This window comes from Sylvia atricapilla, chromosome 6 (assembly GCF_009819655.1).
Source record: "Sylvia atricapilla isolate bSylAtr1 chromosome 6, bSylAtr1.pri, whole genome shotgun sequence".
NCBI lineage: Eukaryota > Metazoa > Chordata > Aves > Passeriformes > Sylviidae > Sylvia > Sylvia atricapilla.
In genome coordinates, this window is record NC_089145.1 from 54,435,295 (window position 1) to 54,685,845 (window position 250,551).

Below are 250,551 nucleotides of genomic sequence, written 5' to 3' on the forward strand. Positions count from 1 at the left end.
ATAACTATGTGATTCTTGTAGTTGTGCTGCAAACATTACACAAGTCAGGTAACAGATCTCACTACAAGATAGAGAGATATTCTTAAAACATGTTGGAGAAGCTAGAAGTCAGCCTTCAGTGCAGTAAGTTGTATGCCATGAAGTAACCTAAAGGTGTGATCCACTCCCTGGGTCTAAGTTGAGGTTTGAGGCAGCCCAACATAGAAAGTGCTAAAAGGAAAGTTCTCCCCTGTAAGAGAGAGGTAAGTAGGGACAGCAGAAGTGGTAAGAAAGCAGGAATTACAGGGTGTTCAGAGTAATAAACATGCTCAGATAAAACAGCACTGAAATATGGTAGCAACTGGATAAGTCATCCAGGAAAACCCAAACAACCATCATTAACTAATAGCCTGGTCTTCAAAACAAATTCAAATAAACCAGCTTCTAAATAGGTTTATCAAAAAGTTAGAGGGTGATAGTAAGGGACACAAATGCCCTGATGTTTCTTACCTGTTATGAGCAGCTGCAAAATTGGTGATAATTTGCCTTTTACCACTCTAAGTGCAATATGAAGAAGCAGCTTGTTTTCCCACCTCGCCAAACCAAACCAAGAACAGCAGACAAAAGACTAGATTTGTTTTAGGTCAGGATGACAGAATGAGAAGAAATCTGTTCCATTTCAGGCCTGGTGGAAGTTTTAGAAATTTGTTATTAGAAAAAACCCAACCTTTTGACATGTAGGTGTTTGAGAGCTTCAACCTTTAATTTTTTTAAAATACTATATTAATTATCAAACTTTGTCCATTTTTTTCTTCTGTCATATAAGTACCCCCAAGTCTTATTGTTCGTTTCTTGCTTCTTACTTTTTCTTTTAAATGAGGAGTGTCATATATTTGCTCAGTTTGTTTATATATAAATTTTTATGTATATAAATTTTCCTTTTTAGATAGAGCATTCACATCTTCGTCTAGAATTATCATCAGGACCATATGTTTTGCCCTGCACTGATAAGAGGTTCAAATAAGTGGTTTGTCTAAAAGAAGGCCACTCTGGAGATACTTTCAGTTATAGCAAAGCATAATCTAGGGGAAAAGGATATGGAGAATATTATCTTCTTACTTGATTCACTGTATGTACAATCACCTCTTGACCAGGTTTTGGCTGTGATACTTTGAGATGTTACAGCTCAGTTTGCTTGCATTCTTCCATGAGATTTTGGTTCTGTGCTGTCACAGCAGGAAGGTAATCACTGACTGGGTCTTGAGTGCTGGTAAGGATCTGACCTATCCCTCGGCTGATTCTCTGCCCGTAAGAGCCACTGCTGTTTTTGGCTGAGACTGTCTGACCTCTGTAAACTTGAGCCTGGTGCTCACATACACCAAACTTGCTTAGTAGGATAAACACATCTCTGCGGAAAGCTTTGGTGAAAATAGCGTAAAGAAAAGGGTTGGCACAAGAATTGAGTGGGTAAAAAAGTACCAGTAAAATCTTGGAATTGGAGACAGTTATCAGTGGTTTGTTCATAATGGCAGATAAAGCATGGAAAGAGATGGGAGCCATGCACAGAAAGTCTGTGAAAATCAGCACAGCCATCCGCTTGGCAATTTTGGTGTCTTTGTCCCCTGACTTGTACTGGGGGTTTCGCACAGTGACATAGATTTTTATGTAGCAGGCGCAGATGATGACAAAAGCAATAATGTTACATATCAAAACGAAGACAATGTAGGCTTCAGCCACTGGTGTCTCGGTGTCCATGGGCAGGCAGATGCTGACTTTGCTGTAGCTGCTGACACCAGCCAGTGGCAGAAGGGCGAGCAGGATGCAGCAGAGCCACCCTCCCAGCATGATGAGCGCGGCGTGCCGCAGGCGGATCTTGCGGTCGGGCCGCATGGCGAAGGTGATGGCGTACCAGCGCTCCAGGGTGATCACTGTCAGCGTGTACACGGACAGCTCGCTGGCAAACACCGTGAAAAACCCGGCTGTATTGCAGCCAGGCCCAGTCTGCCACTCTATGGCGTGGTTATAGTACTCCGACCTGGTGTAGAGATCCACTGAAGCGATCAGGAGCAGGTATAACCCCATGCAAAAGTCAGCAAAGGCCAAGTTACACATCAAAAAGCGAGGTACGGTCAGTTTGTAATGGCTGGTGAGAAGGATGAAAAGGACAAAAATGTTGCCTAGGATGGCAAGCAGGTTCACAAACCACACCACAATCCTCAGAAACTGGTATCCCATTATATCTTCACAAGGATTAAACTCATCAGGCTCTGGCATGCATATTACATCTTCATTGCCTCCACAGACAGGATAGTCATAATGACTGTCAAAGGTCTGGACATCTTCCATTTGAGGGTTCTTGAGCTCTTTGCCAAAGCCAAGATTTCCTTCTCCACGCTCTTCCAAAAAAATATAATAATGGGGATTTTCATGAAAACTTGTGAACTTAGTGTTCGTGTCATACACAGCATTGGTGTGGTCTGTGTATTCTTCTGCATAATCTTTGTAAAATGGGTCTCTGAGAGTCTTGACTGATCTCTTACGAAAGCTGTGGCTGCTCTGGTTGCACATCAAGTACTCCAGGATCCTGAAAGAGTGGAGGGGAAATCACTGTTGGCATTTACAGTCTGACTGGTGCACAGCATGTGAACAAAGGGAATGCTTCAAAAGCAAATCATCCTGAAAGAAAGTGTAGCTATAAAACTGTAATTGGACGTATTTTTGTTAACAGACTATATTATGTACAATAGCATTTTGAGGCTTTTTTTTTTAAATTGTATTTTTAATTTTATCCTCAGTAGTAATTTTATTTGGCATCCATAATCCATCTTCTTTTTTGAGATCTACATTCTTAGTAGGTAAGAAGACATTTTTCTACTGTTCATAACTTCTTGAATAATGCATACAATATTACTTTCTTTTTCACTGTTGCTCACTATTCAGTTTCTCCCAGGACTTCATCAGTCTAATTTCTGTTCAGTAGCTCCTTTACAGCTAACTAGCAGTGCAGCCATTTGGAATCCTTTACCTCATGGTGTGATGCAGCTGTATTTGCAATGAAAAAGTTCTCAGTAGTCAACAGCTTTTCAGTTAGAAAACATGAGACTTGAGGCTATAACCTGTGCAACACCTTTTTTTTCAGGCCTTGCTGTAGCACATTACCCTTTTCTCTTTTTCTTTCCCTTTAATTCTGAGCTCAACATGAGGAAGCACTGTTGCAAAAGGTCCTACAAAAAATTCTTCTGCCAGTTTGCAATTGTAATCTGTTTCAAAGAACATTGTCTATACCTCGAAAAAATGGTTACAGAAGTGCCAATAGATGTATTTTTGTATTACTAATAAAACATTGTCTTTTCTGATACATTTAAAAAAACAATGCCAGTTAGTGAAACTCACCCACTTTTTTTTTTCCAGCTCTTGAAGGCACAGCAGTGACTTGGATATGATAGGTCAGCTCTCATTAGCTGAAGAAATACCTTTACAGCTGGTAATTTCTTTAAAGACCATGTATTTTTAGCCATTAGTTCTTTTAGGCTTTCCAATCCTTTGGCTGGAAGGTTGGCAACAGCTGTTCTGGAGATGTCCCTAAGAACATATGAAAGAAAAAGATGACTAGATCAGATTTTTTTGAAGTTGTTACAGTTCTTCAGGAGTTTCATATTATTCTACAGTAATAAACAAATCCTAAGGAGGTGGGGATTTCATATCACCTTTCTAAGTTCTGATACCATTCAAGTTCAAGTAGGCTATTCATTTCTCTGATTTTCACTGTCTTTTAAAGCTCTTGTCTTTAGTATGTTATAGCACAGAATATGAATTGTAAAGAAATATCATGACTTTTATAATTACACCTTTAAAGTGAACCAGATACAAATGCATATGCCACCACACAGTTTTAAAAATCCTTTAAAGAAATCACATCTTCCATTGGAAGAGTTATATTCCCTTAGACTTCTTTAGATTCATTTTAACCTATTGGCACACTTTAATAGAAAGCATTGTAATTGCTAAAAGAATATTCTCTATATACTGAAATTAAAATCTTGTCTTAGCCCATCCTATATCTCTCAGAAAATTGAGTATTATGTTTGTTGCTTTCTACTTGTCTGTTTTTGAGGTGGACTCATGAGAGAGATGATGCACAGTTGATGGGGAGGTGGCTTTCCTTTCAGAGTGCCAGGTGAATGTTACCTGGTCCTGCTAGTTTTTTCTACTCAGGTTTTGCTTTGTCCTAAAACCTCTTCTAGTGACACTTCAAGTTAGGATGTTTTTAGAGTTACAGTCTGTGAAGATGTAAACCTGTAAAAAGGATTCTAGGGTAGGAACATTGTTTCAGCATTGTTTTATCATGAACCCTCATAATAAATAAATCCATTTTTTTTCATTTTGATAGGTGTTTCTACCAACAGCCTGAACTGGCCCTTAGAAGAGTCTGAATATTGCCTGCTATCATTTTACCTTCTCAAGAATCACAGAGTAGTTGAGTTTCCAGATCATCCAGTTTATGGACAGTTTATGGTTTGTTGTGTTGCTTATATTGATTGTGTCAGGATCCCAGAGAGGGTGCAAAGGGATACCCCATAGTCCTGTCTTGTGGTTATATCTTTGCTTATGTTTACTGGAGTTGGCCCCTCTTTAGTCTCTCTTTATTCCTTGGGTAGTTTTCTCTAGCTCTCCTCATTCCACACTTTATCCATGTTGAGCCTGGCTATGTCCCCACTCCCCTTCTAATGTAGTTCAAAATCCCCATAAAAAGCCCTGCTAAGTCCTTTTCCCCTCTGAGACATTTTATAGAACTCTTCTTCTGCAGCAAAACATCTTGGTAAGTTAGATCTTGGGATAGATCTTACCAAGACAAGGCTGGCCTTTTAGCAACCCTCATGGGTCTCCATCAGCTCCTCATGGTGGTGGCAGCTCTCTGCAGGTAGGTTAAATACTCTGTGGTGAGAGATGCTAAAACTCTTTGAAAGGGAAATTACAACTCACAAACACTTGAGAGTTCTTTGAAAATGTACTGGCACAAGCCTATGGAGAAAGATGATCCTGTTTGTGCAACAAATTGGGAATTCTGACAAGCCTTGACAAAATTGGATATCAAGGGCTGTTGAGGTAACTAATCTGTTATGTGATAAGGCAAATGTCTCTCCTGGATTAATGGAGAAATAGGAGTGGGAAAGCCTGAGAACAGATGACAAGATTTCATGCTAGAGGGAGAATTGAAAGTTAATTGGTATCTGAATGTTCAGGTCATTGGAGCAGAGCCCACAGAGGCGAGGTTGGTGCCGGTACTATTGAAATATTCATAAACAGTCTGGGAAGGAAGTGAGAGCACTGCAACGAAGCTTGTTTCTGGCACAAAGAAATGTACAAAGGTGGTGAAAGCTAAACCTGATTGTCTCAAGAAGCAGAAGGCTCCTGCAATAGTACACGACTGACCAGAAATGTAATATGCCTCAAAATTAATGAATGTAAAGTACATTTAGGAAAAAGCAATTTTAAGTTTACATGGATGACAGTGGGGTCTAATTTAGCACTCTGAAAAGTTCTTGGAGTCCTCTGCAAATGTTGGGTCAGTGCTTTTGGTAATTTTGAAGGGAAAGAGAATGCTAAAAATTTTTTAGAAAGAAATAGAAAATAGAGCAAAAATTCAATTTGTAAATCTGGTATGACTGTAACTTAAACATTATCTGCAGTTCTAAAAATACTATATGCAGTTATAAGAGCACGGAAAGCTGCAGCTAGGATGGGAAAAGTATCAAGTTGTTTGTATATGAAGTAATAAGGTACAGATAAAGACCTTTCTTTTGTAAAGAAGGTGATTGGTAATGTTTATTCACTCTTTGTGAGATGAGTTTTGGAACACTTAAGAATATGAGGCAAGAGGCTTAAAAATTAGAGAAGGCGTAATTTTTCACACAACTGCATCATTGTGAAAATCAGTGCTATGATTCAACATGTCGACCAAAAAGCTGAGTAACAAGAAGGACAATATAGTTTTTTGGATTGGTTTTATTCACAGTTGTGTAGCATTTCTATCAGAAATGTCTGGGTCAGGTCTTGTCACCTTGGGGGACAAGGACTCATGCTTTGGAAACAGCTGCTGAGAGGAGCTTCTCTGGATGTACAAGGAATGGAGCTGCAGCTCCTGGAGAGCTGCAAACAGAAAGGAAAAGCAGCCCAGGGCTTCAGTAGTGGAAACAATTTCCCAGGGAGCAGAGGTGAACATACAAAATATGTGGCTACTCAGAGTGTTACTAAGTGGTGTTAAAAAGTCTGAAAAAAAAAACTGTTCAATGAAAAGAAAGGGCTTGGAAGAATTAGTTGTTAAGACTATGTAATTTCTGTTCTATCTTACCAAATCCTGTGAATTCTTCTATGTATGTGCCTATTACATATCGGGTGTATATACACTTATAGGTGTATATTTAAGCAGACAGGTATTGTAGGTGTTGTTTTCAAACACTGTGCTTTAGACTGGGGAGCTTGGGGAAAAGTTACAGGAACAGATGCCTTGAAGTTCTTGTTGATTGAGGATTAATTCTGGTGCAGGGCTAGCAATAGATACTTTGTCCCATCCGTAGGCCATATTAAACACAATGGCTCAGAAGTTTGGAAGTTTCCAAAATCCCAGTTTGGAAAGTCTCTAAACTGCTGGTATACAGTGTCTGCCAGCAAGTCTTGTCACCTCTCTGTACCACTGCTATCAGAAATCAAAAAGCTTCCCGGGAATCTGGTGATAATTTGTCTCCCAATGGAAGATAATTTCTTAGTTACTCCAGCTAGGTGCACACTTTGTTGTGTGTATGTCAGCTGGCCAAGAGGAAAGTGTGGGATTCTCATGGTTTTTTTACCTTACAAATGTAGTCTTGATGATTATCTAATCAGATTGACAATCTACTTCAAGCAGCATAGTGGCTTTCTCCAAACTATTGGATTGAAAATATTTATATATATATATATATATATATAAAAATTGAAAATATTTATAAATAATTTAAAATATTGAAAATATTTATAAATAATTACTAATCCTCAGAGCCATGTGAATCCAAGTAGTTGGAGTTGTCAAGACTATAGCCACACATAGATTGGATATTAGGGAAAATATTTCCCTGAAAGGCTTGCAAAGTGTTGGAACAGGCTGCCCAGGGAAGCGGTGGAGTCACGGTCCCTGAAAGTGTTCAGAAAATGTGTGGATGTGGCACTTGAGGACACGGTGAATGTGGTGGGTGCTAGATTGATGGCTGGACTGATGATCTTCGAGGTCTTTTCCAACCCTAATGATTCTATGATTTTATACACTGGCACACAAAGAAATCATTCAGGAAAATGTGTCTTCTACATGAATGCAGGCGCAGATACTATAGGCACAACTTGAGATGATTTCCTCTTGTCATGTTGCTTTTTGCCGAGCCCTGATCAGCCAAGTGTGGTCAGTCCCAGCCAGTCAAGGATGATCAGTCCTTGGTCAGATTTTGGTCTGCTGAGAAAAATGGCAACTGGCTGCAGCTTTATGTCTGTCTCATTAACATCTGATCATATTGATAACTGAGATGATGTTTAAACACAGCTGTGCTTACATTGCATGGAAGAGTGTCTTGCTGGCACTGCTAAGCCATAGTTGTACCCTTAAAGAAACACATGAGAATGGGCAAGAGGTCTGATGGACTTGTCAAGAGGATCTGTCTTAAAAAGTGCCTATAAAAGAGGCTAGACAGGAAACTGATAAAATAAATGATAGCAGGTCACAAAGACTGGATGGTTTTCACCAGAAAAGTTCTGAAGTAGTTGAGTTGGTAAAAGAGTTGTGGAACCTTTAGCTTTGCTGTCCTGCAGAAAGGCAGCAAACAGGCCACCACTAAATATAATATACCTGGGGAAATGCAGCACGTAAGGGGCTTGTGTAAAAATAAGTCCTGCCTTGCAAACTTCTCTCAGTGTTGTGCTTATTCTCTGCTCAAGGTCTCCCGGGACTTCTACAAGGCCTTTGACAAATGTCCACAAGGCTGAGACAGAAACTAGGCAGACACATGCTTGGAAAGTTCAGATAAATGTGGGAGTGAAACATAGCTTATGAATTCAGAGATGCTGTTTTCTGAACCAACTGTATATTTCAGAAGGTATTCAAGATATCATCCAAGATATTCAGTTGCCAGATTTTTTTTCTTTTTTCCTGGGTTATTAAATTTTGGTCTAATTCTTTGTTGGTTTTATGAAGTCAGTATTTCAGAACTTGATCTAAGTGATAATAGCTTTTGTCAATAATCCCTTTCATTGCTGGAAGCATGCAATTGTAGTATGAAATCCAGTAATACAAATAATTTAATAGACAGGTGATTAAGAAAATGAGATTGAATGCATCATAGTACAATCGAGAATTTTTGCCTAATCCTATACAAATTTCTGAGTAGTGGAATAGATAAAGCATAAAATATATAATAGATGGGCTTAAACTACAGATACTGTTTTAACTCTACTGAAATTTTTTTTTAAGTCTAAAAATAAGCATTGTTTGATTAGCAAAATACAGAGTGCTCCTCTTGCTTGTGTCTCTTGGGAGGAACCATTCCTAGATTTGGGAAATGATGGTTTAAAATCAATTCTGCATTCTATAGATAAATAACTACTCATATGTATCATGTGTGACTGTAACATTTTCAGTTTGGACTGTGTGTTTTGTAAAAGCTAATTGAATAATGAGCCTGATTGTATTTTTGTTGTACTCAGTTGAACTTTTGCTCTAGGCAGCAGCCCTTGTTGCATTTAGTTAATCAGGTCCACTGAGTTGCTGAATCCTTGACAAGGTTTTGTTTTGAGGTGAAGAGCTATTTACTGTCATACGCTTAAAATAGTTTTCTAAAGGGAGCAATCTGTGACCTCCCTGTACATCCTCAAACATCTGAGTATGCAACAGTGACAAAGGAACCAGAATTGCTGACCCCTCTTATCCTCCATCTAATGATCACAATCCCTGCTTCCTCTGCTGTTGTAAACTGCAAATTAGAAAAAAAAAATTAAATTACCTAGCTTTTCAGTATTTTATGTTTAATTAGGTTCTCTGAGAGCATGGCCAAGCTCACACAACATAGATTTAACTACAAAGAAGTGTGCCTCACTATTTCTCATTGGGTTTCTTTAAAGCCAAAATGGAACATTACCCTATTAGGGTGGATCTATGGTCTGTATTTCAGCCTTTAAGTTGCTGTTGCTGCTGAAATCCTGATCAGAAAAAAAGCACAGTCTGTGGGGCGCATGTTCCAACTACCATAAATTCTTGTCTCACTTGAAGAGTGCATATAGGGAACTCCAGACAATAAGTTCTGCCAGCCTGATAGGGAGGCAAGATAAAATTTCTCTTTAGAGCTCCATGAATGTTCCTTTTCTGAATTTTTTTTTTAATTTCTTTTGTGCATTCTGCTGCCACTATAAGCAATGTCATTCATTGTCCCAGGGGAAAAAAAAAAAAAAAAAAGCCATAATTAATATTCTCACAATCATTTTCCATAGAGGTAATTTTCAAGATGAAACAGTTTGGAAGTAGAACTTCCAAATTTTGAGGAAAATCGAATGTTCAGCTAACAACACCAAGGTGCCTGAACCAACAATGACTTAAACTATTCCTTTTAACAAGCTAAGTTTACACTGCCCAAGGGAATATGGAAGGGTTGTATTGATCAGACTTTTCAGGCTGTTACATGAGTTAATAAATCTGTGATCTCTCTGTAAATAACTCATTGGTCACGATGGTATAGTGGGTGTGTATACTAAGGCAACAATTACAAGGACATTTTTGTCTCCTGTGGGAGGTGTTAATGGCCATCGACATAACACAACCACAAATACTCATTTTTTCACTCATTTTTCATTCTTTTACTTCAGCTCTCTTAAAGTAATGCACATGTGGGAGTTTAAGAAACTCTTCTGTTTCTGTTAAAATAATTCTAGTTCCTAAAGGTCAGCTAAGAGATCTGTCCAGGTGGAAGGATTCCACTTTAAATTGTTGCTCTTATGGCAAAACTTTTCTACATCACACATGCAGAATAATTCCTGGTTATCTGTGGGTAAGCTGCTATTAAAATTACATTAAAATTAAAAGCTAATATCTTGAATTATTATTTCTGTACTGGTTTTGGTTGGCATAGAGTTAAGTTTCTTCACAGTAGCTAGTATGGGGCTATGTTTTTGATTTGGGAGTGAAAATCGTGTTGATAATACAAGGACATTTTACCTGTCCCTGGGCAGTACTTACACACAGCCAAGGCATTTTTTGTTTTTCACACCAAGCAAGGAGGTTAAGGGTGCACAAGAATTTGGGGCAGGATAGCCAGGACAGCTGACCCCAGCTGACTGAGAGATATTCTAGACCTTATCAAATCATGCTCAGCAGTCAAGATTGAATGAATGTTTGCCAGGACTGCCATTGCCAGGGGACTGGCTGGGAATCAATGGGCTGGTGGTGAGCAATTGTTTTTGTTACATCACTTGTTGCTCTTGGGTTTGGTTTGTTTTCTTCCCCCTCTGATTTTTTTTTCCAAAATCTCTTTTTTAATTATTAAGCTGACATTATCTCAACCCATGATTTTTCTCATTTTTACCTTTCCAATTCTTTCCGTCTTCCCTTTGGGTGCAGGGTCAAATATGCAGCTGTGTGGAGCTGAGGTACAGGCCAGTGTTGAACTCACACCATCCTTAGGAGCTTTATCTTCGGACTTGCATATCAAAGTAACATGATGTGAAATACTCTGGCTTTTTAAATCCTTTGTTAATTTACTGTGCTTAGATGTCATTTCTGTCCCTCTGCCTTTGAGAAGTGATACCTCTTTCTGTAATGACACTATAGTAAGTACCACATCTCTCTTTAGTTATAAGTGCTGCTAGGACTCTTATTAGCCATGAAGATATATCATTCTAAGAGGAGATGGATAGCTGGCTGTTCAGCCTGCAAGTATAAAACATGTCCTGAGATCAAGGATTAATGGTGCCTGGGATAGCACAATAATTATGGAAGACTAGAAAAAATTCAAGTAATTTGAGATATGTCTCTTGAAAACAGGGTAAAAAACTTCTGTACAGTGAGATGTCCACATCCTAGGAAAGCATCTCTAGCCCCGAAACCAAGAGGTTTTGTGTAGGTGACACATCTCCAGGCTAGCCTTTGCTCAGGAAACTTACCTGGCTCTTACAGCATACAATTAGCCACCCACAGCCTTTTGCAGCGTATCATTACTTGTTCACCTGTCCAGCATAACAACACTGATGCACTGATACCCACAGTAATCAAGAGTTAAAAATTTGTGCTTCTGCAAGCTCTCACCTGCTGGAGCCAGACTGATTTTCTGGAGTTGAAAAGATTCTGAAAGAAAAATAATGACTTCTGCACCTTTTATTATTGCAGGTAGCTGCTAGGATTCCTTCCAAGAAAAATACAGTTATTCTGTATGTATAAGCTGTTTTCTGGAAGAGCAGAAAGTTTTTGTTCTTACATGGACTGAACACTGCCAGCATAATCTGGTTTTGCAGTGGAGGAAGAAATTCCCCTTTCAGTATTTCAGTTCTCCTTGTGATCAGTCATAGGCACTACATTACATACTAGACAATTTGAGTCATGGAATGTGATTCTTCTGGAAGTTCTTAATTTCTTTAAAATTTTATTTTCATTCTGTATTTCATTCTGTATTATGATTCTTCATTTTAGTGAAAAGTTCTTTGGAGGATTATAAAATCAGACTGAAAGCCAAATAACATGAAAAAAAAGAAGAGCATCAGAAGCAACTATTTTTCTGTCTAAAATTTTTTTCCCTCTCTTTCAATTTCCTTTACGTGTGTGGCATAAGAGTCCTTCTTTTATATTACAAGTGTACAGCCATAAAACAGGTTGTAGTACAGAATCTCTCATAAGAATAATTGGTAGGAACAGTATATGTAATGTAGGATGCAAACATTTCATAAATCAGTTCCCTAAAGCACAGGTTTTGTTGCTGGTATTTTTTTTGTAAACATGCAATTTCTGTCCCTGCTGCTCTGATGCTAATGGTTGTAAAGAAATTGTAAACTAAAACAGTATTATTTTTAAAGCTTTCTCTACTTCATTTCCACCTACTTACAGTAGAGTTGGTCCACTGTGCACTCCCAGAAACGCATCATCATTGATAACTTTGAGGTATTTGTTCTTGTGCAGATAGCTGAAAGAACAAACAAAATACAGTGATTTGGCAGTACTTATCCACAGATTACCAAAGATCTCAAGTTTACTTGCCTGCACAGGTGAACAAAAGCAGTATGTGTAAAGGACATCCATTCCCAACCACATATTGAAGCACAATCAGTTACTTCATTTTCTGAGTACCCAAGAAACAAAATACAGGTTTTCCATTTTGAAAAGCAATTAAATTCCTCAACAAATACTTTATTTTGCTAGTTTATTTATTATCTTTGTTCCACATATTTTTTCTCACTGTCATACGCACAAGGGCACATGCATACACAGTGTATCTTCAAGTACCTATGTGTGAGGCTGAGTGAAATAGTTTGTTTTCTTTTGTCAGAATAAGGTGTGGGGAATTACATGATGGAACACATAATGAACAAACAGGAAAACAATTTCCTCCATGCTGTGAGTTCAATAAAATTTTTAAGTGCTTTAAAATCTCCTTAGTCATGTGGAAGTTTCTGTATACAGGCTAAAAGTTAGGACTGAAGTTTTGCTATAAGAAGAGCAAGGAAAGAGGAGGATGTTTGGTACCCTATTATAAACATTTACAAGCCAGCTTGTGATGCAGCTTGTCAGATAAAAAGTGCAATAGGAAGGTGGTTACAACTGATGTCAGAGGGTGTCTGTGAAGTTCACAGAGTCACAGAACATTTTGAGTTGGAAGGGACCCACAAGGATCACCAAAATCCAGCTTCTTTCCCTGCAAAGAACAACCCCAAGAGTTTATATATAATGTGCCTGAGAGTGTTATCTGAACATTTCTGGAACTCTTTCAGGCTGGTGCTGTGTCCACTTCCCTGGGGAGCCTGTTCCAGTGCCCAGCCACCCTCTGGGTGAGAGAAACCTTTTTCTAATATCCATACCTCTATGACACAACTTCCGGTCCTGTCACTGGGTGCCACAGAGAAGAAATCAGTGTCTTTCTCTTTCCCTCAGGAGGAAGTTGTAAGTGCAATGAGCTCTCCCCTCAGTCTCCTCCAGGCTCAACAGACCAAATGACCTCAGCAGCTCCTCATACATCCCCTAAAGACTCTTCATGATCCAGCTCTCCTTTGGACACTCTCTAGTAAGTTTAATATCTCTCTTATATGGTGACCAAAACTGCTGACAGTGAGGCCACACCAGAGCAGAGCAGGGCAATCCCTTCCAGTGCCCAGCTGGCAAGCCGTGGTGTGGAAAAAGTTAAGTAAAGATTCTAGTCCTCTCCTGGTTGAAGTCATTGGCAAATTTTTCATAACATTCATTGGATATAAGCTTATATCAATCACCATAGTGAGAAATGAGAAGTAAATGCACTTCATTTGGGTTACACAACAGAAAGTCTTAGGGAGCCAAATAATGCTTTTGGCATGTTACTCATTGGACATTATTCAAGGCCTTAAGCCCTGTTTCTTACAGAGGAAAATAATTTACATCACCTTCTCAGCTCTTGAAATAAGCTTTCATTCTTTATAAATACATGGCATTCTAGCATCACCTGGTGTTTGTGTTTCCTGAGAACTGATTTTCATATTCCTTAAATGGCACACTATAGTTGTGAATGTTTCCTTTACTGTGCAAATTTCCTTATGATTTTGTCTGCAAAGTGAATACAAAAAGTAAAACTAGAGCAACAGTTAAGAATTAATCCAAGATTTCAACATCTAGGTTGCACTGTTGAAGGACACAAAAATCTGCTTAACCTAATAAAACCTGTCTGTTTTAGTAACTAGACACTATTATACAACCAGTTAATTGCTTGTCCAATTTTGAAATATTTTCCCCTGATGTTTGAGTACCATAGTGACTAATAAACCTGAAATATAATAGCTAATATGCCTGATAAAAATCTTCAAAGTTACAAATAGAAACAGCTAGAGACTTTGGGAAGTACAGAACCATGTGTTACTAAGGAGGGGCTGCAGTGTTAGCTGCCAGTTTTCACATCAGTGAGTCAGGCCCATCAGAATGTACAATTTCCTGATGCTAATTGGTTTCAGTTGTTTAAGCCCTTTTATTTTGATAGGTACTGTTTTTAAATTGAAAGAATAAGGCTTTGGTAAATATTAATTTGACAAAGAAAGCTTATGTAGAGTCAGTCCTTTCTGAAAGCACCCTCCTGTTGCTACTGATAGCTAAATGATACAGAATGTCATTTAAATTCCCTGCAGAAGAGAAAACCACAACAGTGATATCAACATGTCTAAATAAATCTTAGTAGTTTTAGAAATCACATGGTTGATGTGTAATACATAGCCTCAGTGGGGACACCAGAATAATTGTAATTTTGGAGAGTTGGTGGATGGCAATCAGATACACATGAATACCACAGGGGAAACTGCAGGAAATCTGGAATAGTAACTGCGGAATCTGGAGTAGGAGATGCTGATGTTTTTGTGGTGCAGTAAGTTAATGAAGGCCCTTTTCCACGTTTTTCAATCCAGTCAGAGCAGTAAACCACCTGTACTTGTGTCTAACAGTCTCTGTGGACTCAGGGTCCTGGGTAAGTGGGAAGAATATTGCATTAAGCCTCAACCACAACAGAAAACACCATGACTGCAGGATGCTGAGCAGGAGCTTCTGAGGGCACAAAACACTAACAGGACATTTCAAGTGCTGTGTAAAACAAATGTATCCAGGTGGATTATGAAATGAAAGCTAAAGAAAGGGAGAACAGGCAAAAAAGATGCATTGGTAAGGGAGCAGTTCTAAGGATACATCATATGCTTTTTCCATACAATTGTTTATCTTAACTCTGAGCTGTGCCAAGCATTATAAGTGAACCCTGAAAGTTAAACTAAAGTCTGTATATTCTTTTGGAGTTTATTTTTGTGATTAAATTTTGAGATTGCACACTTTCCACTGCAGTAATTTAGATGGTTCTGTAAAAGCTCATCACAAATATATTTTGCCATTCACTGAAAATATCTTTTAAAAACTCTTCTTTCCTTACCAATTACCTTACAGAAATAAACATAGATGCAGCAGCACTATTTTGCAGGAGTAATGCAGTTTATGGACTTTAATGATGGGTTAAGATGAGGGATTCAAGTGTCAGGTGACTGCTTTTCAGTAAAAGTGTCACTCAGTGCTTCATTCCTGGTTCCTTACTTCCCTGCCCTTATAAACCTCACACAGCAATAATGTGGTTTGCTGTTAAACACCAATCCTTCTTGGATGACAAGATCAACTAGGTAGTGCCACTATTCAGTATGATAATGGGAACCCCTTATCCATGATTTTTCACCTATACCTTCATTAATTTTTTTGGCTCCCTTTAATTACATAGGCATTTTAATAGTGCAGGAGTGGAAGAAAGGCATAATGCATAGTAGAAGATAGCCTCTGAGATTCCCAAAGTGTCTTCTGATTTATGGATGGAACACGAAGTCTTTGGATGATTTGCCAAAAATTTATTATTGCTTTTGATTGTTTTTCTTTGTTGCTTTTTTTGTCCTTGAGATAATCATTCAAAATGCATTCAAATTTCCCTCACCTTTTTCCTGTTAGTTTGTTTTTGCTCCTATTTTTGTTAAATTCAAATGCTCTAGGATCAGACCCAGAGAAAAACAGGTACTTCCTTCACTATACAGTGGTAGATAAACAGGAGTTCAAATTAGAAATGTCAGAATAGAGAAAACAAAATATTTGCCTCTTATATTAACTTAATGCTGCTGCTAGAAACAACAAATCTCCAGGATTGCACTTAGCAAAATTATACTTTATCCTGTCATATGGTAATCACACTACTTCAGAAAATTAGTTTGGAGATTTAAGTGTAGTTTATCAAACAGATAAAGCTTTAGCACTCATGTTCAGCTCCCTAGTGTGCCTTGTACTTGCTCTGCTCCAAGTAAATGTCATATGATTTAATTTGGAGAAAAGTGTTTGTTGTAATAAATCATTTTTACTGCTGGTAGATAAACCCATGAACATAAGTCTAGTTTTAGTTGTTCCGTTGGTTGTTTGTTATTTGTTTGGGGGTTGTTGGTTTGTTTTTTTTTTTTTTTTCTTTTTAAATTTGATTGACTAGTGCTTCATAGCCATGTCTCTGGTAGGATTCACTTAGGATCATAAATCATAGAACATACCAGGTGGGAAGGGACCCATAAGCATCATGGGGTCCAACTCCCTCATCCTTCCAGGACGATGAAAAGTCAAGATTGTGACTATGACCATCATTCAGACACAGTTTGAACTCTGACAGTCTTGGTGCTGTGACTGCTCCCCTGGGGAGCCTGTTCCAGTGACTGACAACCCTCTTGGTGAAGAACCTTCACCTAATGTGCAATTGAACTTCCATTCTGTTCTCTTGTGTCCTGTCACTGGTCACAGAGAGAGATCAGCACCTGCCCCTCCACTGCCTGCCTTGAGGAAGCTGTGGGCTGCCAAGAGATCTTCCCCTTGTGTTCCCCTTCTCCAGGCTGAGCAATCCAAGTTACCACAGCCACTCCTCAAAAGTCTTGCCCTCAAGGCCTTTCACCATTTTGACTGCTCTCCTTTGGACATACTTAAGGGTTTGATATCCTGCTCATATTATGACACCCAAAACCGGCCCCAGCACTGGAGGTGAGGCCACCCCAGCCCAGAGCAGAGCAGGACAATCCCTCCCTTGCCTGTCTGGCCGTGCTGTGGCTGATGCACCCCAGGACAGGGTTGGCCTCCTGGCTGCCAGGGCACTGTGGGCTCATAAAAAGACATCATTATCTTCCAAATCATCTTAGAAAAGTTACTGAGCAAACAAAGTTTTACTGTAGGTTCAAACTAGAACAAGATTCACAATAGAATTACTTGCCATGATTTTATTTCTGAGCTATAAATACATATACTAAATGAAAGCACACTGCAAAAGACATTAAGCAATGATACTGTTACTGCTGGCTGAAATTAACATCTTCTCTTTGCTCCCTAAAAGTAATTAAAATACATATTTCAGAGCCTCAAATAAGCAGAGAAGTTTGAGCTTTTTTCTTCTGAAAGAAGAGAATAACCTGCTACTTACATAGCATCCAGATTTGTCCCATTGAAAGCATGGCCTTGAATACTGGTAAAACCATTATTGTAGAGTTTACTGCAAGCAAAAAAGCAATTACATCAATGTATTTTGGGCTGCTTCAATACATGAATACCTAACATCTTATACATCATTTTTCTTTGCAACATCATATATACAGATAGATTAATTTTCATCTCTTGAAGAAGCAGTAGTTACTTTGCAAGGTCCAACAAATGCCCAGAAGCATTCTTGAGTGCACCTGAATCAAGGATACAATGTGGCAGGTGTGCCATCTCCTACCTCTTTTTACAGCAATGATAGACTAAACCATTTTGCTATAATTTTCCTGCACTTAAATAAAAGCAAGGAAATAAAATCCTGCTAGGACTGATTAAGGAAGGCTAAAAGAACTAACAACTAGTAAAAAAGTCCTGCTTTTACTATCAGGCATACCTTAAATTTTTAGAATTCATTCTTTTACTCCCTTAGAGCAAAGTAATTTTTTTAAAAATTTCTTTAGAATTCTTCTGTTCACATTCTAATGCTCTTCCTCCCAGTTCAAATCATAACTCACTGCAGTAATTTCACTCCCATCAGCAGCCCTTTCTTGTTGCTCACATTGATTGACTTGCATAACTGAACTTTATTTAACAATTTTCTTTTATGACTCTTCTGATGTTTGCCATCCATAATTTTCATGGTATGTACCACTCAGGTTGAAAATAAGTTAGACACATTTATAACCCTGCTGTAGCTTTACACGGGGAAAACTTTGCAGACTTTCTCCTTTGATTTTTTTTTCAAATATAACTATTCACTGGCACTAGGGTCACAGAAAAACAAAAGCACTTTCGTCAAGCCAAGAAAGAAGAAAAGAGCAGGACTGATTCAAATAGCTGTCAAAGTACAGAATTTATGCAAACTAGAATATAGATACTGTCTGTCTGTGGTGCTTCTCTGTTGCAAACTGCTAGAGAGTAGGACAGGAGTAGTTTTATTTTAAAGCATTTTTCCATATGCATTAAAAGAGAGGTAATTGCCTTGTGACTTAAACTGGAAGAACTTACAGGGTTAGAGATTCATTACAAAGCCCATGGAAAGCATTTGCAGGCACTGAAGTCATATAAGGATTATCTGCAATTTCACTGAAAAAGGAGACAAAATATCAAACAATCAAACATCTGCCCAACAGAGCATCTGGAGAACAGTTTTGTTATTAATTGTTCTCTCCCTTGATAATAAATAGATGTTTAAAACATAACTATTTAAATAAATTAATTTTAATGTATTTTAATATTAATATGAAGTAAACGACATTGCCATATTTGTTATATTATAAATGTATTTATTTATTCAAATAAATAAGTTTAAAATAATAACCTGTTGAGATATAGCTAAGGCCAGAAGATACATGTAGGATGAAGAACTGAGCATATTCCAGCATCCAGGAAGACAGCTCATGAGGTAAATAGATTTAGTGGTGAGGTGTGTCAGCCTGTGTGATAATAGTGGCTAATGCACAGATGGGTCCCTGGTCTCATGAGCACAGAATTAGCAGTGAGTAAATATTAGCTGCAGTGTCAACTGAACAACCCATGTGGCTTTAGAGCTGAAATCTTGCTCTCTTAATTCAGATATCAGATAATACATTATTCATGACGGAGGCATTTTCCTTTACAGAAGTGCGTCTAGCACATCTCTTTCACTGCTAAGTGAAATGACTTACTGACTCTTCTCACCTCTTGTCCATAGGAGTGTTTCACTACTCATTTCTTAGATAATTTTTTTACTCCTACTCTGCAGTCTTAAGAAGTACTATGTATCTTCAAACCAAAATTCTGTTGTAACAAAGAGGAGAACAAAAAACCTAAAGAGATTTACTATTACTAAAGTGGAGAAAGGAGAGAGGAAAAAGCTGGTAGAAACAAAGGGCAGAGCAAAGTCTTTGACTGCCTTTTTTCTGATTTTTCTGAATAATATTATAGTCTGGAAATGAAAATATCATGCAAAGTTTTCTTTTTCTTCAGCTTGTGAATTAGGTATGGCCTAATAAGGCCCACACATAAAGTCCATGGGCTGAGAAGTCCTAACAATTACCCATGTGCCAGAAATAACTTCATTCCTTTTCTGTGCTCCATTTGTGCATATGTATGTGCTAACACTGAACAGTACTACAGCCATTTTCATTCCAAGTAATTTTCACTGATAGGTGGTTTCCACCACAAGTTATTTGGGTTTGACATTTTGCAGATTGGTTCATTTTTTTTCTAAATAAATGTTTAATTGTAAGTTGCTTGACCTCAAGGGCAAATAGTAATATAATGATTGGGTTTCCCCCAGCTATACCTTATCATTATTTAGGAACTTAGTATTTTTCAAGAGCATTTTTTTCTTGATGGGAGAAACAAAAAGTCTTTCATTGAATAGCTATATTTAGAAGTATATATCCTAGAACTATCTTCCTTGAAAGTGTAGGTCTATTCTTTAAAAACTCTGTGCAGAATATAAGACCTATATTTATCTTTCATTAGTTATCATTATCTAAAAAAACAAAGCAGAAGTAAAACAATGTTTGGTTTTCTGCCACTTAGAAAGGCACTGAGTTTGTTGGAAGTAAGAACACAGATGGTTGTATAAAGCATTTTGTTTCATCTCGCCTGTTCAGTTCTTGGTTCTCTCTACCATGTAGAAATAGATATAAGCAGAGTTTTCAATCTAAGCTGAAGCTCTTCTGGTCTTTGAGAAACTCTCTCTTAGTTCTTAAGATGCAGTTACATCTCACTCAGAGCTCTGACTCAGGTTTCAGTCTTGGAGGTCTACAGCCAAGGTGAATGTGTGTTAGAACAAAGCTTATCTCTGGTCTCAGAAGATCCTTGGAAGGGAAGATCTCATTGCTTCCTACAGGTCTACACTTTTTAGCACAACAGGCAGCATTTGTCTGTTTCTCTGAGGTTCATCTCTCCAGTGGCAGACCATGAATGCAGAGGAAACTGACCCTCCTTGATGAAGAATACAGTTAATCAGCACTGAAACAAGCTCTGTGGTAGGTCATCAGTCACATCTTTGCAAATCCTCTTCTAACACAACTCTCCTCATATTTAATTGCCTTTTGCCTAGCCCATCCAGCATTCAAACCTCTTCCAGCTGAAAACTGCTACAATATAAGATTTCTAACTCCTATCTGGGACCAAGAAGTGACCAAGATACTTTTACCTTCTGTTCGCTTGCAAATCTTCTGAGCTACTCTTCCCCCTCAGCTTGATTACAACCCAAAATTCTAACACAGGTGGATATTTTCTGTGCTTTTTAAATAGCAAGAAACTACTGCTTATTTTAGAGTTCAAAGCAGGCTCTCTGTTTCTGAAATACCTTTAAGGATCATAGTGAGAGACTTCCTTGTCCCCATTTGCATTCCCATTCTCTCTCTTCAAGAAATTGTTCTGCAGTTTGCTTCACCATGCCAGCACAAATTTGCTAGAAGAATTTTGATAGGATGACTTGATGTTAGCAGGATCTATACCAGCTCAGGTCCCGTGTGTTACACTAGTCTGACTTCATATTAATTCAGGTATTGCCCAGCCATTGCAAAACCAAGAACAAAATAAAAGCAAAGGGCCTGTAGAAGTTGTGTATCATGACTGTGCTGTGTCCATTGTGCTCTCTAATTTGGGTCAAACATATAGTGCTAGCTGAACTGGGATTTTCCAGATTTGGTGCTAAGGATCATTGAAATATTGTTTGAGGAAAACTGCTTTGTCAGACTTAAATGACATTATTCTCAAAATCAGAAACCTTCATTATACATTTTCATGTGGTCTGATGATGGCAGTATTATTCTAAGCAGCTGTGGGGACAGATACTTACAGCAAAAAATTCACATCAAATGAGTAGATTTTGTTGAGGTCTGGAAATACTTTGAGTCCAGTATTAAATATACCACTGAAAGAGAGGAGAAACAGAAAGAATTACTGCATCAGTGAACAACAACAATGTATTTAAAGTGTTCAACAGGGCAGGATGATTACTGCATTCTCTCTATTGTCAGTCAATTCATTTATAATCAACTGTCCAAAACAGAAGGATGAAAAATATAAAAATTTTGGAATACCAGACTTACGATAAATTATAGGATCTAAAAAGTGAGAACACAGACTAATAAGAACATCAGGCAGATCTGCAGAGGGAAGCATCTTGTGAGATTGAAAGGAAGAAAATAATTGAAGCTTTGGTTCATTTTAACTTGAGATATTAAGGCTGCTTCAATTAATAGTCTGGACCCTTGAATCCTCTATTTTCATTGAGGCTAAGAGCTGTTCATATAGCTCTAAAAAGAGAAACTGTCTTCAAATGTGAAATGCTTAAAGCCCCTTCTTTATGAACTCCTTCTCGATTTTAAAATCTATTCTGAAATTGAATTTTTTGCTACTTTCTTTTTTATTGCTTTCACATCTATAGGAAAAACCTGGAAAAATCATTCCTCCTTGCCAGTGCCCCCACCACATACACACAGAGACCTTTCTTCCAAATATTACTCAAAATCACAGAAGTTTCTTTAGAAGATCATGGAAAATTTTCAGGATTTCTTTCTGCTATAGAGGTCATATAAAATCATGTGTCTATATGTGAGCTTTTCACATTTGGCTGACAGATATGCTTTAAAACTATGTGTAAATGTCTAGGAAATGCTAAAGACATGTATATATCTGTTGTGTCCCTTCTTTCCACTATTTCCTACAAAAATAGAGTAAGACAGCACTTACTATAAAAAAAGAGCTAGCTGTGGAATTTTTCCAAGGAATATTAGATATTTAATGGAAAAGACAAATGGGAAAACTACTGATGAATTTGTGAACATGTTTTCCTTTCTCACAAAAGTAGTAAGGGTGTTAATCCCTACCCTTGCTGGCTTTCTGTCATTAGAATAAAGGAACAGGTTAAAACATGGCAATCAGTTCAAAAATCAAATGCAAACTAACAAAACTGCTGTAATGTAAAGAGTCGTCTGTGAGATTTAAGTACCAATTTTTATGGGTACTATATACTTACAGGTATTTCAAAAGTGGGAGGTTCTTAAAGGCATCTGGATCTATGTAATCCAAGTTTCTAAGATTTCGAATTTCACTATAAAAGGGAGAAACATTGGTAATTAATATTTAATAACTTATCACAACAGAAATCAGCAGTGTTAAAATGAAATTTCGGGGACCTAATTCCTGCAACAAGCTTTTGTACTGGCCAGCACTAGCTCAGGACCAGAACAATCTAACAATGATGCATTATCATCTGGATAGGTGCCATCCTGGGGACTGGCCTTTTGAAGCACAGGGGTAAGAAGTACCTAAAATTTGATTATGGATCCTTTGTCTGCATGCTCCTAAAATCAAAACAAATACCCTGTGGTAACGGCTATTACTTTGAACATGGTGAGGATTTTGTGTCTGCAAAGTTGAGTAAAAAGAAGAAAAGTAAAATCTTCAGTATTTGTATAGAATAATCCTATCAAATTACAACCATCTATGCACTTTGTAATTTTATGTGCCGTTTTTGTGCTTAATTTCTTCATGTGCCTGACAGTATTTTGTATTATTTTTTCCTGTGTCTTTTACAGAACTCATCAAGAGATGGCTCAGTCACTTAAATTAGCTTTGTTCTGAGACTTGAAATGGACACACCATTCACTACATAGCCAGGTATAGAGGACAGCATATCTCTTTGCTGTATAACAAGGCAAGACATAACATAGACTTCATTCCTTAGATCTTCTGTCCACAGTTATGTCTTTAAATACTTCTACCCAAGAGACGTCTTGGTCTGCAAATGCTTTTTAGTCTGCACATGTTGAAAAACCAGCCTGAGACTAATCACAGCTATGGCCATGATGGTGCTTTCTGTAGGTGTGTTGGTGGGGCTGCTGCCCCCCCAGCCACTTCCAGCGTTGCCTGGAGTCATGACTCTTCCACATTTTTCTGAAATGTTTCTCTCTTCCCTTAGTACATTTTCCCTCAATATTTCTCATTCTTATATTTTCTAGCACATTTCTTTCTTTTCTATCTGTAGCAACAGTCAGCAGTCTGGCTGCACCAAGCAGACTCTGTGAAAATTTTCAGGATTGAGGTAGATTCAATAGACCTACCAGTTTTCATTTTTTATTAAAAAAGCCCTCCCCCATCACTTGCAGACTTTAATTTCTTGGACTCTTTACTGTTTCCAGAAGGATATGGATGGTTTTGCATCTATTTCTTTACCTTAAATCAGCTCTGGACTCTGGTCTCATAACACTGCTGAAACAACTCTCAGCCTTTCTTAAAACAGAAGCCATATAGAAAAAATGGTGTCAGGCTTCCTCCTGATACTAGCAGTCGAGCAATGGGTCTGAAGAAAACATTTCTAGCTACTTATATAGAGAAATTTGATACAGATGACAGATTTAGATGGGATGGTGGTGCAGGTGATGTGGGTGATGTTCCAGCATTAAGTCAGTCAAAGATGTGCTGCTACTGGACAGAGACTCAATGGGCAGAAACCAGTAATATTTAACTTACCATAGCCTAACCATGCCAAGTAACCCATAAGAATCAGAAAATTGGGATTTAAGGCTACCTCTGCCTCTGGAATTGTTTTAATAGGATAAAATCAACCAGACAAGTTGTCTAAGAAATAGGAGTGGGAAAAGAGACAGTAGATAAATCACTATGTAGACACTGGTACAAAGACTTCAACCTCTCCATATATTGTTGTACTGACAAAACAGTTCTGCTTCACCTTTCAAGTCATCAGTTTTCACTCTGTTTACTAAAACACTGCAGGGAAATGAGGGTTTGCCTTTTACTTGCATGTCAAACTGATGCTGATTGCTGCAGTACTGCTACTGTAGTGCTACTTTCAACTGTTCTTCACATCTGTTACCTACTTTGAACTGTAGCTGTGTTTCTGTATTTAAAAGAAATTCTCTCAGTGTCAGTTTCTTGCTTCTCTCTGATTATTTTATTAGTTATGAAGCTATCACATTCCCAACAGTGGAATTTGCTTCATAAACACTGACATGTTTTTTTCCATCACTGACTGCTTTCAAAATGTTGGACTCATGAGCTTCCTGGCCTGATACTCCTCTGTGGACCAAGCATATTCCAGGGAAAGAGTCTTCAGTTCAGCCTTTAGCCTGGAAATGGATAATGCATTGGAGTATCAAAGAGTCATCAGGTTTTGGTTTGTTACTATTCATAGTATTCTGCGTAAATTATTTGGATGAGGGTACTGGAAATAAGAATTCAAAATCAGCAGATGGTACTAAAAATTTAGAGAACAAAATAACATAATGAGATACAATTCTGATTTATTAAGTAATTGGGCCATCAAAGGACATTTGCTGATTTTAAAAGGCTAATGAAAAACTAATTAATCTGGGAATAAAATATTTTAAACAGCCAGATGAGACAGCACAGTAATGAAAGAAAATCTTAAATAATGTGAGGGAAACAATATGATTCAGCTAAACATTGGGAAAAGGTTTATATCCCTGCTGTTCAATTTTCTTGAACTGGTAATTGGGATTGAAAAAGAAGTATGGTTTAATATAGTACTGTATTTATACTTGCATTTCGTCCTACACTTTGTATTACAGAGGTGTCTTAAAGCCCAAAAGGAAGAAAAGGGCCACTGTGGAGCAGACAGCCAGGCTTAGAAGTGTCTAGTCAAAATAGATGAGAGAGGTATAAAAATAAAAGGTGATTTGACAAAAGTGAGTGTTACACTTAAGAAAATGCAAGGATGGAAATCCAATTTTCCCTGCGTTTAGTCCAGTCAAATGTGCCTCCTGTATTTGACTGGCCTGAATATGTGGCCTCTCATTTTACCTGGGGGAAAAGAAAAAGATCTTGTGTGCTGTGGATTAACGTAGGTAACACCAAGACCACCATGACACACAGCTGAAGTGCAAAGAGTAGATTTATTCCATCATCTTGCTGGCTGGAGTATTCAAAAAAACCAAGTAGACACATAGGCTGCTAGGCTCATATTAGCAGGGGCAAAACACAGTGGAGCCTGAGTCCTGCCTTACATATCAAAGGGGGTCTGGAACATGTGCAAATCTTCACCATGATGCATTTTACAATCTCTGCACTTCTTATCTCCTTTCCCTGCTTACAAAGAGGCCCCAAGCCAATGAGAAGAATGCTTTTAAGTCTTTCACCGTTTTCTGTTATCTTGTGAGAAAATTTCACTTCTTTTGTAGACAAAAAACAACCAAAACAAACAAAAATACATTAATTCTCTGTTTTCTAACATGTCTCCAGTGCAAGATTGGTCTCTAAATGAAAACAATTCTAATCCAATTTCTTTTTCTCTCTTCTTGTCAATATTCTCTTTTCCAGCCCTTTCCTCCCTGAAGATCTTCAAATCCATTTCCATCCATCAGCTGTGCTGCTATCCTTGTTTTAAATACTCAAACATCATTAGTCTTAGAGTACTGGAAAGAATTCCTTCTTAAAGTCACAGATTTAAAGGGTATCTATTGCTCCATTGATATCAGGGCCTATGAAGTTAAGCCCATAAGGAGGAAAGATATTTGAATAGTTCTGACCTCATCAATTAACAGGAAAAACTGCATTTCACAATTTCTTTTAGAGTAATCAGTCATGAGTAATATACTCAAGGTGTATAAATGTTATATGATCCTAATTTTCAAACTGTAATCAAAAGATTGCTGTGGTGTAAAGATTAATCCCAAAAGGTCCATAAAGGTAGAAGATCAAGTTGATTGTCAGTAAATTCATTAAGCAGGATTTGCACTTTTAACATTTATCTTCTATGAATTGGTGAGTTGAAAATACTGAAACTTGTGAACTTAAAAAGTTATGGTTCTTTGAAAAGGAGCTCTAGGAAAACTATTAGTAGTTTAAGGTGCCTAAAATGCAGATAAAGCCAAAGAGTACACTTTAAATGCCTAGTAAGCTAGTTCCCAGATATCCAAGTGTCTATGAGAGCTGATTTTAAATTACTTTTGAAATGCAACTTTGACACACTCTAAAAATAGAACAATCATGGCATACAGCAATGTTACAATTCTGAGTCCTTTTGGGCATTAAGTGCTTTTAAAATATTAGAAAAATTGAGACAGTTAGTTGGCATTTTTGTTGACCATTGATGCAAAAAGGCAAAAGGTGCTGTGAGCAAACATTTCACTTGCAGGCTTAGCTAAAATTACTTAGAGAAGCTCATTAAAAAAAAAAAAAAAAAAAAAAAAAAAAAAAAAAGGATGCTGCTACTTAGCCACAGGCTAAGAGAGTTATTTGTGAAGTATTTACAAAAGTATTCAAAGATGCTTTACAAACTCTACTTTATTCTTGAATGTAGACAAACCATTTAAAAACTAGCTTATTTGTGCTTTAAAGACACTTGATGTCTGAAATTTTAGTTCTGGCACTCAGACTAGGGATTAAAAATGTACTAGGTTCACAATCACATCACCACCTGTCTGTCCAAGAATAGCAATTCACTTTTCCTTTTTAATGAAAATAGACAAAAAACTTGATCACATCAAGAATGGTTGTGCAGAGAAAGTCACTTGATGTTATAAAGATATGTGCCAAGACTTACAAATAACTATGAACTTAGGTTTAGTTGCAAAGCTATAACTACTGTCAAATCCAAGTGAATCTACAAATGAAACTAACGGTAAGAACTACTCAAATATTGGCTAATTAATTAATTGAGACATATATTTTCCAGATAACTTTTCAGAAAGGTTAATAGGCTACTTAAAATTCTATCTGAATTTGGTAACATTAAAAAAAAGCACAAACATTTACATATTTAAGTGGAATCTAAATTTCATTTACCAGAAATGTTTTTCATACCTGCCTTGCAATATTGATACGTTCTTGAGTCTGTTTAAGCTCAGATATCAGAAACTGCAAATCTGGCTTTAGAGTAGCAATATAACCACATTAAGCTGAGATACCTAGACTTAAAGACTAAGTATATCCAGGTCAGTAATTGTAAAACGTTTTAAATAAGCTTTTTTTTTTCATTCTCCTGTAATAACCTGGGCTCCCCTCTTTACCTTCTGAGACTTACTTTGTCTATAGCTACCTTAGCTTCTCTCACCTGTACGTCTACTTCCATGTTTTATTCTCCCTCTGCAGCCAAACCATCCATGGTATTTCATCTGCATGCACCTGTTTAAGCCTTTGCTCCACTGGCACCAGAAAACTGGCCTAGGCTGCCAACAGTCTACTCCCTACCTCCAGACTGCAGATTTTAACATGATTTTTTTTTTTTGCACAGCACTTTTCCCAGCTCTGAAATTCACTGCAGGTACACAGCATTTCCCCATAGATCTCTTCAGTCTTCCTCTGCAGCTGCCTCTCTCTTTTCCTGCAGTGCTGTATCGCATGGCCTGGCATTATGAGCTGTCCAAGAGAAGTGCAGCCCTGGCCCTTGGCTTCATCTCACTGCAGAGCTGGAGAGGTCCCCCACCAGCTCTCCAAATGACGTCACATGGATGAGAGCAAAGCCACTTGAACCATAACCTTTGGCCTTGTTCCCAAATGCTGAGAGGGCTTTTTATGTGGTTGTATAAGAGGAGAATGCTTTACAAGTTAGGAGAAGAGAGTAGAGAGGACTGTGGAGTAGAGAGAGACTCTGGAGACTTGGTTTCTCTGCCAAGACACAGAGAAAGGAGGGAAAGAAAGAACGAACTTTTCTGAGGTTCTATTTGCAGAAATGTTTCCCTGAGAAACAGAGACCTAATTACAACAGGTTTTTATTAAGTGTAATGTTACCAAGCTTCAGCTCTACTAGTAAGGCAACTACACAGAGACACTGATTGCTAATCAGACCCTTTTACAATTAGATGTACAAAAAATACATACTTACGTAATTGTATGAGAGAGAGAGTTCTGAATCCGTAAACAGACATATTTTACAAAGGTAAATACAGAAAGAGGAAACAAGAAACCATTGTGAGACTAATTTAACACAATTTGGGAGAAGAAAAAAGCTTCCACATCTTCATAGAGTGGAAATTTTGCCATCAATTACCAGCAAAATGAGATGTGGCTCATTAAAATACAGCAGGTGATCAGTGTCCTTAGTTTGCAGAAGTTGCTCAGTACTTGAAAAGGCATGGATGCATAAGATATGACCTATGCTTAAAGAGCTGAGGTCTGGAAGGAACAGAAAGTCTGGACAGAGGCACATGAACCAAATAAGAACTGAGAAAATGTGTTGCTGAAGATCAAAGTTGAAGTGCACTAACAAGCTTGGCAGACAGATCATGATGAACACAGGACGCCTATTCACATAATACTTGGCTTAAAGCAAAGCATGAGTTCCTCTCTTCCATAAACACTGAATTTTCTCTTAAGAAGCTCTTATGTCTAAAAACAAATGTTTTGAGAATGAAACTGTGTGTATAAGTTTCAGTTAGGGTAAAAAGATTATTTACATAAAGCTGCACTTTATGAGAGTTCAAAGAAAAGCTGTAAAAATAAAACTCTGTGAAATTACTTTTCCAAACTGTTAATCTCAACCTCCTTTAAAATACTTAGTGATAATCTTAACCTAATATTATTTTAGCAATAATACTTTAAAAATACTATGTGAATGGAGAACATTAAATTAATGCATAGCACAAGATGCAAATTTATCCCTGTATAATCCTGTTGTTTGGAAAGTAAATCAAAGTCAACAGTGATAGGTTTTAACATATCAAGATTTATGGAAACAATTCATAAAAATAGTCAAATATATAAATTGCTTTCTTTCACAGCTTGTATGCAACTACCTAACTTGCCAGATGCCAAGATGTTCCCTGATTAAATCATAAATGTGCCTTACTTCCAAACAGATTTTATAAACCTGGTAAGCACTTTTGAGTGGTAGAGGTGGCCTTCTTTGTGGGCTGTCTGCAAAGACTTGGGGTTTTCCTATAACTTTTGTGAGCAGAGTTCTGATGTCTTGTCCTAGGTAGTAATTTTGGCTCTTGTGCAGAGAAAAAATTTAAAAAATAATTGTATCTTGTATGTCTGTGTATGGTTTCTCTTTTGGCAGTGCTTTGTGAGAAATCAAAGGGGTCCCACATTACCATACCCTTGTATAGTGAAGCAGGAACATTCCCTCCCTGCCCTCCCCACAGCCTGTGACAGAGGTGACATGAGAGTGGGTTCAGCCTGTGAACTCTGCTGACTCCTGCACAGACCTGCTGCTTCCTGGTCATGGACAACACATCCAGGCCTGGGGATGGGAATGGGTGTGATAATGTGGTGATTTTGGAGCTTTCTGGAGCATTTTATCTTTAATTTCTAAAAAGGTGAACAACAAAAGAAGTATCCTATGAAGAATTTGTAGTGCGTACTGGCCGATGCTTTATTCATTGCTGATAAAATGTGCTGCCAGTAAATGTTTCATTATATGTTCATTTGTGTTAAATAAGAAATTTTTAAGACACAACAACTATGAAAGAGGAAGAGAGAACATGGATACAACAGGCTTGGAAAAAAATCATCTACATCATAGGGAATGGTATCAAAACCAAAGGTAAGTACAGATATCACACCAAAGCCTTGCTGTGAAACTCAGGAATACTACTGGAGCTGTTGGCCTGAAGTAGATCTCAGGATCCTGCACTCTGCTTCTAGACATGCCAGTCAGGTTCATGTTCTCTTAGAGGAGTCACTTACACTTTCCAGCATTAGTTTCTTTCTTTATCTTCATTAACAATAACTGTATTTTTCTCCTGTAACTTTGTTAGTTTTTCTGATTCATACTGTGTAAAGTAAAAGGAAAAAAAATCATAGAAAATACATCATCAACTAATTCAATCTCTTTCTCTGAAAGTCTCTGCAAAGTCTCTCAAAAGTCTCTGAAATATGCAAAACTGTAATTCAGCTGAGCTTATACAACAATGGCACACTTTCCAATCCCTCTTTTGGATCAGTAATACAAACATGGAAGAGTACCAGATATGGGATGGATCCTATGGAGCTCTCTGTTCAATACATTACATTCTCATTTTGACAGGGTCCTGATGGATGACAAAAATTCTCTGGGTGAGTCCTACCAGTTTTGTAACTGCTTTTAGAGCATCACATGGTGCAAATTGGTCAGAACATGAGAACAAAAAGGTGTAAAAACATTTCCCAGAAGCCTTTTTCTATAATATTCTTGTTCCTTTTAATAACCATATAAACACTCTTCATTTTACTAGTGCACTTTAAGAATGATTACTTTTTTTTCACATCTCCAGCTAGTGCCATTTTTTCTGTGCTTTGGTCCTTCTGATTTTATTTCTGATTATTATATTACTGTTTTGCACTTACCTGCAGTAAATTGACAGAAATAATTCTTAGCTTCCATTTTATTTCAACTTGAGCTCAAGCTCATGATGCAGTCCCAATAGTTTCTCACTACATTTACCGACATTTCTATGGGGAGATACAGGAGAGCAAAGGAACCAAAAAGATGTATGGAAAACAAGCAGAGTAAAATAAGCTCAAAAAAGACTCGCTCCACATTATGGACAAAGGAAATGAGAAAAGGAAAATTTAGCTACATAGGAGACAGGAATGATGAACATCATTGTGTGTGTTTTTTCCACTCATTACAAATTTATCTTATCACTATATTAATTTATTTAATTATGGTACTTACATGTGAGTGACTTTGCTTAAACTGTTGAAGGAATGGGCCTCCAGACTCTGAAGTGTTTCATCTATAGAGATGTAACTAAACACCAGCAAACAGAAAAATAACAGGTCTCAGACACTGGGAAGCCACAGCTAGTGCCCATCATGCCACTTCATTTGTTGTCTCATTTTTTTTCTCATCCAGCTATAAAGACACTCAGAAAGAGTCTTAGAATGCAGAATTTCAATCAGATCAACATTTGGCAGCAGCCACAAGGCCCTCTCCCAGTCCCTTTATTTTCTTCCTTCTCCACTTTTCTTTGCTTTTTTCCAGCCTCAGCATCCCCTGTATTGCTGCCCATCAGCTGTTGTCCTCTGCTGCTGATGGAGAGCAGCTTGGTGACACATGGGGCACTTCAGGAGAGCACAACCAGGAGCAGGTAAGGCAATGGAAACAGCTGTATCAGGTGGCACTGGGGAGCACAGGGGGTGCAGATACATGTGAGGGTTGGGGAGCTGTGTGGTGGCACTGGCTGTGGGACAGCACTGTGCACAGGGTGGGAAAGGCACTGTGTTGCACAGGGGAATCACGCTTTACATGGGGCTGCTGGCAGTGGGATGTTGTGGATGTGGATCCTACACTGTGGGATGCTCCTTTGTGTGGAGAAGCTGTGGAGAAAAAGCTTCAAGGAGCTACAAACCAGGTGTTTGTGAGGTGCTTGTGAATGTGCATCATCCTAAACCCAGAAAAAATGTTCCTTATCCTTGACCTTAAAATACTGAATGTTCAATATGTCCTTAAGTCAGCAGAAAACACCAAGTGAAATCCTTTAACCAAGATTTAGTGTATTTGCATTATTAACAGTGGAAACCAGAAATTTCTCCTGCATTTGAATATCCTATAAAACTGTTTTTATTCAGTGATGTCTTTTTGACAAGAATTAGCTTTGCAATTAAGCCTGTAATGAAAATGTTGGGGTTTTTTTAATTCATGTAGAAAAACAGCACAGGGGGGAAAAACCTCAACTTCTGGCTATCAAGAGTACATAAACATGCATTCATTTAAGAGAAATTGTAGCTCTAATTTTTTTTTTAAACAAGGTTCATAAAGAGGACAACTAAATTTTCTGTTCAGTACAGATAAAAGTTTATTTGTGGAAATCATAAAGTAGACGCCATACAGCAAAATAAACTGCTGTGTTTTGAACAGTAAACATAGTATATGTTCCCCTGTTGAAACTTCAGGACATTTTCTAGGTGAATTTGCAAAACCAGGAATGGTCTGGTAATTTTCATCACATAGTTTGCATTGCACAGAAATTATGGGCTGGGAGAGGCAAATGAGACATGTGGTACATTAGAAGCCAAGACATACAAATAAAATTGTAGTTAAAGCACAGGTACTGATTCCCTAACCTGAAGTTTATATCGAGAAGGTGGGAGTTCATGTTTTGTGGTTGTAGTAATGCTATAAGAAATATCCAGATGGCCACTGACATTATTCAAATTTAAACTGTCAGTTGGAGATTTTGGAGGAAAAGAAGGGTTGACACTCTTTTATATTGAATCAAATGCTGTTCTAAACTAAGTTTATCCTTTTTATATATTATACTGTACTATAGTATGTGAGGGATATTCTTCCCTCTCCAAAAATCCCCCAAACAATTCACCATCTATCTGCATGCATCATCAATTCACCATCTATCTGTATCCATGCATATGTCTGCGCACAAAGGAAGTGACACAATGGAAGTCTCTCTCACACCACACAAATATTAATGTTTTGATGAAAGTCCATCTCTAGTCTAGAAATGCCCCTGGTCTCCAATGAGATGTGCTGCAAATCATACTGGCAGCTGGAAACAAATTTTTAGCCAGGACCAGCAATTGAATATGTTAATTTGCTATGAGTGAAATTATTTCCTGTAATTTGCAAACTAAAGAAATGTTTTATAGCTTTATCACATCAACTTCAGTAAAGGAGGAGTGGTCTTGTTCAAAAATGCACAGAATGCCTTCCTATAACTGGTTCAGGCTCTATTCTAAACAATAGAATTATTACCTTCAGTTCTAAAATGTAAGTGGTGAGGTAGCAAAGGTACACAAATATTTTCATTTCTTAAGTTTTTATACACAAAGAATTTTGGAGAAGGAAAGTAATTTTTAACAAAAATTTAAAGGAACAGTATCAGAAACCAAACATAACTTACATCCTAGAGATGTTGGGAAGATTGGAAAAAGCATCACTTGGAATCTTTCTTAGATGAGTCTCCAAAAACCTCCTAGAGAAACAAAAGTTTGACGGTTAATACCCTTGGGTAAGTACAATTTAACATTAAAAAGTCCTACACAGCTTCATCTGCTCCAATATTTTTGTTCTTATCTTGGCTTTTCTCTGTGTTTCCGTCTTTGCCTCATTTCTATTCCTTTTTCATTATGTGGCTAATTTTGTTTGGTGTGCTCCATCAATCTATATTGCAGCTTTCTGCATCATCCCTCCCAAGAAATCAGCAGTCAGTGGTGATGATGGACCTTCCAAAACTCCAGAGAATGACCAGCAAAACAATTTGCCCACTGAAGTTAATGAAGTATTAAGAAAATTCTTTTAACCATTTCAGGCTTCACAAAGATACTCCATCCCTCATTCTGAGCAAGAAATTCAAGTATGTCAGCCAAAATTGCATTAGTGCAATTGCATGTGACCTCCACAGAATTCTCCATTTTCTTTGTAATAAATACTACATTCTTCCTCTCCAGACATTTGATGCAGAGGTGGCATGTACATGAAGATGGGTACATCTTCAGGAGATTTCAGAAAAAATATTTAAGGGAGATACTTATCAACAGCCAAGCTCTTAACAGAATCAATCTGCAGGCTCACTCCTCTAAATAAGAAAGGAGGAAATGGTTTTGAAAATCAGCCCATGATAGGTGTTAAACTTACAGTTACAACCTGCTGTTGTTAATCTTTGGTTTTCCAATACCATTTGGAAATACACTTACAGAATATCTAGTCAATGAATAGTTTAAAGAATAATCAAGAACAAATGATAAACTTTTCCCCTAGCTGATATTTAACAACAGTTAGAGGAAAAAAAAAGAAAAAAAAAATCAGGATGATTTCCTGATTCTGTTTTGTTTCATAATGCCAAGTATCTGATTGCTATAAGTATATTTGATTTACATAGTCAAATATATTATCATCTTGAGATTTATCAAGCTTCTGGAACTTGCATACGAGAAATAAAACCATAGAAATAGAGTTTAATAATAACAATAGATGTAGAAATTCTTAAAGATTTTGTCTTGAATTAAAAAATAAATTAAGAGAATGTACATTCCTATAATCTCAAAGGAAGAATCTACTTCCCCAGTCTACCTTCCCTACCTCATATACTCGTTACAAGAGCAAAGACTTCTACTTTTCCAACAGTGGGTTGATGTTTCCCCTGACCTCAATACACCTGGCTCCAAACAAGCCTCCAACCACAAGAATGTCAATTAGTCCAGAGACTGTGTCCATATAGATGTTATTTTAACATCCACAGCAGTATCAGTGATATTACTTCAGTAAGATACATTAGAGAAGTAAATATATATTTTACATAGTTGCCTCTTAATTTTAAAAGATTTTTTAAATGCACATCTACAAAACACAATAAGTAAATCCACACCACCCAAAGAATTTCAGATTGAAATTATATGATTTATAGTTTGAATCATGTCAACAAAAGCTTTATGTATTTTAATGAACTGTTCTCCACCAAGACAGGGGGGAAAATTTACCATATGTCAATATGAAACAGAGCTTTTCAATTTGAAACAAAGTAAAAAATTTTTACATCCTAATTTCATTTTTCTGAGAAAATTACAACAAGCAATGGCCTTCTAGCTTTTACGTAGGAGAAATAAACATGACAACAAAGTAATGGCCAGGTAAACAGCAATTGACACATTAGTTTCTAGGTTTTTATATCCAATTAAACCAAACACAAACAAAAATATATTTTCTTAATTATTCTGAAATAAATGCATTTTAGTCTTTCAGTGGTGCAAAAATAGCTATAAAAAGGTATTTCACCTTCACTATTTATAGTGAAATACATGCTGAGCTTACCAGAAGCTGATTACCACCTAGTGTCCAGTGCTAGTATTACCAATGTGGTAGGAATGAGGGAAAGATTCACACAGCAAAGGAACTCTGAAAGTAGGGAATCACTTCTGAATATGCAAGAAGACTACATAGCTCCTTTCCTACAACTAGCAATCCAACAGAATTACACAAACTATCCGTCAAAACTGGCCCAGCCCTAAAAAAATTAATACATCCCTGAATTACCAACTCTTTTTCAAGCACAAATCCAAATCCAAATCCAATCCACAGCACCATACTTGGTACTATGAAGAAGATTAACTCTATTCCAACCAAAATCAGGCCACTTTCCTGCAACTTTTTTTGTTTGTTTTTTTGTGGGGGGTTCTTTTGTTGTTTGTTTCATTTGCTCCCTAGCCTCTGAAGTCCTTTGCCTGGCAGCACAGCCTGAGGAAATGGAGCATTACCTGGAGTAGAGGATACACCAAAGAAGCCCTGGAGTGTACTGGGCATACAGCAGTCTATAGGACCAGATGTGTTGCACCTAAGGGCAATGAGGGGTGTGGCTGATATCATTCTGATATTTCATCATTTGAAATATTATGGTGATGAAGGGAGGTTATATATGAAAAAGAGAAGCATCATGCACATCTTCTAGTGAGGAAAAAAGCAGGATCTGAGGAAACACAGGCTAATGGCTGCTATGTTTTTTGTCTGCAACTGATTTTATACATTTGAACCTTTTGCAGGTGCTATATACATGATCAGAGGCAAAAAAATAATTTATTTTCATCTATATTTCTATCTTAATAATTTCTAATATTCAGATTGACTTTTGACCTCTGCCAAGCAGCTGGCAGCAATTATGAGTACTTAGTGATTCTCTGATTAAACACAATAGTAGTCAGCAATTACAGCCTATTCTTACTCTTTTTCCCTCTAGGAAGTGAGCCTCTTCAGATGGCTTTTTTCTGAAACTCTATGGTCCTGTTTGAACTTTCTTTGCAGCAATTTATAGGCTTTTAGTCCAGTATTTCAGAAACACAGCTCTTCTCTATTGTAGTTAGAGTACATTTTATTGCAGGCCATCATAAAAGTTTAAAGTTCAGGGTAAAAAAAAGTAACAGTACTGATTTTAGGTCAAAATTTAGTTCAAAACTAATGAAATAGGTATGTCTGTGATCACAATAAAAGAAATATATGAGGCTGTAGTGTTTTAATATGGCAATTGGATGAAGTACCAGGTGACTGGAAAGGGGGAAGCATTGTACCCATCTCTTAAAAGGGTAGAAAGGAGAACTGTGGTAACTACTGACCTGTCAATCTCATCTTTGTCCCTGGGAAGATCCTCCTAGAAGCTATGCTAAGGCATGTGGAAACCAAGGAGGTGATTTGAGACAGTCAGAACAGCTTCACCAAGGGCAAGTCCTGTCTGACCAAGCCAGTGGCCTTCTCTAGTGGAGTGACTAAACCAGGGGACAAGGGAAAGGCTACAGATGTCATTTACCTGGCCTTCTGTAAAGCTTTTGACACAGTGCCCCACAACATCCTTTCCTCTAAATTGGAGAGAGATGGATTTGCTTAGTGGAATGTTAGATAAGAAATTGGCTGAATGGTTATACTCAGAGCATTGTGGTCAATGGCTCAGTGTTCAGATGGAGAATAGTGGAAAGTCTTGTGCCCAGCAGAGAATATCATCTTCATCAATTAGTTAAACAGTTGGGTCAGGTGAACCTTCAGCAAATTTGTTGATGACACGAAGCTTAGTGGTGCAGTTGATACACCCGAAGGATGGAATGTCATCCAGAAAGACCTGGACATGCTCAAGAAACAGGCCCATGGAAATCTCACGTAGTTCAACAAGACCAAATGCAAGATGCTGCACCTGGGTCAGGGCAACCCCCAGTATCATCACACCCTGGAAATACGATACAGCACAGATTGCAGCAGCCCTGCTGAGAAGGACTTGGGGGTGTGGGTGGGTGAGAGGCTGGGCATGAGCCAGCAAAGTGCACTTGGAGCCTGGACAGCCAAATGTATCCTGGGCTGCATGCAAAGCAGCATGGGCAGCAGGGAAAGGGAGGGGATTCTGCCCCTCTGCTCTAGTGACACCCCACCTGGAATACTGCACCCAGCTCCAGAGTACTAAGCAGAGGAAAGGTGTGGATCTGCTGGTGCAGGCTCAGTGGAGGGCCGTGAAGATGATCAGAGAGCTGGAACCCCTTTCTATGAGGAAAGGTTGAGAAAGCTGGGCTTTTTCAGCCTGCAGAAGAGAAGGCTCGAGAGCCACTTTATTCCAGCCTTCCAGTACTTAAAGAAGGTTTCTAACAAAGTTGGGGACACACTGTTTAGTAGTCTCTGTTGCAATAAGGCAGAGTATTATGATTCTAAACTAAAAGATGGTCAATTCAGACTAGACGTAAAGAAGACATTTTTTCAATGACTGTGGTGAAACCTAGGTGCAAATTGCTCATAAAGGTGGGAGATAAATCATCTCTGGAAGCATTCCAGGTCAGGCTGGATGGCACTCTGACCAACCTGATCTAGTTGAAGATATTCTTGCTCCTTGGAGAGGCTGTTGGACTGGATGATCTTCAAAGGTAATTCCAACCCAAACTACTGCATGAACCTATGCTAAATTATAATATTAGGTTTCATTTCAATTACCTTTATGGGCTTTTCTGCCTCTATTTTTATGTATCTACTTTTTTGTGAGAAAAAACATAGCTCGAACTTTTCATGTTGTGTGAGCCAACCTCTCTTTGTAAAGACTGCCATTATAATGTCTTTTTCTTTAGATCCAGACAGATCACACTCACTGGCTGGAGTTCAAGAGAGAACTAATCCTCTTTTAGTATGTGTTGGTGGCTCATTGCCTACATTTAGGCTTAGATTGTAATGTTTACTGTAGCTGCTCTCATTGCTTTAACCTGAGTCCATAGCACTGCACTTTCAAAATCCTGAGTATCATTTCCCATTGATTTGGGTAAGGTATCAGGGCACTGACTGGATTGCACAGTCTTGAATAGAATAGAAGCTCTTGACATAAAATGGCCTTTTGCAGATAGCTCACTTCTCATTTTTTACTAAAACAAGCTACTTTTTCTACTCTCTAAATTTTGGCTACTACATAGTAGCTACCTAAGTGTGGTTAACAAGCTGCTATGCTATTAGCAGCTTCACAATATATATTGTTAATTTTTTTGAGACTCTTTAATGTATATTCTGTGAACATGACGATATGTAAGGGCTGAGTCCAGCAGAACACAAAAGCATGTTTAAATTTGAATATTTGGGGAACTGAGACTGTATCTCATTTTCCTTATTCCTGTTTTGGAAGATTAGCATTTCACTGTAGTCTCTCTGAACTGCATCTGGGGAATGTTCAGTCACACTTGGTGATGAAGGCAGATCATTTAGACATCTTTAAAACACTTCCAGCGACAGTCTAGTTTTCAAAATATAATCACCTTTTTTAGACCATTTTGAGGTTCTGTAAACCCATTCTAAAGAAAACATCAAACATTTCTTGATTTTTGTAAATATATAAACAGACTGTATAAGTCAGAATCATGAAAAGTTGTCTTCTTAGCCAACATTAGCTATTTGCACAAAAAAATCTGTAAATTATTCCTTAGTAGTCACATGGACCTTTTTTTTTTTAAGTTAAGCTTTTTCTTCCCTTTTCCAGATGTATCAATAAGCCCTGTTTCCCAATTCAAGAGAAGGCTGTTGTGTGCTTGAAGTGTAATGGGTTGGAAAGGTTATGTCAAAAGAAAACACTGTTATGAAAACTGACTATAGTAGCAATTCAAGATTCAGTGTAGTGTAACACTTACAGAATCAGTCTTTAAACCACAGTTGAAATCAACTCCAAAAATAAGAATTTTTAAACTTGGTATAAACGACTTTTTTGCTACTATGACGGTTAAAACTCATCATCTTCTCAAACAAGGAAATGATACAAATTAATTACTACTGCCTTATTACCAGTGTCTTCTGTAAAAATGTGTGGTATTCTCATTGAGGTTAATCTCTTCACAGCATTTACAAACTAACTACTTGCACTTCTTGTGCTTTCTCTTGAGCAAGCTATGTGTGCTTGTTTCCACTAGGAATGGCAATGGCTTTTTAGTGTGTGCTTGTACAGTTCCTAGCACTTGATGGCTTTCTGTGCCACGACATGGGATATTTAAATGTTCCAAATGTACAAGAAACATTATTGATACAATAATTGACAAGGAATGAGAAAAAATACTGTATTCAATGTTCACAAGATATTCTTCAGTAGTTTCTTTGTTCCCTTAGTCCTTCATATCTGTTCTTCATCTGCTCACTTTGAGTTGGCTTGTGTATGTACAGTAAAGCAGTGCACAGTTTGTAAGTTACTTTAAGAACCCTTAGTGCCTCAACTTACCATTAGGATTATGAACAAATCCTTTCACTTTAACTGCAACAATAATACATACCAATTTTTCAACCTAGTGTGTTGGACCTACTGTATGTCAAATGCAGGATTGTTGTATGTTAATAGCACAATTATAGATGCAATACTATGCCTTTCTAAGCATGGTATGTAGGTAATACAAAATATGTAGGTAAATATAATAAGCATCAGAATTGACAAGGAAGTAGTTTTATGTAAAATACAGTATTTAGGAAACACTTTATGTTGCAGCCATGTACACGGAATTATTTAAATCATTAGCTGAAAGACAATTGATAAAATGATTTAGTGGATTTGGTAAGTATAATGGTATTTCATTAAAAAAATTTAATTATTTTAAGAAGGTTCAAAACTGACTTTGTTTTACAAATGGAATAACTAAATACTTTTTTGAAAATGAATTAATTGCAACTAAAACATTATTTTAAAATGTGTGGCCATTCTATATTACCTACAAAACATACAGAATATATGGGCAGTGATCAATAGGCGGTATCCTACCTATGGCAAATATACTGGATCAAATGTAGAACTGTAGCTCAATACTTAATGTAAAGAGCATGTTCTTGAAGACTGTATTGATTTTGTGTCTATTTATATACCAGATCTACTGTCCTTGTCTAACATCCTCTTGTTCAATTGCAATCAAATTTGATTATGATAATATAAAAATAGCACCAAGGTACAGGATGGGAAGGGAAGGGAAGGGGAAGGGAAGGGAAGGGAAGGGAAGGGAAGGGAAGGGAAGGGAAGGGAAGGGAAGGAAGGGAAGGGAAGGGAAGGGAAGGGAAGGGAAGGGAAGGGAAGGGAAGGGAAGGGAAGGGAAGGGAAGGGAAGGGAAGGGAAGGGAAGGGAGAGGGAAGGGAGAGGGATTTTAGTAAGTAAATGGAGGAGATGTAATGCACACTGAATAAGAAGCAAAACTCTATTAGGTTTATTGTCAAAAGAAAAATAATTAAAAGCAACTAGAAATAGATTTATAAAATGAAAAAATTGAGAAGTGCATTGAGGTGATGCTGGCCAAGAAGCACATTACATAATGCTATAATTATGCAATTATATCTTTGGAAAATGTTCGGGGGGGTTTTGGTGATCTGTATGTGTAAGTAAACTAAAAAAAAAATCCTATACTGAAAAAAAAGACATCTCCAAATCAATATCTGTGCATATCAGGTATTCTGGATAAGCACCTGCATTAACTATATTTGGCTAAGTAACAGTTCAAAATAGACACAGTTTTCTGGCCTAAGTTCATGTCACTTTTCCACTAAAGAGTTAGAAATAAATATTTTTTGGAATTTATTATAAGCATTTCTTTAAAAAAAGGTTTGCCCCATTCTCTTAAAGCAGGGTAGGGAAATGAGAACATTTCTGACTGAATAATCAGAATAAAACTTTAATTGGAGTTTCAAGATCCTGTGCACTGAAAAGAGCTCATCATCTCCAAAAGGCTGGCAAACTGTTCCAGGACTCACCAGTCTCTTAGTCCTACAAACCCTACAAAACTGAATAGCCATGCAAAAAAGTTTTTAAATTGGCAATCTTGAGGTTCACACATTATACAAAAAGCAGAATTACTTTGCCTAAAATAACAAACTTGCTGCATTTAGGGATAATTGTAAAGAGTTTCAACATAAAATGTGCAGATATGTACAGCTACATATTTCACCTCTAAGAAGAATTAGTTTGTTCTTAATGTTACCAGAAACTTCAATTATTTTGGAATCTTTTGTCTTTGATTCAGAACTGCTGCGTATTGTACAGCAAAAGGATGAAAACATGATGGAATTAGGGGCACACACTTTGCAATTTCTAACAAAATTCTGTGTGTTGTTTTAACTGCCATGTTCAAATAATCCAGTCTGAAACATCTGAAAGCACTCTGAACACAATGTTATGTGTTATGACTCCCATTTAACATATGGAGGGAAAGAAATATTAAGACACTTGCAGAAAGCAAGGGACTACACAATTGGGTACAGTCCACCACACTTCAGCAATTCAAATAAGAGAACAGAAAGAAAATAAACACACATTATCCAGAGAGAAAACTTCAAATTGAAGTAAACAAAAAGTAGTGTTTTTTTGTGTTTGATTGGGTTATGTTTTGTTTGTTTGTTTGGGGGGCTTGTATGCGAAAAGAGCTTTGTTTTCCTTATTTCCTCAGATAATCTCCCATTTGCTTTCAAATAAAAGACTATGCAGCACATGTTCTACTGCTTCTGCCATACACTATAAAATCACAATTGTCATTACCTGGAATATTTTCTTGATGTGGTAGGGAGAAGTCTTGAGATGTTGCAATGGTCACTCTAACAGGTGCCACATGATTAAATTTCACCACAAATAAACAGAAAAATATTTCTCAGTTGCTTTTGTTAATTACTTTTCCCATGGAAATAAGATCTTCATGGGCTGTTTTTGTCTTTTCAAAACAATGGCTTATTATTTTACAGCCCCCATTACTACAGGTGTTTAAAACACTAGAATTCCAGAGGCCAAAGTGCTTTATTTGTGGAGCTGTATGTAGAGAGGTACTTCTTAGCCATCAAACCATATTTCAAGGAAAGTATCAAATTTCATTATGTGATCTCGTTTCTATTAACTATTTTAAATGCCTGTACAAAGACATTTTCTTCTATAAACTGAAACTGCTGTATTTTCTAACTTGTCATGGTAAATTTCAAAGAACATACTACTTGGTGCACGTTTTAACATTATAGCAATTTCAACCTAAATAAACTGTGTGTATACAAGTAAAATAACAAAAAAACTTGTATCATTTAAAATGTTATTAACTTAAATACTCCAGTCTAACCATCAAAAAAATTAAAAGCAAGCAAAAATAATGGAAATAACACATTTCTTTTCTAGGCAAGTGACCAATTTAAGCTTTTACTTTCAGTTTTAAAAAGTCTGAGAACTATTCAAATGAGTTAAAATAATTTAATGGTTCTTATTTATATAAAGTCCTGAGAATCATTATCAAGACATAAAGCAATCAATCTGTTCCTGTTTTCCCTTGCAGTTAAATCAACTGAGTTTGACTTAATTTATTTTATCAGAAAGTAATCTATATTTACAAATGAACCTTCCCATAGAGACTATAAAACTTTTGTACCTCAAGAAACAAAGTAAAAGCCAGGAGTGATTAATCTGCTCAGTTTAGCTGACAGGTGCCATTTCAGTCTCACTACAGACTTTAACTGACAGATATGACACAAGATGCTCATCTGGACTGGCAGCAGGAACCCAGACAAGATCTTCTACTGTGTTTGTAACACACCAAACACTTAGGCTGAGGTACCTGAATTACTCTATCACTTTGGCAAGCTCTAAATTGGCTGCTTTATCCCATACTCCACATTTTCATCTGAAGTATTCTGTCTCCCAGACAGTTTACTTTGATTCTCAATTCCCCTGGATTTTTTCCCCCGGCTTTGACGAAGAAGCTGAAAATGCACAGAGGATTTGTGGAACTCTTTGTGAGGTGACACATCCAATTCCTATTAGTTTTTAATCACAAGATTGTGTTTGATCTACCTTTCCTTCCCCTCACCCCCTAAGCACTTGTCACATAGAATCCAGCCTTCTGCTCACTTTGCCCACAAACAGCCCAGTTACTTATTTTCCCGTATTTTACACAGAACTCTTAAGATCCAATGAACCATCTCTTCATACCTCTTTAAGGTTGAGAGTCACTTTTCCTACCTCCTCCTGCCACATGCAGAGTCTGCACACTGCCGTTCCCGCTATCCAGTACCGCCCAGGTTATCTTCACCAGTTCTCCCCTCTCATCACTTCCTCATCTCATAGGACATTAGCTCAGAGCATCTCCTGCCTACAAAGTATGAATACTCACAGCTGGCTTCCCTAAACCATCCCAATGTACTCACAGGGTCTGGGTGTCCTCCGGAAGGCTGGGGATAAAGTAGATGTCTCTGCAAGTGATTTTGTAGTCCTCCCAGTCAGAGCACTCGCAGAAGGCTGAAGGGCACCTCTCTATACCCTGACCGCACAGCACCAGCGCCAGCAGCAACTGGAAGCCTACCGTGAGGCACAGCATCTTCCGCCGTCCGCTCCCGCTCTGCCCCTCGCTTCTCCCAGGAGACGAGGACATCCCAGCTCTGCAGGGGCAGACCACGCTGCCCGGCCGGGAGAAGCTGCCGGGGAAAGGCGGCACCTGTGCCGGACAACGCCGCCTCCTCACTAAGCGGGGTCAGGAAAGGTGTCAGCAAGCCCGGCGCGCCCTCGCCATCGGGCAGGGTCCCTCTCCTCGCCCCGGCCCCGCGCTGATCCCGCCGGCCATCCCGGAGCTGCCCCCGGCTCCTCCGCACTCCTCCCGCGGGGTTCCCCGGGCCCGGCCCCCGGCTCTCACGGCGGCAGCGCCGCGCCGGTCCCGGGACCCCGCCGCTCCCGGGCTCCGTCCGCAGCCTTGGGCCGCCTGCCGCGGGCGGCCGGGACTGCGCTGGGCGAGCGGGATCTCTGTCCTACCCAGCCCAGCCCTGCCAGCTCGGCTCTGCCCAGCCCTGCCCTTCCCAGCCCTGCCCTTCCCAGCCCTGCTCGGCCCGGCCGGGGTGAGACCCGCGCCGGCAGCGGGACCAGCCCGTCCAACCGCTCCCAAAGGCGGCGGCGAAACGTCGGACCCCGAGCGCTCCTCCTGGCATCTTGCGGAAAGGAACAGGAGGAAGGGGTCTGAGTAGGAGCTATACTAAATCACCCGTGAAAGCAGTGAAATCAAAGCAGACCTTTACAATCAGCAAAAATTCACTGACTGCGAGTTAGATATGCACTAAATGTAAAGCATTTAAAAAGCACTGAAAATTCAAAAGAGTGATTTTGAAAATGATAAAATAAAGCAAAGAGGAGTGAGTAGCATTTCCCACATTACCAGACAAGATAAATCCATTCACCAAAGAAAATAAATGGGGGGAAAGATCTAACCTTGATAGAAATAAAGTGGAATTATTATCACCTTAAGTAGGTATACAACAAGAAAATGTCAACATAAATATTTGTAATCTTCAGAAGAGGAAACTTGAAAATGTAACCTATGCACAGTATAAATTACATCACAATATTCTTGGATAAATAGTCCCCCCTCAGCTACATTAGAGTTATTCAAACGTTTTGAATCAGATACTATTTTGATAAAACTCTTTAAAAGTACTTTAAGTCAGTTCACCAGTATGTATTTCCTAAATATAATGAATCCCCTCAATACATCTTATTAAGGTAAGCAAATGATACCATGGCCATAAAGAAATATAATAAAATCCTGATCTTATGGGGTCATGTTAAGCAGTTAGATCTTGTGTAAGTGAGAATCCCATCAGCTACACTTATCTCATTTAGGATAGGGTACCCTTAGGAGTGTCCCAGAGACAGTGTCCTAGAGAACTTCAAACTGCATTGCACATATTCCCTTAGAAACTTTGGCTGTCCTATGTCATTCTGACACACTGCTCACATCTGTAACTCACCTGCAGCCCTAGGAGCCATCACTCACCACCACTTTTTGGTGTCCTGTACCAACCTGACTAAATAACAACAAGCCACAGGCAGATCACTGAATGTCAAGGCAATGAACAAGAGAGATACACAGTCCACAGAGGCACAGATGAAACAAAGTTGTGATTCAGTCTTGCCAAGTCAGACATGGGGCTCTGTAACCGTTCAACACTTCGGTTTATTGCTAAAGAAGACGACTCCAGCATGGCATAAGCCAGACTGATGAGCTTGAGGCTGCTACCGAGGCGTTCAAGGTTGTCATCTCTCAGCAGTGGGACTATGTTCTTTCCCAACCAAGAGCTAATGACACATTTTGTGAATAAGAAAGCCACAAAGCAGTACAGGTTCTGAGAGAGGAAACACATCCACTTCTGTGCTGCTATCCCCATCTGGTCCTGTCCCACCTCTTGCCCTTTGTGGAAACTAGATGCATCATATCCTATTTGGCATAGCTGAGAGTCAGCAAGTACACTACCACAGTTGCTACAATCTGCAAAACCTACACTGTTGTCCACACACTCAGGGGAATATTGCCTGGCATTCATGAGGCATAGCCTGTCTTCCTGTTTTCGGAACCACAGACAAGATAAAAATTCTCATCCACCTACTATATCAGTTGTGGGATACAATTGTATTATTTCATAGTAATTTGAGGTCTTATTGATCTCTGAGGGCAAATCACAAGAATGGGATAATGAGGCAAACTCAGGGTTCCTTACTGTGTGCTCTATTCAATCCCACTGATCTTTCCCAGATCTGGAAACACCACCTCAGTGCCCACCTGTACAGTAGGGAGGCTTTTGCCAGGATCTGTGGGACTTGTCTTCTATTTTCTTCTCATGATGCTGGGGTTTCCATGACCATAATTTAAAACTTAAATGCAGATATATCAGAGATCAAACAAACATAAAAGTTTAGAGTGGATTTAGGCTTACCTTGGATCCTCTACCCATGAGAGTAATCAACCACTCTAGCTTCACCTAATGTGTTGCATGTAACAAAAATCATGCTATACCTGCCGACATTCTCCTCTGGTTTTTCTGCTTCTTACTGCCAAAGTAACAGCTGTCCCAGGGACACTGTACACCTTATTACAAATGAAAAATGAAACTCTGCTCCTTTTGACTTTGGCAAAGAAATATTTTGGTTCATGCAGGTTGACACAAAAGCATACAAAACCATCTAGCAAAACAAATGCATCATCAATGGAATTTCAGTTGTCTTTTGGACCTCTCTCTTAGCTGTCGTGAGCCTATTCTACACATGATTTCCAGGTGCAGTGGGTATGAAGTTAAAGTTATTTATCTAGCAAACAATACCGCCTGGCACTGTCGAGAGGCAGCTTGTCAGCTGGAAACATTAAATTCTCTTCCAGCTTAATCTCTGTTTTCCTCATACCAATTTTGATGACCTAGTACAACTCTGGGCACACGGAGGAGTTTTTACTTCTCACAACATGACCTAGTTTGCCAGAAAAAAACCAGATATGTGTATCCCACCTCTAATTACAGTGCTTCTGCAGTGACCTGTAGCAGTATCTTGTGTGTACTGTCTGGCAGCCCACCTCTCTCCCACTTTTATTTCAAGTTCAGAGTTACTTTCTATGTTTCACTGTGTATGGACAAAGCAAAGGAAAACAGATTTATTGGTGGGAAGATAAATAGTCACAAGATTGAGCCATTTCAGTAGATTATCATAAACCAAATACTCACTTGTCTGGTGTACTTACCTTAACTAACAGGGTAACCTGCATTAGCTACCCCTGTCATAATTGGTTTCAGATTCCTAAACAAGAGGAAGAGTAATTTGCTCATCACTTTTTGACTGAAAGCAAAGTATTTTTAATTACTTTTCATTATTAGAGAAAAAGACTATGCATATAGACACTGGCATCAGAAGCTTTGGCATGGCAACAGCTCTGTTGCAGTGGTGATAGTCCAGAAAGTCTAGTGAAAGGAAAGTATCCTCCAAGCTATTTCTAAGGGATCAAAAATGGAAACTATAAAAGATTGTATACTACAAATGGCAAAGCTGACACAAAGATGTTTGTAACAGATTCTAAAATAAATTAGAACTGCCTAATATGTGATTTCTGGGCTTGAACCATAAATGAGAGAAGTAAGGGACTCCTGTTGTTGAAGGCCTGATAGCCTTGAAGGAAACAGGACAGAACACCTATCTTCAGCCTGAGAAGAGCTCCAGTTCTAGATGCACCTCCTTCTGTGCTTCAAGACTTGGCTTGCCACTCTGAACCAGGAACATCAACAGAACTTGGGGAGAAAAACAACTGTTGCTAAACCACATGGTGTTTCCATGGACACTGGCTTAGCTCAGAGAAGTTACTTTCTAAGCAAGATGATGTTTGCACTGTAGTTTCTAGCATGTCTTAAGGAATTTCTGGTTACAAGTCTGCAATCACCATTCAACTTTCTCCCTGTCAGGGCTCTGCCCTGGCAACATGCCCACCCCAGCACCATGTACCCTCTCTGACAGCTCTAGGGCTCTGTGTCAGCTCAGGCCTGAGCTATTCAAACACTGAACTCATTCCCAGCCTGATTCCCACAGCCCTGTGTTGCTGACTTTTTTCTGAATTTACTGGGGACCAGTGTGGAAGATAGCATTGTCTCCTGTCTTCTATCCGGTCCTGTCTCCTTGACAGGCCTTGGACCTATATTGCAGTCCTGTCTCCAGGTGTCTCTTGCTCCTCCTAACTGGACGCTGGATCTATTTTCATTCCTTGCCTTGCTGTGACTGTCAGTATCACCAACCCAGACCTGTTGAGATGCTGCAGACTGTGTCCCTGTTGGCAAGGTCACTCTCTGTGCTGTGGCCACACTTGGCTCACAGCCTGCAGGTCCCCCACAGAGCAGGCTGTCAGAGCTGAGAGCACTGATGGACCTGACTGCCATAGTCTGGCCTCCACTAGAACCTTCCCTCAACCTGTACAAAACTCAGGACTGTGTCAGCCTCCAGGGCTATCAGTCTCTGCCTCACCACACCACACTGGGGCTGGTCTCCAACTCCTTCCTGACCATGGCCCCTGCTATGCAGCACCCGACACAGAGGCTGCCATCCTAGCCCAGCCTTAGCCTGTCCCAATTCCTGAGGAGCTGACAGTACCTGGGGTTGTGGCTGCCCCAAAAGCCACCAGCTGCCCTGCCCCTGGCCGGGCTGGTGGAATGGAATGGGCTGCCCCTGTCTGCTGCTCAGGGAGGATCCCCTGTGGCTTCTCAGTGCCTGGCCCTGAGGCTGCTGCTAGCTTGCATTGCCATGCTCTGGCTTCTTCTAGATAATTCCTAGACAAGTCCTTCCATTCAAAATTTTCAAGGACAGGCCCAGTGATGGGGAAACTAAGAGCATATTTGTAAGTCTACAGATAACCCCAGGCTAGGGAGGTCTCTGAACTCTAGATGACAATGTAAATTCCAAATAGAAAAACACAGGTAGCTACATGCAATAAGACACATCCTGCGTGGCAGAAATATGGGAATATGTTGCAATTATTCCATTTAATTTTGCATTATATAGTTGTCTGAAATACTTTATCATCAAGAAGTAGACAGGATTATTCACAGGATAGTAAGGAAAATGGGGGGTTTAGAACATGACCTGTACTGAAGGAAAGATAGAACACAGTTGCTTAGCTTAGTCAAGACTGCGAGTGTTTTAAGCGGTAAAAAAGAACAATAATCAATAGTTTTAGTCACATCAGTTTTGAAAAGTGACGGCATCTAGCAGCTTAGAGTGACTGGCAACTTTTCAACCCTGTAGAATATTAATAAATGTTTCTCTTTAGTATATACTAAAAGCAGTTAATGAATTAAAAGTATTAGCAACAAGTGTACATCCACAATTATAAATATAATCCTAAGAAGAGAGATGCAAAATCCTGATGCCCTGAGCTAGAGAAATTAAGTAATTTGTATCAATTAAAATGTCCTGTGCTCTGATTCAAATAAACAAATAGGAAAAATCACATTTAAATGACCGTATATTGCAGATTTCTTTTTTCTAGTTTTTTGAAAGACTCTGCATTGTCCCTATTAATTTAAACACCACAAGCACTGACAAGCATATTTTTCCACTGTTACAGGCACCCCCTCTAGTGACAGCCACAGCTTCTCATTTAGTACGCATCATCTCAAGCACTGCAAGGCTCCAAATTCCATTGCTTTTGTGGTGCTTTCTGAAAAAAATAACATTATCATCATCTGCCAGATTTGATGTGGTTTCTCACTTATCCTTTCACTGCTTATGTGGTTTGTACACGAATCAGATAAACCACAACAGGTTCTAGCAAAGAAGTAATTAGGTCCAGTTGGTGTTCGACAGAGATCACCACATATCAACAACCACATCTAGGAATATCTGCACGAGGAAATGTTTAAACTTGGAAAATAAGTCAGTAAAGAGCAGATTAAAAGATTTGGTGGCAATTGTTTTTTTTCTGACTAATCCACACGTTTTGCCATACTAGGTGCTTGGAATTCCTACATGCTTGTATTGCAGTATGGCAAATAATTTTGGCCTGTCAGAAAAAAAAGTACATTAGACACACTGCTTTGACACAGCATCATTTATCAAGTGTTTGAACAGCTATATAAAAAATTTTATTTTAGGTTCTTGAAGATTCATGTCCATATTAAAAAATTGTCTTCTATTTCAAGGTAGTTTGGGAGTTTTATGGCTATAGAATATTGAGGAACTCTTGTGCTTTTCTTTACTGTAAGAAAAATCCATGAAAAACTGTGAAAATTGGAATACCCAGTAGGCTGCAGGATAAAGAGGAGGTACTTCTGTAAAGCCTTCTAAAGCCTGAGGCTGTCAATTCTGAGCACTCAGAAGGAAGAGCAAGATGAAACTATCTCTTGGCCTTAGGCAATTAGTTTAGGTAAGAATGATGAGAGCTGCTTTCAGCAGATATATTTGTCTACAGAAAGAGTACTGAATCACTGAATCACAGAATCACTGAGGTTGGAAGGGACCCTGGAAACCATCTGCCCAAGGCCCTGATCAAGCAGGTCACCTAAGCTGGTTGCCCAGAACTGTGTTCAGACAGCTTTTGATTATCCCAGGATGTAGATCCACAACTTCTTTGTGCAACCTGTGCCAGTGTTTGGTGACCCTCAAAACTGAAAAGAGTTTCCTGATGTCAGACAGAAAGTCCTGTTCTGTTTGTGCCCATTACCTCTTGCCTTGCACACTATCTTATCTATACTCTCCCTTCAAGTATTTATACACAATAATTAGATCCTCCAAGCCTTCTCTTCTCCAGATGAGAGAGCCCAGCTTTCTGAGCTTCTCCTCAATGAAAGATTAATTATCTTGGTGTCCCTCATCATGTCAGGAGCTACATCAGCATCCATGGCTGCATCCCAGGGCCTATGCACTTATGTCTCTCTTTATATATTTTTGTCCTGTGCCTCTTCATCTAAAGTCAGCTTTCTAGCCATCTTTGACTTCATTTTGCTCTGTCTTCATCTCTTGCATGGGCATCCAGGCTTAGAAATAACCTCTAGCAAAAAAGGATCTGCCCTCATAATTCAGACTTCAGACAGATCTTGCACTCTTATTTTACTTGGGTCATGGCACATACTTCCTTTAATAAGGAGACCAGCATGTTTAATAGAAGAGTTTGGCTGTTTATTGCAACAATCATAAATAAGAAATGGCTTTTAAGCTCATTGACTAAGGTGACAATTCATCTACCACACAGTGCTTCTCCACTTTTATGCATTTATGATAGCAGTTCATAAAAGAACTAATTTTGAGTACCATGAAAGATGAATCTGTAAGAGTTATTTATTTTGTGGTTTTGGTTTTTTTTTGTGTGTTTTTTTGGGTTTTTTTATAGTCTTCTGAAAGAAATAGCAAAACAATCTCCTAAAAGCTACATGAATTAAGACTTGTCATGGAGGACAAGTAGTATAGCATGAGAAGGCATCACTAGTGACAAATACAGGAATTTAAAAAATTAAATTTAAGCTTAAGTTTTTTTTTTTTTTAAAGTTACAGTCCTTCTGGATTTTCTGCCCTTAAGTCTGTGCTTCAGACTAATACACATTTATTTTTATATATCAGTAATATAGAGGCTCAGAATAATATTTCCTTTTGTGGGTTTTTTTTTTTTAAGGTTTTAGCCAAGATCTATACTTGTATTATATTGTATTGTATTTGTATTGTATTTGTATTTGTATTTGTCAAGGGGCACAACAGCATTAATCAAGCAGCAATAACCTGAAGTAGAAAGACCATGCTGGCCTCTCTAAATGCAAGGACTGTCATGTTACTGTCTCAACAAAGCATTTCAGATAACAAAATACTGGGATATATGTTTTCAAATTCATCTAATAAAATAAAAGGGTTCTGTTCTAGTAAAGTTAAACAACTTTTTATAATTACGTCTAGTATAGTGGTTTGTCGTGCACAGTTAAAACATTTCTCATCATCCTCATTCCAAACTGAAGATGCTCTATAGCAATCTTAAGGACATATTTAACATCCTTATGACAAAGTAAATAAACAAACCAAAAAAAATCACAGTACTGTTCAGCTTCAAAAAGAGAATTCCAGAAATATGACTCTGACAACTGTAGTGGGTACATCAGTATAAACTGCTAGAAAGAATAAAATTAATATATGCATGCTCTTTGATGGAAGAATCAGAACAGCTTTTTTGAAGAACAGATGTTCCTTACATGGTTTGAAAGTCTTCTGAAGCTGTCAACAGAACTCTAGATACAGTTTATTAAGATTTTCAATCTGCCTTTAGCACAGTCCTCAGCAAAGGCCTTTAAATTATGCAAAACCACAGAGTAGTAATCCAGCACGTTTTCACACACTCAGAAGCAAGCTTCCAGAAATCATCACTAGGAGGTTGGGAAGGCACACAGGATTATAGAAACTTAGGGTCTACAGGCCTGTAAACAGACACCAAAGGAAACAACCTTGTTATAAACGTGCTCTGACATGACATATGTGGGTTTCAGAAGAAACTATAGAGTTTGTATGAAAAATACATGCACACTAATCTTAGGCCTCTTCCTGTTCTAAAGAAAGTTGTAGTAAAAATCCTTTAATACATCCATCTACTCTGGAAATCAAAATGTACAGGTACAAGGAAGTCTTTACTGAGCTGACAGTTCATTGCACTGGTAAATTAGCAGCCCTCATGCGCAACTCTATCACACTTACCTGCTCCTTCTTTCATTCCTCGAATTTTGGAGAGAACAGAAGACACCAGAAGTTGGCATCAAATATGTTGTACAAAACAGGGGACTTCAAGCAGTTTGTTACTTTATACTGATGTTCATCGAACCAACTGAGTGTGAAAACATTAGTGGAATGCTACATTCTTCTCTGTTCAGAGTGCTGGGATCTGAATGCTTTGAATCTTTTTCAGCAAAGATACACAAAATCCAGGATGTCCTGTTCCAGTCAGGACAGAGTTTATTTTAGTAGTAACCAGAAGGGGGCACGGTCAGAACCTGAAGGTTATTTTATACCGCCTAAGCCATTTGTCGGGTGCAGAGGAAAGGGAATCTCTTCTGGGAAAAAGGAGCTTCTTCCAGCTGAGGAGATGTGGTGGAGGAAGCCATCTGTCTATTATTGCAGGGTTATTTTCCGTGGATCGTTTCTTACATCCTATGTATTAGTAGTTTTGCTGTTTCCAGTAAATTGTTCTTGTCTCAACCTGTGATCTTTACCTTTTGTGTCTCCAATTCTCCTCTGCAGCCCACTGCGGGGGCGGGTGGAAAGGGAGAGGGCAGTGAGGGAGCAGCTTTGGATTTTCCAGTGGGAATACTACTTGGGGAATACCATCCCTAAACCATGACAGAAATCTTGGCATATATGCCTGCTTACATGTTTCCTGTAACATTTTTATATCTCAATTTTTATAGTAAGCAAGCCTTAACTTGAAAAAAAAGTCTTAATCTCGCCATAAGCTTTGTTTCATATGCGTAGGGGAAAGAGAGTTTCTGTGCAGTGCTGCAATTGACAATGTAGCTGTGTGCAGCTACTTGCAAAGAGCACTTGCTAGATTGTAGCAGAAGAAGCAGATGCTTCCAGTGCTTCAAAAGGGCTACTTTCTCAGCCTGTGCACGCATGGTTAGTCTGGCCTTCAGAACCAGTGGCTGTGCCTCGTACGTTGGTCTCAGGCACTGGCAGCAGCTTCCACTGGAACATTGTTTAAGAAGTCAGATGTGCTCACCTGCAGCAAAGATGTCAATACACTTCTCATATGTTCCAGTCACATCTAGGATATGTTACGTACCCCTTCATCCTCTCTGTGGTGGCCTGAGAGACACTACTAGGGCAGAAAAAGAAATTTGCTCACAGATGAATTCTGTTGAGTCTATAGAGTAGTAAGTCCACTGCCAGGTGCAAAACTGAGAGAAAAATCCTCAGAGAACTCAGGAAAATTCAGGACTGTCTCCCAGAGACCACCATAAGCAGAAGACTGAGCAGAAGCTCTGATTCTCACCCTGCATTTAGACCTGCAAGCACAATCTGACTATGCTGCAGTTTGCAAAGGAAAGGCCAGACAATGCCCAGGTATTGAAGCTAGGGAAGACTTATTTCTTTACTACTTGTTCACTAATGCTTCAGCTCACAGTGAAATAAATTATATCCTTCCTGTACTGTGTCTCACCTGCCTCAGCTCAGATGAGGTTAATGCCTCCTCAGCATGACCACAAAAGCACAGGGGCCAGCAGCCACTGCCTGGGCTGCTGGTGAATGCTGCCAGTGTGGGAGACCTGACTTATACCTAAGTGGTTGTAATCATACAGCATTCAAACATGCCTGCTGCATTGTGAGCTCATGAAAGAGCCTGCAGGACAGGAATGAAGGTAGGCCACTGTGGATTGCCAGCTATGCCTTATTACTGTGCTCAAAGGCCTGGAGTGGATTCCAGAGGCAATGGACATAATATGTATTAAAACCCCCAGCTCACTGCATTTACCTTTGGCTGGAGTGCTCACCTACAGATAATCAAATACTCCGTGCCTGTTGGCCTATTAAGCTCTGCCCAAGTTTCAGAGGCCCAGGAGACATTTCCTGTAATCAGTCACAACACTCTTTATCCCTTTTCTCTCTTCAGGCCAGTCAGAGTAGCAGCGTGTAATATTTGGTCGTTTTTACCGCACACAGGGGTAATGGATACAACAACTGGGAGCAGGGAGGTGCGTGGCTTAAGGAAACAAGAAAACGCCAAGAAACAGAAGGGAGACGCCTCCTCGTAAGCAACAGCTGCTCTCTGTAGCTCACACGCCTTTTCCAGCCCATCAGCCGTCTGCTCGGCACAGACTCGCCGGCTTTACCAGGGCGACAGCTTTTGTTTCCGCTCTTCGGTGTCGTTTAGCTGACATGTTTGTAAACACCAATGCGTATTTTGTACAAATCTGAACAACTTCCATAAACACCGGGTCACTTGCAGCACCTCCCACCGCCGCCACCAGCGCCCGCCGCAGCCCAGCGGCCTCCCAGCAAGGCGGGGCCTGCCCGGCCCTCAGCGGGCTGCGGCCGCAAAGCCTCTCGGGAGTTGAAGTCCTGCACACGCTTTCTCTAGGCCGGCCGGCGGCTTGTGGACTCCCTGTCCCATGGAGCGCTGCGGGGGCCCGGCGCCCGGCCCGCGGCCCCGGCAGCTGGCGGCAGGGCGGCTAGTTCAAGTTGCCATAGCGGCGAGGTGAGGCGGGCGGAAGGCGGCCGGGGCGGCCTCCTGGCCGCGGAGCGCTGTGCGGTGAGGGCTGGGGCGCGGGAAGGGCCGCGGCCGGGGCGGTGTGCGGGGGGCGGCTGTCCGGCTCGCGGCGCAGCGGGAAGGCGGCGGGATGGGAGCGGGAATCCCCGGGACAGTGCGGGGCCCGGCCGGCGGCGTGCCCGGCGCCCTTCTGCCTTCCACCGCCCTGGCTGGGCCAAAGAGCCAGCAGACTCAGGGCTGGAGTCGGTGTGAGTGAAGTTCCCTGCGGGAGAATTTACAGAGGCATTGCTTGCTTATGATCGGCGTGAAGGAACTGTTTTCTGTGTCGTGCTGCTGAAGTGCGCCGGGAGCTCGGTGTGACTAATTGATAATAAAATGTGTTTCTGATCCCTGAAGGCACAATGGTGAAAATCACCATATGGGATCACCTTCCTGTCTATTTCTGGGCTCAAATACAAGCACTGAAGGAAAGGGCCTTTCGGTTCTTTCTGGAATGACTATAATTTTTTTTTCGTCATGCTTAGTCTTACCTAAGACTTCAACCATTCCTTTACCACTAAGTTAGTTACCTAGTGATAGATTAGTTTGTGGGCTGAACAAATAAAACACTTGAGGAGTAATTAAGTTGTGTACACTGACTTTATCTTTTGTTTACTTGAGCTGAAGAACTTGACGTTGTGATTGTCAGCTCTGCTTCTTACCTGGCAGATTTCTTAAAAAGAGTTCTCCGTGAAGCTGAAGTGTTCTGCTTCCTACAGGAAAGGAAAATACTGAATATTGATGCTTTTCATCAGCTAACCAAGGTTATGATCTGTTTGGGTAGAACTGAAACCCGTAAGAGCCAAGTGATTCTTGCTGTCAAGTAGGTCATATGATCATGCGCTGAAATCAGTGTATCTTTTTGGAAATCGTTATAAGTTGTTTGTTTCAATTGACAGGCAAGTGTCCATATGGAACATTCCTACAAATTCCCACTTTTTTGCGATTTTTTCTTTTTTTTAGTCTAAAATGAAACTTGCACAGTTCCTTTAAAAATGAGGATGTTGCTTTATGTGTAACAACTTCTTCATCTTAAAAGTACTTGTGGTTCCTTTTAGGTTGCTCATGAGAACTAAGAGGAATGATTAAACACAAATAGTAAGTTTTCTTCACATGAAATGTCCTCCTTATGTGCTTTCTTTTATGTTTACCTTGGTTGCTGACTTTCTTCTGTGCTTTTGCTAGTATATATCTTAATGAGCCTATTTTTGGACAGCTGAAAATAAACCAAATAATCTTTCCTGCTGTAAATCTTATTTCCTTTTTTTTTTTTTTTCTCCAGTCTTTGCTTTTCAGTAGTTGGGAATCTTATGGTTGGGTCTACTTGTTTGTTGGGTTTTGTTGAGTTTTTTACCAAATTAGAGTAAACCCTATATTATTCCATGTGATTATTTCTACCAGTGTTTTATTTCTTTTATTCTTCTTTGAAAATATCCCATAATTCTGTTTCCTAGTGCTTAGTGTTATTCTTTTTCAGTCTCATCAGACTTCACTTCAGCTGACGAGACTCAGGCACTGGAATAACAAATTCTGACACTGTTAGTAAAAATGTGCTGTAGTGAGGTAAGAAGAGGAAAGATGAGGTAAATTCACCTGTTCAGAAATATAAGGAATACTGATGTACTAGAGCACAGACTGAGCATGTTAATTTGCTCTTCTTTCATGTTTGAAAGGTTTTATCTAAGTCTGGGGGACACAAATTTGCAACTTTTTAAAAATTAAATATAAAGACCTGGAAAAACATCAAATTGACTTCCATATTAAATAAAAGATTTGAATCCATCTGGTTTCTTCTGGAAATTTCAGCTCTCATGGCTAGAAAAATGACAGTTTTGCTATGACTTTTCCTTTGTTGACTACAGGGTTCAAGAATTTGCCAGTCTATTTCTTTCACCAAGGCATCCCATGACCTTAAGGCAAACTGCTGCAGTGTGTAATAGTTGAAAAAAACTCATCTAACCTACCTTTTGAGGGTTATTTTAGTCAGTTACTGTGTGACTTTACTATACTAGGCACAGCTATCTGTCGTTTTTAAAAATTTCACCCATCTGATGATTGTTGACCTATTTTCCCTCTATCTTGCCATCCTTGAGATTTAGCAATCCCCATTCTGATGACAGCTTAGTGAGTAGTGTGAGGGAAAGGAGAGTGGTTCTGCAGACCAGGATGACTGATAAAATATTGATGTCTCCACTCTATGTTTTGGAGGGAGAATTTGCTTTGGGCCACAATTTTATCATGGGTACTGAACAGTGGAAGCAGTGAGAGTGCATATTTTGATTTAATTTGCTCCTAAGGGGCTCTGCCTCCTGCATCTTGACCCTGCTTCATAGTGTGAACAAAGGTAATAATTGAGGAGCAGTTGGAAGATCTGCCTTCAAAAGTACTCCTGCTGACTCAAAACAGAATGGCTAATGTAAATGTTATCTGAGTTTATGAAGTTGCTTTGGGAATATTGTGCAAGGCTGTTCAGTTACAGACAGGAATTACATATGTACTTTTTCTGGTCTTCCTGCTTAGGCTTCAAGATACTGATGGCAGATTCATCCAGTGATTCAGACAACTTTCTTACGGGTCGAGTTGGAAGGCGGCCTTTGAGAGCATCCCACAGCAGAGCTCAGAGCTATGGTGCTGAAGAAGTTACAGAGAAGATCCATACTTTGGCAAGCACTTGCAGGTGTTTACAAAATACAGTTCTAAAGTGTTTATAGAGCTTGCATTTCTGTAACACATGGTCAAATTTTCATTTCTAAAGTCGTGGAGTGTACTGTACAGATGGGAACCATTGCTTTCTGTGCAAACCAAAAATTTTGGTTTTGGGAAATTGATCATACTGCTTTTGAGCTGAAAGTGTGTGGCTTGTTACACTTTTATACAGCTGCCTATTTCAGACAGTAATAGAATATTGTTAGAAACAATGATGTGTTGGGGAGTACTCTTTATAAAGTCAGCAAACTGAATAAGGCCAATCAGCTTTGTCAGATTGTCACAAGGCACAATAATTTTCTAGCAGAAGCCTTGTCTTGGTTGTCTTTGTACTGTGTAAAACTTCCAAATTTCTGATAAATATGTAAGCAGTCAATTCCTTTCAGGATAGAGCTTATATTCCAAATTATTTCTAGATGTAAAAAAGCACTGTGAAAAGCATTATTTCTAAACTTGTAAGAGATATGTTCCTGAGCAAGAAAAGTGGAGGGTGGCAGAGGGAATATCTGAATTTGTCTTGCAGGTGGGAGGAGACATTTAGCTATCCTGACACCCTTCTCAATTGTGCTTGACAATTTGTTCCATTCTTCTCTAGCTGACAGTTCTGAATATCTAGAGTGGGTGGGTGTATGTTTATTACTTATTGTTTGGCCAGCAATATTTTTTTTTCCTTTTAATATATGAGAAGAGAAAAATCAATATAGAATTGTCAATTTAAGCTTCAAAACTTCTTATCTGGAAAATAAACACTATCTAGAAAAAAATGATAAGTTAATAAGAATACAGACTGACTATTTTTAAAAGGGATTCTTTGGTATTCTGATTCTGTCTGACCTCTTTCTAGCTACTCTTCTGAAATTCTGATTTTAAGCTAATTGTTTTTCTGGACTGCTTTTCAGCAGATCTTCCATCTGATCCAGGTGTTTATCTGCTCTGAGAACACTCATGCAGTGACCCTTACCTAGTGTGTTCACCTTCATAAACATGTTATTTCTCCATTAACTATTCTGTTCCACCAGCAGATAATGTTAAAAAAAGATTTTTCTGGCTGAACGTTGAAAAAACTTTTTATTGAAGCTGAGGCCTTAGTGCTGTTCTGAAATTACAGCATTTGGTTTTGTTTTTTTTTTTTTTTTCTTTTTCTTCATTTTTCTCCCCTTTAGCCATGCTGTACCCCTTCAGGTTATGGTACTTGAAACAGGATTTTGAATGCTTAGGCTCTTTAGGAAGGGTCTAATTTTGTGTTTAATTTGTTTAATTTGTGTTTTCAATTTAATCTTACAATCAATGAGAATAAAGACAACAGTAATGTTTCATTAGAGGAAGTTTGTTTTCACTTTTTTTCTAAAACCTTTTATTCAGGATACCAACAGAAATCTAAGACATTGTTGACCATTTGCTAGGACAATACAGAGAATACAACAAGGAGCAAACCAAAGCAATAACAACTGTGAGCAATTTTCACTTATCTTAACTTCTTAGGTCTTTCCATAGTTGAATTCATAGCTGAAAACTTGGTATTAATGGACAGAATATGTAAGGAGTTAAGTAGCTGTAAACAGAAACTTTTAATATTTATTTGAGCAAAATAAATCGTAATATAGTAATATGTTATATAATGAAATTCTAACAGGTTTTTGTGGGCTCATTACTGGTTTATAGGTCCCCAGTAGATTATGTTATTATGCCAAGTACAAGATATGTCGCTGAAATAGAGTATTAGGGAACATGTTTCTATTGCATGAAGAAATTGTTGAGATAAAAGCTGAATTATAGCAGGGAATGGGATTGTGATCACACTGGTGCAGCTGTTTATTTTTTCCTGTCATTCTGCAACAGTTTCTGGACCAGCTTGTTCTAAATCGCAAAAGGATGAAAATTCTAAATGAGTCTTCTGCAAGTTTGAAAACTGGTGTCTTAGAGAAAGCACAACAAATTAGCTCTGCTAGGGCAAGAGAGGTTTACAATGTGGTTACAAACAAGCTGCAGCAGGTGCTGCCTGAAATAGATACATGTGAAATGTAGGAATATTTCTACATGTAAAGGTAGGGTAAGCAAGAAGCAATGTGTAGAAAAGAAAGCTGTTTTCTTCAGAGGAAGAGATCCAACCAGTGTATAATTCTGCAGGAGTAGCGCATCAATTTAACCCATGGTTTACAAGCTTCTCTTATAAAAAGGAGAAGCTTAGAAACTGATATTTTGGGAATTGTCAAATAAAGGTGACAAAGCAAGTGACTAAGTACCAAAGTTAACAAATGCAATTGTAAAAACAGAATGCATGTTTGAAAATGAAGAACTAATCTTTGAATATAGCTAGTTCTGTACTCTTAAAATGAAAATGGCTTCCTTTTCCTCAAAGTGAAACTTCTAAAAATGGGGGTTTCTGTAAAGCTGCATTGGGAAATTTGATAGCCATATTTAAAATTGATTCCAGGTAGGGACTGGTGGAAAAATTCCAGTACAAAAAAAATTCTTGGAAGTTATTTTCTGGATTTTGCAGGACTCTTGATGAGCATGCTGGCAAATAGGTCTTATTTTGGTTGTAGGAGACCAGCTTTGAGTTTTCATGGTGGTTTAGAAACTTGATATTGGAGCTCTGCCAGTGTTGGAAGCAGGTTTTACTATAATTCCAGGAATGTGATATATGAGGTACTGAGGAGAAGCTGTTATTAATTCATAGCTGTACTTGGCTTAAAAAATAGCTTTTATTCTCTTAATGACTTTTAAAGAAATAATATTTCTATGCTTTTAAAAACAAGTTTGCATTCGTATTTCAGTAAATTATAACTTTTCTGCAGTTAAAAGAAACACTGGAGCAATCTATAGGTCAGTTAAGGAGCCAGCGACTAACACGGAACTCTGGAATGAGAAGTGCATCTCTCTCAGCTTATATCCCAGTGACCTGGATGGAGAAGGAACATCAGGTAAAATACTTAAAGGGCTTGAATAATGTCATATAGGTGTGCTATGCAAAGAGGAAATTAAGAAAAATGTGTAGAGATAGTCTCAAGGAAGTCATCATTGATTACTTCAAAGAAACTGAGTTAGAAATTTGGGAGATCTGCATTAAGTTATGCAGTGTTTATGTGGTAATTTTTTCCAGCTTTCTGTTTCTTGTTAGTATTTTCTGCTGATATCCCAAGAGATCTAAATGAAACATTGATTCTTTCAGCTGAGAAAATTAATTTTCCACTGCATGAGTTGTAGGTGCATGTAAGTTACAGCTAATGCAAAGATATTGCAGATTCTGAAGGTTGCTTGAAGCAAAAAGGGAATTTAAATTTTAATGAATGGGATTGTGGATGTTTGGAACAGTGGAAAAGGAAAAACCAGAAATTATTATGATCCACAAAAGTAATTTTTTTTACTTGTTTGTCTCAGAAAACTATTTTTTTGGGGAAAGATATGTTTGGGAGGAGTATCTTTTGAAAGGTAATATATTTAATGTGTTTAGTAGAAAGCTCTAAAAATTTTCCGTCTTATGTAAAAGTGTGAAATAATAGTTTGAAGCTCTGATAGATTCACTGGGGGAAAAGGTGGTTGGTTGGTCAAACAAAATTCGGGGAAAAACTGCCTATTGGAGAAACAATTCCTCTTTCTGGCATACTTGTATGTCATGGGTAAGAAATGTTTAAATTGAAGAAGAATCTGAGAAGAGCTAAAAGAGTCACTTCAATAATTCAGGGAGTTGTTTTGTCTGTAATGTGACCTAGAAGGATATAGAAAACATGCATTTTCATGAGCAAAATGAAAATTTCCCCTACAAAATTTCGTCTTTATACTTATTTTTTTTAATCTCGTATCTCCTACAGGCAACCGCCACTTCTGCCCACTCTCCTCTGAGGGACTATGGAGACCCCCAGGGCAATAACATCGGAGGTCTCGATCTGCAAGTGTCGATTTGTCCGGGAGGCAGAAAATATGGACCAGGTACAGAGCACTAGTGGGAGTTGCTCTTCTCAACAGGCAATATCTGCTCACCAGACCTCTTTGCTTTTTCCATTAAATGAGGTGATTCTGAAGATGTTTCAACTAGGATTTGTGCTTTCAGTGTTACCTGTTTTTTTTCATTAGACCTTTTTTCGTTAGGCTTTTTTCATTACAAGAGGTGACTACTCTTATATCTCTCATGATGTTTCCTGCAAATCATGATAGAAGAAAAGATGCAGATGGTAGTGATATCAAAAGTAAATATGAAAATACATTTCCATACTTTTTATGCCGTCTAATGGCAAAAAAAAATCTGAATAGCCTGCTATTCTGGAGAAGACTGAGAGGGGATCTCAGTAATGCATATTAATATCTCTAACATGCGGTCAAGCGGATAGTGCTGACTGTTCAGTGGTGCCGGCAGTGACAGAATGGGGATCAATGGCCATAACTAAAACACAAGAAGTTCCACCTCAGCATGATGAGAAACTTTACAATGAGTGTGGCAGAGCACTGGCACAGGCTGCCCAGGGAGGTTATGGAGTCTCCTTGTCTAGAGACATTGTGGACCCCACCTGGACAAGTTCCTGTATGACCTTTTCTAGGTGACCTGCCTTGGCAAGAGGCTTGGATAGGATGATCTCCAGAGGTCACTTCCAGCCAATTAACATTTACCTTCGTGCTGAAAGTTCCGTGAGGCTGTGAAGGGGATTATTCTGCTTTAGTTAATAGTTGTAGTCTACTGCTTTTGGTTTAACTTCAGCGTAAGCTTGGATTGATTTGAACCAGGTAATTCTTCATCTTAGTTCTTGCTGTGACCTGGTGAGTGGGATAATTTGAGCCTGTATTTCAGGCAGATGATAGGAGGAAGGGAGGATGTGGTGCCACTGGTAATTTCATACCCCTTAACTTGTATCTGCTTGCAGACTACAGAAAAAAGAAATTAATTACCTTAATGGTTAAGATTATAGTATTTCTTTATCCTACAGGTAGAGAGATTTCACTACCTTCTTTTGCTTTTTTCAGTACGGTGGCTAGACTTGCTTGAGTGAATCTGTGTAGGACTCTTATTAAAGTAGGCTGGTTGTAAGGTATTCATATTGACTTTATTAAATCAAGTCTCAGCTTCCACATAATTTTAAACTTAACTACAACAGGTTTTCTCAGTTGACTTTTTGGGAAATATAGAAATTCTAGACTTTTATTTAACCCTGTTTCACTGTCTTTTCAATCTAGTTCTCCCCTCTTTCCTTCCTCCCCCAGGTAAGTGTGAAAAATCATCCTTGGAAGGAAATAATGTTATATGGAAATCTTTCACCCCAAACATCCAAAATCCTTAGGACTATTTTAAATTATTTCTAGCTCTTCTATAAATATCTTGGAAGTTTTATTCAAGACAGTTCCTTGCAATGCATACAAAGTTCGTTATATTAAGTAACTATGTAGGCAAATAGCTTTTTCCAGTTTTGATGATAACTGCTGGTTTATTCCTTATTCTTGCTTTTCAGTGAGTGAAAATGGCTTTTTTCTTTTCATTAACTATTTGTGAGTATAATGCTTTGAGGAATGATGAACTAGAAGTAGCCATTGATCATGATTATAGGTAGAAATTAGACCAGAGATAAAGCAGTACTGCTTAACTAAAGTTGTGGGCTTTTTCTTTTTTCTGTAACCACTGTCTTTTTATTCTCATTCTGACTTTTTCTAGCTGAAGTAATTTTTCAGCCAAATAGTCTTTTATACATTTAAGTATCTCTCCTTCCTTAGCACATACATTTGAAAGTATGATGTGTAATTTCAAAGTCTCTCAGGTCAGGTTGAAATTTCAGGTTAATCACACAGGGAGGTAGTAGTGCCTGTGTCTGAATGTTGAGGGGAGTCAGCTTGGTTGTGAAAGATCCAGGTTTAAATCTAGGGGCACAGAACAAATAAATATTATAAATTAGAGCTTTTCATAACTGTAATCCTGGCCATGGAATTGTTGACAGCAATAGGTTGCATTAGGATGGATTAACTGTCACTTTCTATCCATGAAGAGTGAATGACCTATTAATTTTTTTATTTTCTCCCTAAAACTTTGATGATAAATTGGGAGCCTGCTGAATGGGGAACATGTGAGGTTTTACAGAGGAAAGCAAATGTGTGTTTTTTTTGTTTTGTTTTGTTTTGGTTTTTTTCCCCCAAGATCTGAAAAAAGAGTATGTAAAGTCTTGGGCAAGGTAAATACCTATTCGTTGTAGTTTCTGAATACTTTATACTGTTCTTGTTTTGTTTCAAGTTCCTATGTAATCTATTTATAGTACAGTATATAGCTGGGCAGAACTTTGTTTTACCAATACTAGCATCTATTAGCATGAAACAGCTATCTCCTGGACATTAGTTCTGATGTTTCACTTTGCTTTGCATTAGGTTAAAGAGGTGGTACAGTGTCTAAGCTCTGAAGAACAGAAAAAACCTCATAATTAGAAAACTTAGTTTAGCAAATAAAGTACTGAAAGTTAAATTAGGATGAGCAAGTATTGTGAAGGGTGAATTGTAATAGAAGTGCACAAGCCTCATCCAAGCTCAACTACATTTCATGGAGTTGTATTATTTTTTAGGTTATTTTTATCTGCTTTATTTTTAAAAGTATGTATATGAGTAGATACGTATTTTTGGAATATTACAGAGAAAGGGGTCCTAAGCCTTGGCTTAATTTGTGTACTTTATTTACAGCTGCATTCTTTCCACCAGTCTCTTCGAGATCTCAGCAGTGAACAAGTTCGCCTGGGAGATGACATCAGTCGTGAGCTTTCAAGAAGAAATCGGTATAAACAGAATGTTACTCCATGTGAAGAACAGTGTGGGAAAAAAAAAATCTTAAACTCTTTCATTTCGACAAATAATTTTGGGGAGAATGAGGGATTGTGTAACATGTAGGTGAAAGCAGGATTATGACCTGCTTGTTTTATGTCATCCTCTGCAGTATTTATCATTGTGAATAATACCTACCAATTCCAATTTGTGTAATATATGGGGCTTTCCTCAGCTTTTTAAAATATATGCACAAAATGACAAGGACTAGGCAATTTTTTTTATTACAGCTCTGATCTTAGTTTGTTCTTGTTACTGGAGTTCCTTCAGGGCAAGCTCTCCTGCAGGTATAATGTATATGCTTTCTCAACATGTGGTGCTTTGTTCAATGGCAATAACACAAATTAGACTGTTAATTCCTAGTAGGAAACTACTGTTCAAAAGGACTGTGTAGATGTGTCCATAATTTTGTACTTGTTGACCTGATACCTGGCTGATATTTCGATGCTCTGTTTCTTCACCTGAAGAATGGGAATGCTTTTTATCATGAGTTTTCCACTTGAGGCTTGTTTCTAATTATGCTATAAATTATTATGAATAGGCTATGATCTATTATGAATAGCCTGTAACACAAATTGAAGCAGCAAAAAATTCTGGGGGGTTGTTGTTGCTTAAAATTATCGTGAGTGTTACTTAGCTTTTGCACTGTAGAATTTTGTCTTACTTATATTTTTATATGAAGGACTGATGCTGAATTAAGGAAGACACTAGAAGAATTGTCTGAAAAGCTCACTGAGTCCCAAAGACAAGAAACGGTGAGTGTGACTAACATTAAAAGTATTATTTATATCTATTACTCTAAGCAAGATGTGGGCTTCTAGTTTAACGTGTGTGTTGGTAATTGGATGAGCATGATTTTATTTGGGCTACTATAGGTTGTTGAAATGTTACCCTTCGATAATGAAATCAGTAAGACAAGTTTTATATTTCAGATGCTTGTTTCAAGTCCAAGTGTTTTCCAGGTGTGTGTATTGTGAACTTTTCTGTTTCAAAATTCATGGGCTTGGAGAAAGCTGCTTCTTAACTTCGAACATTGGTTTGAGTGCTATTATAATTGTTGAAGATACCTTTGGAAAGATACAAGCTTTCTCATGATGATAAATACTATTGTTTCTTCTCCCTCCCTCCCTCTCTCTCTCCCCCTGTCCCTGTCCTTGTCAGTCCTTATCATCTGTATAGCAAAATGGAAGGAGGCTCTTTGGGCTGCACTCCTCTCTGAAGGCTTCATGACAAAATGTAATGAAGGAGGCAGGACAGCCATGAAAGTCTTTTTTTGCCTCCTGTATCTGCTGGGAGCAGACTAACTGTAGTGTATGTTACTTAAATCTGGAAGAGATGTGCTATTGAGGTTGAAGTCAAGCAGTGTATTGCTGTAGGACCAAGAGAAGTTGAGAATCACCCCAGCAATTAGTAGGTGACAATCCTGTAGGTAGTTCTTGAGACATAAGGCTTGAATGTATGCTTTATGTCAGCCTTTACTGTGATATTAGTAGCAAAGGTGACTTTACAGAGCAAGTGTTAAATATGCAAATTTTCCTATAGGTGATTCATCTTTCTCTGAAATTGCATGAATTGGCACTGAATGCTCTGTCAAGGGCTGTAGTCACGTGTTTGTCATGATAACAGTATTGTTGGCATGGACCACTTGTTGGTGCCAGCAGACTTAATAAATTGTGTAAATTCCTGACTCTAGATTAAGTTGGACAGTGATTTGAGGGACACTGTCTGTGCCAGTTATGTTCTTGATATGATAGAGTTCATCAGGGAAAGAAGACCTGCCTTGTCAGACTTTGTAGAAAAGTATGATGTTTTCTTTGTTAGAATGTTAATTTTGATTTCTCCTACTAGCTTGGTAGGATAAAATAAGTTTATCTGATAAAGAATTTTTGATACTTGTAAAATGCTATGTTTTTTCTTGTAGCAGACTTCTCAGTATACTTACTTTTTTTTCTCTTTCATGTACCAGGAAATTAGCAAACTCAGTTTTAACCAAGGTGGTTCTCAAGAAAATAGCTGCTACAGTTGGTTACATTACAACTATTCAGTGCCTTTGCATGGGAGAAACAAACCTTTCTCAGTCCTCTGGAATGGAGGCATCCACTGTCTGTTCATTAATGAAAGAAATAATTAGCTCTTTGACCTCCTAATAGAAACTAGGGTCTGTTATCATAGATGTTTGACATCCTTTAGTATGTGTATGCATTTAAAAATTCTTCTAATGAGATTTCTTAATTCAGAATTGATTGTCATTGGTGAAAGTGAGTTGGGTAAGATGAAATACTTTTTTTCTCAAAACTTCCTTATGCAAAGTTGTGCAGGTACTTTTGTCCTTAGTGCCTTTATGACTTCACTTGGGAGTGTTTATCACCTCGAGCATTGCTATCCTTGTATTTATATTCTGCTGTATGATTCTTGGGAATAAATTGTCAACTTGAAATCTTGATAATTTCACACAGCGTGAGTTCATGGTAGAAACATTGTTTTCAGTTCAGTGTCCTTAAGTCTTTATTTTTTTAGAGATGTATATCTAAATTCTTACCGTTCAGTATATTCAGAGCTGTTTGAAAATTGCCTGTATATAGATGTGTGATAATAAAGGTCTAAGTCACTACAGTTCTTCTGAGTCACTAGTTCAGAATTTATTTTTTATTAGAATTTATGATTCTTAGAGCCTTTTTGATGCTGAAATTGAATAGTTTAAGATTCACACAACACACTCAAAGCACACTATTTTACCTGTAAAGAGGGCTTTTCCATCTCAATGTAAAAAACAGATGACATTGAAGGTGGTGACTCATGCACAGTTGGATGCCTGTTTCAAGTCAAGCACTCTCCATGGCCTTGTACTTGAGAATCTATGTGCAGTTTTACTAAAAAGACTTTCTGGTTCTACAACTCTATATCAAAATCTTTCTTAGCTAGACATTTTGTGAGATTCCTTCGTTCTTATAAAGGGTTTAGATGTTTGCTAGACAGGCATATAAGCAATTGAAAGAATATTTACTCACTTTATGGTTATATAAGAGAGCCCTCTTGGATATTTTGTTGCAATTGCTTGGATAGAAACACATCACAAATAGCACAAGATGCTGATCTTTATACATAAAAAGCAACTTCATCAGAGCACAGATTAGTTAAGTAGGTGCTTAACTGAGATAGTGCTGTTTTAAAATGATGGTAGACTGTCTCTGGAAAAAGACAGCAATGTCAAGTGAAATGGGTCTTACCTGGAGTTACTCTGGTCATGATATCTCAGAGGGCCAGGATTATAGTCAGATAATGAACTGTCCCTCAGAAGATCAGATATAAGGATTTTTTGGTACTGCACAGGTGACTTGTGAAAGGTATAGCATGTATTATCATTTGCCATGAAAGAAGAGTTCAACAATATTTAAAGTTATATTTTTGAAAAAAGTTTGCTCTTTTTATGGTTTTAATACTCCTGTTTCAAGTAGGCATTGGTAATAAAATGGGTCTTAAGAAGAATAGAAGAAATCTGTTGAAATAGATTTCTATTAGTAGGACTTTTGCACTAGAAATAACAGTGGAAAGCTGGAAAACAGGACAGAAATTCAATAAGTAGGGTGGTATTTTTTTGTACAGTAAGCATCCAGCATCTTCCACAAGATTATATTTAGCTGTGTGACTTGAATGTCACCCTAGTTTTAAAAAGGACATTCTGTTCTTTGTCTTTAATTGCAGGGGAAGGGAGCAACTTTTTGATAGCTTAATCTGTTTTCATAGATTGTGCTGCTACCTGAAAGCTGTATGTGGAGACACAGCTCTAGTGTCATCATTATTATTCAGGTAGTCTGTGTTGCTAAAAATGCATGCTTGAAATCACATTCTAATATGTTCTGAATGCAGTAATTTAGTGCTAGTATTTCATGTCATTGTGTAGAGCCTCCATATCCTTTGTACTGTCCTTTGGTGAACCACTTGTCTACACTAAGGTTTTTGATAACATTCAGAGGTCAGGATACATACTTTCATGGTAAAAATGTTGTTCTGAGTCAGGATCATTTGGGACAAAGGAAGACAAGTATGTTTTTAAGTTTACTCTGCATGTACTAATTAATAAAACACTTAACTGTTTCTAGTTTTTTTTTTGATCCCTACTGTTGTATGCCACAGCCTCTGTGATAATCTGAGGAAGGTCAAAGAGGCTACAAAAACAGGGAACACAATTCTTGTGGGAGATTAAAGCCTTGCTGAAATGTCAAGGCGTTACCAATACCATACCAGCGTACAAAGTGTGGGAAACAAATAGGAGTTGTAAGTAGCATCACAATGTTTGGTAGTTTGTGTTTGTTGTGAGGGGCTTTTTGTTTGTTTGTTAGAGAGGATTATGTTAGTAACTGAAATTTCCATGACAAATATAATGGTATATGATCCATCTTTTGTAGTACCTTGTTAGAAATAATACAATTGTATTCTGGAGTGAGTTGAAGGAAGTCAGAGACAAGGCAAATCACCTCAAAAGTTACTATCTTACTTGTTCTGAGTTAGTGATAATCTGTAATGAATTCTGAACCTTGCAGGAATCTAAAGCTTGTCTAGTGCTGCCTCCTGTCATGTTATCTGCTCCGCATACTAGACCCATGACAGTGATGAAGTTCCTGAACTCTCCTTTGGAACGTCATCTTTGGGGGGTGATGTTACTGCTGAATCTTCTATCAAGTGAAAATTTCATGTTTTTTCTTCTTAATAGCTTTAGTGCCATTAAGAAAGTGCTTCATTGAAAAAGGTACATGAGAGAGCTGAGAAAGCTTTTGTCTTCAGAAACACATAGTCAAAACTTTTTGTAAAAAATGTTAAAACATTACTGATTCATTTCTTTATGTTAGATATGTATGGGGGAAAGGATGACAGTTTATTTCCTGGCTTTCAGCAAAGATAGAACAAGTTTAATGACGGTGTTATTTTCTGTTCTTACTACATAGTGTCATTGTTTCTATTAGCTGGAGTATTTTATGAATTCTGAGAAGTAAGGCTACATGTCAAAACAAACATCCCGATGTGGCCTTTATCTTTTACACGTTAGTTTTTAGTAAGTAATTATTCTGGATTATGGCTGCAGAGCTTTCATAACTTACTTCATGAAAGTGTGTGGTTTGAATGCAGTACCAGGCATCTCCTGATGGTTTTAGGAAAAAATACAAAATTCCAGACTGTGAGCTGGCTGTTCACCTGGCTGCACAAACAAGAAGTGTTTTCTGAGATGTGTATTCTGTTGTAAAGAAAAAGAGTGTTTTCTTTATTAAACCTTGTGAAGACCAAAACATAAGCATAGCCTTATTTGTGTTTTTGTTGCTATGTAAGTTGTGTTGCTCATGATAAACTTTTCTATCTATGCATATGCCTAGTGCTAATAGAAGTGTGTTCAACAGAGAAAGATGAGAACTTATTCAGCTCCATGTAGATCAAAAGCTAATAGTCAAATGGTGTTTTATTTTTTACCTCCTTTTATCTCTATCTTTCTCTTTTTATCTAAATATCATTTGGTAATGGATATATTGCTTTCTAGTGGTTGCTTAAAATAATTAGTTTTAAGATAGGGAGGAGATGATACATAAATATTTTTGTTGCTAATCTTTAGCAAAATAAATTTAATTTGCTGCCTCAAGAGGGTGCTGTCTGCTAGCAGCTTGAATTGCAAAAGTGAAGTAATTCTGGTATTCTAGTCTGATTGAGCCTTTATATTCATAATCCAAATTGCTTTAATAAACACCTGTTGTTGTTTTTATTAGTTTGTACATGTATTCACAAAATATTGGGGGAAAAGGCTTATAGTGCTGTAATTATTTTGTGTTGTTATAGTCATTCTCATGCACTTAGTTCTTGTTTACTACATTTTATTCACAGATTTTGGATCATGAAAGAGGCAAACATTGATCTGTTTTGCAGGCTGGAGATGTGAAAGAAATGTCCCTCCAGAGGTTTAATCACGCTTGTGACAGAGAAGCTAAGGCTTTGTATTGCAGCTTCACATGAGGCTGTTCTAACCTTGATAATGAGATATTTAATGCTTGAGTAGAGCCACCACTGTGGAGAAAAATATGCATACACCTAAAGGAGAACATTGCCAGGAAGATAACAGTTTGGTTCCCTGCTTGAGTACTTCTGGAGTACTCACTGCTGTAACTAGTTATTTTCTTTACCATTCTCAACCCATTTTAATAAAATACAGATTATGTTCTCTTTTCTTTTTTGTCCCATTCTCTGTTTACATTTTTGCCGTTGATATTTTCACATGTATTAAAAGGCACACTAATTTCCTACAGCATGGGTTTTTTTTCCCTTTTGAAGGTGTCAGAACGGGTAGAGAGAAGACTTCAGGAGATAGAAGAAGAAATGCGTGCTGAGAGACAGCTCGTAGAAAGGCGCCAGGACCAGCTGGGACACGTGTCTCTTCAATTACAGGAGGTATGCAAATGGAAGCTTCCCTTGTATTTAGGATTTAGTTAGGAATGTATTGCATTTGTCAGCAGTTGTGCCTGTCAAACTGGCAAAAGTGCTCATATCTTTGGCACATTTTTTAACTCTCAGTATAGCTCCCGTTGTTTTGGTGACCAGATAATACCAAGCACAGTCTCAGTCCTTCATTATATGGTCTTGACTATATTTAAACCTTTTCAGTATATGCCACAAATCTTCTAAGAACCTACCCCCATGCCCTTCCTGAAAACCCAAGCAAACAAAAGCAAGTCATTAGCTGGATTTTTCAATTAAAATGTTTTATTTTCTAAAATGTAAACTTTGCTTGCTCATGCAAATGAATACTTCAGTTTATTTCAACAAACAATCAAAAGCCTGTAGTCCCAGACAACTTTTCATTGCATTTCAGTTTTATGCAACAATACCTGATGAAATATAAAATACTGTATAGGAGAAAAATAGAAAAGTTTAGAATATAAATTAAAATTTGAGACAGCTATTGGCTTTTTTTCTGCTTGTTTTAGAAAACGTATGAAAAATATTTATTTCTTTTTGATTTTGTTCTCCTGTTTGGAAAATCTGTCTTAAAGTAATGCGAGTTTTTATTTCACTCCACTTAAGATACGATTTGCAATGTTATCTTCTGTCTGTGCAATAGGATACTATATTTGAGAAGAAATATGCAATTCCTTGATTTTCACTTTTAGTGTTTGCAACAGCTTTTGGGAAGGCGTTATACTGTGCAGTAATAATGAGGAACCTTGCTCATGATGCTATGTATTTCATGTAAAGCTAGAGACTGTTCAGAGATGTTATATTTTAGAAGATGAGATGCTTTTTTTTTGATATAGACAAAAAGTACCATTTATCAAAAGGCTTGGAATCTTTCTGCCAGTATTTCATTCAGAAAGACTTACTGTTTCATTTTCCCCCCCAGTTGGGTAAAAAAACTAGTGGGTAAAAATAACTAGAGTGCTGAATTTCAGTTTTCACTGCTCCTTAATAAGCCTGTGTCCACTTCTAGATTCTTCAGTTGTGCCTTCAGGCTGAGAAAGGGATGCCTAATGCAATGTATTGGTGTGATTTGATAGTGTTATCTGCAGAATGGAACAATCTTATTTTATCCTTTTAAAAGGGGATGGCTTGTAATCTCTAAAGATACATTGACACTGCCATAGTTTCCTTAGAAAGGAAATTTGAATTCAAGTGAATAAGTTCAAATGTAGTTCAAAGAATTTTCATATATCTTTTATAGATCATACGAATGATCACTGTCTATGTGATCATGAGCCTTCAGGCTGGGTACCTTTATTCTAGGTAGATCATCTTTTCTTTTGAATTTCATGCAAAAAGAATATGAAATACTAAGTACATCCTTGACCTTCTATTCCCCTAAGATGTCCAGCTATGAATTAAGATGGTTTAATCCTTTCTTCTGTAAATTCTATTTTAGTTTTGAAAGTTATTTTTCCTGAGGAACTCCTTTCTAAAATACAGTTTAAGTTGCTGTATTTTAGAAAGAATGTACTTGAGTTGCCTTGTGTACTTTTGTGTAGCCTAGTGAGAATAAAGTAAATAAATATTTTGCTACAATTGTTATTTGGATGAAATGTGTTTCTGCATAATTTTGAGCTTGTTATTTTGGTATTCTCTTTCTTGTCCTTTGTAATTCAATTTGTGAGTTAGATGGACTCTTAACTTTGACAGTGGCCTCAGTCTTGTGGTAATCATTGCACAGACATAATGTTCTATTAAAGTCTACTTCTGTTTTCATTTATTTCTCCAAGATACTTCCCAAATAACATTACTGGAAAGGAGGGTACTGTTTGGACTGAGTTTTGAAATCCTGTCATTTAATATGACCTGAATGATTTACAGAGAAAAACTATTTAAAGCATTTGTGGCTGTTTAATGATATGATTTTTTCATTAGTTTGCCTGTTACACATTTCAAAACAAATCAAATTTGACTTTTGCATGTGATCAGTAGTTGGTCTAATTAAGAAATCTTGTGAAGTTTGTGAGGATTAAATGCTATTACTTTTTCAGTAAAGTGCAGTGCCTGTAACTGACCACTACTTGTCAGTGTTTTACCATCTTAAGAGAATCACCTTCCTAAATTGCAATTATTAAATTATATATTTTCAGGATCTAACAGAACATGACAATACATTTATTTTGGCCTTTCTCTTGTCTGTCTTTTCTTTCTCTCAGTTTTTTGTATAATGTGCTAACTTTTTTGTATAGTAGTATTACTATAATCATAGACTGATTATGAACCAGGAAGATATCTAGGTGTATAATGACCATTAAGAAAGCTTGATTTATAAAATTTTGTATCTTTAAGTTTTAAATTTACATTTTTACTTTGACTCTTTAGCCTGTCTGTGCTGTGTGTAGTTGTATAAAAACTATTTTCTGTATATTTTATGTATCTTTGACCTTAGTGTGTATTGGTACATTTAAACAACAATTACTGCATATTAGAAAATAGCAATTAGCAAACAAATTAATGCTTATCATATATCTTACTTTTTCTATATTCCTGATGTAAACATGTTTCTGATTAAAAAGAGGAACAGATTTTTTTTTTTTTTCTTGCTGGGGGTATTGACATGTATATATGAATTGCTTTAACAGCTGCATTTGTTGTGTAAATGAAAACTAGTTTGAGGTTCCTCATTGCTTCTTTTTCTTTAAATATAAAGACACCATCATCTTTTACTTTTTGTTTGCATTTATACATCTGTTTTCTAAAACAAGATCAAATATCATTCTTAAAAATGTTTTCTTTGCGTTCTTTTCTGTGTGTTGGGTGTCCTGAATGACTTTACAAAATTGTGTGCTTAGCTTCCTGGATTTTGGTGAAATGTGTCCATGTGTTCATACTTGGCATGCTTTAGGTGAACAGAATCATCTTTATTGAACCTTTTGGATCCACTGGCTGTGGTGAGGCAGTGACTACAGTTATGTTGTAAGCTGGTAACTTGGGTAGGCCAGGAAGCATTTTTTAACTTTCTCTTTGTGCAGCTGCATACTTAAATTCTGTTTTCCTCCCACTACAAATACCGTGAATGGCAAGAAGCTGGTGGACAGAGACTGGGGTAAACTGATGGTCAAAAGTGTTACTGAACATTGTTTTTTGCATATCTTTATCACTGATCTTTTTAGACAAACATAAACTTGATCTGTGCTCTGAGCCACCTGGATGTTTCAGTGCATCGTTGATACTTGCTCTTTGGCACTGTGGTATGCCACCTGTGGCCAATGGTTTCTGTTTGGATTGTAGTTTGAATCTGACTCTTGCTTGGAACATGAGCAAGTTTCATACATCTCTGTCACTGAAATAGCTAGGTAGTCTCTAACTGCCTGGCTGCTATGTTTAGGTAGCATACTTGGAGCCATGCTAATCACTAATGTAGCAAGTTAGGGAAAGTATTTTCATTCCGATTAGGATGTGGTACATTTTTGCTTTGCTTCAAACTATAGCATGAGGCTGTTCTGCTTGTATGTTTGTGATAGTATGAAAAACTCAGTGATCAGTGTTACTTTGAAAGAGCAAGTTTTGGTTTGTGGTCTGTACACAGCTCTCAAAAAATCTGGTTTTGTTTAAAAAAAAGCCAAAACAACACAGCAAAACCAAACTGAGACCAAAACCCAAACTCTGAGAAAAGTTAGTATGCTTAAGTTGCTGTAAAAGTTACGATTTGCTCTTGAAAGGTTATCATAAGTTGGAAAGATTGTATAAGAAAAATTGCTCTATGAAGCGGTAAGTTATGTTTTTGAAGTTTTGGGGGTTCAATAGATACTCTGTGTGTGTATGAGGTATGCTCAGTTGGGGTATACCAGTTACATTTGTATTCTAATGCTGTCTTATGCTAGTGATCTCTTTATAAAGACCTGTAAGAATTGCTCTCCTTGGTCAAATCAAAGTTCATCTCGCCTGACCACCTAGGCAGGCAGTGGAACATGTAACTGGTCCTTCCCAAAGCCATGCTGTGAAGACCTTTGTACATGGATGTTCTGTCTCCTTGTGGCCTCCTGTATACCTGCCCCCTCCAAGGCCACATCAGCCTCCTTGTCAGTCTCTTCCAGACCAACCTGGACACTAATGCTTTCAAAGGAGGATCTTGGTAGGAGAATCTTCTTGACTGTGGGCCTGTTCCTATTCCTTGGTGCTTCAGCTTCTCTGGGCAGTGCCTGCCTGGTGTTTGGGAGCCATCAGGGAGGAGTGTGTGCTTGAACTGTTGTCCTTAATATCCTTTTCCTAGTTCCTGTTTTTGGCATTTGACTTCCTCAACTCTTTCTTTTGGGACAGCAAATGAAATCTAAGAATCAGTTGGATGTTTACATGTTTTGGTGTTGTTGTTTTGTTTTTTTTTTCTTTTACCCCTCCCAAGAGAAAGCTTCTATAGTGATCTTTAGTGCAGAAAAAGCAAGTGTGGCACAAAAGGACTATTATTTAAAAGGAGTACAGGAAGGAGGCAAAACACAGAGTTAACTATTACCTGTAGAATTTCTGAATTGTCAGTAACAGTTGACATTTGTCTGGCTGTGGATGACCAGATGTTTCCATTTCCTCATGACATTTGATTAACTGCTTACCTGGCACATACTGGTACAATGCATGTTTCACAATCCAAGCTGTGCACATGTAAAATGTTTAATTTACTGTAACATTTCTTCTTTTTTTGCAGTATTTTAACTCTGAGGTATCTATCTATATGAGCTGGTTTTTTTCCTTAAAATGAAATGGCTATGGGCTATTTTTACAATATGCAGAAAATAAAACTGAAGGTTATACTTATAGTATCAATTATAGTAAAGGATGTATTTTTGTTTGAAGTTATTTCAATTTAATAGCCTGAATATTGGTCAGTGAAGTTGAAATGGCGTATTTATTTCCATGGTTTCTTCTGGGAATTAGGATGTGCCATTGATGCAGAGATATTTTTTGCTTTCAGCAGGAATAATCTTTGAAAATTTTACTAGTATTCCTGAATCCAGCTGTAATATTTTCTTTATTATTCTGGTGTCTCTAGCCAAATTTGCACAAACATGTGTTTGGTACTATGTTAATTATTAATTTAGTGCCAAAAATAAAGTTGGCCTAAAGTTGCCTGTCTATAACAAAGCTTCTAATTTTGTGAAACTGATGGTTGATTGCAGTTAATAGACATCATATATTTCAAGTAAGCTGTTCTGAACTGGTACTTCTGGTCATTAAAAGTAAACAAAAAACCAAAAACCCAGTGAAACTGGGTAATGCAAAAACAGCATTAGCTGAAGAGATGATCTTAGACTTTTGTTCATGTTGCTTTTTGGGACTTCTCCCAAGAGCCTTTTTGAGTAAAGTTTGTGCAGTATTGAGTTTTATAGTTGACTGGAATGATAGATTTAAATCTCTACTGAATACTTGTGAAAATACCTTAAATGTGTTATTACAGTCTTCTGTTATTTGATTAGGGATCAGTGTGACTAAAAGTATAACTCTTTATGTGGCATAATATTTTCAGTGGCGTTGTTATGATTAATGTCTTCCACAGTCTCAGATTTTAATGTAAGCTGTTCAGGCAGAAGGGTAATCCAAACTATACTGAAACCCTTATGTTTACTGAGGTGAGGTTATATGAGTGAGGTAAGTATATAAAGCCATTTATTTTCTCCAGAAAGCTACTTTTAAAGCCAAAACTTCTAAAGCTGAATGCCTGGCTTCACTGAAGTTGATTAATATCTTGTATTCTGTTTTCATACACCGAAATTGTTCTCCAGTATACAGTGAAGAGAAAATGTTCAAAAAGTGAATGAAACGGCACAATTTATAGGGACAAGTTTCAGGAATATTTGTTAAAGGAGATATTCCTTTAAAATGTAAAATGAAAATGCTGCTTGGAAACGACAGACTGGGAAAGAGACATTTCTTTCTGGAAAGGTTATTCTTTTTGGCTTTTCTGTTGTTGTTTTAGCATGTAATTGTGGAAGGAATAGACGTACTTACTCTTCAAGATATGGAATGAAAGTAAAGGATTTTTGCTAAGGCATCTAATTAATTGATTTGTGAAAAATGCTTGGTCATGTTGCACAGATGAAAACTGTGATTTATAACCGGTTACAGAAATTCATGGCAAATTATAAGTATGTGGCTACTGAGCTCTTTCAGCTGATTTTTCTAAGTGATATATAAAATGAGCCAATGATTTTGCTATGGCTTGAGATATCTAAACTTTGGTTGTTTATGTTGCAAATATTACATGTCATTAATATCTGTCATGTCTAATACTTCTTTTGCCAATGATTGGGTGTGTTTTGCAAATAGTATTGGTTTGCAGAGGGACAGGATCTTGAAATTGATATTTAATGCACTTTTATTTTTGTAAGATGGTTTAGGAAGCATACACATGTAGCTTTAGATACCTCAGCCTGAGAGGGAATGGGAGAGGCCCCCATGGATTTGATTTATTTTTAATTTTTGTTGTCAAGGAAGGGCACATCAATGCTGGTAACTTTGATCAGGAAAGTTTCAGTTGATTCACTTGTAGTTCTGTATCTGTAAGCATCAGTCCAGATTCAGAAGAAATAACCTTTTCCTTTTTTTTTTTTCTTTTGAATTCTAACACAACCTTATGGTAGTGTTTTCTTGACTACAATTCATTGTATTTCATAACATGCACACTTTATATTAGAGAATATATTCTTTTTCTCTGATAAGTACACAGCTAATCTGTAGGGGATCTCTTGAGCCTTTTAGACCTTATTCTAAAGGTGTTTGGGGTCAGCTTGAGTGTCTGGAGCTCTATACGTCGGAAGGATGTTAGTGCTGCTTTAGACTTTGTGTTTGTCCCTGTTCTCTGCATGGGTGTGTTTATGTATGCATGAACTTATATTTATCTTTTCATAACAATATACATTGGCTCTACGAGGAAATACTAGATGCAGAGAGAAAGCATTTGTCTAGATCTTTCTTAAATGTATCAGCAGATTCTTTAATTTTAACAGCCTAGGAATGATGGCTTCTGTAAATTTTGTGGAGTTCACAATATATTTTTCTCCTCTAAAGGTTTTAAGAAAGCAAGATGCTAAAGCAGATGAAACAGAAGAACTCATGAGAAAAAAACTTGTGAAATATGAAAGTGAAAAACACCAGGTAGGACTTAATTTTTTTCTTTTTGTTTGGTTTTAATTGAGTGTATAGTGTCATCTGTTACAGTGTATGCTTCCTTTTTCTGAGAAACCTGGAGAACAAAACTTCCTTTACTCTTCAGGAATACAAGGTGTTAATGCTCAGCTTGTGTCTCTCTCTCAAAGCTCTTCAGTTATAGTCTGTTACTTCTAATGACTCTTCCATCCTGCCAGGCAAACGGATTTAAAACTTGGGCATTATCCTTGATTTCTTTCTCTGTTTTGTCTCTGACTTTGTATGTAGTCTGCTGTTGCTTTTTTGCAGCAGCTCAAAGCAGGTTTTCTTCATCTCTGCAACTAACTCATGCTGGTTATTTTGCACCATAGTTGTTATTAATTACTCTTACTGAACTGTTGCCGTATTTCACTCTTTCTTTTCCTAGAGAACAAATTTCTTGTATTTCTATTCTAGCAGGATGCTAGGGCTCTATTACACTTTTCCTAGTTTTTTTTTCCACTTGCATCAAGTTTAGCATCTTTCAAAGTTATACCCCTTTATGCTAAGCCTTTATGTAATGTTTTATGTTAGGTTGTTCTCTTCATTCCCTTAATGTTGGTCCTGTTTACTTTGCCCATTTGCCAGGCTCTCAACATCCTCCTTGAGATTGCTATCTCAACAATAACAATTTCTGCTGTCAAAACCTGTATTTATTATTTATTTCCAAGTGGATCTTTGAACTATTTATGGAAGAAGTTAGAAAATGTTTTGTAGCTTTTGTTACTTTTTTTTTTTTTTTTTAATGGTCTATCAGTTTGATGACTACTTCTGATTACCTGATTACACATTTTGGGTATCATGTTTTTAGGAAAACTTTCACTTTTATGAAATTCAAGGCACTTCAATTTTTCAGTCATCTTGTTTCCAGAATAATTCAAATACATCATCTTGCACAACACAGAAACCCCTCAGGTTTTACCAGTTACAGTTCTACTGATGCATGTCATCTTTAAGCCATCTACGAATAAACTATTTACCAAAAGTGACTTAAAATATTAAGTCATAATTAATTTTAACTTTGAAAATGTGTTTCAAATCCAGGGACAATGTTTTTGAAACCTATCTTCCATTTTTTCACTTTTAACCCAGTAAAAATTTGCCTTTGTGATTTTTGTTCTGGATAATCTAAATGACTTTACATCTTTATGTGATACAGAATATTGTACAAAAATTATAGACTGTAAGTAAAATTCTCTTTATATAATGTAAATAAATATTGCAGGGATTTAGTACAAGTGAAGGTTTGTTTAAAATTTTAGACAAATAAAAATACTGTGTATATTATACCGCATTTTAGATAGATGCTTATATGAATTAAGTTGTGTCAAAATTAAATGTTAAAATACACTTTTATATTATGTTGCCTACATTGCTTTTGTTTCTTCATCCTTTGAAATGAAAGCTTGAGCAGGAATTGGAGCAGTCCCAGAAAAAGTTGAGGGAATCTGAAGGCAGTAGAGAAGCTCTTTTGCATCAGGTAACTGCTTTAGTGTGGTAAAAATCCTAAAGTTTTCATATTAGGTTCTGTCTGAGTCTTTTTGTTTAACATTCCTATCTCATCCTCTGACAATTTTGTTTTATGAAGGAAAAAGTGAGGTGTAGGACAGGTTTAAGTGTATCTCATATGTGGACTGAGCTCGTTAGACTTTTTCTGCTTTCCAAACTTTTATGTGTATATTTTCATATGTATTAATTATAGTAGTGATAGTGATGGTATGTTTTGAGTTCATAAACACATTGTGTGAAATTGCCTTTCGTAATATGCTTTAGAACAACTTCTATATTAGTAGTCATTGTTCTGCAAAGCATGTGCTGTAATAGGTAAAATCAGATAAATCAGTGACCTAGAAGTATTTGCTACATTGTAACATGCAATAAAAGTAAATAAACAAATATCTGAAAAAGTATGTAATGTGTGCTTTAAACAATAGCTATTGATGCATATATGATTAAACTTAAAATTTGTAGGAATTTGGATTATAACTTTAGAAAAAAAGTCCTTTCTCCTAAACATATTTGTTTTAAAGGGGCTGGATAAAAAGACTGAAATAACTTAGAGATTCTCATCTTTTAGCATCAGTTGTTTGACTTGTGTATCTAGCAGAAGTTTGATTTAGCTCTGTTACTGTTTTGAATTTAAATCATTGCAAATGGAATGTAGAGTAATATGAATTAGAGGTATTTCTCTTCAATTCAGCTTTAGCATGTTGGATTTTCTCTGTTTTCCTACATGTTGTCATCTTTGTGCTATACTATATATGATAGGAAGGAAAAATGTGAAGAACCCCTTTGTTTCTTATGAATAAATACATTGTATTTTTAAGGAGCACAATTTAAATAAAACATATTGTTTATTAAATTCATATAGACATTTTCACTAGCTATGTAAAAAGAGAATTGCAACATATATTATGGTAGCATTTTGTTTGGTCTAGAGAAATTATTGTTCATCTGTGGTCAACATAAATGAAAAGATTTCCTTTAATTTTGAATAATCACTTTGTGGCCTGTTATTAGGAAGAAGTTTGTCTTTTTATTTACCATCTACAGTACTCTCGAGACTTATTTATAAATTCTTTTTGTGTAATTTTTTTAGCATTTAATGAAAGCATAGTATTTACCTTTTTAATCTGTTTTTCATTAAACTTTTGATGCTTGTGCTTGTGTAATCTTTTAGATTGAGGATCTTCGTTCCCAGCTTTTGAGAGCAGAAGAAGACCGTGTAGAATTGCAACATCAAATTTCACATGCTGCTATGCATCGCCAGAGCTACCAGGATGTACAAGATGATGACAGGAGAATTAGAGCAGGTACAACTAATATTTTGCACTACAGACCTGCAAACTAGTTAGTAGGCATGGACATTAATTTTATCTTAGAGTTGCAGTCCAATTCTTCTATTGTTTCAAGATAACCAGCCAATTAATTCCTCAGATTTAAGTTAATACATGTTGGCAACTGAATATTAACAGACAAATAGCAATGACAGTTAATAATCAAAATATTTTATGATAAAATATTTTGATTTGCATGGTTAAAACAAATGAGGCAATTTCAGCAAACTGAATAGTGTTTTTACAGAAGAAAAACGTGTATTATTTTTAAGTAATAATTTTCCAGAAAACTTGCATTTCGGTCCATTTGCAGTTTGAATTCTGCCATCTTGAAAATCATAATGAGTAATTGACTATGTAGTTAATAAGGCTGACAACTTTCTGGTAGAATTTCCAAGCAACGTGTTCCTGAGTGGTTAAGAAAATTTTTCTGTATGATGCAGTCAGGGACTCTGTTTGCACTATGTTAGAGTTTTAGAGTTGAAATAGTTTTATTTAGAAGACAAATACTTTAAACAGTTACAATATAATTGCATATTAAACTACCACTTTAGCAACGTCTTCAATTAATTGTTAGTTATCTATCTGTATTTAAACTTTTCAAACATAATCAAAAAAGGCATTAGAGAAGGTCTTTATGTTTCTCCTTATTAACATATGAATGTATTACTCAAGGTAATAGAGAAACAGTAACTATTCTAGAGTCCAGTGTCTGTGGGAATGTTTAAATGGTTTGGCTAATGAAATATTTTTGTTTTTTTGTACTTCAGCTTCTGAATTATCTTGATTTTTAAAATAGGACTCTGAATCCATATTTTACTAATATCATACAGAGCACTGGAAATGGGTTGTATTTTGTATGTGGCTTAGCTTCAGAAATATAATGCAAAATAATAATTGCAGTAGTTTTTCTCTAATCATGTTCATGTATCTGCTTAATTTATTTGAAACAATATGCCTTTTATGTTAATAAAAGCATATTTTAATTTTCCTATTGATCTTCTAAATCAAAGCAGTTGTGAAAATATGAAGAAAATAAAAATATAATGTAACTGTTAAAATGCAGGTATATATTTCTATATTTTTGCTGTTGTGTTTCACCTTGGTATGTTATTTCTGTTTCTTCCAAGATATACAAGACAAGAAGACAAATAGAGATTTTTTTCTTTTGCCTCTACTAGTTATTTATGACTAAAGATCTTTGAATTTCTGATTGAGAGAATTTATAGCTTACTCTTATCAAAACTTTTGGTTGTAGTTGCAGGATTCAGACATAAAATCCACAGATAATGACTTTCAAATTGGAAAGTATTACTCTGGTGAGATAAAACCTTGGCCTTGAAGCTGATGGCCAGATTTCATTTACACCAGAACTTCCCCACTGTTTCTTCCATCCTATTTTATTTTATTTAGTTTTGTTGGGCCTTTTGTTGGTGGTTTTGTTGTTTTGGGTTTTTTTTTTGAGAGGAGCAGCTATGTGTAAGGGGAAAAGTGGAAACCACTATAAAATGACTGAGAAATACTGTTTCATTCAGTAAAATGGTATTAGGTGTACCATACAGGTGTACCATACAGGTGTACCATTTTTCACAGATATTTTGGTCAAAATCAGTAGCTGTAGAATAGTATCGAGTAGAGAAGCGAATTGCCAAAAATTATATGAGAGAAAGTTAATTTACCATGAGCTGGTATTTCTACTGAGTCTGTTGCTCTGTTCTTGCTGTTTTACAGTTGCTGAAAGGTATGAGAGAGAGAAGCAAGATCTAGAGAAACATATTTTGGAACTTAAAGCAAAGCTGAGTCATAATGCTGTAATGTCCGAGGTAGAAGAACTGAAGAGATGTATAGAGCGTAAGGACAAGGAGAAAGCACAGCTTGTAATGCACATACAGGTAACTTGAGTTTTGTTGCTTTTTGCTTGGTGACTTTCTTTTTGTCTTTTTAAATAATTTCTCATCTGTTTAACATTAGGTGATATACGATTAGGGATTAACCTTTAAAACTAAGAGTAACTGTCATGCTTGTTATTATTGTGTAAGTAACTTTGAGAAATTATTTGGGTTCGCCAACTTTTTTCTCTGCCATATAATACCAAAAAAGGTATTTACTGTTGCCCATGATTTTATGGTTTGGATTACTTCTCTTTCCCATGTGCAAAGAAAAGTTGATCAGATTTTATCAGCACTTAGCATTAATAATGGTTTTTGGAATTACTTTTATAAGGCAGTGCTTCCTTATTCCCATTCCATCATTCCTTGCAACTAAAGTTCGGCATTAAAACTGAAACAGCTTGTTCCATTGGAGAGTTCAGTAGAGTAACAAAAGTAGGTCACAGCTTCCCCTTTTTTAGTAATGCAATGCAACATAATAATATAATGATAAGTATTACTTGTCTTCTTTATGGTAAGCACATAATGTTTAATGTGATTCTCTGTGGAAAGGATAAGAGCAGCCTTTTGTACTGGAATTTTAGCTGGAAGACTTCGACCATAAAATGAGATCTAAGTAGGCAATAGCATTCTTATTTAAGATGGGAAATGTCTGTATTTCTTGCTGGTCTAGATTTGTCATTGGTAGCAGTATACCTGAACAGTGACAATTTTCTTCTGTCTTCTCTGGCTGTCAGGACAAAAGAGTTGGTTTGCAAAACCATGTGTATTATTTCACTAGTTAAGGACTTCACTTTTTGTTCCTGTATTTTGGCATTCTGGGATTTTGTAACAAGTGATTTTGTATTTATTTTCCTAATGAGGGTACTTATCTTTGAAATGATATTGCATCACTTTGGAAATTCAAATGTAGAAATTTATTCTTTTGTCTTTTCATACATTTACAGGACTATACTGTTTAGTGTACTTCTGCTGCTCCTTTACTTTGTCAGCTTCTCTGTTGACTTAAACCAAGCCTACTCAAAATAAGTTTCTACATGCTTTATGAAATTCAGTCATTGAATAAGTTTAAAAAGACTTAAAATGTTTCTATAGAGGGTAAGACGAGCAGAACTCACTTCTTGGTGTCCACCAGCATTTGTATTGTAGCTGGTCAACAAAACCCATAACTAACTGAAAACATTCTGGTTTTTTGTTTTGTTGTGCCTGAGAAACTAATTATTTTGGTGACAGGAATTAATGGGGTAAAAACCCACAGAAAAAAACCAATTATTTAAAACTTCTGCTTGTGGAACCCTTTCTCAAGGGTCAGAATGATTTTATAATACTAATTTCCTGCCCTGAAAATACTCATGCTCAGTTGGGGTCATTGTCATTTCTCTGAGTTAGAAATCTTTGACTTCCCTCATTTTCTCAACAGAAAATACTTTGTACTTCTTATCTGCTTCCCACTGCCTTTCTTCTAAAGGGGCAGTAACAGGAAAATAGCTAGAAAATAGCTAGTGTGTTTTTCTTTTAATGAGACATCAAGGAATGCAAGGATGTGAATTTCTAAACTTGTGTACTAACAAAGCACTTTGTCAAGCCTGTTCTAACAGCTGCTCCTATCAGATAGTGTGATGCCCAGTTGGAAGTGCCCAATCATGTTTGACTTGGCTGTAATTTATCTTTGTTTAGTGGGGAGGATCTAGCTTGTCTCTGATGTACATGTAATACTAGAAATTTCTTTTGATTTATTCAAATGTCATTGTTTGCAACAATTTCAGTTGTGTGCATTGTACATTTAGCCTCCAACAGTTGCCATAAAGTCACGGTGTGATGTAAAATGGAGAGGACAAAAAAGGTTAAAACATATTTTTAAGCTCATGTTTAGAAGTGAGTTCAATCTCAAATTAATTTTTAAATTTAGTATTTATTTCAGCTACTGTAGTTTATGTAAGGGTGTGGCTGTGAGATCTTCCAAATGTATGCAACCATCTTAATTACATTTTTCTGCATGAAGCCATATAGATATGGCTGTTATGACTAGCTATTAAGATTTAACTATTATGACTAAGAAATAAACAGAGTGCACAACTTATAAAGATGCAATACTCTGCTTTCTCCATAATTGTTTTTAGACTTTTGTGCCTGGGAACTAGTTGGATTTCCTAATTACTCTTCATTTGAATTTGATGTTAGTATTCTTGTAGTATTGTCCAGTACTGCAGTTGGTTTGTTAAAATATTTCAGTTTTTCTGAGGGAAAATTATTGATATTGTTATTTAATATTAGAATTCTTCAGTAATATAAGTCTGTCAGTCTTATAAATATTGATTCATATTCTCACTAAAATTTACCTTCTCTTCTAAAAATGAAACTGTTTCCACCTGATTTCAACTGTTGGGTCTGTGCTGGCTTAACTCTTTAAAGCAAAGTGCAAACTCTTTTCTAAGATACATCTTACTTACACCTTTTGTAAAAATGAAACATTAAAAGTCACATTTATATTGGTACAGCCATGTCAAAATCTAATTTTCCTCCTCATGCAAATAATTTGTGTTGATAAATTAGTTGCACTTCAAGATAAATACCTAAAACAAATGTTCCTCTTTTTTATTGTACTGTAAATCAATAAATTGGGGGTTGATTTACTTCTACATAATAAGAAGAATCTATACAGTTAATTGACCATTATTTTCTGTGTTTGAGCTTAGACTCATATTTCATTAAAAAGTTTGTGGGAGATATAGTTTTGTTAATGAAGTGTGTACTCTAGGGAAATTATATAAAAATAACTATTTTTTAATGATGCAGCATTGAGCACTACATCAATTTAGTCTGATGCCCTCTATGGTGTCTGCAGAAAGACATCAAATGGGAAGTGATAATAGCGTGTGTAATCACATGACTGAAAAAATGATGACCCATTTTAGAAAATCTGTGGAATGGTAAATGTAATCTGATTGTATTTTATGAGGCTATTTTTAACTTCTGCTATACTCAATTGGATTCTTTGTCTCTAAAGAAGTATTATAATCTGTTTCATTGGAAATTAAGCTTGTTTTGATTAAAATTTAGCTAGTTGTAGCTAGTGAGCTTGGTTTGATTATCTTTTTAGTGCAGCAAATACTATCCTGAAGAGAGCAGTACAATTTACTGCCTCCCAGGAGGTGTTGGCCTGGTTTGGAAGGGGAAAGAAAGAACCAAACTAACAAACTGACAAGGAGAGAGAGCCCTTACCAGCAAACCCAAGTCTCCCTCCTTCCCCCAACCTTGTGCAAGTATCTTTGTCTAAGTAGTCATTCTATATCAAACTGTAAAGTTATCTGTTCTTTCACAGGTGAAATACTTTTCACTTGTCCATTCTGAATTGCAGTCTGTTTATTTTAGGCTACATCTGCAGTTTTTTTCAGTCATTCTGCAATCTAATCCTCTTCTCTAAAGTATTTTAACCCCCTGAGGCTTGATAATATGTTTGACTGGCTATAGATCAGATCTATCAAATTCATTTTTCATTAATGAAAAGACTGAGTGGTCTGAAAGCAGTCTAAATAGGTCCAAAATGCAGAATACTAATGTGAATTTCTGTGTAATGGTCTTAGTAAAAAAAAATTTCAAAAACTCATTTATGAGTATGTTGTTCCAGAAGGTGTATGGACACTATTTTCCCTGAGTTTCTTATGAGACTGTTCAGAGAAATATGATTTGAGAACTGCAGCACCTTTTATTTTTAGATGGTGTGTTTTCAATTTAATTCATTTTTGAAAGGCTTATATTGCCTCCTACATTTTCAAACATCTTTGCATCTTGTTCTAGAAGCACTTACCAATTCTCTTTGTATTCAGTACTATCAAATATACCTTTATTTAGCACATTGCTTTCATAAAGGCAGCCAGTATAAAACTGAATAACAACTAGCTCATATATTATAAATTACTGTGATTGTGGTGAATGCTATTTTTTCCTTTCCAATATTCATTTTTCTCTCAATCTGTTTACATTAATCTCCTTGTATCTTATTATTTGGTTTATTTCCTATTTGTGTAGTGTGTAATATATAGCAAATAATTGATCTCAAGCTTACAATACACAAAAATAACAAGAAGAACCAGAAGAGGAAAAAATGCAGAAAGAATTGAGTAGTATGTATTTAATGTCTTGTGTTGAAATTCTTTACTGTTGCAGAGGGCTAACAGGGCTTTCCTTGATAGTCAAGCAGATCTTTAATGCTGTTCATATTTTAAACAAAAATGGGATTTAATGTTGCTGTTTGTTGTTTGATAAAGTTTCATACTGTGTATCTTTAGAGAATGTTTGTATTTTCCTATGATGATTCCAGGTGTTGACATCTGACCTGGAAAACAGGGAGAAGCAGCAGGAAAAAATGCTGGACCAGCTAAAGGAGATACAGAACTGCTACAAGGCCTGTGAGAATGGACGTAGACAAACTGAGCTCCAGTCTGCTGAGTTAGCTCAACAGGTTGAAGAGAGTACCAAGGAAGCAGAACGATATCTCACTGAATTCAAGCATTCAGAGGCACTCAGGCTGGAGATGGAGAAAAAAAGAGAAGATTTGAAGGTGAGAGCCCAGGAAGCCATCCGCAAGTGGAAATTGAAGTGTAAGAAACTGGATCGTGAGATAGAAAAACAAAATCAAACTATCAGTGAACTAATGGACAAGAATAGTCAGGTAAGACTGGTAGATTTTTTTTAATAGCCTTTCCCTTTGCTCTAAAAATGAAGAGAAGGAGTTTATTTATGCAAACTGTGACTTAAACTGCTTTCTGCCTTAAGTTCTGGACCTCTTGTATAATTTTCAGAACTTTTTCTTTGAAAAATCAATTTAAAAATTGATTTTGTAGCATTTCTGGGTTTTTCATTTGTCCTTGTTCAGTATGGCAGACCACTTATTCATCTCTTTTTCCTCCTCTAAAGTTTCTCAGGAAAAAAAACTGGGTTTTTTGGTTTTTGACTTAGAAGAATTCCTTTATTTATTCAGCTGCTGATGCTCTTTTAAAGACAAGCGCTCACATCAATGCTAATGCTTATCATCCTGTATTGGAATAATGTATAAAACATCATTCTGTTGGCAAAGAGTCTGTGGATCTGTATTTTCCAGCAGCTGGGTCAAAAGTTGCTTGTTCCTGTAGTGGCTAATAGAGTGCTTAACTCAGTGCTGTGAGCTTTTATCTTTACTTACATCCTCTGCTGGTGCAGTCTGTCGTATCTTATGGCTTTTGTTTTATAGTGCTATACCCACTTTTCACATGTTTTCTCATGGCATCCATCCAGTTTAGGTTCCTGAATATGAGGGGCTTGAGATGGCTCCATCCTCTGCTTTGTCTTGTTCAAAAACTGAAGTTTTCAAGGGCTGTATGGGATGCAGTATGGGATGTCTATTAATCCTGTGATGTTTCTGATCCAATGATCTGTTTTGAAACTGGTACATGAATACAGGCATGGTCAAAGCACAGGAGAAGTCACCATGGGGCTGAGTTGAAATTAATAAACTCTAACAAATCTAAACTCTGATTCCTGGTGTTGCTATTTCTCTCCTGAATTGCCCATCATATTCCTCACTTTTTGTTATTATTTCCTCTAAGAATTGTGCTGCAACAATACTTTCTATATTAATCTTGTATTTGTTAGCCTCAGCACTTGTCTGGGCAAGTAAGACTCTCCAACATTTAAGAAGTTGGTCACTTTTGCCAAAGAAAATTGAGGTTGTAAGCAAAGGAAGAAGACCTGAATAATTTCAAAATCAAGTGTGTCTATCAAATGGACAAATAAGAAGCAAAAGGTAGAGATTGTGAATAAGAAGCAGTAGATCCCAAAAAGATTCTGAAATCACTGTTCATGTAAATACCAAGAAGGTTGGTCTTTGTAGAGGTACTTGATAACACTGTCCATATTGAAATTTTCTTTGTTACATAAGACTCCTTGACATGGATTTTACCACTTTTTATGTGGCAAATATATTCATGTGCTAAATGCAGTGCTTAAACTTTGGCTTAAGCTCCGTTTAAGAAATACTGTCAGTATTTGTTCTTACTTTTAAAGTCGTGACTGTCCTGCCAACAAGTTTGAGGTAATTGTCACTGGTGAAGAAAGTTTCTTTATTTTGAGATATGGAAGATCAAATAAACTGTGCCACTGTGAAGGAGAAAGAAGTACAAATGATGTTTCATGTTCTCAATATAAAGTTGGAAACGGTTTACTTATAGGGATGTAATAAATCTAGAGGCAGCATTTAGTATAAACTTTAGGCAATTAGATGAACATAATTTAACTAGCTTTGAAATATAGACAATTAACATCCGAGACAAAAATCTGTACAAACAATAAAGAAAAGGAAGAAATGACAGTTTGTTGTCTTTGATTTCTGTTAGAAGACTTCAAAGGGTTGATGGAAAATTTTCAAAATTGGGTTGCAATCCCAGCTTGCAATTTTGAGATTTTTAAAATATTGGCAGACAATGGATGGGCTATAGAAAGATTGTTTAGTTTTCGAACAATTTTGGAGTTACTGAGCTAATTTGATTGAAGTTTTGCCCATGTGGTTGTCCTTAATATTATTTGATAGTGGAGTTTCTAACATCTTTTAAAATGTATGTTCTTTTAACTATGTAATGTAGAAAACATATTCAAAGCAAGTAACTTATGGGTTGTAGTTTTAAGTTTTACTGGAATTTTGGTTTTGTTTGGGCTTGGGTGTTTTGATTTTTTTTTTTTTAACAAATCCTTCAAGAGGAATTACAAGATAGGTTTAGGAGGGTCTTTTTGTTTGGCAGGTTTTTTTTTCCTCCAAAAAAACCCCATGATGGTCATTAGTACATGTCCTCAATTTATTATATTTGTGTTTTATTTGCATTGCTTATTGTTGATGTAATTGCAAATTGTTTTATTATTTTTTAACTGCACATTTTTAACCCTAATTGCCTTTTTTTCTGGATTATTTCAAGTAATTTTTCTATACCTGTAAGAAACATGTGTTGCTGTGGAATTGGTGAAAATGCTCAGTAAAATTTAGTATAAAATTTATTAAGTCAGTTTAAAGAATCTGATATACCCGAACAGATTGCCCAAACAGGTTGCATAGTCTCCCTCCCTAGAGATATTTAAGAACCATCTGGATGCAGTTCTGTGCCTATGTTCTAGGATAAGTCTGCTTGAGCAGGGAGGTTGGACTGGATGACCCACTGCGATCCTTTCAAGCTTATACATTCTGTGATTCTGTGGTAATTTTAACACAAAATATATCAATGTTGGAAAAAACGTCCAAACCCTTCAGATCCTAGGAAAACAGTGGGATTTTTATTGCATTTGATTGATTTTTATCTGTGAGATGATGTAGTTATTTCTTGGCTTTGATGCCTAAGTGAACCAAGCTTTTAACTGCTACTAATTCATCTATTGTGCATAATTTTCAAAAATAAGTCAAAGTTGGTATACTTCAGATGTAATATTTTAGAAAATAGGTCATCATATGGAGTGGACTGTAGGTATTGTGTATATATCCAGTAGTCATCCCTGTAAGCTGCTGCATTCCTCTATTACCTCATTTTCTCCATCTTGCTATTTGGAGGAACCAATAAAGAAACACTTCTCAGTCTGCAAAGACAATATGAGAAGCAGGGAATTAACCAAAACTATGCCTACTTAGAAGGCTAGATAATTTAAGGGCAAGTCCAAGTTTGAGACTGCACATGATCTGTGTGTAAACTTAAAGAAACACTGAGTACATTTGAACTGGGTTCGTAGTGAGCAGAATTTTTATATTTTCACATACATATGTTAATTGTCTAAGGACATCTTTCCAACCATTGCCTTTAATTATTTCGGATCAGAATGGATTTTTTTTTTTTCTTTCCTAGGCCCTCAAAGAGAAAGATGATCTCAAAAGTCAGCTTCTCTCAGCTATAGACCAAATAGAAAACCTGCGGAAAGAGCTGAATGATGTGCTTACAAAGAGAGCCCAGCAGGAAGAACTCCTCCACTGTAAAGAAGTAAAACTGAATGAAATGGAGTCACACCAGCTATCTCTTGAAGAAGAGATCAAAGAAGTTCAAGGTACTGTAAAAAAATTGGAGAATGAGTTGAAAAAGCAAGCCTTTCAACAAAACCAAATGCAAGCTGAGAAGGAACACTTGAAGACAGAACTTGCAACTATTAACTCATTTCATAAAAAAGACCAAGAACGACTTCTAGAAATGCAAGCAGATGTAAAAACTTTAAGTGCTGTACGTGTGGAACTAACAAACAGAATAGCAGAAGAGGAGAAAGCCAAAAAGGAATTACTTAAGAGCCTCTCAGACCTCCAGAAACAGCAGGAATCTAGTCATGAAGAGATGATTTCAGCTAACAGGCAGCTGAAGATGGAAAGAGAAATTCACCAACAGGAACTGGCAGATCTTAGATCAGAGTTACAAAATGTGAAAATCAAACATGAACAAAATGTTCAAGAACTCATGAGACTCCTTAAACAAGAAAAAGATGATGCAGAGGCCCAAATTAGAATGCTAAAGGTACTTATTGTGAAGAATTCAAATTTCAGACTTCCCCCCTCCTCCCACACACTCCTCACACAGCCCCTACCATTGAATGATTGTTATAAAGTATGGGCTTTAAAGCACTTAACACACATGTTATTGCAGACCATTGTAAAAGTTTAAAGTTTGAGGTAAAAAATGTAACAGTACCAATTTTAGGTCAAAATCTTAGTTCAAATAGTAAAATATATATGTCTATGATCAAAATTAAAGGAAATATATGATGTTGTGGTATATATGGCAGACAGGTGAACTCCCAGGTGACTGGAAAGGGGGAAGCATTGTACCATACAGTCACCTCAGGACACCATCTTTTAAAAGGGTAGAAAGGAGGACTGTGGGACATACTGACCTGTCAGCCTTGTCTCTCTTCCTGGGAAGATCATGGAACAAAACCTTTTAGAAGGTACACTAAGCCACCTGGAGGACAGGGAGGTGATTTGAGACAGTCAGAACAGCTTCACCAAGGGCAAGTCCTGTCTGACCAACCCAGTGGCCTTGTCTGGTGGAGTGACTACATCAGGGGACAAGGGAAAGGCTACAGATGTCATTTATCTGGACTTCTGTAAAGCCTTGGGCATGGTGCCCCAGAGCATCCTTTTCTCTAAATTGGAGAGAGATTGATTTGATGGGTGAGATAGATAAGAAATTGGCTGAATGGTCAAATTCAGAGCATTTTGGTCCATGGCTCAGTGTCCAGATGGAGTCCCAATGTACAGCAGTGATGAGTGGTGTCCTTCAGGGATCTCCGTTGGTACTAGTGTTTAGTTATTTAATGCATCGTTCATGACTTGATAATAATTCTTGAGCAGCTGGTGACATAGAAACCTTTAAGTGAAGACAGCAATAAAAAAAACCCCTAGGTGGTTGTTATTAGAAGGATCATTAAAATCAAATATTTTGACAGTAGTGCTTAACATGGGACCTATTTTTAGGGTGTATATAGCATTATTTGAGTGATCTGTCCAAAAGTTTTTTTTTTTCCTTTGGCAATGACATTGAAATTAAGAATTTATATTTGATGTCAAGTGAAGAGAAGGACAGTGTATTCTGGATGCTAATAAGAAAAAATAAGTTGATCCTGTGTTTTTCTGTGAAATGGCAAATCCTACAGTTAGGACCTCTTTATTTTTACTGATTCTGGAACCTAAACAGAGGAGTAAAAAAATTCATTTCTATATTTCATTTATAGTTCCATGACTTCCCCCTAAATCTACATATATTTTTAATGAGCAGAAGGTTTGAGGGAGATGAATTTTCTAAGATATTAGGGTAGGCAAATTTTTTAGGAGTATACAAAATGATGATGTGTAAGATTCTCTTCATTAAGAGACTGTAAATGAAACAAAATAGGAAATCATATGCGTCTCTAGGAAGATCTGATGAAAACATGTCATCCTGCAGGTGGTTTGGTTACTTTTTGTCTGAACTCATCATTACATTGCATTTGGATTTCAATTTTATGGACATACTTTTCTTCCAAATTAAGGTAAACTTAACATACATAGTATCTTTTCCCCCCCTTTTTTTAAAAAAGTATTTTGATGTTAGAGTAGTGTTCAGGTAAATCCAAGTGAAAAAGTTGGGGAAATCCAACTGGAAAAGTTTTTAACCTGTTATTATTATTAGTATTATTTTTCAGGCTGCTAAGATTTCGTGTCTAGCAACCAATTGTCTTTCACTGTTACAGTAATAATTGAGCTTATTTATGCTTCAGCTATTTCAAACCTTTGAAACTATTTTTGGGAAGGAATATACATATCCTGTCCAAAGATAGTTGGAGCTTTAAAAGTAAAGGTTGGTTGAGAGAGAGACTTGAGGAGTGAAGGGAAATTTAATAGATTTGTAGCATCCAAAGCCTTAAACTTAAAAGAGGATGCATTTATGTTACTTCCAGTAAATCAAGGGTACAGAGTCCTGTGTTTAGTGGACTAACTTCTGCATAGATTGGAAAAAGAAGTGACTTTTGATTTTTGTTGCTCTTTCCTCTCTTGCCTCCTCTGTATGGTACTTTCTGCCTCACTTTTGCCTGGTTTTCTGTAGTGCAGCACTGGATTGAAAAATTATTAAGTAGTTAAAGGTTTTTTGGGGTAGTAGGAAAGGTACCATAAAAATACTGTATGATGGAATAGAATTGGAGAAGAACATAGAGTTTTTTGAGATACCAGTGTTAAGAAGGGTCTTACTGTTTCATTACTGAGATTCTGATGCTTGAACTTTTAATTTGGTTTCTGCTAGAAAATCCTAAATCATTCCCAAATCATGCCTCTATGATGTCTTATTTGGTATTTAAAAGGATAGATACACTAGGCATAGGAATTCAAGTGGTTTGCTTAGTGGTCCCCATTTGGCTGTGTGCTCAGAAGCTCTGGATCTGTCTCCTAGTTTTAATACATACCCTCATTTGCTTTAAAAACATGGTTATTTTCTTGGAATGATGGCATACAAAATTTCCTACTGCCTGACAGTATGGAAGTATTTGAAGTATTGTTCTTCAGTCTAAGGTTATATAGAGATATATATGTATCAATACATATAAAAACTGTGTGTATGTGTATATTTCTTTTTAAATTGTTTTCTGTACATTTTCCAGTTGTGCCATCCATTTTTTTTTTTAGTGAAGATTATTAAATGTTGAAATTGGGTTCAATAAAAATCAATTAAATTGTAGTCATATCTACCTTGTCCATACTGGAAATTACTAAGTATTAACTTTCTCTTCTATGTCTCAAGGGTAATATAGGTGAGGGATTTTTTTTCTTGGATTGTCTCCATCTGCATAGATATTATAATGCAATTACCTTTAGTAGGAACTGAAAAGTTGATTTTTTTATAAGCATATTTACAGAAAATGTTTTGTGCATTGCAGGCTTGTCTTTGTAGACTATGGATGCCAAAGTTCTTTCTCAAGTTGTCCTTTGGAAGAGTTTTTGTAATCTGTTTAGTGTCTAAATCAGTTTCTAGATTTAGTGTCTAAATTAATTCATAAAACTTCTCTCCCTACCCTTCTGCCTCATAGAAGCTGTGTTTATAGTGTAATTGGGAAATAGAATTTTTGCTTTTCCTCAGAAAGAAATTTACTGTGCAAGTTTATTTTTGTGTTTAACTGCATCTCACGCTTCATCTAATGTGAAACTAGTTTTGAGTAATGTACAGTAGTGTATTAATTTGCTTCTTTGTTGTATTTTTTAAATTTTTCTAGATATTGTGGATCTTTCATTTTCAGTCAGTTATTTTTTTTTTTTTGCTGGAAACAAATATACATTATTTACTCATTCTTTTGTGGCTTTCTAGATCCTTACATGTTTTCCTCATTTTTCTCTGCAAAGTTTCATGAGTAGCATTAATAATAGCACAAAATAATAGCACTAAACCCATACAATTCTAGAACTTAAAAATACTGAAACTTTGCTGTTGCTTCCTTTCAGATATAAATTTAGTATTGGTTTCTGAAATTAAATTATAGTTTTAGACTTTCTGATTCCAAATTATTTTAGTAATGGAAAAGCTGCATAAATACTAGGTTTCTCAGGATGATGTAAGCTGATGAGTGTAGCAGAGCTGAAATGAATAATCTGAGACTTCTGTTTTCTGCTTTCAAAACATTGTATGGTTCTACCACTCTGTGATGCATGTTTTTCATGTTCAGATAAATAATCGCACTTAGTAGAACATAATTTATTTTTTTACAGTTATCATTTGGCAATAGTGTTCCACTGATTTAAAACTTTAAAGTTTGGATGTGTTTTAAAATAACCCATACAGTGACTTTGTAATCTGTTTTCCTTTTACCATCAGATGGAACTTTTAGAAGAGAAAAGCTTGGTCAAGACTCAGTGTCAACAACTGGAAAAAATAAAGTTGAGTGTGATAAATTGACAGAAGAATTAACCCAAAATGAGGAAGAAAATATAAAACTAAAACGGAAATGTGAGTTTGTGAAACAAGAACTGGCGAAAAAGGTAAAATTAACTGATTTTTAAGCATGATTTGTTTCTGTGCTGATAAAAATCTAAAATAAATGATGGATTATAAAAATAGATGATAAATCTAAAGAACCCCACCATGTATGTATTAAAGAATATACCCAGTCATGCCATAGTACATGGTTTCTATATGAGGGAAAGAAGACAAAAATGCTTTGGCTGGATTATGAACTGTGTCCCTCAAGATTCGCTAATACTATTTAGGAGAAGAAATATAAATCCTGTTGCTTGCCTCATCTCTAATATAGGTAACTAAAAAATATTTAATCAACCACTTCTAGTTTTCTTCATTTTGTTTTTCAAGATGCAGTGGAGCTATAAATAATTTAGAGGTAGTTTGAATGAGATATGCAATGTAAGCATAGTAAAATAAATTCTAACTAATGTTGAGGTGGAGGACTTTTAGTTTTTTGGGGTTTTCTTTTATAATATTGAGATAGAGAAATGTTAAACCTGGCATTTCTTTAGCTTGCTAAACTATCAGGAAGTGGTTTAAAAGCTCAGCTTGTCAGGCTAGTAAAAAGTACTTGAAATAAAAATTCGAAAATGTGTTTTTTCTACGTTGGCATTCTAGTTCTATAATATCTATTATTAAGAAAGTGTGTTTATAGGAATGTACGTGGGCTTCTGTGGTCTGTTGTGAATTAGCTCCAGCCTTACCTAATATAGGGAAGACACTGTTTTTACACCAAAGTCATCTTTTATCTCTTAATTGGAAAAGATCAGAGAAGTTTTTAAGCATGCAATCCTGTGGTCTCAACTTTTGAAGGTAAAGGCAGAGGAAGACTTCTATTAGATTGCATAAATGCTTAACCTAAGAGAATATTTGCTATTTTGGTTTTGTGGATTTTCAAAAGGGATGTTAGGATGAGGGAAATAATATTACTTCTTGAGAAATCCCATACTAGCTTACAGTTGTGGCAATGCAGCAGAAGCTTATTGTGTTACAGAACACTTTATTTTCTTTTCCATGGTTTTTATACTTTTAATATTCTGTTCAAATATGCAAATACTAATTCAAAGAGGCATAGGTATTATAGCTAGCATAGATTTCATGAAAGGTGAAAGAGCAGAGCATAATGAGGAATGATTGGTTTCTTTCCTTTTCCTTCTGTGCTCTTCTGAGTCATTAGTGACTTCTTTTCTCCTGTAGGCTCTGGATGTAGAATGATAAGGAATGTTGGCACATTCAGAAAATCAAGCAGATAAGAAACAAAAAAATAAAGTTATGTATTCTGTTTTAGTCATGGTCATTGGAAATTAACTTTGATGTGGGATGGACTGCATTCAGTGAATAATAAGATTACAGAATACTGATACTGGAAATATATAGAGTGCAATCTTACGACTTTCAGAATACTAACCTAGGTCAAAACTGTTACTTCAACTCCCATCGTTATAGTATAGAAATACTGGAACCTGTCCATCTTAAAAAATCTTAGGATTTCTTAAGTTTGAAATAACTGTCTCAAGTATTTTTGTATTAAGTGAAAAATCAGACTTCTTATGCAGTATAGGTGTTTTACATTTGTAGGCCACCTATATTAAAAACACCTATTTTGCTATTAGAAGTAACACCTATACATAGATATGTATACAACCTCCTGGAAGAAGGTAGCAAGTTGGCCTTGTCTCCCAGTCAGCAAGTGATAGGACAAAAGCAAATAGCCTTAAGCTGTGTCAGGGGAGATTTGGATTGGATATTACGAAAAATTTATTCGTGCATGGGAGCAGGCTATCTAGGGAAATGATTGATCACCACCCTGGAGGTATTCAAAAGACATGTACATGTGGTGTTCAGGAATATGGTTTAGTGGTGGACTTGACAGTAGGGGGTTTCTGATTGGACTGTATGATAACTGAGTTTTTCTTCAACATCAATGATTCCATATATATCCTGTTCATGGAACTTGGGTGTTAGACATTACCTAACTCCACACTGGTGTCTCATAAGAGCAGTGCATGAAGATTTCCAACAAATAGACTTCAAGCAGTTGTACCTTGTCATTGTGCAGGTCCACAATTAATAAATGTTTGAAGTCCTTGTTCTTCTCACCATTCGTGGTGCAACTTGCACACATTGGAATTTTCCTGTTAAAGTGTTTGCCCTTTGCTGTATCACATCCTCCTTATCTCAGCAGCAGACAGGTGTGTTTCAATTTCACTTATTCTCTCACAAGATAGGTTTGTCTATATGTATGATGCATAATTCAATATTTTGTGTTATCTAGAAGCAGTTTTGGTTTTATGGCTACCCTATCATAGATATAAAAGAAGAGAGTCTGAATTTTAGAAACATATGCAACATATTTCATTAACTTTTTGACATTAGATGATAGCAGAAAATGCTTTCCTCAGTGCCACTCACTCTCATATGAGATATTCTTTGAGTAGTTTTCCTTTGAGGGCATGCTGACTGCCTTTAAAATTTTCCTTCTGGGATCTCTTTTCTGATGATAGAGATTAGATGCCTATAACAGATTCAGGCCAAAAGATAATACTGGGAGTATTTGCTCTAGGCTCTTTTTCTACTCATGAGGAGATTTGTAATAGAAAATCTATTTTTTATGCTGAAAATAGTCTTTATGATTGTTGAGTTTGGATTTAGTAGCAGTTTCTTCATAGCTGATATACAGGATAATAAGGAGAATCAAGGGAGGAACCTACAAGTACTATTAGAAGGCATTATTTTTCCATGGCAAGGAATTGAACCTAGCATGACTGGGTGTGGTCTAATTATAGGATTGACAGATACATGGCTGATGACATATGTTATATTATTAATGCAGTTACTTATCTTTGTTTTGTTTTTCCTTTTACACTCCAGGAAAAACAGATCAGCAATGAAGAAGATCATTTGAGAAAGATGAGTGAGGCCAAACTGCAGTTTAAAGATCAGCTGCGTCACTTAGAAATGGAACAGCAATCCATCCTTTCCATGATAGGAAGCGAAATTGATGCTGCTTGTGAAATCTTTTCTCGTGACTCCATGGAGAAATTCAAAGTAATTCTAAGTTTTAAGTATGCTGCAGGTTTCATTATTTTCTTAATGAAAGTTTGTAGTGGTACTCATATGGGTTGTTTCCACTGTTGCATAGATAATCATTCCAATAGAATTCTGAATATTTAGCTGGTACAGAGGGACATTGCCAAGTATTAGAATGGGATACTAGATACTATGAAGAACTGTCCATGCATTCATTGGTATTGCTCTATTTTTTTTTTTTTTCTTTTTGAGGAGTAGTCCTCCTTTTGCTTATGTGAAAGGACCTTTTATTAGCCCAAGTTTTGAGGTAGGTTTTCTTAGGCCATGCTCCTAGAATTGTGAAGTCCTTAAAGACCTAAAATGCTTTTAAAATTGGGAGAAAATGAAAGAAATATTTTGTTAAAAAATCACTTGAATGCCTTGATTTTTATGTAGAGAACTGAATACTGAAAATGAAAAGAGTTTGTAATCTCCTCTTTTGAGGAATGTCTCCTTGTATCCAGAAGACTCAGACTCAAATTTTCCGTAAAGTAGTAGCTTGCTGTAACTTTTTTTTTTTTTTTTTTTTTTTTTTTTTTGCTATTTTACTACTTCTCCTGCAACTCCTGTCGCCCTGTAGCTTTTCTTTTGAGCATTCTCGTTTGCTCCTCAGGTACAGAAACTCTTCCTCCCTTCATATGACTCTACAGTGACTAATCCTTTTAAATCAGCACTGTACTCCTGAGAATAGAGAATGGACTGTCTGACTCAGCTTGTTGCCACACTTAACAAGTGCTTGACCTAGTGGCTTTTTAGCCTTAGCTGCAACCCAGAATACACTCAGATTACTTTATTGTTTTTTTTTTTGTCTTACTATTTAAACAGAGAATAGTTTGTAAGTCCTGGTCACTTGACTGGGCTGGGCTGCTTTTGAAATCTTTTTTTTCACAATTGACACAATTTCTCCTCTTCCATATGGAGTTGGGATGTTGCAGCACAAAAGTAGATGAGAATTCATGAGAAAAATGTATTTTGCAAACAAGCTTTCTCCTCCATATCCTTGCAGATAGGTCTTTTTTTAAATTAAGTTTTGTAATCTGCTGTTGTTGCCAGATTTTTGATTGAACCATGCCTTCTTGGACTTGCTTTTGGTTTCTGCATAAAGTTTTGCAGATCCCCGTTTTTACAATTTTCTTTGTTCTTTTATCACTGGCAAACTTTTTTGACTAGACAGCTAATGTGAAAAAAAGTTAGTTTTGTGGTCCTGGTATGTTTTTTTTTTTTTTTTTAAGGTAAGAAGTTTCTTTTGTAATATTGTTTCTGTGCCCAGTACTTCAGGTATTGCCAAGGTTTCTAAAACGTTTCACCCTTTACTTCAAGAAGTTGCCGCTGCAACTTGGGTAAGCAGGAGGAATTTGGTGGATAAATATTTGTATTGAGAGAAGTCAAGCACTAGGCTTAATCTTCCTTGATAAAAAATGTATTTCTTTGATGAATTTTCAGTAAGCAGAAAAGACTTTCTTCTATGTCTAATTCCCATTTAATGTCTGTTATGTCTTTGTCACCTGCTTTTTCATAGGCAATATCCCTTACACCAACAGTACTGAATGATCCTCATCGCTGGTTAGCAGAAACAAAGGTAATAGTCAAACCTCCTGAAATTTTACTGAGTGAGCTGATAATCAACATTTGATGGTGTAGGGAGAGGTGTCCCTACAAGGGATTGGAACTAAAGTGATTCTTAAGGTCCGTTTTAGCCCTAACAATTGAGTGAGGGGGTGAGTCAGTAAATGGATGGATCTGATATAGTTGAAAGTCCATTTAAAATGTCACTTCAAGGGCAAAAGGAAAAGTACAAAAGTATTCCTTTGGCAATTTTTCTGATATTTCCAGACTTATTTCAACTGATAGAACGATTTTCCAAATGTTTCTATCAACAAGAAATAGCCATCTCTATAGCAAAATAAATGGCAGTGTTGTTTTCACAAAAAAAAAAAGAAAAAAAGGCATTGAAGTAAGAGCAGTGATGGCTTTAGATCTGGTTCAAATTTTTTCAGATGAGTAAAGCATGCGAATGTACTCAACAGGTTAAGTTTCTCTTACAGCATTATCACAAGGCTAGAAATTATCTTAAATAAGGCTGGTGTTTATTCAATCTAAAATATATTAGATTGGATTATTGGAAAATGAATGATTTTTCTATCCCTGTTGAAGCTTTCAAATTTTGTCATGTGGGGGGCACACATGCTTGAGAACATCGTCAAAGTGATGACTGTAACTCATAAATCTTGCCCTTCATTTTGCAGCTTTTCTCCAGCTCCCTCAGCTCACACACAGCCCACTTCTTGCCCAGTATCTCTTAAAAGAAGTAAATTTCTCATGATCAAAATAGATCACAAACTGTGGAAGACAACTGGTGGTTTTGTTTCATATAGAAAGGTCAAAGCCACAGGAGAATTTACTTAAGAAAAAAAATGCAAATGTTTGCATGTAAGAGAAGGTTATTCATGGTGCATGTGGTCTGTGTAAGACTTGTAGACCAAGAAAGACTTCCACTGTAGATAACAGAGATAAGACTGGAATCAAAGGAGAAATGTTGTGGAGGAAAGATTTTTTTCATTTGAAAAAGTGACACTGATATATTATTAAAAAAAACTTTCAAAAAGCACCTACTAATACTTTGCATACATTTCTCACCTAAATTTCTTTAGCTGCTAGAGCAAAGTTTGGAATGAATGACTGCTTAAAATGCCACTTTTATTTTCTTTTGTTTTTCAATAGGTTGTGTGAAAGTATTCCATTTGATCACTTCTAGATTTACTATATTGATCACAACCTTATCAGTGAAATCTTTTTCTCCTCTGAGTGAACCTTAAATATTGACTTCTGCTGACTAGAAAGGATTGATGTCACTTTTTTAGAAAGGAGACATACTTTAAATTCTGTCAACATAAAATAGAGAGAAGGTTTTCTGAAAGGAAGGCCTATCTCTTGGTGTCTATGCATGCACTAATTCAGTGTGAATTTCCATGTCTACCCTAGTAAATTTGTGCTTCTGATTTAAAAGAAATAAAATAATATAAAAGAAAATCACTTTTCACATATAATTATCAACCAAAATATGTCTTTTGGGTCTCTTGAAAATAAACTTATGGTCTTTTAATATATCTGAATGCCCTCTATTATTGTTATTCAGCTAGCTACAAATGAGTAATCTGTGACTCCAAAGATTATTTGGTCAGTGAAGATTTATGTCCTCTTAATTTATTAGAATTCTTTACTTTTTATTGTATCTTTTTTAAAAATGTAGACTAAGCTTCAGTGGCTGTGTGAGGAGGTAAAGGAAAGAGAAAGTAAGGAAAAAAAGCTGCGATCCTATTTGCTGCAAAGCCGAGAACAGCTCAAGCACTTTACACAGATAAAGGAGACTGAACATCAGTCTCTCTTTAAACAGATAAAAAACCAAGAAAAACTTCTGGAAGAAGTTCATAGAGAAAAAAGAGGTATGTTACTGGTTCCATTTTTGTTAATAAAAGGGAGAAAGAATTTAAAAATCTATTTCTTATAATTTCTATGGCACATTCATTTCCTCAACTAGTTACTTCAAACTGCAACGGGCTAGTGATAACCAGGAATAATGTTTTATTTGTGGTTTTTTGTTTTCCCTTGCTGACAAAAAAGGTAAGTGAAATCAGCTGTGTTTCAAACCAATACAGTGGCTGAATAACACACGAGTTTACATCATGCACAGTGGATATAGAAATTATTTCCCAGCTGTACCATCTGGGACATTGCACGACCTGGGCAAAAAGGGATTATACAAGAGTCTGAGGCAGGCTGAGTTAGACTGCTATTTGCTCAGCTTGCTGTGTCATGGTACGATCTTTCATTGTATTCTGTTCTCTCAGTTTTGAAGGAAAGGTGTCACCTTTTAGGGGTTCTTCAGAAATCTTGTCCCGGCCTTTATTCAGGACTCCATACTGTTATAACTGGACAGAATAAGTAATCGCTTTCATTATTTTGTTCGTTGTCACTTTGTGCTGATTGATGTAGATTCAGATAAGAATAAACTTTTAGTAAGTGTAGTTATAGCTTCTAGTAGCTGACTTATTATTGAAAATCTTTTGTGAATTATAGCAAAAACAAAACTGCCTAGCTTTGGCAAGAACAAAGTTACTTCTCTTCCTAGTAGCTGAAACATGCTGTGTTTTAGATTTCATATGATAGTAATGTTGATAACACACTGATGATTGAGTTGTTGCACTCTAAGTCAAGGACTTTTCAGTTTTCCATGCTTTGATAGTGAGAAGGTGCACAAATAGCTGCAAGGGAGCATGGCCAGGCCAGGGGAACTGGCAAAGGGATATTCCATAAAAAAATATCATTCCCAGCATACAAACAGGAGACGGGAGAGCTGTCTGGGAGGAGCCAATCACAGCTGGAGAAGGGGCTGGACATTGCTTGGTGGTGAGCAATGATATTGTACATCACTTGGGGTTTTTTGGTTGTGTTTCTATCTTTTTTGACATGTGCATGTCATGACAGTGCATGTGACAGTGTATGCAAGAATAATGGGTTTACCGTCTCCACGTGAATTTAATTGGTTTGTTTTACAGTCATATTAACTTAACTTAGATTTTTCTTTTTAATTTGAAAGTTATGACCTTCATTATAGCAAATCAGTTATTGTTTAGAAATTGTAGAAGATAGGGAAATAATAGAATGTATATCTATTAATGTGAGTTTTGAGTGCTGTTGTTCACCAAGCAATACCTTTAAATGTTTTAAAAGGTTTTTTTTTATTTAAAAAAAAGGTACAAGACAAAATCTGACTGATTTTATATCTTGAATAAATACTTGTACATACTGAATGAAAAGCCCAGCCTTGATTATGATGCAAATAATAGAATAAAAACATGTAAATCGTTTAATGGATAAATGACTTGGATATGAAAATTGGAAAAGCAACATTCCCAGAGGGAAAAAAGAAAACAGAGCTAAAAACATAAAAAGGTGTTAAACCAAAAGGAGAACGCAATCCATTAAAAACAAACAAACAAACAAAAAATTAAGGATGCAGAATGCTGGTTGGCTTTTCTCATTTAAACATAAAAAAATGGAAGTACTTAGGCACCCAGTATGGGCAAATCCCAGGTGCAGGAATAAAGGAAATGAAGCCAGAATGTATTTAATTAAAAAAAAAAAAAAAAAAAAGCCCTTCACTTTTTTTTTTTTTATTTTTAAACACCAAAGTATCCTTTATGGTATTGCTAAATAAAATGGATATTCCATCAAATTTGATCAAATGGATGGAAATACTTTCTGCTGGAATGATCCAGATTTTAGATGGAGCATTTTATCAGACCCTGTGAATAACTATAAATATCCATGGACGTGGTTGATTGTCCCCACTGACACAAGCCACACTCTTGAGTACCTGATAATAGTCTGAAAATGCTCCATTAATTAAAGTTCACATAAATCAAAGCTTAGGAAAATGAGACAGAGAAATTGTATTCTCAAGAAATTAATTTGTTGATTTCCTTTCTGTGGATCTGAAAATGAAGTTTACTCATGGGGGTTTTGGAAGAAAGAATAAAAATAGAAATTTATGGTGGACATAGTAGGTGGCATAAATATTTAAATTGCTTTGTTGATAAACATGTTTAAGGAAGTTTTATTAGCTTAAACAGGTCTACTAAAACTTTTCACTATGTTTTTTTTGTCTTTTCCCTGCACCAGAGCATTTGTAAGTACCTAGGATATTGTAGGCTTTTGAAACTTCCTTAGGAATCTCTGTAAAAGTGTTAACATTATCACAGTGGTATATGTGGTATCAGCTGGCTGTCCATGTGGTATAATCCTGACCAAAACAAGTAAGCTAACATAAAGATTCATGAATGAGAAAACAGAATGAAGCAAAATACAGTTGTGAAGCACAGAGTTTCAGGATTGTCTACAGAGTAGCAGAGGTTTTATAGTTATTTGGTGATGCTTCAAGATCAGCTACATTTGTCTTCTGTTTTTGATAAGAGTATCATGATGGATAGTTTAGAAATTCAGAAGTCTAGCAGTATTTATAAATACAGAAGAACTGAAGAGGATGTGAGTTCTGATTCAGGTTTGTAAATTGGTACTTTGGAAACAGTTCACTACTTAACAAGGTATTTATCTAGCATGCTGCACAATGGGATATTTCAGTAAGAAACAACTTGGATTCCATTTTTCCTCTTAGAGTGATTTTGGTCTTACAATCAAATTTATTTCACTAGCATTGAACTGGGTATTCAATATGTTAACAAAATGGACAAAGATCTGAGGAAATAAAATGCATAAGTTCCAGTTTCTAAACCAAGAATTTAATTTGCATTCTGGAATCACTGAGCATGCCATGGTGTTCTTAAGATCAATTCAAAAATTAGCTTAGGTAACAAGAATTTTATTTTTTTTAATGCCATTGTCAGCAACTGTACCCAAGATCTGGCACAAATTTCTTTCATTTATTGCATTTCTGTATGATCTAGCCAGACTGTGTAGTCTGAAAAGCTCATCATTCAAGTCAGTGGAAGTCTATATTTGATCCTGGGTGGACCCATTGGTTTTATAAACTCAGATTTACTTAAATTGCCTTTCAAGAAAGTCTTGGAATATGCTGATATGTATGTAAGCTAGACACAGTGTGCTATATGGTGGTGGACGTGAAGTCTGCACAGTTCTTTTGTTTCAGGATAATAAACTGCTAATTCAGAGAAGACACAGATAGTCAATGAATAAATGTTTAGCAAAATAAGACCTAATGTATTTGGCAGGGCCATATCTGTTCTTTTTTATAATGAAACAATGTTAGTATGGCTGTAGTGATGTAAGAAGGGGAGGTGCATTGCTCCTATTTACAGACTGATTTAATTTATCTTAAAATATTCTGCAAATACTGTTTTACACAAAGTCTCAGGTGATGTAGGACATGTTCTGTACCAGTTCTCAGTGTCTACTGAGATAATGCTCTATGATCACATTTGAATTATTACATAGTTAGAATATCTCTTGTATGGGTTTAATGTATATATCTATACTGCTATATATATACTTACACTGCTAAGTAAAGCTTAAGAAGGTAACAGTTGTAGTCCTGAGCTGTGATACACTACTGTCAGATGCTTTTGTCACAAGCACAAAACTGTACTGGCCAAGTGTATGATGTTTTTCTTTATGTATTATGTTTGTCACTCATGCATTTATCATTGTGCATTGTCTTAGATTTGAGGATGCAAAAATCCAATTTTGAAAGACTTTCATTTGACTTGGTTTTAGTGATGGTGTCAACTCTATGAATCATACAGTTACCTCTAGTTTCATTGCTTTAAACAAGTAAAATTTACAAAGATTTTGGTAAGTGAATCGTGAGGCAAGACATCAGTTTATTTTAATTTCTTTTTCTTCTGTTAGGTTCAGTCAGGATTATCTGTTATTCAACTGCTGTGGATAACAGAAACTCAAAAGAGCCTGTTATATTAAAGCAGATTAAAAATGTATGTAAAACTTTGCTTTGACAAAACCTAATCTTTCAAGTTATATTTCTGTTTTTTCTATTTTAAAGTCAGTCCAACTTTTGTTTGAGTCAGGAACACTAAAGCAGAAAGAGTAAAAATTTAAAATAAGGAACAGTGCAGTACATTGAGTGTAAATATACTGGCACTGAGCAAATCTGTTATTAAACTGAGGAAAAGTAGGAGTTTGGGAACCAGTGAAAATCAGAATAATGTAAAATCTTTCTATTATGACCTTTTATGTTTCATTTAATACTAAAGTACATATGCTGTTTTGAAGACAACTTTAAACCTGATTCTGCCCTTTCAGCTTTCTTTCTTTTTTTATTGAAATTTCCTTTTCTCATATATTGCATGATATTGCCCTTGTCTGAACAAGAGTCCTTTCTGTGGCAAGAAGAAACATCACAAGGTATTTTCAGGTCATCTTTCATTGAACAGTGAATGGGAGCATCAACTACAGAGAACACTCTCTTAGGCATACATACAGGAAGGAATCTGAAGGATTTCAGAGAAACTCTTCATAGTACTTGGTTTTCATAGTGAGCTTCAAAATGCATAGAGTTGAAATATCATAACTATTGAAATAATTTATTTCTTCTTAATAGTGTTCTTGCCCTTTAAATAATGCTTGGTTTTTTTAATGTGATGGGGGAAGGAGGAGGGAGGACTTCTAAGTTATTTTAAACTTTGCCAAAATGAACCTGCGTTCAGAGTCTTAGAAGAATGGAAATAAACCCAAATCATTTAGGAATCTTGCCCTGTGGAACCTTTTTAATCAGAAAACTGGAAATATCTGACTGGACATGCATTGCTGTAATTATTTAGTATTTTTCTGGAGCCATTTTCATTTTCCATTATCTTTTTATGCACTCATAAAAATATGGCTGCCATTGTAAAAAACAGAGAAGGTAAGAGATGGGATCAAACTATAGCTAAGAGTTTTAAGACTTCCTTTGGTTTCTTTTTCTTTCTGAATCAAGTACTTTAGATGATTACCTGAAACTCAAGTACAGCTTTTTGGTTTGGAAAGCATGATTAGTCCTTTGAATTACTGAGTTTGTGCTGCTCAGTATTAACAGCAAGAGGCTAAATTTATTAGTTTTATTTCTTGGTTTACCTGCACATACTGGAAACTAAATCAAAATTAACAAAACTAACCTGAGGGATGGGGATTCAGTGTATATTAAATAATTAAAATGTATTATTTAATTATTTCTTTCTTTTGTGAATTATGACTTCTTTCTTTAAACCAAGCTAAAACAGCTGGTGTTCTATAAACCAGTAGGTTTTCTTGGGTTTTTTTTACAGCTGTTGAAATGATGGCATTGGACTCTTCATAAGCACAGTTACAACTTAGCAGTGATTTAACACTGTATAATAAGAGAATCTTGTAATCAACTGTACAACTTTATCAGGGCTCCTTGAATTAATATGGAAGCTGTCATGCTTTCAGGTTATGTGCTATTATGCTTCTATACCAAACTGATATCAACATTTTACAACTATTAAATTAAAAAAAAAAAACAAACCAAAAAAGCCCTACCCCAAGCAACACAGGCACTTCCACACTTATCTTGAATTCAATATTTTTCTGAGAAATATATAACAGAAACATGCTATCTGTCATTTATTCCTATTTAGGTAACATATCCTGAAGAAACTCTTTAATATCTGAAAAGATGTCTGTTTATTTAAATAATATGATGTCTTATATGAAATAAAACTGAACCAAGGGCTCTATGTTCCTCTCATGTTGTGCCTATTCCCTTGGTCAAAGCCATCTTAGTTTAAAATACAGATGAATCATGCTGAAATTTGAACAGAAATGAAAAAAATGCTATCTAAGATTTAGTGTAGTATAGTTTTTCAAGTTAAAGGAGTGTTTAAAATCTTGCATCTTGCTATATCACAGATTCAATATCTTTCAAAATTAGAGCTTGATGTAATGGTTTTGCCTAGAATTTTTCAGGCTGTAATAGAGTATGTTATTCAGTGTAGTTCGTTGCTGTGTTAATAGCTATTATATCCTTTCAGCTGAAATGCTATTTAAAAATCCTTTTTTTTTTCCTAAAGGGAGTCCTAATGATACTCTGTATTTGGAGAATTGAAATTTAAGTCCTTTGTCAGTACCAAAATATTCCTCACTTTGAGAAGAGTTTCAGTCATTAGTAAAACCAATTCTTAATGTTGACTGAATACAACAAAATAATTTAATTACAGAATATACATTTTAAGTGAATTCTTGAAATAAAGAAAATCTAGCTGATTTTGGATTTGCCTATATAAAGATTAAATTAAATAAGGGATATTTAATCTGTTTGTGCATTTTTTTACCTCTGGTGAGTTAAATAGGACAAATTCCTAGGCTGAATATTTACTCTGATCAGCATGTTCAAGGTAACAATTGTCTGTATCTAACATCTTTTTTTTTTCCTTCTTGATTTTGGTTTAAGAAAATGGGAACTATGGTACTTTTAAATGCTTTACATATTTTGTTAAAGGGGAAAATCCTTAAAAATATTTTAAAGACAAGCAAATTAACTATAGAGTTCATGCAGTATGAGTGATTAGAACAATAAGCTACTAATTGTTTTTACTAAATAACAAGTTCTTCTATGTAGTTTTTTAAAAATTCACAAGTAATAATAGGCATGTATATCTGAATTTTCTTTAGAGTGGGTAGAGTGTCACAGTATTATTCTTGTCTGCATCTATTATGTCTCTGGGATAAGGTGATAACATAGTCAAGGGCACGATTTGGATACTTCTGCCTATTTTAATGGACTTGAGTTGCAGGTTATTAAGCACTGTTAGTAAACATTGTTGCTGTGAAGTTTTAATTTTTTGCTTTAACAGATACAGTATCTTAATCCAGGAGAATGTACTTGCTTCTGCTTATGTGTTAAAAAACAAAAATGAGTGAACTGAGGGTAAAACTTGGTCTCCTGTTCCTCAGTTTGATTTCTTAATTCTACATCACCTTTCAACTCTGAGAATTATTTTTTAAAATACACGTTTTCATATTGCAGTACTTATTTTTGAGTATTTGAGCAGTACCTTTGTGTAACATTATATGTTGCTAGTATGTAAATCTCTGTTTAGTGGAAAACATTTAAGTGTAAAAATTATCACCTTGATTTTTGTTTCACAATTCTTAGATTTTGTTGTGGATATTTTGTTTATTATACCTGGTGAATTGAGACGTCTCCCACTAGAGAAAGAAACCAAGTGCAAACCCATGAAAACACAGATATTTCATTGAAATATCTGTGTATGTACTTCATGCATACATATGTGCATACTACATCAATATTGTACATACTTCAGTTGTCAGGACAAAACTTTGTCTTCCTGGTTTTAATTATATTTGATGACTCAGCTGTAGAAAATTACTTTCTTGATTGGATTAAAATTCTGGGAGCAGCATTTTCTGAAAACAAGGTTTGAATGTTGTCTGTATGGACAATTGCTTCTACTTGCTAAACCAAATGATCAGACAGTATACCATTTCTTGCAAGACACTATATAAAATCAAGAAATCCTAGTGAAAGAATTCTGTTCTAATGCAATGTGCTTTAGATCCATGGAACACATTTTTATTAAGGAAGAGCTGAAAGGACAGAATTAAGTTAGGACACTATTGAATATAATGCAAGGATCTTATAGCTATTTAGCAATCACCAGTTTCCTTATCAAATTCTTAATGCCTGTTATAAACCAATTTATTTTTTAGCAAAAGCATGTTTAAATTGGCAAAGAACTGGATTTTTCAGATGCCTTGCTTCTGTCAAGCCATGAGATGTGTCATGGAACTTGGGAGGAAGTTTGCTTTGCATAGCTTCATGTCGTCCTTGTGTCTGAGGAAGAAGGGGGTTTCTTCTCCAAGCTGTTGGGAATGTTGAGTTGATGTTTCTCAAGTGTATTGAAGGCATTATATGTATGTTGGGCTATGCTTTATTAAAGTGGCTTCTTAAGTAAGAGTGGAATGTGAGTATTCTACTATATACATGCTTATTCTCATAAAAGGTAGAGAAATATTAATGCTTCATTCTTGATCAGTGAGACTTATCCACACAGACTGGTTTAATGAGTTTGTACCATGGACTATTCATGTATTACAGTGAAACAAAAAAATAGGAAAGTGTAGGATAAGATCTGAACTTTACAGTTGGAAGGTTTCTAACTTGTTGCAAAAACATTTCAAATTTGAAAATACAAAAATACTCTATCCCTTCCGATATATGTATCTTATATACAGTATGTATATAGTATAACATCTTCAGGCTGGCTTCTGATATTGTGGGAAAATTGTGTTGTGAGTGAAATAAAAGCTGATAGCCTTCTAAGATTTCTTTTTTGACTATTTCAACAATGGTTGTATTTTAAAATCTAATGTGTTTACAGGACACTGCAATTCCTATTTTGATCTAATCTTAAAACACTTCAGTGTGTGATTTCTAAAATAACATGATTTGAGTAAGTATTTTGTAGTCCTGCTGTAAGCAACAGATTTTACTCATTATCTGGAAAGAATTTTGATTTCCAAAGAATTATTTACAATAAAGGCAGTACTACTACTACTAAATTATGAAAATTTCCATCCTTACTGTAATTGAGAAACAGTGGTATTATTATGTGGGCCATTCAGCTGCATGATTATGCATTTTTCATTCATTAATCTGTTATTACTATAAGAATGGCAACATAAAATGCTTTTAGTTCACAAAATTAGCGTTTCATATTTCCTGAAGTGGTAATGAATGAATATAGTGTACTGAATTTGAGCATTCTATTTGTTGCTACTGATAAGGTTTTTGTAATTAATTTCTTTTTGTTCATTGGGAATTTTGTTGATGATGATTCACTAACTTGTAATAATCTAACTTACTTGAGTAGCAGTATAACATTATTGGACAGATCCAGGAACCACACTGCATCAGGTTAGAAGAAATGACAGTACTCGTAGTGTCAATTCACTAGGATAGGTGCCAGCTGTAATCAGCATTTTTACAGAGCTGTATATGCTCTGTAAATGGGTCTGGTCATCAGAAGCTGGGTAGTTTCTTTCTCCATCTGAATCACCAATATGAATAATATTTTATGATGCCAGGTCAAGAAAAAGTAGTATCAGGTGTCTTGTACCTTATGCAACAAATTTTATGTTCTGTTCTCATCTGATGTGCACCCCCGAAGTGTGCAAGTTGCATGTGTACTCTGGTTCCAAGTTGCACATCTGACATTATTCCTTTTCTTGAGCAGTGCTTTTAATCTGTGTCCTGTTAGAGATGATTCTGTTTTTTTTAATTGCTCTAAAGACTTTGTTTGCACTGCCTTAGTGAAGAAAACAATGATCCAAGAGAAAGATTTATACCAGAAGAAGCTGTATTTCAGCTCAAGTAAACTGGTATGCTAATGTATAAGATATACATTGAGACATTTGCAGTAAACCAAGTTTTTATTAAATAGGAAAATATCTGTTACTGATCATGTCAGTCCTTTGGGACAAATGAACTTTGAGAATGAAGTGTGTAGAGGAGAGTGTGTTGCACTGGGACCGTGTATAGTAGTGTAGATCTGGAAAAGGTGCTGTCAGAAAACATGATAGAGTAGAGAAACCCAGCATGATTAATTTTAAATATTACTTTGAAGCTGAAGGTTGTCTATGATTTGTGTTTTATTGTCATTATTAAACCTGTGCATTGTCATATAGAAAAAAAATCTGACTCTTATTTAAATTAAAAGGCCTTTAGAAATAAATATGCTGGCAACAAATGTTGTTGCAGCAAAGGAAAATTGTACTAGACAAGGGGGTAAAATTATAGAAGCCACAGAAAAGCATGGGAAATTCGGGGTAAGAAGTAAAAAAACAGTTTCTGAAAAGTAAACTCAGGTTTTCATTTTCATTATTTTCTTGCTTTCTGAAGAAAGTTTCAAACCATATTTTCACAGTACAAAGCATATAGTAGAGCTAAGGCTTAAACCTTTACTTTTGGTCTCAGGAGCTTTAATTTTAGGAACTACATTTTGTCATACATTACGTAAAGACACAAGGGAAGAGAAATTTAGCCATTTAATAAGATTGTTAGAAGATATGAAAACCTTAGATAAATAGTATGAATTTTCAACATTGGGTGCACATTAAGAGAGTAGTTTTCTATTTTTTTTCTGTTCTCAAGAGGCATGAGCAGATCACTGCCCATTATGATCTGTGTCTCATAGCAGTTATACCCTTCCGGGGCACTTCCAGTTTACTGTTTGTTTGGTACCTCTCCATTCCCAACCTAGGAGATGATGCCCCAGCTATTGAAAGCACTTTCCCAAGGTTCTGTTTACCAATATGCCTTATAACATGTGCTGCAAGGGGTATCATATAAAAACACATCAGCCATTTTTACACTTATGTAAACTTCAGTTTGTTCCTTGCATTTGCATTGCTGACATTAAACTGATGTGCAGCTATAATGTAAATAGGCAAAGGATTAGGTGTGTAGAATACTCAGTGTATTCTCCCCCACAATTTACAATGTCATTTTTGTGGGATTTTGACAGTTATTTTGCCATTTCTTTGATTGCTATTTGAATGCCTCTACTTGTAGAAGTGATGTAGTGTTGGGAAAATGGGATAAGCAATTCTATAATAAACAAAATTTATTTGCAGCTCTTATCAACCTTGTAATAAGATTTGCAGTGTCTTTTTATAACAAATAGTTTTTTATAGTCCATTAATTATACTGCTCATACTGGATATACATTTCGCCATGTAATCTCCATTGTGAGATTAATGCCTTTGTACCTTTTTAATCAGTTAAAATGGCAGTGTAAATTTGGGGGTTTTTGTGATCAGTCTCCAGGAATTCTGTTCATCAGAAATAAAAAGTCAAGTGTCAGTTGAAAATGACACATGCTCCACTGCCCAAGAGAAAGAAAAGGAAAAAGGTCTGATGTTGCTATTCAGTTATAATACAATATATAAAATTTTCCTCTTAATATTCTCTGCTCTTTTGGAGCATAGTAGAGGATTTTTGCTTAAATCTCTATATAAAAAGTTCTTGAAAAAAATTATTATACTTGTACTGTAGGCTTTTGCAAATGACTATGCAGAAAGAATAATAAGTTAGTGCTTTTAGATAATATTATTTCAAAGAAGTATTATTTTCAAAATAGATTTTTAGATATTAAGTGAAATGTTCCATTCACTAAAAGTTGAAATGTTTGTCTGCTGAGCTGGTAAGTCTTAGTTGTATACCATTAATTACCATGGGAGATAACAACAGGATTGTCCCACCAAGGAATAAACTCAAAGCCTAACTGCAGCTGAAAAAATTAGAAGCAAGCATTGCTATTATGATTTTCTTCATAATTGCCAGCTCAGTTTATTGCTTCTTCCTCTGTAGCACGTGGATTAGACATGGTGATTATATAATTTCTAGTTGCATTATGTTGGGTGTCAATGAGACATACTGACCTCTGTGCATGTATGCTTGTTTGGTTGAAGTAAATGTTTTCTTAGAAGCTGTTTGTGCCCTAGTGATACACAGGGCCATCTAGTAGAATTAAAAGCTTTCTTACAGCATTTATCAAGGAGTGAATCCCATGGAGGTAGGACTTTTTTGTGTGCTTTACCCTTTTCACAAAACACCCAAGCTGCTAAAAGATCCCTTTTTTCTGAGATTGGTGGAGAAACTTAATTTCCAAGCCAGTATCTTTGAGCTTCCTATGTTATCTGTTCTTCTATACTGTGAACATTGCAAATGGATTGTTTATTTCTGATCTACAAACAGCTCAATTAAGAAATGCACTTCTAGGCTTGGGAGAATTACTCATCTCAAGTAACAAGTGACCTTGGCTGGAAAACCTTTCTGTCTTGCAGCTGTTGGCCTCCTTTGGTTTGCCCAGTTACTTCAATTTAAATGAGCTGCACTAGCTGCTTCAAAAACCTGGATACCCTTAATTGTTGACCATTCCTTAGCTGATAGGTCCAAGATCAGTTCTATGTATATTTGCATCAAGATCTGCAGCTGCCTTTCAGATGTAGCCAAAAGGAAATTTTCTGATACGCATAAATATGACAAACATCATAAAAAGAAAATCCTAGGATATTAAGAGAGAGAGTTCACTGAAGAACTGAAGTGGCATTCAATTTCCTGTTTTGTCATTTACATATGCCGTACCATAATTTTTATATAGATACCATGCCTATAAACATACCAACATAATTTTCGAAAACAAGAAATGACAAATTCTCTTTCTAGCTTGCAGTTGGTAAATGAAAACAAATTATGTTTCAATTTCTTTCTTTGTGTTCCTGGAAAATTTTATTCATTATCTGAAAGGAAATGTTTCTCCATTCAGGAGAGAGTTGTAACCATTTTATATTATATGCAGTGATAAAACAATGTTCAACTGCGTTATCTGTTTAAAGTGTCAAGTATTATGAGGACCTTGCTTTGAGACCTTTCTTTACTATGTTTTCTTTTATATAATGCTGGGTTTTTTTTCCTCTTTCCAGGTTATTTAATAGGTTTTCTAATCAAAACTATGGGAGAAAAAGCCAATGTTCACTTTCCTTGCATAGATCTGTGTTACAGACCGATGTGATGATAGCTCATGCACACAAATCCAAGATAATAATGAGTTAATGGGTCAAACTGCAGTTTCCCATTCATACACATTTAATATCACTACAGACAAAAGGCAGAAATCTTATTTCTGTTTCTTTCACTCCCATCAGTGCTACTTTCTCCAATCCTTCTCCCATATCTCCTCCTCGTTGGCCCGCAAAATTATATATTACTCAATATTAGCCACATAGGACTGTCTGGTTTTTGCTAGTATGCTGTTCTCATTTTATTGAACTAGGAATTTTTGGAGTTTTGTCATTTTGCCAAAGCAAGAGCAATGTACAACCAGAGGCAGGTAGTAGAGAGACCTCCCTGTATTTTGGCAACTGCAGCTGCAAATGCCATCTCTGATGTGATCTGAGCACATCTGGTGGAAGTGGAGCACTTGGTGCTAGCATCATGTTAGCTGGGTTGGACAGGCTTCTGTGGGACATGAAGAAGGAGTAATTACATAGTCATTAGTACCCAAATGAGATTATTTGAAGCTATTAGTAAAGAATTTCGTTGTAGTATAGATATGCTATTAGATTGTTAGGGTTGAAAATTGATGACTTCTCAGCAAAATTTGTTAAGTAAAATCTGAAGTGTTTATTCATGTCCGATTTTTTTTTTTTTTTTTTAAGTCTGTTCTCAAGATTTATTTCTAGTAGGAACATTATTGCCTGCATTCCTATGTTGTTTGGCTATGTTACTGATGCATGAATAACCAATACCTATATATTTGACAACAGTTTCAGCTAGAAGTGGAATCAAGTAATTGGTGTTTAAAGCCTTAGAAACATTAATAATTATCACACAATGCTTAGTGGTAGAAATTCAGAATGTCACTATGACTTGTGTTTTGCTTGAGTTTCTAGTGTCGGAATAATTACCAAATTCAGTAAATCTCAATTATTTCTTCAATTATCTTTAATTTTAGGGTTTTAAATCTTACTTTTTTCCTCATAAGAAATTGTGCATAGTTATAACTGAAAAGAGACTTCTATTATTGTAGTCAAGTCATACCACCATAATGACAGTCTGAAAGAAGAGCTGGAGTATTTTGATCGATGTTTCAGTAAACAGTAGCCAAAAGAAAAACATAAATCATACTCCAAATTTAGTGTTTAACTGTTCAAATACCATGTGTATGTGTGTTAATGAATTCTCTTTGGCATATGTGTTTTTGATAATAACATAGTATTTTCAAATTTCATCTTTCTCAATTACTGAAATTAAATTAAAATTTTATTAGTACATTTAATGGTACTAAAAATTTTGCCATGAGAAAAGTTTGTTTTGCACTGAAAAAGATTTTGCTCTTTTTGCCTGTAAATAAGACACAGTCAGAACCTATAATGACTAGAGGGATTTCACCATTGTTATTGTTTGAGGTTTGGATTTTGTATTTAAATTGCAGTTTTAAGGAAAATGTTCCTTAGCTCATATAAGAGAAGATCATAGATAGTAACAATTCTGGCTTTTCCTAATATTCTTCTAATTTTTTATCCTTAAGCATGTTAAATAGAAAAACCCCATAACATTGATGCGTAGGATGTTACAAGATGAGGGTAATTTGCAATTATTAGAGTTGTTTTAATATCATTTAAATCATTAATTTGAGCAGAGATTCAACTAACACTTGTATGACATGTTTTTAATTTTCACAGCAACCTTCTGGTTGCAGCAAATTTGTGGATGTAGTTTTATAACTAGATAATTTGTAATCAGAAAATGTCAACATCCTGAAACTCCCAAACCACTTTCAAACCTGCTATCCGAGGCATTAATTAAAAATAATGGGGAAATGTCAACTGCATTTTTGGTATTTGGTGTGTCCCATTTTGATTTTCGTGGTGGAAGCCATGCCTTTCAGATAAACTCTTTGCTTTACTGGATCAATTTTCCATGTTTTTGTTCATGTTTGGGGTTTATTTCGGTTGTACTGTTCTTGATATCTGTAGTTATTGTTTTCAGACAAGAAAGTTCTTATTTCTGTCTAAATTATTAATTCAGCGTGAAATATGTGTATTTAAAGAAAAATTTAAAAATATTGTTAAATAGAGTCATAAAGAAAATTCTAGCCTGCAGTGATTTTTATTCTGACAGTAGAATCATGATTTAGTAAGGGCTTCTATAAGAAAAGCTATGATGGTATCATCCTACAGCAGTGAAGCATATTTAAGACGTTAGTGCAAGGACACTCATATAGATTCAGTATTCCTGGCAATGAAAAGTAGCTGCTTCAGACTGAAACAAGTTGATTGATTAATGAGTCTGCTTGAAACTGAAATTCCAGTGGCCTGGCTTTATATGCTTTTAATGTGCTTTTACATCTCTGTAGAGAGCAGTTGAGCAAATAGTGCAAACAGAAGGTTTTCTATAGCTCTGCAGTTGTGACTCACTGTGAGTTAATAGCTTTATTGCTATCCCAGCTGTGTTAATTCTGATGTAGCATCTCTCTAGATTCTAGGAGAGACCCTTGATTCTATTTTGGCTTCAATTCAGCTTGCTTATTTGGACACTACTTCAGAGAACCTGGGTTACCACCTCTGAATTTGTGATAGTTGGCAGCTGTTTAGAGATGACACTCATAATTCTACATAAAAAAAAAATCTTAGTAAAGATTTGTATTAATATACAGACTGTTCCTCTGTATATATAAAAATGTGTTTGGCACTTCAAGATTAGTTGATACCAATCACTTTGTCGCTCAAAAGTTGCATTGAGGTCTCCAGATATGATCTGCTGCTTATAGGAGAGCCTCTATTTGAATAAGCCACACATTCTTGTTCTGTCCCTTTACTATAAATCATTCTTCTCCCTCCTTCTCTTGTTCTTTCTTCCCACACAGTTTCTCTTCCCACAGACAGCCTTCTCATTAGACCTTGTTCTTACTTAAACTTTGCTATTTTTCTTCTCAGTTCTGTCCGTTACAATGTATGCTGCTTGACATATAAAGGAGAAAGAATTTTGGAATAGGAGGCTAGAAAACATTTCAGCTTTATAAAAACTAAATGCCTTTATTGAAAAAAATTAAAAATCAAATTCTGAATGCTAACTACCAGCCACAGTCTGATTACTTCAGAGATTGTTCCAAGGTTCTAAATGCTGAGCACTAGTCTCCAAATTTTATTGATTGCATACCCCATCAGTAAAAAATTGTGAGTGTAACTCCCTAATATATGCATATGTATTTATTGACAATAAATACATATAAATAAACAACTTGATGATTAATAAATATGCACACCTTTAAGTTCAACCCCACAGAGCTAGAAGACCTGTGCCCTGATCACATTTTCATAATGACACTGTCTTTGAATCAGAATGAGATGTTTTTATTTTATCACTTCAAGGTTAGCCTTCTTATTTGTCTGTGTCACTAAATGTTTCTTACTGAAACTCACTGGAACTTACTAAAGCATCAAGGAAGTGATGCTTGTTTTGGGAAGTTGTTCTTTAGTGATTCTTTTTTTAACTAGAAACCTTAAGATCCCTCAGGAACTTTTGGAATTCTCTACAGCATGTTTTGGGTACATAAGTGTCATTCAAAGGAAAACAACAGAATGCTTATAGCTGTGCTTCAAGATGTGTTAGCTGCCTTTATATTCACAACCCTCCCTCATACTCCCCCTACAGTAGTTTCAGTTGGGAATCAGTATGGTCCTAAACAAATATAACAGACATAATCTCTCTCCCAGTTCATACCTTAGGCAGTTGCTAAGACAGTGAAGTTTTGGGCTGTCGTCACCTTTTGTATTCATAAGGAAGTTCATAGGAATATTTTGCGTGGATTTCAGTGCACTTTAGTTGAGCTTCACGTCAGAAGATAGAGAAATATTTTCTTTAGCCATGTTGAAATGAAGCACAGAATGTCCCAGGACTAGAGGGGAGCCAGGAATAGAACTGAAAGATCTCATGTAAGCTTTGGGAAAAAAAATTCTCATTCTTTTGATAAAGTCCTCTTAAAAAGCAGCACATTAGGACCTATAATTTTTTGATTGGTAACCTTATAGCTTAGTTTTTTGACCATATTTAATCTCATATTCAGACAAACTACTCCAAGGCAATCATATTTGGACTGTAGAAGAGGTTACTGCAAGTAACTTGGCCAAGTATCTTGTGTACCTAAGCTGTGTATTTGAATATATATATATGTATCCACTCTTGAACTTCTGAATTCACTGTAAGGCAGGCACTAATAGTTCAAATAATGACAGATACAGAGAAGTTATAAAACTGATGATGAGAATTTTGGGCTGTTTCTTGGGACAAGTGAAAAGTTGGAAGAGGTTTTCTAAATGTAATATGGGAGATATAAGTGAATGATCTGCATCAATTACCAACTGAAGTGAAAGGGAAATAAAGAGAAGTATCAGGATGAAACACAAGGAACACTTATTGAAGGAAGCAAATTAGAAGCAATAACTATACATATTAAAAAGTCTTGACAGTCCAGACATCATGTTAGAAACAAAAAGGAAACTCATTGTCCCAAAATGTTCTTGGTATCCAAAGCAATAAATAGGTTCAGTGAATCACAGAATATTCTGAGTTGGAAGGGACTCACAAGGATCACTGAGTCCAACACTGGGCCCTGCACACAAGGGCCCCAAGAGTCATACCTTGTGCCCAAAGCATTGTCCAAACTCTTCTTGAATTGTTGGGCTGATGCTGTGACTGCTTCTTCTCTGGGGAACTTGTCCCACTGTCCAACCACCCTCTGGGTGAAGAACCTTTTGATAATACTCAACCTCAACCTCCCCTGACACTTCAGACCATTCTTGCAGGTCCTGTCACTGTCACCATAGAGAACAGATGAGTACCTATGCCTTCTCTTCCTCTCATGAGGAAGCTGTAACTGCAATAACATCCCCCCTCAATGTCCTCCAGCCTGAACAAATCAAGTGACCTCAGCCACTCCTCATGTTGTTTCCCCTCAAGGCACTTCACCCACTATCTTTGTAGCCCTCCTGTTTTTTTTATATTGTGCTGCCCAAGACTGCACACAGTATTCAGGGTGAGGCTGCCTCAGCCCAGAGCAGAGCAGGACAATTCCCTCTTTTCTCTTCAGTCTCTAAAATGGGAGGTCATGCAGTGTTTGAAATCAAGAAATGGATGCTCTAGTTAATAAAGTCAATGTCCTATTTCCCACCTTTGTTATACCCAGCACAGAGATGAAGGAGTTGAACGTTTCAGTTCATGAAGGCGTTTTAATGTTCTAGTTGGTTATCAGTATATTAATGGATGTGCTAGGAGAAATAAGACAGTACTGCTGCATTTTACTCATTTCAATCAATAAATATCTGCTCCTAAATCTATTTTCTGATACTTTTCACCAGCAGTAAAAATTGCAACTGGGGTCTGGGTGTGTCAAAAATCTGCTCAAATAACCCTTTTTTCCTCACTTGTGTATGTGGTATGATAGAATATATAATCTTCATCTCCAGCTTAGTATTTGCAGTGTTTTACTGTGATGATTCAGTGTCAGGAAAACTGCAAGAGATAATGATTCTGACAAAATGTTTTAAATCATAACCTATATTTTTCCTGTAAGTTTGATTAGTCAAATCTAAGTCACTGTAGTGTAACTTCAAGGACACTCATTTGGTGGTTTACTGATGCATAGCTCAGTGAGATGCAATCTTTACATGATTTGGAATTTAAGCACTGTAAATAAGTTGTTTTTGTATAACTGCACAAAAGTATGATCCCTAATTTTGCAGACAATATCCTGAGCTTGCTGTTGGTTTTGAGTGGTTTAAAACCTCTGAAATATATCTGATCTTTTAATAGTTTTAGCTTATAGTTTCTTATTGGATTACAAGCTTCATATTTAGCTGGAAATAAAAAGGGAATATGTTGATGAATATCTTTATTTTTCTATCCCATTTCTCTTGTTGTCTTTTTTCATGTATTATTCATCTTTTGAGAAGAGCTATCAATGCCTAAAGGTGCCTTTTTCAATAATGCTATTTCTTCTAGTAAATTTATAAATTGATGTGTTCTGTGCCCTGTGAGAATAATGATGTATTGCTTTGAAAAATCCCCAAGTACCCTGTGGCTACATTAGGCCGTGAAAGAAGATGATAGCAGGATTGTTGTAGCAACCCGTGCCACTGTGCAACTTCATTTATGAACAGAATTTTTAATTGGAAAAACTCGGAGGCTGTTCATAGGATGGATGAAAGGAGCCTTCAGTAGGGCCAGTGAGCATCTTTGCTCTGCTGCAGACACAATGCATTCTCTGCCTTGACTTTATTTCAACAGTATTTTCTGGCACATGACATAAAACATATTTAAGTTTGCACAAGAACTTACATATAGGAAGTGTTGTATAAATGATAAAATAAATCAATAAATCAAGAACTTTCCAGATCAAGTAAGCAAAGTTATTCTGTTATGGTAAATGATGTCCAGATGAATGATATAGTATGCTATATATGACTTTTTGTATAGCTGTTTAATATATATTGCTTTAATTTTGATTTTTGTACTGCAGCTTTGGAGAAAAGATGCCATTATTTTACATGGAATACTAAATGGAATCATCAGTTGAAATACAGAAGTTGAATTTTAAATATGTGTTCATAAAGGATGACTCTGCACAGGTGTATATTTTGTTAGTTAACACCACTTCAACACCAACCTGCCCTTCCCGGGACAGAGTTTTGTGAAGTGCAGGGTAACCGATTTAGGCAGAGGTAGAATAAAATAAATGGATTCTAGATAACCCTAATTCGAGATGCAGAGTTTTCAAATCTAGATACTGTTAGCAGAAATCAGTTCAACTTCTTTGACATTTGCAGAAGATGCTTGAAAGGAACCTCGTAATAGCAACCTTTTCACTTAAAACAGTCGTGTCTGTACAATAGAATCTTAATTACCACATTAGAGTGAAAATAAAGCCAAGTCAAGTATAATCATTGAAGGGTTTTGGTCAGATGGAACATGGGGGTGAATTTTTCATTTTCCACCCTTTTCTCATAGACTTATTTCTTGCTCCTAATTTTTTTAAAGATAGTTTTACGATACAGATTTTTATCAATTTGCATATGATACTGGAATACACCCAGAGAAAACATACAGAGCAGCTACTTCTCAACCCCAAATTTTTGTACTAATGTTGACGGTAGTGCACTTGTCTACAGTAATTTATGTGGCAGTTAGATCACTGGACTGAAAAGCATACCAAAAAATAACCCAGAAAAACATAAATGCACCAAAACAAAGCGAAGAAATGATAATTTTACTAATTTTAAGAAAGGATTTGGAAAAAGTGGCATAGAAGCTAAGAAAAATGACTTGCTATTCTATCTCTCAGCTTGTGAATGAATTAACTAAAATTCTTTAAGTGTTATCTACCTCTCTTTTAAAGGACTGGTGCTTGCAAATAAGTCTCAATCCACATGCATCAGAAATAACGAGCTATGAAAAAAGAGGGTTTGAGTGCTCACTAGGAGATTTCATAACCAGAGAATGGGAAAAGTAAAAGATTAAAGACGACAAATTAATGTCAGTAGAGTATTTTATGTAGTTACTATTGTAAAACGTTGGAGCTTATTTTTATGACTGACTATGTAAGTATCAGTAAACTTTATTTCTTAAGGAAATAAACACAGGTACTTTTTAGCCCTTTTGTACTTGGATGCTGAGGGAATTGACAATAAGAATTCAGTCCTTCTGACAATGTCAAGGCAGTTTCATAACCTCCTAACTCTCCAAATTTCTAGCAATCTGGAGCATATCTGAATTCAGTCTCTGGCTTAGTAAAGCAGTGCTGTTGTCATGCAAAACTCATGGGTGAACTTCTGATAGTTAAAATATCAATAAGCCTGCGGCATGTTTTTTTGGTTTTTCCTGCTCTTTATGAGGTTATAACTTTAAGGTTTCTGAGAATTCTAAATATGTTGCAATTTATCAAAACCATGATTTTAATCATAAAACTATCTGAATGAAATAAAAGGGAAAAACAACTCATGATATAAGCCACAGAATTCCAACAAAATTAATTTCTAATGTGAAATGTTACATATGTGCATTGTGTGTGCCAATGTCTATAATTGTCACACATGACAATACAAGATACTAAGATTTTATCTTGTAACAACTATAAGAAACTCTTCTAATATTTTGTCACTGTGAATCATTTTCTTTAGCAAAATTGTTTCATTTTAGTGAGAGGAGGTAATTATTGTCAGTCAACATAGTCTGCAGTATTCTACAGTAACTTTTCATATATAATTGCATAGCTTTGACAATCAATTTTAGTCAATTTTTAGAGAGAATCTCTTTTTTTATTGAATTCTAAAAATATCCCAAAAGATTTATTCCAGTATAGAAAAGTTTATCTGTGAATCTTAAAGCTTCCCCCCCAGTCAAACTTTCTGTTTTCTTGAGGCTGTTTCTAAGTCACTTCAACAGCTCATGCTTGGAAACAATCATATATGACTTACACATTTTTTCTATTATTTAATCAGCTGAAAAGGGGTGTTGTGAAATCTGTGAAATAAAAAACTCAATGAATGTTTTACATGGTACTTTTTCTATCAGGCTGTAAGACAGGAAGTTAAATTTACCAGTTCCATTTTTCATTTTGCAGAGCTACTAGAGAAGACACACAGACGAGAGGAAGAAATGGGAGCTCTTCAGGTATATTTTCTGCTCAATTAACTAGCTACATTTTTTGTTAAATTTCTTAAAACTACCATATTGTATTGCAGTGTTGTGATTTTCTGAACTTCTTTATAGCTTAAATTCAGATTTTTAAATATATGTAGATAAATACAGACCCAATAGCTAGTAATACTCACTGCTGAGTTTTTTCACTGGTTGAGTTAAATTCTATGGACAGTGTTACTTACTTTTGTAAAACTGAATAAAACTGAAAGTAAAGTATTTTAAGTAAGTATTTAAAGCCTCTGAAGCCCTAAATCTTCATGGTCACCTTTCTGAGGATGAATGGACCAGTCAGTATTTGCTAGGACCTTATACAATATTATAAATCCTTATTGTGTGTCATTTAGCAGTAAAGCTGTTTGTGCTAAGCACTTTAAATTTGCACTTAAAACATCAGATATAAGCTAAGCTCAGCTTTGGAATAGTATTTAAGCATTGCAGTCAAAGAAAACATACTCCTTTCATATTGAAATGGCTAAGAAAGCAAAAACAGGCTGGAATGTCTGAATGGTGAGGCTCAGGAGGCTATGAGGGAGGGTAATGTGTGTATTCTTCAGAATATAGAAAGAAAAAAGATTTTTAACAAGAAATTGCTGCAAACAATACACAATATGAATATTAAAAAGGTTCACATACAATATGAAGAGTGTCAATGATCAATGACTTAGCATTCTGTAAGTGTACTGAAAGCAGGACATTTGTGAGGGAATTGATGAAGATAAGGCTTATAAGGAAAATGACATTATGTATTGACCTGAGTTTTTACCATAGGAGTTTGTTTGAAGTTAAGCCTTTTCTTCTCATACAATAAATAGGAAGCATTTTGAGGGTTAGAGGTATCAAAGAAGTTAGTGTACAAACAGTTTGATCCACTAAGAAGAGACAAGTTGCACGACCCAAAAGTTACACAACACACCAATCCAGCTGTTTCCTGTTCAAACAAAAATCTTGGCCTGCCTTTCTGGCAGCTCAAGTTCAACAAGGCTGAGAGCTTGTCTGCGCAAGCAGTTTACACAGGTGCATATCTAGTTACATCAGTGTAAAAAGATCTTTCATGTGAAGCAATTCTGCATCTGCTTTCATGTGAAGCTTCATGGTTGACAAATTGTTCTAATGATATTACTTCTAATTGAATGAGGCGTAATTTTGGACTGCAGGAAGTTGCATCATAGTAGTGTCTTGCATGGCTATATGTGTCTGCCTGACTGTCATGTTCCTGATTAAATTCTTTATTCCTTTCCCTAACTGGCAGTTCTGCTTAAGCATGTGAATTGTAGTGCTCTGGCTGCTGTTCTTATATTCAAATGCTTGCTAGCATTTTTATAGTTTTGATAGTTTTTTATCCCTTCAGATATCCATGCTTTCACAGTCAAATAGTGTATAAAATAGCCATTTTAAATTTCCTTATACATTAGATGCTATTCTTCAGAAAATTATCTGCTGAGATTTTAAGACTTTATTATAGTTTTAGAATTTGGCAGCTATATAATGCACTTTATTTTACGCATGAGTCATTTTGAAAACACTCTTTATTCTATCATTGGAACCATCTTCACTCTAAGACCTCTGTTTTCAAAGTAGTCCTCTTTAACTGAAAAAATTTGTATCTGAATTGCTGTTCATTATCACCAGAAATGTATGAGATCTGTAAATAACATCTTTTTTATGGTAACAAGTATGTGCTTTGTTGGAGAATCTTTAAATAAATATGAGTGTTTTCCGCTGCAATTTTGTGGAGGAGCAAACAGCTCAGAATAAAATTTCTGAGTTTTCAATATAGTATATTTTGTTATAAGTTTGTTCTGATGTGTGGAAATAGTCTGTATCTCAGACCTGCTTCTAAGGAAGAGTAAATACTTTAGCATGTGATACACTACCTTGCCTGAGAAAAAATTGAGTAATATTTGAGTAAGGTAAGAGTTCCTGTAATGTCTTAATGGTCACATACTCTAAATGTGGACTCACCTAAACACTTGAATATACATTTTGTCAAATTACTTAAATTACCATACCTAGTCAGGATATACTACCAGAGTACACTATCTTGATTTTACTAACTTCATATTTTTCTTAAAAATGCTTCTCAATAGGAAAGGAATGTTGAAATATGTGCAGTAAATCAGCTAATTCTGGTTTCTCTGTAATTTGTGCTGGATTAAAACTGACACAAGTTTGTTTTATTTGTTTGACTAATGTCATCCTGTTATTAATAAAATATTATTCAGAGCTATTTCTGGATGAAAGAATAATGATACAGAACTTACTCTTTAGTTTTCTAAGGAAATGCGTAAAAGAAAACTAAGCCTGATGCTAAGATTACATGAATTAGAAAAACGTGCTAAATTTACAGTCAGAGATGATCTAAAAAAAAAAAAAAAAAATCATCCTTTGAGATATGTAAGAGTAAAATCAGCAATATTGAAAACCTAATGCAGTAATTGAAAAAATATATTGTGGAGTAATTTTTTCAAATCCTTTCTCATCTTGTTTATGGGTGGTTTCTTATTTTTGAGGCAGATTTCCTGTGTGATGAAGACATCCAATTAAGTACAACAGTTCCTACTCAGTCAGTTTTTTACAAAAAACTACACATGAGACCACCAAAACCCCAAAATGAATCCTATTCATCATTCTTTGAGTTACACTGTGTTTATATTCTTTGCTTTCTAATGGTGTCTTGTATTTTGCTTTTAGGAACGTATTATGGCCTTAGAAATGGTAAGTTTCTTAAATTAATTTCCAAACCAATCCAAATTACATTGCTGATAAATTGTCTAAATTATGAAAATATTATTCATATTTAATTTTTTTAAAAGATTGCAGTTCTGGGGTTTTAACTGTCATTTTCCTTTTAAGAGAAGATGTGATAATTTTGCCCTGAAGCTCTCTGTGTAGATTTTTACTACAGTACTTGTGTACTTGTTATATGAAATACAGTGTATTTTAGTCTTGTCATTTTTCTGTACAGTTCAGTCCTCATCCCATTCCTGGGAAGAGAAATGTAGATTTTATCCATACAAAAGATGTTATTTTTCTAATACTTCTAGTGGTTGAGGTCCATGTGATGGATCTAATTATTTCAGTGACTACTCTGTGTGCTTGTTTGGTCTGGGAGGTGCAGGACAGAATCAGTTTATCTGCCCATATCAACACTGCAACTAACAGAGTAAAGGAATGTAATTTTAACCACTAATTAATATAATTTAATATTATATTAAGTTGGAACAATAAAACTTTATGCCTGTACATGCCATGAGTGCATTTTTCAGACATCCCAAGGTAGTAAGTCCATCAGGTGGAATAGCTGGAATGAGTTTCAGCTTGCCCTATAATTTCTGAACCATTTTTCTTTCCCTTCATGTAGCAATGTCCAATAAGATATCACAAATTGTATATACCAGGCCCATAGTTTCTTTTCATGAGAAATGCAGAAAATCTCATCTAAAGAAACCACTACTGAGACAATATCGATGCCGCAAGTATAAACTTCTAAACTTCTAAACTTCTAAACTTTATTTGTACAAATTATTATTTTATTCTTTCTGATAGTCTCTGCATCTCTGAAAACTGTTTCTGATTTCAAAAAATATATTTTAAATGTGTTCAATCTGTTAAAAAGTTTCATTCAGCCATGGAAGACCCTTTGGAAATCAGAGTGCTGTGCTGCAACACCTGCCTTATGGAAGCAGGAAGCTAATACAGACATTCAGTGTCCTGGCAATTTACATGGTGCTGTGTGACTGTCAGGTGTTGACAGGATATTAATTTTGTTCAGGACCTTCTCTTAAAGTTTCCTTACTGACAACCAGTCAGGCATGTATCCATTGCCATCCATTTCTCACAAACCATGAGTTCAACTGCCTGCAAATTCCTTGTGCTTTCTTCTTCCAGGGCTATTTTGACACAGGCAGAGGATAGTTGCTTGCAAGTATTCCAGTGGCATGTAAATTCAGTTCGTATTTTGTGACAAATGTTTCTTTCCATTTTTTTGGAGTTTTTCTCCTTTTTATACTTCAAATGTCTCCTACTCTGAAAAGGAAGATCTGTAAGTTATTGTTCAGATAGAAGAAAAGAATAACCTATTTATCACACTGTTCTCCCTTTCTCTACAATCTGCTTATTTCTAACTCCTGCTCTTGCCAGTAAAATTGTTGTAGTGGCCATATGATGAACTTGCCAACTTAGGTAATAAAAAAAAGTTGGGAAAGACATGTAATGTGAACCTTTCAGATTCCATTCAGAGCTCTGGTTGAATTAACCTTCCAGGCCTATCTTAATCTAACACAGTGATTTTGTGAGTTGCTGCAAACAAGGAGGTCCTTTGCCTCTCTCTGAGCCCTGTCAGCTCCTTCTCCTCTCAGCAGTCTGAGCTGGAAGTTCCATCTCCCATCTATGGTACCAGGCAGTTTCTTGGGTCTTCTGTTTCCTTAGCCAGTTTCTGTTTCCACAGGAAAAGTGCTGGTATTATGAACCTCCTTCAAGATATTACACATGATCTGATCACTCCTTTAAGGAGCCTGAGAACAAAAAGTACCCATTTAGAAGAAGCTTTTTGATATTTTGGCTCTTTTTTTCAATCAGATCAATTTTGGTATATGATTCAAATAGATAGGTACACCACTTCTTGCTGCAGCAAGTTATGCAGGTCAGGAGCAGAAGCTGGAAGGTAAGGAAGAACAAGATTTGTTAGACAGACTCACTAGTGGATATAAAAGAAGCTGAAGAACCTAGATATTTTCTGGAATAATCCTCCAACTCTTGAGAAGTGCCAGAGGATAAGGAGTATAGGCAAAACTGAGGTTTTGATTATCTAGAGATTATGTGTTTTGTATGGCTTTTTTATTTGGTTTAATGCTGTTAATTAAAGTGAATTTAATTATTTCATAGCTATTAACAATTAAATATCCTAATTATTTTAATAATCAATTATTTAGTCTGACATTTTGAGAGAATGAATATGATTTATCTTTAAATTAAATTAGTTTGTATTATTGAGTATACTTTCATTGTTACATACAAGATTTGCCTCTGTTATTTATAGAGAAATGTGTATGACTTTTTGGGAAAAAAATCTGCTTTGTATTCTCAGATGAGGCTACAATGGAAAGTATTTATTTCTCATAAAGAGGTCAGGATGCATTTTGTAGGTGCATACTGCTACTATGCTGTGCTTCGGATTTTAATGGATTTCCATAAACTACATACTGTTCTTTGTGAGCATAAGCTGCAAGTCATGTTCCTCTGCCTATTAGTCTGACATAGAAGATTTCAAAATTTAATTTGAAATCCATGACATCCTGAAGTTATTCCAGTGAACATATGCATTCTATATCCTTTGATGAATAAAACAGCTTTTTGCTTTCAATAGAGAACCCAGAAGTGAGGTTATCACTTTCTTAGAACTTGGATCATACTTTTGGAACTTGGATCAGACTTTTCTGGACACAATTCAACTTTTTGTTACGGTGTCCATAAATCTAGGTTAACTCCAAGTGATGCTGTAAGTATTCAGCAAAATTGTTATTTAATATGAGTTTTCTGTTCACTATGAACATTTATGCGTTTTGTTGTAATGCATTTTTATGTTCAAGAAAGTGAGGTATTGAATACCAGTAAAATTAATTTCTGTCTGCATCCATTCAGCAATGTAAAAACTATTAGATTATTCTCCTGTAGTAGCAGGCTCAAATTTGCATCAGTTTTCTGGTTTATCATCCAATTTAAAAGAAGAATTGGAAGGATAATAATACCAAATGCATTTTGCAGACAGATTATGTGACTGCCTGACACCATCCATTTTTATGTGCTTGTTCTCCCTCTCTCTCTCTCAGTAGCCTTCCATCAATAAGTAAGTCTTGCTATTAGCTTTTGAGATTATTTCATGATTTTCATACTTTGCTTGTATGAACGTTGAGGAAATACTGAATCAAAGGGTTAATACTTTATTTTCCTCTTGCTTTGATTCTGTAGTGTCCTGCTAAAACTACCATTACATCAAAGGCTTTCTCGTCCTCCCAGAACACAGCCATTCTTTGATCTTATAAAAATGACCAGGAGCAGTTTGAGATCCTCTGTCCTGCCTGCCTCACCCTTTCCTTTCCTTTCATCAGTGAGCCAGTGTGTCACTTCCCTTCCTTGGGCTTCCCAGAGTCTTTCCTCTGCTCATTACCACCAAGTAACTTCTGCTTCCTGAGGGTGCTAGCAGCCTGTTATTTCTTTTCTCCTAATGTTCAGCTTTCTCTTCCCTTCTTCCTTGATGTTGTCTTCTCACCCTGTGTATCTGCTCTTGTTTAATACTCAGCTACTTGTCCATCCTTACTACACTTGTTCTTTCAGGTTTTTTTCTAATACAATCACCTCTAGTTTTCTAGCCCTCAGAGTGAAAAAGCATTTCCTATGTTTAGATGGAACCTCCAGTGTTTCAGTTTGTGCCCACTGCTTGTCACTGGGCAGCACTGAAAAGAGCTCCTTCTTCTTAACACCTTCCCTTCAGATACTTGTGCATATTGAGGAGACCTCCCAGAGCCTTCATTTCTCCTCGCTAAACAATCTCAGCTTTTCCTCACAGGAGAAATGCTCCAGTCTCTGAAAAAATTTGTTGTCCTCTGCTGGACTGGCTCTTGTATGTCTCTTTTGTACAGGAGAGCCCCAAACTGGACCCAGAACTCCAAATGTGGGCTGCCTAGGGGAAAGGGATCACATCACTTGACTTGCTGGAAATGCTCCTAGTGGAACCCCTACATGCTTTCTCTAAGCTCCTTTCAAAATTATGAAAATGTGTTCCACATGTTGCAGATATTGAAGATTTTTATCAAAGTTTAAAAAACCAAAGTCCTTCAGTTTTTAATTAGAAAAAGTAAAAATCTCAGGAAAAACCCCTATTGCAAAAGACTTAAGTTATCTGAAGTTATTTATTTCAGTTGAACTAGGAGTAGTAGTATACAATGTTCTCTTTTTTTTTTTTTTTTTTTTTAAGATAGTAGGAATGTGCATGTAAATGTAATTTTAAAGAGAGCTCTTATGACTTCCATCCACAGGATTCTCATGAGAAATCAGCTAATCATAAAATCACTGAGGTTGGAAAAGACCTCTGAAACCATCATGTCCAACCTTTGACTGAACACCACCTTGTCAACTAAACTATAGCACCAAGAGCCACGTCTAGTTGTTTCTTGAATACTTCCAGGGATGGTGATTCCACCCCCTCCCTGAGAAGCCCATTCCAATGCCCTTTCAGTGAAGAGATTCTTCCTAATGTCCAACTTGAACCTTCCCTGGAGCAGCTTGAGACCATTTCTTCTTGTCTTGTCACTTGCCTGGGAAAAGAGATGGACCCCCACCTGGCTACAGCCTCCTTTCAGTCAGTTGTAGAGAGTGATAAGGTCACCCCTGAGCCTCCTTTTCCTCCCTGATAAACAACCCCAGCTCCCTCAGCTGCTTCTTATATGAATTATGTTGGCCTTTCATCTGTGGAATATGTATCTGACTTCTTCCACAGAACTTGATAAGATATAGTTATGTGCTTCCTTTATTTGTCTTAGTTCGGTTTATAGATCACAAAATAAGTTAATTTTTGTTTGACAGCAGACTGTTGAGTAGGTGTTTCTAATGTCCTACTAGGACCTTCATTTTAGATTGAATTGCTTTATATTTGATCTAGTTATAACTGTAGGGGCACAGGCATCAGTTACACCTACTGATGCCACCACAGATTTTTTTTCTCTCGTTATTGTGCAGCTTTTTATTAAAATAGGGAAATCCATAAGGAAAACTCCTAATTCTTTTCCTACTCTGACACTGATTTGCTGTGAATCCTTGTTTAAATCACTCCTCTTTGTATTTTAATTTTTCTCACCTGAAAAACTGAACAATATTTCTTCTTTCCCATGAAGGCTGTGTTAATTGAATTTTTGCAGTTCTTTCTGGAAGGTTTGATGAAATACTGTTAACATACAAAATCTTAACATAAATTACATATGAAGATTTTTAGACTGCAATGCTTCATAATGTTAAAGATGAGCAACAAGGGAGACTTTACACCTTTTGAGAATGTATTCCCACTGACACTGCATTACTTTACACACTCTGCTTCTTGTGTTATATTTCCTTTAATTTCCAGGAATTATATTTGGATGTCTCTGATCAAAATCCTAGTAAATGGTTAAGAATAGAGTCTCAAAAACTAGTCCTACGGACCCTCAGAGTACTTGGGGCACTGACTGATGATTCACAGAAAGTTGGCTTGCCAAAAGGCAAGTTTCCTCATGTTTCCAGCTGCTAGTATGCATCAAACAACTGCAAATTCATAAAATACTTTCCTAATATTTTCCCATGTAAACAATTCCCCTAGTTAGAACAGGCATGACATGTGCTCATGGATGAGAGAAAAGACAGTCCATGTCATTGCAAACAGGAAAGGAAGCATCCATGAAGCTCCTTTAGTTAAAATGTGGTCCACCCCATGCAGAAACAGCTGAAATCTAAATTAAAAGTTGAAGTAATTTGACGTTGACAGTACTTTGTTAGCAAAGGTCACTTGTTTTTCATTAGTGTATTTTTTGGTTAAAAAATTCTTGTTTAAACTCTCATTAAACAATGTAATACCGGAAAAAAAAAAAAAAAAAGCCAATTGAGCATTGAAATTGTAATTTGATAGAATTACATGTATTGCCTACCTTTGTATAGATCATTTGACTTCTTGATGTGCTGAAATCATCAAAGCAGTGGTATAATTGGAGTCATGATATATGTGAAATATAAAGATACAAAATACATTTTTTTGTTTTCTCTGAAAGTTCCCTCTCTACACATGATGTACTATTCACAGAATGTCCCGGCTATCATGGAGTTTGCCTGGCATATAAAAGTCAGCAGAGCACCTCAGGCCTCTTGAGCAGAACCACCTTCTTAAAAGAAAAGTGTATAATTTATCAGTGGAGACCTGGGGATTGAAGCTGATAATGCATAGTTTTACAGAGCTTAACAGGGAAAGCAAAGGATACTTTTAAACATGCTGCATGCATCTTATTCTTGCTATTTAGATATTTAATACACTAAAGTAATTTAAAAATAAGTAATTTTAGGTCACCTCTAACATTGTATCTTTCATTTGAATTGTAACTGCCTGGTGATATGCATTGCAGCCAGTTAAAATGTTGCATTTAATCTTTTTATGGTTATTCTTTGGGGATTAGCTAACTGGTACTTAAATCAACTCTCATTAAAAAAAAAAAATCTGTGCAATACAGATAACCATTTGTTTTTACCTACCTCAGAAAAGAAAGGAGAACTGTACTTGAAAGTCAATGAAGTTTGGTTTCTGGTTTATATTTATGTGTTTTCAATATATCGACTATAAAGGCAAACTTCAGGAGTACTATATACAAACCTGCTTTGATTTATTTGCATTTAGCATTGCAGCTTTGAGACTAAAAATAAAATGTGTCTGATTTTGATTTAGATCTGTCCCTTGAGACAATGTGAAACCATCTATTACCGAGAACACATCAGTATAGGAGGGATTAACTGTTCACATGCAGTTTAAACATCAAAGTGTTTATATGAAGTCATGGAAAATAAGTAATTTGTTTTGTCATTCTCTGTGAAAACATAGAACGCCCCTTTTAAAACTAAATAGTCTTTATTTTAAAAACAGATTAGTAGCATTCAGTCTATTAAAGAGAACTACTGTTAAGTAAAATGCCATTAATACTGCCTCAGTCAGTACAATGGGTGCTTTTTCCTCTTATCAGTACCATCGGTGCACTGGGTCAGTACCTGCTGTTGCTTGTTATACATAAGCAGACAGATGTGATTGCTGTTTAGGATTATTTGTATGCATTATGGCATACAGCTTTCTGATTTCTGGGAAAAAAATTAACTGTTCTTAATTGCTGTCTGTGTCAGGTGCTCCTAACATCCTTTTTCACATTTTATTTGTGTGGCTAAATCTGTCTTTTTAATAGAATAGAGTGTAGTCATTAATGATACAAGTATGGCATTTGAACCATCTTGAGAAGGTTGCTGTGATTTTAATTAATTACCAGACCAGTTTCACAGGCCAGCTAAAAGCTCTTTCATCATCTTTCCCTCACATTCTTCAATTTATTCTTTCATTGCCACCTTCCTTATTGAACATCCCTTAACAACAAACTTGGCTTTTTTTTCTCTTTTTATTTACACATCACTAAAATTCTTTTCATTTGTTTTATGGAAAAGACACACATTTCTGTCTCTGAAAATGTTAGTGTGTGAGTTGTCCTATTCAAATCCCTCAGACTGCTCAGAAGACTGTGGGAATTTTAGAATATAAAAAGAACCATTCTGGTCAAGACCAAAGGTCAGTCTAGCCCAGCTATAGACATCACAACAATGGCCAAAGTAAAATGCTTAGGGAAGACTGTATGAACAGGACTGATGTGTATTTTGTTTCCCATTCATTCATTCTGATTCCAGCCATTCAAAGCTCAAAGGCTTCCAGACTTAGATGAAATTTCTGTGAATTTATAACCATTCTATGGTCTTTCTCATTCATGAATTTGCCCAGTTTTCTGTTTAAAGCCATATAAAATTTTCTATCTTTATATGACTTCTGATTTTATGCAAATTGGTCATTAGCCCCCTCAGGCATCTCTCTTCCTGGCTGAAGAGTCCTGTTCTTCAGAGTATCATGTTTATCATTTTCTCACTTGGAAACAGCACTCCATAGCATCAAAAATTCTTGTTCAACTTGCAATTGGATTAATGATCTGGGACAGTTATGTTCTCTGCCCTTTTTATCCTTTCCTGATTATACTGAGTGTTGATTTTGCTTTTCTGATTGATACTGAGCACTGCATTAGCAGATTCTTGGTAATATGTATCACTGCCCCATGATCTTCCTGAGCAGCAATGGTTACCTTAGAGCCCATCATTTTGAATGTGAATTTAGACTGAAACTTGAGGAGTGTAAAACACCTTTCAGAAATGCAAGTAGCCTATATCATTCTTGATCCTCGTGATTCTCAACAAAACCAAAAAGCCAAGGACTAAATATGCATCTAACCCAAACGCTGGTCTTCTGCTTTCAGGATATTTAATAATGTAAGGACTAGCAGAGAAACAGCTAAATTTTTTTCTGTTACAAAATGTGCATGAAAGAGAGGGGATATATTTGGAAGAACAGATGATTAACATATTCCTTTAAATCCATTTACAGACAGTGTTGACATTGAAATTAGAGGAGTTGAAAAATGGGATGGCTCACAGCATAGGCTTACACCTAGGGCCTGAATTCCTTTTTTGATGAGAATCACAGATCACAGGTCATATGTATTAGAACAGGGTGGGTAAATAGATAGAGAAATATATCTATATGCATAATATTTTTGCATACATATAATTGCAGAAACAAAAATGAGTCTCAAATCCTCTACCTAATTTAGTTGATTAGTACTGAATATTGACTACAAGTTCAGTCCAAGTTAGCTGCAAATGAATCCCATTGTTTATAAAATTTGACCTTTGTTTGTTATGAATATTTCTTAAAACCTTAAACACTGAAAGTTTGGAACTAACAACAAGGCAGACATAATTGCTTTTAAACAGATGGCATGTCTTCATTTAGATTATTTTGTTAATTTCTGATTCTCTACTCCTCACTCCTAGTCTCCAGCTTTTTGAAGTTGATGCCATTTGTGCAGAGAGGTTCCCATTGACTTTTCTTCTGTTGTGACTGAAACTTTTAGTCTCTTCAGGTCTTAAGTCTGAGATCTAAATGGAATGTTTTTCATGGTGGTCAAATTGACATTTTCCAGAACTAGTAACAGAGCTTTTGTAGTTAAGGGCAAGTTAACTTGGTTTGCACAAGCTTTACAATGCAATATTTAATTTCAGGATTGATGGATTTTATTTGTTGTAAGATTTTGCTTTAAAGTGCCAAGGCAGTAATATGGTTAATTAAGCCCATTATTGGTAGATTGAATACCAGACTAGCAGAACCTTATCAAAGAAGTGTGATTTTTAGAGTTGTGGAGGAAATACTAACTCTTGTTCAGAAAGTACAAACAGTTCTGGTTTTACTTGCTCTTCGGCAAATAATAGAAGGGCAGTCTTTGAAAAGCTGCAGAAGCATCTGGTCTGTGGGACGTGACTGTTCTTTGTGCATGATCAACCAACTTCATCTGCACACAAAACCAAAACCATTACATTTATTTTCTTCTGTTCTTTGCAGTTTGCAATAGACTACATTTTTTGTGTGATGGGTGTGAATGTGACATCTTATTGTTGAGCCAGCCCTAACTCTCCCTAGAGTGTAATTCATACTTCAGTAGTTCATACCCCATATGCCTAATCTGAAAATAGGAAATTCGATTGTTCTATATTTAGCTAAGTGCTCACTGCATTTTTTTTTAATAAAAACGTAGAATCACAGAATTATGCTGAGTTGGAAGGGACTCACAAGGATCACTGAGTCTTGCTACTGTCCCTGCACAGCACCACCCCCAAGAGTCACACCATGTGCCCAAAGCATTGTCCAAATTCTTCTTGAACTCTGTCAGGTTTGGTGCTGTGACCACTTCCCTGGAGAGCCTGTTCCAATGCCCAACCACCCTTTGGGTGAAGAACTTTTTTCTAACATTTCATGCCTTCCTTGACACAGCTTTAGGCCATTCCCTCGAGTCCTGTCGCTGGTCACCAGAGAGAAGAGTTCAGTGCCTGCCTCTCCTCTTCCTTTCATGAGGAAGTTGTGACTGCAGTGAGGTCTCCCCTCAGTCTCCTCCAGAATAAACAGACCAAGTGACCTCAGTTACTCCTCACACGGCTTTCCCTCAATGCCCTTCACCATCTTCATTGCCCTCTGGATGCTCTCTAACAGTTTAGTATATGTCTTATAGTGTGGTGATCAAAACTGCACATAGGACTCAAGGGGGTCATAAAAGGAAATAACATTTGATAATGATAGGATTTTCCTGTCATGAAATCAAAGTGACTGTGAGCAATGACAATGTTGTCTTTCAGGTGTTTTTCAATACCTCCTAGCATAATCTTTTCCATAGCTTTACCAAGCACTATAGTTAAACTGACAGTCCTCTAGTTCCTGGGGTCCTCTTTCTTGCCCTTCTTTAAAATTGTGACACAGTTCACCAGCTTCCAGTAAGATGGAACTGCTCCAGATTCCCAAGACCACTCAAAAAAACATCAAGGGATATTTTGTGTTGACATCAGTTGGCTCTTTGAGAAATCTTAAATTAATCCCTTCAGACCCCATAGATTTATAGGGATCCAACTGGAGCAGCAACTTCAGGGCCAACTGGGAGTTGATATTCTCACAGATATGGTCCTCCTGCCCAGGGCACTGTGATCTGCTTGGTCAATCATCCATGTCAAAGACAGAGGCAAAGAATATATTAATTGCCATTGCCTTGTCTCTGTCCCTGTTTGTGAAGTGATCATCCTCATCCTGTAAGGGGATGAGGTTTTTTTTACACTGCCTATTGCTATTAATAGATTTTTTAAAACTCTTTTTATTGTCCTCCACATTTCTGGTCAACTTCAACTCCAGTAGACCTTTGTCCCCATGAATTTTATCTCAGTGACAAGCAGCATCTCTGTATTCTTCACATATCGGTAACGTCTCTTATTCTAGTCCCTGGAGACAGCAGACTTCCTGTGAGCTGGGTCTAGTCCAAATATTGGGCCCTCCATTTGTTTTAGAAGGGTGTTTCCTATTACAAATACCCTTCATTTTCCTGTTAACAGAGGTCTTGATGCAGAGTAGAGGTGGTGGTGTTTTAGGAGGCCTCATTGAGAAAGACTTTCACCCAGCTCATCAGTAGTCTGGCCTTCTGATGCCAGAGCCTCACATGTATTGTAGAAGATGCCAGTCCTAGCTTTCAAATTCTGAGAAGATGGAGGAACCTTCTTCCTAGTACCTGCTGTGACCTGCTTCCAGCCTTCATCTTTAGCAGACCCTTGGCTAACAGTCCTTTGACTAATTACCCTGTAGGGTTCTGAGTCCATCTGCTTCTCCACTATAATGGAGGTTCATGACTCCTGAGAGTCTCGAGACTGTGAGACTCTGGAAATAATCAGTCTCTCTTTTGTTTGTTTGCTCAAACACTACGTAGCCTGTTCACTTCCTCCCGTAGCTCCCTCACCTGGTGACCACTCCTCAAGCACGGCTCAGCTTCTGCAAAAGAACTGTCAGTGCCCAGCCTCGTGAGGAGGCATCAGGCACTCCTGGCAGCCCCTGACCTGGAGAGCTCCATCTCCCATCAGCAGGTCTGGCTGGCTGGATTCTCTGGCATGGCTGCTTCAGTGAGTCCCACAGCTGCATGTGACTGAGCTTTAGGGCAAGTGAACACTCTGACTGGGGAAGCTTGAACTGGTATGATAATAAGACTGAGGTTTTGCATGTGTGAGATGGCTGAAAGAATGGATTCGTTTTTAACGTTTTAACTTGTGTTTTGTCCTTTAGAGTACCCGAGTAGCTTTAAACCACCTGGAATCTGTGCCTGAGAAACTGAGCCTTTTAGAAGATTGCAAAGATATTTCAGTGAGAAAGATTTCATTTGACTCTCTCAGTACTTCTAAAATATTTTGCTTAATTAATATTCTCTATGAATGTAAAGATAAGTTGTTTAATAAGATGTTTATGGTTGCATATATACATATTATATAGACAGAAACATACTGAAATTTATTTTCATGTTTATATGGATTTTTTTGAAGTTACAAATTTAGTTCCAGTTATTAACACTGTTCCATAATGCAGGCAAACATGGATAATTGGGTATTAACAGGTCATGTGTTAATTACTGTTCCAGAATATTTTTATTGAGTGATAAATTCTGATCTTACATGTTAAGAAATGGAAATTTTATAATTAAATTATGCCAGTTGTTTCAATATTTTACTTAATGGATGAAGATAGATGATCTTTAGAACTTTTTGTTTTGTTTTGACATAATGATAATACTTGTCACTTATTTTCTCAGCACCATTATCCAATCAAGATGTGTTTGGACATGTAAGACATCTTCACAGTAGTGGTGACATACTGTCAAGAGTGATAAGGCTCAGATTAGCTTTTCAGTGGCTAAACCCCTGTACCATAGTTACTTTCCATTTATGAAATGGGTGGTTTAATAAAAAACAATTTGTAACTTCCTTGCACACTATAAATTCTAAATCAGTTATAAACCACAGATCAACACATACATAATGATTTACAGTTTATTTGATATGTAAGATTTCTTAATCTATGGTTGTCATAAACATTTCCAAACATATTTGTTTGGAGCATTGTTTATTTTGTGTTCCTGCATGAGGTCATCAGTTAATAATTCTACAGCATTTTCCTGCTGTCATCATTAACAGATTTGGTAATGCAAGTGCTGGTTAAAATGTTTGGTTTTTTTTATGAACAGTACTCTTGAGATGTATAGTTTTAATTTTACATTCCAGGTATCCCCAGAAGAGCTTTTTTGCTCTGACAGAGATTTGTGTTTACCTTCTGTTTCTACTAAAGGAAAAATTTTGTTCTCTGCAGGCATCTGCAATTATAGTTATAACTTAGACAGTATTTGTGAGATTTGAGTGCAAAATCTTTGGTTTCAGTTGGGCTCTGCCCTTCTCCATTGTGCTTAATTTTTTAAAGATGATTTTCTGGAGATGAGTCTCTCTTAACATGGTGTTTTGTTCAAGAAATAATTTATTATTCAAGACAGCTAAGCTTTATGCCTTAACTTTGAGAAGGATGTCAGTTTGGGGCTTCATTACTGTTTCTATTTACAAATAATATATTGGGGTTTTTTGTACAATAGCTAGCAAGTTCTTCCTTCAGTGTTTTCATAGGAAGGGAGAAGGAAAGAGGAAGTTAAGTTTTGATAAACCTCTCAGGTTGTCTAGGAGGTTTTTAATTAAGTGAATCATTAGCTAGTTCAGTGAGAAGCATTATGTTTCCTTATTGAAAATACTGTTTTGTCCATATCTTTAGAACTTTATTTTCTTCAAGTGCATGTTTCTGTAGTGTTGTAATTAATTTTTCACGATTACAGAATTTTTTGTTAGAAGGTATGATATTGCTGAAGTTTGGAAATGGTTACAAGAAATCATTCACCAGTTACGGATAAGGCAGTTTCTATTTTAATCTACATGTATTTTAACATTATTTTTCTGTACAGAACATTTTGCTTTTGTATGGCCCCTGTAGTTTAGCCTCTAAAAGTTAATACTTAATTGATTCTTGCTGTGGTGAAAATCCTTGATGATTCTTGTGTTTACAAAAGTCAGAATTTCTAGCTACTTTTCATGTTATGAAATCATCTAAATCTTTATATGCATTTCTAGGAGTCACATTGCCGAAGGGAGATGATTGAGGAGAGGTATTTGAAGTACAAAGACATAGTGAGTTCTTTGCAGCAGCAGCTGGAAGATTCAAAACAAAGAGTCAGGCAAGTCAAGGTACGTGTGTGTACTCCACTTTTGTGTCCCAATTACTTTCAATCAGCAACATAACCTTACCTTCTTAACTCCTAGTACAAACACAGACAGAAATCATGTGTGAATGTCTGTTTCAGAGAGCTGTGGTGGCTGATGGCATGGCAGGTACATTGATATGGCATGAAATTTGATCAGTTAAGGGTTGCCTTCATTGTAAGTGCCATGGATACTTTCCAAAAATCTTTCAACTTTCACAGAAAGGTATCTTACTGTGTCTTACTACTCTGAAGAGTTTACCTGTTTTGCCAAATTGCTGTCTACAGAAATTTTTAATTGTTTGTTCAATTTTCTTTTGTCCTTTCAAGTAAAAGATGCAGAAACCTGTTTCCTCTATAAAATGGTTGACTAATTTATAAATCACACATAGTAATTTTCCAGTAGTAAATATTTGCATTCTTTGCAAATGATTCTGTGTGATGTCTCTTTCACACATAAATGAAATCCAGGCAAATAGAAGGGAAGTGATCTGCTAAAGGTCACTCACTGGACTTGTTGCAGTGCTAAGCATGAATAACTCCCTACAATACAAATCCAGTGCTCTTCTTTAGAAACTTTCCCTGTAATGAGTTCAACTTTCCAATTATTAACATGTTTTCTTTCCCTTATTAGCTTGTTCATTGTCATATCACTGTCATTGTGAAAGCAGCTTACTTCAGCAGAACTACAATTTCTTATGGAAGTGATTGAAATAAGTGATCAGACCTGAAGAATCATACTAGTATTTCTGCTGCATATCTCAATCAAATCAGCTTCTTTGGCAGTGTATCATACCTGTGTCTCTAAGCAATCGCACTCAAATCGAGGATCGCACACTATCAAAAACATGTTTGTGCTCCCCAATTTATCTGTAACCATCTTCCTTCTTTAAAATGCGTACAACCTTACAGTATGTCTTTTAAAAAATAGAAAAGGTAAAATAAATACAGAATATTTTAGCTTAGTAAGTTGCTGTTGTACGAAGGTATTAAGTTACTTGAAAAAGCCATCTTGCTCTTCTGTAAGAATTGAAAGGAAGAAACAGGCACAATCAGTCTTTTGCTGATGATAATATTCAGTATCTTGAATTTCTCTTCCCTCCACACAAGCATTACTAAATCACCAGCTATTGAAATTTGGAAAACATTGAAAAGCTAAGTGGAATGCAATCAGCTGACAGTAGAACATAACATTGCACTAAGCTGACTGAACTTACTGAGCTTGTGTGATTTGAACTCAATAATCAGAATCCAGTACAAAGCTCATTCCAAAACAATTCTCTTTCTTTAGACAACCGAGAGCATTTAATGGCTTCCATTTAGTCAGGCCTAATTGGGTTTTTGCATGACATACAGTACACTTTGCTGTCAAGGCTGTTGCAAATAGAACAGAATGTTCATAACCAAGTAACAGACGGGTGTTAATCTGATTTCAGTGATCAGGCTAGCTTAGACTAAAAAAAAACCTTTCTAATGCTTGCCTTTCTTACCCTCCTCTGAAACTAACTCAAATGCCTTTTTGCAATTTATTTTTTCTTTTTTATTTTACTGTTTGTTAGTTGGGAGTCTCTAAAATTGATTGCTGGAAGAGTGTAGGTTTGAGGGCATCGAAGTTGATTCTTTCTGATATTTTTGGTTCATGCTGCATACATAGTGCCCCTGCTGTACAAAGTAGACAGATATTTGATAGGTGTTAAAAAAAAATCAATGTTTCCTGTGAAATTTTTACATTGATCATTTTACATGAAATTACTTCTGAAATTAATCTTTCTCCTCTGTTATGTTTTCTTTCCTAGCCTTTCTTATAATACACTTGTTTCAGCTTGCTTGCCAACATTGATCTCACACAGGCATTATCTAATCTTGTATCCCAGCTTTTTTTCATTTTAAGGAGGAAAAATTAAACCAAAGTTGAATGTTCCTATAAAAGCAGGTTCTTTACTTCTTTGTTTCTTTCTTTTGATTTCTTTTGCCACCAGTCAATTTTCCTACTCTTCTGTAGTTTTGTTGGATGGCTTTAAAATGCCCGTTGCTTAGAAGCCCAGAAAAATAATAATTTCTATTTGTATGTGTTAAAATGGAAGTTTACCAGTAATAAAAGTAGGCCATAGGCTGGCAGAATACCATCAGATACAACAATCTTGATTTTACAACTAAGAAAGGGACAAATAATAGTTGTTAACGATGAAACTGGGGGGGAAACCCGTAAATGTAACATATTAAAAGAAAATAGCAACAGAAGCAAAATCAAACCAGAAAACTAGAGATAAATGTTTTGATGTAGAGAAACAAATATTTTAGGGGAGCTTCCCTGCCACAGACAATTGACCATCTACTCAAACACAACATACAAATGTAATTGTCAATGAAGCACATGACAAAAGGCACATTCTATACATTAGTATTTCTGTAAAGAGAAAGCCATTTGGTATTACAGATAGTCATAGAAGCACCTTTCTTGTTTAAAAGCTCTTCTTTTAAAGCATTTCTGGAAGTAGAATGGAAAGACAAAAACTTTTTTTATTTAAAAATTGTTATTGTGCTATGAACACATTAGGTATTAAGTCTCTTATCTGCACATAAGGGGATTAATATGTATAATTCCCATTAGTCTTAACAAGAGTAAATCCTTCTTCAGTGATGGAACAAAAGCTCATTGTATCTCTAAATTAATGTAGAATTTTTTTTCCTGTTTAGTTTTCAAATCTTAGTATCAGCATGAATGATAAATTGCAAGATGTTTTAACAAAATTCCCTGAGGCTGTTTATGGTAAGAATTCAGCAGTAAAATTGTGTATTTTATGAACTGTTGCATTTATTCATTATTACCTCTTCTCATTTCAAGAAACTGAGTAATTTGGATACCAAGCCAAGCTTTTAATCTTATTTTGGATGGTGTTGTAACTGGGGACTACTTGCTGCAGAGCTAATAGAGATTTTTCAGGGATTTTTTGTTTAAATGACCTTTTTAAATTTATCTTCCTTTTTTTAGCTTATAGACCAAATGACTTTCCTCCAAGAAGCTATGCTGTATGGGTTTAGCCGTAAATAGTAACATTGTATTTCAGACTTTATTTAATGGTTTAACAAAAAAATTCAAAAGCACCTTTAGGTATTTTGAGATGAGAAATCAATGAACTTTAAGTTTCCTCAGTGGCAGAGGAAATAGATTTATATTTATTACTGCTTGTGGAACTTCCAGTGAATTAATATGAACCATTCATTGATGAGGAAGTCATCATTCACTGATGTCTACCCCGCTGATATGGTATGTCCTGAACTGTGTATGTGATGTGAACAGGAAAAAGCATTTTTAAAACTTGCTGTAGTGGCAAAGACTTGCAGTGCTGCCAGTGCTTTTTTCAAGGCAAAGCAGTTTTTTGCAGACATTTTATAGCAGTGAAATGGGGATAAAACTCATAAGCAAATTAATTTGAACCGAACTGCAATACTGAGAATTCCGTGAATTCAAATCAGTCTTTTCCAGTGTGTGTGAAATCACAGCATGTGCCTGTATGTGTGCTACTGTATGCTTTTTGTTAAAGTTTTCAGCTGCTTGATAATAACAGATAAAATTATTTTTATTTGGTTCCCATAGGATGCAAAAAGGAATGCTGAAATTTCTGATACAGAAGTGGCTGCTCACTCTCCTGGTTGGCGAACTCAAAACAGCTTTTTGTGCAGCACACTGCTTTCAAATTCAGATTGTAAGTATTATATCACAGAAAAAAAATCTACAGATAACATATTTTTTTCTTCTAAAATCTTTTTTACTTGAAAGAGTGAGACACTACTTTTCAAATAAGAAGTGCTAGAACCATCTTAGGTATCCTTCTGTGTTTTAGTTTTAGATGCTGGATGAGTGTCTTTGCCTAGGAAATACTTAATTACATCCAACTGATAGTTGTTTGGGGTTTTTTGACTGGGACATACAATATATTTTGTTTGTCACCCAAACCTGTGCCAAAGAAAAGGGCTGCCCTTGAATTCTGAATCTCTGCATAATGAGTCATACCTGTGTAAGCTGAGTATCCTCTGAGGGACCAGAGAGAGATCCTCAGTCATGGATTCTTTCCAAGATCTTACATTTGCTACATGCCTACTTAGCATTTTCCCAGTGAAAGTTGAATTCACTAATTCTACTTCAAGAGTGTTTTAAACTTTTTTTTTTTTCTCTCTGCCCCCCTTGTGTGTATACAACTTGTGTTCACGTGAAGTCATGGGATTTCTGTACAGGTGGGGAAATGCTCGATAAAACATAGGACTAAAACATAGTATTAGATCTTGATTGGGTACATAGGCACACATGAGTGTCAAACATACATGAGTGTCAAAAATAACTTAAAAACTAGGTATTTAAGGGAGTTTTTTTGAGAATATCAATACATGGACATCAAAATACTTCTCTTCAGAAGAGTATCACCTTCCATTTCTTTTCAATATAGCCAGTTTCTGTACTGGGAACCTATTAGGAAGTTGCATTCTGTGTGGTGGTAAGTCCTATTTCAGGCTTCATGGCATTGAAAGCGTTGCATCTTAGAATGAGTGCTGTGGTACATTACTGCTCACCAGTAAATCCTGAGCTGATCTGATGAGGTTAAAGGTAGTTGGTTTTTCTTCCTTTCAGATTCTGTGGGTTGGGGTTAGTATCTTTTTGCAGAGAATACTGAAGAACAATAGTGGGAATAAAGCATAGGACCAAATAGCTCTGTATCATCTGTACTTCAGGAACACTTTACCTTGATTCAGAGTTGATTTTTCCTTTTTCCCAAACCTCATCCCTGTCAAAGTCTTGCAAATCAAAGTACAGCTGAGCCTGTTTTTTGTATAGAAAGAAGAAACTTATGCCTCACAGCAGGTTCAGATAAATGGCCTCCAGCAATCCCTTCCAATCTCAAGAATTCCAAAAGTGATTCACTGCAAAAACTTACTGAAATTTAAAAATGCAGCATAAATGTTCCTAAAATATTACAATTCCTTTGTGCTACTTAACCCAAATTAAACAAGCTAGGACTTGGTTGCTTTAAAACCTTTGAATAAATTTTAGGCAATTCTAAGAGAAATAGAATCCATGTGATCTGAATACCAATCTGATGAAACAGTTTTGCATATTTATTCTCTGATTCAACTGTTTTTTTACCAGCACTCAGTAATAAATTTTCTGGAGATAAAGAAATAAGTGATTAACAAAAGACAGTGGTGATTCAATTCACTACTTAGTTCTCGTGGCACTAAAATATGTGGATTATTACACAGACTTTGGTTTGTGACTGATTGTCACTTTATGCTGAAACCAGTTTCCACCAGTCAAATGTGTATTTTGTTGGTATAGTTCTTGAGGACAATGAAAATTCTGCAGTGGTATTAGCATTATGGAGATTTTCCAGTGAGTGGCAAATGAACAGTCATCTACTTCAGTCATGATAGTCACAAAAACATAATGAACTTTTAATTTCAGTAATGATATTAATTAATTATCATTTGAGACTTTGACTGTGAAGTATAATTTGACATCTTCGCTCCCAAACCTACTGTAGCTTTTAATAAATCTTCCTATACATGTCATCATCTATTTTCTGTGATAAATTGCCTCGTTCTTCAGAAACAGAAGGATGGATTTTTTTTTCCTTCATTTAGCTTTTGGAGCCTTTTGCAAGCCTTTGTGATTTATGTTTCCCCATTCCATCCCTCTTCAATTCATGAAGCCTTACAGACTATCGAGTCAATCACTAGTACTAGAAACTTCCTTCCCAAAGTGGGTCTTCTAGACTTGTCAAGAACACCTGGAAGGAGAGCAGACTCTTTTGATATAATTTAACTTATCTGTGAGGGAGATAATGGGATTTAAGTTTAAAACTGGTTAAAGAAAGAAATACAAATAGTATGGGACAATAAATAAGGGAAAAATAATCGGTTTCCATGTATGTATATTTACTAAAAAGTTGCCAACACAGCAAGCAGTTAAAAGAAAAGTAATTAACATCAACATTGTGTTTTGTTTCTGGTATAATTTCTGCAATTATAACAGCTTTTCCATTACAAACATATTTTAAAATACGTTGAGGAAATGTGCTTTTATTTCTGTACCCATTTTCTTGGAAATGAAGAATTTTAAATGAGAAAAAAATTATTCAAGGAAACATTCACTGGATGTGGTTTGCAGCCTATAGTATTATCAGACCAAAATGATTGGTCCAGTCACTACTAGTTGTTATCTAAAGAATAATCCTCAGAAACTGTTTTTATGGCCACTGTATTTTCCTGAAATGTTGAGTGTAAAAGTCCCTAGAGTTACACATGCTTTGCATTAACTTCATGAATTGAGTCCTGCCCTTCTCTTTGCACATTTTATCACTTTGAGGTTTTAATCTGGATGGTTTCCCAGAAACCATATGTCTTAGAGGCTTTCTATTGTTGTTGGGAATTTATGCTCCAGGGCTTCATAAGCTGTGATAGACAACACTCTTGTGTCAACATGGTATGTAGTTTGACTGATACCACAGCTGAATAAAACCAGGTTGTCCTGGATATAGGCTTTATTGTCATAACAATTAACCCTTGCATCATATTGGTGATGCCTGTCTTTATCCCTCTATGTACACTTTTTCATAAATTCTTAAGATTATTTTTATTGGCATTTATAAATAATGTAATGTACTTACAAGTAAAAAGACATTGCAACATCACTATGCCATGGACAACCTTCTAGAACAGAACCTAAGGCTGCTTAAGCATAAGAACTTGGAATGACTGAAAACTTGATGTCATCACTTAGAAAAATGCGAATTGAATTAGTTAAGCAATGAACTCTTCATGATTTTTCACCTTGCTTTGAATACTGTCCACAGGAGGTACCACTGACATAGCATACAGCAGCAGAGCTTTGGACCAGTTCTGAAAACTGTATACTGAAAATTTAAAACTCAGTGTTATACCAACGTCCCAAACACACTGATTTCATTCTTCTGAGAATGAAAACATCTCACCCCTCCTAACCAAACTGTGAAGTCTTGCTCCTTATTAAATAACTTTTGGTTATGTACTGCTACAATTTTCCTAGACTGTTAGAAATTGTGCTCTGGATATTCAATAGGACCACTTTTCTTGCATGCTTGTGTTATACAGAAGGCCATTAGAAGAAGGGTATGCTGTATAAGCTAGTAGCCACTTTCCTTCCCTTAATTTCTACCTTCTGCTAAATGTTTGGATGTTTGATTTTTTTTTTCCCTCAGCATTTTATTATAAGCATTTTATTTTATTGTCATTTTGTCAATTCATATGGTCTGGATTTTGATGCAATATAATGTATTTAGAAATAAGCACTCTATGTCTACTCTGCTGTGAAGGTGCATACACAATATGACATTGTATGAGTGCCTGTTCAGTGTCACTTGGTGACTTCAGCCCATGCTGTTGGTAAAGTTACTCCTTCACAAAATTTTTGAGAGGTTTGTCTTATTTTAACAAACTTCTGGGGAAATAAATGGAAAATATATCTTAGTGAAATAATCAAAATTTTTAAAACATGGTCTGCATATCCTGTGTATAAGAAAGCTCTTGGCTATGCCTGTATTATAGAGTATTAAAATCTATTTCTCTGGAAAAATACATCAGTTTCTCAATTCATAGCCTTATTTATTAACACTGTATTACTTGCTGAATAAATTATAGTAACATATAATGAAATACATATTTTAAATAAAAACTAATGGTAAGTCAATCAAATCTGAGAATGATAGGTTTGAAAAGGCCTCTAAGATCACTGGGTCTAACTGACTTAATGAGTGACTCTGAAGATGTTTAATCACCTTTTTTGTGTGACTTATTTCTAGCACTTAGGAAAGAAATGGTTCCTTTGGATACAACTGCCATCAAGGAAGATTCTACTAATGTTGCTGTTAGTGAAATGAAGCTGCAAGCAGAAGGAGGAAAGCGGTAGAATATTTTACAAAACCACACCAGTTTTCTCTGGGGTAAATTCCACTCCACTTTTTTTGGGGTCTTGAACAGTAGTAATTCCATCTGTTGTAGGAGTGAGCACCCTTAATGATTCAGCAATTGCCAAACACTCAAATCAAAGAGCAACAAGAGGGATTCTGATGAATGCTTATGATAATGTAGGTGACTTGTACACCAAAGGTTTTCTGAGATTTTGCTGTTCTCTTGTATTTTTTTCTGCAGTCCTCCTAGATTAAATTTATTGTATTCCTGAAATGCTGTGAAGTGAAATACCTGTGACATTAATCTTTGCTATGAGCTTGTTTGCCCCTATACAGGAATTGTTCCGACACTTGGGTTTTTATTATTTTTAATAACCTTATTAATAATGAAAAATATTCAGAAATTGCCTATTATTGTGAGACAGTCATTATACAGTGTTGTACAGACATATTTGTGATTTTAGGTCCCTCAGTTTGAAAAAAATCATTTAAGGAGGATGTGATAAAACAAAATTTTCTCAAAGCGACTGAAAATTCACATCTTGGTTTCAAGTTCAACATGTTTGTATTACAATTTGTCTAGAATTATTCTTTTGGCCGGAACAGTTTTATCAGATGGCCTCAATAAGGCACTTTAAAGAATCTGAATCTCGCCCATCTGTGTCAAAAGTGTTGAAAGGCATTCCTGTGTGGCTGTGAAAATTTTAAAAGCAGTGTTTAATGTTCATTTATTTATTCTGTTTTGTTCTCTAACAGAGAAGATGTGTCATATTCATTGTAAAATACTATGGAAATGCAATATTGGACATTTGTGTTTGCTCAGATATCACTATTCTAAACGAGTTGGACACAATTTTCCATTACAGTGGTCTCAAAGAGCAAATCACAGAAGAATTTTCTGCTGTCTAAAGAAATGCAAGTGTTTCTGATGGTTCTTGTTTTATTCTCATCTCAGCTACTTCTGACTGGATCACTGCTATAGTGCCTAAAATGATTTGCCAAAGCTATCAGAGTACTGTAGCAACATTAACACCATTCAAACAATTTTGTTTTGCAGACTTCTGTCATATTTAGGAAGCCTGTTTCTTCTCTGAAGCACTGTCATCTTTTAGCACTGTAGGTGTCTCAGGTATAATTCACAGGCTATGATGTGCCATCTCAAAAGAGGACTTTTTTAATACTCTGGTGAAGTGTTCTGTAGTCCCAGTGGGTGCTCTGGACAGTGCACTTCCTTGACAGTCACCTTGTGTTCAACCTGTTTAAAACAGAATAATATGCTGAGAACATCAAAATCAGATACAGAAATGAGAAAAAGATTGAGTTTATTCTCCGTTCATTTTCTAGGAAATTAAATTGCTTAAAATTTAAAAAAAAAATCTGATTTGGTTAAAACGTTTTCTTTACCTTTTGTTGCATATTATGCTGCACATGGTTGTGCTGGCATTGGCTTTTTGCAGACTTCTGGCACATCTGCTCATTCAGAGGGTCAAGAAAACAAAACAGGCACATCCATCTGTTCTGATCTCAAAGACAATGACAGGGAGAAGAAAAAAAACCAACAAATAAACTTCTGCTCTCTACAAAGAGAGTAGATGTCATGAAACAGTGTTTAGCTCAAGCCACAGCTACTATGAACTAAACTTACTTTAGGTGGATCCAACATTTGTAATTTATTACTTTTTTAAATTAGATCAGAGCAGAGGTGGAAATATGGTATTAAAAATATTTAAACTGGTTTGGTCTGCTGAAACTTAAAAATTGCAAAATGAAATATTACCAGCTTGCAGACTTTATGGTACCTACAAATTGTGGCCAAAACATAGGAAGGTCACTTTAAAATATATTATGAAGCAGTAAATCATGCTGTCAAAACACATGGTAACAAGGTCTGGTGCAAGGATTGCTGATGGATGAATGTTTTAATAAGTTTAAATGTTTTTTTAACATGAAAGTGCCTGTAGGTAACTAAATGGGGCTTTAAGATTCTTAGCTGAGAAGATACACCAGAAATATAATGCTCTCTCTTATTCCTAAAGAATTTGTAAAAATCTTACCATTTTATGTATTTATACATTAAATGTCCTGACTTGTAACCTAGGAATCAGAAGTATGTGTTCTGAAAACAGGATCACTACTGCTTTATATTGTTAGAAAACTAAGGATAAGCAGTCTGATTGCCTCACTATTACATCAAGTATTGAAATGACTTTTGTATTTTACAGGACAGAAATTACTACTGGGTGAATAATTTTGGCCTTAAAACTTAAGTGTGTTCAGTGCTTAGTATATTTGCCTTTGCCCATGTGACTGGGTTTTCATCAGTTTTATATCCTTTTATAAAATTTTCTAAAGGGGCTGGAAGAACAGGAGAGGTCAAACCACAAACACTGAAAAAAAAAAAAAGAAAAAAAAATTTACTGAGTAGACTTATGGACTCCAAAGCCAGGAAATTCTTTCTTAAATTTGCCCTCTTGGCATGGCAGTCTAGATAGCATGTAATATTTGTCTCTCTTCCACCTCTGATAGAGGTTCATATTACAAAGTGAATTTTGTTTCCTCTTTACTGAAGGCTGAAGTTCCGTTCATGACATTATGTGAAACTGTCCCTTTGTGGTTTCAGTAATATTTTTTCCATATTGGTCTGAAATAATACTCTTCTGCACAGTTTCAGTTTTTAAAGTAGAAAAGCAGATAATTTTTAAAAAAAAAAAACCTTTTGTATATTTCACATTTTAAAAATTGCTGTCCCTTCTGGTAGCCTGATTTTTTTATACTTTAACTCTTTAATGACTTGTTACTCAATTTTTGCCCAAAGCAGTGGTTTTTAATAATCAAAAATGTGGTACCACACACACAACAAATGATGGTTTAAATCATTGTTCTGCTTAGCATTTGGTAAATCAGGCAATTTTCATGTATGTACTAAGTACATACAGATTTTATACGCTAGTATCAAGCATTCTTGTTTTTAATGCTGTACTGAAATACAGTGCTTCAATATTGTGCTTTCAAAAATGCACTGGCCCTCTATTTGAGCATCAAATAGTTGTCACATGAATAAGCTATAAATTTTATGCCCTTCAGTTTCTAATGTCTTACAGCAGACTTGAGAGTACTTAATTACTTTTGAGATTAGATTTACTAAATAGACAAAATAATTTATTTTTTATTGTGTTATTATGTCATCTTAAGAAGAAATGTCAAAATAAAAATAAAAAATAAAATTTTACAGTGCAAAACCAAGCAGTTTTGTTATATTTACTTCTTAAATTTTTGATGGAAGCCAGTCTTTAGGGATGGTGAAAGTACTTCTTGGATATTCAAAGCTCAATTACATTTTTACTGACTATTGCAGCAAAATAAATAAAGAAAATATATGAAAACCCCATACAACAAAGAAACTACTATTCTAAAATTCATTTCTCAGCTAAGGACATAAAACATATCAGTTAATCTCTGGCTTGCAAGGCGTAGTCTCTGCACTGGGTAGGACTGAATGGTTTTTCATGAATGAAAATGCCAGTATTACTCTGAAAGGAAATCATTAGGTATTTTTGTAAGACTGATGTAACTTTTTTGGCTACAAATGAGAAGTCTGCAACCTGGATGTGTTTTCATATCTATAACATGCAGAAAAAGATTTCCATAAATTTTTGCAGCACTGCTTGTTACAGTGGAATTTTACAGTACTAATGTTAAAGTCCTTGTGTCTGCAGTGTGTTAGTATCAATTTATCTTTCTCTAAGCCCTCGTCACTCCACAGAAGTAATTGATACTGAAGCCAATGTGAGCTGCAGGTCAATATCTGATGATACAGCCTTGTCAAAAATGGATGTGCAGGAGGACATCATGTCAAGTCCTGTGGTTTTGAATGTAATTGTAGAATTTAGAAGCAGTTGTGAGGAAAACTAGCAGTAGAAGGCATGAAAAGCAATTAACGATTAAATTAAAATTACAGAACACTTTTATTCTTGATGCCTTGGCTTAAAAACTGCCTTACAGCTAGTATTTATGGCTGAATAAAAGTGATCCCTAAATAAAATTGGATCTTGGATAATGTTTTTTTCATGTTTAAGTACTTTTTACTGTAGCACAACTCAACTCTTTACTGTAAGCATGTCTAGACTGCTGTGAATATGAACTTATTTCCTTTTCTATGTAAATAACTAAATTAGATTTCAAATCTGAAGAATATTTTAGTGCTTTGTACAAGAGTACAACAGAGCAAAATCCAATAACCAAGTCATTCAAAAATCTGCAATGCTTATTGGAATGTTGACAGCAAAAATGAAGGAGATTGCTGTGGTTAAAATCCAGCAACATCCAACATTTATCATTTGTGCTAACAATAGGTCTCCTGTTTCTAAAGCTGAAGTTGCACATCTATCATTTCTCTGGCTGAGATAATGAGATTTTTTTTTCTTTTTCCCTAATAATGAAAAAATCTGTAATGTGAGAATATGCAGTGATGATATTTTAAAATTTCTAGTTACTTTGTTAAGGAATCTACCAGCTGCTATTTGGAACTAAATATTTTTGGAACGTGGTTGGTAACATGTTTTTGTTAAATCATTACATTTAAAAACAAGAACTGCATAGAAATATCTCTTTTAGGATAATTTTGATGTCTTGCTGTCTTTTTTGGGGATATGGCTCCTTGATAGGTGTTTTGTTTAGTAAGTACAGGAGTTGTTCTTGAGTAGTCTGTTATTTTCATCTCTCTTCAGACCAGAGTTGTTTTGATCTTAGACTGCTTTTCTCATCTGCCATCAACAGTGCAGTGGTGTGTCAGAAGGCATACCATGATTTCTTCACCTACACTCTATCAATAATTTTGGTAGCTTATGTTCCCGTGGAGTTACATTAGTGTTGATGGTGGTTGTTTCTTTTAAGTTCTTTTCATATGAACTCTGACACTCTTATTTTCTTACTAAAATAAAAGCTACTTAATAAATGGGCTAACATCAAGTTACATGCTGTCTAATATTAGAGATTATTCCACAGGCCAAAGTAAATGTATCTTACTACATTTGTTTACTAATGATAATGTTGTCTTACTACTTCAGATTTTCTGAGTGCTAGCATTGATTCTACTATCAGTTTGTAGAAGGAAATGGTAAAGGATAGACTTTGCTGCAATAAGCCTGAAATATTATTGATTTGAGGCAAAAAATGAGACTACAACAAATTTAGGATATCTAAGTGCTTAATCTAGAACCTAAAATACTCATATTACAAAGTGTATTTCTTCAGTGTGTTAATATCAAATCATCTTCCTTATAAACAGCTGCTGACACCTAAATATTTTTGAAAAGCGATACTAAAATTTGCTAAAGATGATCAAAAGGATTTCTGTGTCACTCCCACTGTTGAACAAGCATGGAACTGGGAAGCAGTCCAATTTATGTTTCTGGCATGAGGCATTTCACAGAAACCACCAGTGCTACAGTTTTGTCCTTAGTGTGGAAAAGGATGATGATGAGCTGTGTTTTGCTGCTGGCCAAGAGAACTGTTTGCATCTGTGGCTGTTTGGTGTGTGGAGCTCAACGTGTGCACCATTTTTACTGAGGCTTTCTCTGCCGGGTGCAGCACTGACAGCACCATTGCACTCAAACAGCTGCAACCATGAAGACATCATGGAGCTGGCAGGACTTTTGCTACATGTTTTGACTAACAGAATGTCAGCAAGTCCGTCAGAAACCTTGGTGTTGTTTGTTTTGTCTTCACTGGAGCAGACTTCAGTGCAGTCATAAAGCTAGAAAAATGCATAATCCTTTGTTCAGTGTGAGCTACATCAGCGGGGAGGCTCACTAGCCATGGAGCATGAATCCATTTGTATGTTGTCCATTGATTGATTTAGAGGTCTATAAATTAACAAAAAACTAAAATATTTTTTTTGAAGTGAGACAAATTATTCTTATTTGATAGTCAAAAAAATCTCTGGTTTTGGAATATGGAAAAATGAAGTATCCAAGTCAAGAAACACTAAATTTTTCCACAATATGAATTATTTCTTAAATTTCAGTAGAATGACAGACTAAAATGAAGCTCCTGAATATGTGAATAAACAGACATCAATCCCACTTTGTGTCATCTCTTAACATGAGACTTGCTCACTTTTATTTAGACTTAACTATGTTCCATACTGAGGGAAAGTCTGTTATGTGTGCTGTGCACTGGAGAGCAAGGTTGAAATAATTCCACTGGAGGCAGCTGATATGCTACAGAAGGAATATAGAAGGCTCTTGCAGTGTATTTTAACAAGTAGCTCAAATGTTCAGATTTCTGCTGTGGTATTACATTACCAGAAGAAAGCAACAAATATAAAAATATTTAGATTGTAGGTCAGGGTGTCAATACAATAACAGTGTATTACTGAGGTTTTGAAGGTGTATCACAAAAATGTCAGCCTTAAAAGTATCTGCTTATTAGCAAATATTCTATTCTATTTTTTTCCCTTGGACCATATGAGAAGAAAATAGGTTATTTGCTTTTGATTTCTGAATATGTTTCACCATTTCATGCTGCCAGTTTCTATTTAATTTGGGGTTAGTTAAAAAAACAGCCATCTAATTCTGATACTTCATTACAAGCACTCCTAATTAAGTTAGTTGATACATGAGTCACTCTCCTCCAGACCTTTGTTTTCATTTCATTTCAATAGAATACAGTGGTTTTTTGCAGTTAGTGTCCTAAAACTGGAACAAAATTATTCTTGTGAACTAGCATTTTGGTTGGGACATTGCAAAACTAAAATTTGCCCAGGCACTTCATACATATGACACTGAATACATTACATCATATTTCCCAGTCAACTATTGTGACTACAGTACAGAAAAAGTATATATACTTTATATATATATATAAAGTAACAACAAAGAATCTGAAGAATTTCAACAAATAATATGGACATGAAATGTTTCTGTGCTGGTGTGAAGTCAGAAAGGTCTGTTTAATACTTCTAAACCTTATTGTATTGGTTAATATGAAAGAAATAGGCATAGTGGAATGAAATTCCTCAACATTGAATTATTTCTTGAGATAAAGTCCTTGAATGTTTAGGAGGGAGTCTAGTTCTTCATACAGTTGAAGTTTATCTTACTGTAGTAACCAGAACTATTGCAGTTTCCTTCAGACTTGATTTCTGAAACATAAAGGTGTGTTCAGACTTCTAATACCTGTGTAGGCACCAGGTATATCCTGTCCACATTATTATGTCTCTTTCTTATTTCTTGTAGACATTGATATGTATAAACATGTTCATACAGTGTAAAATTTTACTGCTCAAAAAGAAAGATTTCCTTTTATGCTTGGAAATCCTGAGTGCAGTAAAGCTAGCAGAGGCCTTGTCTGTAATATCAGTGGAGTTACAATTTTGTGCTGAGTTTTAGAAAAGGGGAGAGAAATATTTTCTTTGTCTATTTTTCCATTGCATTCTGCAGGTCTGCAAGTCTGCCGTATGTGTTGGTCTGATGAACCACAAATGCTTGCTGAAAAATACATGATCTTATAAAAATCATACAGTAGCAAAGTCCAAAACACGCAGAATCATTTGACATTATCTCATTTTTATATTTTAATTTTTTTCAGAATCTTAGAAATGCGATTTTGAGTTGTTCCTTTATGGTTTTTTTTCAAAAAGACTAAATCAAAGTTAGTTATATAATGAAAACCATAGTAATTCTAGATAACATCAATCCAAGCTTATGAAATTTGAAAAATTCTGAAATGTTGCAGCTCTTTGTTCCACTTCAATGTGGTCTACTACAGCTTTGTCAAAATAATGAAGCCATTTCCATGGAGAGATGGTTCATCTGTTAATATGTATCAATGGTATTTCACACTCATGATGAAATATTTTGTTTCATATCAGTTTTTCAACTGATGATGTAACTGATGTTAATTCAATGAGTACCCAAAATGGGGATTTTTATGTGTGTAGAGAAGCTGATTATATCTTACATCTAAATTCCAGCAGTACTGATATTCTTTTTTAACAAAAGACTCATGAAATAAAACCAATTTTGACTTTTTTGTCCTATGATATCTTTGTTCCAAGATGGCTTCCAAGATATTTGCAGTCCACTTTTTCCATTATCTGCCGTCTTCAAGGAACTTGACTCTCTTGAGAAGTATGTAGTAATGAATTAAAAAAAAAAAAAAAAATCTAGAATCTCAGAATCATTTAGTTTGGAAAAGACCCGTTAGATCAACTTCAGCCAAACTACTGCTTGACTGTTACTTTCTGTAAATCACATGGATGCACATAAAACTAAGTATACAGATTGGATTTTCAGAACACCTCATGCAGGTTTAGGAACAATGCATTGTAAAAGTATAAAAGGAGGAGCTGTTACCACGTTGGTTTGATGCACAAGTCCTTGCCAACCTGTGAAGTCTGAGGTACTTGGTTACACATGAGGTGTCACTCATGTCACACCAGAACACCAATTTTATTGTTGAGTTGCTGCTCTGACTTCAGAACTGATTTATACCTATATATATATATATATATACTGTGCCTGATTTATACCAATATGAAGCTAGAATGAAATCTCATTTTTAAAGCCTAACTACTGATCAAAGTACTAAGTAGTGAGATCTTGTCAAGTGATTGCAGTATGAAGTATATGAAAGCTGTCTTTTGTGCTCTGAGTATGTTGCTGCAAGCTGAGAGCTTGGCAAAGTCTGCAAGTATGTTTAAGTTTGGTTAAGGCTCTACTTAGAAAGTTCATATGTTAATTTAACATCAACATTTGTACCTAGTTCCTGCAATTAGACTATAAAATGTTAGCCAATGAGGCAGTAACAAAAATATCATACAACATTAAACTTTTGCTGGCACTTACTTCAAGCAATTTGTGAAGGCAGGGTTGCAAGTCCTCATTGCATCTCAGGACATAGTTGGTACCTTTGCAGGATCAAAGTTGCTAGCTGTACGTGTAATTTAAATTATAACATGAAAACTTGTCATTTTTGTAAGCTAACATAATAAATTATTTTTCCAAGCAACGCATAGCATCTGTATTCATTTACGTAACACTGCCAAACTTTTGTAAAGGCCTGTTTTATGTAATTGGTCTGTTTTAGTTTTGTGAAATGTAGATGTGTGATATGGAATTGGAAATGTTGCCCAATTATCTTCTTGTCTCTAGGAGCAATTGGTGTTTCTTTCTTCTACTGTAATATTTGTTTAAAAACTGAGATGATAGCTTCATTATGAGAATAAGTAGTTTTCTTCCAAAGTATGTATTCAAAATACTTATTTAGGTGAAAGATTTGTATACCATTAAGGACCCAAAAATCTGGCAACATATTGTGGTGTTACAATAGTAGTGGATCTTTACATTGGCCATTATTGACAATGTTTCCAGAGCTGCCCTTAATTAGGACAGGCTCTTGTGCCTATAGTCTCTTAGAGAGTGTGAACAAGATTCATCTGATTGAACTTGAGTGTGGACAGAAAACATGCCTCCATCTAAATGAACCTGCCTTTGTAGTCAACAGGATCTGTAGCATCCTTAATCTCTGCTCCAAGTAAGCAGTCAGGGTTTGATCAAATTGCACTATATCATTTAGATCTCCATTTGTAAAAAGGAAAATCAGGCATCTGCCTTAGATGCTTATTGCCTGCATTATAGGCACCAGTGTCCACCCACAGATTGGGATCTACCCATGTGTTCTTTATCTGGATTCCAGCATTAATTCTTTATTACCTTAAATAAGAGACACCCCTGGAGGCAGTGAAATGGGAGGCAGTTAAACAAGCAAAGAGATTGGGCCATGACACTGTTTAATGAAACAAAAGTCATTGTTGCTGGGGAGTTCCACACTGCTAAATTTCTATGGAAGCATTTAATGGGAAACAAAGCCTTGCATTATATTTTGAAATACAAAGTAAAACAAAACCAAAACAAACCAAAAGGTATTGCATAATTCCATATAATGAAGTATTCTTATTCTGGTTTCTCACAACAAGCTGACCCAAATATAGTTTCTTTATATACTGGGAAACCAGTTATTGAAAGCCTCTAATTATTTTACTAATTTCATTCTCCTCAATTGCATATTCCCTTGCCTTTTGAAATTAAGAGGTTTTGCATGTGTTTTACATTGTTTTGTGATCTGCAGTTGTTTTATGACAAACTTACTTTTCTTTGGACCATTTTTTTCACTGATGATAGCAGAGTTCTTTCTTTCACACATGCTTATTCCCCTCTTACAGCAGCTGTTGCACAACACTTTTCCCTCCTTCCTAAATCTGCTATCCCAGAGGCTCTACCACCATTGCTGAAGGGCTCAGCCTTGGCCCTGACAATTGAGCACTTGTGATGTAGACAAATACCCTACAGGCTCCTTTACAAGTGAAAACAAGTAGTTTATTCCAGTTTCCTTTTGGATACCTTCCAAATGCGATCCTTAGGTAGAATTTCAAAAGCAGTACATACTGCTGTCTGGAAAACTCTGCCTGAAAACTACTGCTGGAAGCATCAATGGTTCTACAGGAGACAGGATGCCTATGAGGACAGATCAATCAATGTCTTCACTGCTCTTGGCAATGGACACCATTACAGCCTCAAGCAACACTTCTCAACAGGTAAGAAAAGTAGGTTGATAAAAAGAGTGGACAAACTGGTTTCATAGGAGCTCTAGTTGTAGTCTTAGAAAAGTGCATTTCTTGTGACCTCAGAGAAAAGTCCCAGCTGGCCTTTAGTTAGTAGTATGGGCCTTATGCTTGATTTATAAGCTAGGAACTCATTGAGCTATCAAGTGATGGTTCTTCCTGGTCTGACCCTGTGTACCTCCTGGTGCCTCAAATTCAGATAGGAACTAAACCAGAGTACAGGATTTGGTCTAAAAAAGATTCCCCAAAACTTGTGAATAAGAGCAATAGACAGTGCTGAAAATTACAATTTGGATTTTATCTCGGGAGCTGTGAATTTTGAAATAGTCTATGTACAGCAAAGTGCAAGCCACAGTCAATTTTATATAGTAATTTTCAATAGTCAATTTTGTGACAAAACTTCCAGACAGCAATATATCTTAACATTATATGTAGCATAGACCTGCAACCAACAACAGTGACAGAGGTCAGCTTATGATTTCCTTACAGTCACTTCGAAAAAACTATACTGTGACTTTATTAAGAGATGGTCCCAAAAATTCTCCCACATATATCCCGTGTAGAAATGCAGTGTTATTTCTCTTAGTTTATTGTAAACTCTGTTTTGTGGTAGAAATAGAATAAACTCAACTTTTAAAACATTCACCAAATAGAGGTGATACAGACATACACGAAAATAGCAAAATTTGCCTGCATAATGTAAACTAAGAGAATATATTTTCAGAATTTGTAGCCAGGATTTTAATAATTTTATCAGAGTTCCTGAGAGTTGTTCTCTTGACATCCCTCCTGTTGATCTTACCCTCAGGGAATGTGCAACCTCCCATTTCCCAAATCCTTTTGTCTTGTAATCCCCATGCAATGAATCACATTTGCTTTATTTGTTTGAGACTGATGGAGTCCTTTGAAAGAAGGCAGGAAGATGACTTCTCCCTGAGGAGTAACTGAACGTGCTTAGGCAGAAAAGTTTTCAATATGTGGGGCACTTGGACAGGAAGGACTCAGCAATAGATGAAAATAGGACATTGCAGAGAAGAGAGAACAGATACACAGCCATACATGAACAGTGATGGAAACAGTGATTCCTGGGGACCTATGAGACATTGTGCATCTTTGGCTGCATCTTAGAAAACCATCATGTTGTTGATCTAAGACCAAGCCTGAAAGAAGGGACTCATTTGTGAGTGGGAGAATTTTTTTTTTTTTTACAGTCAATTTTAATTATCCTCTCTTTTGCTTAAACATTTGCCTAAACATCTTGAGGCAAGGCAACTGAGGTTCAGGTTAATAGGTCCGTTGGGGTGCATTAGAGTGAAATGACACTGAATGACCAGTGTGTGTATATGTGTGCATCTGTCTATATATATCTGTATCTATATATTTTGGGACAATTTGGTTGCAGTGGAAAGGATGTATTGTAGCCATTTTGCTTACTGTCTATAGTAATACAACAATATAAAAGTATAAAGATAGCACATAAGGAAAAGAGAAAAGCAGAAAGGACAAGAGTAGGCAGTGAGAGGAACCCCTGGGACCACAAACAATATTTGGTTGATGCAATTTAGATGTCTGTAGGTTGAAGTGATGGTCATTATCTTGATCCATTGGGAGTAGGGGGAGTCTGTAAAACAAGAAATTCAATGGGTTCAAAGATTCAGTACATTCAGGTTCAGGTAGGAAGAGCCAGGTACCTGCCTTGCTGGGAGAATTTTACACTGTCTGATGCAACACTGTGGATCATGCATAATTCTCTGGTGGAAGGCTTGGGACACATGAGTTGGAGGAATTTCAGGAGTCTTTGATGGTTGATGATCCCTTCTAAGATATGATGGCTGCTTCTCACGCCTGCATAGTTGAGCCAATTGTGCCTTATCAGAAGGCATGAACACATTCAGACTTCTGTGTAGATGTCCCAGTGCCTCCCCTGGGGGTGGAGGGAGGGGAATTTTACACCTGAGCCCCATGGGGAGGAAAGTTTTGCACCTGAGCCTCGTGGGGAAGGAAGACATTGGCATGATAAAAAGCATTTTCCCACCTTGAAGGATGTGCTGCTTATCAACCTTTCCACTTACCTGGCTCAAATCCCAGCTTGTTGCTAGACAAAGGTTCGTTTGTTGTGATCATCCTCTGGTGGTGGGAGCACACCCCTCTGCACCTGTGCTGTTCTTATGCAGATCTGAGTTTTTGCCACAGCACAGAAACTCTCCTCCTCCCATTTGGTTGAGGGGTGCAAACCTGGCCTTAGCATAACACCTGCTGCTTTTGCAAACGTCCAGTTGTTTTAAGTCTTTTAACCTTTAGCATTTCTCTCACAATTACAGAAGCCTTCTGCTCAGCAGGACTATTTACATGCACCTGTCCACTTTTCTTTTTGTTCCTGTTCATTTCCTGATAGCTATTCTAGTCTGTTCCCTAATTCTACTTCCTGTTTTGTGTTTTTAGCTCCAGCCTCTGTCCTTAGAGGAGGCAGCTACTCTGGTCTTCTACCAGAAGGCTGTTAATTAGTCACAAGTTGACTGGAGATTTTTCTTCTTCTTGATATCACATCCTTACTTAACATGCACATAATTGTCCAGTAAGGAAGCTTCTTCCTAGTCCTTCCTTGGGCAAATTATATATTCCAGCTCCTTTGGGATCTTTCCAGTTAGACCCATGAAGGAATCCTTTCTTGCTCATTTCCAGCCATTACACATATTCCATTACTGCCAAGTTGAAGTATCTTGAGGCTATGGCTGCAGATATCACTGGCTGGCAGTAACCTCTGATTTAGTCAAATTTCCCCATACTTTACTGGCAAGAGCAGAGCTCAGAGGATTCTACCTAATATGCAAATGCTCTGTTAAAAAGGAAAAGTTCCTGAATGCAAATTAAGGAAATATTTTGGTGGGCCTGTAAACCCAAGGAAAGGGGCACCATTTCAACAAAATTTCATCTAATCTAGAATTCAGTGTCCAGATTTCAAGAAAGTATTGAGAATTTTGAAAATACATGATGTGGGTTTTTAAGGGTACGTTTCCAAAATGTAACAATTTTTGTTTCATGGAATTCCTGAACTTGTGGTGATAGTCTCCTGGTTTATGATAGCCTTGAGGTTTCTTTTTGCTTCCATGAATTTGTGCTGATACTTTTAGAACTTTATGAGTTTTATAATCTGTAAGATTCCTTAGCAGAGTTCTGTGACATAATAATGCAGTGTGGATGTGGTCAGTTTCCTGAATATGCCTCCTGCAAGTTTCCAATTCAAGTGACCTAATTCCTAGTGCAGTAAGAGAATTCTGCCTTCAGAAGACCCTTCTTTTATCATGAAAAGTACTTTCCTAAGAATAATGTGGAAAATCAAAGATTCAAGTTGTTTCCGGGTCAGTTTCTGCTGTGGTATGTTGCAAGTGCTTTAGCAGCAAGGATCCCATCTGGATGGGATTTTTTAAACAAGGAAGAAAGATCTCTTGGAGTGGTTAGCAACTCAACAGAGGTTGGAATCTTCTGGTTTTATTCTACAGCATTTTCCAGACAACATGTGAATTCTGTGACCTTTGAGGGAGAGTGTCTCCTTTAAGCACAGCCTAGTTTCAGAACACCTTTTTTTTCTGAGAAACCAAGGCTGTTCTGCTGAACAGATAAGACTGGCTAATAAAATAAATGAGACTAGCTCATTTTGATGGTCAAAGGGAATGAGTGGACAGAAGATACCTGGGGCATAGCAAAACTGATTTCTTCGAAGTAGAGTTTCTGAATGAAGCTGGGAAGAATTGATGTACCCTGTTCCCTCAAGTAGCCTAATCAGATATAGACTAATAACTGTAACTGTGTCTTTTTATCTCACAGGACAAGATTGTTGTTTGATATTGGATTGGTTTTTCATACTGAAATTCAAAGCCCATGTAATCTTTTGTTGGATCTCAACAGACTGCTCTAACACAGGATCATTAGGATGCATAGAATCATTAAAGTCGGAAAAGATCTACAAGATCATCAAGTCCAACTTGGTTAAATCCAATTCAGAATGTACCATGTTACAAGGTGTTTCTGCAGTCTCCTGGACAGTAAATCTCTTATTTACTGTGATTTAAGATAGAAAGTTTAATTCACAGCTTTTGTCTCCTTGCTGATTTCAAAGCCAGGAGCAAGTGTGTGTTATTCCATATTGCTCTGTGGCAAAGGGCTGTCTAGACCAGTGTCCTGTCTCCAACGTGGGTGAGGAATAAATTACTAGGCAAGAGTTTAGGCTCTGTCTCCTCAAACTATTCTCCCAGCTTTGGCAATCTGTTTCTCAGAAACCTCCTAAGCCAAAACTTGCAATTCTGTTCTGTTTTTCTGGTTAGATGTCTAGGGAGGCTCCTGCTTTTTGTAGCTAGGAAGGAAACTTCTTCCCTATTAGATGCATGAAAAGAATTACCCTTTGTAAGGTGGTACAGAGTGCACACAAACCTACAATATTTTGCAGGCACACACAAAATCTGATCTGCAGAATGGCAGCCACTGCTGCACACAACCGGGCTCTTAAATCACTTCTCATCTCTGCCTATTTGGAAGTGTTTTCTAGAAGGACACGTTTTTTCAAACTTAAAAAATAAAGTTTGGTTCTGGGGAAGTCCATTGTTTTGTGGAATATAGGAGTGTTTCTCCCTAACAATTCCTCTGACCACTGGAGTCTTGACCTACTTCTGGCCGTGCATGTGCTACAGACAGTAGAGGGGTTATTGCAGGGAGGGGCTGTTCTGCAGTGAAGTCGGGGCTGACAGCGGTATCTGCCACGGTGCCAGAAGGACTGATGTGGGTGACTCAACAGGGGCTCTTCTTCCATTTGTTTCAGTCCTGAAACAATGCCACAGCAGGATGCTGAAAGCTACATGGGGGATGAGATGTAAAAGCCTACTTTTCAATGCTCCATTACTCTATTTAGTGTTTGCTTGCCTTCTTTATTGTGTATTTGATGAAGTTTTAATTATTATTTATTATATTGTTAATGCTGCATGCCAAACACTGTGGATGCAGTGGAGATGGTCGGTAAATAAAATAATTAGTATTATGCTTGAGAATAATGGCCCCTTGCACAGAGAATGGCAGGAATGAGGTGATACTTCTGCAAAATGTTTTATTATTCATAGTCTTTCTCTACCTTTTCTTTCTACATGCTAAGTCTGTAGTTAAACCTGCCCTCTTGGTTCTCATGGTAGCTAAGGACTTACATCTACTTTGAATTTTCATTTTAATTTCCAGGTATGTAGAGTGTCTTGGCCAAAGGTGCAAACTTGTGGCTAAACCAGAAAGAATTCTGGTCCTCAGCCTCCTTGCTTTATCTGAAAGACTCTGCTGTAATGTATTTAGGTATTTATGGGCAAAGGTCTTTATCTGCACTAAAAATGACATTAAATAATCTAACAAATTGCCTTTGTTAGTAAGCTAAACAGAAAAACAACACAGTGGCACTGTTTTCATCACAAAATGTAAGATATCATTCTACTCTTCAGTTTTGATTTTTTTAAAACTGGCAGGAGCCTTGAATTATGTCCACAGATTTTGCTTTGCTAAGTTTGTGTAAGTGAGCAATTGAGGGTAACAGCTATCCCAAGCACAGAGGAGAATTAGATATCAGTTGGGGGAATTGGGAATAAATCAACACAGGAAGACCTTGAAAGCAAATGCACGAGTCATGGAAGGAAATAAAAAATACTTCAAAAGGCAGCAGCCTGTGATTGTTTACAGCTGTCAGGAAACATCGATCCTGCTGCCAACCTTCTTTTGTTATTTAAGGAAAGAAAAGAAATATGAAGAATTTAATGTTAATTATAAATAATAGCATGCTAGGGAAGTAGGCCTTGCCAGGGCCTACTCTGTGTCTAACATTTCACATAATTTGCTTGCTGCCCTGGCTGAGAGCTGCTATACATGCCTGTCATGTGAACTGCAGTTCCCCAAGGCTTTGGGATTATTCTGGTTTGTGCCATAGCACTCGGTTGTTATTGCTTTAAACCTGATTAATGAATTGGATGTTGAGTTGATTTAGTACTTCAGGTACCAGCATAAAATTAATGGTTGCAGAAACTTGTTCAGGTTGGTTTTTTTTTTTTCTGTAAATATTGCCTTATTCTCCCTGTTGTCTTTAAAGAAAGGCAGAGAAGAACAGTAGGTTAAAGTTATATATATAATTTTATAAGTTATAAGTTTTATATATATATATATATAAGTTATATGTATATAAATATATATATATAACTGTTTCATTAAGCTTTGGAAACTCAGATGTGATTGAGGGGGACAGAAATTGAGTTAATAAATTACCCTTCCCAAAAAATCTCCAGGCAGTGTTGGAACAGGTACTTAAACTGCAAAGACATGCAAAATTGCTTCTCATTTGTTCACCTTCCAGCTAGGAAAATGTTCTCTCCCCACTTAACAACAGCAGCAGCAAAAAATAAAAACAAACAAACAAATAAAAAAACCCAAGGGAATGATCAAGGTCTGCCCAAGTAAGAGCAAATACCTTTCCTGTCCTCCTTGGGGCTGCCTGGCATGACAGTGGTGAGTGTCCTGCTGCCCTGGAGGGAGTTCAGAGCACAATGTAGTACAGCCTGAGAACAGGAAGGGTGTCTGGGGAGACAGCACACCCCTGCTGCTATGCTGAAGTGCCACAGAGCACTACTGTGTTTGCTGTGCCCCCAGCTCAGAGAGGAGGTTTTGTTTCGTCCGTTCTGGCTTCTGGCAACTTCACAGTTTCCCTTGTAAGCCCCTGAAACTGAGCTGTGGTTGTGTCACATGAGATGCAAAGGGCAGGAGAAACTGGGTTGGGATCAACAGCACAAAAATCTGAAAACACAAGTGAATCTAACGCACTACCAAGCGTTTAAATCATAGAATCATGAAGACTGGAAAAAATCCTGCCCTTTGCATATGTGGAGCAGATAAAAATCAGCAGCCAGGAAAGAAAAGCTGCTCCAAGAGCACCAAAAGTGTGCCATTGGGATAAACTACCAAGAAGCCCATTGGCCTCCTCCTGGGAAAGCTGTCCATGCCTAAACCTACCCTACAATGATGGGGGCAAGGAGAAGAAGGTACAAAGCTACTGCCTCTGGAAAACAAATACCATTTTCTAACCCTTTCCACCCTTGCCTCTCCCTGCTGATGAAAGGAAAATGTGTGTAAAGTTCTTCGTAGTGCAAACGGATAGAAAGACTACCTTACTGGATTAGGCTCTATTTTGGTTTTCAAGGATAGCGGTATGGATTTTAGAGCCTCGAGTTACTGATAGCACAGTATTAATATGTTCTTAATCTTGGGTTTGTCATACAGATTTAGCACATCTAGTGAACGGAACTGAACAAACCCAAATAATCCCACGGGTTTATGTAGGTCAATGTCTCAGCTTCAGATGTTTCAAACTATGAGTGTTCATTTCCTTTAATATGATCTCCAAAGGTCTGTTCAAAGGCAAAAAAAACCCCAAGCATTTTCAGTTAAATAACATTTTGTATTGTTTATTCTATTAGTGATGGTGATGCAGGTGTTTGTATCATTCTTTCTATCAGATTTTGATACATGTGTGTCTATTGTTGGACTGGCTGGTAGTTACAGAAGGCTATTCCTTCAGTCATTGCTTGAAACACTGGAATGAAGCCTGGCCCTCTTGGACATTTTAAGTAGCTGCTTTATTTGTCTTTCCAAAGCAATTTATCTAAATAGGCCAACACAATCAAATTACATGGGATTCTAAATACATTCCACTGCCCAGTCTGACATCTTAATTAGAACTTTTTAAAAGTAATAATTACCTTTTGGGTCCCAAAATTTCACTAACCTTTCTTTAAAATTGGCCAGTGAATATCACTAGCAGCCACACAAAACTATTTGTTTTTTAAAGTTGTTCAGACTTTCCATTGGCACATATCCTGGCCAAAAAAAAAAAAAAAAAAAAAGCTGCAAGAAGAAATACAATATATACAGTATATTTTCTGCTGGTTCATAAACACAAAAGCAGGGAATAACTGATAGGGACTCTTGATCCTGCATAAAACCTTTTTTATCCACCTTTTTTTAAAATACTGCCTTATAAAACCAGTTCTTTTCCAGTATAGTGTAGCATGCTTTTGTTGCACAATATTGTGAGTAATTTAAAATACCACAATGATTGCATTGGCTTTCCCTTGCTGCTTCCAAATTTTTTTGCCGCAGGGACTGTGTAAGTGGAGCTATTGCTGTTAAGTGTCACTTGGAGTTTTTCTGTATTCATTTATAAATTACCTCATGTGCCTCAAAGTGGACTAGCATCTGTGAATGAAGGAGGATAAATATCTACTCAGACAGAGACTTTGCATGAAAGACAAACAGCATCAGAGCTCAGAGATGAGGATTTAACAAGATTCTAGCTAGCTTTACTACTTCCTTTAATTTTCTGTGGGTTATTAAAATGAAATAAATTTTAGACACTTTACAAACTTCTTGAATGCAGAGTCAACTAATTTACACCAATCTTTCAAATAAAACAGACAGTCCCCTTGACCCCCCCAGTTTCAGTTGCCAGAATTGCAAATGGTTCTCTTAGTATTTTGTTCCAGGTGCTTGTCTAGATACTGAACTTGAGAGATTGATGGTTTATTTTAAGATAGTTTTACCTGGCCACAACTTATATCAAAACTCCACTAGTCAAAGTAAAGTGAGTACAGTTTTCTTGATATTAAAATAATTTTGTTAAATATTAGGTCAGTTATCAGTTTTGGTGCATAAGAACAAGGCTTCATTCAATGGAAATTTAATTAGAAGTTTCATCCCAGCATGCCAAATGCAAAGCAGCCTCTGAGAGACACCAGCAGCAGGAACTGGGCCTTGAGATAACTTCAAACCATGTCCATAACTGCTTTTATTCTAAGTAACCAAAATGAACCTAGCCTGACATGAAATTCCATAAAAAGTGGAGAGCTGAGATGTGGGAGCTTCAAAACACACTGTTTTGATCTACAGATCCACATGTATTGTTTGCTAATCTAGACAGCCTTTGTGACTTTGTGAAGCTTCAGCTTTCTGTGAGCACTTTGTTTAAAGTAGTTGGCAGTATTTACTGTTTTCTTGAATATTGCTTTCACCTCCCCAGGTACATGGTACTGTCCATTTACAAACTATCTGAAGGAAAATAGCTGGATAAACACATGATGTGATGTGTGAGCAATTGGCTCATGGGTCAGGCACAAAAGGTTACAGTGGACAGGGTGACATCAGACTGGTGACTGGTCACTAGTGGGGTTCCACAGGGCTCCATCCTTGGCCCTGTGCTCTTCAGCATCTTCATGAATGACTTGGATGCGTGACTGGAGGAGATACTAAGCAAGTTCATAGATAATACAAAACTGAGAGGAGCTGTTGACTCCCTAGAAGGCAAGGAGGCTCTGCAGAGAGACCTCAATTTACTAGAAGGCTTGGTAGTCACCAAAATTAAAGGGAGTTCAGCAAGGAAAAGTGACAGATTCTGCATCTGGGATGGGCAACCCGGGATTTACAGACAGACTGGGGAATGAGGGGCTGGAGAGCAGCAGTGTGGATCCTGGTCAATGACAAGTGACATGAGCCAGCAGTGCCCTGGCAGCCAGGAGGCCAACCCTGTCCTGGGGGGCATCAGGCACAGCATGGCCAGAAATTCAGCTTGATCACCTAAGAATGTCTGCTCTGTATACATCCTTCATCTTGTGTTTGTGTGGTAGTTCTAGAAGCTATGCATCTTGCTAAGGATTTTGTGGCGAGTTGGGAGTTCTAGAAGAAAAATTTAGAGATGAAAACAATGATACAACCTTGCTAATGCCGAGAAAATATGTCAGACAACAGGCAGAAAAAACTTCACATTATCAGTGATAGAAGAAAAAGAGTAACAGAGCTAAAAAAAATGAGTGAAAACTGAAGTTGAGTAGGATGCAGAGAAAGGAGGAGGTTTAAGATCTAATATAACACATCTCATCACAGTATCTCAGTCAAAAACCAAACAGAGCATGCTGAAATCAACGAGATGACTTAAGGAAGAAATACTGATTTTATTAGAAAGAGGAAAAAGGACAATAAGATTCTTATTTATCTTGCTAGAAGAGTGAAAAGTCAAGTATGTTGAGATATAAAAACCCACTGCAAACATGATTTTGTTTCTTGGCAAACAGGTAAGTGGTAATGCAAGATTATGACTAATAGATCAAAACAGTTTGCAGGCTGTTTATGGAAATCTTTGTGAGAAACAACAACCAGATTTGTCCTGGAAATGAAAACTTAACTGTTTTGCACACTAAAGTACCTTCTCTCATGTTCCTGAATGAGCCAATCTTCTTCAGAAGCACTCTAAATAAAGGACAATGTTTTGCTAGCCTGCATGACAGGATTTTCAACTTATCCAGCATATATATATATAATCTATATTTCTGCAGCAGGACTTCGTTCCAAGCAAGGTAGCTCAAAGCTTGTCTTAGTTTTCTTTCTGAGAATAGCCTTGCCCAAAGCTGTTGAGTTGCTGGTAGAAGAAGAGCAGCATTTATTAACTGAATTGTTCATCTTTGATGGCATACTTTAAAGAAAAATAGGACCAGGTCAAAACTTTACTGGCAATAGAAGCATAAGCAATTTTCACAGCAGAGAATGTGGAAGAGGAGAAAGCAGTATCCTTCCAAGCATTAAAGATTGTTTTGTTTTAACGTTTTCTTTGGGAATTCCAAATACCTTGGGAATTTTGTCAGCTTAATCTAACCAAGCAGTGGATGCTTGCAGAAGTACTGAATAAACACTGTGCTGGAGATAACTGCAGATTTTTAGCACCAGTAAGCACAAAGAATTAGAGTTCCCAAGCTGAGCAAATGTTAGTTTTCCAGTTGAGTGAATAAAACCTGATGTGCTTAATCCAGAGTGATTAGGCAGTGCTTGAGCTTGTACTTTATGTAACTTCTTTATTAAGGTGTTTCTGTTGGCAAATGTTTTAAATACCCACTGGTTTGTTTCTGAGATGCTGGATAACAACTGATGTTTGAAAAGAAGGGAAAGAGGTCTAGGAAATCTAGGTAGGAAGCAGAACTTCCACTCTTCAACAAAATTAGTCAGAAATTAAATTAGTTAGAAACTTAAACCCTCTGCAGTCAAAAGGAAAGCAAGGTAGGCATCAAAGTTCAGTTTCTGGATGTCACATTAGGGTGAAATCTCGTCACAGTAAAGTACATTCCAAAATTAGCATCAATTTCAGGAAGGACAAGCAACTAGGATTCTCTGTCTTGACTATACTCACTTGAGCCATTGAGGAGCCTTTCAATCTCAGTCTTTTGATTTGTGTAAGTCAATAAGAATGGAACCCTGACACTTCTTATGTGTAGGATCTAGTGGACCAGGTTCCATCTATAACCATACAGGCAGGATTTTGGAAATCCCACAAAAATAACATAAAAATCAGCTTTTCATGCTGCAACCTAGAAGCTATTGTCAAATTAGATTAAAAGAGATTTTCTTCTCTTCAAATTTTGTCTATCTTAAAAACTTCACTATTATTGACCTTGAAACCTTCTAAAACTCAGACATATCACTGTTCCATTCTTGCAGATCATTCTATAATATTAATATACATCTTGGGTTTACGTTTTTTAAAAAGCCCTGTAAAAAAATCACAGCTCTAAGTAACCAATATCTGTAGTGGAACCATCAGTCCTTTAGGATGAATGACTCATTTTGCAGAATTGGTTGACTTTAGACACCTTCACATAATATTAGTAAAACTTTAATTCATTATTCATAGCTTGAGGTATTCTGAATATTGTTATCATTTCTGGTTTATGTTTATTTATGTGTGTACTGCAGGATAAATGGCAGGGTGTTTTTGTGTTACGGAGTAGGTTAGTTTTGAGAAGGACCCTGAAGATGGTTGGAAAAATGGCTGCATATGGTTTGAATCAGAAACAGCCATCTGAAGGGAAAAGTAATAAGCGAATCAGCCAGCCAGCTAAACAACAGAATATAATTCCTGCTAAATCTTTGGCACAGAAGTGCCCTCCCAGTGCCCCAAAGCATCTGGGAAATGAGTATGAGATTCAAAGCCTGACAGATGGTGAGAGCATCCTGCATGTACTCAGACCATGCCAACTGAGGATACCTGATCTTTCATGGTCCCAATTGCACTTGAATGCAAAAAAAAATTTCAATCATCTTAAAATTGAGACCATGTAGATGAAAACAATGTCTGGTAAATCTAGTTTTGCTGGATTTTGATGAGAAACAGAACAGGTTAGATATTGGAACAGAACACTAGAGGCTTCAGAGTGAAAATTGAAAGCTTCTCTCTGTGAAACTGGAATGCTTTCTGATCCATACACTTCCTTAAATGATCTCAGGTTAGCAATGGTGTATTAGTGAGTTATTAACCATTTTGGAGACAGATTTTTAATGGCGAATTCTCCAAGTCCTATTTCTTCTGGAGAGCAAACCAAGGTCTCTTGGGGCAAGAAACAAATTTAAGTGGTGTTCCAAGAAGTTTGGTTCCCTAGAGCATAGTTGAATAGAGTAAACAGTATATATCTGCCCTGGGCAGCCAAGCAGCCTTTCAGATGGCTGGCACTTCCACAAGGTGAGCAGTATCCACAGGAATATTAGTTTAAAATTGGCGTAAAACATGTCACCTTCCCATTCATAGAGACAAAGCTCATACTAAACAAGAGGCTGCACTACATATGAAGCTATTTTGCTCTTAGTTTTCTTAGTTTTTTGAAAATTGTTTCCAACATTGATGTCTTCAGCATGGCAGTTTTCATGGTATTTTTGAACATATATGAGTTAATGATTTTCCTTGGTTGGTTGGGGTTTTTGGATAACATTTAATTTTTCTGAATTTGCTAATTATGTGTATCAGCTTTCTACTTGCCTACGTTGGTATAATTTTTCTCTGTCATAAGGCTTCCTAATAGTCAGTGTGCATTCACCATGTGCCTCTTCAGGCACCTTTGGGTAGACACTGTACTGCTTGAAAGGTTTTAACTCTCTCAGATGTTCCTTCCAGCTGTTTTTAAAAGAAACATTTTCAGTTTCATGTGTCTTTTTACTTGTGAAAGAGAATGCAAGTTTGAAGATTTTTTTGAATTTATTTTCTTGTTTTTTCTTTGGTGGGTGGTTTTTTTTTGGTTGTTTGGGGTTTTTTTCCTATTTCATGGATACTGAATCTAAGCATATTAAGGCTGATGCTACAATTCTTTAATTATAAAGATTTTAAATGTGATTATGAGCACTACTCAGCAACAACTCAAGGGCATCTTCTGTTGTGGGATCCTTAATCACTCCTCCATTAACCATTTGTTGATTGTATGTGAGAACATAAGACCAGTGTCAGAGGTGTGATATCCATCCTGTATACGTGGAGTGTGTTCAAATCTAGAGCTGGCCCTTGCAAACATGGTCAGTTGTCACTGTTGAAGCAGCAAATGACACTTCTTTCAAAGAGCTGAACTGTCATTTACAGTTCATAAGTGATGAACTTCATGTTTATAGGAAACAAAGAGGTATTCAGGCCATAGATACAGAAAAGAAAGATGTCAAATATTTCTTTAATCTTGAAAAAAATCACTGGTGAGCACTTCTTATTTCTATTTCCAGTCCACCTTTGAAAGCTTGAGTACTTTACCAGCTCTGCTGCCAAAATCATTGGTATGGATTGCTGTTGAAATCAGGCCACCTTCTGAACGTTATGAAATCAACACTGAACATGAAAAGGTTGTAAGTTAAGAAGCAAACACTCCTTTCCCATTATTATAATTCCTTATTGCTTATAATCTAAAAATATGGTACATTTCCCTTCTAGTGTGTGTACCTTTTTTCTAAATTGCATTTACTTTTTTACCAGAACGTTTATGGAGCTGTTACAGCTTCTAACTAGCTCTGATTAAAGATGTTTCCTCTGTGCATATGTACTTTTCAGCACAAATTTGGAGATTAGAGGTGTCATCATGGCAAATGGCCTTGCCTGAGCAAGTTATACTCAACATCCCTAGGTTTGCATCAATAGAGCTGCTAAAAATTTGAGATCTGGCTGATTCTGCCACAATCAAGATTGTAGCTGAATAGGACAATTAAATAGAATGAAAAATCATAGCTGATAACTCTCAACTAAGATGAAGAGTTATTGGTAGGGTGCACAGATATTTGTTGATTTATATTCCATATAGAACATGTCCTATGTACTTTAGGTTGTACTTTCCTACTTTATTCTTTTAAGATTGGAAAAAATTACTTCAGTAACTTTGTAACAGAAAAAGTGAAAACTCAGAGTCAAGGAGACTAATATTAGTATGGCAGAATCTGGATAATTTTGTTTGCATTCTACAGAAGAACTTGATATTACAGCTTTTGCTATCCAGATGTATTTCTAATGAACAAGAGTCTGGAGACCAGTCTTTCCTCTTCATTTTATTTGTGTGGAGAAGCTTTAAATGAAATTACAGCCTTCTTTCTGTAACTTGTAGGCCAACCTCCATTAGCTCATATATTACCTGAGCTCAAGGCTGAAATAATAGTTGAAACTCAGAAGCTGAAAATAACTTTTACTGTGTAACTGGTAGAACACATCCTGCTTATGAGCATTGCCTTTAATTTGCATTGTTTCATACCCTGTAATGGAAAGGAGTCCATGAGATCCTGGAATCTGGACCGCAGTGTCTGCTTCCATTGTTGTAGAATTCAGTCCTGTGGAGACAAATGCAGTCGTCCTCTTTGCTTTAGTATTAAACAGTACTCCATAATGACATTTTAGAGCTGCAGGCCCAGTTTTGAGCTGTGACTGCAAATTGTTACTTGGCTGGTAAAAATCAGTAGGGAGGTGTTAGAGCCATTGTCTGAAGTTGATTTTTGAGTGCCTTCCAACTAAAAGGCAAGATGCCAATTTCCTTTGGGTTCTTTTTTTCTGGGTTTCCCTTGGCTTCCCTAATGGATAACTGTTTTCTGATGCTAACAAAAATCTTCAGCATGTCTCTGTTTTGAAGTTTTCACTCTCATTTAAGACATGGTGTAGGGCCTCCAGCGACACATCAGTTTCACATACACAATTATATATTATGTAGGAAGGGATCTGACTGTGCTCACTGATGGATTTGTCTTGAAAGAAGAAGAACTTATGCTAAATATCTTAGATTTAGCACATGCTTTTAATGTCACATACCTGCAGATGCTATTGATATTTATCCAGACTTTGATGTGACTAATCACAGTTCATTTTTGAATATCGCTATTCATTTCTTCCTGAATATTCACAGAGAGCAATAGTGCACAGCTGCCCCAGTGGGAATAATTGACTTTAAATATGAAGTTCACAAAAATATTTTGTCTGGCTGCTTCTCTGTCTTCTCATCTTCTGTGCAGCACATGCCTTCTTAGGCTAAAACTTTTGCAGTGCAATACTGCCCTAGCAAAGATCTGTGTCATGTTGTGAATACAATCAGTCCTGGTAGTGGCAGAGACCTCAGAAAGATGTTACAGTCCTAAATATTAATATAACAATATGTTGATAGCTAGGAATTATTTCACTTACTATTTAGCCTATTTTTTTTTCATAAAGGAACAAAAAGTTTAGTGTGTTTTTTCCACTTTAGGTAATGAAATACAGCTATGTCCCTATCTGGAGCCTTTAGCTCTTTTGAGTAAGAAACACCTTTTCTTACTAATGTAGTCATATTGTTTGATAAAGTAATCTCAGCTTCCTTGCTTTCACTTGCACTCTGCAGATATTATTAGGTTCAGTATCAATCTGTTAGCTTAACTGCTGTGTGCTACTAGTGCCCAGTCTGATAAAACATTAATGACTGACATTTATAATGGCATCCAAGGATTTCAAACTGTCTTCTGCCAAAGGTTACTTTACTAGTCAATCCATCTTTCATCTCCTTTAACACTTGACAAGGAGTTAAAGACAGCAATCAATTACAGAAATTATAGTGTAAGAACATGTGAACAGCCATTCCTTCCCTGACCAGTGATCTCTGTAATTTATCAGCCTTGTCTGTGACACTGCCCAACAGAAAAGGCCCATAGAGGAATGTATTGAGGGAACTCTGTATTCAGTTTCCTTTAAGCAATGATTTAGGAACTGCATCCAGAGCATTTTCAACAATGATAATACTTCTCAATAGTCTGATTACAGAACACTTTTAATTAATTTATTTATTTAGTGCTCAATTCATATTGTAATGGTTTCCCCACTGTAATGATTTGTTGGTTCCTTGTTTCTTTGCGTTGAAACTTTCTGCCAGATCACCCATTTTACTTCCCCAGCCTGGAAAGATATGAAGAGCAGCAGAACAGGATCTGAAGGATCCAATCCAGATCCCACTAGGAGAGGGACAGAAGGTGAAGATACCAAGAAGGCCATGACTACCAGACTTCATGTACTGCAACATCACTTGCAAGTGTCAAGGCTCCTTTGTGCTAGCAGTGGTACAGACTTCTGAAAGAGAGTACAATGCAAAGAATTGATACTCTAAACACAAGAATCTGTCAAAGTGGAATAATGAGAAAAACAAGATTCTCATTCTTTCTGTCTATTTGGAAAGAGATAGAAAGGCAGAATTATTGCTGCTGCTACATAGACTGGGAAATAGTAGGCTGGGAAACATCCTTGTTCACCATCTTCCCACTTTTACTCAACTTTCTTCAGCTACTTTAGGCCTTTCCTGCTTGGACTCATATCAGGAGAAGAAGCAGAATTTATATAAAGGAGTCAAAATGTGAGTGGTCAGCAGAGAAGTGGTTCCCTCATGTTCTGAACCTTATTGCACTAGGATCTCTGAGACTGGGATGTTCAGAAGCCACCTGCTGCTCCCTGCACAGGATCACAATTAGTGCAGAACATGGACTCCAAGATGACAAGTATTGATTACTACTCAGGGAAGCAAGCAGCTGCAATGGGCAGGAGAAAGTAGAGAAAGTTCCAGATGAAGTATTCTATTAAGATTTATAAATACAACAACCTTATGCCCACACCTATTTTATTGATGCTTCCTTGTGTAACACTGCTGTCAATAAAGATGTATTCAAACTTTGAATACTAATTTGTGATGCCAAGTATGAAGCTGAGGTGAAATTTGAGAAAATGTAAGAACAAGCAGTTATCCCAGAATGTTCAGTTCTAAATTTGTAGCATGACTGCAGCAATGAATGTCTTCAAACCAAACCAGAAATATTACATGTAGAGAGTGACAAGAGAAGGTAAGTACAGGCTGTTGCATACTGATATTTCCCCAGAATATTCTCCCAGCAACCAGGAGTCTACACACCCCTCTAAGGGATGGATTTTTCTTTGATGAATTTTTTTTCATTTTCAAAAAAAAAAAAAGAATTTTACTCTTTATGTTTTAAAGTTCTACTATATTTCAGATTAAATGGTGTGAGTTTCAGATTGTGGAACCTTAGTTAATTAGTGTTTTTCTGGTTTGGGCTCCCTACAATATTACTAAATGTCCTTATTGATATCTCTTCCAATTCTCCTTCTTTTGGGTAAGAGAGGTCAAACCCACTCACAATTTTCACAATACCAATGAGTCAGGGAGTTATACAGTGGAATAATCCTGTTCTTATGACTGCTGGTGTTCTACAGTCTTTTTCTGACTGTTACAAATTATTCAGATTATGTTTTCATCAAACTACTTAGTAAATCCTCAAGATTTTCATCCTGCCTTGGATTAGTCAGCCTGGAGCAACAGTTTATATGTGAAATTCAGGTTGTTTTTCCCCATATGCATTTATCTAAGCTGAATTTCAACTGTCGTTTCTTTGCCAAGCCACTCATTATCATGAGGTTTTTCTGAAACTGTCTTTCTTCTTTATTGCCTTGAATAGTTTAGTGTCAGCACCATTCTTTGTCACCTCAGTATTCTTCCCCCTTTAATTCATTTATGAATACACTGAGGGCCTTAGGTCCCAGCACAAAACCCTGTGGGACTCCACTGGCTTTTTGTTCTTTGGCTCTGTTTCTGATCTCCTAAACAGTTCTTTATCCATCCAAGGACATTCCCATGTTGTTTAGATTATTTAAGAGCCTTTGGGTGAGGAACATTACTGAATGCCTTTTGAAAATACAAGTAGACCATATCAAAGGGATACTCCTTGTCCACATTCTTAATTGCTTCTTCAGAGAAAATAAATAAATTTGCAAGGCACAAATTTTCTGTAAAAAAACCTACAAGAAACAAATAGTGTTGATTATTTTCTATTCATATTCATCCATATGCCCATTAATGTTAATATGTAGGATAAATTCCACTAACATTTCAGAGTTTGGGAAGCTCATTTGTGGGGTCTTCCTTGGGTCTCTCTGAAACTTCTGAAAAAGAATCAGTGTCATGTTGACCATCTTCTAGTACCAAAGCAGTTTTAGGTACAAGATGCAACATACCACAAATACCTCACTTCTTGATCTTGAGTTAGCTTAGAGCTTTAGGGTGAACAGAAGTTGATGATAGCTTATAATTAATTTCTTATGTCTTTTGCAAGTTTCTTCTCATGATTTTTTCTTCTTCTTCTTTTTGACTCACATTACTGTGCTATTTTTTCACTTAGCATGCCAGCACTGAGATTTTCTGATGGGGTGCTTTCACACTTTAAAAGCTGATTTTGTTCTGTCTTCTTCTGGTGCTTTCTGAAACTTTATGTGCAGTACTGCTTTGTCCTGAGAATCCAATAAATGCTGGCTATTCCAAGCAGTGTTTGGAAGCTGCTGATAGGAGGAGTGGCTGTAGAACAAAACAAAGTAAAAAGAAAGAAGCAGTGAAGAGGAAGGGAGTATATTTCTAGTGACTAAGCATCTTGATGTGTGGCTCTATAGGAGAGCAGGAAAATGTTACCTATGCTCCACCAATGGAGTTTGGATAGACTCATGATATTTTGCTAAATGGCATGCAGGATGTTTACTGTAGAGTAGAAAATTGAGCTCAGATCTTTAGGGTCCAGGACTGTCACACAGCCAAAGCACCAGATGGATCTCTCTTGCTCTTATAATAAGTGCCATTGCTAAGAGGATCTTAGTGCTATTAGCAAGTCAGCATTCTCACCAGAACGGTGGCTTGAATAATATTACAAATGAACTATAAAGAAAAGAAAATAAAAACAGAGAGATGATGGCCAGTGGCTTTCAAGGAGCATGTTTCTTTTCTTAAACATTTGGCTAGATGCTTCTAGAGGCAGTTGTGGGAAAAGAGGATTAAATAGGGGAAATACAAGAGATGCAGCTGGGATATATACAGCTTCTCTTGAGAAATAAAACTGAAAAAATATGTGGAAGTATGTGTGGAAGAAAAAGTGCTTTATTCTGCTAGCTTATAATGTCAAAGAAAAAAGGCCCATGTCAATATTTTTGTTTATTCTGAGGATTGAATTTTGCTAGATGCAAATAATAGAAAAACAGATGTAGAATGAAGGGAACAAAATGTCAACACACTGACCTAGGGAATTAATTTTATTTTAATGGAATTAGGAATACTACTTCTATATGTGAAATTATGGAGCACTATGAAGAGTCGGCTAATGAAAAATGTTTACTGGGAGATGTATTTGTTCTTACCTATGGTTCTATGTATGGTTCTTACCTATGGTTATGCTATCTGCTGATTAAAAAGTGGGGGGCAGAATTAAATACTTTTCTTCTGCTCCTGGCTCAGGCACTGATTAGTTTCTGACCTCTGGCATGTTACCTTCCACATCCCAGCTGTCGAAATAATTGGAAATTATAATACAACATGAAATATTTTTACTGTCTGTGCTTGTAACCATCTTACCTTTAAATGATTGGCATCATAAGTCCTCAGTGTGTTCGGATTTCAGTATATGTTGTGTATTTTTAGTTTCCTCTTTTTCAGTAGTAAGTTTTTATATGAAGATTAGCTGTCTCAACCCATTTTGACTTTTGTGGTCTATTTTCCCAGGAACTTGTATTCAAAGCAGTTTCTTATATACATTTCTGTCCATTCTGGCTTAATGGGTTGTATGCTTACTTTTAAAAGCATTTAATGGAAAGTAAATAAAGGACTTTAGAATTGTATGCTGTTGAAAGTGTTCTGAAGCAATACATATTAAGCATTTAGTTTTAATATAAAACATTTAGAAATGCCTCATACCCATTGTTCAGTTTTGGATGTACCATGCCTTGGGCCCCACTGAAGGACAATGTAGGAGTGGAGAGGAAGTTTAGATACAACTCTCTGATATACAGAACTATCTTTAAACTCTTGCTGCTTGTGCCATCTGTGCCTCTGCACAAGACTCTTTAGAGGGGAAAGGAAGATGAAAGAGAAAAGAAGGTACTTCAGGTAATTATATATATGAACTTTTGCACTACAAATATAAATACCATTTTAGTTGTTGCAGTAACCTAGAAATGATTAGTCAGTTGTGAAATAATATTTACTTTGTATTGAAGACAGCTGAGCTAGATCTTTTTCTTTACAGCTTAGATCTCAGAAGCACCTTTTTTTAAATGAGTTTATTCCTGTTTTTGTAAATTTACTGTGACATTTTATGTGCTACAGACTTTAGTGTTGTGATTTTCTAGTTACAATCCTCTTAAAAAGTTGCCCATTCTCAAGCCATCAGAAGCAAAGAAAATATTTTTACAGTACCTGGAAACATAATGTATTCAGTTTAGCTTCCATAATTTTCTTACCCTGAAACTTTTAAACATGAAACATTTGTTAAATATGCCCCTGGCCTGATCAAAGTGATAAGGTAATACTGTGAAATGTTGGGACCTTCCAGGTTTTCCCAGATAAAATATAGGACTTTCACCTCTTTCAGTGTTCAGAATAGGACTCTCTTGAATCTCTTCCAGAAATGTAAAAATAAACAAAAAATCAATACTTCCTGGAACATAGTACAAAGTTTGGAAGAGCAGCAGAGATAAGATAAGCTTCCCATGTGTGAAATCCTTTCACTTTTGTAAAGGCTTTCCTGTGTCATGAATTTCCAGTGAAGATAGTATCAGGAATTGATATAACTTCCTGAATGAAATGGAGCAGATCTCCTCATTTCACAAGCCCCTCTAATGGACTGTGCTATTCTGCACACTGAAACCACTGACAATATGGGAGCTGGAAGCAGGAGAAGCACAGATGTGCAGCCTTGAAGCTCTCAGAGGGTGCCTACTGCTTCTGATGGACAGAGCACACAGGCATGTTATTTTTTCTTCAAAGCTCTGGACACCAGTCTCTTTGATTAGACAGACAGTGGACCTACTATAACATAGAAACTTTTAAATGGAATAAAAGTGGTGCTGTTGAGACAAATTAAGATACAGAATAAAATATCTAACATAAAGGCCATGAGTTTAAAGGTATTTTGCTGCTTTTTTGGATGAGCTCCCAATAGAAAAAAAAAAAAAAAAGCCAAAACAACCCCTACCTAATATTTAGTCTTTTCTTTATCTATGTAACAGGAGAATGCATTGCATCATTTGTCTGCTGCTTCCAGGTGCTTAAAAAAGCTCAGTGGTTGCTCTCACTGGAACTTGAGTGCTGTCCAAATGTTAAAACCAGTTTCTAAAAAGCTTAGTTCATTCTAGAAGGCCATGCCCTATGGGGCAAAAACCAAAAGACCCACTGCCCTACTTTGTCACTATCATTGGCACTTCCCACTCAGTTTTGTTGGCACAAATCTTTCTGACACCATGTAATAAAGTGGATCAAGGGCTGAAAAAACCACCCTTCTTTTCTGATGGGTTATTTTGAAGCAGGATCATTTCCCTTTTTCAGTGTAAAGGGATGGCCCAGCAAACAGTTGTGCCATCAGTGGTGAAGGAATACTACACCTCTTTCTAGCAGTGAGTGGTGGAGGAGAAGGAATATGTCAAACTTCATTAATTCTGGGTGGAAATTTTATTTTGATCTAGGCCACCTGATCATTGGTTAGATAAAGCTGTTTAACTACTTGAAGACCGCAGAGGGCATATAGGCATCAATATCCTTCATGCATTGAGTTCAAAGCCTAGGAAATCTCCACAGGGAAAGGACATGTAATGATGTCTTCAGAAAAGCTGTGCATGTTTGTTAATTAAAAAAAAACCAAACCCAACTGGAAAGGCACGTCAGTAGTGGTCCCTCCTCTAAAGACCTCACAGTACAGTTTTGAAGAAGGCAAAATGAATGTGATAATTAGAAAGACAAGTCAACACACATAGAAATAATAACAGTTCAGATCAGATCCTGGGAAGTTGTATCAGGTTGTTGTATTCACAATCCATCAAAGAAGTGGTTTAAGAGATGTACTTCCCCATTTAGTGCTTCCACAGAGACTCCCCAAACCAAGCTGCCACTCATTTGCTCACTCCTCCCTTTCCCCTCTTCCTCTCCCCTTCGGAAGGATGGGAATGAGGATTGGAGGCACAAAAGGTAAAGAACACCTTAAGGTTAGGGTAAGGACAATTTACTGGAAACAGCAATGAGATAAGAAAATGAACAGTGACAACAAAAATACTAATAACAAAGTGTTCAAGACAGACAAACTATTCACATGTGGTTGCTTGGAATGGTGTTTCCCCCTCTGTGAGAGAGAGTGAACAATACCAGTGCTCTGCAAAGTAGGTGTGAACACCAATCCAGGCTGCATGTTGATGACTCTTGCTCAGTTTTGAGAGGTGGTGGTGAATATATATGCTGAAAATCTATGTATGCCTCATATTTCTAATTGTGTTTGTTCTTATTTCTGAAAATATCCAACACTCTTCCAGGGCAGGGAGCAGGCCCGTTGGCAAGAAGCTGTGGACTAAGCTTTCAGTTCAGCTTCCTGCACTGCACATGTCCTATGAATAAATAAGGCTTCACTGGTTTAGGCTGACAACTTTCATTGAGTGAATTTGTTTGAGACTGGTCCTAGTGTTTGCATTTTGGCTTTTTTAAGAACAGGTGATGTTGAAGGGAAGTGTTATGAAACAGCACCTGAGCTTATCTTTTGAGGCTTGGTCTTTCCCTCCTGATCTTGACTTCACTCAGCACAGCTGAGGTGTGGCACTAAGCAGATAATCCCCCCTTCAGCAGCACAGCTGAATGCTGTTAATCTTTCAAATTGTCTTTAATTAAGTCTTATTGGTTAACTTTGCATGTGCTTCATTAGTAACCAAGTACATCACTAGTGGCAGAAAAGAATAGTTTTCTTTCCTTAGCTGAGAGAATTAATCCTTGAGAAAAATGTGAAGATATGACGATGCTGAGTCATGTACTACTAAGGTATGAAATGCAAGTAACTTGCTGGAAATTTGGAGAGGTTTTTCATCTTTACTAGGCCTTTAAAAAACATTAGTATCTAACTCAAATGGCTGGTGGCTTAAGAAGAGTGAGTGCGGTAAATTTTTAATCTAAGTCTCATGAATGGTTTGGCTGTTGCTACATGTGTAGCAGCAGAAGGAGCTGGTCTGGTGTACTCATGTGTACCAGGAAAGTTCTTCTTGCTTGCAAGCACACGTGCAGCTGGAAAATGGCTCTGAACAATAAGCACAGAGTAGCTGTAGTTAAGTACAAACTGCTCTGTAGTATTTATTCCTTCTCATTCACCTTTGTCCTTTTCTTCTTTTTCCTTTTCGTATGTGGTATAGTATTTGAGCCAAATTTCAAGTACAGTAAGTACTCTGATGTATATCAGTGCTGATAATATGCTAAAAATTATGAATTATGTCTGTAAATACATCCTGCTTGAATGTGTAAGGCAGTGTTTGGTGTTCAGTTCTGACAGGTTTCTGGATGTACTCTGAGGACTAGTTATTCTTAAAGAATAGTTCATTACAGTCTGATTTTCCTCTGGGTTTTTTGTTTGTTTTCTTTATTGTACTGAAGCTCCTCTCTGCTGAGGCAGGCTCAAAGAGGCAGACTTGTCCAATGTTATAAAAGGACTTTTAAGATGAAAAAGGTTCTTAGTAAGAAATTTCCCAGATCTGAGGTCTTTACCACAGCTGTTCTGCAAAACTTGGGTCTGATTTCCTTGCACTATAAAGCATTTTTTCCCTTCATCTTTTCAAAAATATTCTCAATATGAGCAAACAAAATTCCTCTCCATGGTCTCTTACTTGCTTGAGTGGCATCATTTGCCTTTGACTCCATGACAGCCTAAACCTGTTTATTTTATCGTTTAGACTAAGGGACTAGGATTTTATTAAAATTTTCACCAAAAATGGAAGCAAGAACAGAAAATAATACAGATGCAAATGTAGCTAACCTTTCCATTGGAATTTCCTGATTTTGAAAGTGGTTTACCAGACTTGGATCAGATTTTGAAACATTTATGCCTCTGTATAACTTTGTATATACACGGATAACATTAGTCATTAGATAAATGTCTGCAAGAACATAACAGTGTGTTCACTTTATTTTTTTTTTCATTTAATTTTCTAGATTTTTCTTAAGAAAAATGAAATGCTTGAAACTTCTCATAGAAGTACTCCAAGTAGGATTGCCAAGGCTGAGGGAGGTCAGTAGATGGGAACTTCCCTGAGACTCATTAATCAGTAGGAGACAAAATAATACCATGGACAGATGGCACATGACTGTCCTGCTGTTCTCTTGCCCCTCACTTACTTCTTGTCAAGCATTAAGTACTGGGATATGGGAGACTAAAAGTGTGCAGGACAATGCTATGGGGGGAGAGGAGGACTTGGGGCATTGAGAGTTTTAATTGGAAATCTGTTACTCCACAGTTTGGTGGTTGTATAGTATGGGGAAGGTGGAAAGTTCATTTTAGTGAACTTTCAGAGCTCTGGATTGCTATGGAAAAGGTTACTTTTTGCTCTTGTGAGGACAATAAAATTCAACTATCTTCTCTCAAATGAGCTGATTAATTTTCATCTTTTTTGGTTAGAAATTTTGGGAATTTCTCATGTCTCAAAAGGGAATCTCTCTTGCAAAGACTGGATCACTTAAACAAACTGACTAAAACTAAAAGGTTTTACAATTATTTTCATTATGTGCAGCAAAACATGTCTCACAGATCTGACTTTTCCAGTACTGCAAAATGTATTTTATGACTTTCCCTTGTCTCAAGACTTCCTTTAACCCAGGTCTTCTAAACACTTGAGGATCTCTCCCCTCTCACAGCAAGAATTGTGTAGTCCCCTTTTCTTTACAGCTGCTGAAGCTGTTCTTTGCTCTGAGATCCTCAGATCTCAGAATGACCCTTTGGGACCAATAGTAGCAGGTGTTAATTGGAACAATCTTTTGGCTGCTATGATGCACTCTAGGGACGAGCTGGGGTTTAAAAGCCATGTGTATGCTTGCCAGATCTGAACAGTTAAACAGAAAGTTTGATGTTTCACATTTCAGGCTTTGTCCCTTGTACTGATTTTTAAATGTACAAATGGAATTTGTTCTAACAGGGATCCTGGGCAGGAGCCATGGTGTTCGTTCACTTCAGGGTATTGCAGATAACAATAGGAATAAGAAATAGTTTGTTTTCCTCCCTTATTAAAGCTTATAAAAATTAGTCATTCTCATGTGTTTAGAATCAATCTGCATTTCTGTCTTTTCAGCGTAGTTTGGATAAAATGGGGTTCACTTGGGCACTTTTTCAAAGATATGACTTATTCTTTGCTTATTATACTTGCATTGGTAGTTAGAACACAGCCACTTAGAAAAAGAAATTGGGTATATTTCACAATACTTCCAGTATCTCCCTACTTGATTGTACTTTCTGTTCCTGCATAATGGGAACTTGGTACTTGAGTTTGGCCATCCAGTATTTTTGCTTTCTCGCAGAGATACAAAGGGATGTGTCTGGAATTCAATCCAATAAAGATTGGGTTTTGACTTATTTTTGGATGCTGGCAGGAGATCTTCTGATGGAAGTGTTTAAATAGGGAAGTCTGGGCTTGCCTCTTCTACCTCTAAGCAAAACCTTTTGGGCTAAATGTCACTGTGGAGCCTAATCTTTGAGGTGGTTCATGAGATGACCAGTGCTGGAGACTCTTACACCCACAGGATTTCTATCAGCCTAGGAATCTGACACAAATCTATTTTCACTCTCAGGAACAACTACATACATGGAGTAGTAGTGAATGTATTCATTTTCTATGAAAAAGGTTTTTAACAACTAAATGAAATAAGTCAGAAATATAAAGCTTGAATTTTAACAACATTTTGTCAAACTGTTAAAGGTTTGATATTCAACAACTTTTTAACAGAAAGCTTTATGAAGATTTTAATGTCTGTGTATTTTGGGTGTCTTTGGGGTTTTTTTGAGCAAAACACAGAAAATGTTGATTCAAAAGACTAATTTTTGTGGAAATTTAATTTCAGTGACATTTTTTTTTTCCATGTTATCATTTCTCTTTTAATCTGCACTTACTGTAAGCATAAAATCACCACCTTGGATGTTTTGTTTTGTTCCCACACAGATATAAATGACCAAACAAGAACAAAAACTATTTTCTTCTACCATACAGCATTTGTGATTTTCCTGCTTTTTGAAAAAGCAGCGTATAGCATTTTCCTATTGAATGGTTCAGGATAGGAATATCAGGCTTTACTGGAGACCAACAGCACATTCAACACAGCAGCAGAAAGCAAAAGAAAGAATTTAATCTGCACAGTTTTAAAATTACTTCAATCTTAACTCTCCCCACCTTTTAAAATTTCTTTTCTGTCTGTTTACCACATGTGCTAACTTTTCTGATGGAGTTTGTATGGTTGAGTACTCAAAAGAAGATCTCACAATGAACCATAAGCCTTTTTCTAAGCCTTTGTAATGTTCCTAACTTTTGATCATGACTTAGAAGAAGCAGTTGTGACCATTTGATGATAAATAATTTACTGGCATGCAAGGGTCCACTGGGCTTTGCTCCCACTCTTTCATCTTCAGAAACTTTCTGCATTGAAATATTTTTTTCTTGCTAGAAGTTCAGCGCCTTTGGTGGCATTTTAATTTTATTCTTGTTCCCCCCGGTAATAAGTATGTTGCTGAGTTGATGTAGATTGCAGGGACAGAGAGTTAAAAATGCTTAATGCTGTGTGGATTTGTGGGCTCTGATCTGTTAAGCAGGCAGCAATGACTTTGCTGTCACTGGGTTTATAAAATCTTGGCATCAGGCTACCAGAGAGACTTTGCCCATCCCACCCTGTCCCCTATTTCCGAGGCGAAGTTTGGTTTGCAGAATTGGATTAACTCATAATTGCAGAGCAAAATCAGCCTTTCAATCATTGCACCATTTACATTTGCTAAATTGTGCTAAGTTAGAACACTGATTTTTTTTTTCTTCCCTTTAATGCATACTATGAAGTCATGATTCTCATAAATCCTGAGACTTCAGAAAGTAAAATCCCCAGGGGACAGTGGTGGCCTATGATTTATGATAAATTTTCATGGGTCATGTTCTTGTTAGTCTTGAGGGGGTAATTTCTGCAGACTTGTGTTGAAGACCACTGTGAGCTGGGGCCATAGGTGAGTTTACACAGATCTGATAGGCACAGAGACACAGACTGGTCTCCCTTTCATTCCCTTTTCACTGCTGCTGTGTTAAGAGGGGTTGGGGAAGCAGTCAGGTTTCTCTGGCATAGTGATGCTTTCTGTGCCCACCTCCCGTGTTGGATGTTGTCCTGCCTCATGCTTTATGCCAACCTTATACTGTGAGATTGCAGCAGGGGAGAGGGAGAAGGGAACCCGACCTTGGTGTGTTGCAGCAAGTCCTGACCAACATGAGGCTTTGGTGAAGCAGCTGGTATAGATTAGAAGAGCCCTTGGGTTGCTTTCATCTATGGAAGGGCAGGGCTGGTGAAAAACTGCCCCCAGGATAGGAGAAATGCATTGGTTTTTCATGGATCTCATCCTCAGCCTCCTCCTTAGTTACATCTAATGAACAATGGTACAGCTGGGAATGTGGCCACACACAGTTTGGAGAATTTCTTTTTGTAACTAGATCTTGGGAAAGATTTCCCTTCAATACAGAATTTCATGGATATCCTTTGTGTGAGTTGTGAAAATAAACAAACAAACCATGTCCTGCAGTTGGAATGTTTCGGACACCATGAAATGAATTTGATTTCCCTGTCTGATGGGATACCAGGGGCACTGCTTGTGAAAGATACCCTAATAGAATCTGAGTACATTTAGATGTGGTTCTTCCAGTCAAGTACCTGGAATTAAAGTATATACTAAATATGGGATGCTATTTCTCTATATTTTTATTGTATTTTTAATTTTTATGATTATATATATATATTTAATATTTCTTAAATTAATAGGAATTTGGCCACCAGAGCTAATTTAGTGGCTCATGGCACCTGTTTTTAGGAGATTACCAGCTGTTTACCATTTATTGTCCACAGTAACTGCAACTGCTCAGACCTTAGTGTGCTTCCCACAGCTTTCCTGAACTGGCTGAGCCAGTTCTGCAATACTGAAGTGGCACTGACAAATGTTGTTACTTGATTATTACACCTTGTTCAGGCATAGCAGGTTTGCATATTTGTATTTCTTTTATTGGATGAGCAAGAATTTATTTATAGTAATTTAATTTGGTGTCCATCCCTTAAGGTTCTTTCTTCAGAATGACTTTGCCAGCTGGTCTGGGGGTACAAATGTAGTATTTTCTTTAGCGTGTATAGTATAGAATTGCATGCTCCCACTCCTAGGTGTAAAAAAATACTTTGTCCACAGAGATGCACAAAAGAACAAATACTTTGTTTTAAATATTTACTGAATATGAATATTGCCAATTTTTACTCCATCTTTTGCAGTCATGAAGGTTATTATAGTCTAATAAAATGCCCTTAGAAAACAAGAGAAGAAAAAGAGGAAGACAGTGATATGGGTATGTGTAGAGAAGTTAAGTGTAACAATCATGGGGTTAACTCAGTTTTGACCCAAGGCCTTTCATCTTTTTATGTTACCTTTTTCCCTCTGTCAAACTGGCACACAGGGGTTTTCTGTAACCTGTCAATAACCAGCAGTATAGGGCTGTGGAGCAGTAAGCCTTAAAGAAAGTCACATGATGGATGTATTTGAAAAGAGGGTGAGGGTTCATGGGAAAGGACCACAAGTCAAAAGGGGGGATGGTGAACACGTGGTTCTTTTTGAAGTCCAAAGAACAGAACATCTCTGCAAAGCATCAGAAATGCTCCAGAGACAAGAGACTGGGTGGCACCACACAGGTGATAGTGGGGAGTAAAATGTAGTATTACTTCTTTCAGCATCCATATCCTATTGGATCAGCTTAAATAAGTAGTGCAATTTCAAGTAAGGCACACAAGTGCATCACAGATGGCTGAACGTCAGTGCAGAGCTGCATTACCTTTTCCCGTTCATGTATACCAAGGTCTGGTCAGATCTCTTTCCAGAGTGAAAAAAACAGCCAGAAACAACATTATCATGTATGGCCTTTGCAGGATGTCTGAAAGAATTTCCAGATATAATTTGACCTTCAGCTGTTTTCCTTGGTTTGGTATAAAGCATGATTTTCCAATGCTTTCTCATTTTAATTTTGTGGTCAGGCCAGTGAAAAGATTACCCCTTCAACTTCCTGCTTTAAAATTATTATTTTTTAATGTTTGGAAGGTGAGATACTGTGGAGAACTGATGGTGAGAACTTTCCACAGAAACTTTCAAATCATACTGGATACCAAGATCACAATGTGTAAGCAAAACACTGGCTTCAGGAGTGACTAGGGAGTACCAGAAAACATAAAAGGATTAGGCTGTTCATTTGCAAACATGTGCTTATACACTAGGACTAAGCATGAACTTCACTGACACAAGTAATTTTAGACCCTAATTCACCTCTTTTGTGGTTTGCTGTTATCTACTCTTAAAGGTGTTGCTGGGAAAATTCAGTCACCACTTTGGTTTAAAATTCTCATACACATAGTAGAAACTAATCCTGTATCTACAGATAGGCACAAATAAATCATGTGTGTGACAATGCATTCTTTTGCTGACCTAGTAGTTTTCTGACTGCTTTTGAATGGCTGAGGAGCCCCTTTCTAGTGTTTTTAGATTACATGATAGAGATCACCTCTCCCTGACAATTCCACTGTTGTCTGTGACCATGTTAGAGCTGTTTTAACGTAGCTGGTATCCAAAAAGATGTACTGATGCCTAAACCAAGGCCTTTAATAAAGACTAAAGTGTGACTGCACTGATGTTTTAGTAGTTAATGTCACACCTGAAATAAAAGCTGAAAGGGGAAGACCCTGAGGAAGGGGATCTGCTCTTGCTGTTCTTAATACTTTGAGCAACACAAACACACTGGAGTACCCAGTATGTCTCCTTCATGGTTCTTATGGAGACTGAAGCACTAAGCACTGCTTCCTAAATGATGTCCAAGTTGTAGCCACTTTCCTGTTTTCTCCCCCTGTGATTTAACCTTGTGGACTGCATCTACTTCTCCAGAGTGAGAGTTGTTGAAGATTTGAGGCAAAACTCTTTAAAATCAGTGTGAGTCGTTCTTCTGGCTCTTATCAGGCTTGCTGTTCTTTGGTGTTATGGTAACGTATGACCCTCAGTTGACTTGTAATTATACACTTGAGGAACAAAGAGATGACAGAATGAAGCTGATGTTTCATTCCAGTAATAAGCTGACTGAACTGGGGAGGATTTACTGCAGCTGGCCAGAGCTAATGGCTGTGAGGATTGTGGTGGCTGAGAGTACCCTCTCATGTGTGTGGAAATTATGAGGAGAAACGGACTCCACCAAGATGAAAATATATTTACTAGTGAGAATTAAAGGGACCATGTGATCCAAGGATGTCTGTCTCTGGGCTGGGAATGCTTACAGACAAGAGATGAGGAGCCAACTTATTGGAAGTTTGGGTCAGCACACACAAGCAGCTGCTGAAAGGGCCTGTCTACAGTTGTCTTCTGCACACCCAAACAGGAGATTTCCTCTATGAGGGAGAAGGCTTTTTTTCCCCATTACATTTTCACATTGCTGGTGTTCCAATTTTTTGATTAAGTGAGGAAAATGGGGACCTTCTTACATGCAGTGATCAGTTTAATCCTTTCTGAAATGGATTTGATGCTGGGAATTCCCACTGAAAACTCCCTACAGTGTTAGTGCTGTGTCCTTTCTCTTCCAGCATGCTGTGATCTCTTTATTTGTACAGAAGGCTAGAGTAATTTAAAAGCTGCCTTGGAGCTTAATAAAACAACATTAAATGCATAAGCCTCTGGTCTTCATCTTCATCCACTCTATGTTCTCTATAATCAACAGTGATTATACAGCAGTGCCTGTTTTTTCCCTACAGGTGAAAATGTTGATTATACTGAGGCTGTAGACTTTCCTTGTAGATTTTGAGGTAAATTAATGTGTTTGACATGTATGTCCATGTATATTTATGTTGCAGTATCACCTAGTAGTGACAGATCTTTTTGTCTGAGATGCATGAAAAAAAAGCCTGAGTGCTTACACATTTACAAGTCCTACAATTGTTTTTGTGTTTATTGCAGCTTTGTTTTTGTTCTGTCTCAGATCAAAAGGTAGTGGATTAAAATCGAAGCATCACCCCATCTGTTTCTTTTTTGAAGGGTGGAGGAGTAAGAGACAGAAAGGCACATGAGAGCACGTACATAACCATATAGGGATGAATATCCACATTCCTTGACAGACTAATACACTGGATGTGTGAGAATTCAAGAACATCAAATATTCCATTAAGCATGTCTTCTTCATGTAGTACTACATCTAGGAGGCACATGAATACTTGAAGTATAGAAATCTCCTTTAGCTGACTTGTTGCTCCTTTGGTACTTTTACATATGTAAGTATCCCTGGTAGTTGTGGATGTGCTTCATTAATGAATAGACATAATCATGCCTTAATCTGAGAAAAATGAACATTTGGCTGAGGACATCATGCATCATTCAGATAACATTCTGAAATTCCACTTTGATTCTTGAATGTTAGCTTTCATTGAAAATGGAACTATGTTATAGTTCTTTCCCATCATCAGAATTTCCCATAAACAAGAATCTTGCTTAAAGCCAAATTCAGCTCTCATAAACTCTGGAGATTAATTTGGCTCATTATACTATGGGCAGTTACTGTTACATGGATTTTTAATCTGGCTGCTTCTTCTACAGTTTTTTCAGGTTGGACTTTTTTCTTGGACACATTCTTTTTAGTATTCTATTGTTATAATTCAGCTGTAGTTACCCTCTGCTGCTTTTATTTCTGAATTAATGGATTTAATACAGGAAAAAAAAGCCACCTTGGTATAATATGATGAATTTTGTCACTAGACCTACTAGATATTGACTTGAATATGCCGATAATGTTGTGAAGTAATTTTTTGAAATTGCTACATATAGTATAAAAGTTAACTTCAGACCTAAGTAGAAAACAAATCTCTATAGTTACATAATCCTGGACACATTTTTCTTTTAGAAAGCTCAGTAAGAAATCTGACTTATGCCTCTATTTAGAGCTCATTAATGGTTCATATTTAATTTTACTATGTGGGTTTTCCTTGTTTTTATGTTTAACATTAATACTTTAATTGCCAGTAGCTGAACAATGAAGACCTGCTACAGTCTGAGTATTCTCATTGGAATTTCTCTTCTCTGCAGTAATCTAATGTTTTTAAACTTGAAAGAAGGAAACAAATTGGTGTAGGAAAGTGGCACACTTTGATTCCAGTAAGGTAATTCTTTCTTTTTCACAGAAAATCTTCTGACTGATAGACCTACTAAAAAAAAAAAAAAAAAAGCCTCTATCAAAGTCATCCTTAGGATTTCCTGCTTTCCTCAGTTGTTACCATCAGTTGAGAAGAACAGTTATTTAGACCAATAGAGTTGGCACTTGTTCTATCAGGCCAGAATCTGGATTTTAATTTTGGACAAGGACCTCTGTTGGAGAGATAATTAAAGTAAACATTTTGTCATCTCAGTGGACTGTCTTTCACATTGTCTTGTGGAATGGTGTTACTTCAGTTTTTTATAGAATATACTTGGAAATTCCAAGTGTATTTTTTTTCTCATTTTGCTGCTAATGGCTGTAGAATTGATATGCACTGTACTTTTTCACAGAACTGTTTACTTTTGTTTTCTCATTGACTAGTCTTTAGAAAAAATATTTTTACACTGAGAATGAATTGAAGGTTTGACAGCTTAGAGAAAGCCAACATTTCCTTTTCTGTTTGATACTTTTTGCTTAGTCCATTCTGTGTAATTTTCTTTCCCTGCATCCTCAGCAAATACACAGCATATCTTCTACACCAGAGCATTTCCTTGAGATCCATCCATCCATCCATCCAGGACATTTACAGCGCAGAGGCAGTGAGTACAGGAGGGCAAATTCTGCCTCCTGAGATATCAGTGACCTGGGAGTAGCATGGTCTAAGTATATTTTTACAGCATCAACCTTCCTCTAAAGATAAACACTTTCTCTATCAGCTGAGAGGCTGAAGAGCTGTATCTGCTCCACGGCCCTGCCACTGCACAGCATTTTCTCCTTTCTTTTGCTTTTTAATTTTCCAATTCTGGTTGCCACTGCTTGAAGCAAAAGGCATTTAATGATGTGATGCAACTTGAGGTAGGCAGTGGACACCTGTGTCTAGTTTGATCTCCCTGCAGTACTTCATAATGGAAGGCATCTGTAGTTCATTACAAAATCTAAACTAATGCTTTATCTGTAAATATGCTGGGAGGACATATGAAGCTGAACGAGGAAATGAGAATATTTAGGAAATAGCATCTAAAGACTTCTGGTCTCTTCTTAGGATTCTCTGAATGCTACATAAGCACTATCAGTTGCAGACCAGCAAGTGGATTGTGCTCAGTGTGTGGATACAAGCTCACAGGAGTAGGTAGGCCAGTCTGTGATGTTTCTGAACATGCAGATGCTGTGGTACTGTGTTGGTGAACTCCACTCAGGGCTTTGTTCAGTTTGGAACTGCTAGGTCAGCAATGTACACCTATTTAGGGGATGTATGTTGTGCTAGATATACTGAGGGAATAAAGAGAAATGCATGCCTCAATTTACATCTATCTAGAATGACTGGAAATGCTTCTGGAACTGAACTGTGGCACTAAATATGTGAAGAAAAATTCAGATATTCAGCAAAGACTCTAAGTAACCACAATGAAAGCAATTGCACTAGATTTGCAAGAAAGGACTCAAGTAAAATGCTGGGTTGTTATAATTTAAAAATATTTAGAGAGTGGATCAATATTGTCACATATCTACCGTGCTCAAACCGTAGCACTAAAGAGAAAATTGTTTTAATGGTGAAATATGATCGCTCTTTCATGATTTATTCTCTGAATCTGGTTCATTATGTTTGTGCCTAGTATGTTTTTCAGTGTAACAGAGAAAGTTAAACTTGGCCTGAAGTGCTTACAGAAAACCAAAAAGCAAAAATAAACAACAGAAATGGTAGTTTTATAGTTCTTTATATACTTAGCTTTTTTCAAACTAACATAAATGTTGGAGATCAGACGCAGTGGCTCTTTAATGCAGCTTGATACTTTTAAATTCAGTATTTGTCAAAGTCATGCTGCAGAATTGTTGCTTAATTTCACTTTTTCATAAGTAAAATAAATTGATTCTGAAACCTTTTACATCAAATACAGTCCTGCTGTTTAACCTCATCTTCAAAAGAAAAGCAATATATTACTCCCTCCCTCACCTACGTGCTAGAGAAGATGTGGGCATCTGTGCTGGAAGGCATCCTATAGCAAACAGAGTTGCTGTTATCTTTTCAGGGTCCACCTAAGGAGGTGGATAAGTTTGCAGAAGTGAGAGTTATGTGTCAGGAAGGTTTGCCAAAAACAATCAGTGAAAATCTCCAAAGTAAGTTAAAGGTGGGGAAATTCTTACTTGTTGGGGCACTTAGTCTGCCGTGGTTTTCTTTACCTTCAGGGAGCAAACACAGGAAAGGTTTAGCAGGATAACAAAACATCCCAAAGAGCTGATTTTTCTTTAGTCTCCACAACAAAAGAAGACAAGAGTTTGAGGAGGTCCCACCCTTAAACAAGTTTGAGAGCCAGACCTCATTTTAGAGATTATTTGGCAAAAGAAATACAGACAAGAAAGTTCCCTACAGCTAGTTCATTTGAATGGTGACCTTTATCTTTCTCCAAATGAAAATGAAAACTCTTCCTACGCTGCATGACCTCCAGTGAGGTTAGTCAATTGCATCATGATGAGATGATGTTATATATCAACATCTGTTTCTACTGTGTCCTTTTCCCATATGTGCGTTCCATGTTAAGAAATTTTCTTCTTTATCTCTCTCCCATTTTTGCTCCTTCTTAATACCTTTTTTTTTTTTTTTTTTTTTTTTTTTTAAACAAATAAACTCATCTGTCCTCTCACTACCTGGAAGTGTGACAGTGAGAAGAAAGCTATAGGCATAAGAAAGAAATGAAGACACTTTTGGTTTTGGACCAGTTTCATAATTATTTGCAGTTTGAGTTACTTCTGCTGCAAGGGAACTCTGAGATAACTTTGCCAAACTGCAACTCTTATAATGGACCCCAATTTAAACTAACTTCAAAATCAGTACAGAAAGCATAGCTTTATATGTGCTCTTCCTAGGAATGGGTCAGAGAAGGATTTTTTAGTTGCAGTTGGTTAGAATGTTGGCTAGGAAAACATTAACTGTCCATTAAGAATGAATTAAATTTTAGTATGAAGTAGCATGCCAAATTCAAGTCTGAAATGTGATCTTTTTCCTGCATTCTCTCTCTTATTCTAGATTTTTAGATAATTCTTATTTCCAGTAGCTGTTTCCCTTGGAAAACACTGTGCTTGCAAAAGCTCTATTTGTCTAAAGATCTCTGATTTCAGCTTTTATTTCTGATAGTTGACTAGGATATGAAGTTCTCAAAGTTAAACATACCATGTAGAACACAAGTACAGCATGTATAATTTGAAAACAAGTCTTAAAAGATAACAGCTTATGGGAAATATTGAAACTGATACTTAATGGTAATACCATTGTAATTAACCCTTTGTGATCCCTCTTAAAGGGATCTTAAGAGTAAAGACCTTTGCTGCACACTGGCTCTTCTTTATGGACAAAACTGCTTTCTGTGCAAGTGATTTGTTTTTTTCTTAATTGTCATTTTGATACTTTTTGTTGCAGATCGGGTAATTTTTTTGCTCACCTTGTGAAGGCCTATACATCCTCCGCCTTGGCAACAGCAACTGTTATAGAATCTGTCCTCTAGTCATGACAAATTTCTGAATCTAGTTCAGGGAAGGTGGGGGATTTCCTACTTGAATCAACAATGCTTTTCACTAGTATTCACACAAGAAAAACCAGGACTTTAAGTGAGCACACTCCCTTTGTTACCCTTCCTGGACAGGGGCTGTCCATCTTCTTGCATAGTGCACAGTCCAGTAAAGCCCCAATTCCAAAAGAGGCCTTTTGGCACTGGTTATGAGTGGTTAATAGCAAGCCTGCCGTGGAGCACAGCACAGCCTTGATAGTGAGACAAACAGGTGGAAAAGGTCTCTTCAGTCTCAGGCTTATATGTCCTGCCCATTTAAGCTGAATTTAACCCTAAACCATGATGTCCAAGCAGGAATATTGCACCAGATCAAAAGATTGGTGAGTCACAAACAAGCCATGTGGATCTGAAGTTAGTGTATAGCAAAATTATTTTCTAAGGATTGGAAAGAATCCTGTGCAACTTTGAGGTATACAGAGAGATTTTAATTATAGATAAGGTAACAGCAAAAAACAACTGGTTTCATGATTTCTTGGGTTAAGACATATGTGTCTGTTAGGATCCTTCAAAATGTTTGATGACGGCCAAGAACACAGGGAGTACTATGCATCATGATGAGATTTACAGGAAAATGGGATCTCAGTGCAGGTGCCAGCTGGAAAAACCTGAAGAGCTCTGAAGAACTGCTGTTGTGGCTATGTGCAGGTTGTTAGGAGGGCTGTGACCTTCCTCGGAGGGGTCCTGAAAAGGACATCCTGGGGGACACAGGCATGTCCAAGCCACTGGAGTGATCCAGCTCTTTATGAAACCACAGGACTTGGGGAACACGGAAGAAAGCGACGAAGCCTTCTGGTGGAGGTGTCCTAGAGCTTTATTCCTCAAGGGAATCTGGGAACAGAAGACCAGAGAGCCAGGGAATACAGGGACTTTTATACAGGGGAGACAGAGGCTGAGGTTACAGAACTTCGCCAATGGGGCTAGGGATTGAAAAATGGACCAACAGGGGAAGGATTGAAATCAGACCAATTAACTGGGTAAATGGGAAGAAGGAGGGAAAGAACCAATGGAGTACAACCAGCTAACCTGGTCCTGATAAAGCTTTATGGGCCAACTAACCTGGTCCTGATAAAGGCTTTATGGGCCAACTAACCTGGTCCTGATAAAGGCTTTATGGGCCAACTAACCTGGTACTGATAAAGGCTTTGTGGGCCAACTAACCTGGTACTGATAAAGGCTTTGTGGGCCAACTAACCTGGTACTGATAAAGGCTTTGTGGGCCAACTAACCTGGTACTGATAAAGGCTTTATGGGGCAACTAACCTGGTACTGATAAAGGCTTTATGGGCCAACTAACCTGGTGCTGATAAAGCTTATTGGAAGGGGAACACACCTTATCACTATGGGAGAGAGCAGTCTCCTAAGGTTTTTTCCTTAGGGGGCTTACCACAGCCCTGAAGCCTAGGGGCTGCTTTCTGTCCAGAGGGAGTGTCCTCACCACTGTCAGGCTCTACAGCCTCCCGAGGCTTAACTACCTTCACAAACTGCCATCACAAGTACCTTTAAAATACAAGGTGAACTCATTGACGAGAGGCTTCTAGTCGCCTTTAGATTGGCTCTTCCTGGTGCAGTAAGAATTTGTTATAATAATTTTAGAAAGGAAGGTGTGTGAAAGCTGTTTCTCTTGTGAAAATATTTGGTTACTTCCAAAGCTATACAGTAGACAGCACTAATGGGTGGAAGGGCTGAGCTCCCTCTTTCTGCCATACTTTGTGGACAGAAGAGGAGAATTATCTCACAGACTGATTTCATGCTTTTTATGTCTTTCTTGTCCCTCAGGAACGTGCTAATGTGTACAGAGAACAACTGAGTACAGAGCTCTAATAGAACACATGTCAGTTTCAAGACAGAGAGCCATCAAAAACCTGTATAAGGGAATACATTCTGACCTTTTTCATACCCATTCCCAAGATTGCATCTCTTCTGATGAGTAGTGGTGTTAATGGTTCTTATGCTATTTTGCTGTTTTTTCAGGAGATGCTCTTACCCCAAGTGTGAGTATTTATAGCGGAGCAGCAAAGAGGTAGCAGCCTCATTGTGACACAGCTTTACTCTCACAAAGGCAGAAATGCTGAGTCTTGCTATTCAAAAGGCTGTAAAATGAAAATTGCTTAATGTAGAAGTAGCAGTGCTAGCAACCTTAGCTGTGCTTTTATTAATATATGTGCACCTCCTTTTGGCAGGGATTACACCACATTTAAAAACTGCTGTAGATGCTTTTTGGAGGATCTAAGCCTGTCCATGTGGGTGGTTTTCTTTTTTTTTTTAAACAACAGCAGGAGATTTCAGTCATGCTGCAGATTTCACACTTGAAAGAATTCACAAAAGGTCCCATCCTTAGTCTGTTGAAAAGCTATAAAAAGTTAGGTTTAGCTGGTTTGGTGTTGGGAATATATAAAAGGATTTCCATCTAGCAAGCAAACAAAGGTACATCAGAATGAAGAGAAAATTCACATCTAAAGAAGACCTGGAAAAAGTTGTAGTTTTCATCTGTTTAAATTAGGCCTTGGGTGAGAGCCTCATCCAAAATGAGTCTCTAGAAGGATTAGGAAGTAAACATCTTCACTTTTCAGTCTATTACAAGATTATATCAGAGCTCATGATGAGTTGTTAAGGTGATGAAATACCTAAAGTTCAAGGCGCCAAACTTCTGCTGATGACTGTGTTTGGTAGCTGTTAATCTCACTTCTTATTGCAGATTTAGAAAAATGAAGTGTTCTGACTTAATCCTCTCCCCTTGGAATCACCAGAGGTTCAGAGATTTATATGGTTTACATCTCTGAATAGCTCAGTATCATCTTTCTATCTTCATGTGTCCACTTGTCTGTGACAAATACATGAATAAAGAATTAATGCTCTCTCTCTTCACCCGCCCCATCAGTAACAGTTTCCATCTTACTCAATAAGAACAATTGCGAAATTTCAAACAGTGATCCATCAAGTTCATTCTGAATGCCTGGGGCTTCACAGAAAGGCAGCAGCCATGTCACATCTCTGTGCCTTTAGTCCACAGTTCAGTATTGTGGCTTTGGAATGCAGAACTGGTCTTTGGTGATCTGCTGAAATAATAATGCATAAATGTTCTTAACCCTCTAGTGATGGGTAGGATTATAGAAGCTGAATGCATGAGTGTTTTCTTTCCAGATTTCACAACAATCCATCTCAGATATTTTCCAATCTGTGCTTGAAAGAAAACATTGAAAATTTGGAAGTGTTATCTGTTGAGAAAAGTTTCTCCTTTGCACTCCCTCAGAATTTCATACAGAGTTTTCAGTAAGGATGTTTATAAATTAAGAGTTTCACAGAGAGAAAGGAGTAAGAGATGCAGCAAGGCGAGAGTAATTTTCATTTAGATTTCTTAATAGATATCTCAGGAAACTCATATTCCTCATACAATACTACTGCTTTGGTTCAATTCCTGTCCATGTGCCTCAGATTTTGGGTAGGGAGAGGCAAAGATGGACCATAGGAAGGTCTTGTACACACTGATTGTTCCAGTGACTGGGCAGAAGACAGGGTAGGAGACAGGACACGATAAAATGACCTTTAATTCTTTATCTGAACACTCTCTTCCAGAACAAGTAGAACACTAACCTTGTGTCCTGTTCAGACTGCCTGGGGAGGTCTGGTAGACCCTCTTGACCCTCTTTCACATGAAAGCTCTTCCAGTTTTATACCCCCTTCTTGAATATTTTTGTTTCTAATTTATGTAGATTAGAATGGGCATTTTCATGTTCATTATTCATATTCATTATTCATAGGTGCTCTTCGCCTGGTTCTAAATCCTAAAAATTTCATGATATGTTACAGCCCAAAACCCCACAGGTAGTATTTGAGACAATTCATCTTCACTAAATTCTTTCCGGCTCTTGGTGAGGCATGGAATTGTTAGCTTCTGAACAAGCTGACAAATCAGAATCACAGAATATCCTGATGTAGAAAGAACCCACAGGGATCATTGAGTTCAGCACCTGTCCCCCTGCACAGGACACCCCAAGGATCACACCATGTGTCCCAGAGCACTGAACTCTGTCAGGTTTGGTGCTGTGACCACTTTTCCTGGAGAGCTGTTCCAGTGCCCAATCACCCTCTGGGTGAAGAACCTTTTCCTGACATCCAGCCTAAACCTCCCCTGACTCAACTTCACCCACGCCCTCAGGTCCTGTCACTGTCACCACAGGGAAGAGATCAGTCAGTGCCTGTCCCCTCCTCTTCCCCTCATGAAGTGGACTGCAATAAGGTTTCCCCTCAGTCTCATCTTCTCCATGCCAAACAAGAGAATAGAAGGGAAGTATCTTTCACTGTGTTAAATTTCTTGAATTCTGTTCCCTTAATGCAATTTTTTTAAAATTCAGTGCAGTGCAGGATTGAAAATCAATACACTTTACCTTTATCCTTAGTGATCTTAATGGTAGTATGGTTACATGTTGGAAAGATTTCCTGGAAATTTCTGTCCCTCAGATATTTCCTCTCTCTGCCAGTTTGCCAAATCCAGCCACAACATAAAAAGTATGACTGGGGATGATGCAGCTTTCCTTTTGGCTTCTTTCCTTTTGGCGTATGACTCAGCAAGAGGTGAACTTCAGATAAATGGTACTAACACGCATTTAGAAATGTGCATGGGCAGCTGAAACTGAATCAGCATTTTTAGCGCTTTCTGTGACTCTCCTGGTTTTCTGTTGCTTACAGGAAAGCACTGTGAGAGAAAAGAAAGCTGGTGAGGGTTGTAATAAAAGAGCTGACGCCTATTTCATGTAGAAGCAGCAGCAATAGCATGTTTTACGGAACTGCTTCATCTTCTTCATCTTTTCCTTTGACACTTTTGCTCTATTCTTCGCATTTTCCTATCCCATAAAAACACACTTTTTCATTTATAGGAAAATGTGTTTTGTTTCTCTCTTTCGATTCTTTTGTTAATTATATTTAGGGAAATTGTTCAAATCACACGTTCTCTATAGGCTTCTCCTTTATGTGTCCAGCCAGATGTGAGATGAAATTAGCCTTCATGGGTTGTAAAGCACTTTTAGAGCTAAATTTGGGGCTGGGAAGGAGTATGGTATTTATGCAATGTAAACAAGCAATAGAAGTCAGCAAGACAGAAAGGATAATTGGGAAGTTGGACATATCTAAACTGGCAGCCCAGGAAACCATTTAGGATAAGGGTGAAATATGCAGTGGCTGCTTGTTGTGGCAAAGGAAGCTTGGCTGGATCTAGCTTATAGCCTCTGTGAGGGGTGCACTCAAAAACCACCTTAGATCTAGTCGGAGACAAAAACCTAGTGTAAAAGAAGCGTAGTTACAGTGTTATTACAATTTTATCATGAGGTCTGTTCTCAGATGTGAGGTTGATTGGTTTTTTTACATCAAGCTGCTTGATCTACCTCTTCCCCAGGCTACTTTTCCATGAAGGAGGTGGTAGCTTATGTCCTTCTTACTTTAAAAATGCTTTGAAACTAACAGTAGTGAGGCAAAAAAAAAAAATGGTAGTGATAATTTCAGTAGAGATTTGTTGAACTGTGGTAAAGGAGAAAATATTTTAAAAGTATCTGAAGAAATGGACCACCCTGTTCTTGCATGGTGTGAACTGGAAAGGATCCAGCTTGTGTCAGTGCATCTGTCCTAATCTGTGCATCAGCTGACAGTCCAGCTCACTCTTTATGAAAATTATTTCATAAATGGGTGGAAAAGTAACACACAAGAGCTTTGCCTTAAGCTCTCCCTGCTGGAAACACACAGTGCTCCAGGCAACAAATGGGATGCTAAAATCAGAAAAAAAGGCCCAATCAGGACTCTGGCATCTGAGAAGCTGTACTTTTGCAGATTTTTCAGCTGGTTTGTAATAATGTTTCAGGACTGGCACACTAACAGGTTTAAATATGTTTTAATCCGCTTATGTAATTTAAGCACCTCTGGGAGTGGTGAGCATTCATTAAATTATTTGTTATGGTGGGAGTTCTATCATATTGAGCCAGATGCTGCTTTCCATGAGATATGCTATTGTGTCTGGCCCAAACTAAGCTGAATAACTCCATCAAATTCGATTAGGCTATAAAATAGGTCTCTGCTATGTATTAAAATGAATCAGAGCACATCCTTGGCTCTTCTAAGCACCTGAAAAGTAACTTTATCAGCCATGCTACAGCTGACAGTTTTCCCCCTTCCTTTGATATTATTTTTGACTCTTTCTACATCATTACCCATCCTACAGACAAATGTTTGTAACAGCTGACTTAGTTGAGAAGGAGAAATACAGTGGTGTGAGATGGCTCAGAGGTCTCCTTTATTACTGTACATTGAAGGACGTTATCCAAGTTAGAACAACCTTGATTTTGTAGGGAACAAAGAAAGATTGTTCAAATCCATGTTCTCTATTATTCCCCCTCTATTTTGTGAATTAATGCATTTGTGGGCAGCATAGCCCTGCACAGCTCACAGGCCAAGATACAGTCCTGTGTTTCTGCTGTGCCCAGGTTGCCCTTGGTCTGAAGAGGAGTTTGGAATTTGCTAGGAATATGAAAGCAAACCATCACACAAGGCATATGCTCTCTTGGCATGAGTTATGACTGAGGTCAGACCAGACCAGAAATCTCATATGTGTAAATATTGTACGCAAGTACAATAAAATTTCACTTCCTTTCTGAAACAGTTTCTCTAATAGCTGTACTTCATTTATTTATAGCTGAAAGTATCAACAGCTTCTGGCTAGGCCTGAAATATATTTTCTGTCTTAAATTCTCTGTTAGCACCCAAGGAAGGATAGTTGTATCTGTTTGCAGAGCACCAAGCACTGCTCCTTTGTGACTTTGTGCTCTGTAATTTGTGCTTGAACCAGTTCAATCTGACTCTCTTGAATTGACTGTTTAGAGTGAGGCCAGTATCCAAATTCTGTTATAACCCATTCTCCAGTGTAGCCTTTTCTTCACATTTTACTTCTCAATCTTCCAGGACCACAGCCTGGCATCCTGCTTCCTGCCATTCTGCCCGAGCTCTGTATCACCTCTTACAATCTCTGGGCAGATGGAACCTCATCTGTCACACTCTGCCCACCCAATCTGAGACACTGATATCTTTGTCTCCTTGTGTTTGAAGGTTCTGTATCCTATTCACATCCCTACTGCTGTTTCCCATAGTCCCTACACTTTCATTTATTTAGACAGTAAAATATATGAAAGACAGTGTGCCAAGTCAGAAATCATAAAACAAAATAACTGCTAAATAATGTACCCTACAAGAGCTATGTGTAGGTTTCTGTAGGTGTCAGCAGCTGCAAAATGTGTTGGGTTTGAGTCCTATAAATCCTTCCTTGAGAGAAACATTTATGGTTTGAGCAAAAGCCAGGGATATTTTTTTTATGAGTTAAATAAATAGAAGCATAAGTTCTTATGTCACATTTTGAAGATTACTCTTCTCAACTTGCAAACATTCAGGCATCTTTTGGAATAAATATAAAATATTTTTATGGAGTGTGGAGGAAAACAAAAACCCACAAGAAACATGATAACCATGTATATCATCTGTGTGATAAACTGAAAGCTAACAAATAGTTTCACTGGAAATGTGGCCAGCTTCAGAGTTCTCAGCTGCAATTATCTGAAATGAAGCTGAAAACTGTCACAGAGCAACCCTGAGCCTTGTAACATCCACTTGTACACCCAAATAGGTTTAAAAGTGAAGGCCACTGGGATGGTTTTCCTCAGCTATGCAGCCAGGTCTCATTTGGTGAGGAGCTCCATGGTCCAGCCCTGCACTAGCACTAGGGAGTCCCACTGACCAAGAACTTTGGCTCTGTGCTGTCTTCCTCTGTGTGGCTGTAGTGAAATCAACTCTGGCCCCACTTCTGTTGGGTTCAATTTTTAATTAATTTGGTACTGTCTGCTCACCAGAGCTCTGCTCATCTAATCTGGACCACTTCTGAGTAACCTCCAAGTGGAGAACGTGGTGAGGAACCCACCCCTGGCAGGAACCCAAGCTCACTGGCACAGTGTCAGACCCACAGAGAGCGAGAAAAAGAAAGAAAGCAGGAGCTCTGCCTTCCCTCTTGGACCTGTTTTCCAGTCTCTGACTGCTGAATGTGAAAACAGGAGCACATGCTGAGTTCAGTGCCTGTTTTATGCAGCTCATGTGTCTTTTCATTGACTTTAGCAACACCAACCCTCTCCTTACATTTATACTACTGGAATACAGATAAATGTAAAAAGAGCAGCAAATACAGTTCATAGAATGAATGGCTGACCTGACATAAGATTTCACTGGGTCCCTACATCTAATGATTACATCCATTAGACCATTCTTCTCCTAAAACATTTAAAAATTAAAAAATCCATCCTGCTGGTGAAGTGATAGGGTCTGATGTCACCTGTAGGCTATGAATGACAATTTAAGCAGTGCCCATCTGAGGTAACTACTTACATTGAATACATTCTCCTGCAGTCAGCCTTTTAAAAGAAGTCACAGAATTTAAACAAAAATGCTTGTATCCACATGGATTTTTTAAAACATGCATCTGGACCCAGTCAAACATTTCCCTAATGAAATGCATCAGGGCAAGGACAAGTTTTAATAATGCACAGAAATTTTAAGAAACGTGTTTGATGGAAAGCCAGTTTTTCAACTAGGGCAAGCAATAAGCATTGGCTTTGAGGAAAGGTGGCACATGTTTTAGTAAGCCATTTTAAATGGCGTTCATCAGCTCTGAAATAAATATTATCAACAGTGCTAACAGGTTTAACAAAAGTGAAAGCAAAGGATGTTTCTGAAATGCCCAACTCATTTAGGCCTAAGAACAGTTAATGAGCTCCTTAAATGGGAGGACTTGTACCAATTAATTTCTTAGAATAGCTGGAGTATGTTATCCCTGTTCTTTTCCCATTGGAGTAGAACAAAATGCCATCATTACCCTGTTCAGGAGCAATTCCAACTACCAACTACTATTTACTACCTTATGGTAGCCAAGATGACATAGTATCTTGAGTTCCTTGTGTTTATTTTGAGATTGCAGATGGAAAGTTCTAGGGTTCATTTCTGTTTTGCTGTTGTTTTTTATGTTTGTACTAAAATAAAAACACACTCAAAATGTAACAGTAAAGATTTTTATTTTTTTTTTAATTTAAAGGCAGATCATAGATGTTTTTGGCTCACCTAAAGGAGAAGAAATGTTATTTTTGCTCTCCTTTACTGCTTTGATACTGAAAACTGTACTGATTTATAAGCAATGTTTTACTATTAATAGTTTAATAAAATGCAAAATATTCCATTATGATATCAGAAAGAGTAGTTGCATATTATTAGGTGAAGTGTTTTTTACCCCGTGCATTGGGTTCCTTAAGTAGCTTGGAGGAAATGTGGTTTTACTGATATAATGAGAAGCAGCAACAGGACTATGAAGAGAATTTAATAGGCCTCAAGGTAAATTTTGTTTTCTTGAAAAGTGTTTTCTTCTATTAGTTTTTCTGATAGTAGATTTCATGGTAGTCACCATCCCACTTTGATTCTCCTAAACAGAAATTCTCTGCAGCTAAAAAGCTATGGCATGGTAGAAATAGAAATAAATGAATCTTTCTTTGCCAGAACTTCCTTGATCTCTTCCATGAGTTCAGATATTGAATGAAGCACCAGCTTCCACAGTGATATCACTATTTATTGTATCTGTGGAGTTTCTATATGGATATACCTTGAAAGAATGCATTATTTGGGAAAAGTTGAATTGCCATATCCTTATAACTTAAGTCAATGTAAATCTGCCTTTTGAAAAACACCAGAATACTGACGCTCACATCTGCAGATGAGTTCACCCTGAGGGTTAGGTAACTCACACTAATTGGACAGGGAATAGAAAAAATCAGAAGAAACCAATTTTAAATACTCCTTGGCTACTCAGTAGGGAACAATTCTTCCAGACATAGTTTTGTGAGTTTAATTTATATTGTTACGAAAACTTCTATGTAAAAAAAACCCAAAAACAACAACAAAACACCAAAACAGCAACAACAACAACAAAAAACATGATTATGTAAAATGATACAGAATACACTTATGGTGTAAGAGCCCTAATGCAGATTCTGGAGTGTGACTGAGTAGCAGAACATGCAAGAAGTGGCTCTGCAAATTATATATGCCATTACATAGCCTGAAGGGAAAACCAGTAATTCTTTGCTAAAGCATGTACATGACAAGAAAATATTTTTATGAAGAAAATATCAAAACTATTCACAGAGTTTATAATCCAAGAAAGACACAGTTTTAATGACTGAACAGGAGAGTACAAATTACCTGAGACCAACACAGTTCTAGTGTAGAACACAAATGGGGTCATTTAAGAGTGCTCAAAACTACTCCCAGCATACGAGGAACAGCTCAAATGGACCAAAATAGTCATGGATGATGAGATCTGAATGGCAGACACACCTGATGACATTTTTCTACCTACCAATTTTTTATAACCTTATAAACAGTCGTCAGGTGGGGGCAAACACCACAATTTCTACTTTCACCACCTACAGCAAAGAAATTGCTCTGTAGGAAGCTCTGAGATACAAGAAGCTCTGAGATTTCTGGTGAGCTTGGGCTGAAAAACAAAACTAGAGCCTTGATTCCTTGTGGTTACCAGTGTTTCCGTGGCACTTGTGTGAGTGTTGGCACAGTGGGGGTCAGCACATTCTGCTGACCTGAAAAGACTCAGTGCTCTTTCAGTGCTGTGCAATATGCTCATGGATCAGAGGGCCTTAGCTTATGCTTGGTGCAACTAAACAGCTGTGAAGTACAAGCTTCATTGTTAGCAAAGCGCGAGGGCTGATGTGATTTGAATTTGTTAGCTGCAGGGAGATGCACTTCATTAAGATACATAGAAAAAAAGTGATGTGAGCAGCTTCAGAATTGTATTGTGCCCTCAATTCACACAGTCTGCATAGCTCTCTGGATCCCTTTCAATATGAAAAGATCCAGTAGAACTCTAGGAGGATATTCTGATGTGGATGTTTGTTTTAAGAGGATGGAAGAAGAAAAATGCAATGGAAAGTTGTATTGGCATCACGGCCCCAATCATGCTAATGGCAAAGAGCCCTATGATTTAAATAATTTAGGATATTGCCTTTAATTGGTTCTGGTTACATAATCTGTTAATCTTTCCTCCCACTGTTTCTCTGAAGGAATGTGCTCTAATGAGTAAATGTTCTGTCCATTTTATTAAGGATGGAGTGCTAGCCATAAAGAGAGTTCCTATAAAAATCACCACACAGAAGTGGATTAAATGACAAACACCAGGGCCAAGGGCCTCAGTGGCTGGAGTCATGTCACTGTCAGAGAGTTTAAGCTTCTGTCTTTTGTTTGGGAGAAAAAAAAAAAGAATTTTAAAACACAACTGCTGTGTAGTTGAGGAAAGTAGTTTTTGAAAACACAAACATGCCTGAGAATTATGTACTGTATCTTAATAGAAAACCAATTCCAGATTCAGTTTCTAAGTCAATGCAACAATGCTCGTCATTTCAAAAACTTCCTTACAGCGCTTTGTAAGCACACATTGCCCCCTCCTCCTACTCCTGCACCCAACACACCCCCACACATACATCCAGAAAAAAAATCTCATAACATACCTGAGGTGCTTCAGCTCAGGCCACGTGTGGGTATTGACCCAGAGGTCAGGACCAAAGTCCTCAAATTCTGTTCTGTGGACACAAGAAGTAGCCAAAATTTTATTCCTGACCAAATGTTCTTCCTGATCATGTTTTGTACACTGAAAGTCAGGGAGGCACGTGCAATTGTCCCTGCTTAGCCCAGGCAATTGGACTGCCTGCAGAAATCACTTGCTGTGAACTGTCCTTTCATACTCCAGTTTTAGAGCATTGGTTTTGCATGGGCTACGAGTAAAAAATAAAATCAGCCAGCAGTTTTGCAGCAACTGAATCCAAGGTCTTTACTTTTTTGTTAGGGAGTGGCTCCTTTTAGAATATTTTGTCTTTATTTAATCTCCTTTTGTGAAAGTAAATCTTGTCAGCAATTCATTGTAAAGAGAGATGGAAGAGTCAAATAAATGACTACACTGGATTGTCACTGATGGCCCTTAAGGGCTTTAGACAACAAAATGGAAGGATTTGCCAAAAGTACCTGTAGCTTCATGTCATAACCTTTTTACATCACTTAAGGGTTCATCTGTAGGAAGAGACTGATTAGTAAGAAAGGGAAAATTACAGTAAATAACTTTGGAATGAGGGAAATGATAGGAATATCCCCTTTGTCATTCTGGGGCGGGTTGAGGACTGGGAAACTCCCCTTGGTCATTACACCTCACTAGGAACAGAAGCTGGAGATGGCCTGGGGGGTACAGTGACCCTTTGCCAGTATGGTTCACTTAGAAGACAAGAGAGGCTTCTTCTGTGGCTGTCTAGGACACAAGCTGCCCCTCCCACCTGCTGAACTGTTCTCTTTTCTTCCTGTCACGGTTCAGGAATGGTATTCTCCGATGTAGTGTTTCCCCTGAAACCACTCCAAGCCACACGCTTCTCTCCTTCTGCCCTTCCCCTCACAGAGGAGGCTCTGTGGCAGAATGGAGAGGAGAATGGGAGGCAAAAAAAGATAAAGATCATGGGTTGAGATAAGAACAATTTACTGGAAGCAGCAGTGAGATAAGAAAATGAACAGTAACAGAAACAAAATAGAGGGTACAAGAAAAGAAGTATTATTGCTTATCCCAGAAACTCCCAACAATAGAAAATAGTCATCTGCTCCCTCTGCCACGCCAGCCCCACCACTCTCTCCAGCTCAGGAACAACACTACCCAACCTCTCCCTCTGGTTTGGAACCAGCATTACCCCACTGCTCCTTCTGCCACGCTGACTGCACTGGAAGGCACTCCTTCTCCCCCTTTTCCCCACCCCAGCAATGATGTGAGGTGGTATAGGATAACCTCCATGTCCTGGCCATAGCCCCTTCTGACTACTGCAAAAAATTAACTCTCTTCTGGCAGGAACCAGGACACCTCCACACAGGAAAAAATGAAAGCATGAGTATGCTTGTTTCCCCAAAAGGAGGGTGAATTAGCTTACCTGGTTCTTGGAATGGGCGTTTGTTTGTGTGCTTCCATCTATGTATGCATACGTTTTTGTGATTATATAGCATAGTTGATATTTTGCTGAGGAGATGAAAGAGTTACACACCTGTAGAGAATTTTAGGGTACCTATTTTTATCCAGGCACCTCTGCCTTCTCTGCAAACACTGCACATAGTAGCTTATTGTTAGGTGAACTTCCAGCATGAATAATAATTTCAGCAGCTTTCATCAGCAAGCTGTAGACACTGAATCTGCTTAATGGCTTATTTATTATAAGGTTCCTTAAGATCTTTCTGCAAGTTCTCCCTGGTGCATTTTGGGATATGTCCTTCATGATCCTTAATGTCAGCCTTCTGGCAAATATACAGTTTGTGTGTTACATATGGAAACAAATATGCTTTTAAGTAATGCGTCTGCATTTCTTGATTATGTATAGCCCTGACAAGGGATGGGTGACTTTGTGTTGTTTCACCTTCAGGACAGCAGGTTTATTCTTTTGAAAATTCCATCATGTAAACATTGTTCTCTAATACTGTTTTATGAAAACTGGATCAAACATCTGAATAGGAAACTTGGAAATCTAAGCTGGCATCCAGGCTCCTGTAAACATGCCTTGCATGGGTTAAAAATTTGAATCCACTTATTTGCCAGTGAAGTGTGATTCTGATTTAAGTTTTCCATCTTTCTGATGTATAGGTCAGGAGAGCTCTTACTTTGGAACACACCCTTGTGAGAAGACAAAATGAATTCTGTTCCCCAGCATCAGCTGTGGTTAGAGATCAGCGTGTCAGGTCATGCAGCACTGAAGTGATTTTCATTTGGAAAGGATTTGTTTCAGGTGACCATGTAAAATGAGTTGTGGGGCTGCTCCAAAGCAGTGCCATGTAGGACCCTTTGCCAGGGATAAGCAAATTCTTTCCTCTTGCTCAGACTTTCTGTGAATTTTGTGCAAATAGAGTGAAAGAATGAATGTTCAGTGGCACTGAACACAGCTTTGATATTGATTTTTGTTACTGTTGCATAACATTTAGGAACTCTGATTTGACCCCGCTTCTTACAATCTACGTGTGTTAAAATACTCAGAAATAAAGCAATGGAAAAATTTGGGGAAAAAATCAGATCTTACTAGAAAATAATGTTTATTAAGCACTGAGCCAGACCAAACTCTCCTGGTCTTTAACAAAGCCATGATTTTAAGAACTGTTTTAGTTCTGGAGCAGTAACAACAGATAGTAAGTATTGAAATTAGTGGAAAGTCAAGGCACTGTACGTATCAAAATACGCTTTGCAGAATTTGATTTTCACTTAGCAAAATAAATAATGGGGGATCAGTAAAAGCCTACATGCTCAAGGCTTTTCAATGTTAAAATATATGTAGTCCCAGCATACACATAAATGTGGAGGTTTTTTGATTTTTAGACATAATACATTTGTATAATTTTGAATTTGCACATGGTAATGTGAAGCAGAGAGAATATAAATGCCTAAGTCACCTAGAAGATGAATGAGTAAAGTGAGCTACCATCAACCTGTCTTTGTTCCCTGTCCAAGGGAATGAGGCACAGGCACTGTGGTCAGCAGGCTGATAGCATCACATGAGGCCCTTCTACTTCTCCACTCTACAAGACTTTCATAGCTACATATCTGTTTCTTCACTACAAAAGCTGTGGCCCCTGTATTCCAGCTAAAAGTGCTCTCTTTCACCCAAAGAGACAACCTCCTTATAGATACTTGGTTTTTAAAGCTGGGTTTGCATGTGAAAGTAGATTCTGGTGTGACATCAACTTAAATTTATATATGTGACAATATATGTGTTATACACAGCTAGATTAATACATTAACTGGGGGGATAGGGACGATTGTAAAGATTGCTTGGTTGAAATTCACACTGGAAGTAAGACCCTAGAGAAGGTTCTGTTTCTGTATCTAAATGTCCTCAATATTGAACTAGACTCAGATATAACACTGTCACCTCAGAGCTGTCTCCATAATTTTTTTTAATTGATTCTTTTATTTTTTTTTCATGGCTTTTTTAATTGGACGGTTTTTAATCATGCCTACTGGCATATGAAAAAGTAAATTTTCTGACAGAAAGAATGTATTTCTTAAATAGCTGAAGTTATGCTCTTTTAAAAATCAGCTTTGAGTCTGGAAAAAGCTGTTTTGTGAGGCTTCCAGAGGTTCCTGCCAAAATGCCATGAGACCATTACTTCACATTTACTTGCAGATTTCTCTGGAACATAGAAGTGCAGACACAACACAGAAGAGCTGGAAGAAGCAAGAGTTCATCAACTATTTCTGAACTTTCAAAATGAATTATTTCTGGTTCAGTCTGAGAAAAACAGAAAAGTTTGGGTGGGGAGGAAGTTGACTTTATTTCCCAACACTTTTCTGTTCTAAAGTAAATCCTCTTCAGATTCAGGATCATTTTGATTAATTAGAAGATGATTATCCATTTACTGACTAAACAATAGTTTCTTCTGTTGAAACCAAGCAACACTATTTCCTTGCTCATCATCTTTGCTGTATTGGCAGCGGATCTTATGTACATACTGAGAAAAAGGTTTGGTCCCTCTGGGAACGCATGCATGTGGAGGGAAAAAACGCACTCATTTGAGAAGGGTGATTATAATGCTGCACACATTACTTCAGGTATGTGCAAGTCAAATACCCACTGACCTGAAGCAGTCATGGTTCAGACAGCCCAGCATGGTTTCCTGCCTGCTGTGACCTGGCATAGCCTAGGACAGCGCGAGGTTTCTCGATGCGTGGCCGGCTGCCACCACTTCTCTAGGAGTGGAAACTTGAAGGTTGGTGATAAAAGGACAGAAATGTTGCCATTCAGAGCTAGCTTTTTTGAAATCATGAAACAAGGTAGGTTTATGAGTTCAGATTAGTGCTGGCAGGCAGTGGTCATCCTTCCCTCTCTTCCACAGCCGAGTGGGGATCACTTCCCTAAGCTGAGGTCCAGATCTCAATGCTTTTCTAAGTGCTGGGCAAAGACCAGTCCAACTGTGGTGCCAGTGCAGTGGAGACACCAGGATGCCACAGAAGTGATGTCTGTATTTGCCTGCCTCTTTTGAACCTTCTCTCAACTTTATTTGGGAAGATCTATTATAAGAAACTTGATTTGTGTAAGGTAAAATAGTTACTAATTTCTGGAAGAGGAGCCAGTTTAGACAAACCTTCACTTTTTTCCTCATGTAAATGAACTTTTTGTCAGTAGCACAGAAGTAGACAAATCTCACGGAAACTCAAGCTCTTTTTTGGTGAAATACAATAGCTTGCCTGCTTTATAAACAGCCTAATGCTCCTAAAATTAAGTTTTTGGTGTATGCCCAAATACACTACAAAGAAAACATTTCCTGTAGCATTTTGGTGCTCCTGTTTGGCTCCAACCGAGACTGAGAAATGTAGAAGCCATTTCAGACATGAATAATTGTAATAGTTTGCATTTGTAAAGTGATCCAGATACTAACAATAATGGACTGCAGTTGGAGTGTGAGCATGGTAAAATGGCTCTGTTACAAGCACAGTCCTTTAAACGAAGTGGTGAAATGAAGACATTAATTATATTAGATCTGATACACTTTGACTAGAGGTGTAGCAGCCTATGAAACTCATTTCTTGGAACTGCAGGAAAAAGGGATGGGTTGGTACATCAGGTCTTATCCTTTTTCACTGTATTTTACACACAAAAATAGAGACAAAGACAAATAATTTAGACAAGCTTCTGTCAGTCATGTAGTGACTTCCTCTTGACATTTTAAGTGATCCTACTGATCTTAGACATATTTCACCTTCAACTACCAAATGGTCTAAGTTTCCCTAAGTAAGAAAACATGAGCACCTTTGTCACATACAAAGAGAAAGGGAGCAGGGGAAGCTTAGAGATGGTTGGCATGATTTACTGTGTTTAGAAAATAAATATAGGCCTAAATGAAGAGGAACAGATGCTTTCCCTTTCACTGAGGATCCTTGGCAGCATTTCCAGGATCCTGGTACATATACATTCTTGGGCTATACCCTCAGATACAATACATGTCATTTTGCAGTGTGAAACTCAGCCAGTGGTCGCTGCCTATTCAAAACACATGGTAAGCAGACAATTACTGGGGTTACTCCATCAGTAGTATCAAACCCCCCACCTATTTCTATAAAAGCAAGTTGGAATTCAATTTCTAGTAAATTCAGTTTCATAAATACCTATTTAAGACAATCAGGGTTGAATACTACTCTATTCCATGCTAAAGAACAGACACAGGTATACAGTTTGTGGTTTAACAATTCTTGCAGGGTCATAAAGGAATGTATATGTTAGTGTTGACTTTTTAAATGGTAGTATTAGCCTTGCATCCCAGGAAAGCCAAACAACAAATCACAGTTACACAGTACTCATAAATCAGTAAAACACAAAGCTGAGCTGGAAAACTTGTACATGACATCAATCACAAACTGTGAAATACCCAATAAAATTTCACAACATACCTGTGGAACAAGTTTTGCAATGTGCAAATAACACAGATTCCCCACTACCAGGAAGAAAAAGAAGTCTTTCAACACATACAATACAAATTCTACAGCGTGCATGAAAAACAAGTTCCACTGTATGTGTGGAGGTTTGAAGAATAAATACAGTATCTTAACAGTTGCTAAACCTGAAGAGACCCATTGTCTCATGTAGAACTAGTAAATGAGTTTGTGGTCTTTCATTGCCTCAGGGCTTTATAACGAAGGTGAATTCATGTGAGAAATGGTCTTTTAAATGAATAGGTATATTTCTGACCTGAGATGCCATGATCAGTCTAGAACATGCCTGGTATTGGCCCCAAAAATTGGCCCCCAACAGATTTATAAAGCTTCTGTAAAGCAGAAATGCAAGCAGAATGGAATATAACCATCTGAAACATAGAAATGCTTGTGCTTGGTTTTAACTGTATAAAGTAAACACATTAAAGAAGCTACAAGGGAGAGGGAGAAGGAGGGCAGACAGGCAAGCAGTAGTGTGGTATTAGGAGGTGTTTCTTCTAGGAGGCCGGTAAAACATCACTAGAACAATGCATGAGAGATAAAGGTAAGGGTAAACATCCCTAAATATAATGACCTAGACCAAAAGAAAGAAAAAAGCCATAGCTTTTAGTAATATCCACAATTTTATAATACTGTCTAAAGAACAGAAGGTACATAAAGGAATTGGCACTGCTAGTATCAGTCTATGAGCTAATTACCACTTGAGCTGGAAAGATGCAACTTTTCTTCATCTGTGTCCTGCTTCTAGCCAGGACAAGGTTAATTTTTGCAGCAGCCAGGAGGGGCATGGCTAGAACTCTGAGGTTATTCTGTACAACCTCACACCATGTGCTGGGGGTCGTTGGGACAGGGTTCCTTCCACTCAGGGAGCAAGGTGAAGCAGTTGGGTATTGCCAGTTTCCATCTAGTGGAAATTAGTGGAATTAACACACTCCACATTAATTGTTTGCCTCCCCTGTACCCTCTGTTATTCATGCTGTTGCTGTGACTGTTCAGTTTTGTATCTCACTGATGTTTCCAGTCAATTACTCTTAACTCAGCCTGTGATCTTTACCTTTTATGCTTTTTATTCTCCTCTCCAGCCCACCACAGGGGGAGGAGGAAGGGGAGGTGAGGAGTGAATGAGCAGCAGATAGTTTGGACTGTTTCACTGGGAACTCTAAATTGGAAAATACCATTCCTAAACCACAACAGTTAGTCATTCCTTTTCAAATTCTTTCAAAGTATTTGGCCTTGCAGCTATGGAGGCACATGAATGTTGCTTTAGCCATAGAGCTTCTGGTCACAAGATGTGCAAAAACTCAGCTCGTAGAATGGAAATGTGATTTCTGTGCTTTGAAGCAAAAAGGAGTGATGAAATAGAAGACCAGAAAGACAAGGGAAGGCAGGCCACAGAGAGAGAAAAGAAAATGACAGAAATACAGATGTGGAGAAAGCAAATAACACTTATCATTTCCATATGGCTATTTGGGCGTGTTACAGCATGAAGAGCTTGATTTTTGCATGGGAACAGGTGTAGAGGGGAGTAATATCCAGTTCTCTGCAGCTTTGAGAAGGGGCATTTATATTTTTCTGTCTTAAGCAGCTTCCATGTGACAAAATACTTGGCCACATATTGTGTAAGGGTGGAATGCACAAGCCCAGGTGAGCAGTACTGTACTTTGGGCTATAGCAGCTCACTGCCTCAGTAAATTACCAGTGAACTGATGTGCTGCTGTCACTCTTGATTACAATGATGACAATATTCCTGTGCCTGCCAGAAACCCTCAAAATCAGGCCAGAGAAAATAAATCCCTATTATTTATACAAACTGTAGCTTCTCTGGAAAAAGGTGAGAATTCATCAAAGAATGACCAGCTTCGTTCTTTTCAGATTTCTGTGAGATCTAGTCCAACTAAATCCAAGAGCCAGTAGAAGGCTATTGTGTATTTATATATTTTCCTTTCAGTGCTGCTTATTAGCCAAGTAATTTGAGAAACTTGTAGTGAATGAATACTCATGTGGAAGTAGGAATCAGAATCTTGTGCTGTATTCCAGCCTCATCTTTCAGGTTTCCTTTCTGGCCTTCAAGTATGCTCTCCTATGTATTTCTTTGTTCCACTCAACAAAGGAGACTCATGTTGAAAGTAGGGCACCTACTTAAGTGTTTAGTTGGATTAGGGTTCTTCAGAGGATTTCCTAATCTCTGGAAAAAAATGATTAATTGTTGAAGCATTAGGACTTCAAGGCCTAGACTTCTAAGAAATTCAGGTCTGAATCCTGGGCTGGGCTGACTGAATCGTTGTATGATGGCCAGACCTGGGACTGTGCAGGGTATTGGCTTCTGAGTGCAGACAAAAATAGTAGAAGGTGAGTGCTGAGTGAATAAAATGAGATTTAGGAACTACAAAAAACCTCAAACAAAAACAAATACCACCACCCCACCCCACCCCCCAAAAAAACCAAACAAACAGAAAAACAAAACAACCCACCAAACCCCAAAACCAACCAAAAAAACCCGCCCAAAAACCAAACAACCCACTGGAAGAGAATGCATTCTCCAGCTAGAGTTTAAAACTTTCTTGGGACACAGTCATGGAAGAGAAGATACTGTCGGCTTCTGTCTTTGCATTTTACTTTACAAAGTCAGACCAGCTTTCAGGATGAGAAAAATCAAAATTGTGTGATGACACTAGATTTTGAGATGCTGCAGTTCACCATGTAGCCTTGCCCATGTTTGTGATGGTAGTAGTTTTCCAAAAGTGCTGTGCCTTGTAAAGTAAATCACCAAGTTAACTTCGGCTAAGTAAAATTTGGAGGAAAGGTCCCTGATATGGTTAATTGGCAAATGCCCATTTTTTCACCCATCTGAAAGGTGTTCATGTTTAGTGTGATGACATTTGCTTTGCTCTGATTAGGAAATTTGAATACTCTTAAATGTACCCATACTTGCCCTATGTGCTCAAAGACCTTTATGCATTTCTTATACATTGCATAAAAACTAGAATGACTTTCCTGGTGGCTTGCACACACTTGAGTTAACTCTACCCAGTAGCATTTCTCATTACCTAGTCCCTCAAAGCGTCTTCTTTTCAGAGTTTGCCAAAGGGCTCACTTAGAAATGGTAGTTCTTACAACTCTCACCTCACTTTGTTGTGACTAAGCCCTCCTGAAATGCTATCTGTTCCACAGGGCATTCCTTCTGCTGCTGTCACATGTCTTTGCTCTGGACTTAACTGAACTGCCTTGTACTCACAAAGGACTCTCAACTGGGTTTTTTTTTGAAGGGAGAGTTCCTATTCTGTCCTGTGTATTTTTCTCCTTGGTTGCTAATATCTTATGGTACTCTACAAAGACAGAAAAGCTGATAACGATCTTGAGAAGAGAGATCAGCCTGTCTGAATGCTGATATAAAGTGAAATGATGGTATGAAATATGTCAATAAATCATCTTGCAGTGCATTTCAAACACGTTTTCTGCAAGTGTGAGTAAGCACATTTGCTGGGGTGGGTCAGACCTGGGATAACACGAGTTTTTCTAAGAACTGATGGTTTCCCTGGTACATTCAAGTGCTTTGTAATTTTAACCTGTTATATCCGACTTCACCCCTAACACCCTTTCCCCCCAACTCACCACCTTTTAATTGCCTTCTAGCACTGTGTTCATGAAAATACAGAGCTCTGAAATTTCACCCAAGGAGAAACTCTGCCAATATTTTTTTACCTGGAAAAAATGCTTTTCAAAAAGAAAAGATAAGGAATAGTCCTAGTCGTAATCTGGAATTGCACAAATTAATTGGCTGCTCTGAGGCAGAATTATTTGGCATAACCTGTTGCTTTGGAAGCTGTTTCCAGGTACAGCACGGAGCAAATCAATCTCTTTCTTGTTTCTGGGAGTTCCCTGTCCTTGCCATGGAATTGCAGTAAGCAGTCAGAATGCTGTGGTCAGTGGCATAATTGGGTTTGGTCCCGGAAATAATGGGAATTCAGCCAAAGCCTCTGAGGGAAAGAGAAAGGACTCTGTAAACAGTTGTAATTGGGTCTGACTGAAAAAAGACCATTAATGGTGCTGTGTCTTTTAAACTGCTAAAGCTGCTCTTATACTCTAATTCTCCCCCTGAATGTCTGCATTTTGTGCCAGTTGTTACCCCTATGACTATATGGAAGACAAAGTTTCCTTCAATTCCATATTCAGGAGACAGGTTGGAACCTTACTCTCTGCCTGTCCTTTTTTATCTTCTGCTTCTAGTATTTATTTTAGTATTATTTTAACTTCTGCCAGAAGTTTCTGCTGCCCAGTGGGGCATCTCCCCCTGCACAAGAGGAGTACCATTGCAACTCCCCACCTCTGCCAGTGCCCATTGTGGTTGGATGTATATCTGCTGATAAGCAGGGCCCCCATGTGCTGCCTGAATATGCTGAAAACACTTGAATTGTTCTCTGCAGAACAGAAATGACAGGGAGAACTGCAGTGGAAGGCAAGATACCCCCCCAAAAATCAATCAAGGTATCTCCATTGTGAAAGAAATAATTGGGAGAGAGGAAGAACTTCTGGATGGGTGGGAAAACAGCTAACTGTTGGGAATTAAACTACAGCTTTGGTGTATTTTTGGTAAGGGAGGAAAAAATTGTTTTACATATATGCATGTGCTTCAAAGAAATATTCGATGTAGGAGGGGACAGAATAAACAAGGCTCATAGATTTTCATGCGAGAAATTTCTTGTGCAAGAAAGTGAAAAACTGTTCTTAGAGCAAGGGTGGTGCTACCCCATTATACAGCTGAGTGTGTGTACATCACTGGACAGGCTGGCCCACTTGTGACTCAACATTTCTGTGATTCTTTCATAGGGAAGTGATGTTTGCCATGTTTTCATCTTTTTGTCCCAGTGGATGGCAGATGCAGCAAAGGGAATGCCTTTGCTGAGAAGCCTTCTTTTGTCTGTAAGAAATTACTAAGTCAGATGAGGCCCAGAATGGCAGAGAATGAAAAAGGAGGCATGAAGAATGACCTGTGTGCCTGAAAACTTGGCTGCTAGTTGATCTGATAAAATATATTGACTTTGTCTACAGACTTTGTTCTGGATAGAAATAAACAAGAGTCGTGGTCTAAAATCTAATATCAAGAAAGATAGATATTTGTTCACATGAAAAATTGACAAAACTGAAGTGCAAGAACCAGAGTGCAGTCCTACCCTGTCTGTGTTGGCTCACACCCATAGGGAAGGCACTCCAGAAAGGAGCTTTACTGATATCATTTAACTAAAAAAAAAACACTTGTGTTAATCTTGGTGTGCAATATGTTTAATGATCTGGAAAATAAATGTTGGATATTCTCTAGACAGAGAAAGACAGCCATATTTTTCAAAAGTCAAGATTATTGCTCAGCTCTCACACAATCTGTACACATTAAAACTGGCACTGTTTTCTGACTATTGAAGAAATGCAAAATTCCGTGGAGCTGGGGAATTACTGAAAGTAATAAAATATTACTGAAAATTACTGAAATACTACTGTAATATTTTTGAGGCCAGATCCACTCATATTTAGGTGGAAAAATGCAGTGGAAGCAATGCAACCTGAGAATTATTTTCTCTATAATTTCAGCTTGGGTTCTCATCCCAAATTCAGTGATGGACTTGTTTAAATTTCTACATATCTCCCTGGCTTCATGTAATAGCATCTGAATGTTTAGGAGTGCTTGGAAATCTTTATTATGCCTGTGAGGTGGAACAAGTATTTTTGTTTTCCTTTTGTTTTCAGGAGGAAAAGAAAGATGTGAATCGCCAAAGGGCATGGAAATATCTGTGCCAGAGCCAGGAAACAGGTAAATGTTTTCAGTGCACCAGCCCAATGCTTGAAACAGCAGATTTTTTTATTTTTTTCCCCAGTCGTGTCTATTTATGCATTACATAAATAAGTAGATGTGTAGTGGAATTATTTCCTACTATGTGTTTACTCTGTAGGGGTTTTACGTAAGTGCTGTGCCATTGGAGCAGGCCTTGGTCAAACACACACCAAACTCGCATCCTGGAAGACTCTTTCAGTGATGTAATGTGTACAGAAAAGTGGCTCTAATATCTTCTAGCTTCTTGGCCCTGATTCAGGGTCAAGAGGATATTTCCAACAGTTGCTGTTTTCAACAAAGAGTGCTCTGAAAACCCAGGCTCTGTGAACTGAGCAAGTGCTCAGAGCACACACTTCCATAAGAAGCTTGCTTGCCTACTAAGCAATTCTCAGCAATGTCTTTGGCTGCAAGTTATTGTTATTTGTTTGTACTGTGGCAATGCCCAGAGGCTGCAGTCATGGATCAGGGCCCCATTGTGCTAGGTATTCTAAAGACTAAACAAAAAGGTCTTTGTCACACTCTTAAGGCAAATCTGAGGTGAGTCTGGGAAAAGAACTTTCCCAAATCCGAAGTTCTTGGGCCAACTTGTAAGCGGTTTACTGCTCTCCACACTTGGGATTTTTCCTTGGTTTTCTCATCTGCATTGTTTATTCAACCCAGATAGTATATGAACTCTGAAAACACAATGGGAAATGCAGAAATTTGATGTAGCTGCTTATATATCCTACTGAACTCTTAAATAACCATTCAGTGACTGACAGAGGTGTCTTGAGGACTCAGTTGCCATCTTTGGTTCCCTGGAAGTATTTTGTTGTGGTGACTCAAGTGACTAAAGACTGAAGTCTGAGGCAGAAATAACGCTTGCCAAAACCCAGCCTTTTTCAGTGTTTCAGATGTGTGTATTTCATTTGCTTCATGCATTGCTGGGGGTATCCACATCACAACAGGATTTTTGCACCTCAAGCATTCACCAGCTGCTGGCACTAGAAGTCACATTCCTTTCTGTATCACATCACATTTAGTTGCTGTGGATACTCTTGTGATGCCAAAAACAAAGGATTAGGACTTACTGTAGCCCTTCCTCTGCTAGAACAAAAGGTTCTGCTCCTAAATGTCCAATCTGTGTTATGGCAAGTGGAGTGTAGAGAATCACTGAGGAGGGATGGGGCTGGAGCTCCATAACCACTCCCACCCCACACGTGGTAACCATGTCCTTGTCCCCCCAAAAGGCTTTGAGTGAATAGAATTGGGAATTAAACTTGTACTGAAGTTACTGAAGTGCAAATACCTTCAAAGTCATGTCAGATCCATCTCAGCACTTTATCTTTTCTGGACGTCCTTTATGTACTTCTAGTCTCAAACTAAGAATGGGAGTAAACTTTCCTGGGTTTTGGAGATCCTGCTAGTGGTGTATGTGATAATTGAACCCACAATCACAGGAAAAGGGTCTGGAAAGTCCCTCGAGGTGGCTCTTGACTTGTTGGGGAATCACTATATAACGCAAGAAGATGGTCTGAGGCCACAGTTTATATTTTCCTGACCTTCCAAAGCAGCTCTGTAGGAATCGAGTCTATTTCAAAATCCACATTCAGCTAGGGGGAAAAAAAAAAAAAAAAAAAAAAAAAAAAAAAAAAAAAAAAAAAAAGTAACATTTCTAGAAAAAAAAAGGAGAAATATCGTATTCATTTTCAGAATAATTCAGCATTTAACACACGATTCATGCCTAATTTCATCTATATGCTGATTAATTAAGCATCTTAAAAACTCTGCTTTGGACTACTTTTTTAAAAGATATTTTTATGTTCAAAATAAAAGTTGAGTTAATAAGTTAATACATTTAGCCACTGCTGGTGGGCTTGTTTAATTAGGCTTCTCTGCCATGGATTTAAGACTCGAGAGAACAAACATTTATCAGCTGGAAAAAGGGCTTTTTTTTGGTTTCCGTTTGTGTCTTCTGAGATGCATTCCAGGATTTCAAAGAAGCCACAATAAAGCTCTAATTTTCTATTTATATGCTCAAGCATTATTTTCATTCATATATCTGTAACCAGATAAACATTCTGAAAATTCACATTGCAATATAATCACTTTGTTCTTCTTTTGAGATACTGACTCATAATTAAATAGATGCAGCTGAAAGACAAAAATGTGGCCTTGAGACTGTACTGTTACAGTAAGGGGGAAAAAAGGTGAAAACAGAAGTTTTAAGGTCAGCAAAGGAGATTGGAGTAGAAACTCAAAATCAGGTTAATGCTCTGGTGCATCTGCAAATATCCTTTACCAACCACGTACATTACAGCCAGTATTTTATAGTTTGGCTTCAAAATGGGGATAATTGTTGTCCTGTGTTAGAGGCTTTTGTGAGAATATGTATTAGTGACTGTAAAAAAAATCTGACAGTATGGTGACATTCACATAGGTATCAAGAGAAACAAGAAGCTTAATTAGCATCTCACTAGAAACTGATATTCTCCTTAGAAAGAGCAATAGACTGAGTTACTGAAGGTAGCCAAAATTCAATCCCTTGCTGTTTATGTAATGAGCTAACTCACAGTCGGTATTTGTTGTGAATTGCACAGTAAAAGAATTTACTTTAAAAATGCCTTTTTGTTGAGTCTTGAATGTGTTGTCCAAAATGTCTCATTTTTAACAAACTTACGGAGAATTGGAGCCAGACCTGGATTCTGAACCTGGCCAGATTGAACACTGCCAGGCAGGATCTGCAGCTCTGGGTTAGGTAGCGGCAGGAGCGTTTCCAGGGTAGGGCTGCACACTCCAGGTCTGCAGCCTGCCTGGGCTTCACCACCCTGCTGGAAGGGGTCTCAGGCTCCTGCTGTGAAGCCAAGACTTCCAGCGTTGGAAGTCTGGAAAAGGCTTTTTGGATCTACTGGGCAGGCCTATGGCACCACTGAAGCACAAGCTGTGTGTAGGTCTCCCCTATTCCAGGGCACAGTCCTTTCATGGCTTGCCATGGAGCTAGGGGATCAACAGGAAAAAAGTGTTAGATTTCTTGATTTATAAGTCCCTGCCTTAAAGAAAACAATTTCTTTCTGGGAGACAAAATATTCCTTAAATAAAAGCATTGCATTTCTTATAAAATCTGTTAATGCTGCTGAAATGACAAAGATAATGATTGTAGTCATTGCTTTTAAGGTGTCAGAAATGTACATGGGCAAATCAAAACAAAGTATAGTCTACTTAAAACTGATCACATGTAACAAGTAGCAATATTTTCTAAAGTATTGTAATTATTTAAATTTATTAAAAAGGTCTTTTTTTAAAATAGGATTTACCCATGGATTTTTAAATAGTTTAAAGCAATTACAAATGGGGTCATAAGAAAATACAATTGCATTATTTTATTTTTGGTCCCTTTTCTTCAGGAATAGACTAGCCAAATTCCTTGAGTTGTTTGAAATGTTTCTTTTAAGCTTCAAGCTCTCATTTGTTCATGGGATAATTTTCCATGTCTAACCTCAATTTTATTAGAAAGGAAAATTTCTATAACTTGACTCAGTCCCTGTTCATGCTGCACTGCAAAGGAAAAACAGCTGTTTTTTCAGACATCTCTCAAGCAAGATGATGTGTATTTCCATGTAACTCTTGCAAATACAGTGCTACCACTTTTACAAAAAAAAAGTATGGTGAAATAGTTACATCCTTGATATATATTGAGGGTGTTAGGAAATTAGTCTTAGCCAGACTGAAGGTGGATTCTTAAAATAACTTGTAGCATTTTTGGCTTCTGTAGCATTTCTGATGTGGAAGATCTGCTAAGAGTATAGAATTATAGAATAGCTGGGATTGGAGGGGATGTTTAAAGGTTGCCTAGCCCAACTGCCTCTGGAATGAACCCCATCCAACCTGACCTTGATTCCAGGAACGGGGTATCCACAGCTTCTCTGGGCAACCTGCTCCAGGGTTTCACCACTCTCATAGAAAATTCTTCATTAAATCTAGTCTGAATTTACCATCTTTTAGTTTAAAATCCCACTGCAGCAGGCCTTACCAGAAAAGCTGTCCTTATCTTTCATATAAATGCCCTATAACTACCGAAAGACTGCAGCAAGGTCATCCCAAACCCCAAACCCTTCCAGCCCATCCTGACTAGAGGAATGCCTCGTTTTTGTGGTCCTCCTTTGGACTTGCTCCAACAGATCCACATCTCTCCTGTGCCTTGTGAGGATCCAGAGCTGGATGCAGCACTCCAGGTGGGGTGTCATGAGAGTGGAATACAGAGATAGAATCACTTCCCTTGCCCTGTTGGTCAGGATTCTTTTGTTGCAGCCCAGGATATGGATGGTTTTCTGGGCTGCAAGGGCACACTATTTGTTGGTTTCCAGGGTCTCATTCACAAGACCACCAAGTCCTTCTTTGCAGCATAATAAATGACCTATCAAGGACAAAATAGATTTGTTTTGAAATTTAAATTCACATTTTTTTTTTTCAGGCATTTCCCATTTCTTAATCTTAAAGTTTTCCTGTTCTACGGAGAATTTTCTTTAAAATTGACTATAATATATCTGAAAGTCCTTGAGTTCAGAGAGCCAGAGGACCTTAAGACTACTGTTTCTAGTATGTTTCTCATGACTTCCAGATATCCTCTCATGGGACATCCCTGGAGGTTTTCTAGACCGTGAGATTTCAGAACATCCATCTGGGTCTGTTGGGCTAGCTGATGGCACTGCAAGTATCAATTTCATTCAGAATCTGCAAGCTTAGGGAAGATGATTTTAGAGGCAGCACAGAAAATGTGCATTCCAAAACCATTTGTTTGTACTCTTGTGCTTTAGAGAAACCAAAGATGCCAGTTTCAGTGTGACTCAGGTAAACGTTATATATGAAAAAACATGAGATTTTAACTAATTCAAAGTCCTTCAATCCTTTTGAGTTTGCACACATCATTACACAAACCATTGTTATAGTGTAGTGTTATCTTTAGATAGAACATGCTAAAAGATGTATAATGTGATGCTAAAAAAGTTATAAAGTAGGTTGTTGCTTGGTTACATAGGATAGAGATCCTAATCTAGTACATCCATCAATGATTGATCTCCAGCCCTTGCTGTTTTCAGCTGGTAAAATGTCATTTTTGTGTGTCATTTTGGCCTTGGCTCACTTTGCAGATGGTCTCTGGAGGAAAGCTGGGCCATGAGGTGCTGCAGGCAGCTGCTGAGTTCCCAGGTACTGAGGGGACCACGTTCTCCCACTGCCTACAGTAAGAAGAACATAATCTGGTACTGGAGAAAACCAGGCCTGCAACAAACAAATATAAATAAAGTTTTTATCTTCCTATTTCATGAACTTCTGCAAAATTTAGAGTCCAGCTTTAAGAAAATGGCACTGGCAAACTTTTCTCTGTTGTGAACAGGATCTTGCTGTTTTCATTCAAGGAGGAGTTTCATATTCTGGCCCTAGCTTGCATTGTTAAAGAGATCTGGACATTTCCTAGAAGCCTGAAGGTTTTTGGCTACTAGAAATGCTAGAGATTTCCTCATGCTAAGAAAAACCACAGACTTCTCCAATTACAAATATAATTGTAATTCACAATTAGAAGTTACAATAAAATAGCGTTTCCTGCAGAACCAAAGACCAGTTTAAACTTGCAGTCATTATTTGCAGGGCAGGAAAGATAGAACTAGATTGTGACTAGGACCATGTATGAGGCTTATACATTGCCCTTAGTAAAAGAAACATTATGCCCAATTTGGACACACTCCTGAAAGGCAAAGTGAAGCATTTGAAATAAAAAAGGCATTTCTCAAATGTCTTTTTCATCTTCTCCATCATTCAGTCTGAAAGTGTTCAAGACACATTGTTGTCTGTCAGACTAAACAGAGAAAGGAAAGCATTATTCAATTCTTGAAATATTTCAGTGCCCACACATCTTCAGTTCTCATGAGTTTTTTTTTTCTGTCCAGCCATTTGTGTCAATGATATTATCTATTCAGAGAAGTATGAGGCAATAGGATAGAATGTTAACTTCTATAAAGTCTTTCATTCCACCTACTTCCCCAAACAAATGTTTTACCAAGTTAAATAACATAGCTATAGAATTAAAATGTTCCAGAGGGAGAGACAAGGAAAAAGCCAATGTTTTCAGTAGAAAGTAGAAGACTGATGGTAGTTTCTAAGGCATGTTCTGGGATGCAAATGAGGATGTTCTTATAACCTCTGTTCTGTATTTCAGGGACTTTTTAAAGGACAGGGTGCTCAAGCAGCATTTGGAAGAGAGCATTTCCAAGGCAGGAAAACAGGGCAGAATGGCATTTCAATTCTGTTTAACCACTTCAGGTCTATCCTGCCCTAATGCTTTTTCTGACTGAGTAAAAAACTTAAAAGGATACAGTTTTCCAGAGTTGTGCACATTGATGTGATTCTTAATTCTCCAATGTGATGCTGGTTTTTATAAATTAGAAGTGTGATAGATCAAGGAAGTGAAAATACTGGGATTTTGTGAGGTTTTGTAATTATGAGCTGAAACTTTCTTAAGACAGCCTGTGATATTTTTTATACACTTAGGTAAGCTATTCTCTTTCTGTTCAGAGTTTAAGTTCCAGCACAAATTTGAACTTCAGTTCTGATCCGAAGTTTTATATTAATCAGGTCTGATTTCTGTGTCTTTAGTGGTTTTTCTCCCTTTTATGCTGTCCCTATTGTATGATAAAATTTACAAATATTGTCTCACTACTTAATCTGTTACTGATGAATCACTGTCTTGATAGAAATGTATACAAAAGTAAATGCTAAACTAGAATAGAGCATAATTACATCACAGCAAACTATTTGGCAGCTGGCTCATTAAAATAGTAATGAAGATGATTTTAAGCCTGTATAAATGTGAGTAGTAACTGTTATATCTTTGTGCTTTCCAAGGAAAGTTGAATATAATCGAAGTGATAGACTCCTTGCAAATATTGGATTAGTCACATTTAGTGATTTATGGGAGTAGACTGGTCATCCTTATGAGAGCCAACAGGTACACCTTTTCTCTTTGACATTTGTTAGTCATTAAAAACATGCTCAAAATATGTATGCTTGACTCTGAGACTAGCATAAAATTACACCAGGAAATGCCCAGAAGTCTAAATGCCTACAGAAAAGAATTATGCATTTTTATATTTATCTGGACATTGTGAAGAAGCAGTGATGAGATGAAGAGCATGTAAATTCTCTCTTCCTTGTACGGTGAAAAGAGTTTTCAGTTTTATACTACTAGCATAATTCTGTGAATTAAAAATATAAAATTTATATGTAAAATAGAAAAATTCTACTTGCAAGAGGCAGGCTATATTTAACTGAACCTAAAAATGAAGAGGCAGTATAGATGAGTATAATTGTTAACATTTATGCATTAAATGTATGCATTGAATCCTGTAACAGATATTAGACACCTTAAGAGTCTTCCAGTAATTTAGCAAGGATTGAATAGTAGTGTAGGTAATGGTATTTAAAAGTTCTTAGTTATTGCTTGGTGTTTGAGGTTCTGCAATTCTACATCTGAATTTATGAATATAAACAGCTGAATACTTTAATCAAAATTGGGGATTTTTGGAATTAACAATCTGGCTTTGGAAGAACTCCTATAAAAAGGTCATGAGAGCAGCAGCTGCCATGGTTCTACATAACACCTTTTAAAAGAAGCTTGAAATGGGAACATCAGCTGGTCAGCAGATTGCATCTGCATCCCTCTTGAGTTTCAGCTAGAGGAATATGCAACGGGATGGTGAAACAAGTATTTCCTGCAGCTTTATCACTGTACTATTTGCCACAAGTTCCATTATCACAAGCCTTTTTTGTGTTATTTGTTCATCCCTGCAAATATTCTTCAAAGAAAGGTCAAGGAGCTATAGAGCTAAGCTTAATACTGTTTTTGAAATAGACTATAAAGTGCTGCACACCAGAATCCAGCATGTGAGAGGGTCTGATCATGCCCACGTATACAAACAGAAATGACCACATTAACTACTGACCAATTAGGTCCAGTTGGAATTCTTGGGTGAATTAATAATTTTCAAAGGTACTAAGCAAAAAGCTATTTCTCTGCCCTCTGAAGTAAATTGTGAATGCCCTGGGGAGCTGGAAATAACTGATAGTCGTCTTCATGTAAAACCTAATTTATTTTCCTTTTAACATTCTCAGAAAATCAAAATATAACACACTGTAACCATTCTCAAAATCAGAGCTAAATACTCTGCGCTGCATTGCCCAGCTGGAGAGGTAAAGAGGAAATTCTTCTCTCACACACATATTACAGTGTATAGCTATTCAATGATAGCATTCTTCAATTAAAAAAAAAAAAAAAAAAAAAAAAGGATTTGAATTAGGTAGATCCAAGTCCTTCTAGTATTTTTCTCTACTGGTGTGTCCATGTATAAGCAGTGATAATGTTGCTCTCATCATGCCAAGAGCATCTCTTATAAGGGCTGGATGTGTTTCAGTGCTCACCATATGACGTAACTTTTACAATGAAATAATGAAAATTTTTTTAAATCAAAGGTCCAGCTAGCTTAGTGTCATGTCTCTAACAGTGGTCAAATATGGTTGCAAAAGGAATAATAATGGGATCAATGTACAGTTATTTCTACATCATACTTTCCCGACATTCTGGGATTTCCGAATGCATCAAAAGTGTTTCTCCATTAGAAACAGACGTTATGTACCAGTTACTTAGTGGTGAGCACCTGTCTTATGGAAGATAAGTATTCCCAGATGAGTATGTATGCACACATGTGATTGGTTTTTGTCAGTGTCTTAACACATATGTAGATAATTTCCATTCTAATGCCAAAGTGCATCCTTGGTCTCTGTGGGCCATGCAGTATGGAGGGCTGCTGCACATCAGTGTGTGTACACTTACATGATATGTAAATGTGCCCAGCCTTGGAATATCAGTCCTCAGACACTGTGGACACTTGAACAAACACAGAATCACAGGGAATCACTGTGGACATTTGAAAAAACACAGAAACTTTAGAGTTGGAAGAGACCCCCATGATCATCTAATCCAACCATCAATTTAGAACTGTAATCACTCCTAAACCACATCCCCATGTGCCACATCCAGACACCTCTTGAACACTTCAAGAGTTGGTGACTTCCCTGGGCAACTTATTTTATCTAATATTTAATCTGAATCTCTCCTGGCATGACTTAAGGCTGTGTTATTTCATTATACAAAATAATAATTAAAAAATAGCAAGGGAAATTTTCATTGTCTTTTGAGCCTTAGGTTTGGGGAATTTTTGACCTTTTCTGGTTTTTGACCTTTTCTGCCCCCAAAGATTTAAAATAAAAATTTGTTTCCAGTCTTGAGGTGTCATGTAGCCACATCTTCAAATACTCTGAGCTGTAAGAAAAGCAGCAAATATAGCTAGCATTGACACAGCAAGTCATTTTTAGGTAAAAAGCTCCAGTCAGGCTTTCACAGCCACTGCTACATTCCTTCTTTATGATGTTTTAGAAGTTCCAGACAGAAGAGGAAGTGCTGAAACGCTCAGAGAAAGGCACTTCTCTGCTCCAGAATGGAGTCCTGTCTCGACCTCATAAGAGAGACTGTCCTTGGGTGAGGCTGAATTCTGGCTTCTACAAACCTATGGCAGCTGAAGACTTGAGCTAAGATGCAGGGCAATAGACTGTGACCTTTTGTGTGCATTCTTCCCATAATTATACAATAAAAATGCAGACTGTTATTTCTATCTTGCTAAATATCAGCTGTGAGTTTGAAACGGTCCAAGATCCAAAACAACACACTTTAACTTAAAAGCTGAAAGTAGGCAAAAACCACAAGCTGGAGATCAGGGCTAGCAGCATGTCCTACAAAAAGAGGCATAATACGACAATACTGATACAAACTTGTATTTGCCTGTTGGATAGAAAATTGAATTTTTCCAAGACCTTCTAGAAAGAGACAGAATGGAGTCATTTTAGGATGCCAGAAAATGTTGACAACCCTCAGGTGGGATAGGTTAGAGAGACTCCCATGATCATCTTGAGGGAAGGACTGAAGGAAAGGGGATGAGAGAAGGATTTGAAGTCATCATTGTGGACTTTCCATAAATGGTGAGGGAAAAAGTTAAGAGACAATAGCTGAGGGATAATTTTTTTATTTACTGAAAACATATTTGCTGAATGAAGTGCTGTTATTCAATGAGAACAGGTGATAACAGTTCCTGAGAATGTATCATGGGTGTCGTGACCATTTAATCCTTGCTCACATGCATACCTACAAAATCAGGGTGGGAGGAGCGCTCTGGGGTCAGCTCAGCAATTTTCTTTTCTGGCATAAACCTGTACTTGTCTTCCAGATGATCAGAGAAACTCATTGAGCAGTGTCTGGTATTGGCTGATAGTGTAAAAGGTATCAAAGTAAATATCAAATTCTGATATTTAGTTGTTTTTGTGCCTCCACCAAACCATGGCTGCTGAGGCAGGTAGGCAAAACTCCACGTCATGCTGACTGAGCTTTTCCTATGTAATAGGGAATACTTGCATAAAGTTAAATCAGGGTAGATTATCTACCTTGCAGCCATGTGGAGCTTCAGAAGGGCATGGAGCACTTCAGTGGTTAATTGATTTGTGTTTACCCTGGGTCTTATAAACCAGAAGGGAATTCTCTTCTCCCTTCTGAGTGTTTTCTGAGATCCTTGTGTACCATGTACCTTTCCTGCCACCTCACTGATTTCCTCTGGTTCTCAAAGTATCTTGTACTTTTATAAAAAAGGCTGAATGGTGAACTTTGTCTCATGATAAGATAAGAATTAACAGGCACAGCAGATTTAAATGAGTTGGATTGAAGTCAAGTCTGTCAGCACAGTCGATTGGCATAGCAAAAAGATGAAGATGTGAGCTATGGTTATCTTCTCTGTCGTAATCTTTTGAATATAGAGTAGTTAAGGAGAAATATTAATGGCAATTTCAATGTATTTCACTCTCATGTATTATCTAGAGTTCACGTCTATTTTTGAACAGATAACAAATGGAGATGTTTTGCTCCGTGATGAAGAAATTACTTTACAAATTAATTTCTTGTAATGAAAACCTTTTCCAGACTTAAGCTACATTCTGCAATAATTTTGTTAGGAAGGTGTTGTAGATCCAGAATAGAATTTCTAATGAAGATTAAATGCAGTTGCAGAGCAGGTATAGCCCAGTGTGCAGGGCCATCTGTCTAATTCCAATGAAAAACCTAAAGTTAAATCTCCAACATCCTATAAACTGTTAGCATTCTCTTTTCACCCCAATTCCCTCTCAGCCAAGCATCAGGGGTTCCTCTGAGGATTTATGTTTTCTATAGAATCTGGTGGTACTTAAATGTATTTTGGCTTAATAGAGATGTGAAGAAAAAAAAAAAAAAAAGAAAAGCATGAATTTTCAAGTATTTTAAAAGAAAATAGAACTTAAAGCCATGAATTTGGGGAGTCACAGCTGTATGTTTTTCCAAGAACAGCAAAATTAATCAAAAAAGTTTTCTTATTTTTTTCCTTGACCATCTATTTTAAATGCAAATGCTCCTATTTCTGCTTATATCAACACTGAAAATAGAATAATCAGGTTTTTAATAGGATTTTACTGTGGTGAGGATCAAATCCAGTATTATCCAATGACTTTGTGAAGGAAATTATTAACTTGGAGAAGTGACTACAAACTTGGAGAGAGCCAACAGAATTACAAGCAAAATTTATGTCTGTCCATAATGTTGTTTTTGGCACGAAGGAAAACGAATTAGCAAGTGCAAGAATAGGAAACAGTTGAACTTTGTCAGATATATTTTTGGTGTTCTGAAGAAGGCTGTGAACAAATCAGCAAGAGAGAAAAAGCTCTCAGGTATGTCCACAAAATTACCTCCCCTCAGATGAAGGATGGTGAACTGTGGCTCTTCAGGTGAGGGAAGGTTACAGGCAAAGCAGGTGATGCTTTAGGCAGAACTGGAGTGCACTTTGGGAGTCACTCTGAGTGTGACAAACAGGGGGATGACAGGGAGTGAACAGTGAAATAGGGAACAGCAATAGTGACACACTGAATGCGTGACTCCTGTGTGATGAATGAGCACCCAAGGCACAGAGCACACAGAGCTCTGAGACTGGGATTTGCTTTGCAGGCTAGAAACAGACCTGAGGTTATTTTGAGTTCTCCTTGGATCTGGCAGTGCTCTATCTTTCCAAGAAAGGGTTATCTTTTCATTGATTCTACCACCTTCTCTGCATCCACCTGTGGTGATAAGCTGAAAGAGCTGACACAGTAAAGCAGAAATATTTCCTTTATGTGCTTGTTTCAGTTTGAAGCTTTAAGGTTGTTCCTAAACTTTCTTTTCTGAAGAAAGCAGAGCAATGCAGAAGTATGTAAATAGCTTCTGGGTTGCCAGGTAATATAATTCCCTCAGAAGTTAATGAGAGGATGGGCACTCAGGTGAAATTAGCTGTGGCTGTGTAATTGTTTTGGGGTTTTTTTCCACGTATATGCAAATCTGGTGTTTTTTAATACCTGAAAATGCAGGGATTTTTGCTTTGTTTCTTGCATTCACTATTCTAACATTCTTCTTTTTTATAATCAAGAATAATTTATCCTTTGGTAATTTGATTTTAAAAAAAAAATATTTAAACACTTATTTATTTTCTGCAAAACATGGGCCTGAAAAGTATGTGTTTAAAATGTAATTTTGGGGTGAAGTCGAGAGTTGTGGAGACAAGAAAATCTAGATTGATTTTTTTTTTTGAGAGAGACCTTTTTTTTTTGAGAAGTAGTACCTTCTGTGAAAATCACATCTTTGAGGAAAAAATCCCCCAAATGTTTTCAGCTTCCTGCTTCCTGCAGGTAGAAGATGAAAACCAAAACAGCTTCCACAAAACAGCTGTGCTTCCTTTCATAATAGAGTGGATAGAAGAGCTTTGGTTTTGGCCAAATTAAAAAGGGGACACTGGCACTTGTTGTGAAGCATGTATCCTACCCTCCTGCTGCAGGAGAGTTGCAAACAGAGCCTTTTTCTCTACACTGGGATACTCACTGGACCCAGGATTTGGAAACACGATTCTGCATGTGTTTCTTTCGATGCATGAATAATTCAGCTGAAGTCAAGCTCATGTGAGATTCCACACACCCTCCTTGGGAAAGTAGTCATTACTGCTGGGAATATTCCATCGAGCTACATATATAAGGGCCACCTATATGGAGAACAAACATAGGCAGTGTTGCCAGGGAACCCCAGGAGATTTGAGAGCACACGACAGCAAGAACAGACTGAAAGGGTCTGTCGTGTACTGCTTACACTGCAGAACTACACACTCTGGATTATAATCAGCCCCTTGAGGGCTGCCAGTTTATCCTGCTTGTATTTCACTGCAAATCATTCTTCTCTGCTGCGTGTATAGCTGCTGTGACACTGCTGAGGTCATTTGACTGGAGCCGAGGTGGCAGTCATTACAATGAACAACTTCTTTGGCAAAACATTGACAGCTTTATGGTGAAAGTAATTTCTAAGTACCTGGAGTCCAGCACGTCCTTATTTATTTTTGTGTCAGAGGTTTTAAAGGTCTGGGCTACCCCATTAAAACTAGTCATTCAGGTGGATCATATTAACTAGCCAGCTTTCTTCTCCCTGCCACTGTACTCAGAAGCCTATCCTTACACAAGGGTCAGAATGTTGCTATTTATATAGTTCTGGTTGGTTTTGGACCATGTCACCAATTGTTTTCTTCTTTTTTCACAGCTTCTTAGAAATCTTAGATTCTTGTCTTTGCCCTTGGGGCATTTATCGGTTTAACTCATCCACAGAAGAGGACAGCTTGTTGTTCAGGAAGAGAGCCACTGACCTCAAAGACCAGCTATGCAAATTATCTACTCTTTGCACCTTATTTTATTGTCATGGTGTTGCCTCTACCTGTCTTATATGAGCATTTCTTTCACCATTTTGTCACCAGCTTCTACGCTAAAATGCGGGATGTCCTTTCTGAATGAGCCAAAGTACTACAATACTGGCTCTTAGAATCATAAATTCATAGAATATGCTGAGTTGGAAGGGACCCACAAGGATCATCGAGTCCAACTCCTGGCCCTGCAGAGAACATCCCCAAAACTCACACCATGGACCAAGAGCACTGTTCAAATGCTTCTTGAGCCCTGTCAGGCTTGGTGCTGTGACTACCTTGGGGAGCCTGTTCCAGCGCCCAGCAACCTCCTGGGTGAGAAAACCTATTCCTAATATCCAACCTAACCTTCCCTGGACTCAGTTTCATGCCATTCTTTTGAGTTCTGTCAATGGTCACCAGAGAGCAGAGATCAGTGTCTGCCCCTCCTCTTCCCCTCTTGAGAAAGCCATAACTGCGATGAGGTCTCCTCTCCTCATACAGCTTCCTCTCAAGGCCCTTCAGCATCTTCACTGCCCTCTTTTGGAGGGTCTCAAATGCCTTAATGTCTTTTTTACATTGTGTTGCCCAAAACTGCCCCCAGCACTGGAGGTGAGGCCACCCCAGAGCAGAGCAGGACAATCCCCTCCCTTGCCCAGCTGCCATGCTGTGCCTGATGCCCCCAGGACAGGGTTGGCCTCCTGGCTGCCAGAGCACTGCGGGCTCATGTTCAACTTGCCAGTGACCAGGATCCATGGTCCCTTTCCATGGCCCTGCTTTCCACCATCTCATCTCCCTTTCTGTCTGTACTTCCAGGGCTGCCCCATCCCAGGTGCAGAATCTGGCATTTGTCCTTGTGAAACTTCATACAGTTGGTTTTTTGTCCTTGTTTAAAGGACTCTTGTGTATTTTGCTCTGCACAAGGCTTTAGTCAATGTATACAGTAAAAGGTATCTCTACAGGAGGATTTGTGAACATAATTTAAGTGCACACTGGCAACTGCATTGCTTAGCCTTTGACTGTTGTGTTATTACCTCTCTGGGCTTTGTATGCGGATTCTTTAGACACTAAATGCAAATTAAAAAAGAAGGAACCAGGTTTATGAATTCACACAGTTTTGTTTTTTGCCTCTGAAAATTATGAATACAGTCCTCTCTTAAGAGCAAAAATAAAACCAAATTGTTGTGGATGATGAAAACAGAACATCTCTTGTTTCAGACACTAATTTAAGGTCAGGAGGTAAAAGTGAGGGGTAACTAGGAATGTCTTAACACATTCCTGCCCTGACATCAAGGCTTTAAATTTCAATTCCTGTTTCCTTCACTGCTTCACAGCAGCATTATAGAAAGTAATTAATTGGCCATTGTTTGTGGAACTAGCTTCTAACTGCAAATGAAGAACAATACAATTTTCTCAGCTTTGGCTGTGAGGTGACATTTTGATTCTATTTCAATGGGTGTAATAATTTTCTATTTTGGTCTGGCTATTTGCTGAAAGGGAAATAGGTGTGCAAAGGAATTTTTGGAAAATGCTGTGTAGGGAATTAGTGGAAAAGATTGATATGAAAACTAGACAGGTGTTACAAATTCTAGAATAAAACCAAGGTCGAGTCAGTGGCAGTAAAGACCACAACCACCTTTCATAGACATCATCTGCATTTAAGCAGCAAATAAACTTTTTTCTGTTTGACCTCTGACATTTAGAAGAAAGAAGTAAAGAATGTTATATGTTTTCATTAGCTTCTTCCATCAAGTTTGCTATTTAGGCCTTTTATCAGAAAATAACAGCAGTTTTATTTTATATAAATTGATATTCTAATTAAATGAAAAGCAGCACTGTCTTTTAACCTTTTCCAATTTTTTTTTCCTTCTCCTGAGATAAGATATCAGAGTGTAGAACATGTGAACATGTATGTTCAGGAAATGTGTTGTATCTCATCTTTATTTCAGAAACTTCAGCAGTGGATTCCCTCAATAAACAATCATCTGCAATATCAGATATTTCTAAAAACCTGACAAATTCAGGTAAGTGCAATAATATATATAAATGATTTTGGATATGTAGGATCACATCTTACTGACTTTTTAAGAGGTTTGTTCTTTCACATTCTGGTATGAGTTCTCATGAGCTTTGAAATTTTATAAAACCATGTAGTATTCTTCTAAATTTACATACTAGAGGAGGCTGTATCTGTGTGAATGGCTGACAATTGAGGAGTGTATTTCCATAGTATGTTACAGGGACCTTGGGAAGTGTGAGGAGGACAAGAAAGGTGCATGCATCTGTTGGCTGTTTTCCATTATAGTCCCAAGTTTCTTCAATTTTTTGTGTTCTGGTGTCTGAACTACTCTTTTATATTATGTGTATAGAACTTCAAATTTGTAAAAATACTGTCACTGGAGAGCTTGTTCCAGTTATATTAGCAATTTTGTGTCCCAAAAATTTGTACATTTCCAGTACCTTAGTGACACAGAGAAATACCATCATTCCCATTTGAAGTGCAGAAAGTGTGCAACTTTCCAGCATGACATAGTCTCTCTTTTCCAAGATGAAAATTAAATACACGGGTGCTGGATACAAGCTCAGTTCTGGCATGATCTTCCTCTCCATCAGAAAGGGAGAATTTCTGCTTTTTGTAATCCAGAATTAGAATTCTTCTTTAGCCTAGAAGTGCTGGTTAGCTTTCAATGTATGAGCAACAAATATACAACTAACCAGGTCCTAGAAAAGAATTAATTCTGAAGGCTGAATCCTTAGACTCTTAAATTTCTTCAGTTATTGTGCTCTATGACCTTCATTTAAGCTCTTTGAGGTCACACAGCATCATACTTAACCCTTCTTTTCTATTTGACTTTATTCTTTCTTTTAAATAGTTTTCCTTTCAAAGCATTTGAATGAGCCTCCAGAAATCTAGGCTTAGTTCCTGGTCTTGCCACAAGCCTCCTTAGGCCAACACTTTCTACTCCCTGCTTTCAGTGGGTTATGGATTTAGGACTTTTGGCCTAGGGAATATGGGTAATGGGACTTTGATTTATCTGTAACTCCACTACTACTATGATGCAACTATGAATAATCACATTAATACTGTTTTTGTGCACATAGACATACACTGAGTGTCTCTCCTTCACACCTGTGATTTGGGCACATGGAAAGAAAAATAAATAATGCAAAAATGTAATAATTTAGGACTTGTCAGGCTGAGGGATGCTATCTCTGTTACAATCTCAAGAAATCGTGATGAAGTGCCTAGGCAAGGAAAAGACAATGCCCTGGAGCTTGTTTCCCATGTGTGTTGGGATGTTTTCCTCTCCACCCCCTCTCCTGTTTTACTGTTCTTCTTTCTATCACTGCAAAAATTCTCTAAAAATAGGTGCCATCAACCGATGCATAATTAAAATAACTTCTATTATGCTGAACACAAGAAATTAATGATACCCATTTAAACAATCATTGTTGTCCACATCAAAAAGATTTTAGCAGTAAGACAGGATACATAGATGAGAATCACATAGGCGGCAGAACATGATGTATATATATTCTGATAATTAAAAAAAAAAAAGAAAAGAAAATTCCCTTTAATCTCGGTTTTAATTATCCTTTAATTATCCTGTCAGTCAAACAATTGCTTAAGCATTTTATTTCTATTGACTCTGGAGGAAGAAATTCAGTGAAAATTACGGAAATATTTTATAAGTGATCAGTAAGGTACATGGTTACATTGTTCTTGCTGTTGAGGTGGCTGTGGCTGTGATGGTAGTGATGGCTGTAGATGCAGCTCCTTTTGTGTTAGGGGCTGCACAAACACTGTGTGGAGGAGAAATCACAGCAGTGAGGAGAAGCAGGGCTATAAGATCTCTAAAATAAAGGCAGAAGAATCTTCATGTAAGTGGTGAAATGACTTCTGTACCTCCAGAGGTAACTGAAGAAAAAGAGGCAGAGTTAAAGCAAAAGACTTAACAGTGATTTAAAACCAATTTAAAAATCCGGTAGTTAATGAAAACTAATCTTTTGTTTTTACACTAGGAAAACTTAGATAAATGGATAGAGAGGCCACAAAAAGGAACTAGTAAGACACATAAACTAAAGCCTGTCAGGGCTAGGATTAGACCTTTGAATCTGACTCACAATTCCTTGCAGTTACTAAATCATACTGCATGAAATTAGTCATTGTGTGTTTTAGTCATCCATTCTCTGATTGATTAATTTTGGGGAAATAAACCATCATCAAAAATAATTTTAAGTCAGTACAAACAATTTACTTAGTCTGCAGGGTTTTATTTCCCTAAAAGTCTGCTTTTCTTAATTCCCAGGTAAAATGAAACAAGAAAACATGATCACTACACTTTTCCACATTTCAGAGATAGTAGGAAATCCCTTAGGCTGGATGAACAATGTCTGGCTTGCCTACCTTTTGCAGAAGCCTGAATATTCAAAGACAAGCCACTGTTTCTGCACAGTACAGTAAAACAGAGATTGCCTTTGGATGACGATTGCCTCAAATATTTTTATGGAGTTCAATGACCCTGCCCTTTTAGAGCAGATGGTGTCAGCTGCAGGTAGTTTCACCATGGCTTCTCTCCTTTTTTTTTTCCCTCTAAAAACTATTTAATTTATTCTTAATGACTCAGCCACTTTTGCCAAAAAGGCTTTTTAGTTTTTTTATTCCTCACAATGGGACAGAGAATGGTGTTGAAAGGTATTGTAACTGGCATAGCCTGAAGGCACTGTGAGGCCGGGTAAAATATTTTGTCTCCTTCTCACTGTTTCATCTTGGCTTACACTCACACTGACTTAATAAAACAAAATGGAAAAAAACCCAACCCACCCAAATATTCCAGCTTGATTTTTATCATCAAAGGGCTTCTGTGCCAGGAAGACACCTGGTTGGTTCAAGAGTGTTGTTTTCCAACACAGCCAGATTGTTAATTATATTTCTTTTTAGGGGTCGGGTCAGAGTTTTTTACTCTGAACATCCTTTACCTTTCCACAAACATAGTGAATATGCAGGATGGCTTTTATTAATTAACCCATTGTGAAATTGCAAGGTGCTGACAAGAGGCCACAACTGTATTAGAAATTTGGATTTCCAGATGGAATTTTGAATCTACCTGAGCTTTATCTTTTCATCACCATGCCCCAGGATCTTTACTTTCTTCATTTTTCCAGTATAATTTCAGTCTTCTGCCAAGTCTTCATCAGATATCTGTTTCTGACCCTGAATATTTCAAGATGAACTCCTGAACTTTCCAGTTCCAAACCCTATCATCACAGCAATGATGCAAGAAGTCAGGAGCCAACTGGAAATTCAGTTGCAAAAGAGAAATCCAGAACTACAAGCATATAATAAGTCCAAAGAGAGATTTTCAGAAAAAAAAAAAAATCCAGCAAAAAACCCCAAACAAGCAAACTTGGAAACTGCTATTCTAGGAATGAATTGGTGGCTCTCAGTTGTTGTTATTGATAGCTAAATTATAACAGCAGGCTGAACACTGGAGAGCAGCACACACAAGGACCTTATGTGATTGTGCAACAGGATATTTTAACTGCAACCCACTGGAGTAAAAGGGGTACCAAAACTGTACTGAGAGTTATCTATGGCAGAATGAGATTGAAATAACTGCCCTTCAGTGTTATGTTCCAAAAGGAAAGACACTGACAGTAGGCTCTCCAGCTGGTATTCCCAGTGAACTCTGGAGGTACATCATATTTAGATCAGTCCTAGGGATAGATCTACTTGCCCAGGCAGTGTCTAGCTTTTCAGTCACCTCTTTTAATAGCTTTGGCTTGAAAGCAAAGCCTGATAGTTTCTTCTGTCATGATTCTGATGTTGCTTACCACAGATGCGTATGGGATTTATAATGTCATTTGAAACTGAGGATTTTGTGTATCTGTCTGGGTCATATGATTAGGCTGGAACACAAAAGGTTCCACAAATGCTCTGTCACATAATGTGGTCATAAGCTCTAAGAGCAAAGAGTATATTTGCATAATACTCATTGTAAACGAGGACCTCAGAGTATAAGGTTCTTTGTTGTCTTTTGTTACTTGTTCTTTCCATTGAAACAATTTCCTTTATTCACCATGAAATTCATCCTGCCCAGGATCTGGTATATATTGTCTGAACCATTTCATTCTATCATTACAATGTATTTTTCCATTATGACATCCTAGTTAGTATGTTGTTCGGTCTTAAAAATTAAGCAAAGTTGAGTCTGGGTGGTAAGTGGATGAATGACTTCCAAGAAAACATCAGTGTTATACAGGAAATAGCATTAGTGATTCATAGCAAAATTACGATTCTTGAATTTAAAGTACTTTAGAAATAATAAATCTTCTATATTTTGAAGAGGTAAAAAAGCTGATTCATTCTCTTCTGTATGAACCTTGAGGGTTTTGATTTTATAGTTGATTTGAATTCATTTTCTTTGGGCGGGAAGCCTCTCTGTCTTACATGAATTGTATAATAGCCCTTTAATAGCCCCAAAATTAGTCTGTAGTGGCCCTTCCTGTGTGTCTCTTGGATATTTGTGATTTAGGACGTATTTGGTAATAAATCCCTTGGCCCACCACTACTGCACTTGCTGCCCAATGAGGAAACACATTATACTTCCTTCAGGACACAGTGGGTGCAAAAGTCTATTATGTGCATATTTAACTTGCTGCTTAAGTGAGCTGAGTAGGAAAGGCAGGTGGCTTCTTTAATACGAATCAAATATGCTGAAGAAAATGTTGCTGCTAAAAAAAAAATAAAAGGCATTCACTATTAGGAAAATTACTTGACCACTTGCAGAAGTGGAGGGTATGGATAGGATGCTCAGGTAATGAGATTTTAAATGTAAGTTTTCCAGTAAGATTACTGTTTCTCATCAGCTTTCATATTTGTATCAAATGGGAGAGGTGAAGGTGAAAGGTTTACTCACAGACACAGTGAGGAAATGATTAGGATATATTATTCTCCTAGTTTCCTGAACTTTTGAAAAACAATTTGCTTTTTCCCTTTTCTGTGCAATTTTAGGAGAGGTTTGTTATTCTGAATGAAAAAATTAACTAAAGAATACATATGCTACTGTAAATGTAAGATGCATCAACACCAGCAGGGCCCTTCTCCTCATCACAGGCTTTTGCAAGGTCTAGCATAATTCAGCAAAACCTTGCAATGATCTTTTTCTGCCAGTAAAGCAACAAAAATTGGGCCAAGGTAAGTGTGATCTCAGATAAAATTCGACTGAATTTGTATTATAGACTTGCATGGTCCAGTGCATATTCCTTGCCGAAAGAAAAATTCGGTGGGGATATTACATCAGTTGCTTGTGCTGTTCAGATATATCACCAGTCTCAAGAAATGGGAGTGCATGGGAAGTACAATGTCCTACACCTGGAAGAGAACCCAGCCTCATGCACCAGTAATTCTGGGTGTCTCAGAAGCAGCTTGACAGAAACACCCCTGGGTGTCCTGGTAGACTCCAAGCTGAACACAAGCCAATAATGTGCTCTTGCAGCACAGGAGACTGACAGCCTCCTGGTCTGCATGAGAGACAGTGCTGCAAGCAGCCCAGAGGAGGGAATCTTCCTCTTACTCAGCATTGCTGAGGCCATTCGTGGGGTGCTGTGGCCAGCACTGGGCTTCCCAGTACAAGAGGGCATGGACATGCTGGAGCAAGTCCAGCAAGGACCATGAGGTTCATTAAGGGAATGGAGGATTTCTTATCCTGGGAGAATCTGAGTGAGCTGGAACTGTTCAGAGAGGACAACTCAAGGGTGCATACGTGGGTCATATTGTCACCTATATTCATGTGTTCAGTTCCTGACATGGGTGGGAGGGGAGGTAAAGGGTATGAAGGTAGACTCTTCTTGGAGTTGTTCAGTGAAAAGAAAAGAGGGAATAGATACAAACTGAAACACAGGAAAATCCATTTAACAGAGAAAAATCCTTTTTGTTCTGAAGGTGGTCAGATGGTGGAACAGGCTGCCAAAGAGGTTGTGTGATCTCTGTCATGAAGATTTGACACCTGACTCAGAGCAACCTGCTTTAGCTGACCCTGCTTTGAGCAAGGAGATTGGACTTTATTATCTTTGAAGGTTCCTTTTTATCTACACCATTCTGTGATTCTGTGTTGCTATCTATAGATAAGTGAACTATATAAGCAGTGGGGAAAAATTGCTGCCATAATCTGAATTCCTCAGCAAAACTCAAGTGTCCTGGAGTGATCTTTTGACAAGAGAATATAGAGGTCAAAAGCCTTTTGAGCTCTAGAAATTGTAGGTTGGTCAAATCTTCTGCAAGAGAAGAGGCAGAAGTCATGTGCCTTGAAACTTCTACCACTTGAGACAATCCTTTCAGAATAATTGTAGAGAAGAAGCCTGTTTTGGCACGGGGTGGACAGCACGGGTCTCTGCCTGTGAAGGTAAATTTCTGTGATTCAGGTATTTCAACACAAAGGGACACATGTTACTAAAGCAGTATTTTATTTGTGTTATGTAGACGTACTTGTACATGACAAGGCTCAAAGCAAGTTTTAATGTAAAAAAAAAAAAAAAAAAAGAAAAAAAAAAAAGAAAAAGAAAGAGAAGGTAATTATCAAGGGGAGGTGACTTGCTTTGTACTGTTGTTACCCAAAACGTTTTCAGCTAGCTGTCTTACATTCTAGATTGTGTGAAGGATTTATCAGGGTAAGTAAGTGGGATGTAGAAAAGCAAAGTGTGTGAAGCCAGGTTTGCTGGTCTAGCTGTGTCCTTCCTGATTCCTGGAATGTTTATTCATTCCTTACATCTTTTGCCCATCTGCAAGACCTGAAATTGGAGGTTTTGTTGATTTTGGTGTTATTCATACCTTTATGCCTAAAATATTTTTAGAAGGGTGATTAACAATGCTTTCCCAGCATGGTGTGGGAGTTCACTCAGATATTGCTTACCTGCTACCTCTTTTCCTGCTTATCTAATAGAGTATAAAGGATTACTTTTTACTGCATGGTCCCTCATTAATTTTTATTAGTTGCTGGTCAACTCCTTAAATCAATCCACTCTAATAAATTAACGTGATAAGACACAATACCCTCACATGCTTATTAATACAAATGAATGGAATCAACTCTGCTGCACACCTGTTCTCAGTAATCTGCACAAATACTAGTGAATTATCATTGTCTCTCAGAAATAACATCTACAGTGACATCTTGTTATTCTTTTTTGCTGGCTGATGAAGCTCATGTTATTGCATTGCACAGGATGCTTTGGAAAATACAGTCACTGTGACTGTGAACTGTGGCTGAACTTTATACATCTCGAAGAGACAGCTCTAATTTGCTTGTGACTCCACCAGAACTGTCTGCCTTTATGGCTGGAAATGCTATAACACAAAAGTGTCTCAGGAATATCAATGTATTAAGTATTACTAGAGCCCAAAGGGCAAAATCAGAAGAGACAATGTAGAAGTGGATTTGAGTCTGATGGCTGTAAGTTGATCCTCTGTACAAGGAATTATTTCTGTGAGATCTGCTCTGGCTCACTCAAGGTCATAGAGGTTATCCATGACAGAGGGGATCTATAGCCCTCTATAGTGGTTTAATCATAAAGTGCCTGGAGGAGAGGTGCTAAACTTGCGACATACCTGGCCTTCATTAGAGATTGTGAAAGAGGAGGAATACCCAGATCATGTAAACTTTATCTAGTGAAAAACATTTAATGTATTTTGTCTTGTCTTGAAACTGTTATACAAATTTGATTCCCTTTTTTCCTCTTCATGATTTAAAAAAAGAAATTGCAACACTTGTATCTGTTTTTAGCTCTGATTTGAATCAGTCATTGCCCATGTTGTAAGATGGGGACGGTGAGGCATCTGAGAATCTGTCAGGAAGCTCATGTGAGATCATGGACTGGACAAAAGGGGTTCATATTTCCAATTTAGGAGCATAAAGTACTAGAATATCTCCCATTTCCCCCTCCTTGTCACTGCCAATATCTGTTTAAAAATCTTTGTCTTGTTCAAAGGTTGTGTTCCAGTGGTTAAGCTTTGGCCATCTAAAATGACTGCATTAAGCTTAAGCCCAGAGTCTTGGCATTTTGCATGTGCTAGGAGAAGCAGAACTGAAAACTTGAATAGTTTCTTCAGGCTATGGTCATATGAAAATTATTCCTAACTATATGTAGACAAGCCGTTCCACCAAACACTGTCACCCAACATTACAAACAGCATATCTTGGTTTACAAAAGTAACCCAGAATTACTATTTTTTAGTATCTATTCTTCTACTTTACATGTGCTGCCACCTCTAAATTATACTCTGCTGTCTTCTCGATATGATACTTGAAAAGTCATGTCAGTCAGCTGACTGGAAAAAGAAAAACATTGTACCTTTAAAAAGGGTAGAAAGGAGGACCCTGGGAACCACCGACCTGTCAGCATCACCTCTGTGCCAGGGAATAACATGGAAAAAATCCTTCTAGAAGCTACAGTAAGACATATGGAAAGCAGGGAGGTGATTTGGGATGGTCAGCAGGTCTTCACCAAGGGCAAGTCCTGTCTGACCAACCCAGTGGCCTTCTCTGATGGAGTGACTACATAAGTGAGCAAGAGAAGGACTACACGTCATTTACCTGGCCTTCCGTAAAACCTTGGGTATAGTGTCCCACTAAATGCTTTTCTCTAAATTGGAGAGGGAGGGATTTGATTGGGTGGGATGTTTGGTGGCTAAGGAATTGGTTGGATGGTCATGTTCAGAGGATTGTGGTCAGCAGCTCAGAGTCCTGATGTATGGTGTCCCTCAGGGGTCTCTGTGTTATTTAATGCAGGCAAAGGGATTGTGTGTACCCTTAGCAAATGTGCAGATGACAACAAGCTGAGGGATGTGATTGACACACCTGAATAATGGATGTCATCCAGCGAGACCTGTAAGAGCTCAGAATGTGGGCCTGGGAACCTCATGATGTTTAGCAAGGCCAAGCAGCTGAGTTGGCACAACCCCTCAGTACCAGTTGCTGGGGATGCAAAGGGCTGGGGATGGACAGATCAGAGCAGCCCTGCTGAGAAGGACTTGGGAGTGCTGGTGGGTGAGAGGTTGGACACCACTTGACAATGTATGCTCAGAGCCCAGAAATCCAATTGTATCCTGGGATCAAAAGCAGCTTGGCCAGCAGCACAAGGGATGGGATTCTGCCCCTCTACTCTCCTCTGTGAGATCCCACCTGGAGTGCTGAATCCATCTCTAGGGTCCCCAGAACTGGAAGGACATGGACCTGTTGAAGTGAGTGCAGAGAGGGCCGCCAGTGTGGTTAGAAGGATAGATCACCTCTCCTACAAGGACAGGCTGAGAGAATTTGGATGTCTCAGCCTGAAAAAGAGAAGGCTTTGGGGTGACCTAATTGCCTTCATTAGCTGAAGGGAGCCTACCAGAAAGATGGGCAAGGAAATTTGACAAAGGCATGTAGTGACAGGACAAGGGAGAATGGTTTCAAACTGATAGAGGGTAGGTTTAGATTAGATATTAGAAAGCAGTTTTAACTATGAGGGTGGTGAGGCACTGGAACCATTGAAAGGTTGCCCAAGAGGTCGTGAGTGTCCCACTTCTGAAAGTGTTCCAGGCCAGCTTGGATGGTGCTCTGAGCAACCTGGTCTGCTGGAAGGTGTCCCTTCCCATGGCAGGGAGGTTGGAACTGGGTGATCCTTAAGGAGCCTTCCAAACTAAACGATTCCATGATTCTTTTGTACCAACTTTTCCAAAGACAACGTAACATATCTAAGTGTCTAAGACTTTCCTGCCTTTTCCATAGACAAGTTTGTAAGGTCCTGGATGTAAGCAGTAACTCCATGTTCATTTTCATAAAATCTGCTGACCAGAAATCAAGATTTTCTGCTTTTGAACACTTACAGAATGTCTCCTGAAAACATTCAGATGTCCTTATATTACCAGTGAACTCTGAGAGCACAATAAGAAGTTGTTATATTTCCTTGAATCAAAAAGGATGTTTTATAAAAATTTACTTAAAATATCTTTGGAAGAGATTGCTAAAAGTGGTTAGAAAATCAATGGAGTTCACTAGCCAGAGGGATCTTTTCCTGCTTCTTGGTAGAGGCAGAAATGACTGGCTGGGATTACTGTAGCACTGCATGGATCAGTTAGATCCAAAAATGATTTTACACTAGAAAAATTACTCTTGCAACTTTAATGGATTTAACTTCAGGATTTATGGATTAAAATTTAGTATGCTTGAAAATGAAAAGCGAAGTTGAGAGATGCACCCCAAGTCTACATATATTTGTTATTAAAGGAGGAAGTGCATTGGAAGCAGGAAGGGTGAATAGTTGAATGGGAAAAGGGATGGAACATTTTTACACAAGATGGTATGGCCTTTAGCTGTGAGAAACTGAAGTTTACTCTTGCATGCTTGCTGCATGCAACTCAGACAATTTGGCTGGCATGATGGGGAGAATGGCAACAGGTATAAAACTGTGACCCTAGAGGAGCACTCCTAGCAAAGTGTGAAAAACAATCAAAATGAGGCTGTGAAATTCAATTGGTGAAGCATACTGCCGTTTTTCTGGCCACCTCCTTCTTACAAGGAACAAAATTAAGGTCTCTAAATGGGAAGTGCAGCATTTTTCTTGAGGGCAGGAGTGCTGAGAACAGCCCTGTTCTTAGAAATGTAAGGTGTGGTTTTGCACAAGAAAAATAAAAGTTCTTTGTTTTATAGCTATGAGTACCACTGCTGACATGAAACTGAACAAATTCAGGAAAGGCAAACAACTTAGCACATAAGAATTGCAAAGGGACTTCTCCTGGTAAAAAGTCAGTGGGACTTTTTGCCTGGTGTGTTGAAAGGTTGAAATCTGCGTAATAAAGAAAAAGAGAAAAAAAGGAAAAAAAGCTGTGATGTGTAGTTTAGGGCTTGACCTTACAGCTTTATTTGTGTAAGTAGTTTCACTCTTTTCTGAAGGCTTATTCTATGTGGTGAAGCACTATTTTTTATTAAGTTATGTTGCTGTGTTGGTTTCTTGATTGTTTTCAGACATGAAGTTATTTGGGCACATATCTTTCCCTTGCTGAAGTCATGACCAACACTTCTCCCTTATTTCAAGGATACTTTAATCTTTTCAAGGCTTTTTTAATTAAAATGAATTATTCAGTATGTGTACAGCACTTTGAAAGTATGCATAGCTACGTAAGTGCTAAGTGCTATTACTATTCAACTCATTATCTTTTACATTTATCGTAAAACTAGCCATGACTTAGCTGCTGTTAAGCTGCTTAGCTCTCAAGGAAAATTAACATTAGAAAATGCTTTGAATTTTTTTTTTTTCTTTTTAAACCATGGAAAATTACTACTACCACTGATTACAGCAGTGATGACAGTGTATGAGCTCCAACTGAACCAATGTAGAGATCAGTTGCAGCTTCACTTCTGTAAGAAACCATATCCTATTCTGCACTTGATCATAATGGCCCCCTTTGGAGGCATGGACACATGGCCATGGTTTGTCACTGCTCCATTCTTTTTACAGACACAATACAGGCAAACAATACACCCTTGGAAAATGGTGAGTATACACCTAACTTGGGTCAGTGGTTACAGGAGGTACAGGGCAGTGGAAAGCCAGAAGTGGAAGACACCTACAAGACACTTGCGTTATTCCTGTGCAAATGTGTTTCCAAGAATGGGACATTTCAGCTAATGCTGTCATAAGGAATCTGTTTCTGTACAAGTTCATTTGAAAATGCAGGCTTTTGAGGTTTCTATGATGGACTAAATATATCTTGTTTAAAGTTAGGTGTGTGTGTTAGTTCTGGGTTTTAGGAAATTTATCTGATCTTGTCAGGAAGAGGTAGACCTTTACCTTTTTTCATGTGAAATTAGAATCTTGCTAGCCCCCTAAAACAAGCACTCTGTCATGTTTGTTATTGAATAATTATAGTAATAAATATAAAAGTCTACCACCAAATATGTCAAAAAATGGTTTTTCTCAGTGTATATATACATCTTATCCAAATATATTCAGAATGTCTTGATGCAAAAACCTGAATTTTGCTGTAGGGAAACATTGTGAATTAATAGGAATGGGGTAGAATAATATTGTGGATATCTCTAGGGTAAATGCTATATGGCCTTATTTAGGCTACAAATATACCTCATACTTAGTTGTCTTTTGGCTTGGTTGTAACAGAAGAAGAATACTTTAGTTCTTGGAGTTTTTTAAAGAAATAGACTATATCCTATCTATTGCCATATGTTTTTATTTATTTATTAAATTAATGGTGTTAATCCCACCTGGACACAGTGAAGATGAGGGCCCTTTTTTCACTTGCAGTGAAACTTCATAAACAAAATCACATAAAACTTGATAAGATTCTTGGTATTTTGAGTCTGAGAGAATAATAGATTACTGCCTAGGAAACTAAAGTTGTAATGAAACATTACAGGTGAATGGCATTATTTTGTGTCTCTGCTGCATTATTCTCATTACTGCTGTTAGTAATTTCTGACACTTACACATCTTTTCTCTGAAGATGCAAATTTTTTTAAAGCTTTGAGAAGATCACTTGTTTCATAAAAATCTGTGTTTGATACAACTCTTTAAGTAAAAATAGGCTTATGGGGAAAGCATGGCAGAGGTTTTCAGTGGCTTATTTAAATACACACAATGAGTTGTTTGCTGACTGAGTTTTTTGACTCTTAATCTACCAATTCATCCAAAATGCTTATTTCTACCAGCACAATTCTTCTGATGTAAAGGGAATTACATTTAACTTTCTGAATCCCTACATTTCCTTTCAAATGCCTGTTCAAATATTGTTAGGAGGAAATGAAACTAATGTTCCTGGGCACATGCTCACAGCATTTATTGAAATGGTCTGTCTTGCTGAACCTCAGAAAAAGCAGCTTTCATTATCTATAAAAACTTCACCTTTCCCAAGAGAAGGCTAGCTGCTGGGAAGTTTATTTCTTCAGGTTAGGAAGGCAGCATAACAGAGCTCACAACAGATATTTAGGCAACTATAAAGAGCAAAAGGTACTTGGAGCAAAGAACATGGTGAGAGGATAAAAAGCAAAAAATCCTAGACCCTGTACTTGTACCCTGCTATTTCCAAGACAAAGTTTTGATTTTTTTAAATTGAATTGCTGCATTTTATAAACTTGTTTTTTGGGGATACTCTAACATTAAATCATCAAAATCTTCTTTACTTGACCCTCTCTTGTTGAACATTTGTTGTGGCAGCATCAAGTAAATAAGAACCTGAGAATCAAACCTTCTATTTTCTTTCTATTTCTGGCTGGAATGATTCTTTGCCTTGATAAAAGGGGTAGAGGGATAAACTGAAATAAAAGAATTACAGAACCCTGAAATTCAAGTTCTGGCTTGTGACTGCAAATTGCTGAAATTCTGTGAGGCTCTGCCCCTTTCTCCACTTGATTCTTTCAAACATTTCTACTTAAATTGAAGCTCTTTAAGGCAGGGATTTTTTATAATATATACTACTTCAAGGCTTAGCATAGTTGATGATTTAACTTAAACATCATATTTACTAGTGAAATGAACAAAGCATTAAGAAATAATGCATGGATCGTGACTCCAGTGTGGGGAACTGTGGTAGGAGATGGATGGAGGCAGCTGTGGGATTATAGGAGTGTCACAGACTTCTAACCACAGAAACTGAGACTGAAAGAGCATATTTTTATAAAGCATCCTAGGACCAAATGATTTCTAAAGAAAAAATGGTAATGGGATTAAAATGAATTAGAAACAAACAAACAAAACCAAACAACAAGAGAACCCAAAGTGGGAATGGAAAAGTGAAATTTCACTAGAATCAAAGCAGAAGTTTCAATAAAGCTGCCCTCTCAGTAAGCCAGTGTCAGCTGAAGACAGAAAGTATTCTTATTTCTTACAATACATGGCTCTTGAGTACTTTCTACTGGTCACATTGTTGAGTATGTATTCTGTCTAGCATCTCTATTATCTGTGGAAATACAGCTCAGAAATTTGCTGGTTTTCATGTAAAAAAATGAAACGCTATTGAAAAAGTGGGTTTATTTTTTTGAAGAAGTGACTGACTTGAAACATTTTCCTCTGTTCTGGAAAATACAGTCGTGGGGTAAAAAAGCACATGAATTTATACATATTTAACATCTCTCTATTAGAAGCACAATGGACACTTTTTGCATTATCACTTGGATTGTTTTAGGATAACAGAACAAACTTTTTCTAATGCAGCAAAAAATATGTTTTGTATGGATAGTTTTTCAAACTGAAGAAAATATGGTAGAAAACCCTCCATGAGCAGATGATCTGAGTAGTTTAGGAGAAGCTGGAGCCCTGGGCTAAGGCAGACTTCAAGCAATATTGTTCATGTGTCCCATATATATTTAACAGTTTTTAATAAATCCACGAAACTGAAGGAGTTTATTAAAGTAATACCAGTCTTCAAAAGGTTTAAAAGCCATTGTTTATACACTTGAATGTATGAAACCAAGTTCTTGCAAGGAGATTTGGATATCTGCAATATGATTTCATCCAAAGAATTGTAGTTTCTGACTCAAATATTGAAAACATTGAAATGACAGAAGAAGCCTTGGCTTTCCATCCTTGATATAAGTTCCATGTCCTCACTTAGGGAAACAAATTGCCCATGAACTGCCTCATCCAAGAACACCTAGGTGTTTTCCTTTTTCCTAAGGATGAAGAGCTACAAATTCATGAATTCCCCAGAAGATGCAAATTTCTGGATATTTTGGCTGCAAATTCATGTTTTCTGAAAGGCATACAAATGATGGTAGTAGAATATTGACAGAACTGACAGAAGCAAGGTAGGAAACTAGAAACCAATTGAAAAAAAAAATCAAAGTTGTCTGATGTGAGACTGAGCATTGATGATATTTGGATATATATAGTTACTAATATGATCATTATATATATATATACTATATATATGTGGATATATATAGTTACTAATCTCATGCATCTAAGAGGCTGTTCTTGTGAAGAAGGCCAGTGGTTTGCTGAGAAAAAAGGAAATGGACTCTTCTCAACTGGAAAAGGTGGGGTTGGAGGCCTTTTGCAGAGCTTTGAGCCAAATTACTTAGAAACGGCTACAGAGATGATAATAAAATTTTATACATTCTCTCTCACTCCTCCACTCCCCTCCCCCCCAGCCCCCCCAGTCTCTCTGGTATTTAATACATTAGTATCATAAATCATTGACAGCTACCCACTTAGCTGCCAGTATACTCCTATTTCATGTGGATAGTGACAGGAGAGGTAGACTTTAAATTCTAGTCCCAGCTTTTCTGAGGAATTTGGGAGGTAATTTACAGAATCTACAAATAGTTGAAGTTGTTCTCATATTCAAGATATAGAAGTCTCTTTTGCTCTTCTTGTGCATTATTCAGAATATTTGGGCTGACTAATTTTTCTTCTGACAAAGTCTTCTGATTATCCTTGTTAATAAATCAGCTTTCCTGTTTTTCTTTAAAGAAACTACCTTATCTTTCAGGGTGGATAGGGTGTTTTGTTCCAAAATTAGGTCTGACTCAGCCAGGTGTGTTATAGCATCAGCTTTGTTGAAACTGGGAGGCAATTTTTGTTTTGCATAGAAATTTGGGGATCGTTAGTGAAGCGATGTGTGGAATTCTTCTAGTCTCAAATTTGTCACTATTATACAACCACACCCATGAGCCAATTTTTTCATTTTGCCATCATCCAATGAATGCAGGCTCTTACAAGGTGCCAGTCTGACAGCTTTGAAGTTTACAGAACAGGTTTTGCAGAGGCATTAGCAGTCCCAGTTCTCCTTGTGCTCCTCCGATCTTTCTGAACAACTGCAGCTTGATTATAAGACAACCTCAGTTACTTCCTGGTGTACCTAGGTATAACTTGCCATCTTTTAGGAGATTCTCTTCTTTCCTTATCCAGAAGTGATCCAGTTATATGGCCTTTTTCTTCTTTAGTTCATTTCATTTTAGTTCATTTAGCTGCTTTGTGGACTGAGTGGGCAGTGAGGGTGACTTCCTTTATCTGCTTCAGGGGCTTCACTCCAAACTGCAATGGAGAGCTGCTCCTGTGGGCAATTTGCATTCTTATCCTTACTTAAGGAATTAGGTCTCTGGGGTGTTAAATCAACACCTCTCACCGCTGCCAGTTTCACAAAATAACCAACTCTCAATTATGCGGCATGATGGTAGAATAACCCAAATAAAACAAAACCAAGGCTTATACAAAAGGTAAATAAATTAAGCAGTAAGGATAGATTTGGTGTGCTCACCTTGGAAATGCTGGTAAACAAACTCCTGTAGAGAGCAGAGGCAGCTTTAAGCAGGCAGAATGGGGCTGGGTATGAACAGTGCTGCATTCAGATGAGGTGATGTGGCCAGGAGTGATGGAGGAAGGTAAGGCCTCGAGGTCCACACCGTGGATAATCCATTCAGATAACACTGCAATTTGTGCAAAAAAAAAAAAAAAATTCTTTTTTCATTAAACATGGTATTTCTTTTAAGAAAATATGCTGCTGATCCTAATCAAAAAGTATAAATAGTGAAAGCTCGATGGCATTTTGAGTGAGGGAATTGTTGCTGAGAGATGGAGGTGATTTTTCTCTTATGGCAAAGAGAAAAAAATGTGGGTTTATGAGAGGTACGAATTCTTGTTTGGCTTTAATAAACAAATTTTGCCCAGGGCGGCAAGGCTAAGCTAAACTTTTCTCTTCCCCATCTCTAGCCATATCACTCTGCAGCTGCACAGTTCTCCAGGGATAAGCTCATGGACACACTAACTAGCTCTGAAACAAAAAGCTTCATTCTTTGTTTTTGGCAGTGGAAGCAATGAGAAGCAGCAAGGCAGGCACACAGGTTGTGCTGAATCCTTTGGGATGATCTCTCCCATTAACCTCCTGGGGGTAGGACCAGAGCAGCAGCCTTGCTTGCCTGTCACTCTGAGGTGCTCTTTCACAGCTGTGCTGCAACAAGTAAATTCATTCAAAATAGCCTTGCTCAGCCAGAGAAAATAAGGCTGAGTAACCAAAATATCAATCAGTTTACTTGGTTTGTACTCTAGGGTCTTGAAACAGTGTGATTGAGTGCCACAGTAGCTTACACAGGTAATTAAGCAACAAGCAAGTAAAAACCTACACAAAAAAGAGTGAGGATTGTAAAATACACTCTCTGACATGCAGATAGCTAGTATGGATGCCCTATAAAATGAGATTAGATGAACTGGCCTGAGCTGTAGTAACTCCACCTCAAATTTTCTGCATCCAGATACAGTCACCAAGAGAGTTGTAGTAAACAGACTTACTAGGTAGGGACTCATGTCCTAATCTTCATGGTTCTGTGGTTGAAACTGGAAAGAATGCTATGTATGGCTTGGGTTTTGATGGCACTGATTTTTGTAAACATTACGGAATATGAACATCTATACCGAT

The 250,551-nt window shown here is 37.1% G+C and overlaps 2 protein-coding genes and 2 long non-coding RNA genes across 5 annotated transcripts; 3 read left to right on the forward strand and 1 right to left on the reverse strand.

Moving 5' to 3' along the window:
- Nucleotides 1-391: 391 nt before the first annotated feature.
- On the reverse strand, nucleotides 392-43,393 carry TSHR (thyroid stimulating hormone receptor). Of its 2 annotated transcripts, XM_066321966.1 has the most exons (10): nucleotides 43,224-43,393; nucleotides 32,998-33,069; nucleotides 30,813-30,887; nucleotides 22,209-22,283; nucleotides 21,027-21,101; nucleotides 18,230-18,307; nucleotides 17,169-17,237; nucleotides 12,081-12,158; nucleotides 3,373-3,561; nucleotides 392-2,563 (listed from the first exon to the last, which is right to left on the reverse strand). In XM_066321966.1, the coding sequence occupies exons 1-10, from the start codon at nucleotides 43,391-43,393 to the stop codon at nucleotides 1,159-1,161; spliced, it is 2,286 nt and encodes a 761-aa protein (XP_066178063.1). In that variant the 3' UTR covers nucleotides 392-1,158. The 2 variants fall into 2 exon arrangements, with proteins under 2 accessions (XP_066178063.1, XP_066178064.1); XM_066321967.1 differs by lacking the exons at nucleotides 30,813-30,887; nucleotides 32,998-33,069.
- On the forward strand, nucleotides 29,600-31,221 carry LOC136362963 (uncharacterized). The gene is made up of 3 exons (XR_010743875.1): nucleotides 29,600-29,699; nucleotides 30,183-30,211; nucleotides 31,122-31,221. It is a non-coding gene; the product is annotated as an uncharacterized lncRNA (long non-coding RNA).
- A 13,704-nt stretch (nucleotides 43,394-57,097) lies between the features above and the next one.
- CEP128 (centrosomal protein 128) lies at nucleotides 57,098-147,916 on the forward strand. Its single transcript, XM_066321968.1, is given in 29 exon segments — nucleotides 57,098-57,248; nucleotides 58,639-58,669; nucleotides 58,671-58,733; nucleotides 60,082-60,163; nucleotides 60,166-60,207; nucleotides 61,096-61,114; nucleotides 61,116-61,150; nucleotides 61,153-61,176; nucleotides 61,179-61,213; nucleotides 63,929-64,020; nucleotides 64,749-64,821; nucleotides 70,376-70,492; nucleotides 77,561-77,647; nucleotides 79,083-79,157; nucleotides 80,358-80,490; nucleotides 82,246-82,406; nucleotides 86,725-87,075; nucleotides 90,260-90,910; nucleotides 94,733-94,787; nucleotides 94,790-94,896; nucleotides 97,748-97,924; nucleotides 99,465-99,524; nucleotides 101,196-101,388; nucleotides 122,641-122,690; nucleotides 125,412-125,435; nucleotides 137,176-137,253; nucleotides 139,050-139,163; nucleotides 142,776-142,884; nucleotides 147,010-147,916. Coding segments are annotated over 29 exon segments (3,282 nt in total). The 5' UTR covers nucleotides 57,098-57,111; the 3' UTR covers nucleotides 147,117-147,916.
- Nucleotides 147,917-182,083: 34,167 nt separating this feature from the next.
- LOC136363236 (uncharacterized) lies at nucleotides 182,084-183,326 on the forward strand. Its single transcript, XR_010743944.1, has 2 exons — nucleotides 182,084-182,161; nucleotides 182,549-183,326. It is a non-coding gene; the product is annotated as an uncharacterized lncRNA (long non-coding RNA).
- Nucleotides 183,327-250,551: the final 67,225 nt, after the last annotated feature.

Bases quoted from the DNA above. Each gene is read 5' to 3' on its own strand.
- TSHR (XM_066321966.1), bottom strand. From the start codon at position 43,393: ATGCTGTGCCTCACGGTAGGCTTCCAGTTGCTGCTGGCGCTGGTGCTG. The intron at 33,070-43,223 runs GTGAGTACATTG...TTGTTTCTCTAG, and splicing joins CCGGAGGACACCCAGACCCT to GAGGTTTTTGGAGACTCATC. The intron at 30,888-32,997 runs GTAAGTTATGTT...GCTGGTGTTTAG, and splicing joins CTTCCCAACATCTCTAGGAT to TTACATCTCTATAGATGAAA.